Source organism: Heptranchias perlo, chromosome 19 (assembly GCF_035084215.1).
Source record: "Heptranchias perlo isolate sHepPer1 chromosome 19, sHepPer1.hap1, whole genome shotgun sequence".
Taxonomy (NCBI): Eukaryota; Metazoa; Chordata; class Chondrichthyes; order Hexanchiformes; family Hexanchidae; genus Heptranchias; species Heptranchias perlo.
The window spans coordinates 38,964,723-39,226,432 of record NC_090343.1 but is presented as its reverse complement, the minus strand read 5'-3'; the positions used below and the strand labels follow the sequence as shown (position 1 = coordinate 39,226,432).

Below are 261,710 nucleotides of genomic sequence, written 5' to 3'. Positions count from 1 at the left end.
TCTGAAGCAGAAAAAGATACAAGACTATGGGGAGTGAATGGGCAATAGGATTGATTTGGATTGCTCTAGCAAAGAGTCATCACAAATATAATGGGCTGAATGATCATCTTCTGTACTCTAAAGTTCTATGGTTCAATGGCTAACCAAAGTTACTATCCTGAATGAAATGCTTTCTCTTTGATATAAGAACCAGCGGGACCAGTATGTCTTTTTAGCTAAGACCCCTGCTGGGCACAGTGAATTAAAACCATTCTATCACAATGGCAGAAAGTGCTTAAAATCAAGCCTAATGAACTCTATTGTCTCAAAGTTAAAGTAACACAGAGAAGTAAACAGTCTGATGGCTGTTCCATCTCACTTTAGCTCATTAACAAATCAAGTTATCCTGTCTGCTGTCTTTAAATGTTAAGTCAATATGTTATATCCCTAGGAGATTTTTGTAAGTTCAATCCAACCATATAATAATATCTTAATATAAGTTAAAATAAACTCCTCTCCTGACCATTTAGGTAAAAGTTCCAAAGTGCCATAGCCTTCCTTCTCAGTCCATTTCATGCTTTTACCACTTTTTGCATAAAGTATTGAAATCAAAACTGTCTTTTCACCCTTCCTCTTCTAAATTTAAGGTTATGCCCTTTTTTTGTAGAATCCTTAGTGTTTATCCTGCCTATACTCTTTAGGATCTTGATTACATCTATAAGTACCCTGTGCCTTCTCTTCTCCAGTGTTAACATTCCTAGATTCTGTAGCCGCTCCTCACAACTCAGCTGCCTAATCCCTGATATCACTTTAATTGCCCTTTGCTGTACCCTTTCAAATGCCTAAAAGCCTTTCTCATAATATGGTGACCAGATTATACACAGCAGATGGGGCCAGACCAATGTTTTGTACAAATTCAGAATCATTTCCTGAAGTTTGTGCTCTACTGCTGTCTTTACTGCTGCTGCATATTGTGCTGATGGCTTTAGCAATCTATCTACCAATATCCCCAAATTCCATGTTCCTGTGGACTGTCCTGTAGAATAATACTACGTTGCCACTGTTTACTATGCTTTCCCAATCTCTTAACTTTGCATTTGTCCACATTAAGTGACATCTGCCATTTGTCAGCCCAGCTCCCAAATTGATCTAGGTCCTTCGCATTTTTGGTATCTTCTGCAAAGTTGGTGAATATTTTTTCTGTCCCCATTAATAACGGCAACTGGCCCAGCACTGATCTCTGGGGCACCTCACTAGAAGATTCATAAGTATTATCACAGCAGGGAAAGAAGTGAATAGAACAGCAGTTGATAAAGTAAACAGGTTGATGACTTTAGTAAAATAGTATACAACGGAATTGCATATGAGAGTGCTGATCACTGAGCTAAAAAATAGCACACAGCAGAACATCTGAATGTCTGCTTTGTGGGGAATTTTGGTTATTGTTGATAGGTGGAACATTGCCTCTGGTATTATAATGGATTTTTGAAATGTAGGATGTCTGAAAGATCCACAAAACAGAGATTAGGACCCAGCATTGTTCTTTTCCTGTTTGAGGCATGCTGTTCAAAAAAAAAGTGAGACAGTTCAAAGAAGCTGTAGTGAATTGAAATAAATTAGCCTGTAAATTGCTCCGAGTGGTGAACCAGAGGTCGCCGCTCATTTGATTTAAATTCACCCACTAAGTTACCGCGTTCTTTTTGGCGGCAACTTCCTTGAACTGCGAGTTCAAATAACATCAGCGTTCTTTCCCGGGGCTGTGTGAGTGGTGAAAGGATCTCTAAGGCCCCTCAGCCAATCAGCTTGAAGCAAGCCACGCTGTGAGAATCAGGAAGTGCAGTTCATTCACAAACAGTGCAGATTAAAAACTGGGATGTGCCCGATAAAGTATTATAAAATGACATAGAGAAAGCAAAATAAAGAGAGGCTAAGATTAAAAGACTGAGATAAAAGAGACAGAAGGAAAAAGTAAAAAAAAGCTTTAATTTTTTTTATTTTTTTTTATTTTAAATGTCCAAAAACTATTAAAATCAGGAATAATGAGACTCCACATTTTTAAAAGTTAATTTTTAATGCCAGAGGGGAGGTGTGGCAGTCATTAAGACTTACCACACTGTTACAACTTAGTTTAGACTTAAAAAATTGAGCGTACCTGTTTTGTGCCAGTTTTAGTTAGTTTCCAGCTGGACAGGAGAGTAAGTTGGTGCTGGTCCGTTGATTCTATTGATTGCAGCCAGCGATGTCCCTTTAAGGTGAAGCCATCAGATCACTGCCGAACCAGGAAGAGCAAGTTCCAGATTTCTGCATTTGACTGCGCATGTGCAGTCGCTGGAACTTGCTTTTTAATTTCGCCACTAATAATGGTGAGCGCTGTTGGGCTCACCGTTATTTTGAAAGCAATTTCCGGCTTGTGTATTTTTTCATCTGAGGTTTCAACCTGATGCGCTTCCAAACAAAAAGATCAAAAGTCTGAAAATTTATCATAACCTTATCTCTGCAAACTTTCCAGGTGCGGGATTTCTTACAATATAGGTTTTGACTTATTTTATAGCTCATGACCAAAACCAGACATTGTGACATTAATTTGCTGATCTCCACAGACACACATTTTTTCCAGCCTCTGTAAGTTCTTTAAGTCTGCCGCTTTCATGATTCACCTTCCCACCAGGTGGCTGATGTCTCATCTCTAATGTTGAGAACCTGTGTTTCTGAACATGTGGGTATGCTTGTGTAGAATGCTGATTTGCCACTCCCTCCTCCCAACACTCCCACATTGCATGGAATGTTTCCAATGCTCAACATTGGATGGCGCTATGCTGAATTTCACTCTAGAGAGCCACGACTGTGCTAATAAAAGTTACCCAGAAAATATCTCTTACTTTCAGTGCACGTTTTCAACATATTCAAGAATGTATAATGGTGTTGCTTTTACAGTAAAAGTCCATCTGATTTTCTCCAGAGAAATAGATATAGGCAAAGAAAATGAAGTTAAGATTGCTGGCAATTTAAACCCAATGTGGAAGGCTTTTCTCAATATATTCCAAACAAAGGCAATCAAGGAAAAAAACAGAGCACTGTAGGATCCCAAGGATGATGCAAAGTTGAGTGACCAAGAAATGTATAGTATCAGAAGGAAATAAGGAAGGAAATAAATTGGGGCTAAAATTTCACAGGGTTTCCACCTGGTCTCCTGCCATAATCAGAGATCAGTGGAACCTCCAGGGAAATGGCCGTCTCCCTCGGTGTTCTGCCAGTTTCCTGCGAAAGTTAGGACGTGGAACCCCCAAGGAATTTCAGCTTCCCTGTATTTATATGTCATTATCTCATATCCTAAGAACATCCCAATGCACCTCACAGCCAACAAACTGCTTCTGAAGTGTGGTCACTGTTGTTAGGTAGGAAAAGACTTCTTTATGTCTGTGTTCATCAAGGATACCACAGGCTGCCTTTCAAGTATAAAAATAGAATTTCCAGAGCAGAATGAAGAAATATTAAGAATGATGGAAATCACACTGGAAGAGATGATGGTCAGGCCAACGGCACTAAAGGAGAATGAGGTACTGAGCCCAAATGGGTTGCACACTAGGGTGCTTAAGAAAGTTGTTAATGACATTGGTTATGTTCTGGCAAGTGTCTTTAGTGTTTCCAGTAATGATGAGTATTGGAGAATGATGAATGTCACGGCAATTTTTAAAAAGAGGTATAAAGATAACCCTGAGATCTGTAGAAGGTAAATCATTAGAGAGCCACCTAAAGGAGGGAATAATGAAGCACCTAGAGAAATATTAAACAATAACAAGAAATTAGCATGGTTTTGTGGAAAGGAATTCTCCAAAGAATTAACATATCTGGTAAACAAGGGAACCTCAATGGACATTATGGGGCAGATTTTCCTCTTATTGCACCTAGGTGTAAAAGATTTCCTGGGCACATTGCATAGAGGAAAGTCAGGTGGAGAACATCGCTTACCTATAACAAACCTCACCTGGTTTTCCTCTGTGCAATCCTCTCTACCTACATTTTTTCTTTGCACTGTACCTAGATGATCCATTACACTAAAGTGCAATAAGATGAAAATCTGTCCCGATATATTTATGTGCTCTCTTGGGCCTTGCACAACTGAGTATCAAATACAAACCTTCAAATGCTGATAGCTGACATTGGAAATTAAACAAGAAACAAGGCCAGTTCCTCAATAGTTCATTATATTTTTTGAACTGAGCATATTTTTAGTCTACCTTCACTCAAAAGGTTCATCTAAGTTTCAAACCTTGAAAATATAAGGCCATTAACAGCAATTAGGGCATTAAGCAACAATGCACATTGATGCCAAATGTGTATACTTAAGTTTCCAACTGGCTTCTAACCATGCTGTTTAAAAATGTCCCACTGGCTGCAGAACTTAAATGGATAGCAGTATATATTTCAGTGTGAGCTATTTTAATATTATGTTATTAATACTTGGTTGAGTAAAATTTAAGCTGCTGGCTGAATGGCATTCAAAGATGTAGACCGATACACATTCTAAAAACAAATTCACAATTCTTTAAGGGCAGGTCACCCTATTAGGAAATTTTTTTTGAGCTATTCAATCCCTGGAAAATCCAGAATTTCAAATCCTCAGCTGCTGTTGGTCACTGTGGATGATTATGATGCAGCAGCAGTGTGAACCCTTATGATGAGGTTTTCTCATTGTTATCCTGGTTTAATTCAAAACTAAGATAAAAAGTTGAAATTTGTCAGTGCCAGATGTGATTGCTGACAGGATGCTGCAATTGCACTTTGTGTATAAACATGGTGACATGTGTAAGAATATTATGCTTTTGCAAGATATTTGACCACAATGGCATTGACCATTTAAACTGACAACAGAACAATATCTAAACTCTTGTCAATGGGACAGCATAGAAGCAAAAGCTAGTGTGCTAAGGCCCCTATGTCTTCAGCCTTTTTGTTTATCATATCAAGCAGAAAAAAAGGTGACTTCTTACCAAATGCCAAATTCATTACACCATCTCACATGAGTCCACACTCATCCTGTAGTGCTGTGCATATCAAAGCCACACATCACTATTGGAAATGATCTGGGACATTTCAACAGCCACAATTTATATCTCTGTATTTCTTCTCACATACAGAACACCTTGGAGTGCTTTACAAAAAGATGAACACTTAAGCAGGAAAGAAAAAAGGGAAAAAACAGAAGTATATTTAAATGCTACTATTGAGCTAAAATTAGCTCTGAAGGAGTTAAATTCACAGGACAGGAGGGCTGGGAGATGTAGATTTAGATTCAGGCATGGCATCTCAACCAGCATACTGTAAACAATGAAAGATAGTTCAACATTCATTTGTTCATTTACACTCATTGCCACTGTGAGAACTTTATTCATTTAAACTTGTTGGCAAGTTAGGCTGGTGGATTCTGCTGTGAGGTCGGGGGTCGGGGGTGGGGGGGTGGTCGGGGGCAGGGGCAGGGAGTGGGGATGACAATTTGACTAAAAGCTGATACTGGAGTCAGGAAAGGAGAAGAAAAGACAGGAGACTGCAGAAAGCAAAGGTTCTATCTTGGTCTAAAGGACAGAATTCATTCTAGAGGAGTTATTCTGCATAAGTCAAATCAGATGACCCACTGATGAGGGGAAGCATAGCATGTTCATTATTTTGTAATTTTATGCAAAGACAAGGGATTGAAACAAGTGAATTTGATCATAATGTTACTCTGTATGTTCATGTGCTGTGAAATAAAGCAGCATAATGATTTGAATTACGTCGCGTCCCAACAAGTGTTCGTTCGGTTCAGAGATTGAAGGAGTAGATACGGTTATCTAGTTCAGGTTGCAAGGGATACTATTGTTATACCCCCGGGGTCACACTATCATATAGACAAATATTGGATAGTGTGAATCAATACCCACAAAAGCAAACTGCTCAGATCACTCACCGAAGTGACTGATACCACTCCACGGTACAAGCTACCTACTGCAGACCCAAACACACAGTATGGCATCATTTTCAATTTTACAAACAGTTTTCAGTTAATTTTTGAATGCTGCTCATTCTTCTAAAAGGCCCGTGAGCAAGAGTAAGGGATTGTCTAAGTAGCATCATTTGACACTGGCATGTTGAGAATGAAATATGACACTTAAGAAATTGGTGATGTCAACTCGACTGTTATCGTTATGTCTGATTAGTCTTCATCATAAGTACATAAGTGCTTTTTTTAAATGAGAAAAGGCCCTTAGGACCATTAAGGTCATCCCTTTTTAATTGGTCTCAATCCCATCTTCTTTCTTACCACATTGCTCAATCCCTTCTCTCTTCAGAAATATAACTAGCTGGAGTGTTAGCTTGGCGTTGTTGGCACGTTGGGATGTTTTACTACGTTAAAGGTGCTATATAAATGCAAATTGTTTTGTTGTTGGTGTAGTTGTTTGTTTTTGTTGTAGTACCCTTACCTCTGAGTCAGATGGTTGTGAGCTCAAGCTTCATTCCAGAACTTGAGCAGATGAGCTCGGCTGACACTTCAGTGCAATAGTGAGGGAGTACAGCATTATTAATGGTGCTGTCCTTTGGATGAGGTGTTAAACCAAGGTTTCATCTGCCTGTCAGCAATCCCGTGGAGTGGGATTTTCATGATGTCCTGGCCAATATTCTTCTCTCAATCATCTCACTGCTGTTTGTGGGATCTTGCTATGGATAAAATGGCTGCCAAATCTGCCTAAATAATCACAGTCACTCTAATTGTTTGTGTGAAGTATTTTGACACATTTTTGAGAAATGTGGTGAAGTGCAAGTCTATTTATTTTGCATCTTCAACCCACATACTATTTAACCAATGCCATCGCTTGGTAAAATTGAAAGAAAATGTATCGGTAAGCAAATGGTTCTGGCAGTTCTCAAATTGAAGGTGCTAGCGAAATACCTCTTAATAAGAGACTCCTTCGTATTTCTGAAACCCTGCAATAAAGGCCCTTAATTAAAGGATTGCAACACGTCATATAGGAGTATTATTAAGTTCCTTAGCTCACACGGTCTCTGTGCATCTTTATTCTTCATGTATTCTTTACATGTGAATATGTCAAGTACATGTCATGCTGACTGTTAGTAAAATATACTTTAAGGTTGTGTCAAAAAGTAAACTACTTCTGCTCAAACTGCACTTGTGAATATCCACTGTTTGTCATTAAACTCAGGAAATCTAAAGGATTTTTATTAAACCCTAGAGGGTTTTTAATTAATTGGCAAAAGTACCAGAGGGAAGATGAGGTGAATTTCTTTTATGCAGCGAGTTGTTATGATCTGGAATGCACTACCTGAAAAGATGGTGCCAGAACATTCAATCGTAGCTTTCAAAAGGGAATTGGATAAATACTTGAAAAGGAATACTGCGCAGGGCTATAGGGAAAGCGCAGGGAACTAATTGGATAGCTCTTTCAAAGAGCCGGCACAGGCACGATGGAGTGAATGGCCTCTTTCTGTGCTGTATGATTCTATGATAAGCAAATCTAAAATATTATTTCATGTTTGGCCAGGAGAACATAAATCAGTGAGAAATAGTTTTGAAACCGATACTAGGAAGAATGTCTTTGGTCATAGAATAGTGAATGTTTAGAGTGATTTACTAAATGGCATATTAGAGCTAATCACTTTAGGGATCTTCAAAATAAGAATGGATACCATAGTCAGAAAGTTATGATGGTAGCTGAATTGTAATGGAAATTGTAATAGCTCTTTTTCATCCTTAACTCTTCCATGCTCTTAACTATGGCTCAGTTACGTGCTAGGTAGTGTGTTTACCAACTTACCATCAGAGGAGCCCAGAGTAGAAATCTTTGAATGAAGTTGATACTAAATTCTAAATTTGTAGTTCATATAACAGTTGAATCAACAGTCTTTTCTGTAATTTACCAAGATATGTCATGGTTGGATTAAGTTTATGCAGACTCTACTCTATTAACAGCCAGGAGGTTTAATTTTATCTGGTATCACACTGCTTAAAGAATGTCTAAAAATCCTTCATTCGCTATTTTAACACAGCTGCATTAAAATAGTGTGCAAAAGAATTTTATGCAATTGCATTAGCAGTGTGCTATCAAAGGAAACTAAGCCGATATAAGTCCATAACTAGAAGTTCACGGTGCCTATTTTTTGATGGGAGTCTCACTGGTCACCTGAAATCTGGATTGCAGTAATACTGTTTTAGGGGCTGACTGTCATGCTGTCCACAAGATTGGTATGCGTTGATCTTAAATATAGAGGTCTGGTGGGACTAATTTAATGTCCTTCTGTGCTTCATGACAGACATGAGCAGCAATGAAGTACGTGTGCAGTTTGCAGGCAATCAGCATTTTACTTAATTTGAGCTTCAAGGTGAGAATGGGATTCTTCCCTCCCTCCCTTGCTCACAGTAAACTGTCAGGGACGTCAGACATATACTACCACTGGACTGCTAGCGAGTCAGACACACACTGCTGCCACTAGACTACCAGAAAGTCATGTGCACACTGCTGCTGGACTGTGAAAGAGTCAGATACACACTGCCGCTGGACCATTAGGGAGTCAGAGGCACGCTGCCACGGGACTCCAAGAGAGTCAGACACACATTGCCATAGGATTGCAAGGAAGCTAGATGTATCTAGGCCACCAGGAAATTGGAATAAATATCTTTACTGGAACATCAGAGAATCTATTATTTTCCTCCACAAAGTTGGTCCTGAGTGCAATGTCCAGCCTATGGTTGTATTGATAACAACTATCAGTGTCAGTCCTTGACTGATCTATCAGCAAGTCAGCTTTAATGGTCCAAGAAGGAATATCACCTTCTCCCATAACCATTGCCCTCTCATCACCCCAGGCCTGACAAGTGTTCCCTCCTTCCTCTCCATTTATTGCAATGACATAGAGAAAAGCCATCTGAAGATAGTCTAGTATGAGTGGCAGTCAAGTCCGAGAGTTCCAACTTGCCGATGTCCAACACTATAGCATTGTTGCTGTTCTGCTAATGGTGTTAAAATATGTTTGTAGGATTAACCTTTTGGATGAGCACAGTTTACATCCTCTGGGATCTGAGATTGAACCCTTCAAGATAGACAGAATTTTTATTGTGCAACTTCAGTGAAGGTTTTACAGTAAACAACATTGATTATAGTCATGCCTAGTTATACTTACCATTATAGAACCACACTCACTTGCTGCTGCTCCTTAAAATATTTACCTTTCCTCCCTTGTGATATATTTTGTTATACTGCAAACCTCACTATCCACTGTACACAAACCCATTGGAAGGAGAAATGGATATTGATGCGTGGATCTTCCTTTGTTAGAAACTATCTGCTGCCATGGAGCGTGCACAGTGATAATTGTTTTATATTTTACAACTGTGCAATTAGCAGTAGTGGAAAAAGTAGGGGGCAGAAATTCGTCTGGACCCGTTTGGAATCGCAAGGCCTGAGGCTGGCCCGAAATTGGGCCTCATTTACATTTTATGTGCGAGCTGTCAGCGCCAGTCATGTCTCTACAGGCAGCTCGCGTATTGCAGGTGCCAAAAGTCAGGCTGCTTGCTTCATCGGCAGTGGTACAAAGATAAGTCCCGGGAGGGGTGGGGGTGTTGGAGCGGGCAACAAAAAACTTACCTTCATTGGTGGCCACTGAAGAATCCAGAGCAGGGAAAGCCCAGCACTTGTTCCATTCATTGTAAACACATTTCTCAGAGGGGTCCTTCAATAGGCATTAGGCCTCTAATTAACATATGCAAGGGGCCTGAAACCTGTTTCAGGTAGATGCCTGGGACACCTAAAAATAGACCTGATGAATTTAGTAGTGTTCTGAACGCATGCGCAGATTGGGAGCTGGCCGTCCCACCACTAAATTTGTCATTGTTGTGCCTGTTTTACACCCAAAAAATGGGCGCAACACATACCAATATCTACCCATGGATGTCTGCACTGGGAGAGGGAAAGGAAGAGGCATAATTAATATCATAACTTTAACTACTGCCAAGCTGTGCCGGAACTGTTCCTGATAGTACAACGGTGAAAACTAGATTACAAAGTAACATTGGATAAATGTACAAAACCATGTGATAGTTCTTAAATCCCAGTCCCAGTATTCTCTGAATTAAGCAAAGAGATGACCTTTCTTTCTGTTTTAAACTAGGAAAAACAGCACAGTCCTCTAACCTATGCTAAGGGCTCAAGATTAGGCTTCATTGGATATCTCTATATGTACTTTCAGTTCTGAAGGTTTGTGACAAGCCAATGAGAAGGAAGTTAAACAAACAGAATAGACAGGACTGCAAACTAGAGATTTATTAGAAGTGGTGTGGATTACATGCAAATTAACCATCGCCCAGTTGCCATGCACCATCTGTCCTGATAGTTGCACCAGTACTCTCGTACAGTTCCTGTAATCTCCTGCTGATGGTCTACAGTCCTCGACGTAATTGCAATTTGGGAGCCCTACTACCCAGGAGAGAAGGCTGCATCATCACAAATATCCGAACAAAATTTCTCTTGAAAAACACTGCAGTCAGAAAGCATCTTCAAATGGAATTCACTTAATCCTCAACACGCAAAGGTCAAAGCGCCTGATAAATTGAGGTATAAGCTAATTTTTTGTGCTTTATCTGCATCTGTGTTAACTGGCAAAATGTAGTATAGGCTACATCCGCCCTTTTTGGAATATGAGATCAAATATTTACTCCAGCATCACTCAAAATACGCCAAGAGATGGCAAAGTAAGCTCAATTTAATTTTGGCTCGTATAACGCTAATACTATACTTCTGAGAAACCTGCCTGGAGTAATAGCCAACAAACGAGGTGTGGCAGGTCTGAGGTAATGAAAAATTCTTTTATGCTGGACTCTAAGTCCCAGATAGCTTATACCAGACATGTCTATAAGGTGATAGTAATCTCTTAACATGCAACTAAAGCTGTACTAATTACTGCAAAGCCCTGCTGTTTGTTGGATTCAAACTCATTCTGATTTTAATGCTCTGTTTGATATTGCAAAACGACAACATATTGCACAAAAACTGCTGAACCAACAACATCCTTTTGGAACGTTAACCAACCTGAATTCAGGCAATGTTTCAAACCCGTCTTAATGAATAGCCTAACTTCAAATTCAGTTTGGAGTTTGGGAGTTCACTGCTTGTTAAAGGGCTGCGTGTGCTTCACTCCTGAATCCTGTGTGGCAATAAATATGACTGCTACCTCCCTCAATTATTTCCCCCTTCTTTGGGCTGGCGAATACCCCATGGAGCAGTTTCACCACAACTTAGCTTAGTGGAGTGTTTATGTTTCACAGTTATTTTTACAATGTTTTCACAAAGCTGCACAGAGTATGAGCCAACCATTCCGAAGGTTCAAACCCCAATTAAGGATTTGAGTACATAATCTAGGCTGATACCTCGGTGCAGTACTGAGGAAGTGCTGCATTGTTGGTCGTGCTGACTTTCAGATGAGATGCTAAACTGAGATCCCGTCTGCCTGTACTGTGGATGTAAAAGAACCCATGACATTATTCATTCAAAGAGTAGAAGGTTCTCCCGGTATTCTGTTCAACATTCATCCCTCATCCACCACACCAAAAATAGATTATCTGGTTATTCTCTTCATTTGCCTGTTATGGGATCTTGCTATGTACAAATTGGATGTCCTGTTTGCCTACATAACAGTGACTACACTTCAAAAGTAATCCATTGGATGTGAAGCATTTTGGGACATCCTGAGGATGTGAATAAGATGCTGAATAAATGCAAATTCCTTCTTTCATTGAAGGGAAGAACAGACCAGCAAAGCACCAGCTCCAAAAAGCACCCACAGAATAAAGCAGAGGCTTCTCAGTTAGCAGATACAAAGATGCTGGATTCAAGAATAAATCCAACACCCTTTCTATACTAAATGGGACACTCAACTCATGTATGCATGCTGTGGTTTTACATTAATCCTTTGTTTACACAAATGTTGTTACATCAAATTGCAAGCTGGTGAAACGTAAGGGTGACATTTAGAAGTCCGGGCATGTTTGTTAAAAAATAAATTTCTGGTTTCTTTGGGTGGATCTCAGAAAAGAGTCAGACCTCAGTATTACAGGTTTGCCAGCGCTTTCTTGGGTGGGTCCCTGTAAGATTATCTCTCTAATTTGATGTAGCTTTCTGGTGAAGCATCCAGGTTTGTTAAACAAAGTATTGCAAGATGATGTAATCAGTAAATGGATGATGACATTGGGACTGATATTTTGATGATCAACACTCTTAGTCGAGTGTAGGCAACTCGCCTGCTCTGCTCCCATAGCGCACAATGTGGGGGGAAGCTCCTGAGGTACTGAGGGTTAGTACACCAGGCACTAAAAATGTTAATGATGTCATGGCTCCATAATGAGGCTGTTGCGCCTTTGCACTTTTATTTGAGATACTTCCCTCTTGCTTGGTGCCAAAGTCAACTCCAATAAGCGAGTTCTCCACTCGCTATGAACTGGTGTGTGTCTTTACATGACCCGACGTAAGGGGTACCTCAGGTGCAACAAAGAGAGAAATCCACCTTCAGGTGCTTCAGCATGTGAGGTCCGTTGTCTAATGATCAATAGTAATAATCCTTCTGGGGAGTGGGGAAAATGTTAGCGGTATCCCTCTGGAGTTGAATTAGCTCCAAGATGACACGCTTGGTGATTGGAGATTGAAATCGAGGCAATCCCCTGTGGTTGACTTGGTAATCTGATACCTATGACAGGGAATTCTGGTTTACTCCAGACTGCTGTTGATAATTGGCCAGCTAGCTTGGTTAATTAATTGAACCTGAGGATCCTGTTATAAGGATTTGGGGTTCTTACCAGTCAGCCCCAGTACCCTATAAACCAATCCTGTAAGATACTTGGAATTGTTTTTATCTTCGTGGGCCAATTAGGTATGGAACCTCTCAGGCTACATATAAACAATGGTAATGTAAATCATTTGCCACCAAAATTCAAATAAACAACATAATTTTCTTAAATGCAAAATCACATTAATCTGTGATGAAATACAAAATAAAAAAAAGAATCAATGGAACTGTGCCACTCACATTTCATATTGTACACATCAATTACAGTACCCAAACTTCACTTATTCAACATTGCAATGCAATCCTCAAACACAAATCCCTGATCTACATTCAGCCCAAGACCAATGCTAGACCTAAAATGTTAACTATCAAAAATACATCAGGGCCAAGGTCAAAAGTAAATCCAACAGTCATGAGCATATCATTGTTAACACCTATCAAAATCTAAATTTCTACTTGATTTTAACACAAAATCTTACTGCTAAACTTTTTAACCAACAAATGTAACTTTTAAAAAAAAAAGTAGAAATAGAAAGAAAATAGAAAAAAGTCCTTAAAATTATTTTGTCAGATTCATGCATATTACGCACCTGACAAGGCAACTTACATGGTGCCTACTTTTTAGTCAGTATGTTGTGTTATCGTAAATTCTGGTTGTGTGCAGTTTCTTTGTCCTGGATTGTGCCAGCTGCCCTTTTCCCTGAGGCTGAGATTCAAGGGGGAAGAGCTGTGATGTCCCTCCTGAGATGTTTCTCCAGATCCAGCTGAACTCCAAGTTCAGGCAGATAAGCTCCACATTCGGCAGCCACAGAGTCATTTGTGGAGATTTCCTGCATCAGCATTCTAGGCATTCCCCAAACATCTTACAGCGGAGTTTTGAAATTCTTCAATAGCAAGTGACTAAACTAGCAGGTTTGGGCATAGCCCATCATCATCTGTAGTTATTAGGTCTGCCATTTCACATTTCGCTTGACTCCACTCTCTGTGTCTTTAACATCTGTTTCCTTCACCTTGGAGCACTCTGTGCTTTTAAAAAAACTTTATTTTAAAAGTTTTTCTTTGCTGAAATAAACAGTTACAACTACAGACAGTAAGAAGCCAATCATATAGAACTAATTTAAAAATCCACACAGAAAAACAATCAAACCATTAACAATTCGCAGCAAGCAGCCAAAGTTGCAAACATTTAGATAGTAATTATCAAGATAACCCTAAAATCAATCTGGAGCACCAGATGAAAATAATGAATACTGTAGAGCACAGCAGGCTAGTTATAGAAAGCTAAGGACAGAACCTGAAAGGAAAAGACGAAACAGAGAATCTGCCAAATAAAATGGAGATTATTGAGAGCCATCACCGCAAGGAAAATAGGAGACAACCACAAGCAGAAGACCCCTACTATTGTGATTGGGGAGGGGGGGTGGGGGTGTGGGTGACATTCATGCACATAAAATAAGGAGGAGGTCAATAAGAAATTCTATATAAGAATTCTTAGGAATTCCATCAGTAGCCTGAGCAAATGATGAAGTGGGCTGAGCACAGTCATAGGGCATGCGATCCCCATAATGTCATTTATAATCATTATCCAATATTCTTGGAAGCAATGACAGGTTTGTAAAATGTGCGAGGAAGTGCAGACTTTGTCCCATCCCCTCCACTCCAGTGAGAAGTTTGGGCTGTCGGCAGTGCTGTCGACAGTGTTTAATTGCTCCTCATGCAGCCAGTTACATGTATAAATTCTGCAAATGGAGTGGCATAAATCCTTTCAATTCTCACCTTAAATGTCTATTTCAACAACAGCCCCCGTGTTTCTTGAAAGTTCACTTGGTCACAAGCAAACAAAGCAGAAAAAAGCTGCGATATCATCCTTCTTCAGAAATAGAGTTGTCTAAATAGGTTTTCAGAGATGACCTTTTTCCTAGAAGTACAAACTTCCTTCGTTCCTTTCTACCAGATGTTGACCTGTGGACTTGTTTAGTTTGTTCTGTTTCAGAAGATAGGTGATATCACAGCTCTATTCTGGGGACTTGTAACATAAGTAAAAACATGGTGTAATTGGTTGTGATAAAATAAATGCTTATACTTGAGAGAAAATTGTTGCTGTAAAGAAGCGAAGATCTAACCATCACTCCTTTCAATAGGCAGGAGATGTACAAATGACCCAACACCTACCAATGGCAAAAACCCCTACTGGCACTTTAGAGAGGCATCTCAGAATTGTCCAATGTAGAGGAATAGGCAGAAGGCCCCACAGACTGTGGAAGTGACTACAGACGTCACGCTTTAAGAACATAAGAAGATAAGAAATAGGAACAGGAGTAAGTCAAACGGTCCCTTTAGCCTGCTCCACCATTCAATGAGATCATGGCTGATATTCTACTTCAACTCCACTTTCCCGCTGGATCCCCATTTCCCTTGATTCCCTTAGAGTACAAAAATCTATCACTCTTTGTCTTGAATATACGCAACAACTGAGCATCCACAGCCCTCTGGGGTAGAGAATTCCAAAGATTCACAACTCTCTGAGTGAAGAAATTTTTCCCCACCTCAGTCCCAAATGGCCGACCCCTTATCCTGAGATTATGTCCCCTAGTTCTAGACTCTCCAGCCAAAGGAAACAGCCTCCCAGCACCTACCCTGTCAAGCCCTCTTAGAATCTTATATGTTTCAACGAGATCACCCCTCATTCGTCCAAACTCCATTCTACTCAATCTCTACTCATAGGACAATCCTCATCCCAGGAATCAATCTAGTGAACCTTTGTTGTACTGCCCCTAAAGCAAATATATCCTTCCTTAGGTAAGGAGACCAAAATTGTACACTGTACAATTGCAGCAAGACTTCCTTACTCTGGTACTCCAACCCCCTTGCAATAAAGGCCAACGTACCATTTGCCTTCCTAATTGCTTGCTGTACCTGCATGTTAACACGTGTTTCATGTACAAGGACACCAAAATCCCTCTGAACACCAACATTTAATAGTATCTCACCATTTAAAAAATATTCATTTTTTTAATTTTTCCTACCAAAGTGAATAACGTCAAGTTTCCCCACATTATGCTCCATCTGCCACGTTCTTGCCCACTCACTTGCTCTGTCTATATCCTTTTGCAGACTCTTTGGGCCCGATTTTACCAGGGGTGTGGGTTCTGGGCGGGTGGGCCAGCGGGCGCATTGAAAACGCGCCCGGTGAAATTTGTGGGTTGCCCGTGCGATCGTAGCAGGCAACACACTAATTGGATCCACTTACCTGCTCCTCCGGGTTCCCTGCTGCTGATCTGCGCGTCGGGCGGGCTGCGCATGCGCAGTAAGATCTGTCAGCTGGAGGCGCTCTATTTAAACGGGCAGTCCTCCACTGACAGATGCTGCCACAAACAGCAAAAATTACAGCATGGAGCAACCCAGGGGGAAAGCTGCTCCCAGTTTAATGATGCCTCACCCCAGGTATCATTAGATGGGGTGAGGAGGAGGGGGAGGACAGAGATCTTCCCCCCGGCGGGCGGGAGGAAGCGGCCTGCCTCTGCCACCAGGAAGGCCTGGCTCGAGGTGGCAGAGGAGGTCACCAGCGCCACCAACATATCGCCCACCTGCATACGGTGCAGGAGGCGCTCCAATGACCCCAGTAGGTCAGCCACAGTGAGAACACGTAGTCTTTCCCCTACACTCCGTCTGCCACAACACTGTCCCCACCCCACATCTCCTTCGGCACTGCCAACACTACTCTGTCACATGACCCCTCATACCCACTCAAACCTCATCCTCATCTTACCTGCACCTCGCGAGTACTCACCCCGCCACTACCACGCAACCCAATTCTCATACAATCTCATGGCTCTATCCCATACTCACCCTCTCGTGCATCTCTCTCACGGCCAGCCTCACTCAACCTGCCACCACCTGTGCTGCAGCCACAGGGCATGCATCACATATGTGCAGTAGGCAGTGTAAGGCAAACGTGTCGTGAGCATGAAGGGGATGCACAAGGGTGTTTGAGAGTTTGTCATGGTTCTTACTTATATTGAATTAAAGAACAACTCACATCACACATTATATTGGCACCACTACTGCCATGTCTTCGTGAATCCTGTCCGGTTTGTGCAATAATGCCCGCTCCTGGGTATCCCTATGAGGACCCACCACTGATGCCACCCAGTGTGTCACTGCAGAGTGGGTGTAGGTGTATTTGCAGGGCTCTTCTGCGCAGACGACTGAGAGACATCGGGGATGTCCCCGGTTGCAACCGGAAGGCTGTGGAGCAGAAGTTCGGGAGGGCAGTGGTGAATTTGACAGCGACAGGTAGGAAGATGGTGCACGGGCCAGCCAGGAGCAGCTCGGCATGAAAGAGGCTGCAGATGTCCACGGCTACATGTTGACTGACTCTGAGCCTCCGTGTGCACTGCTGCTCAGAGAGGTCCAGGAGGCTGAGCCTCGGCCTGTGGAACATGTGGCGAGGGTAGTGCCCTCTGCGACGCATCTCTCTCTGCGGTAGCCCTCCCTCCTGCTGTACAGGTGGATGTGTCACAGCATTCTGTTGTGGAGCTCCACGTGTCAGAGGTGGACAGCGTGGATGGCGAGGCTGGTGAGGCTGGTGATGCTGTTCGCCCTCCGAGGAGGTCATGACTGCAGCGACGGCGGCCCCCATCCGCAAGATGTACATCTGAGGGGGTCCGCAAGGTATGTACATGTCTCTGGACCCCGGGGTAAGTGTGCAGGTTGGTGACTTCGACCATCAGGAGCACGGTGGTGGAGGCCTAACTTTGTCCCAAGTGACAGAGCGGCCTCCTGCAATGGCTGAGGGTCTCCCCCCCCCACACCTGTCAAATGGACCTTTGAAGCTGCCACAGGCTGACGGCTGCAACACGTCCATTTCAACTGGGAGTGTTTCCCCCAGTGTGTGAAACAGTCCCATGTTTATCCAAAATCACACACAGTCCCTTAATCAGGTCAGTTAATGACCTGAACAAGCAAAGTAAATACACTCAAGTGGCATCCCGCTGGCTTTAATTGCCTGCGGGATTCTCACCAGCGGGGGCTGCGCGCGCACGCCGGCGCGTCATCAGGGAACCCGGAAGTGGGCGGGATCGAGGCGCGATCCGGTCCCGCACCTGGATTTCGGGATTTTCGGGGCCCCCCCGCCGAGAACGCACCTGGTAGCGGGTGCTAAAATTGGGCCTTTTGTGTCCTCCTCATAGTTTACTTTCCCACCTAGCTTTGTATTGTCAGCAAACTTGGATACATTACATTCGGTCCCTTTATCTAAGACATTAATATAGATTGTAAATAGTTGAGGCCCAAGCACCGATCCCTACAACCTACTCTCTGTTTTCTGTCCGTTAATCAATCCTCAATCATGCTAATATATTGCCCCCGATCCCATGAGCCCTAATCTTATGTAACAAGCTCTTGTGTGACACCTTATCGAATGCCTTTTGAAAATCCAAATATATTACACCCACTGGCTCCCGCTTATCTACCCTGCTAATTACACCCTCAAAAAATTCTAATAGATTTGTCAAACACGATTTCCCTTTCATAAAATCGTGTTGACTCTTCCTAACCATATTATGATTTTTAAAGTGCCCTGTTACTACAACCTTAATAATAGATTCTAGCATTTTCCCTACTACTGATGTCAGGCTAACTGGCCTGTAGTTCCCTGTTTCCACTCTCCCTCCTTTCTTGAAGAGCAGGGTTACATTTGCTACCTTCCAATCCATGGGGATCGTTCTAGAATCTAGGGAATTCTGGAAGGTCAAAACCAATGCATCGACTATCTCTGCAGTCACTTCTTTTAAAACCCTAGGATGTAGGCCATCAGGTCCAGGGGATTTGTCGGCTTTTAGTCCCATCAATTTTTCCAGTACTTTTTCTTTACTAATCTTAATTACTTTAAGTTCCTCCCTCTCATTAGACCCTGGGTTCCCCACTATTTCTGGTATGTTTTTTGCGCCTTCTACTACGAAGACAGATACAAAATACTTGTTTAACGTCTCTGCCATTTACTTATTCCCCATTATAATTTCTCCTGTCTCTGCCTCTAAGGGACCCAGACTCTAAGGGATCTCTAAGAGATTTCGCTAATTTCTTCCTTTTAACATACTTGTTTTTTTTTATTCGTTCTTGGGATGTGGGCGTCGCAGGCGAAGCCGGCATTTATTGCCCATCCCTAATTGCCCTTGAGAAGGTTGTGGTGAGCTGCCTTCTTGAACCACTGCAGTCCATGTGGTGAAAGTTCACACAGTGCTGTTAGGTAAGGAGTTCCAGGATTTTGACCCAGCGACGAAGGAATCTACGATATATTTCCAAGTCTGGAAGTGGCTGGGCTCTGGCAACATTTGGGAAGAATGCAGCATGGGGTATTGGGAGTGTTAAATGTCGGACCAGTTGGATGTGGGAGGAGTGGGGTAGGCTGGGCTGGGGCATTGAAGTAGTAGAGGTAAGTGTACTGGAGGAATTATGTTGTGGAAGCACTGAATCCTGGTGTGAAATACAAATGCCGCAGGAGAGGAGGTAGAATCTGGAAGCAATGACCTGGTCTAGGAGCACCCAGTGAGGAAGATGGATTCTGGGACCATTGAAGGGGCAGCAGAGGACTTGAAGCCCTGCAGAGCCTAGGAATGCCGAGGGTGGAGATGAGGGCTTGGAGCACTTGAGAATGATGGGCATTGGGAAGCATTAGGTTGTAGGGCTGGGAAGAGTCTAGGATGCAGGTCCGAGTACAGCACAGGTGCAAGAGCAGGAAAACCACACCTTCAAATCATAGAATCATACAACCATACTGCACAGAAGGAGGCCACTCAGCTCATCGTGCCTGTGCTGGCTCTTTTTATCCAATTAGTCTCACTCCCTGCTCGTTCCCCATGGCCCTGTAAATCTTTCCTTTTCAAGTATATATCTAATTCCCTTTTGAAAGTTACTATTGAATCTGCTTCCACCACCCTTTCAGACAGCGAATTCTGGATCATTACAACTCGCTGCGTAAAAAAACGTCTCAACTTCCCTCCAGCTCTTTTGCCATTTATCTTAAATTTGTGTCCTCTGATTACCGATCCTCCTGTCAGTAGAAACAGTTTCTCCTTATTTACTCTTATCAAAATCCTTCATTATTTTGAACACAATTTTGAATGGAGCAGGAAATATCACCCTTAGGTGTTTTGAAGCTGAACATTTTATCCAACTTACTCCCCCAGTCCACATACAAAGTTACCTTTCTTGACCTTGATTACCGGATGTTATTTTTCATCTGAATGTCGGACACCTTCCTATTAAATTTAAGATGCTCAAACAACCTGTCGAGTAGGTCCCATGATGCTATTCTATTACTGGGCTATGCAACTTAGGTCTGTGTTGGATTGTTCCTCTTATTTCCCACCATATTCTCAGGTAGGAATGGAGCAGGTTTACTCTCTGCTAAAATCTTTCTCTCATTTGTCAATTATTCTATCTGTCATGGGTCCTGAGGGACCCATTATGGAGGCTGTCCTATGAAAAAGAACATATGAGGGGCAAATAGTAAGCCTGAGGATTGGGAGGGTTTTAGAAATCAACCAAGAAATTGATAAAGAGGGAGAAAATTGAATATGAGAAAAAACTAGCAAGAAACATAAAAACAGATTGTAAAAGCTTCTACAGTCCTTACCCGGTCAGGCCTATATGTGACTCCAGACCCACAGCAATGTGGTTGATTCTTAATTGCCCTCTGAAATGGCCTAGCAAGCCACCCAGTTGTAAAATCTTGCTAAAAAAAGTCATAATAAGAATAAAACTGGACGGACCACCCGGCATCGGACCACTAGGCACCGGACACGACAAAGGCAAACCAAGCCCAGTCAATCCTGCAAAGTCCTCCTCACGAACATTTGGGGACTTGTGCCAAAATTGGGAGAGCTGTCCCACAGACTAGTCAAGCAACAGCCTGACATAGCCATACTCACAGAATCATACCTTTCAGCCAATGTCCCAGACTCTTCCATCACCATCCCTGGGTATGTCCTGTCACACCGGCAGGACAGACCAACTAGAGGTGGCGGTACTGTGATATACAGTCAGGAGGGAGTGGCCCTGGGAGTCCTCAACATTGACTCTGGACCCCATGAAATCTCATGGCATCAGGTCAAACATGGGCAAGGAAACCTCCTGTTGATTACCACCTACCGCACTCCCTCAGCTGATGAATCAGTCCTTCTCCATGTTGAACACCACTTGGAGGAAGCACTGAGGGTAGCAAGGGCACAGAATGTACCCTGGGTGGGGTACTTCAATGTCCATCACCAAGAGTGGCTCGGTAGCACCACTACTGACCGAGCTGGCCGAGTCCTGAAGGACATAGCTGCTAGACTGGGCCTGCGGCAAGTGGTGAGTGAACCAACACGAGGGAAAAACTTACTTGACCTCATCCTCACCAAACTACCTGTCGCAAATGCATTTGTCCATGACAGTATTGGTAGGAGTGACCACCACACAGTCCTCGTGGAGACGAAGTCCTGTCTTCACACTGAGGACACCATCCAATGTGTTGTGTGGCACTACCACCGTGCTAAATGGGATAGATTCAGAACAGATCTAGCAGCTCAAAACTGGGCATCCATGAGGCGCTGTGGGCCATCAGCAGCAGCAGAATTGTATTCCAGCACAATCTGTAAACTCATGGCCCGGCATATTCCTCACTCTACCATTACCAACAAACCAGGGGATCAACCCTGGTTCAATAAGGAGTGTAGAAGAGCATGCCAGGAGCAGCACCAGGCGTACCTAAAAATGAGGTGCCAACCTGGTGAAGCTACAACTCAGGACTACATGCATGCTAAATAGCGGAAGCAACATGCTATAGACAGAGCTAAGCAATTCCACAACCAACGGATCAGATCAAAGCTCTGCAGTCCTGCCACATCCAGTCATGAATGGTGGTGGACATTAAACAACTAACGGGAGGAGGAGGCTCTGCAAACATCCCCATCCTCAATGATGGCGGAGTCTAGCACGTGAGTGCAAAAGACAAGGCTGAAGCGTTTGCAACCATCTTCAGCCAGAAGTGCCGAGTGGATGATCCATCTCGGCTTCCTCCCGATATCCCCACCATCACAGAAGCCAGTCTTCAGCCAATTCGATTCACTCCACGTGATATCAAGAAACGGCTGAGTGCACTGGATACAGCAAAGGCTATGGGACCCGACAACATCCCAGTTGTAGCGCTGAAGACTTGTGCTCCAGAACTAGCTGTGCCTCTAGCCAAACTGTTCCAGTACAGCTACAACACTGGCATCCACCCGACAATGTGGAAAATTGCCCAGGTATGTCCTGTTCACAAAAAGCAGGACAAATCCAATCCGGTCAATTACCGCCCCATCAGTCTACTCTCAATCATCAGCAAAGTGTTGGAAGGTTTCGTCGAAAATGTTATCAAGTGGCACTTACTCACTAATAACCTGCTCACCGATGCTCAGCTTGGGTTCGGCCAGGATCACTCGGCTCCAGACCTCATTACAGCCTTGGTCCAAACATGGACAAAAGAGCTGAATTTCAGAGGTGAGGTGAGAGTGACTGCCCTTGACATCAAGGCAGCATTTGACCGAGTGTGGCACCAAGGAGCCCTAGTAAAATTGAAGTCAATGGGAATTAGGGGAAAACTCCGCAGTGGCTGGAGTTATATCTAGCACAAAGGAAGATGATAGTGGTTGTTGGAGGCCAATCATCTCAGCACCAGGACATTGCTGCAGGAGTTCCTCAGGGCAGTGTCCTTGGCCCAACCATCTTCAGCTGCTTCATCAATGACCTTCCCTCCATCATTAGGTCAGAAATGGGGATGTTCGCTGATGATTGCCCAGTGTTCAGTTCCATTCGCAACCCCTCAAATAATGAAGCATTCCGTGCCCGCATGCAGCAAGACCTGGACAACATCCAGGCTTGGGCTCATAAGTGGCAAGAAACATTCGTGCCAGACAAGTACCAGGCAATGACCATCTCCAACAAGAGACAGTCTAACCACCTCCCCTTGATATCCAATGGCATTACCATTGCCGAATCCCCCACCATCAACATCCTGGAGGTCACCACTCCCCAAAGCCTTTCCACCATCTACAGACACAAGTCAGGAGTGTGATGGAATACTCTCCACTTGCCTGGATGAATGCAGCTCCAACAACACTCAAGAAGCTCGACACCATCCAGGACAAAGCAGCCCGCTTGATTGGCACCCCATCCACCACTCTAAACATTCACTCCCTTCACCATCGGCGCACTGTGGCTGCGGTGTGTACCATCTACAGGATGCACTGCAGCAACTCACCGAGGCTTCTTCGACAGCACCTCCCAAACCCGCAACCTCTACCACCTCGAAGGGCAAGGGCAGCAGGCACATAGGAACAACACCACCTGCACGTTCACCTCCAAGTCACACACCATCCCGACTTGGAAATATATCGTCGTTCCTTCATCGTTGCTGGGTCAAAATCCTGGAACTCTTTCCTTAACAGCACTGTGGGAGAACCTTCACCACAAGGACTGCAGCGGTTCAAGAAGGTGGCTCACCACCACCTTCTCAAGGGTAATTAGGGATGGGCAATAAATGCTGGCCTTGCCAGCGACACCCACATCCCATGAACGAATGAAAAAAAATCTCAAAATCCTTTCCAGTGAAGATGAGTGATCATATAACTCCTATCATTTATCTGGGGCCGTTTTTTTCTGGAGCGGGGCACAGTGTGCCCTGTTTGTTAAACTTTTTTCTGCTCCCTTCAGCTCAAAAATATTTTACGCTGTAACGGCATGGCGAGGGCAATGGGACATCTGGGACCTCAGTGAACGATGGGACCATCGTTAAACAATGAGAATTAAGGATTGAGAAAAAAACAGAGGAACGACTGAGAAGGAGGGTGAATTAGAGTCAAATTAGGTACAGAAAGAGAAATAAAGAGAGGGAATGAAAGATTGGATTAAGAGAGAGAGAAAAAGGAGACAGAAGGTAGAAGTAAGAAAAGAATGAAAACCTTTTAAATTTGAAATTTTTAAAATCTCTAAAATGAATTGACTATAAGCAGGAATGAGACTGAACAGTTTAAATTGTTCCCTTTCTGGGCCAGAGAGGTTGATTGTCATTGAATCAGCAATTATCACATTGTTAAAAGAGCACTTACGTTCTTAATTACCGGGCCTAGCTTTGCTTTGCTATTTGCTTTGTTTGCTGTAAAATTCACTGTTTGGCTGTAAGTCTTGCCGGCCGTAAGTCCTGCCCCACCTCCAACACGAATTTGATTGAGTTTTTTGAAGGGGTAACCAAGAAGATAGATGAGGGCTGTGCAGTAGACGTGGTCTACATGGACTTCAGCAAAGCCTTTGACAAGGTACCGCATGGTAGGTTGTTACATAAGGTTAAATCTCATGGGATCCAAGGTGAGGTAGCCAATTGGATACAAAATTGGCTTGACGACAGAAGACAGAGGGTGGTTGTGGAGGGTTGTTTTTCAAACTGGATGCCTGTGTCCAGCGGTGTGCCTCAGGGATCGGTGCTGGGTCCGCTGTTATTTGTTATTTATATTAATGATTTGGATGAGAATTTAGGAGGCATGGTTAGTAAGTTTGCAGATGACACCAAGATTGGTGGCATTGTGGACAGTGAAGAAGGTTATCTAGGATTGCAACGGGATCTTGATAAATTGGTCCAGTGGGCCGATGAATGGCAGATGGAGTTTAATTTAGATAAATGTGAGGTGATGCATTTTGGGAGATCAAATCGGGCCAGGACCTACTCCGTTAATGGTAGGGCATTGGGGAGAGTTATAGAACAAAGAGATCTAGGAGTACAGGTCCATAGCTCCTTGAAAGTGGAGTCACAGGTGGATAGGGTGGTGAAGAAGGCATTCGGCATGCTTGGTTTCATTGGTCAGAACATTGAATGCAGGAGTTGGGATGTCTTGTTGAAGTTGTACAGGGCATTGGTGAGGCCACACTTGGAATACTGAGTACAGTTCTGGTCACCCTATTATAGAAAGGATATTATTAAGCTAGAAAGAGTGCAGAAAAGATTTACTAGGATGCTACCGGGACTTGATGGTTTGACTTATAGGGAAAGGTTAGACAGACTGGGACTTTTTTCCCTGGAGAGTAGGAGGTTAAGGGGTGATCTTATAGAAGTCTATAAAATAATGAGGGGCATAGATAAGGTAGATAGTCAAAATCTTTCCCCAAAGGTAGGGGAGTCTAAAACGAGGGGACATAGATTTAAGGTGAGAGGGGAGAGATACAAAAGGGTCCAGAGGGGCAATTTTTTCACTTAAAGGGTGGTGAGTGTCTGGAACGAGCTGCCAGAGGCAGTAGTAGAGGCGGGTACAATTTTGTCTTTTAAAAAGCATTTGGACAGTTACATGGGTAAGATGGGTATAGAGGGATATGGGCCAAGTGCAGGAAATTGGGACTAGCTTAGTGGTATAAACTGGGCGACATGGACATGTTGGGCCGAAGGGCCTGTTTCCATGTTGTAACTTCTATGATTCTATGATTCTATGAACTCATTGACTGACACTGTGGTGTCAATAGACACTCCGAACTTTCTGCGACGAGTTTAATGGGCAATTAATGTGCAAATCCAGCAAGTTCTTAAAAATAACGATGAGGGTAAGGGTACAATGCCATTTGCGCAAAGCAAACGGTGGAGCGACGTAAATCTACCAGCAAGCTCTGGAGATTTGCAACTCACGGCGTATCTCTTAATCCTCTGAACTTGTTGGCTGATTTGCACATTAATAACAGTGTGCGTCGTTAACACATGTTATTTTCCCAGCGAGATCTGACTCCTGATGTGGCCAGTTCTGCGCCACATGTTTCACTCCTGAATTGAATCCATATCTGCAAAAGACATTAATAAAGGTCTATGTATTTTCAACAAATCTTTTCCTTTGTTCACCAAACATTTATAATAGTTCCCCTTCCCCCTTGTCTATCTTGAACTAGAGATTATTTCCGTCAACATTTTCGGTGTGATTTTGATCCAGGTGATAATTGCATTGAGTCAGGTGTCTGTGAGGTGCATTGTCTGTATGCTGTTTTATATGTGGGTTTCAAATCTTCCCTTTCAAGTAGCACCAGCGCTTGATGATTTGAATTTCTGACAAGCTGCAGCTTGTTATTCTGTCTTTGTATAACCACAGGACCCTCTTGTGTTCTTAACAGGAGTAATTACAGAAACTGTTGTCTGGATTCTTATCTCTATAAATTATTTTAACTCACTCTGTACTTGCATCCACCTCACCTTTTTGTAATTTATTCTCAGGATCCGGGTGATGCTGACAAAGCTGCTCCTATTGCTCATCCCTTGTTACTGTGAAGGTGATGGTACACTTCTCCTTCACCAATGTGGTACTCCCACAGTGGTTTCGGAATTCCAAAATTTTGACCCTGATATGATGAAGATACAGCGATTATGGCCCCGATATTTACCAGGAGGAGGGGAGGGTGCAGAGGAGGCCGAAAACGCCCAAGATCCCGACAAGGCCAGGGACGCGGGGGTCCTGCAGAACTTAACAGCAGGACCTCATTATCATTTTTTTTGTGCTGTTTCCCGTCCGGCAGCTGGCCAAATTGACAGCCTGGCGGAAAACCCTTGGGGATGATCCCCGGCAATTGAGAGGGGGGAGGATCGGCGATCGCGGCTGGCAGGAGGGGTTGGGGTGGGGGGGGGCGGGGGGGGCGCGGGGAGGTGATCGCGACGGGCAGGGAATAGTGCGAAGGCTTCCATGAGGGGCCAGGGGAAACATTCCTGCTCCTCCTGGCCCACACGGAGCGCTGGAAAAGGCACTTACCTTGTGGAGCCAGCAGCTCCCACCTCCCTTTCACTGCTGACCTTTCCCGACTCCTGGGAAACCCGCGCAGTAATGGTGAATTTTAAAATCGGGCTCCCAGTTGCACTGTGGAAGCTCGATTTAAATATGTTAATGAAATGTCCGCCTCGCCACAGCAGGACACTCGGACGCCATGAATAACCGCCGGTGTAAAAAAGGCGGTGAGCGCATGCACGGCGGATTGGGGCCACGTTCCCCATATTTAAGTTTTTACCCCCATCCGATCCTCTCCCGCTCGTCATGGGTAGGGGTTAATATCGAGGCCTATATGTCCAAGTCAGGATGGAGTGTCACTTGGATATGATAATGTTCCCATGAGCTTGCTGCTCTTGCTCTTCTTAGTGATCGAGGTCACCAGGCTGGGAGTTGTTGTCGAATTAAGATTGGTGAGTTGGTGCAGTGTCTCCTATTGATAATACATAAAGTGTGCTGGTGATGGCGGAGATGGATATTGAGTTCAGTAGAAGGGGAGCTGATCAGGTGGATTGCTTTGCCATGGATAGTGGTGAGCTTATTGAGTGGTGTTGCGGCTGCACCCATCTAGGTGAGTATTCACTCACTCCCTTGACGTATGCCTTGTAGTTGTTGGCAAGGCTTGAGGGGTCAGGGATGAGCCACTCATCACAGAGTACCTAGCCGCTGCTTTGCTCTTGTAACTATGGTGTTGTTATGGCTGGTCCAATCAGTGGTGACCTCCAGGAGGTTGATGGTGAGGGTCTCGGTGATGGTGATATGGTTGAAGATTGAGGGGGGGAGGTGGTGGATCCTCGGAACCTTCACTTTTGGGGAGTGAAAATGAAGCAGCAGTAATGGTAACTGGGCAGTATGCTGTGACCCAGAGATTCCTATTGTACATGATCTTTCTGTTGGTGAGTGTGTCAAGTCAGGAACAGGGCAAGGAAAGGGGATCAAAATAAAACAACTTCTTTTGTTTGTTTTATTTTTTTCTCATTCCTCATCTTCTCCTCTCCTAAAGGGATTAACTCCCTGTTGGGGTACCGTGGTTGGCAGTCACCCTTTTGATACCATGCCCCAGTGGCCGTTCTTTGTATGTAGGCCTAGACAGTGAGTGTTATCAGGCTGTTCAACAGTAGACCGTTAGTACCAAACCTGGCCTTGTCCTCACCTGATGTCCATAAATGCACACTGCACACAGGGTTTGCTAGTGATCAGGAGCAGGAAGCCGATCTGATTTTCACCTCCTTAATCAAAAGCTCGCCTGCTAAGATTAGCTAACTCAGTGCAGAGTACATGGCGAGGGGTTCAAACCAGGGATCTTCCTGCTCTAAACAAAAAACAAAATACAGCAGAAGCTAGAAATCCGAAAATAGAAATAGAAAAAACGAGATAGCCAGCAGGTCAGGCAGCCTCTGTGGTAAAACAACATTTCAGTCCTGAGGAAGGGTTTAAGGCCTGAAACATCCACTGCTGTTTTTCCACAGAGGCTGCCTGACCTGCTGAGTATTTCCATCTTTTTCTATTTTGATCTTCCTGGTCAGTATGGCTCAGTTCTTCACTCATTCAACAACCTTTTCAAAGGCACATGGATAAATCTCCTTAATGCATGTTGTACCCACTTCATCTCCTGTATTATACTGTGTCTGTTAGCTACCCCATACTCAGCCCCCTAATAAACTTAGAGGGTATCTAACAAACCCTGATTTGAAAATGTTTTTAAACGTATCTGGGGTGCACTGCGCAATCTTAAAGAAACAACATTTTAAAAGAAACTTGAATATTCATAAAAATTACATAAAAGACTTCCATGAAAAAAGGATTAATTTCACCCTCCATCTAAACTTATTTTTCATCAGATCTTTGTTTTCCTAATAAAATGTGGGAATGATGATCAATGCTGTTCACCGACATTCCTCTCCGTGTGTTGGTGGAATGAGTAAAGACACCTTGACAGAAGTATAGGGGCTGCATCTCATTGCCATTCAGCTTAACTGCAAAAGGTGATTTAACTCTACCTTTCAGAGTACCGCTTTGATCCCTCCCACCTGCAGCCTTTTGTTCCTAATTCTAGCCTGACTGGCAGAACAGCAGATGAGCTTGTGAGACACGCTGGACTGGAGAGCTGTTTCTGAACTCAGTGAGTGCTATCAGCTGAAGACACCGAGTTTGGAGTGTTAGTGAAAGGAAGAAGCGGCTTTTAACAGTAAGGATAGTACCTGTTCAGTGCCTTGTGAATTTTGGATCAGATCCAAAACCTTTGTGCAGAGGTACAGTTGATTTTTGTTTGTTGCTGGCCTATGCTGCTTTAGCGACAATCTTTATCAATTTTTAACTGCGTAGGAACATGTATGAAAATATGAATTTTTGTATTTGTAATGGGTTCTCTTATTATTTCTGCTGTTTTTTTGAATGGAACCTTTGCTCAGATACCAGTTCATTCATGTACAAGCTGAAGAAAATACTGTGGCTCTATAGGAAGAATTTAGACTGGAGTTTTTTAAAGCTGGTCTCTGTAGCCCCTTGACTGTGATTGTTACTACAAAAAATAAGCTTGCACTGATTTTTCTTTGTGTGAAGTCAGTATAACTGCAGCCTACACAATGCCTGTTTGGTAACCTGTATTTAAAGCTTACACTGCTATTCTATCTTCTGATTGAAATGAACCAACTGCTATCAGTGTGCCCCACCGTGTTTTTCAATCAGAATAAGTAGAAATGCTTCATGAATCAAATTTCATGCATGCACAAAAGCGCACATGTGGCAATCTAGTTCCTCCTCCCTATTCATTTGGAAGTGTGACTGGACAACATAACTCAGCATTCACCGCTCAGGCAGGTCCAGAATGAAGCAGATCCTGGGCCACACAGTCAGTATAAAAAGTATTAGCCATTCCTTCAATTGCTCCCTTATCTTGTGTGATAAATATATCCAGGTGCAAATGCAAGTGAAATAGATTTGTGTGTATTGTGTATGCGAGCATTTAGATTCAGTTATCTGTATGGGCCTAGTTGAGGCACGCGCTCAATACTTCCTCAACAGCCATGGGCATTGTGGCACTGAAGTTGGAAATTAATAGTTCCAATGCGCAACAATCTAGAAATTCCCTGCGCTTGAATGGTGAGACCCAAGGTGCTCCCAATATTGGGCCTCAGACCTCATTTCCATGAAGTTGACGGGCTGTGAAGAGCAAGAGGCAGTTCGACTGGTGATTTGTGGTTGAAGATCATAGCAGCCCTCCGATAAGTGAGGAAGGGGGGCAATCGGTGGTTGGTGGGGGGTGCGCAGGGGGGATTGGTAGCCAGCAGTGGGGTGGGGGGGGTGGATGTGATTGGTAGCTGGGGGTGGAGGGGGGAATGGGATTGGTAGCCAGAGTGGCGGCTGCCCATGTTCTTTTAATGAAGAGAGTGCTCCTCCCGGCTTCACATTCAGGTCAGTACATTTTAAAATCTTACCTTGTGGATTGCGGCCTTACTGGCCTTTAAGATCCACTTGTTGGGCTGCATGTAGACCAGTCTTACGATGGTGGCCTTAAACAAGCATAAGGCCTCTTATTTGCATATACAAAGGGGCTAACGCCTGTTTTAGGCATAGGTACTGCATGCCGATTATTGGGCCTTTACCAATATAGCAGCTAGCGCATTTACGACTCATTACGAGGGTGTGCATCCCACCGGCCATATTGCAGGCTTAGGAGGCCGTTAAGCACCAGAAAAACAGGCAGTTCATGGACGAATTACAAGGCCAACATGCTTGTGACAAGACGGCTTCTATCTGCGTCAATTCACGATTAAAGTTCTTTTTTAACAGAACAGTCAGAGGGAGGTTCTTTACCTACCCAGATCTAGACAAAAAGGAAACCAGCAACCAAACAACATGCACATTAGGCAAATAAGTTCATAAATAGTGCATACCAGTCATGGGGTGGATTTTAACCACAGGGCTTCATTAACATGCTGCTGGCCGACTTCCCGCCCGGAAAACCAGGTAACCGTTGGCCGCCCGCTGGCGCTCAGATAAGTGTGGGGGATGGGGGTTCCAGGTGCACCTCACAGTAGGGATGGGGGGGGCGGGGGGAGTCCTGAACTTCCTTGTGGGACCCAGCTGATCTGTTCTGCTTTCAATCCTCTTCTGACAGGCCTTACTTAACCTGACAGGAAAGCTGTAGCAGCTTCCCTGCTCAGGCTGGAGTTAAAATTGCAGTCGGGGCCCGACGACATCATTGGACTCCGATCTGCATATTTAAAGAAGGAGCCCAAGCGGCTTAGTGGCCTGTCCAGAAGTGCCAGTAAAAAATGGAAATGGTGGGATCCAGGCAGGACGTTGGTGGGTAAGTCACTCAGTAGATTTTAATTGTTTGCCTGACCGGTTTCTGCCAGGAAGTTGGGTTAAAATCCACTCTACGTATTTAGTTCAATGTTGCTTTCTTTGAAGAATGGGTCTTGATGAGTTGCATGCACCTTTCTTATTCTATATTTTTATGTGCTTCTGTTACGCTGCTTTATCCCTTCCTGAATTTGCTACTGCAGTTTCTAGGGGTGGGGTGAAATCACATCAAACCACCTCCCCCACCCCCATTAAAACTTTCACTGAATCTGTATTTGAGTTGTAAAGGAATAATTACTTACAGCTGGAATCACTCCTTATTTTCCCTAAATTTGCAGCTAACACGCTAAATTTCTATATTTGTCCAGTGCAGGGCTCATTTTGTTTATAGCCCTCGTCAGTTTGCATAAGAAAATGGTTTGGATATGATAGAGCCGTCACTTTTAAGTGGTATATGTGGACTGTGCGCATTTTATAACCTTAATTGATAGCTGCCGTATATCCAGACGTTCGTCTGTTTTATTGATACATTTCCTGCAGGCTTTGTGGTATTTTTTAATAAACCTTATATTCCTTCACATCATCAGTATGAAAAAAAGGAATCAGAAAATACCATAAAGTAATGTTTCAATTCAAAATAAATTAGATAGAGACTGTTAGGAAAAATGGAATGTAGAAATTGCAGGGCTATGGGGAAAGAGTCAGCACAGAAATAATGGGCCAAATGGCCTCCTTCTGTGCTCTATGATTCTTGGTGGAGGGTCGGAGGTCAGGGGTGGGGGATGATAATCTGAAACTTTTATGTGAGAGTTACTTTGTTTGCTGTGATGTGACGATAGCACTTCCTCTGAAATATGCTTATTAGTTTTATGGACTTTTCAGTACAATTTATAATCATTTAGTATTATTACCCATTCCAGTCAATGTTTTACTGATTTCTTATGACCATGAATGTCAGCTGTACCTCTATGTGGACCCACATGTTTGGACGTGACAGAAGAAATTCACGTGAAGTACTTTAAGACATTTTGATGCGATAAGGTGCTACATAAATGCTTTGTTTCCCACAATCAGACCTGAGGAAACAATTTGTGCCTCTCCGAGGGGTTGAATGAAATTTTGGGGGCCAAATGGGTATCCTTGTAGACTGAAACTAATAATCCTGATGAAACTTTCCCTTTTGCGGATGTGGTTTGGAGGGAATATTGCTAAATTCAAAGAATTGGAGGAGAAACCCACAGCTGCTGGGGAACGTCCTTGGTCAAATGGTAACTAAATCTGGTAACAAAACACCCCTGTCAGTATTTTACCATTTAAAATGCTTCAATAACAGCATGCAATGTATAGGGGCCAAAACTACTAATTTGTACACACGGAAAATGGTATGTGAGAGGCAGCAGTTATGTATATATTTATACTCTTGAATATGCACTGTGATTATATGCCAGTCTACCTTGTGAGCCCTTACGACTCAGAGCCATGTATCCAGATGGTTGATTGGTGATCAGGTGTATCCTCTGTAGTCATGGCTGATGTCTCCAGTAAGGTTTCCACAGACAGAGGGAGAAAGCAGATTCATTGAGGCCCATGCTGATGTTGATGTCAGGCATTAAAGCATGATCAGAATGCTTTTGTGCAAACAAAAGCATATGAATATTTTTTGCAAAATCCTGGGAAGCCCTGTGTAGCTTACAAGAGTTCAACAGAACATGAAATGGTTAAAGAATAGAACAGACATGCAAAGAGGCTATTACAATATAAACATTCACTGCAGCGTAGGGATAACAAGTCATGTATTGCGTGCTACAGATTCCCATGCCTGTTGACAGGACAATTTCAAATAAATGAGGGGTTGCTTTTTATGTCCATTAAAAATATCTTTTAATATTCTTCTTTTCAAGCAAGGAGTTAGAGGAGTGACTGAAGGGGTGGTTGGTGAATTAAGCATAGTACGCTGTAAATAAACCACATCTGAACAGACAATTGGGCAGGTTCTCCATGTTCTTGGACATATTGGATTGCCTGGGTGCAGAGAATAGAGGAAAATTGAGCAGGAGGATCGCTTGCCTGTAAGGGCATAGCCAGATCCTGGCTGAGTTTGTGGTAGTTCTGGTGAACTCCCACTGAATTTACATCGAGAGTCCGTTGGAATTGCTGCAGATTTTTGGGGCCTTAATGTTTAACTCCTTCACTAATTACTTTTCCAAGAAGAATGTTTTCATGCAGTAGGAACCCAAGGGTATGAAATAGACTCAAATATCAGCGAAAAGAAAGTTTTCACTGAACTTGTTTACAATTTAGACTCAAGTATTAGTAAAAAGAAAGTTTTCACTGAACATCTTTACAGTTAATGACATAGCGCTGCCTGATCTGAACACCAAATGTGGCATAAGGCAAAGCAATGTTTAAAGCTGGAATATACATCAATAAACATTCAAGATGGTTTTCTATGTGGCTTTTATGAACTGGTTATGTTTAAATGACCGTACACATGCCATTTGAAATAGTAATTGAAAGCATCCCCCAATTTGGCTATAATGTGCAGCTTGAAAACAAATACACTTGGTGAAAAATAAAGTGTTGAAGTGAAGGATAAATACATAATAAATCAAATCTTTAAAAGGTTCTTTTTCTGTTGAGGATTACCTATACTTATTGTACTAAAAAACTTCACACTCGAAACCTCAGTGGGGGAAAGAGCTAATTTTGAGATATATTATATAGCTGGTACATGTATTTAACATAATGTACCATGGAGGGGTAAAATGCATGTTTACCTCACACGTGGCTATCCACCTGCTTAATTCTCAATCTCAGATGGGTTGCAAAATGAAGGCACAGGATATTAACTCAACGTCGGCATGGTGAAAGGGAAGGGGACTGATGGACCAGTTACCTACAGCAACATTAGCTCAACATCAGCATGGTGAAAAGAATGAATAGATCAAATATCAGCAAATATCATGCACCCTCATCTACCAGGGTCGTATTTGCATTGGCCTGGAAGAAAGTAATCCCCCTTCCCCTCTTCGCTGAAGAACAGTGCATGTCATGAATGAGGAGACCAAAATGGAAGCAAAAAAAATGATCCCAAAACACTTCTGTTAAGTTCGAGTTTGAAAGAGAACTATATGGTATGGGTTGTATCCATTATGTTTTTGTCTTGTGTGCGAAGCTTCTAAAGATGGACTTAGTACAAACAAATCTAGATTCAAAAAGTTACCTGAAGGCAAAATAATTCATAATGAAATGCCATGCTTGAAAAAATTCAGCTGTTTTTAACCTCAGCAAGTCCAGACCTTGAGCTGTTTGTGATTTCCAGACATCATTGTGAAGTTTCCCACCTGCCTGTTAGGATCCTCAGTAAGATTAACTTGTTTCAAAATATTTCTGCTGTTTATCTGTCAATTGACTTTCCTGCCACACATGAGAGTTGGCTGTGTGATGTCAATAGACTAGAAATGTTGACGGAACTAAATTTGGACCAATTCAATCTGAAGGGGTCTGACCTGCTTTGCTTGACTTGTTGATTCCCTGATTAAAGCCATGTTGATCTTTTGAGTGTTCTTTTGATAAAAGGGAAATGAAAGAAGTTGTTAATCGTGACAAAATAATAAGCAGATGGATGAAATCTAAAACGAGATCAATGTTATGGAGACTTTTTGCTGCCAGCAGAGGACAGACTTGAATTGATACCAAGAATTAATAATCTTTACACTAAACTTGTGGATTAACGGCACACTGCCCTTGTGAAGTTATTAGGAAACTTTTTTTTTGAAAGACATTTAACATGATAAATCATTCATATCACAAAGACCCATTTATAATCTGAGTTAGACTTCATGCTGGACATTCTCTTCCCCACTTTTAAAGAGGTGTTACCATGGTGAAGGCACAGTACTGTACCATGTTTATACATGGAGAAGGACGCAGTGATCCAATTGATTATGTAATAACCCCATATTGACAATAATATCTGATACTACCTTTTAATATCTTACTTTAAGTGTAAACAAATATTAAAATATGAAAACCTTCTTGATTAAAGTTTGCACTCTGGTCAGAAACATTGACTGCTACATTGTGTGCAGCACCACTCTTCTCCATAGGTAAAGCTCTGTCCATTTGTTAAATCCAAATTTGCAGATGATACTCAGTTAGGAGGCACAATGGTTGCGTGGATGGGAGCAGAAAGTTACAAAGGGACATAGACAGACTAAGTGAGTGGGCAAAACTATGGCAGACGGAGTTCAAGGTGGGGAAGTGATACCAAAGTCATTCGCTTTGTATCAGGGAAAGACAAACCAGAATATTTTCTTAATGGTGAGGGATTTAGGTATCCATGTGCACAACTCACAAATCACGGGACAAAAAGTAATCAGGAAGGCTAATGGAATGTTGGCCTTTATCTCAAGGGGGTATTGGAATTCAAAAGTGAGGAAGTGATGCTTCAGCTGTACAGAGGTTTGGGCAGACACCATCTGAGTACTGCGTTATGGTTTGGGCATCGAACCTCAGGAAAGATATATTGGCCTCCGAGGGGGTACAGTGCAGATTCACCAAAATGATAGCAAGACTTAAAAACCATGAGGACAGGTTGCATAAATGTGGCTTGTATCCCCTTGAGTTTAGAATGTTGAGAGGTAATCTAATTAAGTTGTTTAAAATGATAACGGGATTCGATAGGGTAGATACAGAGAAACTATTTCATCTGGTGAAGGAATCCAGAACAAGGGGGCATGATCTTAAAATTAGAGCTCGGCCATTTAGGAGTGAAATCAGGAAGCACCTTTGCATGCAAAGAGTAGTGGAAATGGGCACAATACTGGCAGTGCTCCACGCCACCTGTCCAATGCCAGAATCAGATTTGGGTCTCATGTAAACTTTAGCGGCGAGCTGTGGGTGCCAAACAGTCGCTCACTGCAGCTCGCCGGTTTTGGACATCAGAAAAAGTGTGATGGAATACTCTCCACTTGCCTGGATGAGTGCAGCTCCAACAACACTCAAGAAGCTCAACATCATCCAGGACAAAGCAGCCCGCTTGATTGGCACCCCATCCAACACCTTAAACATTCACCCTCTCCACCACCGGTGCACCGTGGCTGCAGTGTGCACCATCTATAAGATGCACTGCAGCAACTCGCCAAGGCTTCTTTGACAGCACCTCCCAAACCCACGACCTCCACCACCTAAAAGGACAAGGGCAGCGGGCGCATGGGAACACCACCACCTGCACGTTCCCCTCCAAGTCACACACCATCCTAGCTTGGAATATATTGCTGTTCCTTCATTGTCACTGGGTCAAAATCCTGGAACTTCCTACCTAACAACACTGTGGGAGTACCTTCACCATCCAGACTGCAGCGGTTCAAGAAGGCAGCTCATCACCACCTTCTTAAGGGCAATAAGGGATGGGCAATAAATGCTGGCCTTGAATGGAAAAAAAATCAGCCAGCTTCAGCACCTCACCCTGAATGCTCCTCCTGGCCCCACAAAAACTGTAAAAAAAAAGAATATCTCAAACCCTTTCAGAGAGGCCTCCAATAGTTTAAATTACTTGCATTGTGTTCCATTAGCATTAGAATAATATAAAATCAATTTTAATGTAGCAGGAAAAAAAGCCTAAATGCTGAAAGTGATATACCTTGCTTTAGTTTCTTGCCTGAGCTGCCAATTTTAATATGTATTCCTGCAATGTTTACTTTGCAGAAGAATTATGGAGCTAGAATTACAAACAAACCCTAACTCGCATTAATATAAAACACACTGACCTAGAATTTCCACGTTGTTTTTGGTTTAATTTTAGTGCAGAAAAAGGAATGGATGGCATTTACGCAGGTTTTCTGCCCCAAAATTGATCCGCCCTAAAATACCTCACGATTTTTGGCTCTTCCAGTGATCCAACTGCCAGGTCCCGCCTGAGCTCATTTACATATATTATAACGAGGGCTAGTGATGCTGCAGCCCCAGGTTTCCTGCTTTTAAACTTGCAAAGCATTCAGGGTAAGTTAGACTGAGAATTATCAGTTGCCAGGATCCGCTGAGACAGGCAGAAGTGAGGAGTTTGTGAGCCTGAAGAGTATGGAGAGCATCACTAATGATTTCTGCAGTTGGAAATTACTTTTTTACAGCAATTTTTAATTTTTTTTTGTTGGCATTCTGCCTACACAGTCCTGGACTTGCTTCTGAAAGGGTGAAACCACCGGGAGATTTTTAATCCCCCCACCACCCATAGTGAGAGCTTCGTGAGAGCAGCTGTGGCATTTCCTAAGGGCATGTCATTATCATGGAGGAGGAGGAGCAGCAGCAGCACAGCATGGAACAAAGGAGAGTCAGGCAGCATTTAAGGAGGATGCAGCCTCAGATATTATCACACCCAATAAAATACAGGCAGCACAGGTCATATGAGGACTTAGAGGGGGTGTGTCTAAGAAGAGTGTGCAACATCAAAAGAGCAGTAGGGCAGCCCTGACACCGACTGCATGAGTACCTGCAGCCACGGTCATGCGCCCTCATTTCTCTCTCTTTTTATTCGTTCATGCGATGTGGGTGTTGCTGCCAAGGCCAGCAATTATTGCCCATCCCTAATTGCCCTTGAGAAGGTGGTGGTGAGCCGCCTTCTTGATCCGCTGCAGTCTGTGTGGAGAAGGTTCTCCCACAGTGCTGTTAGGTAGGGAGTTCCAGGATTTTGACCCAGCGTAGATGAAGGAACGGTGATGTATTTCCAAGTCGGGATGGTGTGGAGGGGAATGTGTAGGTGCTGTTGTTCCCATCTGCCTGCTGCCCTTGTCCTTCTAAGTGGCAGAGGTCACGGGTTTGGGAGGTGCTGGCGAAGAAGCCTTGGCGAGTTGCTGCAGTTCATCCTGTGGGTGGTACACACTACAGCCATGGTACGTCGGTGGTGAAGGGAGTGAATGTTTAGGGTGGTGGATGGGGTGCCAATCAAGCGAGCTGCTTTGTCCTGGATGGCGTTGAGCTTCTTGAGTGCTGTTGGAGCTGCACTCATCCAGGTAAGCGGAGAGTATTCCATCACACTCCTGACTTGTGCCTTGTAGATGGTGGAAAGGCTTTGGGGAGTCAGGAGGTGAGTCACTCGCCGCAGAATACCCAGCCTCTGACCTGCTCTTGTAGCCACGGTATTTATATGGCTGGTCCAGTTAAGTTTCTGGTCAATGGTGACCCCCAGGATGTTGATGGTGGGGGATTCGGCGATGGTAATGCCATTGAATGTCAAGGGAAGGTGGTTAGACTCTCTCTTGTTGGAGATGGTAATTGCCTGGCACTTATCTGGCGCCAATGTTACTTGCCACTTATGAGCCCAAGCCTGGATGTTGTCCAGGTCTTGCTGCATGCGGGCTTGGACTGCTTCATTATTTGAGGGGTTGCGAATGGAACTGAACACTGTACAATCATCAGCGAACATCCCCACTTCTGACCTTATGATGGAGGGAAAGTCATTGATGAAGCAGCTCAAGATGGTTGGGCCTAGGACACTACCCTGAGGAACTCCTGCAGCAATGTCCTGGGGCTGAGATGATTGGCCTCCAACAACCACTACCATCTTCCTTTGTGCTAGGTATGACTCCAGCCACTGGAGAGTTTTCCCCCTGATTCCCATTGATTTCAATTTTACTTGGGCTCCTTTGTGCCACACTCAAATGCTGCCTTGATGTCAAGGGCAGTCACTCTCACCTCACCTCTGAAATTCAGCTCTTTTGTCCATGTTTGGACCAAGGCTGTAATGAGGTCCGGAGCCGAGTGGTCCTGGCGGAACTTAAACTGAGCATCGGTAAGCAGGTTATTGGTGAGTAAGTGCTGCTTGATGGCACTTTTGACGACACCTTCCATCACTTTGCTGATGATTGAGAGTAGGCTGATGGGGCGGTAATTGGCCGGATTGGATTTGTCTTGCTTTTTGTGGACAGGACATACCTGGGCAATTTTCCACATTGTCAGGTCGATGCCAGTGTTGTAGCTGTACTGGAACAGTTTGGCTAGAGGCACGGCTAGTTCTGGAGCACAAGACTTCAGCACTACAGCTGGGATGTTGTCGGGCCTATAGTCTTTGTTGTATCCAGTGCACTCAGCCGTTTCTTGATATCATGTGGAGTGAATTAAACTGGCTGAAAATTGGCTTCTGTGATGGTGGGGATATCGGGAGGAGGCCAAGATGGATCATCCACTCGGCGCTTCTGGCTGAAGATGGCTGCAAACGCTTCAGCCTTGTCTTTTGCACTCACGTGCTGGACTCTGCCATCATTGAGGATTGGGATGTTCATGGAGCCTCCTCCTCCCATTAGTTGTTTAATTGTCCACTACCATTCATTGTGACTATGAAGGTGACAGCTGTGCTCAGCTCACGCATGGAGTCACTCTGGCTGCATCTCCAGACTAGTTCCTGGGCAATCTGTTGCCTTTTTCCTTCCACTGGCATGGTGCTCTGATGGGGAAGGCCAGAAGCCTGGCTTATGCTGCTGTCCTGAGACACAGCAAAATCAGCAGGTTGACTGTAATGGAATCAATGTTGCAACTAGAAGTCATTGATTTGCAGAAATGTATAAATATTTTAATTTTGTATTTCTTTTAAAATGTATTGGATTCTCGCCAAAGCTTTTTTAACTGCACATCCGAAACCCATGACCTCCACCACCCAGAAGGACAAGGGCAGCAGGTGCATGGGAACAACACCACCTCCAAGTTTCCCTTAGACACATATCGCCGTTCCTATATCGTCGCTGGGTCAAAAATCCTGGAACACCCTACCTAACAGCACTGTGGGAGTACCTTCATCACATGGACTGCAGCGATTCAAGAAGAAAGCTCACTGCCACCTTCTCAAGGGCAACAAGGGATGGGCAATAAATGCTGGTCTTGCCAGCAATGCCCACACCCTAAGAATGAATTTTTAAAAAATATGCTCGCGTCCCTTTTAGATTACTTCATTTTTCCCCACTCCCATAACAAGCACTATACACTATTCTCTTAACAAGAGACCCTGCAACCTGCTTTCACATCTCTGCCAGTGCCACTTTATTCACAGCTGCTAAGAGGTACATGAAAAGTGCCTGAGTTTGTTTGTCTTCTGATTTTCCCAATGTCAAATTGACTCGCTTCTGTTTGTCGCTTCTCCCCCCAGCAGAGGTCAAGAATTCATCTGAGTGGTGACTGCCCTGTACTAAGTGCTTTGTTTGTTTTGTGAATTTTCTGTTCATTAAGGTGCAGGATGCCAGTAATGGGAGCGAGTAGATTTTCCTCTTTTGATGTATAGTATTGGCATCAGATGCTCCCCAGTCACAGGGTACTCTGCCCCAGGGACAACAACTTTAGAAGAACATACCCCAACTGAACCAGTATTACATTTCTATTTCCTGTACCATTCATTGCTCAACAGTTGAGCAGAGTTGAAATATGAAATGACAGTGTGCTAACCCACTGTGCCACCCAATCTTCTAGTATATTAAATATTAATTGCAGTAAGATACAAAATGAACAGTATTGCTATATTTCAGACTGAAGAAAAGTTAAGTTTTTTCTTATTTATTCATGGGATGTGGATGTCACTGGCGAGGCCAGCATTTATTGCCCATCCCTAATTGCCCTTGAGAAGGTGGTGATGAGCCATCTTCTTGAACCGCTGCAGTCGATGTGGTGAAGGTTCTCCCACAGTGCTGTTAGTTAGGGAGTTCCAGGATTTTGACCCAGTGACGATGAAGGAACGGCGATATATTTCCAAGTCAGAATGGTGTGTGACTTGGAGGGGAATGTGCAGGTAGTGGTGTTCCCATGCACCTGCTGCCCTTGTCCTTCTAAGTGGTAGAGATTGCGGGTTTAGGAGGTGCTGTCGAAGAAACCTTGGCGAGTTGCTGCAGTGCGTCTTGTAGATGGTACGCACTGCAGTGACAGTGCGCCAGTGATGGAGGGAGTGAATGTTTTAAGGTGGTGGATGGCGTGCCAATCAAGTGGGCTACTTTGTCCTGGACGGTGTCGAGCTTCTTGAGTGTTGTTGGAGCTGCACTCATCCAGGCAAGTGGAGAGTATTCCATCACACTCCTGACTTGTGCCTTGTAAATGGTGGAAAGGCTTTGGGGAGTCAGGAGCTGGGTCACTCGCTACAGAATACCCAGCCTCTGACCTGCCGTTGTAGCTACAGTATTTATGTGGCTAGTCCAGTTAAGTTTCTGATCAATGGTGACCCCCAGGATGTTGATGGTGGGGGATTCGGCAATGGTAATGCAGTTGAATGTCAAGGGGAGGTGGTTAGACTTTCTCTTTCATATTCAAATATGTGCATATATATCTTTAAGATTTGCAACACTCTACATATTAGAGCCATAACAACATAGAGAGAGAACTATAATACTGGACCAACTCTAGCCAGCTTTGTTCACTGTTGAGACTCTAAAGCTTGATGCACAAAAAAATTAGTTATTGGAACCGATAACATTCAAATGTGGCCTTTGAAGAATTAAGGCTGTGGACACATTTTGCTCTTAAGACTGTGCTTGTAGACTGAGGAACAATTATTTTAGCATTATTGCATAAATTAGTTATTCATGAAATTTTCTTAAACACTATAGTATAGTGGCAAAGAAGATAGGGCTCTTTCTTATTGGCAATGACTACATACAGATCTGAAGATTATGTACAATGCCTGGAGATTTCCATGGAAGTATTGGAATGCTGTTATGAATGGGTTCCCACTGTTTTCCAGTCATTAACTCTGCTGATTTAGAGCTAGTGGACTGCAGACAAGCCTACGCCTGTAGACATTTCAATCTTTCCTCAGCTGTTGTTGTCCTTCCATTAATATGATCAAATACAACTCAGGCTAAAAATACAGGATGTACTCCATTGGCACTAAATCCTGCTATTGTTTTCCCAGCTGCACAGCCTTTGAGGTTAGCTAGTTGATTTATCATTCTTACTAAGGAGGAACCACTAAAAAGGCTGCAGTGCTTTGTTGTTGTCATGTGTACACTGAAGTTCAACATGACTGCGAAAACAATCTACAAAAAACTTCATTTAACTGTTTAACTACTTCTAAATATGTTTTTTTTGGATAGTCTATTGTTTATGCTATCCCTCTTTGCATTCCCTTCGTGCCTTGCATCGTACCTCATCTCAAACTGGGGCATGTGGCCTGCTTCTAGCTCTCCACCAATGACCTTCATAGGCCAGCTGCTATGTGTGTGTAACAAGTTAATGGTGGCTGGTCTTCTCCATTTTTGGCTCCCTCCTTATGGCAAAGAACTGGCCTTTTCTCAGTGCCTCAGTGCGCTGATGGTATAGTTTTGATCAGGAGCCCCCTATTTGCGGATCACAGGCTCAGGATGTGTTCTTTTAGTTTTTAATTATACTTTTACACTGATATTTGGGTAAGTTCCTCCCTTTTTAAAAAAAATCCTCTCTGCCTGGCACGATGCCTCTACAGCTAAGAAGTCAGACCATTATCAATTCCTCCTGTAATCGCTAATCAGAGACTCCCCAAGCATGACTCTCTCCTCTGATGTTCTTTATCACCTCCTGGGAAATGCAATATAGTCTCTTATCAGTGCTTGCTCACTAGACTCAAAGGCCCCGATATTTATGGGGAAGGTGCGGGGGAGTCCCACAACAGCCGAAGAACCTGGTAAAGCAGGGGATGTGAAGGTCCTGACAAACTTAACGGCAGGACCTCATTATCATTTTCTTGTTCCGTTTCCCGCACAGCAGCCGGCCAAATTGACAGCCTGGCCAGCGACAGAGAGGGGAAACCAACGGCAGGAGGCCGCAGCCGGGCAACCTTGAGGATGGTCCCCGCAAATTGGGTGGGGGGAAAGGTCAGCCACTGGGGCTTTGGGGGGGTGGGGAAGGCGGGCCATCAGGTTTTGGGCGGGGGTGTGCGGAGATCGCGGCTGGAGGGAGAGAGGGGCCAGGATTGGCAGTGGGGAAGCTGAAGGCCGGAGGGAGCACTCCTACTCTTCCTGACCCATGAGGAGTGCTAGAAAATGCACCTTGTAGAGCCGGCAGCTCCCGCCTCCCCTCCTCTGCTGGCTTTCCCGACACGTGAGAAACCTGCGCAGAAGCAACAAATTTTAAATCGGGCTCCCAATTGCACTGTGGGAGCCCAGTTTAGATATGTTAATGAAGTGTCTGCTTCTCCACAGCGTGACACTCGGACACCCCGACATCCTCCGCCGTAAAAAAAATGGTGGGCATGTGCGCAGCATGCTGGGGACGCGTTCCCCATATTTAAGTCTTTAACTCCCCACGATCCTCTCTCGCCTGAAGTTGGGGGGGTTAATATTGAGGCCAAACTCTCAACTATCCCTGCTCCGTAGCACTGAGTGTGCAGACGTTCAGCACCAGTGTGCCTTCCAGTTAAGGTGGTTTTATTTTCAAAAGCAAATGGAACTAAGAGTTTAAAAAAACTAGAGGAAGTCCAGGACATTTTATCATTTATGGTGTTGGCAGCAGAAACTGAAATTATTGTAAAAAGCAAAATACTGCAGATGCTGGAAATTCTGAAATAAAAACAGGAAATGGTGGAAACACTCAGCAGGACAGTCAGCCTTTGTGGAGAGAGGAAGGTAAGGTTTCACGTTTCAGGTCAATGACCTTTTGGTCAGAACTAAACGGCTAAAATTAATGTAATCTGATTGTATTTTTGTCGTAACTTGATGCTACAGTCTTGAGAAGGCTTGATACTGTTAGGAAAACTCCATATTCCAAGCCAGTCAGAGATGTTATCTGCAGGCTTATATAAATGTGCTATCGATCAGCGGCAAGAAAACTGTACCTTTTATGTTAAATTTATGTATACTTCGATTTGTAGGACATGGCTCAATAATCAAAACAGTTGTTTGATAAAATGTAATTCTGCCTAATTTACTCAAAAATTCTGATTATACTTAGAAATGTTGAATGAGCTTAGATCACCGGCCCTATTTACACCCTAAAGATTTTCAAGCGTGAATTTGGAATGGGTTCAAATCTGGAATGCAAGCTTTGTTCCCAATGAATAATCTGAGCAAAGCAACTGTATGAGGCCTGCCCCATTAATACTTGTGGACAGATTTATTGTTTTGCTTTCATCATGTTTTAAATTACATTTTACACATTTGTGGATATCAATATATCAGTTAGCATGTGTGTGTGTGAGAGAGAGAGAGAGAGAAAAAATGAGAATGAATGAGAGAATAAGAGAATGAGAATGCATCAGAAATGTCTTTTTGGCCCTGTGGCCTCTGGAAACATGGGATAGGGAGTGATGCATTGTGATGAAGAGGAGGGATATGCCAGTTTGTGGTAGGTAATGAATTCATTGTCATTTTGTGCACTCAAATCAGTAGCAGCTTGCCTGCTATCTCATAGGTATGGTTTATGGTGATGGTGATTCGTAATTTGCAATCACGGAGAGTATGCGATGTGATGCCTTATCACATTTCTCAGGACATTCCAAAGTGTTTCACATCCAATTAATTACCTTTTGAAGTGCAATTATAGTCACTGCTGTTATGCGAGTAAATGTGGCAGCCAATTTGCGCACAGTAAGTTCCCACAAACAGCAATTCGGTGAAAGACGGGTTATTCTGTTTTTAGTGTCATTATGTGAGATATAACTGTGGCCAGAACACCAGGGGAATCCCCCGCTTGTGTTTAATTTTAGTGCCATGGGATCTTTAATGTACACCTTAATGTTTCAACCAAAGGATGCTACCTATGATAATCCAACATTCCCTCTGTACAGCCTAGATTTTTTTTAAGCCCATCAAAATGAGGGATGTTCATACAGCACAGCTGGCTGAGCACCCTCCACTAGCCAATAATTTGCTTCAGCTTCAGCCGTGATTTCACTAGAGCACTTTATATTACCAATATGATAATTTTTCCAATGCCCATACTAACAATCCTTAGGCCTGTTTGATGGGCTTTGCCAAATGAAGGTCAGTTTTTTTGCTGTAAGTTCATGCCCACTAGAATTAGGTTGAGACTGTTCAAACCCATTTCATATAGAACCAAACCTTACAGCCAACAGTCAAAGGAAACTTAATCCGATCAATCTGGACTGGATTTAAACCTAGGCCAGAGGGTAAAAAGCCACTGCTTAACCTACTACACTATCTAATTACCTGTAGCTTAGATTATGTGCTTAAATACTGGACTCGGGCTTGAACCTACAACCTTCTGACTCAGGCAAGAGTTAGCCAAGCTGACACTCAGCGGTAAATAATGTTAGCATTTTGAATTAACTTCAATTTGCTACAATAGATGCAGATTTAGGATGGAGGTTCATGATGTCCAATAGATGTGAAAGTGAGCCTGGAAACAAACCATTTCATTACATTGAGTTACATCGAAACTACAGCACAGAAAAAGGCCACTCGGCCCCACTGGTCTATGCCGGCATTTATGCTCCACACGAGCATTAATGCTGTTTATCTTATTCATAAACTAAGATGAAGCACCAAAGACCATAATGCAAGATGTACTTGTCTGTTCCATTGAATGGAAAAAAAATCATTGAAAAAATAGAGTGTTGTCAATTTAAATAAAAATGTTTTCTTTTATAACATAAAGAATGATCAAAGGTCTGTTTCCCTCGCACTGAAGTTGTGTGGGAGTTTATTGTGGATATGGATGTGTTTGTGTAAGGTGTATGAGAAAAAGATTGACTCTTAGGCAATTCTCATACATTCAGGCTGATCAGAGCCAGGAAGCATTGCTACTGCTTCAGTTGTATGTAATACACTGAGGAGTACTGACTCTGATGTGAAGTTGAATCAAATATTTCCAATTGCTTGCTTTGAATTCATTTGCACAAATTCTGAGTGAATCAAACACAATTCAGGATGGAGGACATCTTCCATGTTTAAATAGAGTTCCTTTTGCCTTTTGAATCTTTCTTATTTTCAAAGGAGCACTGTTGTTCATTATGGTACCTTGTAAAACACTTTACATAGTTTGTAAATAATTGTGTGATTGGCGACTGGATGATGTCACCATCTCACTAATCACATTACATTGATTTTCAGACCTAATGAAGTGCCTCACAAGAGCATTGAATTTTAGGGCAATTCTGCGTTTGATCTAACCTCTGAATTGCAGATGATGGGAAACGAATGACTAAGCAAACCAATGTACCTGTGAGGCATTTTATTGGGTTTATGTCTGGCCTTTGAGTTGACTCCATAGTGGGAATAGATTAAGTATTGCTCCAGAACATTCAGTAGGATTGGCTTCATTGTACTGATGTGTATGAGACGGTAACGATTGTTAATTAAGCAGCAAATATTTGGAGAGTCTGAAATAATTGAACAAGTTGAACTCTATTAGCACTTTAATGTGGTTAAACAGTTTTGAAACTCTGGGTTATTATTAAGCTAAAACTATTAATTAATTGATACCTTTCCTTTTTTCAAACTAGCTGCTAAATTCCACTGTGATCATCTTAAACAGGCTTTGGCTTGCAGAGAATCTCCCTAATTATATGGTGTAGTGTAATGTAGTATCAGTTCAATTTTGCTCCACCTCATGTCTGGGAAGGCTTTGTTCACCTTCCAGTTTCCCTTTTAAAAATAATGTCATCCATTGAAAATTAGCATAAGTATATGAATCAAATTGTCATGATGACGTATATCAGCTCAGCTCAGTTTTGAATGCGTGCAAAGCATTGCCATAATTTTACTTTAGGTTCTTCTTTATGTGTTAGGGTCAAGGCAGCTTTTGTGGCTTGTTCCAGTAGTTTTAGATTATGTAGGCTTTTTGCAGCATGTCAGTGTTCCAACTTATTCTGTCCATGCTGAGCTAGCTGGTGCTAACTGGGGGTTAGGGTTTTAGGGTTAGGGAGTATTGCAATTGACCTTAGAGTTCTCAGCTACTGAAGGTAAAAATCTGCAGGATTCCTGGTCCTGAATACCATGCAGTGACTCCTTCGCAGAACAGTAGAGAGAGGCTGGGATTCAAATCCTGTAGAAAAAGTGTTTCTTCTGATGGGAGGGAGAGCGAGGGGATATGAATTATTGTGCTCAGCAAGGTGAAAGGCTAATGCTCTGACCCTCTATGGTATCCTATCTCCAAGTGCTGCAATTTCAATACTATCCAGCCAGTGACCTGGGGAAACTTGGCTTGAGGCTAGGTGGCTAGCAAACATCTGGAGATTGCTGAGATGTACTAGTGAAAAACTGAGCCGAACAGATGTTTTTCTTTTCCTTTTTGATCTGTCTACAGGGCCAACGAGAACTCATAAAATGAGCAGTGGGTGGGTTTTCGTCCCCTCCCAGATATGTGTTTAATGACTTACGGGATTGGAACACTCATTTCCTGAAACAATTTGTCAGTTTTATCTTCTGCTTTGTTTCGTCCATGGCCCTAGTTGATTCCACCTGTGATCCTGTCCTGTAAATCTGATGGTATCAGCAACTGGAATAGAGGGGCTGATTTTCATATCGGGGGGACATCGCGCGGAAGGTAGGCGGAGTGATTGGAATGCCCGCCCTATGTCGCAAGTGAGAGGCCCTAGGCATCTTGGTGGTCAGGCCTCATTTGAATTCTATTGGCGAACTGTCCATGCGTTTCCAGCACTGATGGGCACCTCCATGTTTGGGAGGGTGAGATATCCAACGGCTCTGACATATATTTAAAGCAAGCTTGCACCTCTTAAAGCGGAGGGGTCTTTTCATTCATGCTGCTTCTGAGGCACAATTTTTCAAGATTTCTCAGAAGAATGACTACTGCTAGGACATCCTGTTCCTGTGATACTGCAGCAGAGGTGCTAGTGAATTAAATTGGGACCAGGAAGGAGGTCCTCTATCATTTAGATACCCGGACAACTTGGCCAACAGGCCTGGAAAGAGGTGGCTGTGCATAATTCCAAGGAGCTGGTTGCGTTGCCACAAAAAATCCAATGATCTTACCCGGACAGTAAAGGTGAGAATGTTTTTTTTCTCTCTGAAAGACGCCTTGCAACACCAAGTACATTGCATTATTCTGCTGTCAAGGTAGAGCTGTCTATAACTTCAACTGTCTCTTTTAGGCTGTAAGATCTGAGTAGGCGCAGACCGAAGTCAATTACTACAACAACAACAACTTGCATTTATATAGTACCTTTTAATGTAGAAAAACATCTTAAGGTGCTTCAGAGAGTTGTAATCAGAGAAAGAAAAGGATGCAAGCCAAAGAAGGAGATAGTGGGAGCGATTTTAAACCCCAAGAACGGGTGGGTTGGGGGATAGGTGGGAGTTGAAAATAGTTGTTTTTTTGGTTCGCAACCGCAAAATTTTCAGACTTTGCATTCCCAGTGGGAAGCCTGGACTTTTCCACGCTGACGTTAAATCCAGAAATAAAACCGGGTTGCAGTCATGACTCAAAAAGCAACTATTTTCAACTCCCACCCGCCTTCAACTCACCCGTTCTTGGGTTTTAAAATCACCCCACGTATGAGGGAAGATCAAAAGCTTGGTCAAAGAGATGGTTTAAGGAGGGTCTTAAAGGATGAGAGGGAAGTGGAGAGGATTAAGGAAGGAATTCCAGAATGCAGGACCTAGACGACTGAAGGCACGGCTGTCAATGGTGGGCAAAGAGAGGTGGGGGGATGCACCTCTGTGCGCGTGGGCATCCCAAACCTGGAAGTCCCACCGGCAATTAAAGCCGGTGGGATGATAGTTAAAGAACCAAATGTACATCATTGAGATACTTAAGGCACTTTACTTGTGACATATTAGGTAGTTAGAACGATTTTTAACTTAGCTGGGCGGCTGTCCCACGGCTTCTGAATCACGCTTGATGAAACTAGGTTTGAAGGGCCGGATCAGGGAAAAATAAACAAAATAAATTAAATAAAAAACCATTGCACAAAGTTAAAACACAAAATCAACCTACCTTTCCACCCTGCTCTGTTATCCAATGTCTCCCTTTCTGATCTCCCCCTCTTCCCCCACCCCGATGTCCCCCTGATCTTCCCCTCTCCTCCTGATCTTCCCCTCCCCCCCCCCCGATCTTCCCCTCTCCTCCTGATCTTCCCCTCTCCCCCCCAATCTTCCCCTCTCCTCCTGATCTTCCCCTCTCCCCCCCCGATCTTCCCCTCTCCCCCCCCCCCCCCCACCGATCTTCCCCTCTCCCCCCAGTAGACACCATTAGATGCCCTGCTGCAGCAAATTATGGCCCAATCGATACTGCACATCAAAACAAAGCTAGGGGCAACAGATCATACTAAAGTGTTTTTTCTCGTGCTTAACTTACAGTATAGAACAAATTCATTTTTATAAGTGTTTTTGATATTAAAATCACATCAGATGACATGCTAATGAATCCCTTGTTGCTCCAAAATATTAACAACTACGGGGCAATCTGCTTCCCCTTTGATCTCTGTTTGCTCAGGCAGTGCTCGTGACGACGCATGGCAACTCACCAAGTCTAGAATAAATTCAATTCAACAGAAAGGGTGAATTTCCTCTTAGTGCACAGGCAGTTGGTTAATTTTTTCCCCCTTTTTTTCTCACACTCACTGGACTGTCCAGCTTTAATTTGTGCACTTTCTGGAAGCTGAGGTGCATTAGGGCATAATAAGAAATGCACAATGGAGTCGCCATTTGTAAAGTATCTCTAAAAAATGTTGCCCAAAACCACCTAACTGGCATAAATAGTGCACTCTGGGCAAGTCCAGCGGTACTGTGCACAATTTCTGTGTCAAATGGAGGGAGAGCAAAGAAGGTACAAAGCAAGCAGCCGGTGCTGGGAGCAGGGGAGATCGGGAGGGAAGGGGAATGGCGGCGCCGATCGGTTCCTTTAATTTGGGATCAGGCGGAGCACTCCTGCATCTCCAAGCTCTAAATTCAGATAAATGATTAACCTTCTTGGTTAGGCCTAGCAGGCAGTCCCTAGGTCTGATTTCCTGATGCTGGCTGCCTCAGGGCAAACCAATATTGGGTGCAAAGGGCCTAGCACCTATTTCAGGCATGAGTAAAGGACCCAATATGGTGGAAGGAGCACTTGCGGCCAGAATTGTGCTCATGCCACCTGCCCGCCATATTCGGGCCTTAGTAGTCTGAGTAGTGCCTGAAAAACGTGTGCTGCATGGACCAATTTCTAGGCCTAGAAGTCCCTAAATTTAAATAAGGCCACACAGCCAGAGCAGCACAGACTATTTTTGGTGTACAAACTGGACCATCTGAGTCTGTTACATTTTGAGGTATGTGGCCAAGCAGACCTGCACCAGACCTCTCGGGAAGTTTTCACACTTACTCTTTCCAGTAATAGTAATGCAAAAATAGTAATGTAGAATTATAATGGTGTTTTAGTTCCCATTCTGCAATGGGTAGAGACCGTGGCACATCATGTAAAACACATCACACCGTCACTATCGTTGTCAATAAAGACACAACGAATCAGCTTGAATTTTACATAGTTTACTTTTAAAATGAATAGTTTCCATATAATCAGCACGACTGAGTAATGGTTGTCTATATAGAAAAAATGTCAAATGAAATATAAGGTTAGATCTCGTGGAAAGACCTTCTGGTCTAAGACCTAGCTTCCTGCAGTAATTGCTAAGCTTCTACAAAACCCTCCCACCCTCCCCATGCGACTTATCTAACTGCCGGCCTGGTGGCCTCTGGTCCACTCTTCACAGGCCCAAAGCCAGTGAGCTGCTTCTGGATGTCCATTTTGGGTGGGCAGTTGGCTGGCATAATGTTAATGAGGCCTGGCCGTTAAAATGGACCCGGCCTCCCACTGCGCAACCCTCCGGCTTTCCACCCACGAGTTAAAATTCCCTCTTAGATGTCTTCTATAAATTTATTATTTCATTATTTTACAACATAGTTGAGAAACGGTTGATCAATCATAGCATTTATGTGGAAAATTATCACATGGACTGGGGGAAGATTTCCTCTGCGGAGAAATCAGAAACAAGTTTTATAAACATTGCAATTTCGCTGCACATAAAATCATAGAATCATAGAATGATACAGCGCAGAATGAGGCCATTTGGCTCATTGTGCCTGTGCTGGCTCTTTGGAAGAGCTATCCAATTAGTCCCACATTCCTGCTCTTTCCTCATTGCCCTGCAAATTTTTCCCCTTCAAGTATTTATCCAAATCCCTTTCCAAAGTTGCTATTGAATCTGCTCCCACCACACTTTCAGGCAGTGCATTCCAGATCATAACAACTCGCTGCATAATTTTTTTTTTCCTCATGTCGCCTCTGGTTCTCTTGCCAATTACCTTAAATAGCACGCAGAGAAAAACCTTAGTAGCTTTTTTGTTAGCCTATGGTGCTAGAATTCTACACACCATTCTGTTTCCCTCTTTCAATGTCTTTCCATCTGTCCACTTACCTATATAACTATATGTAACTAAATAATTAGGCGGTAGAAAATTCAGTGCAAATGGTGATATTACTTCTTAACAGATCTTTAACATTGCTGAAAATTGGAGTGTATAAATTGGTTTGAAGTAGTCTGTAAATCTATCCATTTTGTCACAGACTAATTTGAAGAGTTCAAGTGTGCACAAGGTCATTGATTGTTTAAAATGTTAATTCAATTGTGGGTGGCTTTTATTGGGCCAATGTGTTAACATTGTTTTGTGTTAGGATTACCTTCAGTAAAAGGTTCAAAAGATGCTTGCGAATAATTGAGGAGAGACCTACGATTTTATATGGTCTTCTTTAATTTACTTGAGGTATCTAATTCCTTAAATGTTATTTAAATCATGACCGAATGTCCTAGCGCAGTAATGAGAAGGGAAAGGAATGGGGGAGTTTTAAAGGGGATTTTAAGATAGATTATTTTATGATACAATTAAAAAGGTAAATGAAAAGGAGAGTGCATATGAATGGCAACACCATATGATCACATCACCATCTGGCATTATATTATAAATTTATTGCTTGTAGTTTCAATAAAGGCAGATAATTTTTTTTTAAACTTTCCAAAAATTTGTGCTGCAGCAGATATCTGTACCTGTTACTGTAAGTACATTTTAATTTGCATTTTTATTGTACATCTCACTGGTAGTTACCTCAAAGGTTTGCATAGTAATCTCGGATTTCTGACTATGTTTTATAGGGAACATTAACTGCACTAGCACATTATAAAGTTTCAAAACATTTCTTAATTGCTTGCTATTAAAACCAGGGATTATAATTAACTGGAATAAAATCTGAGTTTAGAGTATTTAAAAGGAGGCCCTATTTGCCTATTCAGGTGGACATAAAAGATCCCATGGCCCTTTCGCAGCTTAAATTTCTGCCTTCACTGTTTTTGGCAAAAAAAGACACGGAGGAAAAGCAAGTTCCATTGCTTTGTGCTCACATCTATTATTTAGCTCAGATTAATCAAGGCATTTTAGCCTCTTTGTTCTTGTGCCATTCGTCATGAGAAAATGATATAACATGCTGGCTGGGGTAGCTTGGCTTCTATAGGTCCATTGGCTAGAGCTGTACTATGACTAATTGATAATTAATGTTATCCAATTGGAAAAAAAAAGTCACATCTAGCACTAGAGCCAATGACTGGTCTGTAAGCCAAAAGCAACAGCATCTGATTGCTGGAAAGATCTTGCAGTGGAAAAGACACAAGTCTTATTACAAAAGAGAAATGCTTCTGTACGTGGGTGGTCTGGTGCGATTGATATACAAGAAAACAAAATCTATCTTAAGGGTTTTAATTGTCAATTTTTAAAAAATATAACTGGAGCTCTGACCCAGGAATCATTTTGCGTGTGATCTTTTGTTGTTGAATACAGAGATATTCTCAAATCTATCTTAATAATAATGTTTCCAAATGGGGCTGGTGCGAAATCAATCAGCCCCACAGCTGTTTGTTGAAAGATTCTATTTATTGACCGAAACTGGCCCACATCTCTTCAAAGTTCCACATATAATTTTCATCAATACTTGATAACCTATTATAGACATGGAATGAATTACCTTCTATTATATACATATTTTATATAATTTTAGTATATATATATATATATATACATATGTGTGTTTGTCTGTGGGTGTGTATATTTGGTTGTGTATATATATTAATATATAAGTCAAATCAGGGGCAGTGTGAGGGCCGTGCAACTTGTGCAATTACACAGGGCCTTGAGTGGATCTATGGCTTTTGATCAGCGGCAGCAGCGACTTCATGCCCGAGGATGGTCTCACTGCCCAGTAACTCTTCGCTTCTCATCCACAATTAAGAATTGCCATCAATCCGTGTATAAAATGCAAATGTAATGCATTCCAGATGGGATATGTTGCTTACATCCTGGTTCCACACTGGAGGGATGCAGAGGCTGAGTTATCAGTGAACTGCTCCCCTGCATTGCTCCTCTCCACTCATTCATAACTTACAATCACTAACATGGAATAATATTCATTTTCTGCAAGTATGAGGAGAGTTAAGGGTAGGGACTAGCCCCCATAGCTGTTTGCAAATTTTCCCCCTCCCTCCCTACTTTTGTCCCTTTTCTCCCTCCCTCTCTCTTTTGCCTCCCTCCCTCCCTCCCTCTTTCTCCTCCCTTCCTCCATTTTTCTCCTCCCTTCCTCCCTCTTTCTCCTCCCTCCCTCTTTCTCCTCCCTCCCTCTTTCTCTTCCCTCCCTCGCTCCCTTCCCATGCTGCTAAGGAGTTCCTCTTCTCCCATCCCTTCCCTCCTTCCCCTCCCATTCTGCTGGGTAGCACTCAGGCCCCATTCATTTAAGGAAAGTCTCTAAAAATGAATCAGGCTAGAAACAATACAGGCTAGTTAGAACTCAACACTTTGCAGTTAAACCGACAAATGCAGTGGTTTAGACATAATTTGACAGATTAGAGACAGATTAATGTTTTGAGTGGAAACCCTTCCAGAGACTCCTTTTCTCTTAGTCGCTGATGCAGATTTGACAACAGTTTAAGTAGGCAGCATTTAGTATCATTGCCTTGTAAAATGTAGGGGCCCCAAACCGAACCTTTGCACAGAGTCCCCGCAAGGAAAACGCCGCTACTGTGAAAAATTACCATTGTTGCACTAATGTCAACACTGCTGCATTGTTTATTATTTAGACTTTTTACATCCTGTTTTTGTGTGGTATTATTAAAAAATTCTATTCAAAATATCGAACGAGATAAAGAGCTCTTTAGGCTGAATCTTACATTCTATACTGTCATTTGGGTAAAATCGTGTAATTGTGAAAAAATTGGCATCCCTTTGACAAGCAAAATTGGGCAAATTATAGTTGTCACATTGCTGCTCATTTTACTAATTCCACCAGGAGAATAGGTTTGAAGTGAATTCGGAAATGAATTCTCCATTCACCAGATTTACCTAATACCTCTCCTCCATATCACCAACAATTTTTACCCAATCTATCAATTATTTAAAGGCAAGAAAGAATAGTTAGTTTATAAATACAAATTCAGACCCTGAATCCATGTACATGCAACATCTCAATTTCACACCTCTGCACAAAGCTTTTTGTTGAAATTTTAGTCAGGTGTCCACCCCAGTGAAGGTCAGCAGTTCCATTCAAAGTAACAACTAAGATGTACTGTTATATAGCGCACCAACCTAAAATAATGTCTGAGGTGGACAACCAGCAAGGATTAATCAGGGATAGTCAACATGGCTTTGTCAAGGGAAGATCATGTCTGACTAATTTGATTGAATTTTTTGAGGGGGTGACTAGACGTGTGGATGAGGGTAACGCAGTGGATGTGGTATACATGGATTTCAGTAAGGCCTTCGATAAAGTCCCCCACAGGAGACTGGTCAAGAAGGTACGAGCCCATGGAATCCAGGGTGCCTTGGCACTTTGGATACAAAACTGGCTTAGTGGCAGAAGGCAGAGGGTGATGGTCGAAGGTTGTTTTTGTGACTGGAAGCCTGTGGCCAGTGGGGTACCACAGGGATCGGTGCTGGGTCCCTTGCTGTTTGTGGTCTACATTAATGACTTGGATATGAATGTAAAAGGTATGATCAGTAAGTTCGCTGATGATACAAAGATTGGTAGGGTGGTAAATAGCGAGGAGGATAGCCTCAGTCTGCAGGACGATATAGATGGGTTGGTCAGATGGGCAGAACAGTGGCAAATGGAATTTAACCCGGAAAAGTGCGAGGTGATGCACTTTGGAGGGACTAACAAGGCAAGGGAATACACAATGAATGGGAGGACCCTGGGCAAGACAGAGGGTCAGAGGGATCTTGGTGTGCAAGTTCACAGATCCCTGAAGGCGGCGGAACAGGTAGATAAGGTGGTAAAGAAGGCATATGGGATACTTGCCTTTATTAGCCGAGGCATAGAATATAAGAGCAAGGAGGTTATGATGGAGCTGTATAAAACACTGGTTAGGCCACAGCTGGAGTACTGTGTGCAGTTCTGGTCGCCACACTACAGGAAGGATGTGATCGCTTTGGAGAGGGTGCAGAGGAGATTCACCAGGATGTTACCAGGGCTGGAGCGCTTCAGCTATGAAGAGAGACTGGGAAGATTGGGTTTGTTTTCCTTGGAGCAGAGGAGGCTGAGGGGGGACATGATTGAGGTGTACAAAATTATGAGGGGCACAGATAGGATGGATACTAAGGAGCTTTTTCCCTTCGTTGAGGGTTCTATAACAAGGGGACATAGATTCAAGGTAAAAGGCGGGAGGTTTAGAGGGGATTTGAGAAAGAACTTTTTCACCCAGAGGGTGGTTGGAGTCTGGAACTCACTGCCTGAAAGGGTTGTGGAGGCAGGAACCCTCACAACATTCAAGAAGCATTTGGATGAGCACTTGAAATGCCATAGCATACAAGGCTACGGACCAAATGCTGGAATATGGGATTAGAGTAGACAGGGCTTGATGGCTGGCGCGGACACAATGGGCCGAAGGGCCTCTATCCGTGCTGTATAACTCTATGACTCTATGACTCTATGAGTGAAGGAGCTTTGGGATAAGACCAAAGAAATGGGAGAGGAGATGAATTCATAGGAGTTTTGAAGATGGGGTAAAGGTAGCAAGGCAAGTGACTTAGGGAGAGAGTTCTGGAGATCAAGGGCATAATGAATGAAAGACCAACTTCCTATAGTTCCTACAGGGTTGAAAGATCAGTTTGGGACCAAGCACAACAACTAGATTTTTCATTACCTTGATCAGCCCGAGCAGGTAACCAGAGAGGTTGATGGAGTCAAAACCAGAGACACGTATAATGGTGACGAGAGTTGAATCAAGTGGCTTCAGTTATTCCAACATTAAGCTATTACAGGAAGTTTCAGTTCATCCACAACTTGATGTTGGACAAATAGTTGGATAGTACAGTAACAATATTATGGACTGATATTCCTCTTAATTTGCTTGGGCAGAACACATAGAAGAAAATCTGACCGAGAGGATTGCACACCTGTGAAAGAGTTCACCCAATTTGCCTTCCATTAATTTAAATTCCATTCTGGAGCCATCTGACCCTTTGACACTATGTTATCAGCTTTGAAATCTGCAGCCAGTAGTGTGGTTACCTGTGGTCCTGATGGCTTGCCTCCATTGCAATAGTAACTATGCTTAAAGAGTAATTGGCTGTGAAGTGCTTTGAAACATGTCAGAGCATGAAAGGCACAATATAAATGCAAATTATTGTTTCCTTTGTTACCTTTTACCTTGTTTTGGACTTTATAACATTGTTGTCCAATACGTTAGCCATAAACTATGTGCGGCTAATTAGGAATCCAGATGTGGTTAATTGCATTTCTGATTAGTAAATAAAAAATGAGTAATGGACGCTGACGTTGGACATGTAGGGCGCTAAATTGGGCCGTATAACCCCCGTTGTTTCGGCACTACACGGCCTCTCTGACATCCAAGATGATGTCTTGGATGCGCACGCATGTTTCCTGCATGACATGCGCCAGATGCCATCTTGGTATAGGAGTTTGCACAGGTGCAGATAACGAATGCTGGAATCATGTAAAGTAGGGAGAAAATGGCTTCAATCAGTGTGCAATGCTGATTTAAAGTGATACACAGCATTTTGGGACTTAACGCTCGACTCAACACACAGTCTTAACCCCGACCATCTGAACGTGTCTTAGAGTGCCTGGAGGACCCCCTCCACTGGCGCTATTTAAAGGGACCATGCAGAATTTACAGGTTAATGGCTGGATTATTGCCTCTGGCTGCCGAGACATTTGTGACTGTTGTTGGAGGTCTCCTAGACTTCAATACTAGGACGCCGGGACATAGCCTAACATTTAGAGCCAGGACGTGCAGGAGTGAAGTTAGGAAATGCTTCCACACGCAAAGGGTGGGAGCCGTTTGGAACGCTCTTCTGCAGACAGCAGTTGACACTAGCTCACTTGTGAATGTTAAATCTGAGATTGATAGATTTCTGTGAAACAAGGGTATTAAGGGATATGGGGCTAAGGTGGATATATGGAGTTAGGTCACAGGTCCACCATGATCTCATTGAATGGTGGAACAGGGTTGAGGGGCTAAATTCCACTGCCACTTGCTGCCTCTTGATATGCACCACTTTCTCCTGCAAGAAAGTGTGCCTGGGTGATGTGCCTGTCATGGTTGAATAACTACCAGTGTGTGTGGCTTGAACCAGTGGTAATGTGTAAGGGTGAGAGGAAGCATCTGATTAGAAGAGTTGAGTACTGATGGAAAGAGTTTATTGGTATCTGGGTGATGGGGAGTGTAGTGTGTGGTGCAGTTGGTAGGAGACGCCACTTGCCAGTTGACCTCACTCACCTTGACCACTCATGTCAAAGCATTGAACTTCTTCCTGCACTGCATCCATGATCATGATGCTGTGCGCCTGGCATTGACTTCGTCCCCCGCTGCCTCCCACTGCCTTTTGACTATATGTCTGGAGGGCCTCTTGCCCCCTCCCCCCCACTGCAGATGTAGGATGTGCCTCCTTCTGTCCACCTCTTGCACCCAAGTTCTCTAGTTCATCAGCAGAGAATCTTGGTGCATGCACTCTCGCTGGTACCAACTCAGATCGGCAGATTGGTGAGGCCTGGCGTCAGATTGGAGGATGTGGGATTTAGTAGTGTGCAACCTATATTCAGTGTTTTAACATAACTCATCAGCGTGTAAACATAGGGATGGGATCTGCATCTGTATTTTACATGTGCGATGTCTGATGTCTGTTCAGACTCCATGCAGACAGTAGACTGTTATTTTCAGAAAATAACAGGTACCAGCTACCTTTAAGAGATTTCTAAGAAACATCTTCCCTTTAAGAGATGGCGCTCCCTCTGGTGGTGGAAAGTGTGAATTGTATTGATTCTACGTGCAAGGCCTGGAAAGGAACGCCGATTGCAGGTAAGTGTTCCCTTGGGTCCAAACTTGTGTCTTGTCTGCCCAGGGTCTGTCGGGCGCGGGGTGTTAGCGCATCGCGCTACCATCGCCCAGAAAGGACCCTTATCCAAATTTTCCCCCATAACCTCAATTCTCATATTTGTATGGCGTGTGCAAATGTACTTTAAGCTTTTTGTGCATTTCTTGGTAAATAAGACAAAACATAAAAGGGGTGATTTTAAACCCCAAGGGTGAGTTGGGGGCGGGTAGGAGTTGAAAATAGTTGTTTTTTGGGTCGCGACTGCAACCCGGTTTAAAGTCGGCGCGTAAAAGTACAGGCTGGAAATGCAAAGTCCAAAAATTTTGCAGTTGCGACCCAAAAAAACAACTATTTCTAACTCCCACCCACCCCCAACCCACCCGTTCTTGGGGTTTAAAATCACCCCCAAAGCATGCAAGTATTTTTTGATCGTTGTGAGTGCTTTTATTTCCTTGGTTACCGAATAGTGATAGATGTTTGTTAAGTAAATATACACGTGTGAAGTACATTGGTTGTGTATTGTGTGATTTTTTGTAAGGCGTTTTCCATTAAAAATAGTGCATGTGTCTAAAACGGTATCACTGTAGTCACATCAATGGCTAGTCAGCAATTTCTACTGGACAGCACTGCCTTAGAACAATGTACAATAAATAACCCACCCGTTAGTTTACTTTGTAATTAGTTATTTTAAAAATATATATATATTTTGTGTAGTTGTATGATATTATGCATTCCGATCTGGTTTACTGAAGAGTAGTGTTTATATAGAGACTTAAATAGTAAAACTTGATCTTATTATATGAAACTTCAGGCAATTAAGTATAATTTTGTAAGAAATATTGTTGATTAAAAGATGCAGGATAACTTAATTATCATCATGGGTTGATTGTAGACGAGTACTACAATTTTACCAATGACAACTTGCCAATTGAATATATAGGATTGAAGAAAATAATATTTTAAATATTTTCCCCATGAAGGAATGTTTAATGGTTTAGGGAATGGCAGATAATTGTTTATCCTCATTAGATTATTTATTGGTCATAATACTATTCTGATAATAAGACTACTAGAACTGGATTGCAAATTGTTTCATTTTCTGTTTAATGTTACGTTGTGCGGTACTTATTGTGCACCTCATGCAAAATGTACCAAATGCTTGATTCTTAATAACCATTTGACAATGAAGGTGGAGTCTCTTTTAATTTAATTTTTGGTAATTATATTTCTTGTCTTTTTCTCTCTAAGTTATTTTCTTACTTCTTTTTTCACACGGAAATCTCTCCATGCCTTCCTGGCAGAGATGACATGTAGGAGATTTGTTTTCCGGGCCCAGTCAATGATACTCTAAACTGGCCACTAGGTGTTGTATAAGGGGTGATCTGATCTTCCAATTTTTTCCTGTTTCTAATGGTCAGCATTTGGCTTTTGCTAGTGTCTTCCCACAAACGCATGGCTGAAATTGTAACCTCATGTAAATTCAATGTTATTTAACTTTGTTATTGATTCAGAGAAACAGAAGAAATTAGATGGAATTAAAACTAATAAACAAGACATTTGAAACGCTTCTTAAGAAAAAAATATAATGGAGCCGCAATGATGAATCAGATAATTAGCCTTTACCATTGGTATCATCTAATTATTCTCCTTTCTGCTATTTGTTGTGTTTCACAAGAAATGTAGATTATCTCATTAACTATTTTTTAATATTTCAAAATATACATTAATTCATAAAATTTAAAGATACCACACTTCCAAGGCAAAACAATTCAAAACAATACAACATGGATCGTACACAATACTATTCCAATATTACAGTTTAAAACACAGTACATATCTTATAACACATGCTGTACAATACAAGGTGGGCTAGCCTTACATGGTGGCCTTTCCCCATTATCTCATTAACTAAGATCTATGTGAGCTCCAATAGGCACAATACTGTTTAAGGTCATGTAAAGGAATGATACAGGCTCAGTCTGACCAACCTAGCCTTACACTGAATCATGCCTAGTGTAAATAACTAACGTGCCAGTGTAGTAATCAACAGTCATACATCCCAGAGAACTATGCAAGGCTGTTACAATCATAGTTTCACACATCCTCTACAGATGGGCCGGCAGTCTAGTTACTGTAAGTCTCAGATGATTTTTTCCCCTTAAATGTGAAAATAAGTTTTAGAATATCCATTTTTCACATCGGGCCAATCACATGGAAGTAATTAAGGAGTGAGTCCCCAGAGTTAAAATCGATACCCTCACGTCAAATCCTGTCCTGTTCTCACATGATTTCCATACTTGGACATGTTCCAGCAGAGATCACAGTATTGGGATGAGGAGTTGGAACTCTGGCTTTCTTTTCCCCTTTCTAGCCCAAAGGCTGTGGAGGCCAATTGCAGCATCACAACTGTTGTATCAATAATCAATACCTCTTTTAATGACAGTGGCCAGGAAATTTCTTAGAGCTGTTCGTACTCTGCTTGACGTTACTTCACCTGAAGTGTAAATAGGGTTTCCGCTGCCCTTCCCCGATCGAACACCGGTGGAACGGGAGCAGTTCCGAAGAATTCCCAGCCAACAACCGTTGAATACTTTCTTGGAAGTACTGATTTGACCAAAATACAAAGCCTACAAGTTGACACTTCAGAAAATGTTTTTTTTAAAGCACAACATCTAGGATAAAGTTAGGCAAAAGCAAAGCCAAAGTGTTATAATAGGAAATATCCCAGAATATTGCAGTGCCTGACGGTGACTCTCATATTTTTATTGTTAATTGGTCATAATATTTGGTAGGCTGGCTGAAAAAGCTAAGACTCCAAACAATGTTAGAAAATCCCATTCCTTCCTGCTGTCTCTGATTTTCACCACACAATGTTTTTGCACCCACTGGCCATGTGGAGATGATGAACATTTCATACAAGAGGAATGTTCTCCATGGAATAAAAAAGGGATAACAAGCCAAGCTTCTAATGTTTGAAATTCAGCAGCTTGCCTGCTGAGAGCGTAAGGATGCCAGGCTGTTATAAAATTTTGACCTTCTCCTGGTTCATGTTTTCAAGAGTTAATTAAATCCAGAGCAGAAAAAACACACATTCCTGAACAGTGGCTTCATCATCTTCTCACACCGCATAGACCTCTGCCCAACTGCAGCCCAGAATCTGATTGTTGTCAACACAAAAAATAGTACCTAAAAATAGAAGAGATGGAACTTGAAGAAACATTCCACGGGAAACAACCCATTCAGAGCCAATTTTGCAGCTTTTATCAAATTGTTTTCACTCATGTGTAATGTTCGATAGTGTCAAAGTTGCCATAATTTAAAAGAAAGTAGACTTTAAAATTGATTTTATGTACATATATGGTTGTGTATTTTGTGGTAATAAACTACAGATTACAGGCTAAATTCACATCCATCAGGAAGCTGCACTTGAAGGGGGTGTGGTGTATCTCTGACCCACACTCCCTTTGAGTGTGACTCTGTGCTGAGAGGGTTGTCGAATTTATCCGTATTATTCAATACATTTGCAGTGTTTATAAATTCTCCAATAGGCACCTTATTACATCTATAGCATGCAGCATCCTGGCTGATATATGGTTGAATTTTAATACCCTCTGAAGTGCCTTAGCAAGCCTTTCGGTTGTAAAACAATCAATATAGAAAAGAATCATAAAAGAAACATTGGACAGACCTATTGGCAATGACCCAAGCATCAGATCAGGACAAGCCTCGGGCAGTCCCAGCTGAGTTGACCCTGCAAAGACCTTCACAGTAACATCTGGTGGGGACTGGCACCCAAATTGCGAGAGCTGCCCTGCAGGATGTGTCAGGCAACAGTTTGACATAGGTGTGATTCTGTGAGTACGACTATCAGCTAACATCCCAGGCTCCTCCATCTTGATCCAATGGCACGTCCTGTCCCTTCAGCAGGATAGACCCACCAGAGGTAAGGGCACAGTGGTATATAATTGGTTGGGCATGGCCTGGGAGTCCTCAACATTGATTTTGGACCTCATGAAGTTTCATGGCTCCAGGTCAAATGAGGCCAAAGCAACCTCCATGTTTACCACCTTCTGCTAACCCCCACTCCCCCCAACTAAGAAATTACTTGGGGGGAAGCCAAGACTGCACCAAGACTGCAGTGGTTGGAGGAGAAGTCCCTTCTTGAGGCATCTGTTGCGCTCTCTCCTCCATAGGAGCAGATGCAAGCATCGGGACAGCTACGTTAATAATGCAGGAGGGTCCTAGCGGGCCTTCATCCCTCATTTCACTCCATATTTGCCGAGTGACACCCCAAACACTAATGTGCCCAGATGAAGTTGGTAGCAGCTCTTCAACTGGTTCCTCTCGGATCAGAGGATCTGAGAGAGGCGGGCAGCAAATCCCAATTCTGGGTCCCTGACTGGGGAATATGGTTCCAATGCTAATGATCAGAACCCAGAAATCGAGGAATGTTAAGGTGCACTCTGCCTGACGTACCCAGGCAGAGGGGCTAGGAATATTGAGGCATCATTTCCTGTCTCTCTCAATCTCCCTTAGTTAGTTACTTTTTAAAGTCTATAGAACACAAAACAAATGCTATAACAGGTGTATAATCAGAACACTGTTATCTCTCTTTCTCTCACTCGCTCTCTCTCATATATCTGCCTCTTTTTAAAACAAAATCAATATAAGAACATAAAAAATAAGAGCAGGAGTAGGCCATACGGCCCCTCGAGCCTGCTCCGCCATTTAATAAGATCATGGCTGATGTTCGACCTCAACTCCACTTTCCCACCCTATCCCCATGTGCCTTAATTCCTTTAGCGTCCAAAAATAAGAATATTATCTCAGTAAAAGTTATGAAATGTACCCTCATGTTTTCAAAATTATTTGAAGAAAAACTACTGGGCAGAAAGTGTTAGAAACTAAATTAAATTATTACATCAATACAGCTGCCTGAATGGTGCTGATGAATTCGGGGGAACTAAGCATAATGCACGTGCTTAAACTGAACAATCCAAATTCTGCTCACACAGTCACAGCACTAAGCAAAAATATCAAGTCCAAGCCCAAGCTTTTGGAGGAGGCTGAGGCTTTCAAGTAAAAAACTTTAACAAAGACATTAAAAGACACTAAAGAAAATTCAATGCATATATTTATTATATTATTGTGAATTATACATTTTTTGAATTTTTAAGTTTTGTTTAAATCCTTATTTCGGATATTGGAAATTTCAGTTATTGAGAAAAAATGGCAGCTGGTAAACATTTTGGGAAAGCATTGAGTGATCTATGAGAACCCAATGACCAGATTGTGCAATCTCAGGATAATATATTCTAACTATAAATAGCTGTTATTGTGTGTCACGCAGTGTGACACCTTTAACATTGAAAATACTGATCATTGCATCACCTACAGGAGTACATAGCATGAATTTTCAATGCAATACATGTGACACGTACCGAATTTAGTAATATTTTGCTTTAGAGATACATGTGTGTTTCAAAAATTATTGGTGGTAGAATTGCAGTCCTAACTATTGTAGTGCGAAAACTGTAAAATAAATGAGCACAGCTCTTTTAAGTAATACCTTAGTTGAAGAAATGATTTATATTAAAGGATATTGGGGTAAGTATTTTAAATAGTGAGTAGTGCCTCATTGATGTTCCTGAGATAATTAGTTACATTTTTATATTCATTTGTTTTCTAAAATAGTCTTACTTTTAGGTCTTCTATTTTCCCGGCGAAGCAATGGAACAGACATAGTGGAGTAATGTAAATCAAGGGGATTCTTTTGAAGGATGTTTGTTTTCTAACATCAATCTGTTTCCATATTAATTGTGAATTACATTTTTCTACCAATAGTTTGGTAGTTTTTACAGCTTCCTTTTAAATCTCTTTTAGCACGACACAAATGCAATGCTTTTTCCTCATGTGGTTATTGAATCGTATAGTGGTTATGGTACTGGACTAGCAACCTGGAGGTCAAGAGTTCACAATCCAGTCATAACAAATTATGTTAGCACCAGAAAGAATGACCATGAAACTGCTGGAATGTTGTAAAAAAAAAACAAATGGTTCACTGATATCCTAGGGAAAGGAACCTGCCATCCCCACAGTTCCAGTGTTAAGGTTGTCAACCCTAGAGGGATTGTCCTCTAGTCTAATAATTGTGTGTTGTTTTAATTTTCTTTGAACACTTTCGTTTATTAGTTATAAAAATATTGGATGCTAATCTTCAAGAATTATCCACTCAGATAATGAAGAGTCTGTTCTCTTTCCACTTGATGTGGGAAGGCGGTTCATTATGAGGATGGATGTTTCAGGCGACCAATGGCAGGAGCATGGAGCCGGGACATGGTTGGTTCTTAATGCCCTCTACAAGAAGACTCACTAGGGCAACTAGGGATGGGCAATAAATGCAACATTGCTCATATCCTGAGAACTAATATAAAAATAATTTATAGGAGCCATTACTTGACACCATTGGCACTGTCTTAGCTGTTTCCCATGGCAGAGTATCCCATGGATTATTTCTGGGTGATATTAGGGGTGAATTTAACCCTGCCCACCTGGCGGAAAGTGGGCAAGCAGGCAGGCAGTTACAATCGCCCGGGAGCCATATCTGATGACATCCCACTCCCTTCCTGCCCATTTCCATCTTAACCCGCTCTTGTGCAGAGGAGGGAGGGACACCCGCTGGAAACCGGCGAGATCTTCTTTAAATATGCAGATCAGACTCTCATGACATCATCGGGGCCTGACTGCTATTTTAACCAGTGGCCTGAACAGGGAAGTCATTGTCGGGGCCAGAAGGGACTCAAACAGGTTAGTTTGTAAACTTATTTTTACTTTTCTGGTGGGGCCAGGAGGAGCAAGAGTGCTCTTCCAGGCCCCACAAGGAATGTTCAGGCTTCCCCTGCCCCGGACTTCCCCCTTCCCGATCACGCTGCCCTCCTGAAACCGCCTGACGTTCCGCTGCTGCTCACCAGCAGCTGCTGCTTTTTATTGGTTTCGGACGGGTAACTGACTGGGGTCATGCAGATAAGGCCAGGAGTTAAAATTACCCAGTTCACACGCTGCTCATGTTAGGATGGTTTGCCGGCTGCTCCGGCCCCCGCCTGCTTGATTCCTGCCCCGATGTTAAAATTGGACCTATTATATCCAAATAGAAAAGGCCCCATTAGTTTTTCAACATGTACTCAAGTTTGAGGTCATCCAAAAGGGAGATGTTCAGATGCCATAACTGAGAGATAGGAGTATCCGATTCTATGTTTCAAAGTATAGCCAAAAATTAAGATTCTTCCAATGTCACATTGTTCCACCGTGTCAAAATATGATATTGATAATAGGAAAAGTTCTGTACATTCTGGAAGAACACATTACTGAAAGAAAAGGTACAATCATGTGTGAAGCTGCTGCCGTAAATCGTAAAACTTTTGTTTTGTGCAGGACTCTAGCCTAAAATTCAAGGGTTTCCTACATAAGGAACCATCTTCGAGCTGGCGGGCACATATCAGATTAAGCAGCTGGTTGAAATCTCTATCCATTAACACAAGATCAACCCTGAAATCTATCAGCAAACAAAAGAGACTGGAGAAAAAACCTAGGACATCATCAGCAAGACCACACAAGTTACTCCGTTTCAAAATGAAACATTGACACAAAAGGGCAGTTTATTGTGAAATAACATTACAGCATCCTTTATGGATGAATTGCGAAGTAAAAGGCCTCCACCAAGCCCCATCTCAGCTTGGCTTGCCCATTACCTGACAGTATTTGTTACTGCTAAAAGCTTGTGCTTGTGTTTACTTCCATTTAATAGTTCTGTCGAATCAGTTGAGCGGCACAGGTGGCACAGAGTCTGGCTCACGGATTCAAGCCCCAGGGCTGCTACCTGCAACTTTTGGCAGTGAACTTCCTCAGTTGTCAGCCCGCATCCTAAGATACCTAATACTTCACTCATAATATGACTGTTTGCTTGGGTGAGCTTGACTGAGCAACTCACAGTCAACAAAATTATAAGTTGAAGTCTGTTTTTACACTAAGCTTGGAAGGTTGGAGAAAAACTTCACCAAGCCGTTGTCACATAGCAATTGTGAAAAAGCATAAAACATTTACATATTCCCTTGAATATAGAAGGTTAAGGAGTGATCTAATTGAGGTGTTTAAGATGATCAAAGGAGTTGATAGGATAGATAGAGAGAAACTATTTCCTCTGGTGGGGGAGTCCAAAACAAGAGGGCAATACCTTAAAATTAGACCCAGGCCCTTCTTCACATAAAGGATAGTGGAAATCTGGAAATCTCTTCCACCAAAATGCTTTTCAGGCTAGGTCAATTGAAAATTTCAAAACTGAGATTGATAGATTTTTGTTAGGTAAGGATATTAAAGGTCACAGAACCATGGTGGGTAGATGGAGTTTAGATACAGATCAGACATGATATAATTGAATGGCAGAACAGGCTCGAGCAGCTGAATGGCCTATTCCTGTTCCTATATTCCCCCTATGTTCCTATTTCTGCAGGCACTAGCTTCATGGGGGTGTGATACAGAATGACCTACTATAATGGAACATTCTTGAGAAAAGCAATATAGCGACATATAGTGCAGCCATCTCAAAGTGCTGAAAGCACATCTCCCATTGACTAATTACAAGGGGACGTCGATGGCTCAGACTCATCCATCCCTCTGGTAGAAGAGTCTGTGCCACAGTTTTCCATTCTGAGGATGATACTGGCTAGTCTCTGGAGATAAGGAGGGAAATTTCAGTAAGAGAGTGTTGATAAAACTTGACTAGATATATGGGGCCCGATTTTACCAGGGGTGTGGGTTCCCGGCGGGTAGGCCAGCGGGCGCGTTGAAAACGCGCCCGGTGAAATTAGTGGGTTGCCTGCGCGATCGTAGCAGGCAACACACTAATTGGATCCACTTACCTGCTCCTCCAGGCTCCCCGCTGCTGATCTGCGCGTCGGGCGGGCTGCGCATGCGCAGTAAGATCTGTCAGCTGGAGGCGCTCTATTTAAAGGGGCAGTCCTCCACTGACAGATGCTGCCACAAACAGAAAAAATTACAGCATGGTGCAGCCCAGGGGGAATGCTGCTCCCAGTTTAATGATGCCTCACCCCAGGTATCATTAGATGGGGTGAGGAGGAGGGGGAGGACAGAGATCTTCCCGCCGGCGGGCGGGAGGAAGCGGCCTGCCTCTGCCACCAAGAAGGCCTGGCTCGAGGTGGCTGAGGGGGTCACCTGCGCCACCAACATATCGCCCACCTGCATACAGTGCAGGAGGCGCACCAATGACCTCGGTAGGTCAGCCACAGTGAGAACACGTAGTCTTTCCCCTACACTCCGTCTGCCACAACACTGCCCCCACCCCACATCTCCTTCGGCACTGCCAACACTACTCTGTCACATGACCCCTCATACCCACTCAAACCTCATCCTCATCTTACCTGCACCTACTCACCTCGCGAGTACTCACCCCGCCACTACCACGCAACCCAATCCTCATACAATCTCATGGCTCTATCCCATACTCACCCTCTCGTGCATCTCTCTCACTGCCAGCCTCACTCAACCTGCCACCACCTGTGCTGCAGCCACAGGGCATGCATCACATATGTAGGCAGCGTAAGGCAAACGTGTCGTGAGCATGAAGGGGATGCACAAGGGTGTTTGAGGGTTTTTCATGGTTCTTACTTCTATTGAATTAAAGAACAACTCACATCACACATTATATTGGCTCCACTACTGCCATGTCTTCGCGAATCCTGTCCGGTTTGTGCAATAATGCCCACTCCTGGGTATCCCTATGAGGACCCACCACTGATGCCACCCAGTGTGTCACTGCAGAGTGGGTGTAGGTGTATTTGCAGGGCTTATCTGCACAGACGACTGAGAGACACCGGGGATGTCCCCGGTTGCAGCCTGGAAGGCTGTGGAGGTGCCCTCACGGGCACCGAAACCCAGGGGGCGTCGGCCCAAAGCATCTACCAGGTCAGGGCATGAACAGGAGCAACCTGCCACCACCTCTGCTGGAGCCACAGGGGTAGCACCACGTAGGGGTACCAGGAAACGAGAACCCAAAGTTCCGTGAGCACACAGGGATTGCACCAGGGTGTTTGTCTATTTGTTATCTTTTTATTTCCAGTCTTTGAATGGCAACACAAAATAAAGTCACTTTTTCTCACAAATGCTGCCACCTCTTGTCCATAATTCTCCGGCTTGTGCAATATGTCCCTTCCGTGCGCCTCATCATGACGACGACCACCCCGTCCCACCCATTGGGCATAATACTGTGGGTGCAGGTGTACAGGCACCACTCTTCTGTGGAGGGAGCCTGTATGGACCCTCGTCTGTGCACGTTATGACATGTGAACGCCTCACACAGTGTGATGATAGGAGAATCGTTGGCATATGAGTGCCTCCCTGGCCTGACGAGCACGCAGGTGAGCCGGTGTTCGGGCCATGGGTCGTTCCTCCTCCTCTCGCTCGTACTCCTCCTCTTCCTCCTCCTCCTCCTCCTCATTTCGTCCTCAATGTGGGTGGCGGGTGTGCATGGGGCCTCCTCCAGCGGCACCCCTCTCTGTAGTGCCATGTTATGCAGGGCACAGCAGACAACTATAATTCGTCCCACTCGGAGTGGCGTGTATTGGAGCGCTCCCCTGGAACGATCAAGGCCCCTGAAGCGTATCTTGAGCAGCCCTATAGCCTGCTCAATTGTAGACCTGGTAGCAATGTGGCTGTCATTATATCGACGCTGCGGCTCGGTAATGGGGTTCCTCAGAGGTGTCATAAGCCACGTGTGCAGGGGATATCCCTTGTCGCCGAGGAGCCAGCCATTGCCCGCGTTGGGTGCGTGGAAGAGGGGCGGGACGGTGGACTCCCTGAGGACGAAGGCATCGTGGCAGCTGCCAGGGTATCTGGCGCACACGTGTAGGAATCTCTGGCGGTGGTCACAAATGAGCTGGGCGTTCATGGAGTGATACCCTTTCCTGTTGATGAACAGCTCTGGCTCATGTGGAGGTGCCCGTATTGCAATGTGGGTGCAATCGATTACACCCTGCACCCGTGGGAAGCCAGCCACATCATGGAATCCAACCGCCCTCTCCGTCTGGCTGCGCTCATCCATGGCGAAGTTGATGTAGGTCGAGGCCCTGCGGAACAACCCATCGGTGACCTGCCTTATGCACTTGTGTGCAGACGACTGAGAGACCCCGGTGATGTCCCCCGTGGCACCCTGGAAGGATCCGGAGGCGAAGAAGTTGAGGGCAGTGGTGACTTTGACGGCGACGGGTAAGAAGATGCTGCTTGGTCCATCCAGGAGCAGCTCGTCATTAAGGAGGCTGCAGATGTCGGCGACTACCTGGCGAGTGACTCTGAGCCTGCTGCTCAGAGAGGTCCATGAAGCTGAGCCTCGGTCTGTAGACCCTGTGCGGAGGGTAGTGCCTCCTGCGACGCATCTCTCTCTGCGGTTGCCCTCCATCCTGCTGTGCAGGTGGATGTGCCACAGCATCGTGTTGTGGGGATGCACGTCTCTGAGGCGGACGGCGTGGACTGCGAGGCTGCTGAGGCTGGTCATGCTGTTCGTCCTCCGAACAGCATGACCAGCTGGCAGGTGTAGGTCTGCGGGGTTGTGCACGGTAGAAAAGTGTGTCCTCGCACAGGGGTTGCCCTTCCACGCCGGTGAATCTTCTTGCTTGGAGGAGGGTGGTGGAGGGCAGGCGTTGCCCAATGTTACGGAGTGTCCTCCTGCGTTGGTGAAGGCTCTCCCCCCCCCCCCCCCCCACCTGTGGAATGCACCTTGGCAGCTGCCACAGGCTGCTGGCTGCAACACGTCCGTTGGGAGCGTGAGTGTTTCCCCCAGTATGGGAAACAGTCTCATTTCACCGTAAAATCCCACACTTGTTAAAAAAACAGCTCAATCAGGTCATTTAATGACCTGAAATAGCTAGATAAATACACTCAAGTGGAACCCCGCTGGCTTTAATTGCCTGCGGAATTCCCACCAGTGGGGGCTGCGCACGCACCCCCGCACGTCAGCACGGAACCCGGAAGTGGGCGGGATCAAGGCGCGATCCGGTCCCGCTCCTCGATTTCGGGATTTTAGAGGCCCCCCCCGCCGAGAACGCACCCGAGACCGGGTGCTAAAATCGGGCCCATGATGTTGTTTTAGTCACAAATATAACAATCTGCATTTATATAGCTCCTTTAACGTAGTAAAACATCCCAAGGCACTTCACAGGAGTATGTATTCCTCTTGTATTATATTGACTCAGAGCCAAAGCAGGAGACATTAGGGGAGATGACCAAAAGCATGGTCAAAGAGGTAGGTTTTAAGGAGCATCTTAAAGGAGGAGAATGAGGTGGAGTGGTTTAGTGAGGGAATTCCAGAGCTTAGGGCCTAGGCAGCTGAAGGCATGGCCACCAATTATGGACAAATGTAAGGAATCTTACACACCAGGTTATAGTCCAACAGTTTTATTTGAAAATCACAAGCTTTCGGAGGCTTTCTCCTTCGTCAGGTGAGTGTGGAATTCCTTGAAGGTTACCGCATTTATAGTCAGAGAACAATGCCTGGTGATTACAGATAATCTCCACATCATGGCACCAATTGTGGGGTGAAGGAAGTGGGGGGTGCACAGGAGGCCAGAGTTGGAGGAATGCAGAGTTCTCGGAGGGTTGTAAGGCTGGAGGAGGTTACGGAGCTCGGGCGAGGTGAGGCCGTGGAGGGATTTAAACATGAAGATGAGAATTTTAAAATTGAGGCATTATGGACCAGAAGCCCATGTAGATCACCGAGCACAGGGGTGATGGATGAATGGGACTTGGGCAGCAGAGTTAATCTGCAAATGCTGGAAACAAAAATAGAAAATGCCTAAAATACACATCAAGCCAGTCAGTAACTGTGGAGAGAAAAGACAAGGTTAATGTTTTGGGCTCAGCCCTTCTTCGGAAGCAAATTTTAATTTTAAAAGCCTTTTAAAATGCTTGTTCATCTTTCACTTTTCAATTCTGAAGACAAGTTGAAACTGTAACTATGCTTGTATTTCTCATAGGGGGCAATTTTCATCTCACTGCTGCCCATTGTTTCAGCATGAATGGTAATGGGATGAAGGTAGTGAGGTGAACATTAGGAAAAAAGTTACTGCTGAGTCTCCGCCCAAGTTCTGCCTGTTGTAATTTGCAAGCGGACCTCAATTTAAGTTGCTTAATGGACCGCTGGAGGCCACTCAGAAAACATGATGGTAAGTTATTAATGGTTTTTGTATTCCTCCTGGCCTCATAATATCACCTGCTCGCTACTGGACCCTCCAGTGCCCCCCCCCCCCCCCCCCGACCTTGGCATCGACTGCCTCCTCCTCCTCCCCCACCCCACTTAAGGTCTCCCTGCTGTCTTGGCTCCGCAGAAAAGCTGCCAGATTTCTCAATCACCCAGTTGCCTGTCAGCGATCGTTTAGTTCTGGCAGCTTGACGGTTTTATTTACATGAGGCCTGATCACAAGAATTGATCGGGCCTCCTGCCGGTGACATCGGGAGAGCGGTGTAATCACTTCACCTACCGCTGACTCAACGTACACCCAAAATGAAAATCGCCCCTTACTTTATACCTGCGCTCGCTTGCTGTAATTCCAGTAGGTAACAGCAGTTACATGTAAAATTGCAGCTATACAACTACATTCAACTGTTTGATACTGCAGAGGAAATGGGCGTAATTTATTTCCATCAATCATTAATAAAATCCAATAAGTTTTTTCCATTCCCACTTTTATACTTATCACAAAGGTTGATCAATGACCTTCTGTAAATAATGCCACAGCCTTGCTGTGTAATGACTTTATTTACTTAGATTAAATCAATAGATGCATAACTTCCTCAGAACATAATAAAGCATGGTCACCAGGGAGTGTACTTAGAAAAATATCACTACAATTGAGTTTACCTAGGTGTTCAAAGATGCTCCATATACACTCCCTGGTTTATCACTGCAATTACTGACTTATTGCTGCTTTTTCCTTTGTTGCTTTCATTATCTTTTAAGGGTAGATATCAATAACAAGTTACAACTCTAGAGCGTTCCTCAGTGCAGAAAGATGTCTTCTAGACTTTTACAAGGCAGAGGAAAAAAGTGGATACTGAACAGAAAGGAAAAAGAGAAAGATAGTGGGGTAGATCTTGACTTTGAATGGAATGGAAATAAATTGGTACAGATGTAAAATGGGCTGTAGACTCGCTATCACCTGTTTTACACAATCACACAAAGTTAAGATCTACTCCAGTGTTTTTGGGGGTGGTGACAAAATCAGAGTTGAAGAGAAGGGTTTTTAGGAGACTTTTGAAATCAGGGAGGGAGATAGTAATATGAAAGAATTTAGAGAGTGAGTTCCAGAGAACTGGGGTGTAGCGACTGAAAGAGCAACCACCGATGATAAACTGGAGGATAAGGAGTATTGGTCACAAAAGCTTTTCAGGTTCGGGCCTCATTACCATTTTGTCAGCGAGCTGTGTGCGCCAAACGGATGCCCTGCTGCAGCTCGCCGGTTTCCTGAGCTGGAAAATCGTCCAGCTGTAGTACCTTTTTGGAGAGACCTCCAGCGATCCCATTGAAGATCACCAGTTAGGCCTTTCAACATCTAGAGAAATGGGACTGCATTAGCTGTGTATGTTCTACCCATTTCTCTTCGAAAATTGCAATTGGGCTCCTATAACAGGTGTAGGACCCTGGTTTGGATAACTGAACAGTCTCTCACCTGTTTTGGGCAGGAGTGTTGGGCGTCCATTTAAAGATCTGCCTCAAAGTTGATGCAGGTGGGAAAATGGGCACATAATATCCACGTCAGACTTTCAACTGCTCGTCTCTCGTTTTTCAGATGAGAAACAGGCAGCCAACAGTTGAATGTCTCCCCCAATCTAATCTAGGAGCAATCTTGGATGCATTCTAAAAAGCAATTCCCATTTTGACTGCATGCATTTCCTTTATTCTAGTCCATCCTGGGATAGCTAAAATCACCCAATTTTATTGCTTTGTTATTCTTGCATATCTCTCTAAACTGTTTGCAGATCTCCCCCTCTAGCTCATCTCCACATATCTGGTGGTCTGTATTGCGCACGAGAATTGAACTATTTCCCTTCCTATTTCTTAATTCTATCCATATGGATTCTGTCTTAGCACAACCCCCTAGGATGCCCTTAAATTCTAGTGCTGTGATACAACCCTTAACACTGCCACCCCTACCCCTTATTTCTCTCCCTATCTCTTCCGAAAATGTTGTAACTAGGAATATTAAATTCCATCCCATGCAACCGTAAGTCACATCCGTGTTATAGCTGCTATATTATATCCCTCTATAGTTATTAATGCTTCTAATTCTCTAATTTTATTTTGAATGTTTTATACATTCACATACATAGCACTTAATCCTGACTTTTTGGACTCCTATTATCATGCTGGCTTATTTCTGCGGATTCTGCTGTTCTGATATGGCAGTATTTTGGAAACATGATAATGAACTGATTATTATTTGTTCAGTTGCATGAAATGGCACTGAACTGAATCATCACAAATGTACCTCAGGGGACAGTGTGCTGGCAGCACTGATACACCAAGGACAGTGAGGGATAGAAGTAGGGGAAGATGTGAGGGAAGAAATGTGTTCAAAATGCTTGTGTTCCTGGACAAACAGTGAGTGAAATTCATTGAATAAAATTCAAAATCATTTGGGGAAAAAGCTTCCATAAATATCACTTTACTACATGAATCAAAGGGTAAGGTGGTTTCTTGTGCAATGCTCTCTTAAAAACGTATACAGGAGTTAAACTTTTAAGTGTTACAACACATTCACATTCACTGAGCTAGCTATATACTAAATCTCCCTGCTCTTGCCTCTGCTTAATTGTTTCCATTTGTCTCTGCATACAGTTCAATCCCTTTGCTGCCTCTCCGCACAGTGCCGCTCCGAATTCGATTGGCTCTCTTGGCTAGCCACTTACCTCTATCTTCTGTTTTCTTTCCCCCACACTATTGCTTTTCTGGTGAAAGTGTTTTTCTGCTGGCTTTGCACATCCTCTGTGGACTAATGAAAAGAGAGAAACAAAGGAGAAAAATCTATGTAAAATACTGGTAAGGGGTGAAGCGGGGCGGGGGTGGGGGGGTTCAGAAAATTGCTGCATCAAAAGATAAGATTAAGCAAACTAATTAAAAAGACAAAAGAAGACCACAACAAAGGCAGTTGAAGGTTAAAAGATTCTTTGAGCTAAGTGAATTGAGATTTAATTTCCCCAAAATTAATAAAGGGAATAGCACAGAACAAACAAGGAGACAAGATCAAAAGAAAGAAAAACAAGCAGAAATCTCCTGAATAAAAATTGAATTACAAAATGAGACAATACAGGAGAAAAAGAAAGTGGAAAAGGGGAAAATTAAACAATAAAGTAAACAAGACCATTGGACTGTAAAGAAACTGAAATCTAAGTTGATGCCTCAATGGATAAATGCATCACATGGTGTGCTACTGAACCGTACAGTCCTAGAACCTCTCACATTTGAACCCTGTTGGTACTGAGTTAGCTGATCTTAGCTATGGCAGCTATTGGCCTAAGCATCATCGGGGTAGGGAGGAAAGTTCACCCAAGGTTACTGTTGTTGATCATTATGTAGTGTCCCCTGCTGGAAGATAGGATTTTGAGGTGGTCTTGTGTCCATGGAACCAATACCCCAACATGAGGCAAGAAAAGAGGGAAAAAAAAATCAGAGGAAAATTCGAGGAGCAAAAGAAGTACTGGTGGTATGGTAGTCCAACATTTTGGAGCTCCATCCCTGATTGGTAACCTCCATCCCGAGGTTTGGAAACATGGGGCATAATTTTAACTTGGGAAAACGGGTGGGTTGGGGACAGGGCGGGGAGGCAGTAAATGTTTTAAAAATCTAAAACCTGCCTCCAATCCGCCCATTTCCAATTTTAACGGAGATTCGCTTTCGCCCGTTTTGTACTTTCACTGAAGATCAATTTCACCGGCATTACCATCGCCGAATCCCCCACCATCAACATCCTGGGTGTCACCATTGACCAGAAACTTAACTGGACCAGCCATATAAATACTGTGGCTACAAGAGCAGGTCAGAGGCTGGGTATTCTGCGGCGAGTAACTCACCTTCTGACTCCCCAAAGGCTTTCTACCATCTATAAGGCACAAGTCAGGAGTGTGATGGAATACTCATCACTTGCCTGGATGAGTGCAGCTCCAACAACATTCAAGAAGCTTGACACCATCCAGGACAAAGCAGCCCACTTGATTGGCACCCCACCCACCACCCTAAACATTCACTCCCTTCACCACTGGCGCACTGTGACTGCAGTGTGTATCATCCACAGGATGCACTGCAGCAACTCGCCAAGGCTTCTTTGACAGCACCTCCCAAACCCGCGACCTCTACCACCTAGAAGGACAATGGCAGCAGGCACATGGGAACAACACCACCTGCACTTTCCCCTCCAAGTCACACACCATCCCGACTTGGAAATATATCACCGTTCCTTCATTGTCGCTGGGTCAAAATCCTGGAACTCCCTTCCTAACAGCACTGTGGGAGAACCTTCACCATACAGACTGCAGTGGTTCAAGAAGGCGGATCACCACCACCTTCTCAAGGGCAATTAGGGATGGGCAATAAATGCTGGCATCGTCAGCGATGCCCACATCCCATGAACGAATAAAAAAAACCCCACTATGTAAATACATGTGGAGAAGATGTTTCTACTTGCGGGGGAGACCAGAACTAGGGGCCATAAATATAAGATAGTCACTAATAAATCCAATAGGGAATTCAGGAGAAACTTCTTTACCCAGAGAGTGGTTAGAATATGGAACTCACGACCACAAGGAGTAGTTGAGGCGACTTACATAGATGCATTTAAGGGGAAGCTAGATAAACACGAGAGGGAAAGGAATAGAAGGATATGTTGATGGGGTTAGATGAAGAAGGGTGGGAGGAGGCTCGTGTGAAGCATAAACACTGACATTGACCTGTTGGGCCGAATGGCCTGTTTCTGTGCTGCACAATCTATGTAATTTCTATGTAAAAGTTGCTTTTGGTTAGTTTCCTTATGACTGTGAAGAGGCAGCAAGTGGAGACCAATTGTCCAGTAATTTCTGAGCGGCTTCTCCCGATCATCTGCCGTAACTTCTGTGACAACTCCAGAGAAATACAGTAAACAGCTGTTTATATAATTTCTCCGAGTTATTGCCAAAGTTACAGTGAGAGGCTGGGGAACCCCCATGGAAATTCTGCCCCAGCATCTTTGTACAGATGGGAGTGTTCGGGGGTGGGGGGGGTGGTGGCAATTGAGAGGCAAGTCTTAAGGCAGTCTTATGCACCTGCAAGCATTATCATTACAACAACTGGAAGTACTTTACGTACTGATTATGCCGCAGTACCTAACTCACAGAAGAATACATTTTACAAATTTGCACTCTTGGCATCGAGGTTTGTTTGCTGGGAGCATATTTGAGGATTTTGGGACTGGAGATCCAAAAATGGATGGAAAATCTTTTGGGGCCCATTGACCTCATACCTGAAACCCCAGTATACGTTGTCACACCCGAACCCCCAGTATACATTCTCACACCCAAACCCCAGTATACATTCTCACACCCGAACCCCCAGTATACATTCTCACACCCAAACCCCAGTATACATTCTCACACCCAAACCCCAGTATACATTCTCACACCCAAACCCCAGTATACATTCTCACACCCAAACCCCAGTATACATTCTCACACCCAAACCCCAGTATACATTCTCACACCCGAACCCCCAGTATACATTCTCACACCCAAACCCCAGTATACGTTCTCACACCCGAACCCCCAGTATACATTCTCACACCCGAACCCCCAGTATACATTCTCACACCCAAACCCCAGTATACATTCTCACACCCGAACCCCCAGTATACATTCTCACACCCAAACCCCAGTATACGTTCTCACACCCGAACCCCCAGTATACATTCTCACACCCAAACCCCAGTATACATTCTCACACCCGAACCCCCAGTATACATTCTCACACCCAAACCCCAGTATACATTCTCACACCCAAACCCCAGTATACATTCTCACACCCGAACCCCCAGTATACATTCTCACACCCAAACCCCAGTATACATTCTCACACCCAAACCCCAGTATACATTCTCACACCCGAACCCCCAGTATACATTCTCACACCCAAACCCCAGTATACATTCTCACACCCAAACCCCAGTATACATTCTCACACCCGAACCCCCAGTATACATTCTCACACCCGAACCCCCAGTATACATTCTCACACCCGAACCCCCAGTATACATTCTCACACCCAAACCCCAGTATACATTCTCACACCCGAACCCCCAGTATACATTCTCACACCCGAACCCCCAGTATACATTCTCACACCTAAACCCCAGTATACATTCTCACACCTGAACCCCCAGTATACATTCTCACACCTGAACCCCCAGTATGCATTCTCACACCTGAACCCCAAGTATACATTCTCACACCCGAACCCCCAGTATACATTCTCACACCCGAACCCCCAGTATACATTCTCACACCCAAACCCCAGTATACATTCTCACACCCGAACCCCCAGTATACATTCTCACACCCGAACCCCCAGTATACATTCTCACACCTAAACCCCAGTATACATTCTCACACCTGAACCCCCAGTATACATTCTCACACCTGAACCCCCAGTATGCATTCTCACATCTGAACCCCAAGTATACATTCTCACACCCGAACCCCCAGTATACATTCTCACACCTAAACCCCAGTATACATTCTCACACCTAAACCCCAGTATGCATTCTCACACCTGAACCCCAAGTATACATTCTCACACCTGAACCCCCAGTATACATTCTCACACCTAAACCCCAGTATACATTCTCACTCCCAAATCCCCAGAATACATTCTCACACCTGAACCCCCAGAATACATTCTCACACCTGAACCCCCAGTATACATTCTCACACCCGAACCCCCAGTATACATTCTCACACCCGAACCCCCAGAATACATTCTCACACCGGAATCCCCAGTATACATTCTCACACCTGAACCCCCAGTATACATTCTCACACCCAAACCCCCAGTATACATTCTCACACCCGAACCCCCAGTATACATTCTCACACCCGAACCCCCAGCATACATTCTCACACCTGAACCCTCAGTGTACATTCTCACACCTAAACTCCCAATATTCATTCTAACACCTGAACCCCAGTATACATTCTCACACTCGAACCCCCCGTATACATTACATTCTAACACCTGAACCCCCAGTATACATCCTCACCCCTGAACCCCCAGTATACATTCTCACACCTAAACCTCCCGTACACATTCCCACACTTGAGCCCCAGTATACATTCTCACACCTGAACCCCCAGAATACATTCTCACACCTGAACTCCAGTATACATTCTCATACCGGAACCCCCAATATACCATTCTCACACCTGAACCCATAGAATACATTCTCACACCGGAACCCCCAGAATAAATTCTCACCCCTGAACACCCAGTATACATTCTCACACCTGATTCCCAGTATACATTTTCACACCTGAACCCCCAGTATACATTCTCACACCTAAACTTCCAGTATACATTCTAATACCTGAACCAAAGTATACATTCCCACATTGAACCCCAGTATACATTCTCACACCTGAACCCTCAATACACATTCTCACACCTGAACCCCCAGAATTCATTCTCACTCTAGAACCCTCAGTATACATTCTAACACCTGAACCCCCAGAATTCATTCTCACACCTGAACCCCCAGTACACATTCTCACACCTGAACCGCCAATATACATTCCCACACCTGAACCCCTATTATACTTTCTCACACTTGAATCCCCAATATACATACTCACACCTGCACCCCCAATATACATACTCACACCTGAACCCCCAATATACATTCTCACACCTGAACCCCCAATATACATTCTCACACCTGAACCCCCAATATACATTCTCACACCTGAACCCCCAATATACATTCTCACACCTGAACCCCCAATATACATTCTCACACCTGAACCCCCAGTACACATTCTCACACCTGAACCGCCAATATACATTCTCACACCTGAATCCCTATTATACATACTCACACTTGCACCCCCAATATTCATTCTCACACCAGAACCCCCAATATACCATCTCTCACCTGAACCCCCCAGTATTCATGCTAACACCTGAACCCCAGTATACATCCTCACACTCTTGAACCCCAGTATACATTCCCACACCTGAGGCCCCAGTATACATTCTCATGCCTGAACCCCCAGTATACATTCTCATACCTGAACCCCCAGTATACATTCTCATGCCTGAACCCCCAGTATACATTCTCATACCTGAACCCCCAGTATACATTCTCATACCTGAACCCCCAGTATACATTCTCATACCTGAACCCCAGTATATATTCTAACATCTGAACCCCCAGAACATATTCTCACTCCTGAACCCTGAGTATACATTCTCACCCCTGAACCCCCAGTGTACATTCTCACCCCTGAACTCCCAGTATACATTCTCATCCCTGCACTCCCAGTATACATTCTAACACCTGAACTCCCAGTATACATTCTCACACATACCAGATGCATGAATTTGAAAAAAATCTTCCCTACTCTGTTTTTCCAGGGCTCTGCTGCTGCTCGGCTATTGGATTAATTTGATAATATAGCAGTCCAGGCAAAGCCATTCACGTGACAGTAGTGCAGGACCAGGAATTCAGCCACAAATTTGGCATGCCTGAATTCCCAATATGCACTTTCTTTGCATGCGGTTCTGTGCGGGAGAACTAAGTTGCAAAATATAAGATGTATTTGCTCCGAACAAAGTTGATGAGGTTTTCATTATCAACAATTTATGAAACTACTATGACAATGAGCATTTTTTAGGCCAACATGCCAACACATATTGCTTACCCAAGGGTATAGTAATATCTGCATCTGACAGGAGAGGGTAAATTAAATTCAGCGTATTCACTTTGACAATTAAAGACAGACGTCTGGCATAGAATTTATGGAAAATAATCCATCACATTCTAGATCCACATGCAAACACTGTAGGCGATTAACAAATTAAACACGGAATAGTCAAACTAGCACGGAAGTTTTAAAGGTGCCTATTTGTTGATTTAAGTAATCTAATGGATGCAAGTGGAATTTGCATTCATCTATACTGTTCACATGTATCAGCTAGTCTATAAAATATTTAGCAGCTAATGAATTTGTCAATTCAGCTACTAGTTGTGAGTTAGGCCTTATTGAGGAATTGACTGCAGTCCAGTAGCCTTGGCTGGAAAGTGCAGGTGAGGAAGTTAGTTGAGAAAAGGGTCAGCTTTGTCGTGGTGTCCAGTAGCCTGCTGATAATTAGGGCTGTTGTGGAATTGATGTGAATCTTTCATGTGGCAGTACTTCTGTCAGCCACAAATGCCTGACCCTGACCCTGACCCTGGCGGATTTTCCTGCGTCAGGGTCATTGACATAATTTTGCCAGAGCCTCCAGCTTTGCTATTGACCAAATGACAGGAAATCTGTTGAACTGTCATTTGAATATGATTGCAGTACGCCCACCTATATATGGATAGGTGTGATGTACATCACTCGTCACTTCTGGCACAAAATCCAAGCAATATAAGCATGGCGGGGATGTGGCAAAGTGCATTCCTAATGCATTTTCTGCCGGTCTACCCAAGTGCTGGCGAAAGTTCGGCGATGGAAGGGCAAAGAATCCTAGCCTTATTGTTTGGCAGTCACACATGAAGAATGAAACCCTTGGGTGAGATAGCTGATGGCAGCTGGTGCCCATTGAACTGCCCTCCAGCGAGTGTCAGCACTTTCAGGAGAGATGGGGAGAAAATTGGAAAAAACGAGAGATTTTTAAAAAAAGGGCCAGTCAGCATGTTCAAAAGATATTAACATTTGAAACAGTCATGTAAACATGGTAAGTATCTTATTGTGTCTGAATATTGTGTCCTGCAAGCCAAAAATTCATGATGACAAAGAGCCTATAAATATTTTGAATGCTGATTTTCAGAAATGCAGGCAATAAAACTGGGTTTAGGACTGCACAACATGACAGCGCAATTATCAAGCACTGCTGATCATCAGCATCACTCTCCATCTTCAGGACATGTAAAACTTTCACAGATCATGTTGCCAAGTTGTATGCTCATTGATTCAGGAGCTGCTAGGGATAGCACGGGATAGCTGACACGATATAAACAGCCCATGCAGTTCAAAGTTGTTCCATACCTCATACAAATGCCACAAAGAGCCAGAAAGATGACAAGTGGCCTTTAAAATTCTTTAGAACAAATTCTCTTGAGGGTGCGTTTAACAGTTTCATGATGTATCACAGAAGAGGGAGGCCGTTCCCTTGTCAGGAAATCCTGGCACAGAGGGCAGGAGGCGGGGTTACTTGGTTACTGGGTGGAAAGAGGAGTGCTGGACTTTACAGTGACAACAGTGAGCCACAGTAGCTCAGACGGACCTGCAGGTTCAGGCAGTTCTAAACTTAGTGCTGGACTTCCAGATTTAACTTGGGCTTTATACAGCTGTGGGGCACAAAATAAAAGCCAGCCGTGTTATATGAAAGGGGCTTTGTGTTCAGACAAGTTGTAAACCTATTTACAGTGTGGAAGAGAGAATTTAACACATTTTTCTGGCTCTGTGTGCACTATAAAGCTGTCTGAGAGCAGCACGGGCTCCCGATGACAAGTGCAAATATTTGCTGCAAGATTAATGTTTCCTGTGAATACAGTGACAAAAATGGACTTGTGTGCAATGAAGAATGAGATAACATTAATTTACTTGAGCGGGAGAACCTTCATGGAGCTCTTTGCATTTGGAAACCTTTAAAGAATTATGAATTCTCAAACCATAACTGCTACTTCAACTCTAGCTGAAATGTTCAGCTGAAGTAACTTTTTTGAACTGGTTCAGAGGCTTCAAGCTTTGGGAATTTCTGAAGACAGGATTAATTTTCCCAGACCTCCCCCACTCCCTCCCCTTTTTAATCAGCCTACTTGTCCACTGAGGGAGTCACATTCATTCATTGCTTCTCCCACTGCTAATCACTTTTCTGAGTTCAACAGAGCTCTGAATTCATTGGGTCATGCCGCATTCTCCGAGCTCACTGCTCTGGGGAGACCTTGCAGTGTGTGCAGCTGAATGTAGAACTTTGATCGTTATGAGTGGGGAGTGCTGACCCTTAGCACAGGCTTGTTCTTCTGAATACAGACGGTGTAGGCGGATCATACATCCTGAAGCGATGCATTTGTTCAATGGGATGTCGGCTATACTCTGAGGAAGATGGTAATGTTCTTTTTTCCCATTTTTTGAAACGCTTACTTAGAGAAATTTACAGCAGCGTACTTAACAGGATACGTAACACTTAAAACTACTGAGGACTACAGTACCATTTCTAAACCAAATTAAAACTAGAACAGGATTGCAAGAAGAAGTATTAACCCATTAAGAAATATTCTTTGGTGCATTATTCAAGATTAGAAAAGTACAGGAAAGAATTTTCTGGGTATCATGTGTGAGAAAACTGTTTATTGAGCATTTCATTGACTCTGCAAATATTTTGTATTGTTTTTCTGTCCGGCAATATTAGGCTAAAATTCTTGTCTCTGATAATTTTAGCAAAATACTAGATGCAAGTAAAAAGTGGTGACTTCTTCTGTGAGACTTTTTTTGTGAGTAATGTTGGAAATAATTAAGATCCAAGATTAATATAGTTAATTTCTCTTCAGTATTTGGCTTCTTATTTTGACAATCATATCTAGATATTAAATTGGAATTGATTAATTCATCTTTGGGGATAACTTGTAGGTCTACAATAAGTCTCTCATGCGCACATCAAAACTGGTGATTGTCACATGTAAAGTTACTCTCAGTGGACAGAAGTATTGTGTTATCAGACCTCGATTTTAACCTCCCCTTCCCTTCCCGACGGACAGGAAAGGGTTGGGCGAGGGGTTAAAGCCTTGAACATCAAAATCCCGCCTCCAACCCGCCATGTTCCTGGCCGCTATATTATTAACTGTGATGATTCGGCCGTCTACGAGGCTCCCACTAAAAACGAATGGGGGCCTACTTAAGATGCAAAAGTCGCAGCCTGGCGCCACAAAGTAATATTAACAGCAATCCAGGAGGAGCCCCGCATTGTTTACTCCCCTGCATCAGAACCATGGCGGGACGAATCAGCAGAGGCCAAGGTAAGTTTAAAACATTTCCTTCTCTTTCAACTCCATGTAGGCCAGGATGAGCAGCAGTGCTCCCCCCAGGCTCCTCAAGGAGGCTTAGGCCCACCCCAGCCCACCGATCGCTTGGAAATCCCCAGCCATGGCCTCCCTCCATTGCTTGGGAATCTCACCTCCAATTCACAATTGCGAGGGAACACCCCACCCCCACCACCAGCGATAGACGACACACGATCGACCTTGAACCCCTCCTCCCACTGACTGCTGGGAACCGTTCCCATGGGTCCCCGGCTGCAGCCACCTGACACCAAATTCCCGCTCCTGCCCGCCGGCCAGGTAGTGAATCTTGCCGGTTATCAGGCGGGACTGTAGGTATTTTTATGTAAATGAGGCCAGGCCATAAAGATTGGCATTGCCTCCACGTCCCCAGACTCTCCAGATGTGTGCCTGCAACCAGGCTCGCACACTCCGTTCCCACCCCACCCCCCATCAGTAAAAATCAAGGCTGTAGAATTGACTTACTGATTCATATCACAATCACTGAGTAAAGGAAGGACATTTCTATCACAGATATTTCCAGGTGTTATCTTTCCTTGTGTGTGATTTTGGCTCACTCACTCTTTCATAATTTAGTGTCACTGGTGAAATATTTATATTTATGAAATGAAAATGGCCCCACAGTCAGGAAATGTCACCATTGTGGTGTAATATCCGATGTGGCTACTTGAAAGTAGCAACATGCCGCAGCAAATGTATATTTCAGTCATTGTTCCTGAGCAGTATTACTCCTCAGAAATGAGCACCCTTACTAAAGTTCTTTGATGAAGTAACAGAGTGGGTTGATGAGGGTAGTACAGTTGATGATGTGTATATGGACTTTCAAAAGGCGTTTGATAAAGTACCACATAATAGACTTGTTAGCAAAATTGAAGCCCATGGGATTTAAGGGGCAGGGGCTGTGTGGATACAAAACTGGCTAAGGGACAGAAAGCAGAGAGTAGTGGTGAATGGTTGTTTTTCAGACTGGAGGGAAATGTGCAGTGAAGTCCCCCAGGGATCAGTATAGGGACCACTGTTCTTTTTGATATATATTAATGACTGGACTTGGGTATACAAGGCATAATTTAAAAGTTTGAAGATGACACGAAACTTGGTAAGATAGTAAACAGTGTGGAGGATAATAACAGACTTCAGGAGGATATAGATAGACTGGTGAAATGGGCAGACACATGGCCGATGAAATTTAAGAGAAGTGTGAAGTGATTCATTTTGGTAGGAAGAATAAGGAGAGGCAATATAAACTAAATGGTACAATTTTAAAGGGGGTGCAGTAACAGATATATGTACACAAGTCCTTGAAGGTGGCAGGACAAGTTGAAAAGGCTGTTAAAAAGGCCTACAGGATCCTTGATTTTATAAATAGAGGCATAGAGTACAAAGGCAAGGAAGTTATGCTAAATCTTTATAAATCACTGGTTAGGACGCAGCTGGAGTATTGTGGCCAATTCTGGGCACCACACTTTAGGAAGGATGTCAAGGCCTTAGAAAGGGTGCAGAGGAGATTTACTGGAATGGTACCAGGGATGAAAGACTTCAGTTATCTGGAGAAACTGGAGAAACTGGGGTTGTTTGCCTTAGAGCAGAGAAGATTAAAGGGAGACTTGATAGAGGTGTTCAAAGTCATGAAGGGTTTTGGTAGGGTAAATAAGGAGAAATTGTTTCCAGTGGCAGAAGGTTCGGTAACCAGAGGACACAGATTTAAGGTAATTGACAAAAGAACCAGAGACGACACGAGGAAAAGAACATTTTTGTAGGGAGTTGTTATGATCTGGAATACGCTGCCTGAAAGGATCTTTGTGAAGGAGAAGATATGGAGTTGGAAACTCAGGTCTAAGTCAAACTGAGATTTTGAACAGTCTGGCTCAACCTGAGACATTGGCTGGTGAGGAGGATGGATTCACTGGCAAGTCAATGGAGTTGGTGACAAAGGGCAGGGAGACAATGGCTTCAGTCTTCCATATCTGGAAGAAGTTAAGACTTCCAGAACTGGATGTCAGACAGTCTGACAGCAGAGATTAGGTGGAGGAGTTGAGAGAGATGGTGGAGAGGTAGAGCTGGGTGTCATTGGTTAGTGATTGTGAAATGCTGCTGTCTTGCTGGTACTTGTCAACCATCCTCAATTACTCAGCAATGACTTGAATCGAAAAACATCAAGTTGGAGTTACAGTAATTTTGATTATAAAGCAGTTCTTAAAGAAGAGGATAACTCTGGAGTATTATAAACACTTACCACTAGACCTGGCCTAGTTTTATTTCTTGTTTAAAATAATCTCAGAATGTACATATCCATTTATTGAATTACTGAAGGGACTAGATGGGGGTTCTTTCTGTAGCACACCATTGCACAGCTTTGGGATTGTAGTTTACAGTCACTGATTTGGTGAGGTTTTCCTTGTGTTCTTTGCCATGTTTTAGCAAATATGCAGCAAATATTTTTTCAAAAAAATCCTGCACCGACAATTGGTCTTTAAAGATACTGCAGGCATTTTCAGTGCTGTAGGAATGATGAGCTATAATGAGACCTCCCTCTCAGCCATGTCCTGTATCTGTCCAGCAGATGTGCTCCTCTTAGCACTCCAGCAAACAGGTGTGTATAGGTCTCCATGGGGAATTCCTTTACAGGATATTGAGTCAGACCAAGGACTCATGCAGAGTAAGAATTTCCTGGGTACAATCCTTTATTGAGTAAATAAGGAGAAACTGTTTCCAGTGGCAGAAGGGTTCGTAACCAAAGGACTCAGATTTAAGATATTTGGCAAAAGAACCAGAGGCGACATGAGGAAAAAAAAATTATGCAGCGAGTTGTTATGATCTGGAGTTCAGTACCTGAAAGGGTGGTGGAAGCAGATTCAACAATAACTTTCAAAAGGGAATTGGATAATACTTGAAGGGGAAAAATTTGCAGGGCTATGGGAAAAGAGCAGGAGAGTGGGACTAATTGGATAGCTCTTTCAAAGAGCCGGCACAGGTACGATGGGCCGAATGGCCTCCTTCTTTGCTGTATCATTCTATGATTCTGTAATTCTATGATCTATGATGATCTCTGTACTTTTGCAGCTGCATCAGGATTTGTGGAACACCCTCCAATAGCCATATTTTGTTGTTAGTAGCACTGTACTGACTATTTCTATATTAGGATTCAAATGGGTCCCTAACAATATAACATACAGTACTACTACTCCTACCCCTCATTCATCAATCCAAAATAGATAATCTAGTATTAAGTTTGCCAATGGCCCATCCTTTGCACCAAAGTGCTATGAATGCAGATACTCCTCTCTAGATACTGATCATCTACACCAAACATAAATGTACTAAAGAGATGGAAACCTTCTGTCTGCTGATCATTCATGGTGATTGGATGAAAGCACTGCACTGTAATTTGCAGAACCAAGGTCCCAGTCACCAACAACATTCTATGTGACTGGGACCTTGGTGTACTATTCCTCCTTGACATCCTTAACCTCTCCATGACTATCAACGTGGTCAATCAGTCCAACCTCCACTGCTGCCTCTCCACTTGTGGTCCACCTCCATGACAATACCCGATCATGGCTCTAATCCTACCTGTCTCAACTCTGGGTGGGGGACTTCAACGTCCATCACCAAGAGTGGCTCGGTAGCACCACTACTGAGCGAGCTGGCCGAGTCCTGAAGGACATAGCTGCCAGACTGGACCTGCGGCAGGTGGTGAGCGAACCAACACAAGTGAAAAACTTACTTGACTCTGTCCTCACCAATCTACCTGTCGCAAATACATTTGTCCATGACAGTATTGGTAGGAGTGACCACCGCACAATCCTCTTGGAGACAAAGTCCCGTCTTCGCACTGAGGATACCATCCAACGTGTTGTGTGGCACTACCATCGTGCTAAATGGGATAGATTCAGAACAGATCCAGCAGCTCAAAACTGGGCATCCATGAGGCGCTGTGGGCCATCAGCAGCAGCAGAATTGTATTCCAGCACAATCTGTAACCTCATGGCCCGGCATATTCTTCACTCTACCATCACCAACAAGCCAGGGGATCAACCCTGGTTCAATGAGGAGTATAGAAGAGCATGCCAGGAGCAGCACCAGGCGTACCTAAAAATGAGGTGCCAACCTGGTGAAGCTACAACTCAGGACTACATGCATGCTAAACAGCGGAAGCAACATGCTATAGACAGAGTTAAGTGATTCCACAACCAACAGATCAGATCAAAGCTCTGCAGTCCTTCCACATCCAGTCGTGAATGGTGGTGGACAATTAAACAACTAACGGGAGGAGGAGGCTCTGCAAACATCCCCATCCTCAATGATGGCAGAGTCCAGCACATGAGTGCAAAAGACAAGGCTGAAGCGTTTGCAACCATTTTCAGCCAGAAGTGCCGAGTGGTTGATCCATCTCTGCCTCCTCCCGATATCCCCACCATCACAGCAGCCAGTCTTCAGCCAATTCGATTCACTCCACTTGATATCAAGAAACGGCTGAGTGCACTGGATACAGCAAAGACTATGGGCCCCGACAACATCCCGGCTGTAGTACTGAAGACTTGTGCTCCAGAACTAGCTGCGCCTCTAGCAAAGCTGTTCCAGTACAGCTACAACACTGGCATCTACCCAACAATGTGGAAAATTGCCCAGATATGTCCTGTCCACAAAAAGCAGGACAAATCCAATCCGGCCAATTACCGCCCCATCAGTCTACTCTCAATCATCAGCAAAGTGATGGAAGGTGACATCGACAGTGCTATCAAGCGGCACTTACTCACCAATAACCTGCTCACCGATGCTCAGCTTGGGTTCCGCCAGGACCACTCGGCTCCAGACCTCATTACAGCCTTGGTCCAAACATGGACAAAAGAGCTGAATTCCAGAGGTGAGGTGAGAGTGACTGCCCTTGACATCAAGGCAGCATTTGACTGAGTGTGGCACCGAGGAGCCCTAGTAAAATTGAAGTCAATGGGAATCAAGGGGAAAACTCTCCAGTGGCTGGAGTCATACCTAGCACAAAGGAAGATGGTAGTGGTTGTTGGGGGCCAATCTTCTCAGCCCCAGGACATTGCTGCAGGAGTTCCTCAGGGCAGTGTCCTAGGCCCAACCATCTTCAGTTGCTTCATCGATGACCTTCCCTCCATCATAAGGTCAGAAATAGGGATGTTCGCACAGTGTTCAGTTCCATTCGCAACCCCTCAGATAATGAAGCAGTCCAAGCCCGCATGCAGCACGACCTGGACAACATCCAAGCTTGGGCTGATATGTGGCAAGTAACATTCGCACCAGACAAGTGCCAGGCAATGACCATCTCCAACAAGAGAGAGTCTAACCACCTCCCCTTGACATTCAACGGCATTACCATTGCCGACATCCCATAAAACTAATTAAAAAAAAACACAGCCAGTGGCTTCTCTTCCTGCACCTGCACAATCACCATGGATCCATGCTCAGCTCCTTCTATTCCTCATTTACATGCTATTCAGTGACATTAACTACAAGCACAGGGTCTGTTTTCATATGTATGCAATGATACCCAACTTTATCTCTTCATCACCAACCTTGACCCCATGACCATTGCTATACTGCCTGACCGCCTGTCTGACGTTAAATCATGGAATGACTGGAATTTCTCCAATTCAACATTGGCAGCACTGAGGCCGTCTAGTTTGACTCCCACCAGAAACTCCATGCCTCAGATGCTGATTCCATCCCCTTGTCTATTGTTCACTTAGGTTGAGCCTGAGTTATTTACCTGTTTGACCTTCAGCTGAGCTTCAAACCCCACATTCAATTCATCCCCAACACTATCTACTTGCATTTTTGTAGGGTTGCCCACCTACATACCTGCACTGCTGCCAGTACCCTCGTGCATGGTTTTACCACTTCTTAGTTTGATTACTTTATCGCTTTCCTTGTTGGCCTCCCAAGCTCCATGCGATACAAAGTGTTAAAAATCTGTAAAATATATCTAAAATATATTAAAAATCTTACATCTGTGTGCACCTCCTGTCAACCTTTTCCATTATTTACCATCATACCTTCACACTCTGGAATTCTTTTCCTAAACGCCTCCACCTTGCTACTCCCTTTCTCCAAGGCACTCCTGAAAACCTACCTCTTCAACCTCGTTATTGTCCACTTCATCTAATTCTATTCCTCTCCATGCTTAGGTCTCCCATGCCCCCTGTAAAGCATCTCGAGATGCTTTATCATATGAAGAGCACTATAAAAGTGCAAGTTGTTGTTGCTGAATCGGTAATGCTGCTAAGTTACTCGTGCTCAGGTCTCAAGACTACACTTTGGACTCCCTCTTGGACCTTCAGCCACTTGCTTTGTGTCCAATCTTATTACAATCATAACTTCTAACATCCTTGGAAACAACACATTATGATCTATTGGGCTATGTTGTCTGTAGCTCACGGGCTCACAGCCAATCATCTGATTTGGTGAAACGCCCACTGGTCAGCAAGTATGAGAAATTCTGCTACCTGCCCACTTACCAATTTAGACATTTGAAGAGACCAGTTTTGTCTGTCTGATCACATATGCTCAGCCTGCTGAGACATTTGACTTGGGAGCACTGAAATTGCAAGAATCCACAGGGCACAATTGGGCCATTATCCTGGTAGGGCGAGGATTCAGAATTTGGGATGGAATGCAGATCTGCTGGTTTTTTCACCCCACCAGAAATCCCGAACAAATTGTGCTTGGGGGTAAGGGCGGGACTTCTTATGCCCGCCCCTCATTACATCGTGCAACAGCTTTGGGGGTGTGTCGACCAAGATTCTCAGGCTAGAAGTAAAGGGAATTAGGGGTTACGGGGAGCGGGCAGGAAATTGGACATGAATTTAGATTTGAGGTTCGGATCAGATGAGCCATGATCTTATTGAAAGGCGGAGCAGGCTCGAGGGGCCGATTGGCCTACTCCTGCTCCTATTTCTTATGTTCTTATGTTCTTATGCTATTCAGGGAATTCAACCCAGAGCAACTAGTAGACCCACTGGGACTTACGTCTGCTGAGAACAAGCACAAGTCCCAGTCTGGGCCTGAAATGGGCCTGGAAGCTGCAAAGTGAAACGACAATTGATCTCAAGACAAAATTGTTAAATTTGCTGGCGTTTCTGTGCCCAATCTGGGCCTTGTGGCCCCCCCGACTCTTGGAGTGGGAGGGTGCTGGTCTGAGATCTGCTGCTTTCAAGGTGTGAGTGCCCCTGTTGCGCCACTACAATGTGGGTGGTGAGTGCCCACCCCTAATATGTAAATGACCCGGATTTGGGATGGGGTCATCAGTTGGCCACACCCTGCTGTACTTCCATCACCTCAAACAGGTTCATGGGATTTCTATCCAGGCTCTTCACTTCCTAATCTGGAAACTTTCCACTAATCATCTGGGACTGCTTCCAGAAAATAATCCTGTAACATCAATTACACTATTCATGGAAATTTGTTATATTTTCTCCCTCTAACCCCAGTTTCCCAATGTTTTATTAACTCTTTAACTATGATCATGTAATTTTGTAAACTCATGCTGGAATGGGGTGAAAAGCAGTAAGAATTACTTGTTTTACTTCATAATAATCTGCACTCCTACAATGTGCATTATTTCTCAGTGTTGTTATCAGTTTCCCTGCCTATGTTTATTTGCCTCACCATTGTTGGTTCACTGCACTTAAATGCCCTTAAGAATCCATCCATATTGTCCATTTTTTAAGATTTGGTATAAGGTTTGATTTAATAAACTTATTAGGTACTGAATAATGGGCCGAATTCACTGGACCTACAACCAGCAGTCTTGTAGGTGTCTTGCCTTGTTCTGTTAATAAAGGTTCATATGTAAGGAATCTTACAACACCAGGTTATAGTCCAACAGTTTTATCTAAAAATCACAAGCTTTCGGAGGCTTTCTCCTTCGTCAGGTGAGTCAATAAAAGTTCATGTCATTCCTTCCTGTTTTCTTTCATCTCATATCTGAATTTTCTCTTCTTAATCTCAGTCTTGAGTGCAAATTTGCATAATTAGTCCTCACTTGTTTTTTATTCATCCTTGGGATGTGGGCATCACTGGCAAGGCCAGCATTTATTGCCCATCCCTAGTTGCCCTTGAGAAAGTGGTGGTGGGCACCATCTGGAACTGCTGGTGTCCATGTGGTGAAGGTACTCTCACAATGCTGCTAGGTAGGGAGGTCCAGGATGCCGCTGCTTTTCTCTCTCCAGTGCCAGTTTGCGTAATTGAATCTCATGCTGGTGCTTGCACTCCTTCTCCATCCTGTAATGCTCCTTTCCTTTTTCATTTCGGACAATTTTCTTCACAAGTGGTGTTGGCTGTCCTCTGCTACCAGCCAAGCCATTTGTAATTCTTCTAGTGCTCGTAGTATTGCCATTTGTCCAGATAGTTAAATGTAATTTTCTTATGTTAATCTGCAAATGATATTTATTTCACTAGCTAACACCAATTACTGCTGGTTTCTGAAAGTGGGTGTGTTGCTTAAGATCTAAAGTGTTGGGTTATTTTCCTTCTTGTTCGAGCAGAGCGCACAGACCTGGGGATTAACAATAATTCAGTTTATAGTACTGATATTGGACTAAGTGTAGTCTCATAACACATTCCCACACTCACTTCAAATTGGTACTAATAATACACACAAGCCCAAGATTCCTCCTGATAAAACAACTAATCAATCAAATTTATTCATAAAATCAGGCATAGTTATAAAATGCAGAAAATTTCACTAGTGCTAAACTAGAGGTATAAATGATTGATAACATGCAGTTCACTAGAGCCCTCATCACTGAGAACGGTCTCTTCGAATAAAGTAGACAAAGTAATAACTGATAATAGTCCAGGCTTCTCATGCCCCTTAGTAACTGAATGTTGTCTTCAGCTGTATCTTTTAGGTAGGGAGGTCCATGTGTAATTTAGCATTTTCTTCTGAACAGCTTTCAGTAGGAAGCAAAGAAAAGGAGGTACAACCTAGCTTTTATCCATCTAGTTTTTTTGAAGTGAGGAAAACAGATGAATTTCAAAGCTATTTCCAAACCAATGGGATAACACTGAGCATTTAGTAGAGTGTGTAGCCATTTAGTGAATTGCAGTTACTCAGTTTTAAAATACAACCATAATGAAATCATATTTGAGTCTGATGTAACATAATGATGACATTCATATAAACAATTGATTGGAAGGCACCAATTGAGAAAATAAAACAGCACATATTTCATAGTTTGTAACAGCCATCACTTTTTTTTATTGCAATTGTTCTTTGGTTAAAACATGTTGACATATGTTACACTCATAGTGTGCAGTGTACAATCCTGTATACGTGATATGCTGTTGCAGTGAGTGAGTTTTACTGAGTATCTTGGGTTGTTGGACAACCTGGAGCTCGGTTCTGGTGAATACTCGTGACATTAATATGTACTATTGTGCTTGCCACTATGTTAGTGCCACAGGGGTGCGGGGAGAGGTTTGTGCGGGGTAGGGGCGAGGGGACAGGTTTGGTTGTGGTACCAGAAAGAGTTACCCTATTTTGTGTGGGGTGGAATATGTTCTGGATGCTTAGTGTGCAAGCTATATGGTTAGTGTTCTGGTGACTTACCCACCAGCCAGTTGCAATAACCAGAACCGATGAATTCAAGGAATTTTCCTAATTCCACAGAATGGAATGCATGATTTTCTTTGAATGGCCTATTTTCAATAACGCTTCAATATAAATGTCGGTCATAGGTCAGCTGGTAGCACTCTCGCCTTTGAGTCAGAAGGTTGTGGATTCAAGCCCCACTCCAGAAATGTGAGTGCAAAAGCTAGGCTGACACTCAGTGTAGTACTAAGGGAGTGCTGCATTGTTGGAGGTGCTGTCTTTCAGATGAGACATTCAACCGAGGCCCTGTCTGCCCTCTCAGGTGTATGTAAAAGAACCTATGGCACTAAGAAGAGCAGGGGAGTTCTCCCTGGCCAATATTTATCCTTCAATCAGCATCATTAAAACAGATTATCTGGTCATTTATTTCATTGCTGTTTGTGAGAGCTTGCTATGTGCAAATTGGCTGCCGCGTTTCCTACATTACAACAGTGACTACCCTTATAAAGTACTTAATTGTCTGTAAAGCGCTTTGGGACATCCTGATATCATGAAAGGCGCTATATAAATGCAAGTCTTTTCTTTCTTTAAATTGACTGGGTGGAGAGGATCCGATTGCTGCATTTGCATGGGATGCACTGATGGGTTTGATCCTGTTGAGGTCCAAAACAGAGGGAAAGCTCAGGAACAAGTATACTAGATCATGTTTGCTGATAATTTTGATCCACCATCTCCGGTATATAAAAAAAAATCAATTGTGGAGTTCAAGATTAATTTACTATGCACACCTAATGCTTTTCTAGTGCACAGCTCACTATATTTGCAGCTCAGCGCAGATGAATCACTTCTGCAATATGACTACTGCTGCTCCTGTTATTGTACAAATCACTTCATTTGTTATGCTGTTGGCCTTCTACAGTAGTCAGATTCCATTTTAAAACTGTACAAACAGCAATTATTTCCGAGGGGCCCGTACCCTCCACAATGACTGGCACAGCTCATGGGAGCAAATCCCACATTCTAATCTGTTTGGGGAGGAGGTGACATTTCAGCTGCTCAGGCAGCTAATAAGAAAAACAATGTCCAGTCCACCTCCACAGTGAGCCATTTCACATTTATGCTGCAGGAGTTGGCAGTGTCAGCATTGCAGCCTGACACCATTTCTTTTGGTGATGCATGCTGCATACAGTGGCTAAAACTGTATATAATTGGTTTGCTGCTGTCGGCAAACTAACTATGTAAATGTGCTATTAGAATAAGACTGAGAATATATGTTATTGGCATGTTCTGTTTCTTTAAACAATAATTCTTGATGGATGCAGCCCCAGCAACACTCATGAAGCTCAATAGCATCCAGGATCAGAGGAGTTTACTTGAACGGTGCCCCTGCCATTAAACTCAATGTGAACCCTCTTCATTATCAGTGTACTGTGGCTGCAGTATGTATTAGCTACAGGATGCACTGTAGCAACTCACCAAGGTTACTTCAACAGCCTCTCCCTGACCTGAGGCTTCTACGATCGACAAGGACAAAAACAGCATTATCTCCAAGTTGACATCCAAGTCACGTACCTTCCTGATTTGGACATATATTGCCGTGCCTTCATCGTTGTTGGGTCAATATTATGGAATTCTCTACCTAACATCCTACCATCAGCAAAAGGCCTGCAGTGGTTCAAGGAGAAGGCCTACCACCAACTTCTCAGGGCAACTAATAATGGGCAATAAATATTGCCTTGCCAGTATTGCCCACATCTCTGGAACAAATTTTAAAAAGCGCTGAGACTAAGAGGTTTAGAGAAGAATTCTAACCATTGCTGCAATTTTATTTTGAAATGTCTTTTACATGACTATTTTCTGTTCACTCTGTAGCTACCTTTGCTTCACTCCACTCTACAAATCCACTGTCCTGTGAAGCGCTTTGGGACGTTTTACTACATTAAAGGCGCTATATAAATGCAAGTTGTTGTTGTTGTTCTAAAATGCAAATAGGCAGTAAACAAGAGATAAGAGATACTTTTTAGACTTTGTTACTACTGGATAGAATTTGTTTAAAGGAAATCAATCATCCAAGCTGCGAAGATCAGTAATTTAGATATTGTTAGCAGCACAACTGACTCAGTTGTATTGCAACTATTAACTCATTAACAATAAAAGGGCAAAACTAGAATCATACTGACTGGGAGGGAATGGACTGCCCATGACATCCAGCAGTCCATATAGTTAGCACAAGAAAGACAGTGTAGTTTGCCAACCATCCATGTTAATTGCTATCGAAGACGACCAGGCATCTGAACAAAGCAAGAAGGTGCAGGAAGCGAAGAAGAGAACTTTCTTTTAAAACAAATACAAAGCATTGTTAAGACCACATTTGGAACAACGTGGACCCATTTTGGTCATTTATGGACATTGGAAAAGGGATCAACAGCAATAGGACCAGGTCTTACATTAATGAGGATGTAAGGAAGCCAAGTACATTTTCAACTGATGAAAGTTTTATGAGGAAACTGTGCTCCAAGTTTCTAATATCATAAATGGAATTGGTGTGAACGAGGCAGAGGAATTACTTGTGCTGACCAATAGCTTCTAAACTAAGGAACTTTCAAATTAATTATAATCTCAGGAATCATTTCTTCAGATGTAGAGCTGGTCACTTAAGTGTACATTCAGTGATTTAAGTGACGTCTGCTTCACATGTTGAAGTATTCAAAGAATGGGCAGATAAACTCCAGAAGCAACAGAAGAATCCAGAATACAGGCCCAGCACCAAGGAAGGACATGAAATGGTCTGAATGCGTCTTATAGAAGGACCAAAATGACTAAATGTCCTTTCTCAATCCCATCTTTTAATGTGATCCTGTACAATTGGGGAGGACTGGAGTACCCCTAAGAAAAAGTACATTGGACTAGTCTAGAACAATTCCAAATATACACAAATCCACAGCTCAAAATTATTTGTAATTCAAGACAAACTAGGTAATTGAATAACATAGCTCAGCTGTCAGCATTTGTTTCAAATTTGCTTAAAGTGTTGAATATGAATAATGGGGAGTCATTGATCTTGATTTTCTCTGCCCACATCACATGCATGTTTCTGATGCCTAAAACATTAGGGTGGGGAGGCAAGAAGCATCTAATTGAAACATTAAAGTATCAAAATGTGGGTGTAGGGGCACCTTGAACATTATTCCTCAATGCTTATGCATTCAGGATGTTTAGATTCCCTCTGACCTTTTTGGACAAGATGGGGAGATGGGGAGGACTAACCAAAGGGATGTTAGGCAGGTCACACTACACCAGAGGTGTACTGTGCCTATCTGCTTCTACCCAAACACCTACAATGATAGACAGTATTTTTCTAGCATTAGACAGCAGATGCATTGGGCAACATTATCTAGCCCAATTGATAGTTCAGAATCAGGAACATAAGTTAATACATAAAGGGCAGCATACTTTATCCTCTGGATTTTCTGAAAATAGCATACATGTAAACTGTATATTTTATGTCAGAATACATAATTCGGATAATGTTTCTGCAATTTTGACATCTGGGGCCCGATTTTAGCACCCGGTTCCGGGTGCGTTCTCGGCGGGGGGGCCTCTAAAATCCCGGTTTCGAGGAGCGGGACCGGATCGCGCCTCGATCCCGCCCACTTCCTGGTTGCGCGCTGACGTGCGGGGGTGCGTGCGTTGGCCCCGCTGGTGGGAATCCCGCAGGCAATTAAAGCCAGCGGGGTTCCACTTGAGTGTATTTATCTTGGTATTTCAGGTCATTAAATGACCTGATTGAGCTGTTTATTTAACAGGTGTCGGATTTTACAGTGAAATGAGACTGTTTCCCATACTGGGGGAAACACTCACACTCTCAACGGACGTGTTGCAGCCAGCAGCCTGTGGCAGCTGCCAAGGTGCATTCCACAGGTGGGGGGGGGGAGAGCCTTCACCAACGCAGGAGGACACTCCGTAACATTGGGCAACGCCTGCCCTCCACCACCCTCCTCCAAGCAAGAAGATTCACCGGCGTGGAAGTCCAACCCCTGTGCGAGGACACACTTTTCTAGCGTGCACAACCCCGCAAACCTAAACCTGCCAGATGGGTGCTGCGTTGACATCCTCGGAGGACGAACAGCATCACCAGCCTCAGCAGCCTCGCAGTCCACGCCGTCCGCCTCAGAGACATGCATCCCCACAACACGGTGCTGCGGCACATCCACCTGCACAGCAGGATGGAGGGCATCCGCAGAGAGAGATGCGTCGCAGGAGGCACTACCCTCCGCACAGGGTCTACAGACCGAGGCTCAGCTTCATGGACCTCTCTGAGCAGCAGTGCATACGGAGGCTCAGAGTCACTCGCCAGGTAGTCGCCGACATCTGCAGCCTCCTCAATGACGAGCTGCTCCCGGATGGACCAAGCAGCATCTTCTTACCCGTCGCCGTCAAAGTCACCACTGCCCTCAACTTCTTCGCCTCCGGATCCTTCCAGGGTGCCACGGGGGACATCACCGGGGTCTGTCAGTCGTCTGCACACAAGTGCATAAGGCAGGTCACCGATGGGTTGTTCCGCAGGGCCTCGACCTACATCAACTTCGCCATGGATGAGCGCAGCCAGACGGAGAGGGCGGTTGGATTCCATGCTGTGGCTGGCTTCCCACGGGTGCAGGGTGTAATCGATTGCACCCACATAGCAATACGGGCACCTCCACATGAGCCAGGGCTGTTTATCAACAGGAAAGGGTATCACTCCATGAACGCCCAGCTCATTTGTGACCACCGCCAGAGATTCCTACACGTGTGCGCCAGATACCCTGGCAGCTGCCACGATGCCTTCGTCCTCAGGGAGTCCACCGTCCCGCCCCTCTTCCACGCACCCAACGCCGGCAACGGCTGGCTCCTCGGCGACAAGGGATATCCCCTGCACACGTGGCTTATGACACCTCTGAGGAACCCCATTACCGAGCCACAGCGTCGGTATAATGACAGCCACATTGCTACCAGGTCTACAATTGAGCAGGCTATAGGGCTGCTCAAGATGCGCTTCAGGTGCCTTGATCGTTCCGGGGGAGCGCTCCAATACACGCCATTCAGAGTGGGACGAATTATAGTTGTCTGCTGTGCCCTGCATAACATGGCACTACAGAGAGGGGTGCCGCTGGAGGAGGCCCCATGCACACCCGCCACCCACATTGAGGACGACAATGAGGAGGAGGTGGAGGAGGAAGAGGAGGAGGAGGAAGAGGGAGAGGAGGAGGAACGACCCATGCGCCGAACACCGGCTCACCTGCGTGCTCGTCAGGCCAGGGAGGCACTCATATGCCAACGGTTCTCCTAACATCACACTGTGTGAGGCGTTCACATGTCATAACGTGCACAGACGAGGGTCCATACAGGCTCCCTCCACAGAAGAGTGGTGCCTGTACACCTGCACCCACTGGATTATGCTCAATGGGTGGGACGGGGTGGTCGTCGTCATGATGAGGCGCAGGGAAGGGACATATTGCACAAGCCGCAGAATTATGGACAAGAGGTGGCAGCATTGGTGAGAAAAAGTGAGTTTATTTTGTGGTGACATTCAAAGAGTAGAAAATTAAAAAAAAACGACAAACACCCTGTTGCAATCCCTGTGTGCTCACGGAACTTTAGGCGTTCGTTTTCGGGACCCCCTACGTGGTGCTACCCCTGTGGCTCCAGCAGAGGTGGTGGCAGGTTGCTCCTGTTCGTGCCCTGACCGGGTAGATGCTTTGGGCCGACGCCCCCTGGGTTTCGGTGCCCGTGAGGGCACCTCCACAGACTGCTCCTCCTGCACCTGTGCAGGGGCAGACTCGGCCACCTGGAGAGGATGGACTATTGCGGGCACTGGTTGAGAGGGGGGCAACGGGTGAGACTTGGGGGCGCCTTGAGTAGCGTCCACACTTCCATTTCCCCGTTCACCATCTTCCCTCTCATGGCCAAGGCCCACATCACCCCTTCCACCCTGCTGGACGGCAGTTTGGATGACGTGGGTGAGACCTTGCAAGGCCACCTCCAATGTATCTGTCAACCTGTTGATGGCGGCAGAATGTTGTTCACCCTGAATCCGAACAGCCGTTGTGAGGGCCTGGATGGACTCATTGGTGAGCTGTGCGTGACGCTCGAGGGAGGCTAGCCTGTCCTCCACCGCAGACGTTCCCACACCTACCCGCGACACTATCTCAGAGATGCCTTCACGTCCCTGCGACACTATCTCGGCGATACCCTCCTGCACCTGTGCCACCATTCCCCTCATGCAGGAGTTGGACTCCTCCATCCTCCGTGCGATTGTGGAGAGTGCGCGTGGCACCTCTCCCAGTACCTCAGCAATGTTCTGGTGCCCCTCGACGACTCTCCTTTTGACAGGTGGCCCCCTGGGTTCAGCATCTGGGTCCGGCTGAGCAAAGCCTGGAGAAGAGTGCTCCCACCGACGCGGACCCTCCGCGGCTGACCCTGCCACCAGGGTCTGCTCATGCTCATGTGTGCGCGGTGACTCACCATGTGCAATCCCAACTAGCTGAGGGGGGGGACCCACCGAGGTGTGTGTATCTGCGCTGGTGGATGCAAGGCTCATGTGTGACGATGCACCCTCAGAGACGGGCATGTCCTCTGAGGAATCGCCCTCAACCGAGACGTCGATCGCAGACGGTCCTGGAAGAGAACAGAGGGAAATATCAGGCATGTGACCAAATGTGGCGGTGCGGCATATGCCATGTGATGCTACGATCATTCACGATCATGAGTGATGAGTGCCAGCTTTCCCTTACCGGCCGTTTCGCCAGAACCAGACTCGCCATCCGCCATCGACAGGCAATGCAGCGTGCGGCTGATCTCCAGTGCCTCGACCTCGGCGTCTGTCAGGGCCATCTCGTGTGGCGGGCCCCCTCCGGTGCATGCCCTATCGCGTGCGTTCCTGGCCCTCTTCTCCTGTGAGGGCAAAACACAAAAACATTATTGAGTGATGATTACAATGTGAGACGCTTCAAGCATTGGTGTGATTGGGTTGAACGTGTGCCAGATGGATGGGAGGATGCGTGTGCCACATGGCCATCCCATTGTATGGGCATTGGGGTGTGTGGTAGTGGTCGAGTGGGGACAGGGACGGTGGGTACGTGCAGGCACTGTGAGGATGATAGTTGGGTGGCTGTGAGGATTGGTGCGGGAGCGCAGTACTGTCAGTGGAGATGGGGTTGTGAGGTGTTTGAGGTGATGTGGAAGACGGAGTGATGCAGAATGCGTTAGTGTACTCACTTTTCCGGACCTGGTGAGGTCATTGAATCTCTTGCGGCACTGAATCCAAGTGCGGGTGGTGTTTCCCCTGCTTGTGACCTCCGCGGCCACCTCCTCCCATGCCCTCTTGGTGGCGCTGGCAGGGCACCTCCTTCCATCCGTGGGGAACAGCGTCTCCCTCCTCATGCGGACCCCGTCCAGCAGCACCTGGAGGGCGTGGTCCGTGAAACGGGGAGCAGCCTTACCCCTGTGCTCCTCCATCCTTGATGGAGTGTAGTTTGTGGCTGGAGGGGCTTTGGTGGACTGCCCCTTTAAATAGAGCGCAACCATCGCTCAGACGTCAATGCGCATGCGCAGGCCGCCGGCACGCAGCTGAGAAGCGCGGAACCCGTAACTGCCGGCTAATCACATCAATCATCCCGCGATCGCGTGCGCAACGCACTCAATTTGGCCGGCGCGTTTTCCTCGAGCCCGCCCGACCACCCGCTGCCAACCCGCACCCCTGGTAAAATCGGGCCCCTGATGTCAGAGTCCATTGAGTGACATCTGCATTGTCATGAAATCTTACTAAGTCACCATTTTCATCATCAATGCATCACAATGCTGTAAAGTGCAAAGGAGACAATGATGGTTTAATGATGCAGTGATATTTTTACAATGTGAATTATGCCATTTCTCCACAAATAATGTCATCACAGTCTCCTCTTGTAAACATGGCTAATGCAAAGTTCCACCCAAAAACTTTACAGAGGCATCAACACCACTTTAAAAGTTCACGGGCCTTTCTGCTGAAAGCTATCACTAATTTGCTGTTTTTTTCTGAAATTGTGATATTTTCCTCATCACATTTGTGCCACTGTGCATGCATTAGAAGTAAAACATGTGAGAACACTCTCTTAATAGTTTGTGGTAAAATATATGTTCAGTCAGATTTGAGGTTAACTGCAACAATCAAAGACTCGTGGACAGAATAAGATCTTGTACAAGTTTTACATTACCTCCTTCCTTTTGTACTCTACAGGGATGGCAATTTTCAACTTCTGCAGGAGCAGAAAATTGATGGTAGCAGATCGACCACTTGATCTTCCTTTTCATTGACTTCATAATGGGCGGCCGGTCTGCTACTGCTAGTTTTTTGCCCCAGCCAAAAGTGGAAGTTACCCCCGTTGTATTTCTTTAGTATTCAGCAAGCTAGCAACAATTTTACTGTGTCCACACTTGGCATGTTTCCACTTACAGATATGTAGAGAAATATATCCAAGAAAATGATTAACTGTACACATGAAAAATGGGGAAACATGAGCTGTAGACAGGAAAAGCTTTCTCATGATCTGGGAGCAGTGACCTAACCTGAATGTAGTGTTCGAGGAATGGCTGATAAGCACCGATAAGACTGTTGACTGACTGACACTGTAGCAACTAGATTATGGATTTTTCTCATTGGAATCACACTTTGTGCAGAGAACTGAGTTAGTTTGTGTACATTTCACGGCTGGCCGCTGGAGTTAATGCTTGTTTGAAGTATTGCACTGCCCTGTGTGTTGCCCTCAGCTCCTTCTCTGAGTCCATGACCCCATTCTGAGACTTGTGTGCTTGGGGATGATTTATTCATCTCTCTCCACCTCTTGAAAACAATGGACAGTCAAAATGGTTTTGTATAAATAATTATATTAAAAAATTGTGGTAGCATTTTGAATCTGTGTTTCCGTTCATTGAGGTGTCTTTGAAAAAGCTCAGTTCCTGGAAAACCCAAGTTGGCTGCCGTGAAAAGTTTGTGCAGCAACAGAGCATCTAATGTAACATGAATTTTTCCATCGTAGGTGTAGTTTTAATTCTATTTATTTAAATGAATAAATAAAAATACTTTTTGTGTTGTGCACCCCAATGAGTTGAGTCCTGTGATGGTCCTGCATGGACCAATAAGATATGAATTCCAATGCTTAGTAAAGAAAGAAACAACTAGCATTTTATAGCACCTTGTCACACCGTCAGGAGGTCTCAAAGTGCTTCATAATCAATGAATTACTTCTGAAGTGTAGTCACTGCTATTAAGTAGCGGCAGCCAATTCCCCCACAACATTCCACAAGCAAAAAATAAGATAAATGACCAGTTAATCTGTCTTTGGAGGTGTTGGTTGAGGAAGAAATGGCAGCCAGTAGATCTGGAGGACTCCCTATTCTTTTTTGAATAATGCCCTAGGATCTTTTGAATCTACCTGAACCACCAGAACAGGAAGGTTCAATGTCTTATTTGAAAAATGGCACTTCCAACAATGCAGTAGTCCCTCAGTATTGTACTGAGGTGTCAACTGGGTTTAATTTTGAAGTGGGACTTGAACTCCAAATGTTAAATTCCCAATCTCAATGTAATTACATTTTCTCTGTATGGCAGTGCCTTACAAAATTGTAACATGACTCCAATCCAACCATCTGATCTGATCCCTCATCACAGCTTACAAAACCTAGAGACCTTGTTGCAGGAGTTAATGGATATATATCTTGAAGTTGGTAACGAACCTAATAAATGGACAGCAGGGAATGTTTCCTCAAACAATATTGTGACACTGTCTGTAATTTTGTTTTGGGGAGTAGTTTGGATTAAAGAGCTGGGTGAATTCAGGTCCTTCAGGGTACATTGGGTTTCCAAAATTTTCAGCTGATCAGAATGAAAAGCACTAGAGCAGTGTTGTCCAATATAAATCGCTGATGAGCCACAGGTGTGGCCACAACGACACCGTTTTAGCCACATGCACTAATTTTAGTAGAAAACACTTTACATCCACTCACACAATACAGGTAAATGTACTTCACATGTATATTTACTTAACAAACATCCATCACCATTTAGTAACCAAGGAAGTAAAGCATTCACAATGATCAAAGAACACTCGCACACTCTGTTTTTTGTCTTACCATTTTACCAACAAAGGCACAAAAAGGTTAATGTACACGTGCATATGCTGTGCAAATATGAGTATTCAGATCACAGGCCCAATAACGGTGTCTAATACTCATTTTTTATTTACTAATCAGAAATGCAATTAATCATATCTGGATTCCCAATGAGCTACATGTGGCTAGTGGCTAATGCCTTGGACAACCCTGTACTAGAGCCATACGCATTGTGCAGCAGTAGTAACAATGTTTTGCAGAGTTCAGTTTCTGTAGTGCTTAGAAAGCGGTTGCAGCATTATTGCAAGTGAGTTCCTACTGGCTTATCAGATCTGCAAATGAATCCCATACTGCTCAAAATCATACATGATTGCCTGTGCACAAGTGTTGTGGTGAAAACAAATTCAGATACCTTTAATGGATTCTGCTTGTGTTAAGTGGAATTTTGGCAATCAGCTCTCAAAAAATAGAACAGGAGAAATTATGCTTTCTGCTGGTCTCTTAGAGGATAGTGAAAATTCCCTTTTGTCTTCCATGTTTTCACATTTGACTTATGATTAAAGTTTTGTTTAGTCATGAAAATCTGAATATGTGGATCCTGAATCTCATTAGAATCATGTTAGAATTCATCTATTAGCATAGCATGGTTTTTGATTAATTACATTCATTGCATTCACCAGCCAAGCCAGTTTGAATTGTGCATTTGATACACATTGCAAATATCTCTGTGGATGGTAAAAGATTGCAAAATTCAAGCATAGATCTCTCCTGACATTTAAAAGCAATGGAAGCTCGCAGAAAGCATTCTTCAGTTTGAGGATTGTTGGCCCAGTTAGATTGTGGGATTGGTATTCCTAGATTTAAATATTTCTTTCTATATTGCAAATCCTGAAAAACTGACATAGAGAAGCAGCCAAATTTTGATCATTTCCTCTAGATATTATTTCATTTTTACACTGTTTCCTCTGCTCCCTTTATCCTGCACTTTTTTAGCATTTGTGGTATCTCCTCAAATCTCATTTCCTCTCCAGTCGTTCTGCTGTCATCTATTGTTCCTCATTGAAAGTCAAGTCACACCTTTTTCAGACTCTTTCCAATTTTTGTGTTACACTTTCAACTCCAACTTTCAAGCCTAAACTTTCCCATAGAAAAATTCTATGCTTAGATTCATTCTGATCTCCCTGCAGCTGACTTAGTTCCCTTGAATCATTTGCATTGGTGTCCTGTGCTATTGGCTTTGCAGCTCTTTCCTGTTCCAATTGCTGCTTTTCCTCTTCTGCTCTTTCTGTCTATGTCAGTGAAGTAAATGATGTTATTCCAGCTGGCATGGAAGGTTTCATATAGGACTTTTCTCCTTCTGTCATATCTATTACTGTGCCTTGGTTCAATCAGTATGTCCTTCGATTGTCTCATAACAATATTTTCTATCACACTTGGAGTATAGTAATGATGTGGAGATGCCGGTGATGGACTGGGGTTGACAATTGTAAACAATTTTACAACACCAAGTTATAGTCCAACAAATTTATTTTAAATTCCACAAGCTTTCGGAGGCTTCCTCCTTCCTCAGGTGAACGGTGTGGAAAATGAAGTAATGCATTGTTTAAGCTGCTTAAAACAAATTAAATGGGTTAATGCCTACATTAAAATAGCACACAAAGGAATTTTACACAAATACGTTAACAAGTGCTTTAATAGAGGATATTAAAGCCCTTGTGTATTTGTCAGTCAAGCCAGGCCAACTTTTTCTCCACTCATATCCTCTGTAAATTCACGGTTAGCTGCCAAATGCAACTTTATTGAAAAGAAGTGTCAATTACTCTCTTCCTGTCTCTCCAGCAGCTGCTCCTTCTGGTCCCTCACCAAAATTGTCTCTTGTATCCTCAATTAATCATTCTTTCCATCTTCAAAGTCAAATTCTTAGCTCTTCTGAAGTGATCATGACCTGCTGGCTCACTTTTCTCCTCTAAATCTTTTTGGTGTTGGCAAAGAACCTTCCCCCTCTTTGCTTCATTCTGCCGTACTAATATAAACATTATCAAGTTTTATCCTCACCACATCTGTTGGATCTTCTGTTCTCCAATAAAATCTCTGTTTCCTATAGTATCTCTTCCATCATCTTCAAGATGATAATGTACAAAAGCAAGGAAGTTAGGGAAAATCTTTACAAATCACTGGTTAGGCACCACATTTTAGGAAGGATGTCAGGGGCTTGGAGTGGATGCAGAGGAGATTTACCAGAATGGTACCAGGGATGAGGGACTTAAGTTATATGGAGAGACTGGAGAAGCTGGGGTTGTTCTCCTTAGAGCAGGGAAGGTTAAGGGGAGGTTCAAAATTATGAAGGGTTTTAATAGAATAAATAAAGAGAAACTGTTTCTACTGGCAGGGGGGTTCAGTAACCAGAGGACACAGATTTAAGATAATTGGCAAAAAGTCCAGCGGGGAAATGAGAAGTCTTTTAAGCAGCGAGTTATAACAATCTGGAATGCATTACCTGACAAGGTGGTGGAAGCAGATTCAATAGTAAATTTCAAAAGGGAATTGGATAAATACTTGAAAACAAGAAATTTACAAGGCTATGTAGAAAGAGCAGGGGAGTGGGACTAGTTGGATAGCTCTTTCAAAGAGACAGCACAGACATGATAGGCCGAATAACCTCCGTCTGTGCTGTACGATTCTATAATTCTAAGATGTCTGCCTTTGAATTTACTCCTGAAATAGATCATATTGTGTATTTACTGTTATTTGTACCCTAGCAATCCCGAATGCAAGGCACACCTCTGCATCCCAGGCGTCCAGCATTGCTAAGGGCCTCGGGGGTGGGGGAATTAAATTTTAAAAAGCTGGTTTTGCAGGAATCGATTGCATTATGAAAACTGAGATAATGGGAGACTGGCAACTTTAAAAATCCCCTAGTACCTGTTTCCTGTTTCCAAGGACTGCTGCCTATAAATTCACTGGTGGCCAAACAAAATATTTATATATTAATGGACTAACAGAAAGAGCTGAAAGAAAAAATTTGACCCTTATCTCTAATCAGGGTGATCCCTGTCACCCATCCAACTATTGGACTTTCAATACTTTGGAAAACAATGGGAACGCCTTCAAACTTCAAATTATCCAACACCTTGAAACTTCTGGCCTAAGTCATGATCACCGGTATGGTTTTGAGTACTGCCATTCCACGGGTCAGAGTATTGCCTCTGTTAAACAAATCTGCGACTCTGCTTTTGAACATTTTGGGGAAACCATTTGTTGTTGTATTTGATATCTCCAAAACCTTTGTCATCATCTGGCACCATGCATGTCTAAACAAGTTACTATCGAATGGTCTTCCATCAAAGCTATATCCACAGCTACATAGTTTCCTCTCTAACTGTTCTATCTGTACTGTACTTGATTGGATCATTCGCTGTCCAGTTTTTGATTACTACAGAGTTTCCCCAGGATTCCGATGCTCCATCTTATCCATGGTCTCTTGTACTCCTAATCCAACCTTGTCCACTCTTTTACTGATGATTCCAATCTACATTCATTAGCTTTCTTCAGATCACATACCATCAATGCACACAACCTCTGCTCCTCTTGTTATAATTGTAAACAATTTTACAACACCAAGTTATAGTCCAGCAATTTTATTTTAAATTCACAAGCTTTCGGAGGCTTCCTCCTTCGTCAGGTGAACGATGTGAAAATTTTCATCGTTCACATCGTTCACCTGATGAAGGAGGAAGCCTCCGAAAGCTTGTGAATTTAAAATAAAATTGCTGGACTATAACTTGGTGTTGTAAAATTGTTTACAATTGTCAACCCCAGTCCATCACCGGCATCTCCACCTCTTGTTATAAGGCAGCTGTATTACTGCACCCTGATTCCCCCCTTTCTCGTGCCCTTCGACGGGGTAGTGAAAATCTTGTCATTTCAGTTCTTCAAAGACATTGTTCCTTTATGCCTCATAAGCCTAACCAACAGCTACCACCTCTTAGCTCTGATGACTCCATGCATAGTTTCTCAGGGCAGGTAGTTACAAAGAGACATAGACAGACTAAGTGAATGGGCAAAACTATGGCAGATAGAGTTCAATATGGAGAAGTGTGAGGTCATCCACTTTGGACCTGAGAAAGACAAATTGGAATATTTTCTTAACGTTGAGGACTAGCAGCTGGGGAGGAGCAAAGGGATTTGGATGTCCATGTACACAGACTACTAAAAGCTGGTGCACAGGTACAAAAAGTAATCATAGAGGCCTTTATCTCAAGGGACTGGAATATAAAAGTGAGGAAATTATGCTTCAGTTATATGGACCTTGGTCAGACCCCATCTGGAGTACTGTATTCAGTTTTTGCACCAAACCTCAGGAAAGATATATTGGCCTTGGAGGGGGTAGAGTGCAGATTCACCAGAATAATACCACAGCTTAAAGTGTTAAATTATGAGGACAGGTTGTATAAACTTGGTTTCTATTCCTTTGAGTTTAGACAGTTAAGTGGAGATCTAATTAATGTGTTTAAAATGATAAAGGGATTCAATAAGGTAGATACAGAGAAACTATTTCCTTTGGTGGAAGAATCCAGAACAAGAGGGCATAATTTTAAAATTAGAGCTTGGCCATTTAGGAGTGAAATCAGGAAGCATTTTTTCACACAAAGGGTAGTGGAAATGTGGAATTCTCTCCCCCAAAAGGTTGTAGATGCTCAGACAATTAGAGCTTTCAAGACTGAGATCGACAGATTTTTATTAGGTGAGGCTATCAAGGGATATGGAGCAAAAGCGGGTAAATGGAATTGAGGTACAGATCAGCCACTGAATGGTGGAACAGGCATGAGCGGCTGAAAGGCCTACTGTTTCTATGTTCCTATGTTCCCTCTTCCTCTGTTAACATTCTTAGTCTCACAATCTCTTTTGAACTCAAATGCATATTTTCATTGCTAAAGTTGCCTCCAGGAAATTTGGTTTCTTCTTTTAACTCCATACCAAGCCCATCTCTGTGCACAACTTGAATACTACTCTCACATTCAAGGAGAAACTCGTCCAATAACTGCCTTGCATTCCTGGAGAGGATTTTTTAAAAATGCATAATGTTTGACAGGTGATTCCTCCCTCTTATCTCTAGCCTCCAACTTCTCTCTTTTTGTGTACAACCTTTCTGATTTATTTCTATTTTATTGATACTACTATGGTCAGTGCTGCTCCAAATTTTCATTTCTTGTTCCTCCGAAGGTACACACTTTATTTCCTCCCTGTATGCATATTATGATGAACTCAAGAATTATTGTAGTCTTTTACTCCAGGATCTCAAAACTGTGGAATTCCTACCATCATCAGTTTTTCCTTCCTCTTACAATCATCATGCTCTTAATACTAAAGCCTTGTCATTAGTCACTATTCCCTGATTTACCTTGGCATCTCTTTTGCTATTTCAACCTTGGTGACAATCCCCACTATTAGCCTTGGCCCTTCACCTTGGTTTCTAAACTTTAAGTAAACAATGGGGCCTAAATTCCTTAGCTTCCCAAATCAGGTGCGATTCCGGCGATGTGCCGGAATGGAGAGGCCCGAGGACCAAGATAAATTTTTCCTTGGACTTCATCAGAATCAAGTGACCGACGCAGCTCGTCTGTCTGTGCCTCGTGAAATTCAGCCTGCATTGAGGCCCAGAGGTAAGTCCGGGAGTGGCGGGAGGAGTCGATCAGGGTGGGGAGCAAGGCTGGGCCTGTAGCAGCGCGCAGTTGTTTTGCGGAGCCAGGAGGAGGTGTCCTGCTCCTTCCGCCTCCACAAAATACTAAAGTTGTTCCCAGTTTTTGGGCCTTTTTTGAGAGGTCCCTTTAAGGATTGCTGGTGAGGCTGTTGAAGACCGGAATTGCTATTCGGATCTGCCAGGGCTGCCTCTGCACTGTTAACTTGGTTGTCGTTGTGCCCGTTTTGGGCCCATAAAACGGGCGCATCAATGTTACATTTAGACCCCCAATGTTTCTTTTGGGAAATAAAAGCATTTGTTAAATATAAATCCCTTGGTCTTCCCATGGATTCCCATCCTCTGTGATGAGTACAGACTATCCAGCAACAAACAGTAAATTAAGAAGGTGGGTAGAAAGCTTATAACAGCCCCTGAACAGAACTTTTTTAAACAAAGCTGTTAGTGTTTGGGCTACCAAAAGCATTTTTAGCATGAAAAGCGTAACAGTTCCCAACAATTCTGTGAGGAGAATTTTTATTTACTCAGTGGATTGTTTTCTCTTGAGATCTGCAGCAGGGTTCTCTGTGCAATGTCATTAATTAAAAAGTGGGGCCTTTTCCACTATATTCAAAGACTTTAAACATGATCTTTGGATTCATTTTCTTCACACTGAATGAACCCATTCACATGGAAACTCAGGCTTCACCAGGATAATTCAAACAAGCTCTTTAATTTAGTTTATTTCCTGTTTACAGTGCAGGCTACATTTTCACTGGGGAGATGCCAAAGTGTAGTTACAGATCTATAAGACCTTAGTGATTCTACCTTCGGCAATATGCAAGAACAGACTATTACCTCTGTATTTTATTGGAGAGAGGGAGTAAATGTGAAATGTTCCTTCTCTTTCTCGAGGCTCACCATTTTGTGCCTGAAGTTGTGATTCCCTTTCTCTAAGTACCTTTCAAGACGCTACAATGATAACCCCACCCCTTAATCTCCTTGCTACATATCCAAAAGAACAATAATAATGGCAACGTTTGTAATTGCCTCAAATACAGAGTGAATAAAGTTGGTTGAATCTATTCAACCGAATTGGAAAAATATTTATTCCATTATACTTACCGGTTGACTTTTGTGATCTCTCTGTCAATACACATCAACAATTCTTAGAATATTGACTTAATATTGGAATATTCCAACATCTGCCATATACATGACAATAAATATTTGCCACAAACATATACTGTAAATTAGTTTTCATAATTTGTCAACATCACAAACAGCAATGGTTTAATTAAATGTAGGTTTACTTCCAGACACACATATTGAGAAGCTGATGCAAATTTCGATTGCATGGTGGATGTGGGAGAGTACACGCAGTATGTTGGCACAGCTGTGCATGGAATGAGTGCAAGTAGGTTGAACCAATTCATTTAATTTTGGTCCTTGGAGTTAGGCTGGGAGAGCATTATGGGATTCTGCCTATATCAATTGTTGATGCTGCTTGAGAGAATAGTTGTCCGTGATTGGCTTCAGGCAGACCGGGGCGCAGTGATAGTTTGACTTCTTATGTTGGGAAAATGGTTTCAATAACCAAACCAAGCTGTTTCCGTCCCAACAGCCTTTAGGAAATGATCCAGACTACCTGGTGACTCCCTAATTCAAGACGGAGGCTGAAGGTCACACATTCTTGATCAACAAGAGTCAAGAGTCTGAACCACTAGTTTGTCGGGCAATTATCAGTATTTTGATGACAAATTTTGACACATTCCCTGAACTTGATTAACAATTATGATTAACTTCCCTCTCTGCCATTACATCATCAAACCCAGTGAACAAACTATTAAATCACCAAAATCAGTCAAGGACAATTGTACAGCTAATGACATCCTGAGATAAGCTTAGTTTGAGATAGTATTTCAGGCTGGTTTGATTTGATGGAAAGAACAGATCAATTTCCTGCTTTGTTTACATTCAAACCCTTTTAGCAATCATTCAAATCTTCTGGCATGACAGGGGAACGCTGAATGAAGTGCTAAGACAACATGCAAGTACATGAGGAAAATAGTTGACAAGCTGCGCTCGATCCAAGCTGTGAGATCCTGTCAACCACAAATATAACTATATTTTTTGTGTTTAAATACTATTGATTTTCTGCTTTCATAGCGGCCTTTCATTCCAGCATTCATTCCCAGTGGTGCTGCTGCACTTATGTCAGTTATGGGGAGGGACCACATAGAATCATATCATAGAATCATAGAAGTTACAACATGGAAACAGGCCCTTCGGCCCAACATGTCCATGTCGCCCAGTTTATACCACTAAGCTAGTCCCAATTGCCTGCACTTGGCCCATATCCCTCTATACCCATCTTACCCATGTAACTGTCCAAATGCTTTTTAAAAGACAAAATTGTACCCGCCTCTACTACTGCCTCTGGCAGCTCGTTCCAGACACTCACCACCCTTTGAGTGAAAAAATTGCCCCTCTGGACCCTTTTGTATCTCTCCCCTCTAACCTTAAATCTATGTCCCCTCGTTTTAGACTCCCCTACATTTGGGAAAAGATTTTGACTACCTACCTTATCTATGCCCCTCATTATTTTATAGACTTCTATAAGATCACCCCTTAACCTCCTACTCTCCAGGGAAAAAAGTCCCAGTCTATCTAACCTCTCCCTATAAGTCAAACCATCAAGTCCCGGTAGCATCCTAGTAAATCTTTTCTGCACTCTTTCTAGTTTAATAATATCCTTTCTATAATAGGGTGACCAGAACTGTACACAGTATTCCAAGTGTGGCCTTACTAATGTCTTGTACAACTTCAACAAGACATCCCAACTCCTGTATTCAATGTTTTGACCAATGAAACCAAGCATGCCGAATGCCTTCTTCACCACCCTATCCACCTGTGACTCCACTTTCAAGGAGCTATGAACCTGTACTCCTAGATTTCTTTGTTCTATAACTCTCCCCAACGCCCTACCATTAACGGAGTAGGTCCTGGCCCGATTCGATCTACCAAAATGCATCACCTCACATTTATCTAAATTAAACTCCATCTGCCATTCATCGGCCCACTGGCCCAATTTATCAAGATCCCGTTGCAATCCTAGATAACCTTCTTCACTGTCCACAATGCCACCAATCTTGGTGTCATCTGCAAACTTACTAACCATGCCTCCTAAATTCTCATCCAAATCATTAATATAAATAACAAATAACAGCGGACCCAGCACCGATCCCTGAGGCACACCGCTGGACACAGGCCTCCAGTTTGAAAAACAACCCTCTACAACCACCCTCTGTCTTCTGTCGTCAAGCCAATTTTGTATCCAATTGGCTACCTCACCTTGGATCCCGTGAGATTTAACCTTATGTAACAACCTACCATGCGGTACCTTGTCAAAGGCTTTGCTGAAGTCCATGTAGACCACGTCTACTGCACAGCCCTCATCTATCTTCTTGGTTACCCCTTCAAAAAACTCAATCAAATTCGTGAGACATGATTTTCCTCTCACAAAACCATGCTGACTGTTCCTAATCAGTCCCTGCCTCTCCAAATGCCTGTAGATCCTGTCCCTCAGAATACCCTCTAACAACTTACTCACTACAGATGTCAGGCTCACCGGTCTGTAGTTCCCAGGCTTTTCCCTGCCGCCCTACTTAAACAAAGGCACAACATTTGCTACCCTCCAATCTTCAGGCACCTCACCTGTAGCTGTCGATGATTCAAATATCTCTGCTAGGGGACCCGCAATTTCCTCCCTAACCTCCCATAACGTCCTGGGATACATTTCATCAGGTCCCGGAGATTTATCTACCTTGATGCGCGTTAAGACTTCCAGCACCTCCCTCTCTGTAATATGTACACTCCTCAAGACATCACTATTTATTTCCCCAAGTTCCCTAACATCCATGCCTTTCTCAACATGGCTGGAATGGTTCCATTTATTTTAATAAACTTTGAACCTTGGGCAAGCATAAGAGCTGATCTGAAGTTGCCTGACCCAAAATTGATTCCTGCCAGATGAGTTTGCAGCAATACCCAGCTTTGCTAATGCCTCAGAATAAAAGCATGGTCACTATACAGGACGATCATTTAATGCTGGTACAGTAAATGGGCTAAGAGTAAACAACTCTTGTGTAGTTCTTTGGCTTTACTATAATTTAAAGGAGTCTTTAAAAATCATTTTGTTAAATGGCTCCATGAAATGACATCTATTTTGCACTTACTTCACTGACTATCATACTGATATGATATTTAATTATGTTTGTGTGAAACATTTTTTTTAATAGCAATGCAGACCAAAGGTTTAAGACATCCTGAAGGCATTTTGCTTGAGCCTATATATGTCGATGTAAGGGCCTTGATGACAGATTTATTTTTAATCTCTGGGTTTGTTGTAGTAACAGAAAATAAATTCCATTGGGGAAAAAAAAATCAACACCAGTGGAGAAATTTGTTTTTGTTATGTGTAAATGTATTCATGAATATTTTCACTGATTGGTATTCCTAGTAAAATTGTAAATGTGTTCTTTTCAAACAGAGGAAATCTCCATGAATTTATGTACCTGTGTTGTTATAAATAATGACTGGAGCAATTCTTTTCTACCTGATTCATAAGTGCTGAAAAGCTTAATATTTGTTGCAAATTTATTTTTACACACTTGTGAAAAGCTCTAATGGCTAATAATTGTCATAATCATGGACTTGTTGGAACATTTATTTTTCTTGTTTTTTAATATGTGGCAAATCTTGACGGCAAGATGAAATGTTAGATCTCCTACAGATAAATCAATTTAATAAACTTTTTCTTCTGTCTTGTGAATCTAAATGAGAAACTAAAGGCCAATTTTTATCCTGCTACTGTTAATATTTGATTTGTTTTGCTGGGATTAACTCACCATTGTACGTGTTCATGACTGGCCTGTTATCTTTAATGGGTCATGCTAGTGATAGATGTTCTTTGTAGTAGAGCTGCTGATAGCCTAGCAGTGAAGTATGAGTGTGAACACCTATATTGTAGGAAGAGTGCATGGGGCAGTAGAGCAGATTAAACTCTGATATATTAATGGCATGCAGTGGGCTAGTGTCTAACACCAATAGCTGGCCTCCTAGGTCACTGCTACAATGCAGTCTCTAGTCTTTATTTCCTAAAGTTGTAGAGCCCCTTTTCATTGAACTTCTGTAAATGTCTAACATTGAATATGATAAAGGAGGGAAACATTTAATTTACATCAGTGTGCAGGTTATTGAGTCTTAGTGATGTTATTGGTTAAGAGATTGGGCATTAATCCATGGAAAAAGTGTAAATTTATTTATTTTCTCTTCTCATTTTCTCTTCTCATGAAGGTATTGGCTGAAGGCTGAGGTATAGTATCACAGCCACTGGACACTGTATGATACCTTGCTCAAATAACCATTATTCATGTGTGACTCTTGACAGTGAGAGTTAGCAAGCTGTTCAACCACAGGGATGATACAGCCAAACCCAATCCTGCACTCACCCAATACACACACAAAGCATCCAGCAGGGTTCACTGCATAACAATCAGGAGGAGAAACCCTCACCAACTTTCTCCCCAGCCCAGGGCCACTCGGGCCAATTTTAGTCCTCCTACCACCATCTTAGCTGAGATCAGACTGGGGATTGAATCTGGGAACTTCCTGCTCTGTATCGCTTAGATATTCACTGTATCAACTAGCTGTGGCATTGGGATAGTATTCTTAGAGCAAATCCAATTTACTTCAGCTCAATGGCTATATTATTGTTGGCTAAGGGTACAATTTGTATGTGATAAAGTGTGGTTAGAGAACTTCTATACATTATAGGCCATTTTAATTTCTATGTATAATTTCCATTATAGGCTAGTTTGTGCATAGGTATTTTGTTCATTAGAAGTGGCTGTCCAATGTATCCTTCACATTTCACTGCAAATAAACTGATATTTCAGCAATAAGTAATATAGAAACTCAGTTGAACAGGGTTACAATGTGAACACTGGAATCAACTGGAGTATCAGGTGTAGCTGTAATGTGTCCCACAGACAAGGTACAGTTACAGTTGATACTGCTGGAACTCCACCCGATACTACAGATGATTCTTTTGCTATAGTTAGAGTTTGTAATGCTGTTCCTATTAAGTTGTGCTCAACAGCCATTACCACTGGCACGTTACAGCTGATCCTGGTGCCCAAGTTGAAGAATCTTGTATAAAGTCTTGAATGCCAAACCAAATCGATTGCTGTGGCCAAACGGATTTTGTCCATATTATTTTTACTTGTATTTCTGTACAATAAAAGCAGCATGTAAGTAGGATCACACCTAGGATCACACCAAGTATAGTCAGCAGAAGCTAGCAGCTGAGATCAGACAGTTGTCTGAGGAAGGCAAGTTGGTTTTGGCCCAACTATGGTGGTTTGAAGTGTTAATTGGTTAATCATCCAGGGCGGGGGACCATTATTTATATGCATCTTGCGCAATGGTCAGACATGACCCATTGTCACACAAAAGTTCCATTGCGACACCGTGCCAATTAAAGTGTTCTATACGATTTTCACAGCATAGTGTGAGGTCAGTCAGACTTCTGTAAGTCCCCTTACAGGATAGGCTCCCAAACCAGGGAATAGCGACTTTAGTTGACTGCTGTTTCTGACACTAATGGGAAAAGGGAAAGGTCCTGAATCAGCTAGAGCCCTTTGCAATTGGCAGCAGAGAGGCTAGAAACTTCATTTCAGAGACCTGTAGTGGTAGTACTCAGAATGAGTAACAGCAGTCAGTGTTTGAAACTTGTGGCCACCAGCCAGAAGGCTGTCTTTGTTTTAAAACACGTAGCCAGGAAGAGTTAAGCTATGAGAAGTTTACAATAAGGGATCTTCTGCCTTGAGGTCCATGTTTAGAGAGAAAGCAAGTTGTGTCTTCATTGTCTTATATATGAGGGGATTAGGGAAATAATTATTTATATATCTTGCTGTGCACAATTCATTTATATATCTTGCTGTGTACTATTCAACTATATCTCATGTAAACAAAACTCCTGTGTCTCGATTCAGTAAGAATATTTATCCAGCCTGTGGTCCATAGAGAAAGGAGAATTCACATGGTGTCACCTGATACCTTTACAATAGTTGGTGTACAAAGTAAGGGTTCTGTTATGATCCTGGCGTCAGGCTATCATTTATCTAGATATTGGGCCGTAAAAGGTGCACTCTGGTTCATAGAGGCTATGAGGCTGCTGATGGGAGTAACCAGTAATATTGAATCTGAGATACTATCTACTGTAAAAATTCAAAAAGGTGACTGTTACTGAAAATGGATGTTGTTGGTGTTTCACAGTGTTTGCACTGATTGGCACGATTTGTCAAGCTGGTCTTCTTTTGGATTAACCTGATAAGGCAAAGCGATTGCAAGCACTCTGCACAAACCTGGACAGTGTTACTTTACAGGGAGGCATTAGCTAATGGGACAGAATGATCTCAGCCAACGTGTATTTGCTACATTATCAGGTGTGTTTGCTAATCTGAATCAGGACTGTGTGGGTGTGGGGGTGGGGCCACAGACGTATGAGTCAAAAGACTCGTATTAACACTAATCTTCTGAGGGTTTAGCCACTGCAATCAAATGTTTTGATTATTTGTCTGGAAGGGAAAGATATCCATGTAAGTACAGAATTTTGTGTTCACACAATATATCTTTTAGACAGTTGGTAAAGATTACCTTTCTATATCTCCTCTTATTTATCGTTAGTTCATTTGTGAATGAGAGCATGTATTCATTTCTTGCAAAATTGGGGTTAATTTCGGAATAAGTTGAAGCTCACCATAGACGTTGCCATGGCAATATGTACCTTTGGGTTCATTGTGCCTATTAGATTGCAGGTTTCTGTGTTTGTTTTATATTAAATGTATTACCTTTATTTAAGATAAGTGTAAAGCATGTACTGATGAGATTGTACCCATCTTGATTATTTGAACCGCCTTGATTATCAAAACCATTAGATTGAAGACAGGCGCCTGGTATGTTCAGAAATGAATTGTTTTATAGCACTTGCATATTCTATTAATACTTTATGTTTGAGCGCAACTCTCTAACCTATCTAATCATAAATTTGATGCATCTGTTTTGTGTAATGCTAAATGAAATGTGAGGATTAGGAATATATATACAGACTTGAGTTTGACAACTAACAGACAATCCTTATTGATTCAGAAGTTCAAACAGAAAGTTTGATCTGGCTGGTTAGGTTTATACTTTCTTCAAGAGAATTCTTTTTTTGTTGACATACCTTATAGGAAATAATACCGCAAATCTTGTGCAAACCTGTAGCTGTGTTATCCTAAAATCTAGACCTATTAGAAGTTTCTTATAGTGTTCCTTCACAGTCTCGAAGCAAACTCATTTTCTTAGAGAAAATTTCTATAGAATAGCAGCCACAGGTCAGTTTTCCTAAGTGCTCATTTATTTGAGTTGCTGAAAGTAGATTGTTTATCTATGTGATAATCTCTTCAACATTTATGGAGCTAAAAGGTTAAATGGTATTAAATTTAATGGCGTGAATAGAAGTCAGTAAACTATAATATTTAATCAGTGTCTGAAACCTTTGTGGACTGGCAACATTTCTCATTGATCGTGTTTGCGTGGAAATGCTTCTCCCACAAGTGGGAGAGGTGGAGGAAAACAGTTTTATGTTATAGGATAGTGAAAAAATACAGGGTTAAAGCACTTCCGCACTTCTTGCGATATTATTTGTAGCAGAAAGTGAAGAGGTGCTATTGTTTTGCTGCGCTGATACAGTTGGCATTACACCAGCATGCTGAAGCAAAATTTTATTCTGCAATGTTGTACAAATAATGCCGCAGAACCTACTTAGTCTTGAAAACTTCACAATATGCTCCCAGTGGCCATGCAAAAGGTAATAGAAAAATGCCTGTGGTTTGCTTGGTTAATTTCTTTGGATCTGTATAAGAATGTTGGAGCAAAATCATGCACAAATGGTTTAAGGACTGGGAATAAAAAACTTATCTTAGATGTTAACTCCTTGGGGGGATTTTAACCCCCAAAAACTGGTGTGTTGGGGACAGGTGGGAAGTTAAAATAATAGAAATTTGCAGCGCGACCGCAACCTGGCTCCAACTTCCGTTTTTAATAGAGGCGGGTCGCGGGCGGGTGAACAACCCGCTCTCAGGAAGTGAATCGGTCAGTAAAATCCTTTAAGGAGGCTGCATGCCAACTTTTTACCGAAATTTTAATTTTTAACCCGTGGAGGCCGGGTTTCCCAGACCGCGTGATTCCCGGCAGGCAAAAGGAGGCGAGAAGGGATCCATGAGGTAAGTGCCTCTAAATCACTGCTTGTGGGCCAGGAGGAGCAGGAGTGCTTCCCCCGGCCCCTCCCCAAGCTAAGCTCTTTATAGACCCCATGATCGGACTCCGCGATGTCCGACTCCCCCCACCGCCACTCCCCCCCTAATGTCCGACTGCTCAACCTCCCACAATGTCTGACTGGTCACCCCCACACAATGTCCGACTTCCTCCACCTTCTTAATCTCTGACTTCCCCCACTCCCCAATGTCCGACTGGTCATGCGGCTCCCCTCTCCGATCTCCGGCTGCTCACCCCTCCACGATGTCTGAGCTCCCCCCCTCCTTCTGATCTTCAACATCCCTCAACCCCCGAGTCCAACTGATCACCCTCACGATGTCTGGCTGCTAACCCCCCGCGCACCCCCCCCCGATCTCCGACATCCCGCATCCCCCCATGTGCTCGGTGCCCCTCTCCAACCATCCAAACTCCGAAGACCCCGATCTCTTCCCGACCCCCCCATCCAAACCCCAAAGATCCTGAACGCTCCCCAGCTGCTTTCCCGTCTGACAGGCAGTCAGCCAGTCAATCTGTCTGGCTGTCGGGCGTGAAACCTGTTGAAAAATTTTAAAGCCATCCTACCGTCAAAATTGTCACGATGTGTGGGAAACCCTTACATCCAGGTTTCCCGTCCAAAAATTCTCCCGCCCCCCCAACCCTGCTCCCAGTTAATATCCAACCCTTACCTCTGAAACCTCCTCCAGCCCTACAACCCCCCAAGATCACTGCGCTCCTCCAATTCTGGCCTCTTGTGCATCCCCGACTTCCATTGTTCCACCATTGGCGGCCGTGCCTTCAGCTGCCTAGGCCCTAAGCTCTGGAATTCCCTCCTTAAACCTCTCCGCCTCTCTACCTCATTCTCCTCCTTTAACACGCTCCTTAAAACCTATCTCTTTGACCAAGCCTGTCCTAACACCTCTTCATGGGAATCGGTGCCAAATTTTGTCTGATAACCCTCCTGTGAAGCACCTAGGGGCGTTTTACTCTGTAAAAGGTGCTATATAAATGCAAGTTGTTGTTGTTAAAGAGGGTATGCATTATAATTAGGGCAAGGGATTTGGTCACCATTGTGAATCTTGCAAGTGTTCACATTGGAGCAGATTTATTATTTGCAGTTATGTGAACTTTTCTCAAGGCTCTGCATATAAATTTTCACCAGGAATTATTCCTGGCTGTTCCAAGAACTCAGCCTGTCAATATGGTGATACCATCCTTTTAAAGTTGAATATTCAATAAGATAATTAATTGGTTGAAACTGTAATTTTCCCCATGATCTTATCTTTCTCTTTGAAGTAACCTCTGTTAGTTGGGGAATCAAACCATAGGGTTTCTCCATGAATCTTACTGCTCCACAATCAACTGATAGAAGAGGCAAGATTGCAGCAGTTAAGATAAGGAATGCCAATATTCTCCTTATCCTGTGCTAAGATATCATTAGGAGCCTGACAGGCCAGCCCTGGGGACTCAAACACCATCTGATTTGGAAAACAACTCTATAACTATGTTCATGGCTATTGGACTACATTTTGAGAGGCTTTTAATAGCCTATTACAGTTGCATGATGGCTTTGTGAAGAGAAATCTGCTGCTATATAAATCATGCAGCAATGTTAGGAAATGCTAAATTGAGTTTAGGCTTCTAGTCTGTCATAGTTCACATATATACTAAAGAAATAAATAGACTATGTAGTAAACGTCACAGGCAATATTCACAAACTATCTGAAATACTACCCCCACCAATGCAGAAGGACTTGTACAGAGTATTTTGCCCATTTGTCGATGGAGATTTCTTAACAAGTGATTTTGGCTTAAGACCTATTGTTGAATGAGGCTGACTTGACATTCAACGGCATTACCATCGCCGAATCCCCCACCATCAACATCCTGGACGTCACCATTGACCAGAAACTTAACTGGACCAGCCACATAAATACTATGGCTACAAGAGCAGGTCAGAGGCTGGGTATTCTGCGGCGAGTGACTCACCTCCTGACTCCCCAAAGCCTTTCCAACATCTACAAGGCACAGGTCAGGAGTGTGATGGAATACTTTCCACTTGCCTGGATGAGTGCAGCTCCAACAACACTCAAGAAGCTCGACACCATTCAGGGCAAAGCAGCCCGCTTGATTGGCACCCCACCGACCACCCTAAACATTCACTCCCTTCACCACCGGCGCACTGTGGCTGCAGTGTGTACCATGCACAGGATGCACTGCAGCAACTCGCCAAGGCTTCTTCGACAGCACCTCCCAAACCCCCGACCTCTACCATCTAGAAGGACAAGGGCAGCAGGCACATGGGAACAACACCACCTGCACGTTCCCCTCCAAGTCACACACCATCCCGACTTTGAAATATATCGCTGTTCCTTCATTGTCGCTGGGTCAAAATCCTGGAACTCCCTTCCTAACAGCACTGTGGGAGAACCTTCACCACACGGACTGCAGCAGTTCAAGAAGGCGGCTCACCACCACCTTCTCAAGGGCAATTAGGGATGGGCAATAAATGCTGGCCTTGCCAGCGATGCCCACATCCCATGAACAAAGAAAAAAAACTCCAATAGACATTTCAGCCAATTCATCTCTTCTGACATTAGAATCCGTACCTAGTGCCTTTGTCTTTCCCATAATGACGTAGCAATACTATATTGTCAATCTCATTGCACTTCATAGTTCAGATTCAGTTCTAGACATTTCCAAATGTCAGAGATGGCTGTCTTTTACCCCACTAGTCTAGGCTTGGTTACAGAGTAGAAATTAAAATGTTTTAACCTCCTACATCATTCAATCTCCTGAGATGCTGTTCATCTTCTGGAACTGAATAAAACATTTGGTGGACACACCTTACTGTAAGTGATTCTTAGAAAGATATTGAGCTGCATTTGTCCCCAGTAGTTACATACAAGGTTTGTGATTGTTGCTCACTTTGCTTCAACATTAAAAAAATTTTGCTTGGCTCACAACTGCTCTATACAAACATCAGTGAGTATAGAGTGGTAAAGATGGTGTTGGGCATGGAAGTCGATTGTAGATTTTACAATAAAGAGGCTAATGCAGTCTTCTTAGACAAGCTAATTGCTACTTGTATGTAGAAATTTCTGGCTTCTCATAACTACATTCTTGCTGTTAATGCTTTTCAGCTACAATATTGATGCTAATATACGAGAATACCACTACTTAGAAGAAATGAAAAATAATTGAGCCAAAGTGTGTATAACAGTTCTGAACAGCTGAAGTGTGAAAGTTTTGAACTTAATGTGGTCAGTGCAAAAACAAAGAGCTTCCACTATACTATGGAGATTGGAATTTACAGGCGTATCCAGCTTGACTACAGCTGATCATTTCATCTTGCCCATCTCCCTTCATCCGAACTGGAATCCGGGAATCAGATATATTTCACTAGTTACATCTGTCAGAGATCAGATGCAGACTGCCCTATTTTTCTGTTGTGTCCTCCTCCCTTCGAAAAGCTGGTGTGGAATCATGATACATAATACCTTTACTAGTCTGCCAGGTAAACCCACCAACTGGGAACTTGGTGCTTATCCATGATAAGTGCTCCAGGGATCAAATGCACTGCCCCTCTCAAAAAAAAATTACCAGGAGAATATCTGTAAAGCACTAACCCACCAGTGAAACAAAAGGCTTCAATACGATCCATTGGGAATCACATTCTTCATAGTTCCCTCTTCCGGCCACAGTGAGCTGTATGTTTTAAGACACAAGAACAAATGCACAACAGAAAAAAGCAGCACCCGCCAAAAGACATATGGTCCCTGTTTGCATGTGTATTAGGCTATGTTTTGTTTATTGTTTATTTTTATTTCAGAAATACCTTCAATTCAAAAGTGGCCAGAATAAATCTAATTCCGATGGAAGAGTTTAAATTGACTCTATTCAACCCATTTTGCGTTGGAGCTATAGATTCGCGAATAACAGCTGTCAATGTAGATCGCACATTTTTGCAAATTGGTCAATATTCATGGGAAATCAGATTTTTTTTGTTGAAGAAATGAGGTCAACTGCTGGAGGCTGGAATATGAAACAATCTTTAATGCACATCCCAGAATAATACAACAGTAAGGCCTTTCAGTGGGGTGAGATTGTAAAATATGGTCTATAGTATGCATTTGCTGAATAGCCTATTGATCTGGACCACATGAAGTTTATCATTGATGCTTCATCCAACATTGCAAGAATGCACATTTGTTACTGATTAAAATGCCAAGTAAGTTGTTTTTGAGCTAAACCTCTGCAGGATTTATATAATAAAGTGTTGTCCCTATAATGTATCATTTTAATGAAGTTGAAATCTCATTTTAAAGTAGTGTTGGGATAAAAATTCATGGATTGTGGTCCCAGCAGTTGTGCTTGGTGGTGGGGGTGGGGGGGTGAGGCGGGGTTTGTGCTTGGTGGTGGTGGGTGGCCTAGGACCTGGCCCTCTTCCCAACTTTGGCAATGATCCCCTGGGCCCACTGTACTAGGGGGGCCAATCTTTCTTTCTTTTGGGGGCTTTTTTCAAGGGTTCAGACTACTTACAGGGGTGGCCCACATCCATCCACGAGGAGGCCGATATGCCTCACCTCACTCGTCCTCCACCAATACGCCGGGTCCAGACTGAGTCAAAGGAGCAGGTTCCCCCTGCTCCTGGCTCTGCCCCAAAATAGCAGTCCTCTTGCCTTCATTTGCCTTGTTTGGCAGACAGGGGATCTCTTTCAAACTCTCAGAAATTGCACAATTGGATCTCTGCTGTTTTCCGGAGGGTTCCTCGGTCTCCTGCCACAGGCCTCGATTTAATGTCTCACCCAAAAGACAGCACCTCCGACAGTGCAGCACTCACTCAGTATTGCACTGGAGTGCCAGCCTAGATTTTGTGATCAAGGGCATGATTTTAGCTTGGAGCCGGGAACCTGGCCCGTGCGTAGATATTCGCGTGGGGAACCCGGAAGTCAAATGAGCGCGTCACAGTCTGCAATCGCAACTCAATTGAAGATAAATATTTGAGCTTCTGAATTTCCCACGCGCCAGGCAGCCAGGTTGACAGGCTGGCTGCCCGTCGGGAGGAAAAGGAGCCACGAATTGGAGAGGGGGGAGGGAGGGAGACGTAGACGACATCGCGTGGGCCTTGGAGAAGATCGGGTGGGGGGGTGCCCGTCGGTGGGGAGGGGCTCCACCATCAGTGGGGATGCCCATCAGGGGAGGGGTGCACCATCGGGGTGGCCAATCCACCATTGGGTGGGGTCCACCATCGGGGTGGCCGATCCACCATCGGGGCGGGGGGGTGGTCCACCATTGGGGTGGCTGATCCACCATCGGGGGGGGGGGTTGGGGGGTGTCCGCCATCGAGTGTGGAGGGGTCCACCATGGTCGGGGGGGGGAAGGGGGGGTGTCAGTCGATCGCAGGGGTCCTGTCACGCCAGGTGAGCTTGTTGGGCCTGGATGAAGCACTCTTGCTCTTCTGGGCTCACAAGCAGTGCAATTAAGGCACTCACCTCATGGATCCGGCCTTTCCCGCCTGCTTTCACCTGACGTGAATAAGGAGCAACGGGACACCTGAACAGGTAAGGTTAAATTCATTTGACATTTGTAATACACCAAAAATTAAATGCCTCAACTATCACAATCAAGTATATTGCTCCGTTAAATATTGGCCTGACGGCTTTAAGTGGGGAGGGACTTCAGGGTTTCTGTTGTGCGTGCGCATCCAAACATGCCTGGGTTAAACCCGGAAATGGGCGCGTTGGAGCCCGAATGCGTTCCCACTCCAAAAACAAACTATTTTTACTGCTCACCCGCCCCCAACCCACCTGTTCGTGGGGGTTAAAATTTATCCCCCAAGTCTCTGGAGTGTGACTTGAACCCATAACCTTCTGATTTAGAGGTAAGAGTGCTACCAACTGTGCCGTGGCTGACATTCTGCTGGAAGTATTATGCAGTTGGCTACCCATGGTTGACTTGCTTCATGATTCTGCCCCTCCCAGTGTTGAAAGCACTTCTAGTGCCTCATACAGACGTGTGATTAATCATAGGTGAAAACTCATTCCTTGGGGCATCATATTGATACATCAATACATAAATTGCCTGACGTTTAAAGAGTTTACTGAGTCCAATTTTCAACTAGAAACTCAAATCAAACTTTTCCACTGTTGCAAGCTTTTCAAACTTGAATTAGTTGTAAAGCTGAGATGAGTAAATATTTAATGGGACCACATGATTCCAATGCTGTTGGGGCTGCAGGAGAGGCTGTTGCCTATGGAGGGCAGCAGAGTAGGGATAGAGATAGATATTTTGGAATTATTGTTTGATTACTTTTGAGATCAAAGAGTATTTATACAGCACCTCAGGAGGTGAAGTAAATGGGATTGAAGCCATGATAGTGTAGATTATATGTGGTTTGTGAAAGGAGCAGGAATAATGAGCTGAATGCTTTTCCCTCTTGCGTATGAGAAACGTTTTTTATATTATTTGATTTTGGTGAATCTACAACTCTAGTTTAAAATTCACCTCTTGATTTATGTCTGTCCTCTATTAACAAATATTGATAATGACATTGCTTCTTTAAAATGGGAATCAGAATATCACAATTGAAAGAAATTGGGATCAAAAATTCTAATCTAACTTTTATTGTGGTTTTGACTGTTCTGTGGGAAGAGATCTCAAAAGGCAAAGTAAGGCATGAGAGATGTAATGACCAGCACCTGTATATGAAACAGCAGTAAACTCTCTGATAAACACCATCAATAACACACTCCAAACACATGATAGTATTTGCTGATATTTGTCATTTGGCAATAACATAAATTGTATAAGCTGATAGGCTGAGATGAAATAGGGTAGGAGGAGGTTCGTGCGGAACATAGACCAGTTGGGCCGAATGGCCTGTTTCTGTGCTGTAAATTCAATGTAATTCTATATACTATGTAAAATTTTTATTTTATTTATTTAGAAATGCAACAATTTAACTCCTTGAGGACTTTTCTCCCAATTTAAAAGAATATATATAAAACATAGCAATGTTTCTGAAGCAGGAGCATTGTGGTTTTGCATTAAAACAGTGAGTTAAGCTGTATCATGCTAAAACCCCCAGGTTATCAGGGAGGGTGCCAGAATCCAAAGACATTTTTGTGGCACTAATCAAAACTACCTTCATAACCCAAGGCAACATTGTAACACACTGGCTGTTATGAAACTTCTAATAATGTTTCAAAACTCTGAGTGACTATGCAATAGTCATCACTGTGGCACTGGAAGTCAAAAGGTGTGTTTATGTACATAAGTATGTATCATATCTATGTGCGAAATCCTGTATTGTGACTTCTATTATACCACAACCATACTTCCTATCCTGAAAAATTTGTTGAGTCACAATCCCAAAATCTATTCACCTCTCTCCTTTTGCTCTCCTTTTCTCTCTCTCTTTTACACACTCTCACACTCCCTCTCAAACAAGTGCTGCCAGACCTGTAACACCCCACACCCCATTGCTGCCATGCCTGGGTCCCCCCTCTTCCCTTGTCCTTCTCCCCCTTCTAACTGCTGACAGGCCCCAGGCATCCACCAGTGAGCCAAGCGCCATATCTCACCCTCTAGTTCTGGCAAACCTTAGATCTTTTCCACAGTCCTGTCAAACTCTAGGACACCCACCCCCCTCCACAGTGATACCAGACCACAAGACACCCCCATGCTACCAAACCCCTGCACCCCAAACGCAGGGCTGACAAACTCCAGACCCCTCTCTAGTTCTGCAAAACCCCAGGTAAAATCGTCCCAGTGCTACCAAAGTACATGATCACCCCCAATGATATGCTCTCCAGTGCAGTAACCTCCCTTCTCAGTACTGCGAAATATCAAATAGCTACCTTCAATGGGTACATCTTGTGTACCATCTTGCTGTGTATTCTCAGTTTTAAAAATGGTGATGGGTAAAAATTAAGTCAAAGATAAAGGAAAGTAAATATTAAAACATGCCACGCATTTACAGTTTTTCCTAATGGACAGAGTTGCAGAATCCAATCCCCAAAGCACTAGCTAAACTCTTAGAATACCATGTAATAAAAACAGAATTTGACTTATTTAGTTCACATAACTGATTAGCCCTGATGGTGTGCCCTAAATGGCATGACAACCCAATTGTTATAAAGTGGTATGTCCTCCAACTCACCAGAAGCAACAACACAGGAGATCATCTAGTACTTAGGAACATGAGTAGGCCATTCCGCCTCGAGCCTGCTCCACCATTCAATAACATCATGGCTAATCTGAATCTCATCTCCATTTTCCCACCTTTGACCCATATCCCTTGATACCCTTACCTTGCCTGACAAAAATCTATTAATCTCAGTCTTGAAAGCTCTAATTGTCCTAGTATCCACAGCCTTTTGGAGGAGAGAATTCCACATTTCCACTACCCTTTGTATGAAAAAGTGCTTCCTGATTTCACTTCCTTCTGAATGGCCTAGCTCTAATTTTAAGATTGTGCCCTCTTGTGCTGGATACCCCCACCAGAGGAAATAGCTTCTTTGTGTCTACTCTATTGAATCTTTTTACCATATTAAACATCTCAATTAGACCCCTCAACCGTCTACACTCAAGGGAATACAATCCAAGTTTATGCAACCTGTCCTCATAATTTAACCCTTTAAGCCCCTGTCTCATTTTGGTAAATAATCTGCACAGTAACCCCTCCAAGGCCAATATATCCTTCCTGAGGTGCGGTGCCCAGAAATGAACACAATACTCCAGATGGGGTCTGACCAAGGCTGAAGCATAACTTCCTCCGCTTTGTATTCCAAATCTCTTGAGATAAAGAACAACATTTCATTAGCCTTTTTGATTACTTTTTGTACCTGTGCACTAGCTTTTAGTGATTTGTGTACCTAGACACCCAAATCCCTTTGCTGCTCCACAGTTTCCAATCTCTCACCATTCTTCGACCCAAAGTTGATTACCTCACATTGAACTCCATCTGCCATTGTTTTGCCCACTCGCTTAATGGGCCAGATTTTACTGTCAAAATAACAGTGAGGCTAACAGCACTCACCGTTATTTATGCGCAAATCGGACAGCAGCTTCAGGTGAGCGGAGATGCGCAGTTAAATGCGAAAATACAGAAGTTACCGTTCGAAATGTGCTGCTCCTCTATAAGGTGCGTGAAAACTGCATATCGCTGTCTGGCTTAATTTAACGGCGTGGAGTTCCTATACTGACGTCGTAGATATAGACTAAACTCGCCACAAAAAGTTAGGGCTGTCCATTCCAGTCTAAGCACCCTTTTAACATGTGATAAGTCTTAATTACTGACAGACAACCTCTCGGGCACTGAAAATTAACTTTTACAAGTGTGGAGTCTCATTCCTTCAGCTTTTAATTGTTGTTGGAGATTTTTTTTAAAAATTGAATAACATTTTTTTCTACTTTTCTTTCTGTCTCTTTTATCTCTCCCTCTTAATCTAATCTTTCCTACCCTCTCTTCATTTCACTTTCTGTACCTGATTTGACATTGAATTCATTATTCTAACTTACACTTCCTGGTTCAGACTGCGCTGTTCATTAACAATTCTTCCATCTGATTGGTTAAGGAGATACACAGTTGCTTGCCTTGTTCACACAGGTCCCAGATGCCCTGTAGAGGGCACCACACAGTTTGGAGCTCCTGCTGATTGCAACTTGCCGTGCAAAACCCCATGGAAAGTCCATGGGCAAGTACAAGTCTAACGAACGGCTGGCACCATTTGTTCCTCGCTCGCTACTAAATCTGGCCCAATCTGTCTATGTCTCTTTGTAACTTCCTGCTCCCATCTACACAACTTACTGCTCCTCCTAACTTAGTGTCAACTGCAAACTTGGATATAAAACTCTGGCTTCCTTCAGCCAAGTCATTGATATATATGGTGAAAAGCTGAGGACTCTGGGGAACACCACATGTCACATTCCACCAATCAGAGCACATTCCCTATATCCCTACTCTCTGTATTCCACTTCCAAACCAATTATCAACCCATCTCCTAAAGTTACCTCCAATTCCATAATTCTTACAATTTTATCTCTCAACGAGTACTATTAAAAATTTAAGTATGGTTTGTTCCTGAAAATGAAGTTTGGAGTTTAACAGATCTGATAAAAGATTGTCAACCCTGAAAGATTAAATGTTACAGCAACTGTGATCAGTGAACCAAGCACAGAGAACACGAAATGGCAGAGGTCTGATGCCTCACATAAGCCTTATAGGGCATACCTAATTTTTAAAAAAAACACTTCCAAACTCAACACAAATATGTTTCCGAGGAACACCGGCAGGATAGACCAACAAGATGTGGCGGCACCGTGGTATACAGTCAGGAGGGAGTGGCCCTGGGAGAGATCAACATTGACTCTGGACCCCATGATGTCTCATGGCATCAGGTCAAACATGGGCAAGGAAACCTCCTGCTGATTACCACCTACCACCCTCCCTCAGCTGATGAATCTGCACTCCTCCATGTTGATCACCATTTGGAGGAAGCACTGAGGGTAGCAAGGGCACAGAATGTACTCTGGGTGGGGGACTTCAGTGTCCATCACCAAGGATGACTTGGTAGCACCACTACTGACCGAGCTGGCTGAGTTCTGAAGGGTATAACTGCCAGACTGGGCCGGCGACAAGTGGTGAGAGAACCAACACGAGGGAAAAACCTACTTGACCTCATCCTCACCAATCTACCTGTCAAAGATGCATCTGTCCATGACAGTATTGGTAGGAGTGACCACCACACAGTCCTTGTGGAGACGAAGTCCCGTCTTCACACTGAGGACACCGTCCAACATGTTGTGTGGCACTACCACCGTGCTAAATGGGATAGATTCAGAACACATCTAGCAGCTCAAAATGGGACATCCATGAGATGCTGTGGGCCATCAGCAGCAGCAGAATTGTATTCCACCACAATCTGTAACCTCATGGCCCAGTATATCCCTCACTCTATCATTACCAAAAAACCAGGGGATCAACCCTGGTTCAATGAGGAATGTAGAAGAGCATGCCAGGAGCAGCACCAGGCGTACCTAAAAATGAGGTGCCAAACTGGTGAAGCTACAACTCAGGACTACATGCATGCTAAACAGCAGAAGCAACATGCTATAGACAGAGCTAAGCGATTCCACAATCAACGGATCAGATCAAAGCTCTGAGGTCCTGCCACATCCAGTCGTGAATGGTGGTGGACAATTAAACAACTAACGGGAGGAGGAGGGTCCGTGAACATCGCCATTCTCAATGATGGCTGAGTCCAGCACGTGAGTGCAAAAGGCAAGGCTGAAGCGTTTGCAACCATATTCAGCCAGAAGTGCCGAGTGGATGATCCATCTCGGCCTCCTCCCGATATCCCCACCATCACAGAAGTCAGCCTTCAGCAAATTCGATTCACTCCACGTGATATCAAGAAACGGCTGAGTGCATGGGATACAGCAAAAGCTATGGGCCCCGACCAGGTCTCGGCTGTAGTGCTGAAGACTAATGCTCCAGAACTAGCCGCATCTCTAGCCAAGCTGTTCCACCACAGCTACAACACTGGCATCTACCTGAAAAAGTGGAAAATTGCCCAGGTCTGTCCTGTCCACAAGAAGCAGGACAAATCCAATCTGTCCAATTACCGCCCCATCAGTCTACTCTCAATCATCAGCAAAGTGATGGAAGGTGTTGTCGACAGTGCTATCAATCTGCACTTACTCACCTGCTTACCAATGCTCAGTTTGGGTTCTGCCCGGACAACTCAGCTCCAGACCTCATTACAGCCTTGGTCCAAACATGGACAAAAGAGTTGAATTCCAGATGTGAGGTGAGAGTGACTGCCATTGACATCAAGGCAGCATTTGACTGAGTGTGGCACCAAGGAGCCCGAGTGAAATTGAGGTCAATGGGAATCAGAGGGAAAAGTCTCCAGTGGCTGGAGTCATACCTAGCACAAAGGAAGATGGTAGTGGTTGTTGGAGACCAATCTTCTCAGCCCCAGGACATCACTGCAGCCATTCCTCAGGGCAGTGTCCTAGGCCCAACCATCTTCAGCTTCTTCATCAATGACCTTACTTCCAGCATAAGGTCAGAAATGGGGATGTTTGCTGATGATTGCACAGTGTTTAGTTCCATTCGCAACTCCTCAGATAATGAAGTCTGTGCCCGCATGCAGCAAGACCTGGACAACATCCAGGCTTGGGCTGATAAGTGGCAAGTAACATTCATGCCAGATAAGTGCCAGGCAATGACCATCTCCAACAAGAGAGAGTCTAACCACCTCCCCTTGACATTCAAAGGCATTACCATCGCCAAATCCCCCACCATCAACATCCTGGGGGTCACCATTGGCCAGAAACTAAACTGGACCAGCCACATAAATATTATGGCTACAAGAGCAGGTCAGAGGCTGAGTATTCTGTGGTGTGTGACTCACCTGCTGACTCCCCAAAGCTTTCCCACCATCTACAAGGCACAAGTCAGGAGTGTGATGGAATACTCTCCACTTGCCTGGATGAGTGCAGCTCCAACAACACTCAAGAAGCTCGACACCATCCAGGACAAAGCAGCCCGCTTGATTGGCACCCCATCCGCCACCCTAAACATTCACTCCCTTCACCACCGGCGCACCGTGGCTGCAGTGTGCACCATCTACAAGATGCTCTCCAGCAACTTGCCAAGGCTTCTTCGAAACCCACAACCTCTACCACCTAAAAGGACAAGGGCAGCAGGCACAAGGGAACAACACCACCTGCACGTTCCCCTCCAAGTCACACACCATCCTGACTTTGAAATATATCACCGTTCCTTCATTGTCGTTGGGTCAAAATCCTGGAACTCCTTACCCAACAGCACTGTGGGAGAACCTTCACCACACGAACTGCAGCGGTTGAGCAAGTTGGCCCATCACCACCTTCTCAAGGTCAATTAAGGATGCGCAATAAAAGCTGGCCTTGCCAGCGATGCCCACATCCCATGAATGAATTTTAAAAAAACACAAGTCGCTACAATGGGTACTTGGCAACTCAAGTACAACTTATCCTGATCTTGCCTGCTTTCTGCTACCCTCCTCCTACGCCTGCCACACCAAGCACTTCTGGGAGCAGGTGTCCATCAACCCCATATGTTATATCCCTTGTCTCCCTCACTCCTTGCAATAGGATTTCCAGGGCTTGGGCATTAATTCTGCCTTTTCTCACTGTAACACTCCATTCTTCAGCAATTTTGCTCAGTTAATTTTTTTTTTATTTGTTCATGGGATGTGGGCATCATTGGCAAGGCCAGCATTTATTGCCCATCTCTAATACAACTTCAAAAGAAAAAATGGCTCTTAATTGCAGTTCACAGCTTATTCTGAGAATTATTGTTTCTCCCATTTCATTGGCCAACCCTGCACGTGGGAGTTAAAGTCCACTTTTTAGCCTGCATTCTGAAAACACTAATTTCATATTTTGAGCAGGTTACTTTATAGCTCTGAAAAGTTCAATATAATACTTAGTTAACCCCTCAGTAGCACACCAAGAGCAATTTCCAGGCTATAGAGAGTTAAAAGTTATTGAAGGGAAAACAAGTGTTTGGGACAAAAGAAGAAAATTATTTTGGGAGAGAATCTCAGCAGTGGAGCAGGTGGGGAGTTCTATTTACGGTTAGACATGCAATGATGAGAAGAAAGTTAATAGATGAACATAAGAACATTCGTCTTTTCGTGATAGGACACCTGAGCAACATCTGAATCCTCAACAGCCAATGTCTTTAAGCACCTTGGGACATTTTACGACGTTATATAAATGCAAGTTGTTTTTGTTATTATTGTCTGACATCTCCTAAGCCTCTGCTCAGGTACATCATGTTCCACCTCCAATATCTCATCCTCTGGTTTCTTTGTGAGTTGTGAAACAGCCCAAGCCAATTCCTCATCTAGACAATCTGTATCACTCCGAGTTATGCTATTTGGACTAGTGAGAGTATGTGATAGGGTTCATGACAGAATGGGCCAATTTCTGCTGGCGGTGTCAGATGTAGAAGGTTCAGGCATTGGTTCCTTCTCTCTTTCTTGCTTCTGGCATCTGTGGAGAAAAGGAGAAAGAAATATAACGAGTTTCTTGCTGTCCACCTTTTCCTTCCAGTTAGGCTCACGTAAAGGTCTCCTCAGAGAGAGCCTCAAAAAAAAGAGGAACCATTACTGATCTTTGACAATTAACACAAACCTTATTCAGTGCGGAGCATCTGTGAGTGCAAGTCCTCCCACATCTCCATCCCCTACAACATTGGCTGAGTGAGTTCCCAGGATTTGCTTTGCCTCCTCCTCCTCTGCTATTCCTCCTTCTACAGCCTGTCCTTTTCAGGAATTGAAGCAAAATCTTTTCCTGCACGAGAAAAGAATTTTTGTTATTGTCAATCACAGGCTGATGAATTTGACAGCTAGTTGAGAATTCTCATCAGATCTCTTAAGGAATTCCAACCGAAGTAATGAGTTTTCAATGGACATGTATTGTAGGATGTTGCACCCATTTAATTGAAGTCTTCCATGTGCAGCTGTTACTGCAGATCATTTAGTGCATAGGGTGATACCTTTACATTTGTGAATGCACTTTTAGGGTCAATATAGGTCTACTGTCTAAAATGTACAAAATATACTCTTTCCGGCTGCTTACAGCCATCATGCTTACCTTTGCTGACTTTGGCGAGGGTATGCAGGTTACAGAGTTGCCACTCATGACCTGTGTCACTTCCTTCCACATAGTCCAGGCTGCTGTGTTGGCAGATCTCTTCCTATATTTAATACTGAACAGAGAGCTTCTCAGAAATAATAGTGATAAAAAGTGAGTTATTTTAATACAATTGTTACTCTATGGAATTACTTTTACCCTTCAGTTTAGAGTCCGCGGATACTGTTCATGTTATGACAAAAAATAAGATCACAAGTGGACAGTAAGAATTTTTCTTGCCCTTCCCTTCCCTGACAAGATTTTTGCACTGTGCACTTTTGCTCATGTTAATGTAAATTCACTGACCCTGTGCTCCCAGCAGGAACCTGCACTTGAAGGCAGTGCTGTTCAGAGTTAGGACTACAACACTACAGTGCCAGTCACCTGATCCATGACTCTCTATGGGGAGGGGGGTCTTCGTGAATTTACCCTATTGTTTTTAAAAGAAGAAGAAAGATTTTTTAAAATTGATTAAATATAATAAAGAGTAGTCCGCGCGGATTTCAGAACAGAAAGTCATGTTTGACCAACCTTATTGAATTATTGAATTCTTTGAAAGAGTAACAGAAAGGCTAGACAAAGATAATCTAGTAGATATGATATATTTGGATTTTCAAAAGACCTTCGATAAGGTACTGCGTTGTAGACTCATAGAATCATAGAATCATAGAATCATAGAAGTTACAACATGGAAACAGGCCCTTCGGCCCAACATGTCCATGTCGCCCAGTTTATACCACTAAGCTAGTCCCAATTGCCTGCACTTGGCCCATATCCCTCTATACCCATCTTACCCATGTAACTGTCCAAATGCTTTTTAAAAGACAAAATTGTACCCGCCTCTACTACTGCCTCATGACTAAGATCAGAACATGTGGAGTCAGGACAAGTAGCAGAATGGATAGCACTCTGGCTACAAAACAGAAAATATAGGGTAGGGGTTAAGAGTAGCTACTCAGACTGGCAAAAGGTGGGAAGTGGTGTTCCACAGGGATCGGTGCTGGGATCACAATTTCCAGAAACGATTTGGACTCGGGAATCGGAAGTACGATTTCAACATTTGCAGACATCACCAAATTTGGGGGTGTAGTTAATGCGAAAGAAGAATGCGTCAAAACGCAAGAATAAACATGCAGAATGGGCGTGTAATTGGCAAATGAATTTCAATATAGATAAGTGTGAGGTGGTGCATTTAGGTAGGAAGAATAAGGAGGTCGAATAAAAGTCTAAATGGGCTAGAGGAGCAAAGGGATCTTGGGGTACAGATACACAAATCACTATTTGTATTGACGCAGGTTAATAAGGCCATAAAAAAGGCAAACCAAGCACTGGGGTTCATTTCTAGAGGGAGAGAATTGAAAAGCAGAGAAGTTACGTTAAACTTGTATGGAACACTTGGAGTACAATACACAATTCTTGTCTCCATATTATAAAAAGGATATAGAGGCATTGGAGACAGTGTAATAAAGATTCACAAGGGTGATACCAGAACAGCGAAGATATACTTATCAGGAAAGGCTGAACAGGCTGGGGCCTAGAAAAGAGAAGACTGAGGGGTTACCTGATAGAGGTCTTTAAGATAATGGTAGGGTTTGATAGGGTAGACATAGAGAAAATGTTTCCACTTGTGGGGGAGTCCAAAGCTAGAGGTCATAAATATAAGATAGTCACTAAAAAATCCAATAGGGAATTGAGGAGAAATTTTTTTACCCAAAGATTAAGAATGTGGAACACACTACCACAAGGAGTAGTTGAGGCAAATAGTATAGATGCATTTAAGGGAAGCTAGATAAGCATATGAGGGAGAAAGGAATAGAAGGGTATGCTGATAGGGTTAGATGAAGTAGGGAGGGAGGAGGCTTGTGTGGAGCATAAAAGCCAGTTTGGCCGAATGGCCTGTTTCTGTGTTGTAGACTTGATGTAAATTGAGAAACCTAGGTGAATGACCAAGGCTAGTACCAAGGTTGAAGAGTATAAAGAAGAAGAAAATATTGATTTTTGTAGGAGGAGGGAATGTTCGAGGGAGGCAAGGGGTTCCAGTTTGAAGGTTTTAGGAAAGAATGAGTTGATATAGGCGACAATGTAGTGTATTTTTGGTCTTCTGCACAGTGAGGATCTAGATAGGAGGAAGATGGTGTAGGATGGTTAATTTGAGGCTTAAAAGCAACAAGAGAGGAGGAGCAAAGAACAATCAAAGACTCTGAGAGTGGTGTTAGACAAGTCTTCTCAAATAAGGAATCATTGGGTGAATTCATCATTCCTGTACCCCAGCAGGAAGCCACGCTCTGAGGGTGTGTAAGTCAGAGAATCAGGGATACAATGCTATCACCTTATCCCCTACCCACACTTCCTCCAAGTGCGGCTCCGCTCGGAATCGATGACCAATGCTATCGTCTTATTCCCTACTTCCTGCAAGTATGGTCCCCACAAGATCAGTTAATTTTAATTGCCTGAATGTAAGTCCACAGTTTTGGCCTGTAAGAGGGAGCCAAGCTACTTGGAAGCAAGTCTACTAATGTGGATAATGTGGGATTTCCATTTGAGATTAGACGAGATCTGTCTTTGATACTACTGCACCTGAAAGACAAAGCAGTTCTTGTTATACATGCATTATATTTATTTAATACAGAAAAAATATATTTAGAAGTATGTTATAAGATATTCCTGAATTGCATAGAGATTTTGGATTTTAGACCTCAGGAAGTTTGGTAAAGGATCTATAGTTATAAATCTGCAAGCTGTTCTCAGTTCTAAAATGCAATGATTGTCATTAAAATGATTAGCATGTTCTTATTTTTCTTTACGGAAGCAGCGTCTTTGCGAAAAGATGTTTGCCATACTTTTTAATGTGTTTTTTTTACATTGACATAAATCTAATTGAAACACATCATTGAGTCACTTGCACACAATGCCAGCATACTAAGCTGTTCTGGCACTTTTCCTCCATTAAAAAAAACGTTGGCAGTACTTTGCCATGCATTTAGTAGCTTGTCAAAGGCTATACACAATACCTAACATGGGAGAGGATTTGCTCTGTGCACTATGTGCATTGAAATCATAAACATGTTCTTTATAAACAATTTTCTTACTCAAAGCTCACTGAAAAATCTATATCAGTTCACTGTAACACCTGTCCATGGTTTATTGTCTAAAATTAATAATTAATCTGTGAAATTGAGTAATTGTAATCGTGCATCACTTTGGAAGAAGTTGTTGATACATATTTCTTCTTTTACTCAGAATTCACAATCGCTGGACACCTGCATTCAAAGCATTCTCTCTGCTTTGTACCCTCCATTCAACGCCACTGCTCCCACGGTCCTCAGTCAGATCTTCAGGGTCATCGACACAGTATACAAGGGAGATGGGCTCTGCTGTTTACTGAATTTCTTGATTCCAGCAAAACGTATCCTGGAGACTGTGCAACAAGACGCTTGTGTAAGTGTGATGAAGGACTGCCTGTTTGTCTTTTTAAAAAAGTCACAAGGAAGGGAGCGAAGGCAGATTGCTATGATCTGAATTAACATGATCCATTCCAGCTCTGATACCTTTCTCAAGCGGTCTCTTTATGAAAATAATCTGGCTCTCCTGTGCTTTGCACTGTTTGGCGGTCCACATTATTTTGCATAATGCACTGCTCAGCTTGTAGAATTACCCTGCATGATCACTGCTTAGACCATAGAATTCACCTGCATAAGGTATTATTTGGTGGAGTTCCTCCATGTGAGCCAAAAGGCTGTCGGCATTATGCCGGCATAACGCACGCTTCTTAAATCTGAAGCAGACAAGCTTGAGCAAATCTGGCATGCAACTGGTTTAACCATCCATCACCAGATCTGGCTGAATCACATCAAGTGCTATTAGGCTTCAATCTCCTCTACTGAAACTATTCATTACTGCAGGATCATCCTGGAGAGCAAAGATAATACCTGGCTTCTTTTCTCCATTACCAGCTGTCTCCTTAAACCCATATCCCCTGCCCCTACATGCAACAAGTGTGAGGAGTTCATGGACTTCTTTGTCACTCAGATTGAGACCATCTGTTCCGCTGCCTCTTCAGCTTCTCCCACTTCCCCTTGGTCACCAAGTTAAACCTCCCCCTGCCCTAGCCCTGAACACACATCTTTCTCTAGTTTCTCTCCTATCTCTCCTCATGCCCTCTCACTTTGTCCTCGAGACCCACTTCCTGCTTCCTTGACCCCACTCCCACTAAACTGCTGATGACACAACTTCTCTTCCTGGCTGCCATGCTAGCTGACAATGTAAATGGTTCCCACTTCTAAGATACAAGTCCCCTGCTTTCAAAACCGTTGAAATCACACCCCTTCAAAAAACAACCACCATCAACACCTCTCTCCTTGCAAACTACCTCCCAAACTCCAACCTCGCTTTTCTCTTCAAAATCCTTTAGCATGTTATTGCTTCCCAAATCTGTGCCCATCTTTCCCACCACTCCGTGTTTGAATCTCTCCAATCAGGTTTGAACCCCGCCACATCACCGAAATAGCCTTAATCAAAGTCACGAATGACATCCTCTGCGACCGTGACCGTAGTGCTAGATCCCTCTTCGTCCTTCTCAATCTCTCTGCAGCCTTTCACATGGTCGATCACACCATCCTTCTCCGATGCATCTCCTCTGTTGTCCAGCTCAGTGATACTGCCCTCACTTGGTTCCACTCTTACCTATCAAATCATAGCCAGAGCATCTCCAGCAATGGCTTCTCTTCCTGCCCCCACATCATTATCCCTGGAGTCCCCCAAGCAGTTATTCTTGGCCCCCTCCTCTTCCTCATTTACATGCTACCCCATGGTGACGTCATCCAGGCACGGAGTCAGGTTCCACATGTACACTGACAACACTGAGCTCCACCTGTCTCAACCCCCCTCCACTGCCTCTTTGGACTGCTTATTCGACATCCAGCCTTAGATGAGCCACAATTTTCTCCAGTTAAACATTGTGAAGACCGAAGCCTTCGTCTTCAGCCCCTGTTACTAACTCTGTATCCTTGCTATCGATTTCATCCCCCCTCCAGCCACTATCTCCCAGACTACTTGCAACCTTGGCATCCTACACCCCTGCTTTTCTTCGAAAAGTGGCATAGGAACTTTTGCATCCACCTGAGCAGGCAAATGGGGCCTCTGTTTAACGTCTCATCTGAAAGACAGCACCCCTGACAGTGCAGCAGTCCCTCAGTACTGTACAGATGTGTCAGTCTAATTTATGTGCTTCGGTCTTGGAGTAGGACTTGAATCCACGACACAGAGACAAATGTGCATTACTGGGGGATTGCTGCACTGTTGGAGGTGCTGGCACTGAGGTAGACTGCACTGAACGACATCATTGGGTAAACAATGCCATCTTGGTTCAGTTGGCAGTTTTCTCTGTTTTCTGGATCAGAAGGTTTTGAGTTTGAGTTTTATCCAAAGACTTCAGCACATGCTCTAATGCAGTAGGGAAGAAGTGCTGCATTGTTGAAGGTGCTCTCCTTGTGTTAAAATATTAAACTGAGGCCTTGTCTTCTTGTTCAGATTTATATCAGATTGCACAAATTGCTTTGAGATATTTTGATAGGATAAGGTGCTTTATAAATACAGGCATTATTATTTCAAACATAGAACGAGAGTTTAGGATTACTTACAGATTCTAATATACATTTACATTGCCAAGATTTTGGTGCATACTGAATCATGAGCTACTAAATTGACTCAATGAACAATTTACAAATTATAATTTACAGAAGGGTCACTAATCTATACTTCAACAATTTTCTGCTTACTACAAACTTTATAGAACAAGGTTAAGGAACAAATTGATTAAATCAGGAGTTTGGCTTTGAACATCTACATGGACTAAGCTAACACACCCCAGAGATCCTGTATAAGAGAAAATGGAATCCAAGGAGATTTGAACATCTTTGTGGAATCTGAGATCACTTCATTAGCTAAACAATCATTAATCATCATTCTGATAAAAACCCAAAGGACATTGAAATTAGCTAACAGGGAATGCCTTATAACTATAGTGATTTCCGTGTGTGCTATGCATTTCAGCAGAACTCAATCAGAGATTAGGTCTATTCTTCCCTGACAGTAGCAAAATGATACAATACAAGCAATTTTCAAGATATTAGAAAACCTAATGATTTACTGATTATGGTAAGTATTGTAGTCATAGCAGAATATTTAACTTGGACTGTGAGTATAAAACTAGGAGATACAAGTACAAAATTAATAAGCCTGAGATGACATTAATGATTAGAAGGAGTAGTCGATGTAGTAGAGGAATTTCTCTGAGTTTTTTCCTAAATTGGCCTTTGGATTTTTCTCTAGTTTTTCCCTTGTCCCAGGAAATTGCATGATTGCGTGGTGAGTGGGAGGGGGGTGGGTGGTGATGTGCGGAAGTTCCACCATGCCAAAATAGGAAAGGCTCGATGGACCATCTGGTCTTTTCCTGTCCTTTTTCATATGTTTGTATGTTGGAATAGACTCCCAATGCTGTGTCAATAACTTGTTCTTTTTAAAAAAAGGAGCACAATTGCTCCAATGGGCCAAGGAAATATCATCTACACAAAGCAACCAACCAGGGTTGAATAGTGCAGATGAGTAGACATTCTGAAGTTTCACTTGATTACCTTTGAGGGTCATGGAAACATTCATAAGAACCCTCCCTCAGGAGATTAAACAAGTGCGTAAGGTCAGTGAAATGGCAGATATGTGAGATCGTACATGTTCTGTAGGAGGAATGGGCTTAAAGCACTGAACGACATTTTCAAATTCCATACTTTCTTATGTCCCGAATTCTGTGGTGTTCTGGTAGTCTAGTGTTGGTTTTGAAATACAGCTTGTTTGTATCACAGGGAAACGGATCATTTCTACTCACGATTATCAAACAACCTTGACCGTTGGATGGATGTACAGAACATAAACAAATAGGTTTTAAAATAACACATGCCACCCATTCCATTCCATCTTCTAACACCAGGACCTTGAAACATGAAAACAGATAAACATTCTTGCCAATTTATTGAAACATTATATCTTACATGAAAAAAAAATGACCAGCAAGTTTTCCCATGGTGCATATGCAGAATCATTTTCTTAAAAAGACAAGTTTTCAGAACCATCCCAATTAGGCCAAAATTATAATTTGTGGAATTTTTTTTGCTGAATTATCCCAATTAATTCTGACTTAAAAATGTATTTGGAGTTCACTCAAGAGGAGGGAGCAGTCAGATCCTGTAAATGACAGTGCCGAATTATGATAAGATTTGTGCATTGGATTGCATGCAAACTAATTTTACTTACCCACTTGACAGCCATGGGGGAGTAACATTACTCATCTCAGATGTGAAAAGATAGTATTCTAATGGGCTCATTCATCCACTCTCCTCACATTGTCTTTCAATTATCATTTCCGTACTCCCCCTTCGTATCTGTACAGCTGTACTTTCACAACATCATGAGCTGCTCACAATTTTCTTCATAGGTTTCATCTCTAACATTCCCAGATGATCAGTTGGGACAGATGAAGCTGTTTCCCTGTGGTCGCATGTCATGCTGTAGTCAGGGCCTCCGTATGGAAAGTGACTGCAGATTATATTGTTTGCATTCTAAGCTGTTTGCTCTCAGGATTCCAGTGAATCTGGAATTTTAAGTAACTTACTGTTGATTACATACCACATTTAACTATCAAATAGACACTGAATTCAGGTAATGTACACTGTGAGAGATGACGAAAACAATTATTAAACTGAAATGCAATAAATAAGTAAACTTACAACAGTTGTGCTGTTTGAAAAAAAACACTCTTGTTTTAATCGAATTTTGGGGAAAGGGAACATGTTTTAAATTCCACACCCTTGTTTTTAGCAATTTCTATCAGGAGCCTTTGCTCTCTATCTCCTTTTTGCTTCTTGTTTTTTTTTACTTATGTACCTTATATTCATCCATTGTATATTCTCAATGCATTTTTCTTGTTTGCTTCTTTATCATTTGTTACTGTTTCACTTTTTCATTTCCTTTCCTTTTATTTCTTAGATTATTTTTTATGTTATTGTTATTACTTTTCCATTATCATCAATATTGTCTTTCACTCCTGTGAACTTAACTGTGATCTTTTGGTTTTGTCATTCATCTCCTGGTTCTATCCTCACAATCCCTCAGATCTGTTGTGTATCCCATGCTTCTTAGAAAAGTCAATAAGGAGAAAAGGCCATTCGGCCCACCAAACCTTGTCCCTCTAGTATTAAAACCTTCCCAGCCTAGCATCCAACTGTGTTTTGAACTCCCATAATATCTGTGTCTCCATCATGTTGCTAGGCAGATTATTCCAGACATTTATTACCTTTAGTATGAAGAAGTTTCTTCTGGCATCTTTCCTAAATTTATTTTCTACAAGTTTTTCTTCATAACCTCTTGTCCTATTATCATTTCTTATTATGAAGTGATATTCAGGATTAGGCCTATCGCAGCTATTTAATATTTTAATAGCTTCAGTGAAATCTGTCAGCAGCCATCTTTTTACCAGGATGTAGAGATTGAGCTTTTTTAACCTTTCCTTATAAGTCATACTCCCTTACACTTAGAATCATTCTTCTTATTCTTCTCTGCACCCTTGCAAAATTTGCAGAATTCTTTTGTAGGGTGGAGCAAGTCCGTACATAGTATTGCAAATAAAGCCCGACCAGTGAATTGTACAGCCTCAGCATAACCTCAACATACACATGTTCTATGGTTTTGGCATTCGTCCTAGTATTTTATTATCTTTACGAAATGCCTCACCATGTTGTCTAGACATTGCCAGAGATTATTCCACTATTAATTCCAGATCCTTTTTTGAGTCACCTTGTACTAATCCTGTTCCATTCATTTTGCAGCTATTAGTTAATCCAATGTGCAACACTTGATTTTGTCAGTATTAAACTTTGTCCGTCCGGCCATTCCATAAATGATCCAAATCACTCTGCAAATCCCTAGTTGCATCCTTGGTTGCACTACAATTTTAATGTCAAATGCAAATTTGACAATCTTGCAGTTGGTTTCAGGAAATGTATGTAAACAGGTCCAAGTAGTGACTGTGGAACATCACTCAACACTTGCCCCCACTCTGACAAAACACCCTCACTAGCACCCACTGTTTCCTGATTTGTATCCAGTCCCATATTTTACCCTGCATTCCCATGCCTTTCTGTTTTAAGAAAAGAGCTTTCATTTTCACATCCTCTGGATATCCCATGGTGCTTCTTAGCCAATGAATTACTTTTGAGTAAGCAATCTCCCAGCCAATTTATGCACAGCAATAATCCATAAACAGCAAATGAGATAAATGACCAATTAATCGGTTTTGGTGGTGTTGGTTGATGAATGTATAGTACATTGGAAGAATTCCCTGATCTTCCTCAAATAGTACCATGGGATCATTTAATATCCACCTGAATAGGCACATGGAAGCCTTGGATTAATGTCTCCTTCCAGCAGATCTGACAATGCAATACCTCTTCAGTACTGTACTGAAGAGTTGGCCTAAATTGTGTGCTCAAGCCCTGGAGTGGGTTTTAAACCTACAACCTTTTGATTGTGAGGTGAGAGTGTTATCAACTGAACCAAACTGACATAATTAGAAATCTTACACTTGATCACATCAATTGGCTGCTGAAAGTCCAAGCAAATTATACCATAACAAATTCCACAGTGTTTTGTCAGTAATGCCCACCATAAAAGTCAAGAAGGTTTGTGAAGTATGATCTTCATCTTCTAAAACAGGTACATCTCCAACTAGCTCCTCAGAATGGATTCCATTACTTTGCCTAGTGTGGAAGTTTGGCTAATAGTCTCTAGTTCCTTGGATTGGATTTACCTCCTTCTTAACCTTCTTAAATGGGCATTATATTCATCTGCTCCCAACCATATAGTACCTCACTATTCCCAGTTATTTCTCTGATGATGGCCAGCACCTCTCCTTCAACACCTTTGAATAAATGCCATCAGGCCTAGGGGGAAGATTTTCATCTCGCTAGCATCCCATTTATGCCTATAAATGGGGTAGTAGTCAGACAACAATTAGAGGGGAAAAAACACCAACTTACCACTTCAGGTCTGCAGGCCTCAATTTAAGCAGCCAGCGCTTCCTCGTGTACAGGCGGGGGCCCAATTAAAATATTCTACAGGGGTCAATTGAAGTTATCAAGACCCCCAATGCCATTTTCATCTCAAACAATGCTGCCACCATTACTTCCTCAACCCACCCACAAACCATGGCAATTCTACCGTGACTGGAAGGAGAAGAGGAGCAACAGGATGAAGGAGCAAACAGAGCTACAGTTGCAGGGTGAGCTGATAAAAGGTGGTGTGCTTGCAGGAATCCTTACCCTCCTGGTAGAGAGTATAGGCCCAGGACAACATACCTGTAGTTGTCTGATGAGCTGTGCATAAGGAAGCTGTGCTTCTCTAGGGAGGCTGTCACAGAGCCTTGTTGCCTCCTGCAACACGCTGCCACAACCAGCACTCCATTGCTTGTTGCCGTCAGGGTCACTGTAAACCTGAAATTCTTTTCCTCCAGCTCTTTCCAGGCTGCAATGGGGGATAGCAGTAACATCAGTCAATCTGCGGTCCATGCTTGCATTAAACAGGTGACTGATGCCATGTTTGCTGAAGCAAATACTTTTATCACATGGGCAACTGGAAACAGCAGAATAAAGCTCTGGGAATTGCAGGCTTCCCCCGAGTCCAGGGCATCTTTTACTGTACCTATGTCACCTTGAGGGCCCCTTCTGACACGCCCACTGCTTTCATGAATCGCAAGAACTTCCACTCCATTAATGTGCAGCTGGTGTGTGATCACCAGCAGCACATCATGGAAGTCTGTACTTGCTTTCCTGGCAGCTGCCATGATGTATTTATATTGTGGGAGTCCTCCATTCATCCACTCTTTGCCCCTACACGGCAACTGAGAGGCTGGCTGCTTGGGGAGGGACAGGGGCAATCACCTGCACACTTGGCTTATGACTCCTCTCAGGCACCCACGTTTGGCGGCTGAAGTGTGCTACAATCAGATCCACGGGTCAACTAGAAACACTCATTGGACAGACTATTGGAGTCCTCAAATCTGCTAAATTCATGGATACCATTTTTTAGGCGTCCTAGGCAGACACCTAAAATAGGTGTTGGGTGCTTTAAATGTGGGGCCTACCGCCAATTGAAGGACCCCTCTGCAAAATTTGTTCCTGATGAGCGGGGCAGGCATTGGGAATACTCCACTCAGGATTCTTCAGCCACCAACAAGAGGTTTATTTTTTTAAAAACAACTTTCTGTGGAGCCAGGAGGAGCAGACGTGCACCCCCCAACTCCCCAGTCCTGGCGATCGCACCCCTCCCCCACCCCACCATTGCCTGATCCGACACCCTTCCCCGAGATTACCTTTCGGCTGCTTCTGAAGGCCCGAAATAGATTTTTCTCGTGGGGTGATCTGCCTGACAAGGCGCAACCGGAGCCGTCAGCTTGCCTCGAAGATGAGGCCTGAGGCTCTCAGGCCTCTCTGTTTGGGCGCGCTCTGCTCACGCAGCACCGGGTCTGGGCCCGATCGTGGATCCCAGTCTAATTTGTATCTCACCCGTGTTCTCATGAGAGCATTCCGAGGGAAACTGAGGGAACACAGCCTGTGATTTTTTTTCTGTATCCTTTAATTTTAATGGGCAGAGGAACATGAGCTGGTGCCCCCATGGTTTGATGCAATGCGCTCACTCTGTGTGAGGACCCCTCCTTGCTGGAAGTACAAAACTGGTCCTAAAGGGCAAAACTTTCCAAGATGTCATGGCAGCGGCCGAGACTCGCACGCAGTAGGCAACTGCTGCTTGCAGAGTGCTCCTGGTGGTGTGGGGCCTCAAAGTTCAGCCCAGAACGTACAATTATACCAGGATGCAAATCAATGAAATAAGCATTTAAAGAGTGATAAGAAACAGCTCAAATCAATACCAAAGTTCATTTGTACCACCATTTTTCAACTAAAGTCATTTGGTTACTACACAAGTTATCTGAAATTCTTACTAATGCAGGGATACCTGGATGAACACGAACAAGCAGATTAGTAATGAATCTTTTCAGGCTCCACTCAAAAGAAATAAAAGTCTTAATTGCAATGTTTGATTATCAGATTCTAAAAGTGACGTGGTTATAAAAAATATTATTTATTTTTCCCCGTTAGCCCAAACAGCCTGATCAATAACTGAGGTTGAAGCAATACTTGAGTCTGAGGAATGCACTTGGGATTTTAAACTGAGTTTAATTTTCTACATGAATAAGGAGATAGCTCCTGACCCCAAATGTTTGCACCAAAATAGGTCTTGACATGCTCGTAGCCACATTATTCCTGTCAAACAAACCTGTGGAATCAAACAGTTTAACATTAAGAGCTAAAAGAATTCACTTAGTGAAAACTGCTTTGGTAATGCGATCCATTTAATGATATTTTGTAATTCTATGCACCAGTTATTGCTGTAAATAAATGGGGCTCATTTTTTTAAGTGAAGAATAATGAAAGATATTAATACTAGTAAAATGTGATATGAAAATAGAGGGAATCTGAACCCTCCATCTAAGTTACACTGTGGGTATTGTTAAAATCAATGCAAATTAAACAGCCAGTATTTCACTACAGGGCAGTTTAAGCTCTTGGAACAAAAGATTACTTGGCAAGCTCTTCTGATAGTTTGCTAAATTCCACTGTAAGGAGAAGGTTGCAATGTAGGAATATGCATACTCAAAATGATGCAGTGCAACCATCATACACCAGTAAAGTACTTTGCACACGGGCGATAATGTTGCTTTAACTCTTTTTTTGCATGAATAAGTGACAAGTAATAGTGCTGAGCAAACAGAACCCCTTTTTTTCACTTGTTATCCCCACAGTGGCGATACCAAATGCTCTCTGCCCAGGTATGACATAGGTCGAATGCAATGGAAATACACTCTTACATTGTGCTAACAAAGTGCTGCGGCCTCATACAAACAACCCTCGCTGCGCCAGTCTGCTATTTCCTTTTACCACAGTCTCTGCTTTGTTACCTCTTTAAGTGTGATTGTCAGATTAGTGCCTGACTTGAAATTAGTTTTTTTTTGTGTTGCTGACGCCTGACTGGATTGAGATTGACCTAAGCTTATTTTAGTATTAAGATCCCCTTAATATCTATCAGAGGAGAAAAATGATCAGCTCCAAAGTGACCAACCTACAGATTTATTACCTCCTGTACCATCCACCCACCCCCCCCCTCCATTTCTTTGTGTAGGAGCCGTGGGTGTGTTAGAAAAGCACTTGCATTTGGCCCATGACCAGAGGAATGTTGAATGTAGACATTGTTAGTGGGCTACACAGCTGGGGCACTTGGAAATGAATTTCTACACTGCTCCTAGCCAACAGGGGAAAGTAACTGTGTAAAATCCATATGATTCATTTGTTGTTCTGCTGATGCACCACAGAAATGTAACAGTTCAGTGTTTATGTTCAGTCCAAAGCTGCCTCCAACTATAAGAAGGTGAAAGGTTATGTGCTGCTTATGTTAGAAAGAGGCCTTACCTCTTTTGGGAGAACATTAATTAACTACTGTGAATAAGAATGTTGCCAAAATTTCAAAAAGAGCAGAACTGAAAACTATTGCTATGAATGATTCTTTAGTTTCCCCAGTAATTCCCACCAACTGACTATTAGCTCTACCTCTTCCTCTACAAAAGGGGAAACATTTCAGCTTGCGAATAGTCGAGTTTATGTTTGCTTAAATCCTATAGATTAGTGGCACTTTATATGGTGTTCAGTGCAGCAAGCAAGCACTGCATTTGCATACTAATTCTGCTCAATCTCGCATCTGTTTGGTGCATTAAACACTGCGACCTATTGAACTGTGCCAGGAGCACACATTGGCACAGGCCCACCTCAAAACTTCTGGCTTCCGATGAAGGCTCCATTCAAAATATTAACTATTTTTTTTTCTTATTCAGACGCTGATGGATCTGCTCTGTATTTCCAGCACATTCTGTTTTGATGTCACATTTCAGGATCTCAATCCGTGCTCTGAGATCTGAATCAGTAACGAGTGCAGGGTGCAAAATTAGAATTTGGCTTTAAATCCCAACAACAACAACTTGCATTTATATGGAGCCTTTAATGTAGTAAAACGCCCAAAGGCGCTTCACAGCAGCGATTATCAAACAAAATTTGACATCGAGTTACAGAAGGAGATATTAGGACAGGTGACAAGAGGTAGGTTTTAAGGAGGGTCTTAAAGGAGCAGGGAGAGCTTTAGGGAGGGAGCTCCCAACACTTAGGGCCCAGGCAGCTGAAGGCACGGCCGCCAGTGGTGGAGTAATGAAAATCGGGGATGAGCAAGACAAATCCCACACATCTGAAAGAAATAGACCATTTCCCTTGAACACACCCTCCTTCACACCTGGGTTGTTACTGCTGCACAACAGCTTCCCTGCACATGAATGTACAATAAATTTTTCCCAATAGATTACTCGAGATTTTAAATCCATACACATGCAGCAACTAAAGTAGCTAGGGAGAAAATTACTTTGTGGGAGTGGATGCTGGTTATTGGAGAATGGGAATGATTGGGGAATCAGTGACCTTTTTTTGCTCTCTAGCTGATGATTTGTAAAGCCATCCTTAATATAAACTAGATTTTTTTTTGTGAGCTAACAGGAACACATTTTTATACAAATTCACCAAATCTGCTATCTGTTTAAATTCAAAACATGCCACTAAAAATACTATTTTGCCAGCAGGGACCTTTCACTGACAGATAATTGGATCATGAGCTCTTTTCTTTTTATGAAGTAGCCTGTTTAGTAATAGGGAAAATGGCAGCAGATGAATTAAGCTAACAATTTTGCAATACAGATGGTTTGAACAGTTTCACTGGTTGTATTAGTGATGGAGATCCCTCTCTTGAAACTGTTTAGAATATTTATTGTAAACTCAGAGGAGGTTTATTTCAGTCAGTCAGCCATCATAAACAAACTGGCCACAAATACCACACGACTTTATTATTATATGTTCCCTCTGTCAGTTCCTGTGGCTGTCTGTCTGTTGTCGGCCTTAAATTCATATCCTTTTTTTCATAAGGTCTCACAACACATTATCTCAGATTTGATCTTCTATCTGGTCTTTTTGCAATTGTGAGAAAAGAGTGGTAAGAATATGGAACTCACTACCACAAGAAGTGGTTGAGGCGAATAGCATAGATGCATTTAAGGAGAAGCTAGATAATTGTACGAGGGAGAAAGGAATAGAAGATTATGCTGATAGGGTTAGATGAAGAGGGGTGGGAGGAGGCTCGTGTGGAGCATAAATACTGGCACAGATCAGTTGGGCCAAATTTCTGTGCTGTAGACTCTATGTAATTCTATCTAATTGAGACCCATTGCATCACCTTCCAAAGGTAGCTATCATGACACATCTACCCGACCCATCACAATCTTCCCGCTGTAATGCTCTCTGTTGTTGGACAAAGACCACTCCTCATTACTTCAGTGTTGGTTGTTCTGCTCTCTTAGCTGATTCCCCTTGCACAGTGTAACCCGAGATATCCAGCTTCAGTCTCTGTAGGCTTGATCCGACTGCTGTCATATTTCTTACTACTAGACTGTCTACCGTCATATTCTGAAACGTGTTTCAAGCAAACGTTCTAGAAGAGATCACACCTGTAACATTCAAGTCAATTATGGTGAAGCAACTCTTGAAAGATCATTAGAAAAAAAACATACATACTGGCCAAGATTGGTGCAATGTCAATTCTTATTTTCTGGAAATCTTCTCTGTTCCTTTTATTAGATATAAAGGTTCTCCTGTTATTTATGTGTCCATGTCTGTGAGAAGGAAACTCTTTCCTCCTTTTTTAAAAATTCATTCATGGGATGTGGGTGTTGCTGGCAAGGCCAGCATTTATTGCCCATCCCTAATTGCTCTTTGAGAAGGTGGTGGTGAGCTACCTTCTTGTACAACTGAGTGGCTTGCTAGGCCATTTCAGAAGGTGATTAAGAATCAACCACATAGCTGTGGGTCTGGAGTCACATATAGGCCAGATCAGGTAAGGATGGCAGGTTTCCTTCCCTAAAGGACATTAGTGAACCAGATGAGTTTTTATGACAATCCAGTAGTTTCATGGCCACCATTACTGATACTATTTTTTTTTAATTCCAGAATTTTATTTAATTAATTGAATTTAAATTTGCCAGCTGATATGGTGGTATTTGAGCTCATGACTCTGGATTATTAGTCCAGGCCTCTGGATTACTAATCTAGTAACATAACCACTATGCTACCGTACCTCCCCAGACAGATTTTGCAGACAATTCCATGTTGCAGTTTAATAAGGTTCTCTCCCTGATTTTATTCACGAGGAAAGCTGAGGTGCTTTATACATGGAACTGCTTTTTAGTTTGCTTTACTCGCCCTCTACAGAGTGGAGGCCAAAGGCCAAGTGAGGTCTCATTGTATCTCCTCACCATCATTTCCTATTGCTGTTTCAAAATAGCGCTGTGGGACTAGTCCAGATCTTCAAAACTTCAGAGGAGATAAGTTTTTATTCAATAATGAGTGCAGGCACTGATAGCAATACAGGTCACATTATCATTTTAAGAATATTAATATTTAGGGCTTTTTTAACTGAAATCATTGATGGGTGTTAAAATAGGATAAATTAAATCCTTAACGATGGTGCCGTGTTTTTCAGAATTACAATTGAGTGCTACATCTTATATATATTCCCCTCTTGATTAATGCCAAATTTACAGAAGATTCTTTAGACCCTGAGCAGAAATGTACTGTATTTTTGAGGATCTCGCCTCCCCACCCACAAAGTGGAGGTCTTATTATGTCAACAATATCAGTTAGTTTCTATGCGACATAGGTCCCTGAGGCTTTTTAATAAGCTGATGTGTAGGTCTAGATCTATAGTTAATTTTTCATGGAGCACATTTCCATCAATAGAAGGTTATATTTTTGTAGGACTTTTAGATAGGAAGTAGAAAAATCAATTCAATTGAAACCAAGGGTTAAATCCAATGAAAAACCAGAATGGTAACCTTAGCTAAGAAAAGATTGTAAAATGCTTTTGTCCTTTTAACTGATCTAATAATTAGGTGTGTCTATGGTGCAAATACGGCCTCATTTAAACTGGAGAAACAGCACTAAAAGCAGAAGGATAATTACACTATGGTATAATGAGTGTCTCATTCAGTGATCAAAGGTCATATCTTAACATTTTGTTTTCATTAATCAATGATAGCACCATGCACTCAGAAGCTGGCTGGTTACGTGAATTGCCTGGTCCTCCAGTGAGCCCGATGCTCTCTTTCTTCTCCATCCTACTTATTGGCCACAGTGACTAAAAGCAACAATGTACATGTCCACAAGAACTTATATGCCTTGAAATTAAGCTCTGTAAACATTAGTATGTGAACGCATAACGTGTTCTAAAGTCATGCACCTTACTTAATCAGCCTGAGTACACAGACATCACTGGCGCTGGCCAATTAAAATGAATAAAATCACCCAAAAACCTGCTGCAACAGTTTCCCCATTCACGCCCGTGTAAATGCATTTGGGGTCCTATTGACACTGCAGAACCCTGTAGGTTAGAATCACAGATGGTGGGAACTAGGCGGCATCCAAGTGGGTAAGTAACCCCCTCTATTTTAACTGCCCACGGGCGGGTAGGATTAATAGCCACCCCTACATTAAGAACTAACCTTCTTAAGTAGCTCACTGACAGGTTCGTTATAAGTATTTTGCTATAATAAGCTTGCTATTAATGCAGCTTGCATGTTTTTCTCCCTCAGGCTGGATATTCAAGCCTCCTGTTCCGTCATGAAGGCTGGCCTTTGTGTCTCCATGAGAAGGTAGTGATACAGTTGTCATCTTTCAACATCTTTCTTCTGCGTCCTGGTGATTTTTATCTACAGATTCTACCTGTTGGAAGGCAGTCTGCGCGAATTGTGCTGAAATGCCTGGGCAGAGATCTCTGCAGTGTGGAGGAGAAGCTTGTACCAGAAGTATCCTACACCAATATTTTTACAGTGGAATGGCTGGGAACGCTAAACAGTGAACGTGTTGGCACACCATTGCACACTTGCCTGTTGGCCACAGATAATGGAGTTGTGAAAGTGCCTTGGACTAAAATAGTAAACCCTGAATTTGTAAATAAAGCCAAGGTAACGCCAACAACTGGACACAAAACTTATTCTGTTCAGGAAACAGAAAATGACTATGGTGCTGCTAGGATGACAATGCAGATAGGTATGGAGGGTAATCATTTGTTTAAGTCTTCTGAGGCAGACTCTGATGCTAAAGATGACAAAAATATGTTACCAAACATGACACAAATAGAAGGTGCAAAATGTCTGAGCCACCAGCCTGTGATATTGGGAAAAGTCTCACCAGACCTATGTGAAGAATCCAATGAAAATGTTGAAGGAGATTATGTGGACTTAATGATGTTTTCTAAAGAAATATGCTCTGATAAGAGGGCCGCACATCCTCCGTATAAGAATGGAGAATCTTCAGTAGTTCCAATGAATGGTACATGGGCATGTGGAGGGACAATAAGGTTTGCTGCAGAACCGTGCACACCATGCTTGAGCAGAAGGTCAAACAGAAATTTAGAACAGCAAGAGATGAAATGTCGTTATCGTGAATCTTACATGGAAGCTCTGCAAAACCCTTTGAACTTTGGGTTCAGTTTACAGGAAGCAGAACCTTCTAAAAAGAAAAAGGAAGAATTCTTGATCAACCATGAGCTCAACAGTGGTTCAAAAAATCTAGTCTGCTACAGGCAAAACCAGGAACCTAAGAATTCTAGTAGGTCTACTGCCACACCACCATGTAAGGCAACAAATAAGGATAGATTATTGGAACATCTCATTCCACGTCCCACCTCGTTTAAGGAACCATATCGATCTATAGCCAAATGTGATCCTCATGGATGGTTGCCACCTTCAGACACTTCCAACAGACATTCAGTTCCCAATAGTCAAAGGTCATGTTTGCCAACTGGTGATGTTGTGTCCTCAGAAATTGTGCCTAGCAGGAAAATTGTGCAAGTTACAAAAAAGTGTTCAGTTGGTTACATATCTCCAAGAATCCGCAGATATAAATCCCAGGGAAAAGGTAAATATATACAGAATTATGCTTATGCGGAAAATTTGAGAGTACGTAACTATCATAACTATTGTCTGAGCTGCTTAGTGGAAATAAAGCACAATCGCCTTATTTTCCTTTCTTTTGAAATACGTCAAAATTTAGTTATAATCAGATAGCCCCTTCTGAAATTAACATAGATTAGAATAAGTACTGAGCCTTTTTGGCGAACCATTAGATAAAAGAGTAAAAAAATCAAGGACTTGATCCATATAAAAGTGGTGATATTCAGAGTTCATAAACACCTTGGCCCTGAAATCCATGGCCCTTCCAGTGCACTCAAACTGTAATTTAGGTGGGAGCCTGCCGGATGGGTCATAAATTAGGCAAGACGTGCTCCCCTGCAGATCTTTGTGACCATTCAGTTTTATTCTGGTTTGCTTTGAAGGCATTTATGTTTTTACGGTATTATATTTATCAAAACTAGAAATATTCTTGTTGTACATCTCATGCGCTGTTAATTAGTATGAAAAGCAAACAAAATATTATACACATTTTCTTATAGTTGATTCACTAGAATATTAACATTGATGAAACAGGAGCATCTGTTTTAAATGCTAATATTCCAATAAATCAATTTACCTTATCATTTGATTTTAGATTATTCATGAAAAAATATTTACCATCTTTCTTTTGCCTTTCATGCTAATTATCAGCCATTAATATGAAGAAGCAAAAATATTAATAGGGGGTGACTTTCCTCGGGGCTGCTTCAGTGTCAACAGGGTATCTACTGAACATCCGCTGAAGTTATGGTGACGGAGCAGGAGGAGCCCATGAGAAATTCATGGCATTGCTTATTGGGCCTAACCAGCCATTTCCTGTACCTAATAATTCCTACATTCTTAGTCCTATTTACTACTTGAGCAAATCATGATAACAAATTTGTTAAAAGTTGGCCAGTTATGATTTGAGCCATGCATTTTTGGGCATTTTCATAATTGTCTCTGTTATTTTGAACCTTATAGTAGAAGAAATTGCATGTTCACATTCATATTTAATGTCGAACCAGTAACTTCTTAGTTGTGATATTAGATATACACCCAGCGTTATGAAAGCATAAGCCACGATTTTAAGAGGGGGAGGGACAGGCACAGTGCGTGCGAGCCCCGAGGTGGGTGGCGAACCCGGGGAGTCCAGGGGCGTGGAGGCCCGGTCGATCTTACTGGCCGGGCCTCATTACCATAAACTTTCTCGGTGACTCGACCGAACGCGGCCAGATCCACTACCTGGCTGACAGGTGGGAGCGGGAATTCATCAGCCGGGGACCCATGGGAATGGTCCCGGCAGTCAGGTAAGTAGTGAGGGGCGGGCTCTGGATGCAAATGGAGGGAGGGGTTGGGAGCCCGAGACAAGGGAGGCTGAAGGCTTCCTTTTGAGGCCAGCGGGAGCATTCCTACCCCTCATGTTCCGAAAGCAAACCCAAAAAAATTTTAATAACTTACCTGCCTGGGCCTCTTATGGCCCTCGACTCAGTTCCCGGCAGGTTTGCCTAACGGTGAAGCTGTCACTGCTCCCCCACTCAGGTCTCTAACTAAAATTGCCGATCGGGTCCCGATAACAGCGGGATCAAAGGGGTAAGTTACTGTCCTCATTTTAACTGCACTCCCTGGCCAGTTTGCACCAGGCAGGGGGAGTTAAAATCAGTGCCTCAAAGTTTGTGCTTCCCTAATCTTCACAGCAGGACATATTTTACTAGATATCAGAAGTAATATTTTTTCTCATGAGCCTATTGTTGCCCAGCTATAGGAAATGCAGTGTGTACTCAACGTGTTGCCCAACGTGTTGACCCATGATGTAATCCTCTGTATATTAAGGTATTAATGATTTACGTCATGCCATTGAGAGGGAAGTATTGAACAAAAACCAAACATGATATGGTGGGAGAACTGGTTCCAACAAAAATTGAAAAAATGAGCTCTTGTTTTACAACCTTGAGCTGTTTAATTAGGTCTGCTGAACACTTCTCTGAAAGTTGATAAGGAATATACATTAAAATATTTAGATAGTTAATCCATTTCTCAGTGGATGAAAGTTCATGAATGAAACAAGTTGGAGGGCCACTTAGATTAGGAATGAGAGGCCTGGGTGATAAATCATGTGAGCTATTGGAACAAGATTGCTGCTCTTCTGAGTATGGGTTATAAGTATGTTGTAAATGTAATTTATAAGGTAGAATGTTGTTTGTTATAATAATAACATCCTTACACAAATTAGGAATACTTTAGGTACAAATTGGATAAATAGTTCACTTGTTCTGCTCCTCAGCTCTGTCATCCAGGAATGACTTAATCTTCCATGGTTCAAAGATTTTGTTTAAAACACTTTGATGCAAATCCATAGAATGTTAAGCCCACCTCAGTCTTTAGTAAAGCTTTCATCACTTCTACCGCTGTTTTAAACTTTCTAAAATCGTAACATAGCAACAGTGATCTGTAAAGCAAGATATTGCAGCATCCATCTTAATATCAAACACCCAAGCCTTAGGCCACTGCCATTCGTTTGGACTCACACGCATTGTCTCGTGTCCAACTACCATATTCTACAACTGCAGCATCCAGTCAACACCCCGATGCTCTTCCTATTTGGCCATGTTCCAGTTCCTCAGTATAAATGCTTCAGGCTGCTACCTGTAGAGACTACGATTTAGAACCACAAACGCACAAGGTTCCTTCTATGTTTCAGTTTTCAATCATTCACAGCCGTGTTTGAACCAGTCTTCTTTATGGCCCTGTCCATTATGTGCAGTTAGAACAGAAATGTTACATAAACAGACACCTTACCCTTTTCACATACCATTATTTTGAAATATTGAGGCAATGTTCTTGTAATGTTGTAAAAATTAAGTCTATCAAAACATTTTTAAAAAAGTTTTCAACCAGATGTTTAAATGGGATAATCCTAGTTAATCTAGCTGGATTTCTGGCTCAGAATTTTCCTCTCTCCTATCATCCTATATTTGAACACACAAATGTAAGTGGTGGCAACATCTGCATCATGATGACATTTCTTTCTCTGTATTTATTTAGTTCAATTCCTTTCTACAAAAGGTATTAACTCTTTTCCTGGTATGGTTACATGGAAACCAACAATTTTCCAGAACTTCACTGGCCATCATCATGTATAAGTCTAGACAATGAGTACTGACAGGCTATTGAACTGTAGGAGGCATTCCATACACGTCCAATCTGTTCTCAGCTGTAATGCCAAGCATGCATACTTCTCAGCGGGGTCATTGGATAGTAATAAGAAGCAGAAACCCTGGAGAATTTTGTCCCTTTCGTGGTCTACGGGCGTTAAGCCAAATGTCACAAATCTACTATCATCTCAGCCAAAATCGGCTAATTCACTATGGCCTGGGGAATGGAACTCGCCATCTTCTTGGTCTATATGGTTCAGTACCACATTGGGCAGTGCATCTATTCACTAAGCCATAGGAAATGTTATTCTATATATTAATTAGCTAAATTCAGGAAACACTTTTACACAGAGGGTCTAGGAGAGTGAACCTGCAGAGCTGTGAAGTACTTCTTCATAATAGGTTATTTTGGTAGTTGTGTGGTCAATTTAATCCCATTGCAGATGCTTCTAAACTTCACTGACAAACAAGGAGGAATGGAAGTTATTCAGGATCTCAGGCACAGCAACAAAAATAGTGTGCTGATTATCTTCAGGATAGTTAGCATCGCATTACTACTAGAGCAAGACGCACTACTGGTCGGTGACCTGTGCCCCAGTTATACTTTTTGAAACCGGTATCATACCAAAACCATTTTTGGAGCAGTGAAGAGTTACATAGCTGGGCACATCACTTTCAAATTAAGGAAAGCAGAGATCTATGTGCCCATGGTGAAACAAATGCAACCTCCAGCTGTAGGCAATTTTTTTAAAGTTAGGGTAGACATCTTGTTTTCCATTACTGGAAACTTCAAACAGTCCAGTGATAGCCAAAATTGTTTTTCTAGATAACGTTCAAAAATTCTGCCACACCCTTGTGGCTATCATGCTTTAGCCAAGTACACCTCTAAGAGGTGGTCTCGAAAAACTCAAAGAATGCTGAATTGATGCAAGTTTGGCAGGATGGCCAACATTTATACTTATCATTTTGAAATGTGAAAACTGTTTTGCACCAGTTCAAGACATGCAGCATAACTACATAGAATTACATGGAATGTACAGCACAGAAACAGGCCATTCGGCCCAAAAGTTATATGCCGGTGTTTATGCTTCACAACCCTCTTCATCTAACCCTATCAGCATAACCTTCGATTCCTTTCTCCCTCGTGTATATATCTAGCTTCCCCTTAAATGCATCTATAAATGCAGCACATTTGCTAATAGTTTAGAATCAGCTAATGATTACAAGTTGTCAGTATATAACAAGGGAGTATTTTCAACAAAATCAAGTACAGATCAAGACCCCGATATTTACTCAGGGCCGTGAAGAGAGCAGGGAGGGGGAGGATTTCTGGACGGGAAACCTGGAAGTATGGGTTTGCCGGACGTCCTGACAATTCTGACGTTCAGGACGTCTTTTAAATTTTTTCAGCACGTTTCCCACCTGACATACAGCATGATTGATAGGCTGGCTGCCTGTTTGGACGGGAGAGCAGCTGGGGAGCGGATTCCAGGTAGGTGACATCAGGGTTGGACATTGGGAAGGTTCGGTCATCGGGCGGGGGAGGGGTGGTCGGAAATTGTGGAGGGGGATCAGAGATTGCAGGGGGGTTGGAGATTATGGAGGGGGATCAGAGATTGCAGGGGGGTCAGAGATTGTGGGGAGGGGGTCAGAGATTATGGGGCGGTCGGAGATTATGGAGGGGGGTCAGAGATTGCGGGTGGGTCCGTGATTGTGGGGGGGTCGGAGATTGTGGAGGGGGGTCAGAGATTGCGGGGGGAGGTCGGAGATTGTGGGGGTTTGGAGATCGTGGGGGCGGTCGTACATGGGGGAGGGGGATCACGTCAGATAGGGTTGTTAGGTCTGGAGAAAACACTCCTGCTCCTCCTGGCCCATAAGCAGTGCGATAAAGGCATTTACCTGTTGATCCGGGCCTTCTCGCCTCCTCTTACGTGACGTGAATCAGAAGGCCCGGGAATTCTGGGCCCCGGGAGTTAAAATAAAAAATCTATAAAAATGGAGGCCCGCAGCCTCCTTAAAAGATTTCACCGACCAACCTGCCTCCTGAAACGGATTGGTCACCAGTCCCTCCACCCGTCTCCGTTAAAACCGAAAGTGGGCAGGTTGGAGGCGAGTTGGGGTCTGGTTTGACATTTTTACAATTGTTACCTTCCCACCTGCCCCAAACTCATCCAACATTGGGGGTTAAAATTATCCCCCAGATGTTTCAGAGAAATATTTAAGCATTTCATTTATATGGTTTTATTGTGTACGTACAGAGGCAATGATCATGTGTTGAGACAAAATACATTAAAAAAAATCTAGCGCTTTTACTTCAGTGTTTCCTTTTCAATGCTCCAACTTTTCTAGTTAGCATTCTAGCCACTGACGATTTTTTGTGAGTGAAGCTGGCAACCAAATGTTTCATCATCCCTGCCCTCGGCTTCCTGATCATCAGTCTTCCTTAAATCGTGATCAATTTTGCCAGATGAAAGAGAATTCACCAGTGACAGTTTTAGTCTGTAGCCTTTGAAGATGATAAATGCAAGGCATAGTGAAGCAGTAGCAGCCCTTCATCTCAGGCCATTAAAAGATGGATTCAACGGCAGAGGTCATGCCCTAGAGTCTTGTGAAGATGTAAAATAAGAATAAGAGATACTTTTTCAATTCCTGGTATCAGAGTGTGTCCAAAGCAGACAGGGACAAATTGATGATGGTTGCATGCACTGTAAGTGATGTTATCCATGGTATCTGATACATAAATAATATATCAAAATCTTAAGATGGGATTTTGCTGTCTCGAGAATTGAATGTTGCAACAAAAGAAATAATCAGATCCATAACAGAAATTGGCAACTTACCTGCACTACTTTAGCCAGCCGAGGTAATGGGTATATGAAAGAATATAATATTTCCTTTTATTGGTTTTGTAGCATTTTTAAGGAGGGGATAGGTTGCTTTTCTCTCTCAATTCAATAGCGTTTTCCTCAGTCAATGGCATGGTGCAGTCTAACCTACAGACATCTCTATAGACCCTCCATTCATTGAACCTTCTAACACAAATGACCTGGCCAGGCCTGGCAAACTTATGTTGTTGAGGCAACCCAAATATGAATGAGAGTCTGGACTGGGGTAGAAATTAGGGACTCGATATATATGAAACACTTTGCCTGATCTTGGCAGAAGCTTCGAGTAGTCAGTAAAGGATCTAAAACTCAGTAAGATGAATGCTCACATGAATTACTGTCCTGAACTGTGATTAAATTTGATGCTAACAAGAAGAAATCAATCTTTTATCCTTAGACATGCCTCGGTGTAACAAAACTTGTATTTATATAGCTCCTTTAATGTAGTAAAATGTTCCAAGGCGCTTCACAGGAGCGATTATCAAACAAAATTTGACACCGAACCACATAAGGAGATATTAGGACAGGTGACCAAAGAGGTAGGTTTTCAAGACCGACTTAAATAAGGAGAGGTAGAAATGTGAATAGGTTTAGGGAGCAAATTCCACAGCTTAGGGCCTAGGCAGCTGATGGCACGGTCACCAATGGTGTAGCAATGGAAATCGGGGATGCGCAAGAGGCTAGAATTGGAGGAGCTCAGAGATCTCGGAGGGTTGTAGAGCTGGAGGAGGTTACAGAGATAAGGAGGGACAAGGCCATGGAGGGATTTGAACATAAGGATGAGAATTTTAAAATCGAGGTGTTGCTGGACTGGGAGCCAATGTAGGTCAGCGAGCACAGGGGTGACGAGTGAACGGGATTTGGTTTGAGTTAGGATACGGGTAGCAGAGTTTTGGATGAGCTCAAGTTTACGGAGGGTGGAAAGTGGGAGGCCGACCAGGAGAGCATTGGGATAGTGCAACTAAATTTTGTTGCTGTATATACACTCACTCTTTAAAATCTGTAGAGTTGAGTCATCAAAACATTTCTTTGCCTGTAACCTGTGCCCTACCTTTTATAATGTGGAGATGCCGGTGATGGACTGGGGTTGACAATTGTAAACAATTTTACAACACCAAGTTATAGTCCAGCAATTTTATTTTAAATTCACAAGCTTTCGGAGGCTTCCCCCTTCGTCAGGTGAACGATGTGAAATGAAGTCCTCGAAATGAAATCGCATTTATAATTCACAGAACAATGCTTGGTGAGTACAGACAGTTTTTTCAACTGCCCGTTGCCAAGACAATCAGTGTGCAGACAGACAGGTGTTACCTGCCAGGTCTCACAGAATATACAAATCACCAAAAAAAAAAAAACAACAAACAAAAAAAAACAGAGATAGAGAGGTAGAAACATAGAAAAGACAGCAACTGACCCGTTATATTAAAAACAGATAACATTTGTTCGCTGGTGGGGTAACGTGTAGCGTGACATGAACCCAAGATCCCGGTTGAGGCCGTCCTCATGGGTGCGGAACTTGGCTATCAATTTCTGCTCGACGATTTTGCGTTGTCGTGTGTCTCGAAGGCCGCCTTGGAGAACGCTTACCCGAAGGTCGGTGGATGAATGTCCATGACTGCTGAAGTGTTCCCCGACTGGGAGGGAACCCTCCTGTTTGGCGATTGTTGCGCGGTGTCCGTTCATCCGTTGTCGCAGCGTCTGCATGGTCTCGCCAATGTACCATGCTCTGGGGCATCCTTTCCTGCAACGTATGAGGTAGACAACGTTGGCCGAGTCACAGGAGTATGAACCATGCACCTGGTGGGTGGTGTCCTCTCGTGTGATGGTGGTATCTGTGTCGATGATCTGGCATGTCTTGCAGAGGTTACCGTGGCACTGATTGCCTTGGCAACGGGCAGTTGAAAAAACTGTCTGTACTCACCAAGCATTGTTCTGTGAATTATAAATGCGATTTCATTTCGAGGACTTCATTTCACATCGTTCACCTGACGAAGGGGGAAGCCTCCGAAAGCTTGTGAATTTAAAATAAAATTGCTGGACTATAACTTGGTGTTGTAAAATTGTCTACCTTTTATAGTCCTTAATCCTTTTTAATAATTTGTCCCAGTCCACCACTCCTATTTTCTGGCAGTTTAAGTCCCAGACTATCCTTTTGTAGCAATTCCTGTCACAAAGTCCTTTTGCATTTGGTTACAGTACAGTAATAGCAGGTGTCGTTTGTTTACACATTCTGCACCAGTTGGAGCCATTGACTGTGTACGCATTGTGCCTGAGATAGCTTTTTAAAGTATGTTTTAATAACAAGGGCAGGATCAGATTGCAAATGAGATTGACAGTGGATTGTTTGTAACTGCCATTGCAGTTTATTTCATATTTTTATACAGAAAATGGGCATAGAGGTTGTTACAGTTGTGGTCTTTTCAATCACTACATTACATTTCCCATTGACTGAAGATGCATCAATATCAGCAGTGGACTCAAACTGTGTCATTTTCCCAACATTTGGTGGAGGGAGTCATTATCTCTTATTTGGAGAAACCAAAGGGCAAACTGTCAGTCCCTCCCTCCTTAAAAAAACATTTATTCAATGTAAGATTTGTAGAAGAGAAATCGCATTGATCTGATCCAGTTCTGCACATGGACTTCAATGACAAGGCAATCTGGAGTGCCTTTCCTCACTCCTCCCTTCTTGTACTTTAATGTTCTTCAAAGGATCCCATGCAAGAAAACTTGCATGAATGAAATCTTTCCTAGCTGTAGTCAGAATCTATTCATTGCATGAATTGCTATTCACACAAAATTGGAATCTAAATCCCAACTAACTGCAGCACATTAAAGATTCACTGAGCTATAAAAAAGTGAATTTAGAATTCCTGCATTCTAAATGATTAATGGGTATCACACCAGTACACCGTTACTGAATAGTCATGATGCTCACAAATCTGTGATGTATCTATTTAAGGTGTTTTATATTATTGCAGTTTTATGTTTCTTGCAAATTTCCATACAATTGAAAATAGTATTTTGCTAAGACAATACAAAATATATTTAATAATTACCCCTAATATTTTAGTTATCTCATTCGCTCCAACTGCCCCCCCTACACAGAACTGTACACACACACACACACACACACACACACTCTCACACTCATTCACTCTCATGTTTAGCTCTCTGTGCAACAACTCATTCCCAGCGCAAGGGTTGAAACAAAACTTGGTCCAGGTAACTGCCACTGACTACCATAAAGTCCAAGACTGTGGTACGGCTTGACTTGCCCTTTCATTTTTTAGCTCTTCCCTTCCTGCTAGAAGCTGCCTTCTGGGCATAGCATGAGCTCACTACGTTTGTTATTTATTGTGAAACCTAAGCAAAGTTCATAGTGCAGGGTACCAAGGTTGAAAAGAGTAGGAGAGGAGACAAGGTAAATCAAGAAGTGATTAGGTGACACTAAGCCTTAGTTTTAAAAGCCTTCAGATTGTCGATGGAAGGGGAGGGCAGAATTCTGTTTTTAGCTGTTTTTGCTGTCTCTCTGGGGGTGCCATCGATCTTTCACCAGAGAGCCTCGTGGTAATTCCCAAGCCCATTTTACAGCTTGGAAGGAACAAGAGAGGGAAGTTCCGAGGATCAATGACCCTGCTATTATCAATAAAGGAGAGACAAGGAAAGTTATGACAAAACGAAACACAATAGAGGTTGGAGGCTAGAGGTGAGAGATGGGTGCCTATCAGATGGTAAGCTTTTTCCTTGTAATAAATACAAAAAATAACTCAGCAGGTTTGTCAACATCTGAAAGGAGGAAAGATGTGTTAATGTTAGATGGAGTATAATGTGGGGAAATGTGAGGTTATTCGCTTTGGTAGGAAAAATAGAAAACAGAATATTTTTAAATGGGGAGAAACTATTAAATGTTGGTGTTCAGAGGGATTTGGGTGTCCTTGTACATGAAATACAGAAAGTTAACATGTAGGTACAGCAAGCAATTAGGAAGGCAAATGGTATGTTGGCTTTTATTGTAAGAGGGTTGGAGTACAAGAGTAAGGAAGTCTTGCTGCAATTGTTCAGGGCTTTGGTGAGACCACACCTGGAGTACTGTGTGCAATTTTGGTCTCCTTACCTAAGGGGGTATAAACATGCCTTAGAGGCGGTGCAACGAAGGTTCACTAGATTGATTCCTGGGATGAGAGGGTTGTCCTATGAGGAAAGATTGAGTAGAATGGGCCTATGCTCTCTGGAGTTTAGAAAACTGAGAGGTGATCTCATTGAAGCATATAAGATTCTAAGAGGGCTTGACAGGGTAGATGCTGAGAGGCTGTTTCCCCTGCCTGGGGAGTCTAGAATTAGGGGCATAGTCTCAAGATAAGGGGTCAGACATTTAGGGCTGAGAAGAGGAGGAATTTGTTCATCAGAGGGTCGTGAATATTTGGAATTCTCTACCCCAGAGGGCTGTGGATGCTCAGTCGTTGAGTACATTCAAGACTGAGATCGGTAGATTTTTGGACTCTAAGGAAATCAAGGGATATGGGGATTGGGTGGGAAAGTAGAGTTGAGATCGAAGATCAGCCATGATCTTATTGAATGGTGGAGCAGACTTGAGGGGCCGTATGAACTATTCCTGCTCCGAGTTCTTATATTCTTATGTTCATATGCTTCATCAGAACTCAAGAAGCATTTTCTTGAACTTATCCAAATTGTGGAAGGTGTTAGAAGAGCCACTCCAAATTGAAATCAAGCGTGTAAAGCTGCCATCTACTTTGCTACAGTTTTATTTACATCTCCTCCTTAGTAAAAATAAAACTTTCAGGTATGTGGAAATGTGAAAGACACATTTAAATAATGCTGACACTAAACATGTCCTAAAGGCACTGACAGATCTAAACACTGGGCTCATCCATAATAGAAAACGTCCAGATCGATATGCAGGTCACCACTAGTTATCACCTGAACTGCTTTTAAAAGAAAATGAAAAACATCCTGCAGGTCACCAAACTCGAACTGTACATTGTTATATACAGGACAACATGTAAACTTAGAGTGTGATACAAAACAGTGATGAATTGACCAGGTCAGATGATGTCATAAACTACAAGATCAAAGGTCAAACCATTTGTCCACAACTGTTGTACCTCAAGATGTGTTACATAGGATTACATAGAATTACATAGAATGTATGGCACAGAAACAGGCCATTTGGCCCAACAGGTCCATGCCGATGTTTATGCTCCACACAAGCTTCCTCCCACCCTTCTTCATCAAACCCCATCAACATATCCTACTATTCCTTTCTCTCTCATGTGTTTATCTAGCTTCCCCTGAAATGCATCTATGCTATTCACCTCAACTACTCCTTGTGGTAACGAGTTCCACATTCTAACCACCCTCTGGGTAAAGAAGTTTCTCCTGAATTCCCTATTGGATTTATTAGCAACTATCTCATATTTTTATCCCTAGTTCTGGTCTCCTCCTCAAATGGAATCATCTTCTCTACATGTACCCTATCAAACCCTATCATAATTTTAAAGACCCCTATCAGGTCACTCCTCAGTCTTCTCTTTCCTAGAGAAAAGAGTCCCAGTCTGTTCAAACTTTCCTGATAGATATAAACTCTCAGTTCTGGTATCCTCTTAGTAAATCTTTTTTGCACCTTCTCTAGTGCTTCTATATCCTTTTTATAATATGGAGACTAGAACTGTTCACAGTACTCCAAGTGTGGTCTAACCAAGGTTCTATACAAGTTTAACATGACTTCCCTGCTTTTCAATTCTATCCCTTTAGAAATGAACCCCAGTGCGTTGATTGCTTTTTTATGGCCTTATTAACCCGTCTCGTTACTTTTAGTGATTTGTGTATCTGTACCCGCAGATCTCTCTGCTCCTCTACCCCATTTAGACTCTTATTTTCCAAGGAGTATGTGGCCTCCTTATTCTTCCTACCAAAATGCACCACCTCACACTTATCTATATTGAAATTCATTTGCCAGTTTATTAATGTCTTCTTGTATTTTGTTGCAGTCCTTCTCAGTATTAACTATACCCCCAATTTGGTGTCATCCGCAAATTTTGAAATTATACTGCTGATTCCCGGGCCCAAATCATTTATGTAAATAGTGAACAATGATGGTCCCAGCACCAATCCCTGTGGAACACAACTTCCCACTGTTTGCCTGTTTGACTAACTACCTTTAACCCATGCTCTCTGTTTTCTGTTTTGTAGCCAGCTTGCTATCCATTCTGCTACTTGTCCCCTGACTCCACATGCTTTGACCTTAGTCATGAGTTTACTATGTGATACCTTATCGAAGGCCTTTACAAAATCCAAATATATTACATCCACTGCACCGAACTTGTCTACCCTTTCTGTTACTTCTTCGAGGAATTCAATAAGGTTGGTCAAGCATGACCCTCCCTTCTGAAATCCGAGCTGACTATTCTTTGTTATATTTTCGATTTCTAGATGTTTTTCTGTTACATCTTTGAGTAAGGATTCCATTATCTTTCTTACCACCAATGTTAAGTTAATTGTTCTATAGTTCCCTAGACTTGTTTTATCTCCCTTTTTAAATATAGAAATCACATTTGTTGTCTGCCAGTCCTCTGGCACCATTCACTTTTGGAATGAATTTTTATATGTATGTAATAGTGCCTCTGCTATCTCTTCCCTAACAGCTTTTAATATACGCGGATGCAATCCATCCAGACCAGGGGTTTTATCCTCTCTAAGTTTGATTAGTTTATCAATTATCTCCCGCCTTTCTATCTTAAATGTCTTTATATCTTTTTTGATCTCTTCTTCTATTGTCATGCCCACCATGTTAGACTTCCTGGTAAATACTGAGACAAAGTAATTATTTAATATTTCTGCCATTTTGCTGTCATTACCGGTGAGTTTATTGTGTGTATCCCTTAGTGGTCCTGATTTTTCTTTTATTATTTATGTACATGCAGAATACTTTACTGTTTCTTTTTATATTCCTTGATAATTAACTTTGGTTTCTCTTTGCCTTCCTAATTGTTTTTTTGATTTATTTCCTAACCTTTTCATATTCCCTTTTGTCATCTTTTCCTTTAGCGTCTATGTACTTAGTGTATACCATTTTCTTTAATTTCAATCTTTCCCATATTTCTTTATTCATTCATGGTGTGTCATTACTGGCTGGTTTTTTCTTGCTTTTTAGTGGGATATATTTCTCCTGGACTCTAATGATCATCATTTTAAATGTTTCCCACTGCTGTTCTATTTCTTTGTTTGTCAGTAAATGTTTCCAATTTATTTTCCCTAGTTCCATTCTCTTCCCCTTAAAATCAGCTTTTTTCCAATTTATTACTTTGGTCTTTGTCTTACTTATGTCCTTCTCAATCTTTATCTTAAACCTTATTATGTTGTGATCACTATTGCCTAGATATTCCCCTATGCTTACTTCTCTTATCTGTTCTGGCTCATTTCCCATTTCTAGATCCAGCAGTGCTTCCTCTCTTTTTACATACTGGGTAAGAAAGGAATGCTGCACACATTGTAAAAACTCCATTCCCTGTACCCCTTTACCTACCTCTTCTTGCCAGTTTATTTGGGGATAGTTAAAATCTCCCATAATTATGCTTCTATGTCCTTTACTCATTTCACATATTTGCTTACTTATTTCTTCCTCACCTCCTTTCCACGGTGGTCCGTAGTATACCCCTATTAGCATGATCGATCCCTTCTTATCTTTTATCTCAATCCATATGGATTCTGTTTTTATCCTTCTGTTAGTTATGGTCCCTTTTTTCTACTGCCATTATGTTATCTCTAATTAGTACAGCTACTCCACACTCCCCTTCTTCCTTCCCTATCCTTTGTGATTATGTTACAACCTTCAATATTTAGTTGCCAGTCCTGTTCTTTATGTAGCCATGTTTCAGTTATTCCTATTACATCTGCTTCCTCGCTATGGATTATTGCCTCCAGTTCCCCCGTTTTATTTTGGACACCATGTATATTGCTGTACAGGCAGTTTCATTTGTCTTTAATGGTTATTCCTTTTACTTTATTTTTAACAGTTCTTTTATACTTCTGTTTTATAACTGGTTTTGTTCCTTGACCATTTATGTTATCTTTATTCCTCACCCTGGTCTGACCTTTACACTCATCTCCTGTTTCTTTTATTGTTACGCTAAACACATTCCAGCCTGTGTTCTTTTTGTAATAGCAGCAGATCTCCAGTGTTGTCTGGATTATGGTTATGTTGTTTAGCTGCCCACCTGGCCTGTCCCTTTAAAGTTACTGCTCAAGTACTACCCATGGAAATCCAAATGATTGTGATCAATTGTAAATTTCTCGGGTAAATTTCAGTCATTTGTTTGTAAATTTCAGGCTCCAGGTCAGAATGAATTGCTTAGCTTTCCTCGTTTTTTTTGAAGATTGTTTTACATCTGTAACAAAGCATGTCATCTGGATGTGATCGATGTGTGCCAAATGCAACACTTTCATATATATATATATATATATATATATACCAGCAGATCTCCATTGTACCCCTCACTGTAAGTTGGAGGATACACTTTTATAAGGGCAGGAGCAATGTAGCATATAACACACATTATAGCATTCTGCTGCTGAAGTAGAGTTGCATGTAGTTCTGTGTGTTCTGCAAAGACCAAAATATCTCACTGTTGTGCATTCTAGTGGCCAATTAATAGCTAACAGCTGTTAGGCAGATCCATAGTCCAGTTATGTCAATTCTACTATGTATACAAAATTTTGCACCTAGCGCACTTTTTTGTCCTTCACAGTTAAGGCATGAAACTTCAGCATCACACTTTTCTATAGGCAAAATTTTGCATCACACTTTTGTACTTGATTGGCTTAAATTTCATTTAGTAAAACAGCTCACAACTAAGCAAACAAGGAACTTACCAACTAGCATGTAGCAAACAGGAAATTGAAAAAACTATTAATCAAAAATGGGCTGTCAACAACGCCAACTAATAAAAGGTAAATCTGAACCTAGCAAATCAGTCCAAAATTTTTGTAAAGTTGATTTTCCCAACTGAAGATTTACAGCTAAGGCTAAAATTGATCACATAAAAAAATTAACCAATTCTGCATGAAATGCTTATTTTTATTAATACAGCTGTCCGCATGATATCATAAATCCCTGGAAAATGTTCTCTCAGAGAGGCTTACTCTCTGTTGTGAGTCTGAATATTTGGTTAAAGCTTGAATGATTGGCATGGGTTTTCTTAACAGCTTTTTCCGTAAATTTCATGGTTCCATCTAATTGGCTGTCCGTGTCAATCCAGACATGCCCTTCCCTCTTCATTCTAGCTGCAGATTGCAATTAAAGCTCCCTCCTAATCTAGTCTAATGAAATTCAAAATTCTCTGTATAAATAGATTTCTTTACGTGCCTGCAATGGGTGAGGGAAATGTTATTCATTTCCCAAGAACTAATCAAAAAACATTTATTGACTGTCTCTGGGGGAGACCTCATAAGTGCCTTTCCAAATTCTTTCACTGGAGATCTGCACTCCTCTTCCACTTCCACACCCAAGCAATTCCCCTTCCCGCATAATCTCTGACTCACAGAAAGCAATGGCAGGGGATACGTGTACACATTAGCATCTGGGGTGTGCCAGATGCAGCTTAGATATAAGACCTTTGTTCTATACTATTTGATGTCCAATGGTGTTGCATATGAGCGGCCAAGAGCAATCTTCAGCTGAATCAGGGTTAGAGGGTGGTGGATAATTGGAAAGGAGTGAGGAGAGGCGAGAGGGTGAAGGAGGGCAAGGGGGTAGAGAGTGTATGCTGTTAGATAGAGGTCACTTTTGGGAGTTTGGGGTGGAATTGCCATCAGAGGGTGTTATTCACTGTTCCCTAGGATTGCGAAGTTGCATTATTTGGGCGGAAGAATTGTAAGACGGAAAGGACTGAAAGTGATGTCATGGCGGGTGCTATAGGGAGTTGATTTCCTCGGATTAGGTTTGATTTGTTAGGTCACATGAGTAATAACCTTGAAATTCCCTGGCTACTTTTAAGGTTCCAACATTTGCGTCATACACTCACCAAAGATATCTTTACTGCTGTTGGGTATTGACATTCTGTTGGTCTGTTAACAGCAGACAATGACTGCACCAGGAACCAGATCTGCAGAGTGGGAGGGCAGTTTGAGTGGCCGGTAGCCACATCAGAAACTGGGACAAATTAGCCAATGTGGGGAGGGGGGGGGGGGGGCACGCTATGACACAGGCCAATGGGGGCGCAGGGGAATGCAGGAATTAATAGCTGAGGCAGGCAAGAGATCGTTTTTCATACTTTGAGCCCAACAATCTGCAACTGAAATGAATGAGTTTTTAGTGCTGCTTTGGTGTGTAGTCACACAATTGCACTCAAGCCTTGAGGATGAACAAAGTTTTAGAAGTGACCTTATCCTTCTACTTGCTACTGCAGTTAGATTTGATAACAGTTGAATCCTCATAAGTGCGTAACTAGTTTAACGAAGCATGTTCTGCTTTAATCAGATTGCGTCTTGATAAATAGAAGATACACACCAGGGACTAGTGGTTTTTGCAGAATAAATTGCAGACTGGTGCTAGCTACTTAATTAATGAGCATCAAAGCACGTTTGAATGATGTTGTCCAATGTACAATTGGTTTATGCTCTGTGAACTAACAGCCTCTAATATTTATTATATTAATACAACACACTTTATATTTGTTGAAAAATCTTTTGAATTGAAAGACATATTTTCTTTTTCCTCCCAATTATCTCTCATTCTTTCTTAAGGCAGCCGGTCATGCCAGGATATTATATTTCTATAGTTGCTGGCAATTCTCTGGTACCTCACTCAAGTAGATATTCTTCACATGCGAGTCTAAACAGAGTGCTGGCAGATTGTTAAACTATGAGAGGCATCAGACGCAAGCCTGATCTAGCCCTTCCTTTTGTTAATACATTCACACTTTCTAGCAGTAGTGAGTAGATAGAAATCTGGAATGAGGACCCTTAGAATGATTTGCCTCCCCACTTAGACCAGGGAAGTATAAAGTGAATTTTAGCATCTCCCTCAAATCATCTAGCTTAGTACAGACCAAGGGGGGTAATTTTTACTTTTGGCCCTAGGCAGAAAACTGGTGGTTATGGATCAGTTGCCCATTATACATCCTGCCCAATCTCCTTTTCCATTGACAGTGGACAATCTCCCTTTCCATTGACTCTGGACGTTAGGAAAACTGGCTGTTGCGGGCAGCCGATCTGCAACAGTCAGCTTTCTGCCCACGTCCGGAGTGAAAATGACCCCTTGGTGTCTTCCTGGTCTCTGTGGTTCAGAATAATACCTCACAGCCATTGGGGAAGCCCCAATTTTCACCTTTTTATGACTCCAGTCCCACACCAATGTGGTTGACTCTTAACTGCCCTCTGAAGTGGCCTAGCAAGTCACTCAATTCTATCAGACCGTTACAGCAGTTCAAGAAAAAGGCCCACCACCACCACATTCTGAGGGCAACAAGGGATGGGCAATAAATGCCAGCCTTGCCAGCAGTGGCCGCATTAAGAAAAACACGTTGCTTGAATGAAAGTGTAGCTGGGGCCAGGTTTATATTTACCTGGAGTTAATTGTACTCTGTAGAGAAGATAATATTTATCCTACTTTATCCATCTCTAAGGAAATCAGATTATCAATGCAGTTGGAGTTGTGCCAAAGTGTTTGGTGGAATAACCACTGCATTCCTATCTTTTCTCCAACAGATTTCAGTACAGAAGTCAAGGCTCAGTCAGAAGCACCCCTCCCATTGAGTCAAGGAGCTGAGATAATCTTGCCAACCAGTGACTTTTCTTTATCAGAATGTCACCAGAAGAGGTTTTCTACACGGTCCCTGGACCTCAACAGTGATCTGCTACATTCAGGAGTCGCTTGTTTACCAGGTACTGTCCTTTCCAATTATCAAATTGTCAGCATTAACCAAAAATCACAGACACATAGGTAATCGTATGTATGAATTACAGCATAATAATGTGTTGACAATAATGTGAAGAACATTGGAGGCATCGTTTTCTAAAAATAGCTGTTTTTGGAGCCAGAAGTTCTCAGGTCCAAAGCATCTTTAAATCTCTATGAGATCTCTTGTAATATAAAGAAAATGTTATTCAACAAACACTTAACAACATTAGTCAACAGATTACTGAACTCTGACGATCCTGGTAAAAGCAGGTGTTAAGTACAGTAAAACTATACAGTAAAGCTATGTATTCAATTGCTGCAGCCCAATAGTTGAAATATGCTCCTAAATATTTTAATATGATATACTCTGTGCAGGATGCATGCATTTTTTTGGTGGTTTAAATCTTGCAGAGGTCTGAGGATCTTGATGATAGTCGTAAGGTGACTGGAGAAAGAGCAAGTCAGCAGTAGCCTTGACTTGATGGTGTTGGAGTAGAGTGGCCATCATTATGCAGCGCTGTCATGTCTTAAGTACAGTCCCCACCACCTACACCATCCACGCTGATCGCAGGCAGCCACCAAATCGGGCAAATGGCGTTAACCATTTGCCATTACCATAAGGGTCAATTCCAAATGTGTCGCTTATAACGTATTAAGCACGCCGACTATTTCGAGCAGTTCAATAAATTCTTACCCTATACTGACCTCTTTAAAGAGCTCTGCAGATTTCAGGCAAAGTTGGATCTTTAGGCAGCTTCAATCAACTGTTTGCTCCTCGTTTAGGTGCGATCACCTCCGTGATGAGATTTAGGATACAACTGCTAACAAGTAGGAGAGGCAGTTACTAAGTGGAGACTGCCTGTATTTGAAAAATATGTTGTAAACTTCGCTTTTTGGTTTTACAGTCCACCGCGTATAGCAGGAAAATTGCATTACCACCAATATGCCAACTATAAACTGTGGAGACGCTAATAGCAAAATATGTGACTCATACTAGGATATTAAGATGGTTTTTAAAATTTGATCCAGAGCTGTTCAGTGCCTTCCATATGCATTGGAAAATACATAGATTGTTTTCCACATGTATATCACTAAAGAAGGTCCAGCCATAAATGAGTTAGGAGCATGGAAAGTTAACAGTTTACTTTCATGGATGCTGGAAATTTCTCCTCCTCTGGGAATCGTAGCAAACCTGGAGAAGCTTCTCACTCTGTGACTGGGATTTGCATTATAAGTACACATGTTCTATATGCTAGAAATGCATCTTTGGTACAATGTGGAATTGAGCGAGTGCCAAAGCGATTTAATAAGAGAGTTGGATGAATGTATACAAAAAACTTACTAAGTAATTTTACATTCTTTTCTAATCTTTCCAGGAAGCAGGGATAAGGCAGGGAGAGCTGTGTTGCAAGTCTGCACTGATAATAGGCTTTTGCAGAACCGAACCTGCACCAGCGATGACCTTGCCAGACTCCTCCTGTACTTCTACAACATTCCCAGGTGAGACCTTCCTTCAGTACTGTTGCTTGATGAAAGGAAGACATTTCAAACTTCGAGGAATCACACCTTTGCAAAAATAAGGCAGAGTACTACATAGGACAGAGTGCAGGCAGACTGATTTGTTTAGTAGTGTGAAAATTACATCTAGTCATAACAGTGGTAATGTGTTGTCCAGCCAAAAAAAATCCCGTTCCATTCAGACTTGGCTCGTCTGTTCAGACTAGGCCGGAAACAAGTTTTAATCGGCTTGGCTTGGCTGAATTTGAATTCTTGCTGATAAAAGAAGAATGTTCTGTGGTTCAAGAAGCTTGTTGTTGAATTGACGAAAAGCTCGGAGCTGAGACACGTTCTCACTTGTGCGAATGACATAGAACTCGGCACTTTCAGAACTTGGCTGTGAGGTTCGAAAGAATGAGGTCAGCTCGCAGCCAAGTTGAACTACCTGGAAATATTAAGCTGTTTGTGTAATAAGTATGATTTGTGGGAAATGGTGGGGAATCATTACTGCATGGGGTTGTCAGTATCAGAATTGGAAATGTTGGAAATACTCAGCAAGTCAGGCAGCATCTGTGGAGAAAGAAACAGAGTTAATATTGCAGGTTGATGACCCTTCCACAAAACTGGAAGAAGTTGAAGATTAAACAATTTTTCAGCAAGTACAGAGCCAGGGAAAGGGGAAGAGGAAAGGGAGGGGAGGAAAGAACAAAAGGGAAGCTCTCAGATAGGGTGGAGGGCAGGAGTGATTAAATGACAAAAAGGGATGATAGTGCAAGGCAAGGAGGATGTAATGGGACAAGTAAAGAAACAAAATGCCACTTTCAACACCAGTGCTTCCGATATGTCTTCCTTTTTCCTCAACCGAGGATTCCCCTCCACTGTAGTTGACAGGGCCCTCAACCGTGTCCGTCCTATTTCCCTCCGCGACACCCTGGTCCACTCTTCCATCACCCCCAATACCCACTCTCCTCCCCACGGCACCTTCCCGTACAAGCACAGGAGATGCAACACCTGCCCTTTCACCTCCTCCCTTCCCACCGTCCAGGGCCCCAAACACTCCTTCCAGGTGAAACAGCGATTTACTTGTACTTTTTTCAATTTAGTATACTGGATTCGCTGCTCGCGATGCGGTCTCCTCTACACTGGGGAGACCAATCGTAGATTGGGTGATTGCTTTGCTGAGCACCTCAGCTCAGTCCGCAAGCGTGACCCTGACCTGCCGGTCACTTGCCATTTTAATTCCCCGTTCCACACCCACTATGACCTCTCTGTCCTCGGCCTCCTACACTGTTTCAATGAAGCTCAATGGAAGCTCGAGGAACAGCACCTCATCTTTCGATTAAGCTCTTTACAACCTTCCAGACTCAACACTGATTTCAATAACTTCAGATCATAATCACTGCTCCCATTTTTTTGCACAGCAGGTGCTGGTATTGGTTCTGATGTTGCCATTTACAGCTCCTCTGGACCCATCTTTTGTTTCTTTACTTGTCCCATTACCACCTTCCTTGCCTTGCACCATCATCCCTTTTGCCATTTAATCAATCCTGCCCTCCACCCTATCACAGACCTTCCCTTTTGTCTTTCATCCCCCACCACCTCTTTCCCTGGCTCTGTAATTGCTTAAAAACTGTTTAATCATCAACTTCTTCCAGTTCTGACGAAGGGTCATCGACCTGAAACATTAACTCTGCTTCTTTCTTCACAGATGCTGCCTGACCTGCTGAGTATTTCCAGCATTTTCTGATTTTATTTCAGATTTCCAGCATCTGCAGTATTTTGCTTTCGAGTATCAGAATGGGGTTGTCCTATATAATAGACATTGTTTTGTTTATTTCATTCGGTTACAGGCAAAGTGTTCTTTGTAAATTACTGTCAAAGTGATCCAGAAAAATAGTAAAACCACATTGATCCTGGTGTGACAGCTTAATTCTCTACCTTTTTATAAGTGTCCAAACAGTCTAATTATCTGTCGATATTTGCACCATTGTTTGCAGCAGGGCAGTAGAAAATCAATGTTGACTGTTTAGTACTGCCACCTACAGGCAATAAAAAGTATAATTGGTAATGTAGATCACATTAGAAAGAAAAGAATGACTTGCATTTATATAGTGCCTTTCATGACCTCAGGACGTCCCAAAGTCCTTTACAAGCAATGAAGTGACTCACCTCCTGACTCCCCAAAGCCTTTCCACCATCTACAAGGCGCAAGTCAGGAGTGTGATGGAATACACTCCACTTGCCTGGATGAGTGCAGCTCCAACAACACTCAAGAAGCTCAACACCATCCAGGACAAAGCTTGATTGGCACCCTATCCACCACCCAAAACATTCACTCCCTCCACCACCGATGCACTGTGGCAGCAGTATGTACCATCCACAGGACGCACTGCAGCAACTCGCAACGGCTTCTTCGACAGCCTCTCCCAAACCCACGACCTCTACCACCTAGAAGGACAAGGGCAGCAGGCACATGGGGACAACACCAACTGCACGTTCCCCTCCAAGTCACACACCATCCCGACTTGGAAATATATCGCTGTTCCTTCATCGTCGCTGGGTCAAAATCTTGGAACTCCCTACCCAACAGAACTGTGGGAGCACCTTCACCACATGGACTGCAGCGGTTCAAGAAGGCGGCTCACCACCACCTTCTCAAGGGCAATTCGGGATGGGTAATAAATGCTGGCTTTGCCAGCGACGCCCACATCCCATGAACGAATAAAAAAAAAGTATTTTTGAAATGTAGTAATGAAGGGAAACGTGGCAGTCAATTTGTGCACCGCAAGGTCCCACAAAAAGCGCTTTGATAATAATCAGATAATCTGTTTTAGTGGTGTTGATTGAGGGATAAATGTCGTCCAGGACATCTGGGAGAACTCCCCTGCTTTTCTTCGAAATAGTGCCTGAGAGGGTAGACAGGGCCTTGGTTTAATGTCTCTTCTTGAAGACGGCACCTTCAACAGTGCAGCACTCCCACAATACTGCCCTGGAGTGTCAGCCTAGATAAAATCATAGAATCGCTACAGCACAGAGGGAGGCCATTTGGCCCATCGAGACTGTGCCGGCCCTTTGTAAGAGCAATCCAGTTAGTCCCACTTCCCCGCTCTTTCCCCGTAGCCCTGCAAATTTTTTCCCTTCAAATATTTATCCAATTCTTTTTTGAAAGCCACGATTGAAGCTGTTTCCACCACCCTTTCAGGCAATACATTCCAGATCATAATTACTCGCTGCGTAAAAAAGTTTTTCCTCACATCGCCTTTGGTTCTTTTGCCAATCACCTTAAATCTATGTCTTTGGTTCTCGGCCCTTCCGCCAATGGGAACAGTTTCTCTTTATTTATTTTAACTAAACCCGTCATGATTTTGAACCCTTTTATCAAATCTCCTCTCAACCTTCTCTGCTCTAAGGAGAACAATCCCAGCTTCTCCAGTCTATCCACGTAACTGAAGTCCCTCATCCCTGGAACCATTCCAGTAAATATTTTCTGCACTGTCTCTAAGGCCTTCAGCAACTTCCTAAAGTACGGTGCTCAGAATTGGACACAATATGCCAGTTATGGTGTTTTATAAAGGTTCAACATAACTTCCTTGCTTTTGTACTCTATACCTCTATTTGTAAAGCCCAGAATCCTGCTTGCTTTTTTAACCACTTTCTCAACCTGTCCTGCCACCTTTATCTGTGCATATATACCCCCATGTCTTTCTGTTCCTGCACCCCTTTAGAATTGTACCATTTAGTTTATATTGCCACTCCTCGTTCTTCCTGCCAAAATTATGTACTCAAGTCTCTGGAGTGAGATTTGAACCCACAACCTTATGACTCAGAGGCGCGAGATATACCAGAAGCCATAAAGTAGCCTCTTCATAACCTATCCAACATTCGGCACTAAAAGATTTTTAAAAATATTTGTTCACATGATTTGGGCAGTGCTGGCAAGACTGCATTTAATACCCACCTCTGCTTGCTGTGAGAAGGTGGTGGTAGGCCTTCTCCTTGAACCACTGCAGTCTGTGTGATGATGGTACTGCCACAAGGGTATTAGGAAGGGAATTCTAGGATTTTGACCCAGTGACAATGAAGGAACAGTGATAAATGCCCATCAAGGTGATGTGTGACTTGAAGGTGATGGTGTTCTCATCATATTAAATTTCATTTGCTTATCTCGGGATCAAATCCTTTCTAACGACCCAAGCTGTAACTGACAGCTGAAAAACAAAGGGTGGAAATTTGTTCTATTGCTTGTGAACAGGACAAATTCCAGCCACAGTTCTCTCACGTTTACATGGACAGGGAACCATGAATGCATTTACGTCTTTTTGGACATCTCCAGTTAAATGGTTCTAGTGATCATAAACAGTAATAAAAAACCAGAAGTGCAAACTTGATTGTACAACAAAGATGCTTTAATTTTTTTTGAAACCTTTCTTATCACAGGAAGAAGGTTCGGGAGCTGGGATTGACTCTCATTGTGGATGCCAGGAGACGCCCGCTTCATATTGCATTATGTAAAGCTTTTGGATCACTGCAGGTGAGCATGGATAAATATAGGATATGGCACATCCCATGGATATTTTTAAAGGCTCATCCTTCCTTCTCTTTGTTAATACAAACGTACGAAAAATATCAGACAGGAAAACACCTATTGGTCCATCAAGCCGGTCCCATACAGTTGTGATGTCTTATGCATCACAATATATAGACTAGCCGGAAGCCATGTTATATCCTGGGAGAGGTGAAAAACCAGATTAAAAACGCGGGCCAAATAGAGGGGGAAAAGATCTGGGAAATTTCTCTCTGACCCCCCTTACGTGATCGGAACTAGTCCATGAGATCACACAGGCCCTAATAATTCCATGCAGTACTTACCTCTGGTATGAGGTGATCTCCACCGCAGCCAGAAACAGGTCCAGCTCTCGCTTGAAGGAATTCAGCGAATCAGCGTTCACTGCATGAGCCAATTACCTGTTCCACGGGTCCATTGGGAAAAGATTCACCTCCTAACGTCTAACCTAGTTCTTCCTTTACATACCTTTAGATTGTGACCCCTGATCATCCCTAACCTATCTTAGTTGAAACAATTTGTCTACACAAACAAAAACATTATCTAATCCCTTCATCATCTTATAAACCTCAATCAATTGTGAGTTAAAATTCATGAATTCTAATTGAACACATCACTTATTTAAATCAAAGGTTCCCCAACAATGGAGTGTGCAATCTACTTTGACACACCCAAGTTATGGTTTTCACCAAATGCTCTTTCTCAAATCACTTCACCCAGCTTCCTGCATCAACAATTTTAAAATAATTTTAAAAAATGCTTGTATTATATACAAAATAAAAATTCTTTGTGGGATTGGCACTGACTTCCAATCTGCCACACCCCGCCCAAATCTTCCAATCAGCCATTGCGTGGTACATGATTCTTCCAATCCGCTCCTAGTCCTGATTTTCGTTCAAGTCCACATCTTTTAATGCAGCAATGTCAACAATGCATGAAATGGGTCAAAAAAAATTGCAGAGGGATTAAACCAGGAGAGTAGGAAAGCAGACGAGGAACAGTGAAAGTGAAAAGACGTAAGAAAGGAAAGTGAGAAAATAAATAAAGAATCTGAAGAGAGGAAAAAAGAAGTGAAAGGAAAGAAATAGAGAAACGGGAAGGGAGAAGAGAAAGGAGTGGAGGAGAAAGATAAGCAGGAAAAGAGGCAGAAGGGAACAAAACTGAAGGAAGAGAGATAAACACAAGTGAAGGAGAGGAGTGAGAATGATAGCAATGTAAGTTTAGCATACATTGCTTTTTGTATCACTTACCAGTATCATTATCCACAACTAGAACAAAACAACATGCATTTATATAGCGCCTTTAACATATTAAATGCCCCAAGGAACTTAATGCTCAACAATAAGAAGAAAGTTTGGAGAGGTGACTGCAGATATTATTAGAGAACATTGGAAAATGACGGGCAGGAAAAGACCAGCTGGTCCAACAAGCCTGCCCCACACTCATGATGGCCGGGGCATCCTGACTAGACACTTCCTACCCCCTCACCTGCAGCCATGTAATCTTCTGGGAGAGACAAAAAACAGAGAAAACCCAGGACCAATAAGAGAAAAAATACTTAGGAAAATCTTCTCTGACCCCCTCAGGCGATCAAAACCAGTCCAAGAGATCACATGGACCACGTTTGGAGGAGGTTTTTAAAAGTAGAGACATTGGTAGTAAATTGGAGGAGTTTAGGAGGAGAGTTCCAGACCACTGGACTGAGATGGCTGAAGGCTTTGCCACTGAAAGTGGGGCAGGCGGGGGGGATGCAGAGAGACCAGGGTCAGAAGAGCAGACGGAGCAAGCCGACACAGGGCTTGGGGGAGGTTGCAAAGGTAGAGTGGGATGAGGCTTGGAGGAAAAGACTTAGGGGGTGATTTTAACCCCCAAGAACGGGTGGATCGGGGGCGGGTTGGAGTTGAAAATAGTTGCTTTTGGGTCGCGACCGCAACCTGACTTTATTTCTGGGTTTAACGTCGGAGTGTAAAAGTCCAGGCTTCCCACTGGGAATGCAAAGTCTGAAAATTTTGCGGTTGCGACCCAAAAAAACAACTATTTTCAACTCCCACCCACCCCCGACCCACCCGTTCTTGGGGGTTAAAATCACCCCCTTAGTGTGCGGTAGGATGTGGGTGGCAGAATTTTGAACGAGCTGAAGTTTATGTGGGATGCAGTTCAGGAGGCTGACAAGGACAGCATTGAAATGTCAGTTTAGGTTGTGCGTTCAAATCTGGGGTGGAACTTGAGTCCAGAACCTTCTGACTCAGAGGTGAGAGTGCTAACAGAACAAAATAGTCCGTATACTGTAGGAATTAGTGACACACATTGTATAGGCAAACTGCAGAAAGGAAAATTGGATGACATGTCCATAGCAGAGTCTGTCCAATTTTCCTTCCATTCATTAAAACGGAAGGTAAGTCTGGTAGGCTCCATTGCGGACGTGTGATCCTCACTGCCCGATATTCCTCTCTGTGCTCCATGCAGGTGATGCTTTACACCCAGGGGGTAAAAGTGAACCTTACCCTATTTAGAAAATATTTCAGCAGTAATAAGATGCCCACTAAAACTGAATATTTGACTATCCAAGTTGAGTTTGTGTATAGTTACAATCTCAAGCCCGGGATGTGGTATTTTTGCACGACCCATATATATTGTATAGATTTAATATCCCACTATTTCAATCACTTTGTTGTTTAATTCTGCAGGAGTTTGTTCCCCACTCCATCCATTGTGTCCTGATATTGACTGATAAGGAGGCACCTCTGAAGCTGGAGAAATGTCCAGGAATATCAGTAAGTGCTTTTTATACCACTCGAGAAATTCACAAAGTGGTAAAATGGCTTTGATTTGACTTCACCTGTGTCAGAAGGTTCCTTTAAAATCAAAAAGATACTGATTTATTCCAAATGGATGGATTATATTAGTACTTTATGCTTTCCTACATTCACATATCTGTCCTTCATTCTGCCACTGATTTGTCACGCTGCTCGTCCGACATTGAGGATTGGATGAGCAGAAATTTCCTCCAATTAGATATTGGGAAGTCCGAAGCCATTGTCTTTGGTCCTCACCACAAACTCCGTTCCCTCGCCACCAACTCCATCCCTCTCCCTGGCCACTGTCTGAGGCTGAACCAGAACCAGACTGTTCGCAACCTTGGCATCCTACTTGATGCTGAGCTAAGCTTCAGGCCCCATATCCTCTCCGGCACCAAGACCACTAACTTCCACCTCCGTAACATTGCCTGTCTCCACCCCTGCCTCAGCTCACCTGCTGCTGAAACCCTCATCCATGGCTTTGTTACCTTCAGACTCGACTATTCCAATGCTCTCCTGACCGACCTCCCATCTTCCACCCTCCATAAACTTGAGCTCATCCAAAACTCTGCTGCCCGTATCCTCACTCAAACCATGTCCCATTCACCCATCAACTTTGTGCTCGCTGACCTACATTGACTCCCGACCTGGCAAAGCCTCAATTTTAAAATTCTCAACCTTGTTTTCAAACCCCTCCATGGCCTTGCCCCTCCCTATCTCTGTAACCTCTGCCAGTCCTACAACCCTCCGAGATCTCTGCGCTCCTCCAATTCTGGCCTCTTGTGCATCCCCAGTTTTAATCGCTCCACCATTGGCAGGAGTGCCTTCAGTTGCCTAGGCCCTAAGCTCTGGAATTCCTTCCCTAAACCTCTCCACCTCTCTACCTCTCTCTCTTCTCCTTCAAGACTCTCCTTAAAACCTACCTCTTTGACCAAGCTTTTGGTCACCTGTCCTAATATCTCCTTCTGTGGCTCGGCCTCAAATTTTGTTTGATAATGCTGCTGTGAAGCGCCTTGGGACGTTTTACTACGTTAAAGGCGCTATATAAATGCAAGTTGTTGTTCATTTGGGAGCTTGTGGTGGTCTGGGTCATGCAAGAGCTGCTGTCAATGCCACTCCATATTGGCTGACAGGACATGATTGCCAACTTCACTACCCCATCTCTTCAAGCACCCCAGCAATACAAGGTACTGAGCTGAGCAGCACAGCTGAAAACCACCCAGGAAAGGGTACTTGAATTAGGGGTTAGGATTTAAAGGCATTCTATTGCTAGTTGCTGGGTTGTCCCACAGAGGAACCTCATGTATTTGAGAAAATAATTTATATGTGCAAGAGAAGAGTCAAACATGAAAATTCAGATCAGTGAGCTGCAATGTAGCGTCCCGTTTGATTTTCTCTTCATTCACTACACACACACACACGGACAGACACACACACACACGGACACACGCACACACATACACAGGCAGACATACGGTAGATTTTACGCAAACCAGAGTTTGGAGTGTGTATACTAATATCATGGAAGGAGGCTGGAAATGCTTGTTAGGATTTTTGTAGTTATGTTATCATTATTCTTAATTATATTTTTCAAACACAAAGCCATTTCTTAAGTGGTTTGATAATTGTAAAATGTTTAAGTATAAAAGTAAGGCTGTTGTGTGAAGATACGCTGGTTAAACACTTTTGAGTACAATTAAGGGAAAAGTAATTACTTATATATGGAATTTTTCTATGACCCCCGAAAGTATTAAGTGAAAACTATAGGGATGATTCAGTAATCGGGTATGCCCAGGGAGGAGTGCTCTTCACAGGGCGCACTAATTGGAAACTCTGTAGCCCCTGATTTTCCATTCATTAATTTAAATTGATGAAAAATCAAAGTTTGTGAGCCTGTGATTTTCCAGCCAGTGCCCCGTATAAGCATCACACCTCACCAGAAGAAACCAGACCAGGTAATCAGCCCTTATGGGATAAAGAATGGCATTAAAGAAAGGCGAATTGTGTTCTTCAATGCTGTAACTGCTCTTTAATAGATATTGTTTTTGATTTATCAGATGGAAGTTTTGACATCCTTGAAAGCCCTGTATAAGTTCATTGACAGCAGCCAGCTGACAGAGGATCTGGAGGGGACATTTCCTTACAATCATTCTGAGTGGATTCAATTCCGTATGGTCAGTAATACACAGTAAATCAGTGAGAAACTTTACTAGCTTTAATGGAGAACAAAAATGTAGATTGTGTCACATTTTGTATTCATTCCAATAATTCCAAAAACAGACTAAAATATATCGATAAATATGGTTTTTCCATTTATTGCACCAGTTTAGATGTGAAGATTGTTCGATGCATAATTAAGTTTAAATATGTATCAGAACATTATTTCGATACTGGTTGATCTCCAGTGGATTGCTCACATACTTGCCTATGTTGCTCAAATTGGACCTGAATTGGATTGGTTAGTCTGGCCATGAAGTATCACGAAAGAGTGGGTCCAAGGTCAGGGATATTCATGAGGTCTGGTAGGGTGCAATGGACCATGCAGGAGAATGCTTTTGGAACAATTGAAAGATGGGATTTTTTTCATTTGCTCTTGGGATGTGGGAGACGCAGGCAAGGCTGCATTTATTGCCCATCTCTAGTTGCCCTGAGACAGTAGTGGTGGGCCTTCCCCTTGAAGTGATGCTGCTCCCATAATGGAGTTAGGAAGGGAATTCCAGAATTCTGATCCAGTGACTTGAGCCTCGTAGAAGGTGGAGAGACTGGGAGCTGTCAGCAGGTAAGCCAGTGATCGCAGAGTACCCAGCCTCTGTCCTGCCCTTGTAATCATGGTGTGGATATGGCTGGTCCAGTTCAGCTTCAGGTCAATGGTGACCCTGAGGATGTTGATGTTGGGGACTCAGTGATGGTGGTGCTATTGAAGGTCCATGGGAGGTGGCTGGGCTTTCTCTTGTTCAAGATCGTTATTACCTGGTACTTACGTGGCAAAATGTTATCTGCCACCTGTCAGTCCAAGTTTGGATGTCGACCAGATCCTAATGTAGGCTGGCATGGGTTGCTTCATTATCAGAGGAGTTGTAAATGGAGCTGAGCATGTGGAATCATCAGTGAATAGTCCCACTCCTGATATTTTGATGGAGGAATGGTCATTGATGAAGATGGTTGGACCATCTCTGAAGAACTGCTACAGTGATGCCCTGGGGCTGTGATGACTGATCTCCAACTACCATGACAATCATTCTTTGCGCCAGGTATGACTCCAGCTACTGGAGAGTTTTCCCTTTGACAGTGCAAAAATGTACACTACATATACACCAGCACAAATAGAAATGATAGAATTTTGCCAAGTATTACTGTCATTTGGAGGTAGAATTTATCTCTATTACTTTATTTAGAAGTACATAATTGCTGTCTTCATCCCACCATTGCTGGACCCCTCATCCAAACCTTCATCAACTTGGACTAGTGGTAGATCTCTCGGGTCTGAGTCAAATGGTATTGGATTCCCCCCTCCTCTCAGGCGTAAAATGGGCGCACAACATACCAATTTAGCAGTGGGACAGGTCTTGAATATGTTAATGAGGGACATCATGCCTTCAGTAGCATTGGCAAACCATTTAGGCTGACACTTCAGTGAAGTACTGAGGGGGTGATGCATTTTCAGAGAGGCTGTCATTTGAACAAGACATTAAACTGAGGATCTGTCTGCAGGATGAAGATGACTAGGGGAGTCCTCCTAGTGATCTAGCCAGCACTTAGCCTTCATTTAAACCTCCAAAAATAGATGAACTGGTCACTGATTACATTGCTGTCTGTGGGACCTTGCTGTGCAGAAATTGTCTACCCATTTGCGTACAAAACAACAGTGTCTACACTTCAAAAACAATTAATTGGTTTTGAAGTGCTTTGGAACACCCTGAGGATGTGAAAGGCACTATATGTAATTTGTAATTATGGTTACCAGAGCAATGAGGCAACACAAAGCCTCAGGGAATTGTCCAATTACATAGTAGGTTTTATCGCTGAACCACATAGTTTCTGCACCTTTCAATTCACTTGCACAAAATTTTCCATCAATATGTCTCATGAGAAATGCTGTAGAAGTGAAAAAGGCTTTGCCACCAGAATAGAAAAACATCTTCTTCAAAAAGGCAGTCCTCCAAATGTTCAGATTTATGGAGGACTTTCACATAAATAGGAAAATGAGGTGGTAGAGTCTGATGGAAGGATCATGGGCAGAAGTTGGTACGTATTGCGTTTGTTTTTCGGGCGTAAAATGGGCGCCCAACATACCAATTTAGCAGTGGGACAGGTCTTGAATATGTTAATGAGGGACATCATGCCTTCAGTAGCATTGGCAAGCAGCCCTCAGGTAAATCCTGGGGGTGGGGGTGGGTGAGGGCGGGGATGGGGGTAGCGCAGCAGGAGGGAGGGGGGCCGATTGCATCTGTCGGGAGTACTGGTGAGCTGAGAGGAGTTGCTGCTGCTCTTCCTGGCTCCACATTAAAGTAAGTTTAAAAAAAACACACCTGTTCATTGGTAGCTGCTGGCTCGGCCGCAGCAAGCTCCTGAAAACCTGAGTGGGCCTGTTTTTAATGGGCCTGGATTGTGAGGCTGTGGAATGCAATGAAGTTAGTGATTGAAGCAGTGACCATGCCAATTTTTAAGGAATAGGTTAGATGGACCAACAGTCGATGTTGGTGTTTATGTGTGGAAAATAAACACCACCATAGGCTGGTTATGCTGAACGGCCTATTTCTGCGTTGTAATTCTATAAAAGACTCCTTTCTTAGTGTTTACCTTCTGTCCCTGGTACTTGAATCCTTCACCATAGTGAATAATGTCAATATAATGTTAGGAAGCAAAGGCAGTAGTTATACATTTTACTGAACACTCTTTTTCATATAGATTGTTGTGCATTCAACATGAAATGGAAATGCAACAGTTCGTTGATAATTGCTACTGAACTACATCATGGAGTAAATTACAATTTTACAGTATCGAATCTTCAATATTATAATGCCAGATGTTTTCATTCCATCATACTGAGTGCAACAGTTTGCATGAATAAATGTTTATTGAATCAAATAGCTACAGGGTAATGGTTTTAATAGAGCTCTTTTAATTAATGCCAGTACAATACCTTCAGTAATGCAGCCTGGTGCCAAAGGCATCAGTATGACAGTGCCAGATGTTGCCTTTCCATCATGTTGAATGCACAACAATCTGTATGAATAAACATGTCCTGGAAAATATATCACTATTGACTTTTCCTTCTTAAATCATATTGAAATTCTTCACTGTGATGAAGGATTCAAACACCAGGGGACACAAGATAAAAAATTATTAAGTTAGGAATAGAGTCAAAGTCAAGCATAACTTTTTCACATAAATAGTAATAGCATTGTGAAATAGCTTTAGGATACTTAAAGGAACATAAGGACATTCCTCTCCTGGTCTCATGGTCACTGTAATCTCCTGGACTGGTTTCAATCGCCCATGGTGGGGTCTGAGAGGAATTTTCCAGGTTTTTTCCCCCTTATTGGCCCTGTGTTTTTCTGGGGGGTTTTTTGCCTCTCCCACGAGATTACATACCCGAGGGGGGTTAGGAAGGGTCATCATAATACTCCAGGCATCACGAGTGTGGGGCAGGTTTGATGGACCAAATGGTTTCTTTCCTGCCGGTCATTTTTGTATGTTCATATGTACGTAAGGAAAGTCAACAACAAGAAAAGGCCGTTTGACCGGTTGAAGCTCAACCCTCTGGTCCACTAACTCTCCTCTTATAGCACCAGTCTCATTTTAATTGTCCCGAATGTTTGTGTCTCTACTACCACGCTGAAAGATTGTTCCAAACATTTATCACTCTGAGTAAAAAAAAAATTTCTAATATATGTTTTCAAACCACTTCAGTCTAATTTCAATTTATATCCCTTGCCACTACTTTCCCAGCTTAACTTGAAGTAATCTTGTGAGCTTGTCCTATCTATACCATTTAATATTTTATAGCTCAGTGAGATCTCCCTTAATCACCTTTCTTTCTAAACTGTAAAACGTAAGCTTCTCTAATCTCACTTTATATTCCAATCCCTTTTTATTTGGAAATAATTTTATTGCTCTTTTTGGCATGTGCCCAAAATTCAACACAGTATTCCCAGTGTAGTCTGACCAGTGCCCCAGTATAACTTTATTGTTCTGCTATATAATCCAGTCACATCATCAGGAAGTTGAAAGTGATGAATGAACCATCAATCACCGGCCTCTTTCTAAGTCACTCTGCTAATTCACTTCCATATGTTGCATGCTTTAAGATATATGTGTTTTGAACAATGTGCAATCAGTGTTGAACTTTCTCCTTTTAGTGTTGCCAGCAAATTTGACAAACTTGCATTTAGTTTTGATATACAGATATTTAACATAGATTAGGAACAACAGAGTTCCAAAACTGACCACTGTGGAATCCCACTCAACACCTATCCCCAGTCTGAGATTATTCCTCTCCTGGGTTCCTCTGCTTCCCTTTTTTGACCAAGTTCTGGCCTAGTTGCTGTAGGAGTAGCACAGTGGTACACTAATATACTGGAGGGGTAACCGCTAGTTCACCAAAGCACTGGAGAGGTCATATACTAGTACACTGATATGCTGCAGAGTTAATACACAAGCACACTAATGCACTGCAAGGGTAACATTCTGGTACATTAATGCACTGCAGGGATAGAGCTTTAAAAGTAGATTTTATGAATGGATGAAATATTCGGCAGGGCCTGTTCAATTCTCATTATGCATTCTTGGTGTGAAAAAACCCATGCTGGGAAGGTGAATTTTTGAAATCCATCTTCAAATGCACTTCAGGGGTAACATGCTAATATACACAGTATCAGCCATGGCTCAATTTGTTGCATTCTTGCCTCTGAGTCAGAAGGTTATGGGTTTGAGTCCCACTCCAGAGCTAGGCTGATACTTTGCTGCAGCATTGAGGGAATGCAGCACTGTCGGAAGTGCTGTCTTTCAGATGAGATGCTAAACTAAGGTGGATGTAAAAGATCCCATGGTACTTTTCAAAGGAGAGCAGGGAGCTCTCCCCGGTGTCCTGGCCAATATTTATCCCTCAGCCAACATCTCTAAATCAGATAATCTGGTCATTATCATATTGCTATCTGTGGGATCTTGCTGTGCGCAAATTGGCTGCTGTGTTTCCTACATTACAACAGTGACTACACTTGAAAAGTATTTCATTGGCTGTAAAGCGGTTTGGGACGTCCTGAGGTCGTGAAAGGCGCTATATAAATGCAACTCTTTCTTCTTTAATTCACTTCAGGGGTAACATGCTAATGTGCTGGAGGGTTTTCTGTGCCATTGTGTCATTTGTCTACGATGCATTGGGTTTCTGCTCCCTAATGTAACAACCCCCTTTTAAACTTTGGGGAGCCTGATCTATGTTCCAGCTGCTCAGAAAGGTCAAATGAATCAATTCTCAACAATTTTTTTTAAAATTACAGTACTAGGTTTCTGCCACCAGATGTCAGTCTTATGCTTAGTAATACTGTGACGAGCAGTTGAGGTAGTAGAGACACATTGTAGCAAATAATAATACTTAAAGATTTGCATTTATATAGCGCCTTTCATAATCTCAGAACTCCCAAAGCGCTTCACAGCTAATGTATTACTATTGAAGTGTAGTCACTGTTGCAATGTAGGAAACACGGCAGCAAATTTGTGCACAGCAAGGTCCCACAAACAGCAATGAGATAAAATAAACTGTTTTAGTGATGTTGGCTGGCGAATAAATGTTGGCCATTTATGCATCTTTAGAAGTTGCTAGATAAATGAACTGGCTTCACCACCACCAACATAACTTGGCCTGCTTCAGATGCTGGCTGTTTGTTATTAGGATTGCCATCCATCCGATTTTTGAGTCATGTGTCCAAAAACCTCTAAAATGTAAACTGGATACTCGAGGGCAGATTTTGTGAACACACACCCCTGGCGTAGAGCTTCATCCGCTGGGGGCTCATACCGGGAATTAGGGTTCAGAGGTTAGCAAGTCCTGCAGGATTTTTCCATCCATTAATAGAAGAAAGAATAAACTTGCATTTATACAGCACCTTTCATTACCCCTAGAATGTCCCAAAGCACTTCACAGCCAATAAATTACTTTTGACGTGTAGTCACTGTTGTAGTACAGGGAAACACTACAGCCAATGTGCACACAGCAAGGTCCCACAAACGGCAGTGAGATAACAGACCAGAGAATCTGTTTTAGGGATATTGGTTGAGGGATAAATGTTGACCAGGACACCAGTAAAGCTCCCCTGCTTTTCTTCAAATAGAGCGATGGAATGTTTCCCATCCACCTGAGAGAGCAGACACCTCAGTTTAACATCTCATCCAAAAGGCGGCCTGTCCGGCAGTGCAGCACTCCCTCAGTACTGGACTGAAGTGTCATCCTAGATTATGTGCTTAAATCTCTAGAGTGGGGTTCTGTTAAACAAAAGCTGGCACCTATGGAGGATCTTGCCCACCAGCACATTGACTCTTCAGACTCTCTCAGAAAAACTCTGCTGCTTCTGCTTATTTTCTGCTGCAATAAAATTTCAGGAGAAGACTAAGGGTTCACTTCAAAGGAAGAATCCAGCCACTCTTTCCCAAACTAGTACCCTACAGCTGAAAAATAAAATCTACTCAACTCATTCCAGTACAGCACGTGAATTAACAGGTGAATAAAAGGTATCAGCACACAATTTCACTGGGCTATAAACGGGCAAAGATTTTCAGTTATCTGTAAGTTTTTCAGTTCTGTATTTGTAGGATTTTTATATATGGAGTAATAGATGTTGATTGAATTTTACATTTTGGCTCCAAGGAGTAACATTTATGAAGGATATTTGTTGAACATAAATTGTAATTTTTTTTTGTTGTTGCAGAAAGTTGAGTTGTTTGTCACAAACTGCAGAGAAGCTTCCAATTTGTTGCTGGACACCATTAGAACGTTTGAATCTAACAAACCTGGCATCAGTGCACAGGTACATATCAAACATAAAATAAAACAGATCTGGAATGCATGGGGAAGAAGAGATAACATGATAACAAAAATCTAAGAGAGGACATCACATATTTTTGAAGAGCCAGACATGCTTAGAAGTGTGTTACTGGGTCTGGTACTGGTGAATGCTATTTGCATCTATGTTGGGGACACTGCCATTTGATGGAATTGGCTCAAAAATTCACATAACGATTCTATTTATACATTAGTTGATGCAGTTTTTGGCCACCCAGACATAAGTGAAGGATAATGGAGTCAGGTTAGTGCAAGTCAGGTAATGCAATGATGGCAAAACATCTATTTTCTTTTCTGGAGAAAAGTTTGATTATCAGTTGTTGAAATTTCCTGATGTTTATCAACCTACTGCCTGGGTGTAAAACCAGCTTTGTGGATTGGTCACCCATTGGTTTCATTTTGAAATTCTATGCAATGTTTGCTTGGTAGAAAATTGCTTCCAATGTTACCTAGTTGGACTCAGTTTATTCAAACTGAGAAATTCAAACCACCAACCAACCGTATAGCGGAGGCATTAACTCATTTGAAATAAATAATTTCACAGCTATATTAAAATAGCAGACAAAAGGATGTTATACAAATGCATTAAGCATTTCCTTGCTAGTAGCACTAACAACGATTTCTAGGTTTATATACTTATGTTAATTTTGTGAATATTTGAGATAACCCAAGAGGATCTTAATGTTGAAATATTGGGCCTGAAATCGCTCCCAAAATAATGGAGGAGTTCAACATGCTCTCAGTTTTTAGTGGTGAATTGAAAGAGTAAGTTCCCGCGTTTGCACATGTGCAGTGAAACGTGGAAATCGTGAACTTGCTCCTATTGATTCGCCGGCAATATGACAGTGTTGAATTAAAGGGACATCGCACACTGCAATCAGAGAAATCATTGAAAAAGCACCAAATGGCTTATCTGCCCAGCTGGAAAGTAACTAACTACGCCACCAAACAGGAACGCTAAAAAATACCAGGTCTAAACTAAGTTCTAAAAGAGCAGTTAGTCTTAATGACTGCCAAACAATTAAAAATTAACTTTTAAAAATGTGGAGTCTCATATTACTCCTTATTTTAATAGTTTTTGGTCATTAAAAAAAAATTATACATTTTTTTTACTTTTTCTTTCTGTTTCTTTAATTTAATTCAATTATTTCTTTGACTTTTTATAATTTTTTTTAATTTACAATGACATCTAGAATACTAACTTTAAATGAATGAAGTCTGCTTGCCTGCTTCAGCAATGCAGCCTGAACCTGTGGGCGTGACTTTTCTTCCTGACAGATTTTGTGGGCGTGTCTTCTCCTCACAGACTTCTCCAGCTGCTCAGAGGCTGGGTTGATAACACACATTATGTTTAAAGTTCAAATTCAAACCATTGGACGCCATAGAGCCTGCAGAAAGTATTTTCATTAATCAAATTCGCAGAAGCTGCGGTGAGCATTGCCTCTCCGCTCTGCGCAATTTCAGGCCCATTAAATCTACAGCATCTTTAACTTTTATGCCCCCATGTATAGATTATTTTAAAATCTTTTTGCACACTGATCCTTCCCTATGTGTATCTGCATTAAGTTAGGATTTCAGACCGTTGTCTCACCAGCTGACAGGGTGGAGGGGAGGAGAGAAAGATGAAGTACAATCCTTCAAGAGGAGAAAATAAACTTCTGATCTTGGGTTTGGACACCAGTTGACCACAGATCACATTTTGCGACTGCAAACTGAATTGTGATGCGGTGCTGCTGCAGGAACAATTGCCTTAATCAGGCATCTCAATCCCCATGTTACCAGGCTGCAACTTTACTGTAGATTAGCTATTCTAAATGTAAACTGTAGATGTCAATAGCTTTAATTGTTTTGGTGACAGCTTCCTTTCTGCAGCTGCAATTTTATCTTTCATTTTTTCTTAAAGGAAGTCATTCATTGCATCAGTAACCATAAGTTAACGATGAAGCATGTTCTGCAAGATGCCCGATTGGTTAGTTTACAGTTGGAAGGTGGAGCAATTCTTGCCAGACTCAAGAAAGAGGAAACTCGATTCAGCTTTTCTGAGGACCACAGGTGGGAACCCTAATAGAATCATAGAATCGTTACAGCACTGAAGGAGGCCATTCGGCCCATTGAGCCTGTGCTGGCTCTTTGTAAGAGCAAAGCAGTTAGTCCTATTCTCCTGCTCTTCCCCTGTTGCCCTGCAAATTTTTTCTCTTCAAATATTTATCCAATTCCTTTTTGAAAGCCACGATTGAATCTGCATCCACCACCCTTTCAGACAACGCATTCCAGATCATAACTATTCAATGTGTAAAAAAGTTTTTCCTCACGTTGCCTTTGGTTCTTTTGCCAATCACCTTAAATCTGTAACCTCTGGTTCTCAATCCTTCCGCCAATGGGACCAATGACTCTTTATTTACTTTATCTAAACCCATCATGATTTTAAACACTTCTGTCAAATCTCCTCTCAACCTTCTCTGCTCTAAGGAGAACAACCCCAGCTTCTCCACTCTATCCACGTAACTGAAGTCCCTCATCCCAGTAATGTGTTTGATTCTAAAATTTTAAGGATGTTTTCTGATTGTTAATTTTTTAATCTACATCCAAACAATGAATAATGCATAGAGTATTCATGTAGTGCACACCCCCCATCGCCATGGAAACCCTCACTCTCACTTCTGTCACCTCTAGGCTCAACTTATCAAATACTCTTTGCCGAGCTCACATGTTCCACTGTACATAAGTTGCACCTTGTTCACAACTGTGTCAACCGCCTTCTATCCCGTACTGAGTCCTGTTCACCTATCACCCCTGTCCTCGTTGTCCTCTACTGTCTTCTCCTGCTCCAAAGAATTCAAAATCCTCATTCTTGTTTGTAGATCCCTCCACAGCTTCACCCCCACCCTTCTTCTGCAACCTCCTTCAGCTCCATGTCGCACCTCGCACCCTTCGGTCTTCTTAATCCAACCTATTGCGATTCCCACCCATTTCTACTCCACCATCGATGACAAGGCCTTGAGCTATTATGGCTCTGCACTCTGGAATTCTCTTCCTAAACCCCTCCATCTTCCTAAATCACTCTCCACCTTCAAAAGGCTCCTCAAGATCTAGCTCTTCATACACATCTTCAGTCACTTTCATTATTCTGCTGAGCCTTTTTGTGACGTGCAGTGGGATGTCTTGCCATGCTTAAGGCTTTATATAAGTGCACCTGAGATAATTACGTTTTGTGCGAGTCTATTACATATATCTTCCGTGGTTTCTCCTTCCTCACTCTCTGCCTCTGATACCTTTGATGCCCAATGCTTGATGCTCCTTGTTCATTTAATTCCCCTGAATCCTGCCATGTGCTCACCTGATCTTCTCAGTTAGCTCTGTCTCTCCTCTAATCTTTCTCTCTGTTGCTGATCTGTCTGTCTCTTCCTCAAGTGTCCAATCTGCACCCGTGATGGCCTCTTCAGTCATGCTGTTGCTTTCACTGAGAGTAGACGAGTGATACCAGTCAGTTGGGTTCACTCCAATTTACCCTGCGCTCTGAAACCAATACAGATAATAGACTATTTGATAGTGTGAGGGAAACTGGATTAGCTCCACTTCCCAGCAGCCTTTCCTGACTCTGTGAGAACTGAAGCAGGAACAAGTAAAGATTTATGCAGGCAGATCAATCTGGAGGGAGACACAGAGGAAGATCAGTGTGATAAATATGTAGAAGTGCATTACAATTTATTTCCCCCATTTTCCTTCCCACATTCCATATTTGGGACAAAACCCCATAGAATATGTGACTCCACGCAGGGTAAGAATACTAGAATTTTAGTGTTTAGATGTGGACACAAGGATGCTGCAGATTTCCATGTGTAATTTTCCCCAAAACATCAAGGTAGAAGATCAGCCATGAACTTATTGAATGGCGGAGCAGGCTTGAGAGGCTGTTTGGCCTACTTCTAGTTCTTATGTTTTTCTTTTATCAACAACTCTGAAGGGTTGTTTGGAATTTGATCTGGGTCCTTCCTGTATTGTTTAAAGGAATCAATAAAGTGGGATGTAACAGTTAAAATCGGTGTAAAAGAGGATTCAGCAAGAAACAAATAGTTTGAAATCAAATCTGATCCATATAGGGGGATCTTCTGCATCCTCTATTTTTCTTGCATTCCATGTTGCACCCCTCTCCTTTCAGGTGCTGGCTTTCATGCTTCCTTCCTTCAGCTGAGAGTGTTGGCCAATGGATTCTCCAAGGTCACACCGATGACAAACCACAGCTTTTCTTCTACACACACATAGCTTTAACTTCATGGGGGTCAATTTTCCTGACCTTTGCTCCTGGGGAATACCCATTCTGAGGAAGGGCTGGTCTGAGTCAGGGATGTTCTTGGGCCATATAATAGCTTGGGACAGCAATTTCAGCTCAACCTGGGTCTAAACAAGCAAAGCCAGTTCCAGGTATCCTGCTCCTGCCCAATACCAGGGCAATGAGGACCAAGGAAAGTTGCCTCCCATCTGTGTTCTTCATTTCAACTCCACAACAATGGCTCTACAGATGAATGGGACTCTGAGTTCAAATAAGCAGAGTGAAAACTGAAGCAATATTTCCACAAACTAGTAATGCTTTTTCACGTTATATCATCAGCCAGCCAGTGCAATTTGGAATAACCTGGTATATGTATACAGGGATACACAGTCATGTTTGCTATGTTATTGCAGATTGTTAATCATGTAAGCTCTATTGTCTTGATAGTTCTGTAAATATATATGATTTCAAACTTCTCATTTGTGTGATTTGTAATCTTGCTTTGTGTTTTTTTTGCAGGGATGCCATTGATTCAGTAACATCTCTCTACAATAAGTTGGAGGAGAGCGTCCATACTCTGGTGATGAGGTCCAATCAGTGTCTGCAACACCTAGAGTTCTTGCAGGATCTGAGGACACTGGAGGACAAATTCAAACAGGTTTGGTATTAGCTATTCATTCGCATCACAGAATGAGAGTATGTTTTCCTGTTCATTTTGGGTGGGGGCGAAGGTTACAGAAATAAATATCACACTCATTACAGCAGTTAAAGTTTCACTGTGGAGATTCTGCATTGATCAAATTTCCACAAGTTTTTGAGACTGTCTCTGTGACTTTACTAGAATTTCAAACTGTGCAGAACCATGGAAACCAAACTTGGTGTTTGTTTCAGAAAACAAACTAAAGCTTAGAATATTTTGTTGCAGGCATTAGCTTGTCTATTTTAAATGGTTTAATGCCATGTAGTGGAAAAGGAATGGTGTATGAATGCTTTAATATGACCAACAGTGATTTATAGGTTAAAGTCACTCTCTGGCCTCGATATTTACGGGGAGGAGGTGAGGGAGTGGGGAGGAAGCTGGTGAGGTTGGGAGTATAACCCGGAAGTATGGGTTTCCCGGAGGTCCTGCCAAATTGAACGGCAAGACCTGATTAACATTTTTGGACTCCATTTTCCGGCTGCAGACAGCCAGGTTGAGAGGCTGGCTGGCTGTCAGGTGGGAAGGCTTGTGGCGCCAGGCCGCAGCCGGGGAGTGGAGAGGTGGGAGAGAGGGAGGGAGAGATTGTTGGTCGGCGGGGACAGCCAAGTAATAGCCATTTAATATATTTCAATGCAACATGTGCTTTTAGTAATCCGCTTAAGTAATTTTTCTCCATTTATTATTTCTGTGCTTTGAATTATGTTCTTTCCCCAGTTCTCTAATCATTATTGATTAAGCTTATCAATAGTCATGACCTCACTAATGTCGTTACATTGAATTATCACAAGATATTGCCAGGCTTCAAGAGTGGCTTGTCCAAGGCCAGTGTGCAACTAATTGCTCATTTTCCTAAGGTCTATCAAATTAAAATGAGATCAAAGTTAATCTGTTTTTGGTCAGACATTACCAAAAGTGAGATTTGTAAGTTAGGTGACTGGACTAAACTCTTTCACTTGACAATGCTTCACTCAAAGGCCTCACTGATGCAATATTGAGGGCAGGGGGAGTGGGGGGAGGAATGGTTGCATTGCTATAAATGGGATTTGTCAAAATTAGTAGAGCGTTTTGAAGAGGTGACTGATTGGATAGCTGAAGGGAATACAATAGATGTGGTGCATATGGATTTTCAGAAGATGTTTGATAAAGTGCCTCATAGGAGGCTTATAAGGGGTTTGGCTAATAGCGAAGAGGACTGTGGCAGATGCAATTTAATGTGGAGAAGTGTGAGGTAATGCAGCTTGGGAGGAAAAACAAGAAATGAGAATCTACAATGAAAAGATGCTGAAGGATTATGGATGAACAGAGACCTAAGGATTAAATTACACAATTCCTTGGAAGTGTGAGTGCAGGGTAGATAAAGCCTTAATACGGCCAGAAATGCTTTAGGCTTTATAAGTAGGGGCATAGAATTCAAGTACAAAGATGTAATGATAAATTTATACAAGGCAAATGTTAGACCACAGCTATGAGTAATGTGTGGTTTTGGGCACCCAATTATAGAAAGGACATTAATGCCTTGGAAAGCATACAACATAGATTCACCAGGGATGGGTTACCATATGGGAAAGGAGAGATTTCAGATACTAGCGCAGGAAACAGGGCAGAGGCGGCCCTGAAATTGGAGAGCTGCACTTACCGCCCCATTCCTCCTCCGATCCCATCCATCGCCATTTTTTCCCCAGGGGTTTACATGGATGGCCCAGGTGCTCACCTGAATCAAGTGGGAGCCTCTTTGTATTATGCAAATCGGGGTCCTAAGATGTACATAGGACCCCGATTGCAATTTCGAGGTACAAATGAGCGAAATGTACACCACACATGCACTGCCCATTTGTACCGGGTGATGAGTGGCCTAAGCAGCGGTCCATAAAGAGACTGCTGAAGGCTGGTCACAAAAGGACATTGAATTCTTTCGCTCCCATTGGAATTGCCTCCCCCCTCAACCCAGGCACCGGCTGCCAGCTGCATTATTTTACAGGCTATTAGAGCACAGAACTACTTTCCAATAAGAGTCAAAAGAAAGAAACTGTAAATGCTGGACATCGGAGATAAAAACAGGACATGGAGAAGTACTCAGCAGGTCCATTGAGATGCTGATGGGCCTACTGTGCATTTGCAGCATTTTCCATTTTTATTCCAGCAAGAGTGGCTGGATGTTGACTTAGAAATACTTAACCCAATCTTGACTTAAGACAGTTAAGTTGATAATTGGGGAATTATTTCCTCATTATCTCTTTATTCCTTCTACAGCAAAACAACTGGCTTCTTTGTGAAGGTGAATCATATTTGCAGGATTCAGTTACAAATGGAGATTCACTCAATGCCATACAACAAACACAGCACAAGTTTTGTGGATGCTTTATGTTGGCCACAGTAAGTCATGTTTAGCACTGTTTTAATTGACTGTACCTTTACGTTTTATCGTGCAGTAGGCATTTTCCCAAGGACAACACTCTTACATCTTGAGTGTTCCCGTAGTTTGAGTGCTTCCTCACCATGTATTCAAGGCTGGCCATGGTTTACTTGAAATGGGTTAATGCCTGAATTAAAGATGCATGGAAGGATTTAGAACAACTATGTTATGTGTTTGTACAGGAACAATGCTGATCAGAAAATATATCCCTATATTTGTTCACTGCATAGCTTCTTGTAACCTTGCATTTTTTTATTGTTAAACCCTGGAGATAATCCTCATTATGAATGGTTTTCACAGAGCTAATTTCACTCCAGATAGGGACAAAGTCAATTCCATTGATTGTTTAAAATGGGAACAGCTGCTGTCAGTTTATGTGCACAACAAACAAAAAAGTAACATACTAAACAACAAATATTCCCCTAGCAACCACACTGCCAGAAACCAATGCAATTAGGACAGGAAATCTTAAATAGCCAATTAAATGGTCTCTGCAATCATGGCCATGACATAAATTACAATTTTTGATATTTTCCATGACATTATTATGGACAGTATCATCTGAATCCACAGGATCTGTTAATTTTATTAATATTTCCTGTCATTGAGAGAAAATTCAGAATTCCTGTTTGTTTATTTTATATCAATAATATAAACAAAAACTAATGAAATGATCAAAATTCATGTTAAGAACCCATTGATAATGATTGTTATCTGATGGGCAGACTTGACATCATAATGTACATTTCTTGTGTGAATTACTGAGCTGATCTGTCGGTTCGGTACATACCGTATCCAATAAGTCTCCAATGTTAGGCCTTTATTTCATTTTTTTTATTCGTTCATGGGATGTGGGCGTCGCTGCCAAGGCCAGCATTTATTGCCCATCCCTAATTGCCCTTGAGAAGGTGGTGGTGAGCCGCCTTCTTGAACCGCTGCAGTCCATGTGGTGAAGGTTCTCCCACAGTGCTGTTAGGTAGGGAGTTCCAGGATTTTGACCCAGCGACGATGAAGGACAGGCGATATATTTCCAAGTCGGGATGGTGTGTGACTTGGAGGGGAACGTGCAGGTGGTGTTGTTCCCATGTGCCTGCTGCTCTTGTCCTTCTAGATGGTAGAGGTCGCGGGTTTGGGAGGTGCTGTCGAAGAAGCCTTGGCGAGTTGCTGCACTGCAGCCACAGAGTGCCGGTGGTGAAGGGAGTGAATGTTTAGGCTGGTGGATGGGGTGCCAATCAAGCGAGCTGCTTTGTCCTGGATGGTGTCGAGCCTCTTGAGTGTTGTTGGAGCTGCACTCATCCAGGCAAGTGGACAGTATTCCATCACACTCCTGACTTGTGCCTTGTAGATGGTGGAAAGGCTTTGGGGAGTCAGGAGGTGAGTCACTCGCCGCAGAATACCCAGCCTCTGACCTGCTCTTGTAGCCATAGTATTTATGTAACTGGTCCAGTTAAGTTTCTGGTCAATGGTGACCCCCAGAATGTTGATGGTGGGGGATTCGGCGATGGTAATGCCGTTGAATTTCAAGGGGAGGTGGTTAGACTCTCTCCTGTTGGAGATGGTAATTGCCTGGCACTTGTCTGGTGAGAATGCTACTTGCCACTTATCAGCCCAAGCCTGGATGTTGTCCAGTTCTTGCTGCATGTGGGCACAGACTGCTTCATTATCTGAAGGGTTGCGAATGGAACTGAACACTGTGCAATCATCAGCGAACATTCCCATTTCTGACCTTATGATAGAGGGAAGGTCATTGATGAAGCAGTTGAAGATGGTTGGCCTCGGACACAGCCCTGAGAATTTACATGAATCAGTTACCACAGACAATGATTTACATGTAACGAAAGGTCATTGAGTGGGTTAGTAACAGCTACATGAAAGGTGTTGAGAATATGGATGAAAATTTAATGTTGGCACAAAATGAATGGAGTGAATAGGACAAAATGATGTTTAAAGAAGCTAAATTTTTGATCTATTGAGTCTAGCAATTAATTTTGTTTCACTCCTCAATCTTCTCACAATTACACCTTACAGCAGGAGTACAAGAAGAGCTTGGAGTTGCTGCAAGAAGCAGAACAATTGAACGGTTTGTCATATCCTGAGTTTTTGGTGTTCAAAGATATGGTGGAAGATTTCAAACTACGACTGAACAATTTTCACATTAGAGCTAAGAGACGTCAAGCCGAATTGGAGGCCCTAGTTAACTTGTACGCCTACTGTGATAAGGTATGTATCAAAATAATTGTAACTTGAAGGACTGTAAAATAAATGGTATGTTTATTGGACTTCCTCCCGTGATGTTACATATTAATGAGCTAAATAAAATATAATGAAACCCCCAAATCGCCATTTTACATTTTTCCTTAACAGGAACAATAAGCACATGAAGAAAAACTAACAAGTAGTCGTATTGAAGTCTTAAAAGAAGTTTGATCTGTTTAGGGAATTATAGGGTCAATATTCATCTACAGGTCTAAATAAGTTCTAAAAGGTTAAAAAGTGATGCTAATCCCACCTAATGGTCAAGCACAAATAGCACTCAATTCTCCGATGTAAGCTAATATGAATAATTATTCAGAATTCCAGGTGCAAAGTCACACAGGTGGAAGGATACGCAAATTGTGTTTAAGTGAAACTTAAGAAGATAGGGACAATTAAAGGCGGGGTGGGGGGGTTGTCAAAATGGGGCAATAAAATTCAGCAAGCTTTTGGAGAGCTTTAAAAAGCCTCTCAACCCATTGGGTGCCTTTGACAAGGCTGAAGGGGCAGGAGATTAGGTTGGCAAAAATGAAAGGAAAAGAAACCCCACATGCAGGGATGAGACTGGAGACATGCGAGGGAGCAGCCCAGCACCTGACCTCTAGGGATCTACTGGTGTAACGTTCGGTGGGAAGAGGAGTCTCCTCAAACAAATTATTTGTGAAAGTGAGGTAATTTTACCTCTCGCTGTGGACACAGGGGTGCCTGAGCTGGTGGAAGGACACAACACACCTTGTGGGCAGCCTGACCTGCCAAGCATTCCTTTTCCTCCAAGCACATCAGCTCAGGAGAGTCCCATTGGCAAACCCATTAGTACCAGTAAAGGAAGCTGGAGACAAAGAAAGTGTGCTTGTGTGAGTGGTCAGAGGAGATGATCAGGCTCAGCTGTGATGTACACATTGTCAGGTAGCCTGCTGTTCATTCTCATACATGAAGAATGGTTACTTGGGTGAGGAACCTAAGGATGGCCAGCAACCATAGAGTTGCACCCTAGCTAAGAGTTCAACCCTTTCAGGAGAAGTGGAAGGTGGAGTGAACAATGATGAAAAAATTAAGTAGAAAAGAACATCATATTAGGGCCACTTGAGGAATCTGCTCACTCACGTTACCTTTCCTTCCTCAACATTACAGCACTGTTTGCTCTGGATCAGCTGTTAGGGGGCTGAATCTCCACATGGGATCTCCCGATCGTCTGCATAACTTTGGCGGAAGATCTACAGAAACACTGGAGAAACGGTGTATCATACTATCTTAGTATCATAGTAGATATAGCACAGGAGGAGGCCATTCAGCCCATCGTGCCTGTGCCAGCTCTTTGAAAGAGCTATTCAGTTAGTCCCATTCCCTGCTCTTTTCCCATAGCCCTGTAAATTTTTTCCCTTCAAGTATTTATCCAATTCCCTTTTGAAAGTTACTATTGAATCTGCTTCCACCACCCTTTCAGGAAATGCATTCCAGATCATTACAACTCGCTGCGTAAAAAAAATGTTTCCTCATGTCGCCTCTGGCTCCTTTGCCGATCACCTTAAATCTGTGTCCTTTGGTTTCTCCTTATTTACTCTGTCAAAACCGTTCATGATTTTGAACACCTCTATCAAATGTCCCCTTAACCTTCTCTATTCTGAAGAGAACAACCCCAGCTTCTCCAGTCTCTCCACATAACTAAAGTCCCTCATCCCTGGCACCATTCTAGTAAATCTCTTCTGCACCCTCTCTAAGGCCTTGACATCCTTCCTAAAGTGTGGTGCCCAAAATTGGCCACAATACTCCAGCTGAGGCCTAACCACTGTTTTATAAAGGTTCAGCATATCTTCCTTGCTTTTGTACTCTATGCCTCTATTAATAAAGCCCAGGATCCCATATGCTTTTTTAATAGCCTTTTCAACTTGTCCTGTCACCTTCAAAGATTGTGCACTCCCAGGTCTCTCTGTTCCTGCACCCCCTTTAAAATTGTACCATTTAGCCTCTCCTCAGACTTCCTACCAAAGTGCATCTCTTCACACTTCTCTGCATTAAATTTTATCTGCCATGTGTCTGCCCATTTCACCAGTCAGTCCATGTCTTCCTTAAATCTGTTACTATCCTCCACATTGTTAACTACATTTCTAAGTTTTGTGTCATCTGCAAGGTTTAAAATTATACCCTGTATACCCAAATCCAAGTCATTAATAGATATCAAAAAGAGCGGTGGTCCTAATCCTGACCCTGGGGAACACCACTATATACTTCCCTCCAGTCTGAAAAACAAAACATTCAACACTACACTGTGCTTTCTGCCCCTAGCCAATTTTGTATCCACACTGCCACTGTCCCTTTAATCCCATGGGCTTTAATTTTGCTAACAAATCTATTATGCAGTATTTTATCAAATGCCTTTTGAAAGTCCGTGTACACAACATCAACTGCACTACCCTCATCAACCCTCACGATTACTTCATCAAAGAACTCAATGAAGTTAGTCAAACACAATTTTCCTTTAACAAATTCATGCTGACTTTCATTTATTAGCCCATTTGTTTCCAAGTGCCTATTTATTTTGTCCCGGATTATTGACTCTAAAAGTTTCCCCACCACTGACGTTTGGCTGACTGGCCTATAATTGCCAGGTTTATCCCTCTCCCCTTTTTTGCACAGGGTGTAACATTGCAATCCTCCAGTCCTCCGGCACCATCCCCATATCTAAGGTGGATTGGAAGATTGTATCCAGAGCCTTCGTAATTTCCACCCTTTTTTCCCTCAGTAACCTAGGAGGCCATCCCATCTGGACCAGGTGACTTTTCCACTTTGAGTACTGCCAATCTTTTAAGTACCTCCTCTTTATTTTTATCCTATCCAATATCACTACTATCTCCTCCTTGTCTGCTACAATGGCAGCATCCTCTTCTCCAGTGAAGACTGATGCGAAGTACTCATTTAGTGCCTCAGCCATGCCCTTTGCCTTTATAAGAACTCCTTTTTTGTCTTTAATCATTCCCATGCTTCCTTTGACTAATTTTACAATTTATATGTTTATAAAAGACTTTTGGGTTTCTTTTATGTTAGTCGCTAATCAATACTCATGATCTCTCTTTGCCCCTCTTATTCCCTTTTTTTTATCTCCTCTGTATTCAGCCTGGTTCTCTACTATATTATGAACTTTACATTCATCATAAGCCTCCTTTTTCTGTTTCTTTTTAATCTCTATATCTTTAGTCATCCAAGGAGCTCTAGCTTTGGATGCCCTTCCTTTCCCCCTTGTGGGAATGTGTCTACTCTGTACCCGAACCATCACCTCCTTGAAGGCCTCCCATTGTTCAATTACTGTTTTGCCTACCAATTTTTAATTCCAATCCACCTGGGCAAGATCCCTTTTTAACTCACTGAAATTAGCCCTCCTCCAGTTAAGCATTTTCACATTTGATTGTTCCTTGTCCTTTTCCATAACTTTTCTAAATCTAATGATGTTATGATTACTGTTCCCCAAATGCTCCCCCACTGAAACATGCTCCACTTCATTCCCCAGAACTAGATCTAGCACTGTTTTCTTCCTGGTTGGGCTGGAAACACACTGTTCCAGAAAGCTCTCTTGAACATATGTCAGGAATTTCTCCCCCTCTTTGCCCTTTGCACTGTTATTGTCCCAGTCTATATTGGGATAATTGCAGTCCCCTATTATCACTACTGTATAGTTCTTGCACCTTTCTGTAATTTGCCTGTAAATTACTCCTCTATCTCCTTCCCACTATTTGGTGGCCTATAGTATACACCCAGGAGCATAATAGCTCCTCTATTGTTCCTTAATTCTAACCAAATAGATTCTGTCTTTGACCCCTCAACTACATCATCGCTTTCCAGTGCTATAATAGTTTATTTGATCAATACTGCCACCCCCCCCGCCAACCCCTTTCCTTCCTTCCCTTTCCTGAATACTTTGTACCCAGGAATATTAAGTACCCAATCCTCCCCTTCTTTGAGCCAGGTCTCTGTTATTGCCACTATATCATAGTCCCATGTGGCGACTTGAGCCTGCAGCTCACCAACCTTATTTACCACGCTACGTGCATGTACGTACATGCATTCCAATCTCATTTTAGACTGCCTCGCATTTGGCCCCTGTCTGATTCCTCCTATTTCTGAATTATTCTTTACTCTAGTGCTATTTATCTCTCCCAGTCCTCTGTGCACCTTGTTTCTTCTCTCTAATGTTTCATCCTGGTGTCTAACCCCCTGCCAAATTAGTTTAAACCTTCCCTCACAGCATTAGTTAACCTCCCCACGAGGACATTGGTCCCAGCTCTGTTGAGGTGCAGCCCGTCCATCTTGAACAAATCCCTCCTGCCCCAGAACTAGTCCCAATGCCGCAGGCAGCTGAAGCCCTCCCTCCTGCACCATTGCTCCAGCCATGCATTAACCTGTCTTATCCGACTATTCCTATACTCACTAGCCCATGGCACAGGGAATAATCCAGAGATTACTACCTTTGAGGTCCTGCTTTTTAACTTCCTCCCTAGCTCTTAAAACTCTGACTGCAGCACCTCGACCCTTTTCCTTCCTATGTCATTGGTTCCCACGTAGACCATGACTTCTGGCTATTCCCCTTCCCCCCTCTAAATGTTCTGCACCTTCTCAGTGATGTCCTTTACCCTGGCAGCAGGGAGGTAACACACCATGTGGGACTCACATCAGTAGTTACAGAAATGCCTGTCTATCCTCCTGACTATCGAATCCCTATAACAACTGCATTTATTTTGCTCCCCTGTGCAGTCGAGTCTCCCACGGTGCTGTGGATTTGCTTCTGTCTGCACTCCCCCAAGGTATCAACACCCTCACTGCTAGTGAGTGCCACACTCCCAGGGGATTCCTGCACTGTCTGCCTGTTCCTCCTAATCTGTCTTGTGGTCACCCACTCCCTCTCTGCTTGAAATCTCTTTAGCTGCGGGGTGGCCACCCCCTGAAAGGTGCTATCCACGAAACTCTCAGCTTCCCATATGCACTGTAATGACGCCAGCCACCCCTCAAGTTCAGAAACTCTGAGCTCGAGCTCAAGCAGTTGGTGGCACTTCCTGCATATGTGGTTTTTCAGGACACATGTTCTGGAGTTCCGACATGGCACAGGATGTGCATGCGACGGGCCCCAGCTGACCTGCCATGTTAGCTAACAGTTATTTAAGCTGTTTATTTTGCTTTAAGGCACTTTACTATTTATCTGGCACTAAAACACTAACCACTAAAAAACACTAACCATGAACTAAATACTCACTGACTTACCCTCGGCGCTCCTCCTTGCCTTGTTTTCATTCCTCCTGCGGCTCCCTTTATGCTATTCTCAGTCTTACTCTATAATTCTTTGGTTTCAATCGCTTAGCACTTCCTTCCCCCTCTGCACCTAATTCCCACACTCACCAAATTCCCAGTTGAATGTCCTCACTCTGTTAGCATTTCATTCTGTTAGCAGTTCACTCTCTGTTCTTACCAAACTCTCTGCTTCTGTCGTGTAAACGGCTTTTACTTCATTTCTCTGGCGTTTCCGCGAATCTTTTGCCGAAGTTTCAGTGGACAATCGGGAGAACCCCTGTGGAAATAAATGACACAGGTCTTGCTTATTTTTCAGTATGTAAGATTTGTTTAGTACTTAATGTGGTAGATAAGAGAAGTGACAAACCCACCTTACATACGTCTGAAGATCAAATCTGTGCTTCCTTACACTTCAGACTGCAAATCATATATATACAAATGACTAGTAGAAGCCCAATGAAACAAAATAAGGACATAGGTTCTACAATGTTGTAATGCACGGTGAAATTAATTTTATACTAATAACAGAAAGTGCTGGAAACATACAGCACGTCAGTTAACGTCTGGACAGAACAAAAAAATGACCATTTCATATGCAGACCCTTCTTCATAACTCTTTGTCTGTTCTCTCCACAGGTGCTGGCTGATCTGCTGTGTCTGTGTTTCCAGCATTTACTATTTTTCTTTCAGATTTCCAGCATTTGCAGTACTTTCCTTTTTACTAAAATTAATTTTATGTTTGTCCTCTTTTGCTAGGCTACAAAGTTTGCAGAGGATTGTAAACATTACTTGAACCAGCTGGGAACGTGTAGTTCTACAATATGCAGTAAAGCAATGTTGGTGCATCTTGAGAGTTATCATCAGAGGTTTACAGAATTCTCTGTTGAAAAGTTTCAGCAGATGAAGAGCCAGGTTCATAACCTAAACACCACTAAAGGGATGAAGTTGTGGAATGTAACCTGGTTGAAGTGCCAAGAGGTCAGGCAACTCCTTGAGGAAAAACTGGAGATTTGCAGGAAGACCCTAAAAACTGATAGAACTCCTTCCTCGGACATCAGCAAAGAGTCAAAGAGCACGGGTCAAAAGTGCAATAATGATATAGTCACAAGTACTGCTCATGTGTGTGGGAGCTCCAGGCCTGAAGAAGATGTAATCTGGCAGATAAAGGAAGACAATAAGCCTTTGCCTACCAAGAACATACATAGCCATAAAGAAAATGCAACAAATAAACCAAACAGAGCACCAGTAAACTCTTCAACATTTAACTGGCCCCTGTGGCTGCACTCAACAGAAGTGTCTAGTGGTGAGAGCACGCCACAGATCTGTTCTCTCCCTTCTTATTCAGATCCTATCTTTTCTCCTCCTATTCGACACAAAAGTTATCCTTCTAAGAAGATCATGCAGGCGGCGCAGGGCTTCCAGTTGTCACGACATGCAAGCTTTTGCTCTGAAGACAAAGGTCCTAGGAATACTAGAATTCACAGTCAAAGCAGTGGTGCTACTCCAGTTATGAGTCCTGTCCAATGCGGACCTCAAGGACCAAGCTTGGGACATGGAACAATGCAGGAACCAAAAAAGGAAACAAAGGCAAATTCCTGGTAAGGAGATAACTTTAATATTTAGGAAGGAACCTGTCCATCAGATGTTAATATAAGAGAAGAGACCAATACATTTTTTTTCTCAGTTGTATTTTGTGGCAATTGTTAAATTTTAGCTCCTCACTCCCCAAAGCCTTTCCACCAGCTACAAGGCACAAGTCAGGAATATTATGGAATCCTCTCCAGTTGCCTGGAGGGTGCAGCTGCAAAAGCACTGAAGAAGTTCGACATCATCCAGGACAAAGCAGTCTGCTTGATCAGCACCTCATTCGCCCTCTCTACCACCCGCTGGGGTAAAAAAAGGGATGAAGAACTGGGCCCCACCCCAAAATTCCTCTGCCACACACCTAGAAATTGATGACTTTATATTACCAGATGCCAGGGGTTTCTATGTTATTGGGGGCTAAAAATCTCAGGGTGGGGTTGGGGGGGAGGGGGTGCATCCCGGCTTAAGTACAGTATTACACCTTTTCAGGACCTCAGTCATTGCCCCAGCCAAACTTCACAAAGTCTGGGGGAGATTTTCTGTTTTACATTCCAGTGGGGGTGTTTGCAACTTTAGGGGTGTATCTAGGGGTTCAGAAAAGAAGTCAGAAATTCTGGCAAAGATTCTCGGGCATGGGGGATTTTTGTGGTTTCTCCTCTGGAAACAAAAGGAAATTTCTTCTAGGGGCCTCCTTTATAAGAGGGATACATTCAGATATATATTTTTTTTAAATACAGTTCTTCTCCGGGAGTCCAGACCATGACCCCAGCCTGGATCTCCTAGGTGAGGGCCCAACTTTTGCTAGTGGTTGGTATGCCATGCCTGGTCTCACCAGGTCTATCTCTGCCAACCCTATGTTAGGTTCACTCTATGGGTTGGGCCCAATGTGTACAAGTCCTGGTCTAATTTCCAACCATTTTTCCTTCCTGCAACTCTCAGCTTGTTCCTCACTCTAACTATTTATCTTTCCTTCTTTCTATTTTTCAGTTTGTCTCCCACTCTTCTCTCTCTTTCTGTGTGCCTCTCACACATTTACATTCTACCTTTTTAGGACATTTTGCTGTGTCCTTTTTTGGCAAATGTTACCAACTTCTTATATGTGGGTTGAAATTTGCCAAGTTATCATTACTTTGTTTTCGGAAGAAATCTGACACATTGAACTTATCAGTGTCTTTTTTGTTGATTATTTCCTTGGCCAATATTTAAGATTGTAAATGTTCAAAGTACACTATTGCCACTTGAGTTTCTGTAATTATGTTAAGCTAATCATATAGTCATAATGATATTTATTTCAGTGGCACATTTTACAACTAAGGAAAATTGGGTGAACATTTAGTTCTGAGAATTCCTGGGTTAATTTGTCGACGTTCTTTAGCACTACAAAGCCTAGCAGTGTAGGGAGCTGAATATGTCTGAGTCCAGGAATTGGGTGCACATGGGAGGGTGAGCTTGATGCGAGACTTGGGTGCCAATGAGTGAGGAAAAAGAGGAGGGATTAAGTTAGCTGGGATTCTGGAATGGGGTTGGAGCAGTGTTAGGAATGTGAAACTGAGGAGCTACCAATTCTCGGAATGAAAGGCCGCAGGATACTGGCCAATTCTTGGACCAAAGCGTCCCAGTTAATTTGGACCAGGCCCCAAGTGGAAAGGCATTGAATGGCAAAGCTCAGAAGAGCATGGAGTGACCAGAATGTATACTGGAAGGTTGGGATAGACTGGCACCTTAGCATGTTGGTCTACTGGTCACACGCATGCAGCAGGCCTTAGGATTTCAGGCCTGATTTGGGCTGAGCATTGGAGTACAGGGTGTGGTGGGGGGGTGGGTGAGATGCACCAGTCAGGTAGAGGAGGTGAACCAGATTGATTCTCTATGGAGGAGAGCAGATGTCAGATTGATTAGAAGATGGCGACAGAGAACTTTATGGAGAAGTTTGTGATTTTTCTTTTATAAATTATTGGCCCCTTACACCAAATAACACCTTGGTCTCTCTCCCTACTCCTCTGACACCTTCTCCTCCTTTGAGCACCTCACCTCGTTCCACCCCTCTCATCCCTCCTTTAAAATCCTAATTCTCTTCCGCACCCCCCACCCCAAAACCCCATCTGATTGGTTGAAGTGACAAATTGAAGGGACATTATGTACCCGAAATGGGAAGATCTTCAACTCCCCAGCAATAGCATTCTTCCTCTTAAAAGGTACATTTTTAAAATAACATTCTAGTTGGCAAAGTTAACATTCTGGTCTACAACTATTCTGATGTTATGTTTTTTTTTGTCATAAGAATTAATAGTTAAAGATTTTAATAGGAAAGATTTATTTTTACACTTATTTATGCTTTCTGTTTGTTCCTTGCTAATTCCAAGTAATAAGCTGCAGCACATTATGGAGGAGATGTTAATCACAGAGAGGGAGTACGTCCGTTCCCTTGGTTATATCATTGAACACTACTTCCCTGAGATGGAGCGGATGGACCTACCCCAGGATCTGCGGGGACAGCGAGGGATTATCTTCGGAAACCTGGAGAAGCTGTTTGATTTCCACAATCATTACTTCCTGAAGGGGTTGGAGAGCTGTGCAAGGGACCCCATCAGAGTTGGACACTGTTTCCTCAGACATGTGAGTTGGTAACAAGATTTATTTTATCTCAGTTTCTATGTATACTAGTTGATCTCCCTTGGCATTGTTTGTGGAGATAACAACTATCTGCCTCTCAGCTTATCTCCCACTTTCTAATTCTACACCCCTTTCTCCACCCTGCTCCCGTGTATCTCTATTCCCTTCTCCCTCATAAATGCATCAAACCTCCTCTTAAATATATTACTGCTATTGCTTCAATTCTCTCCGTAGGTTTTCCCCTTGCCTTTAGTATTTTAGTTTTATTTTGGCTTATGTGTATCTCTTGCTTCTGTTATGTCTGGGATTCCGTATGAGCTCAGTTTTCTGGAATATTTCCCAGTGCAACAATTTACAATAACATTGACACAGGAAGAGCTCATAAAATCTTTAGTAATAATATTGATTAATTACCCTTTATGAAGTGACTCTTGCTTTCTCCACTAATCCTACCACATACTCTGAAAAATAAAGATAAAAATAAAGTGTTGTTTTTAAAAACCTGGTGTAAATCATAAGAACATAAGAAATAGGAGCAGGAGTAGGCCAATCGGCCCCTCGAGCCTGCTCCGCCATTTAATAAGATCATGGCTGATCTGATCCTAACCTCAAATCTAAATTCATGTCCAATTTCCTGCCCGCTTCAAATCATGATTTGAAATTGAAAATAGCAAACTGAATTCATTAAATGAGTCAAAAAGAGACTGCTTCATTCTTATCGAGAGTTTTCATCTTTCTCTCTTTCATTGTAGGAAGAGCAGTTTGGACTTTATGCATTGTACAGCAAGAACAAACCTCGATCAGATTTCCTACTCAGCAGCCATGGCAACACCTTCTTTAGGGTAAGTAGTGCAATTATCCTTAGACAGATACAGGACCCTTATATTAATGAGACCCTGTCGGGGGTCTCAGTGCTGCTTTCAGGCGGCTGTCCAGGTCGACTAAAAGTTGCCCAATCCAAAATGGCGACTGGTGCACTTCCGGGGGAGATGGACACCGGAGATTGCGACCCAAAATTCGTCTCCCTAACATCAATTTTAGGCCCAAAACATGGGAGAAACCAAGGGCTCGATTTTAGGGTCGGGTTACCTGCGGGTTTCCAGCGGGGGGGCCCCGAAAATCCCGATCTCCGATCACGTGACCGGATTCGGACGAAATCCCGGCCACTTCCGGGTACCGCGCTGACGTGCGGGGCTGCGCGCGCAAGCCCCGCTGGTGGGAATCCCGCAGGCAATTAAAGCCAGCGGGGTTCCACTTGAGATCACTTAACTTGCTCGTTGTGGTCAGTTAATGAGCTGAAGCAGCTGTCAAAAGAGGAAGTGTGGGATTTTACGGTCAAAGCAGTCAGTTTCCCACACTGGGGGAAACAGGACCCTTCAAACCAGGCGTGTTGCAGCCAGCAGCCTGTGCCAGGTGCCAAGGTGCGCTCCACGGGGGAGCGCCCTCACCCACGCAGGAGGCCACCGCGTCACATAGTGCAACCCCTGCCCTCCACCAACCCCCGCCAAGCCAGAGGACAGACCGACACGAAACCGCAGCCCCAGTCCGAGGACCCACCCACCTACCCTGCACAACCCCTCACACCAACACCTGCCAGATGGGTGGTGCGTTGACATCGTCGGAGGACGAACAGGATGACCAGCCCCAGCAGCCTCGCAGTCCACGCCGTCCGCCTCGGAGAGGTGGGGCCCCCCAACACGGTGCTGCGGCACACCCACCTGCACAGCAGGAGGGAGGGCAACCGCAGAGAGAGATGCGTCGCAGGAGGCACTACCCTCCGCACAGGGTGTACAGAGCGAGGCTCAGCTTCATGGACCTCTCCGAGGAGCAGTGCATACGTCGGCTCAGAGTCAATCGCCAGGTAGTCGCCGACATCTGCAGCCTCCTTAACGACGAGCTGCTCCCTGATGGACCAAGCAGCATCTTCTTACCTGTCGCCGTCAAAGTCACCACTGCCCTCAACTTCTTCGCATCCGGTTCCTTCCAGGGTGCCACCGGGGACATCACCGGGGTCTGTCAGTCCTCTGCACACAAGTGCATAAGGCAGGTCACCGATGGGTTGTTCCGCAGGGCCTCCCACTACATCAACTTCGCCATGGACGAGCGCAGCCAGATGGAGAGGGCGGTTGGATTCCATGCCATGGCCGGCTTCCCACGGGTGCAGGGTGTAATCGACTGCACCCACATCGCAATACGGGCACCTCCGCATGAGCCAGGGCTGTTCATCAACAGGAAGGGGTATCACTCCATGAACGCCCAGCTCATCTGTGACCACCGCCAGAGATTCCTACACGTGTGCGCCAGATACCCCGGCAGCTGCCACGATGCCTTCGTCCTCAGGGAGTCCGCCGTCCCGCCCATCCTGCAGGCACCCAACGCCGGCAACGGCTGGCTCCTCGGCGACAAGGGGTATCCCCTCCACACGTGGCTCATGACACCTCTGAGGAACCCCATCACCGAGCCAGAGCGTCGGTACAATGACAGCCACACTGCTACCAGGTCTACAATTGAGCAGACCATAGGGCTTCTCAAGATGCGCTTCAGGTACCTTGATCGTTCTGGGGGAGCGCTCCAATACACACCATTCAGAGTGGGACGAATCATAGTTGTCTGCTGTGCCCTGCACAACATGGCCCAACAGAGAGGGGTGCCGCTGGAGGAGGCCCCATCCACACCCGCCACCCACATTGAGGAAGGCGAGGGCGAGGAGGAGGAGGAGGAGGAGGAGGCGGAGGCGGAGGAGGCGGAGGAGGAGGACGCGCCCGAGGATGTTGGACGACCCATGCGCCGAGCCGCGACTCACCGGGATGGTCGCCGGGCCAGGGACGCACTCATACGTCAACGGTTCTCCTAGAGTCAGACACTGCGAGGCGCTCGCATCTCCTCACCTGCACATGCGAGCGGCCATACCAGCCCCCTCCACTGAAGAGTGCTGCCAGTAATCCTGCACCCACAGCAGTGTGCCCAATGGGTGGCAGCAGGTGTTTGCCGTCATGATGGCCTCCACGGAACGCAACTACTGCACAAGCCGCGGAAGAATGGACGAGAGGTGGCAGGAGTGGTGAGAATAGACTATTTAATATGTGGAATGTGACATCATTTAAGAAACAAAGTACAAAATAATAAACACCCTGGTGTATTCCCTTTGTGATTATAAGGCCTTTGGAATTCTTCTCCGGGAACCCCTACGTGGTGCTACCCCTGTGGCTCCAGCAGAGGTAGTGGCAGGTTGCTCGTCTTCTTGCCTTGACCGGGTAGATGCTTTTGGCGGACGGCCCCTGGGTTTCGGTGCCCGTGAGGGCACCTCCACAGACTGCTCCTCCTGCACCGGGGCAGGGGCAGACTCGGCCACCTGGAGAGGAGGCACCATTGCGGGTGGTGGTTGAGAGGTGGGCGACGGGTGGGACGTGGGGACGCCTTGAGAGGCGTCCCCGCTTCCATGTCCCCGGTCACCATCATCCCTCTCTTGGCCTCGGCCCACATCACCCCTTCCACCCTGCTGGACGGCAGTTTGGATGGCATGTGTGAGGCCTTGCAAGGCCACCCCTAGTGTATCCCTCAGCCTGTTGGTGGCGTCGGAATGTTGCTCACCCTGAATCCGTACCGACGTTGTGAGGGCCTGCAAGGACTCGAAGTGGAGCTGTGCGTGATGCTCGAGGGAGGCCAGCCTGTCCTCCACCGCAGACAGTCCCGCACCTACCCGCGACACTGTGTCGCCGGTACCCTCCTGTGCCTGCGCCACCAATGCCCAGATGCAGGAGGTGGACTCCTCCATCGCCTGCGCTATTGTGGACAATGCGCGCGGCACCTCTGCCAGCACCTCAGCAATTAGCTGGTGGCCCTCGACGACTCTCCTTTTCTCTGGTGGCCCCCTGGGTTCAGCATCTGGGTCCGGCTGAGCAGAGCCTGGAGATGAGTGCTCCCTCCGTCGCGGACCCTCCGCGGCTGCCCCTGCCACCAGGGTCTGCTCATGCTCACTCGTGCGCAGTGACTCACCAAGTGCTACCCCAACTAGTTGGCGAGGGGGACCCACCGAGGTGCGTGTCTCTGCGCTGGTGGATGGTTGGCTCTGATGTGACGATGCACCCTCAGAGACCGCCATGTCCTCTGAGGAATCGCCCTCCATGCTCGCTTGATCCAAAGACGCACCTGCAAGAGAACAGAGGGCACTTTGAGGCATGTGGACCAACTTGACAGTGCGCCTGATGGCAGGTGATGATACGGTCACTCGCGATCATGGGTGTTGAGTGTCAGCTTTCCCTTACCGGCCGTTTCGGCAGCGACACACTCGCCATCGGCCACCGACAGGCAATGTCGCGTGCGGGCGAGGTCGAGCGCCTCCACCTCTGCGTCGGTGAGCTCCACCACTTGCGGCGGCCCACCTCCGGTGCGTGCCCTTTCGCGGTTGTTCTTGCTCCTCTTCTCCTGTGAAGGCAAAACACAGATGTGTGAGTGGGTGCGTCTTGCATCGTGAGACGCATCGAGCATCGGTGTGGTTGGGTTGAGCGTGGCGCGGAACGGATGGGAGGAAGTGTGGGCCACGTGCCCATCCCATTGCATGGGGATTGGGGTGTGTGGTAGTGTTCGGGTGGGGTCAGGGACGGTGGGTACTTGCGTGCACGGCGAGGATGGTGAATGAGTGGCTGTGATGATTGCTGATGGAGCGCAGTGGTGGCTGTGCAGGAGGGGGTTGTGATCTGCTTGGCGTGATGGTGGGGACGGGATGTGGGAGGGTGCGTTGGTGTACTCACCTTGCCAGACCTAGTCAGGTCATTGAAGCGCTTGCGGCACTGCTCCCATGTCCTTGGGGTGTTGCCCCTGCTGCTCACCTCCGCCGCCACCTCTGCCCATGCCTTCCTGGTTGCGGCGGCAGGGAACTTGCGCCCATCCTCAGGGAAGAGTGTTTCCCTCCTCCTCCTCACGCCCTCCAGCATCAGCTGCAGTGCCAGATCTGAAAAACGGGGCGCAGCCTTTCCCCTTGGTTGAGCCATTCTCCCAGACCTCTTGCTTGCAGCAGGAGGGGCTTTGGGAGACTGCCCCTTTAACTGGAGCTCCTACATCGCGTCGATGGTACTGCGCATGCGCAGCCGGCCGGCTCGCAGCTGGGGAGCGCAGAACCCGGAAGCAGGGCTTAATGGGTCCAATTATCCCGCGATCGCGTGGGGGACGCACACAATTACCCGTCCGCGTTTTCGACGCTCCCGGAGGACCACCCGCTGGGAACCCGCAGGCCTGCTAAATTCGAGCCCCAAGTTGAATTTCTTCCCCTCATCTAGTGTTCCAACTTTGGGTATCGCACCAGCCAGATGTAGACTATACTTCCCTCTATAGTATTCCAATAACAAGTAACAGAAGCACCTCCAATGCCATTAATTTAAATTTTACCATATAATTAATGTACCATGCAAACTATAATTATGGGGCGTCATTTTAGCACCCACTATTGGGTGCGTTCCTGGCGGGGGGGCTCCGAAATTCGGAGAATCCTGGAGCGGGACCAGACCCCGCCTCGAACCCGCGCACTTCCGGGTTCCCCGCTGATGCGCCGGCGTGCGCGCGCAGCCCCTGCTGGTGGGAATCCCGCAGACAATTAAAGCCAGCGGGATGCCACTTGACAGTATTTATTTAGGTATTTCAGGTCATTAACAGACCTGATTAAGGGATTACGTGAGGAGGGGTGGGATTTTAGAGCAAACTGGGACTGTTTCCCACACTGGGGGAAACACTCCCAGGTCAAATGGACGTGTTGCAGCTGTCAGCCTGCGGCAGCTGCAAAGGTCCATTTGACAGGTGGGGGGGGGGAGACCGTCACCCATTGCAGGAGGCCACTCTGTCACTTGGGACAAAGTTTGGCCTCCACCACCCTCCTCCTGACGGTCAAAGTCACCAACCTGCACACTTACCCCGGGGTCCGGAGACATGTACCTACCTTGCGGACCCCCTCAGATGTACATCTTGCGGATTGGGGCCGCCGTAGCTGCAGTCATGACCTCCTTGGAGGGCGAACAGGATCACCAGCCTCACCAGCCTCGCCATCCATGCCGTCCACCTCTACACGTGGAGCTCCACAACACAGTGCTGTGACACATCCACCTGCACAGCAGGAGGGAGGGCTACCGCAGAGAGAGATGCGTCGCAGAGGGCACTACCCTCGCCACAGGTTCCACAGACCGAGGCTCAGCCTCCTGGACCTGTCTGAGCAGCAGTGCACACAGAGGCTCAGAGTCACTCGACATGTAGTCGTGGACATCTGCAGCCTCTTTCATGCCGAGCTGCTCCTGGCTGGCCCGAGCACCATCCTCTTACCTGTCGCTGTCAAAGTCACCACTGCCCTCAACAACTTCTCCTCCGCATCCTTCCAGGGTGCAACCGGGGACATCGCCGATGTCTCTCAGTCGTCTGCGCAAAAGAGCCCTGCAAATACACCTACACCCACTCTGCAGTGACACAATGGGTGGCATCAGTTGTGGGTCCTCATAGTGATCCTCAGGAGTGGGCATTATTGCACAAACCAGACAGGATGCGCGAAGACATGGCAGTAGTGGTGCCAATATAATATGTAATGTGAGTTGGTCAGAAATTCAATATAAGTAACACCCATGACAAACCCTCAGACACCCTTGTGCATCCCCTTCATGCTCACGACACGTTTGCCTTATGCTGCCTACTGCACATATGTGATGCATGCCCTGTGGCTGCAGCACAGGTAGTGGCAGGTTGAGTGAGGCTGGCCGTGAAAGAGATGCACGAGAGGGTGAGTATGAGATAGAGCCATGAGATTGTATGAGGATTGGGTTGAATGGTAGTGGTGGGATGAGTACTGGCGAGGAGAGTAGGTGCAGGTAAGATGAGGATGAGGTTTGAGTGGGTGTGAGGGGTGATGTGACAGAGTAGTGTTGGCAGTGCTGAAGGAGGTGTGGGGTGGGGGCAGTGATGTGGCAGACAGAGTGTAGGGGAAAGACTACGTGTACTCACTTTGGCTGACCTACTGAGGTCATTGGAGCGCCTCCTGCACTGTATGCAGGTGGGCGATATGTTGGTTGCGCTGGTGACCTCCTCTGCCACCTCGAGCCAGGCCTTCCTGGTGGCAGAGGCAGGCCGCTTCCTCCCGCACGCCGGGAGGAGGATCTCTGTCCTCCCCCTCCTCCTCACCCCATGTATTGATACCTGGAGTGAGGCATCATTAAACTGGGAGCAGCCTTCCCCCTGGGCTGCTCCATGCTGTAATTTTTGCTATTTGATGCAGCATCTGTCAGTGGAGGACTACCCCTTTAAATAGAGCTCCTCCAGCTGACAGATCTTACTGCACATGCGCAGCCCACCCGACGCACAGATTAGCAGTGGGGAACCCGGAGGAGCAGGTAAGTGGATCCAATTAGTGGATTGGATGGTACAATCGCGCGGGAAACTGACTAATTTCACCGGGGGCCGATAGCCCCCCACCGAGAACCCACAGCCCTGCTAACATCGGCCCCATGGTCTCTATGACAGATTGACAATTGAACACTGCCGTTGAGGATCTATGATGAGACTACCGAAACTAATTTTACTTCGGACTTTTATGAGATTTCTGGTTTAGGAAAGTAAGAGACAATGTTGAATTTCATTTTTGCTTCTTTTCACATGACTTCTTCCAGCTTTTCCTAAGGTTTGCAACATCTCTACTAATCATGTCCCATCCAAAAGTGTGGGCAGGAAGTCTGCTCCCAGGACACTGCGAATGTCATGCTGAAATTAGCTATTAGAGTGTATTAGCAGTCTGAGAATGACTTGCCCACTATAGGGAAGGGCTTTGTAAACTTTTCCTTGTTATCTGTTCAGTTTTTGACACCTGCTTATGCAAAGTTCTGAACACAGGTTTGATGCATTGTTTTGCTAATTTTGTTTTCAGAACTTCCTTCACATCAGATTTTTCAGTTTTGTGTCAGTGCGTTGGCAATCCACAATGGTGAAGGGGGGTAAAACATCCCAATGTATAGATAAGAGAAAAACACTTGCATTATAAAGCACTTTATCACATCTCTGAGCAACGTCTCAAGGCACTTTACACACTGCGGCCATTTCCTCCACTCTTCAATAGAAAAGGAAGGCAATGAAAAAAATAGTAATCTGGGCTGCCATATGCAGATACATATAGTTACTTAGAGTCCACAGCACAGAAACAGGCCATTCGGCGCAACCGATCTATGCCGACGTTTATGCTCCACACGAGCCTCCTCCCACCCCTCTTCATCTAACCCTATCTGCATATCCTTCTATTCCTTTCTCCCTCATGTGCTTATGTAGCTTTCCCTTAAATGCATCAATGCTATTCGCCTCAACTGCTCCTTGTGGCAGCGTGTTCCACATTCTTACCAGTCTTTGGGTAAAGAAGTTTCTCCTGAATTCCCTGTTGGATTTATTAGTGACTATCTTATATTTATGACCTCCAGTTGTAGACCCCATCCCCCCACAAGTGGAAACATTTTTTCTACGTCCACCCTATCAAACCCTTTCATAATTTTGAAGACCTCTATCAGGTCACCACTCAGTCTTCTCTTTTCTAGATAAAAGAGCCCCAGCCTGTTCAGCCTTTCCTGATAAGGATATCCTCTCAGTTCTGGTATCATCCTTGTGAATCTTTTTTGGACCTTCTCCAGTGCCTCTATATCCTTTTTATAATATGGAGACCAGATCTGTGCACAGTACCCTAAGTGTGGTCCAACCAAGGTTCTATACAAGTTTAACATAATTTCTCTGCTTTTCAATTCTAACCCTCTAGAAATGAACCCCAGTGTTAGGTTTGCTTTTTTTAATAGCCTTATTAATCTGTGTCGCTACTTTTAGTGATTTGTGTATCTGAACCCCTGATCGCTTTGCTCCTCTACCCCATTTAGACTCTTATTATCCAAGCAGTATGTGGCCTCCTTATTCTTCCTACCAAAATGTACCATCTCACACTTATCTAAATTAAAATTCATTTGCTAGTTACACACCCATTCTGCCAGTTTATTAATGTCAACTTGTATTTTGTTGCATTCTTCCTCAGTATTTACTATACCCCCCAATTTGGCATCATCTGCAAATTTTGAAATTGTACTTTTGGTTCCTGAGTCCAAATTGTTTATGTAAATTGTGAACGACATTGGTCCCATCTCTGTGGAACACCATTTCCCACCTTTGGCAGTCTGAGTAGCTACCCTTAACCCCTTGACTTGTGATGACAATACTCCATTTCTTCAGTGATCAGAGGTAGTAAAATGATTTCTGAAGCACATGTTACTGCATTAATATTGTCTGCACTTTATTTTACAATGCTCCTCAGAAGAGATATAGAGTGGTGAATAGGGAAGAAGGGAGCTTAAATAAGGTAATTTACTTGTATAATGACAAAATATGTCTGCAATTTATAGAATTTAGCCCAATATTGTGAGCGTGATGCATGGAGATATCATAGGTCAAGGCCACCCAATTTTCTTTAAATGCAAAATGGGGAACCTGCAAGAAAACAATGGAATAAATTTTCCATTGCGTCATCGCAAAGCTTAAAAAATTTGTAGCAATAATAAAACTCACTGGCTGAGTATTCAAGAGTTGACTATACCATCTGCCATGGCAGAATTCAAACATAAAGTAGGTTTATATCTGAAAAGCTGCTCTGGTAAATTCAGCATTGAAATGGTAACAACCCATTTACTTTTTCTTGGCACAGGCCAAACAGCTGGAATTAGGCGACAAGATGGACTTGGCGTCCTACCTATTGAAACCCATTCAGAGAATCAGCAAATACAACTTACTCCTGAGGGATATGTTAAAAGAGTGCAGTACAGCCCAGGAGAAAGAGTGTAAGGAGCTCCAGGCAGCCCACAAGATTGTGTGTTTCCAGCTCCGCCGTGGAAATGACCTACTTGCCATGGACGATATACAGGAGTGCGATGTAAGATTACATTTGCTTTAGGATGATGAAACTTTTCACCATGTTTTTTTATTCGGACTTCTTTATGTTTTTCATTACCAAGAAAAAGAATTGGGAACATGAAAATTGCAACCTATTTTTCTCACTTTCTCTCCAATTTTATGACAATTATAAATTCCTAAGTATTTCAAAATTATAAAATGTCTGGTTTATTAATAATGCAAGGGTGCAATATGATTATTCACAATACTATGCCATTTAGATGGTGTATTTTATGGTGTATTTTGTGTTGTCACCTCACATTTTTCCACTATTTTTTGCAATAGGTTTAAGGCACTGACACACACTAAGGTCTACCACCTTGTTCGTTTGGCCATTCTTCACATATGAACCATAACAGTAATTGTTGGCGTACTATTCAACTGTGAAGGTGTCACAGTCAAACGCAATCTTGTCCTCACCCAGTATGCACAACAAGTGCACTTTCCACCATGAGTCAGTGAGTAGTGATCAGGAGTGAAAATCGGAGTTGACTACCTATCCTGGGGACATGGGGATCAGTGGTGTGCTTCCCAGTTGGCATCAACTAACCCAGCACAGATCAAAGTTCAAACCTGGGACCTTTTTGATCTGTAAGTTTCTGTACCACACCAGAGGGTGCACATTGGGTTCATGTCACGCTACACGTAACCCCACCAGCGAAAAAAAGTTATCTGTTTTTAATACAACGGGTCATTCTCTGTCTTTCTCTTCCTTTCGGATGTTTCTCTCTCTCTCTCTCTGTCTGTCTTTTGTTCTGGCCGTTTGTGTATTCGGTGGTCCTGTAGGTAACATCGCTCTGTCTGAACACTTTGATTGCCGTGACAACGGGCAGTTGGAAAGATTATCTGTAATCACCAGGTATTGTTCTCTGACTATAAATGCGGCAACCTTCCATGGAATCCGAATCCCACACTCACCTGACGGGGGAGATAGCCTCCGAAAGCTTATGATTTTCAAATAAAACAGTTGGACTATAACCTGGTGTTGTAAGATTCCTTACATTAAAACTTAAACGTTGGTAACATGATGACATCATGGCACCACCAAAGACATCTTTACATATTCTCAAATTTGCTAGAAGTCATTTTACAAGAAGGTGGTTGTGCCACTTTGATATTGCACCATGCTATTAATTTTCCATTTTATCCAAAGTTAAAGCAGTTGACTCAGTATATGTGAAAATTACAAAAGAAATGCAGCCGGATATACAAAGAAATGGCCTCCAATTTATGCTATAAGTTAATCAACATCTACAACAAAGAACAGTTGAAATCAGAGTGCTGATGACAAGCATCTTGTTCCTAGGTGAACCTGAAGGAGCAGGGCCAACTGTTACGTCAAGATGAATTTGTCGTATGGTTTGGACGAAAGAAATGGTACAGACACATCTTTCTCTTTGAGGATCTCATACTCTTCAGCAAGACCAAAAAGACAGAAGGAAGCAATGACATTTACATTTACAAACAGTCCTTTAAGGTACAGTAAGCATTTTCTAGCTTTTAAATTTTCTCAGCTATTCTGCACTACAGGGGTGAGACAGCTTTATACCACTCACCTAGAGTCCCTGTCGGGAACTTTTGAATCTGACAGGTTCAAGGTGCAGCCGGTGGAAGATTTGAAGTATCCATTCAAACTATGTAACAACACTGTAAAGTTATCCATATGAATTAACTAGAACATCTAGGCAGCTTGTTCAATATATTAGCATGAAAGTTTGAATTAACAATGATGTTAGTAGCAATACTATTAATCTCATGCAATCTATTCCTGTATGCAACCTCTCTCCCTGCAGGAACTTTAGAGTCTCTCGTGCTGGGACTTTAAAGAATCTTTGTCTGAAATAAAGTTATTTTGATTAAGTTGTTACTTTACTTTTAAAAAATGTAAATAAATTGCATGTAGTGTGGCAACATTCTAATTGGTTAATATTAGTGGATCCCTCTTGCCTTTGATCATGATAAGTTGGATGATATGTTTTATAGCATGTACTGTAGATGATATTCTATTGCTAAACTAGAACCATTAAAACTTAAGGTCACAGATTCTAATTGCTGTTAAGTAGACGTAGAGTGGGATCAATCAGAGATTAATTGCAGACTGGAAGGTACCTGTTAATTTCAGGCTTCAGGTCAATTATTGGCTTTCTCAGTTTTTAAAGATTGTTTTGCCTCTGTAATAAAGTGGGGTATGACATCTGCAGCCTGATGGACCTGCATTATGCAAAAGAACATGTATTAGGAGATCTTCCATGGCGTTGCTCATATAATATGCAGTGTAATAACATGAAATACACAATGTATTTTTCTTCTACGGTGGAACTGTGTTCCTTAAATGCCACAAGGTTTATTGTTAAGCAAAGATATACCCAGGTCAGTCAGAGTTTAATTGATTTTTGCTCAGGGAACTTTGCAGATTGGAATATATTTGTCAGTCTCAAGTTGCAGGACAGAAGTGTAGGTGGCGAGCATCCATCACTCTAAGGTTGTTATGTATCTGTAGTAAAGCATAACATCTGAATTCTATCTGCACACGCATGGATGAAGATGTTTATAGTGTATTAATATGTATTTCTTTCAATTTCTGCCTCCATTTGAATTGGAAGTAATGCAGCAGGTTTCAATCCAGTCCCAATTGAGGGCTATTTTTAACCCAAACTAAAATTCTAAAAAAAAATCACACATTCACAAATGTTGTTGTAGATCTACCAATGGTCCAATACTTTGCATGAATTTACCTTTCTTCCTCTAATCCCTAAATATCCAAACCAATCCGATAATTTCCCAGAACCTTCTATGCATCGCTCTTCCACTCTTCGCCTTGCCTAGCTTACTCTGTGCGTATCAACACTGTTCAGTGGTCCATCGGTCTAATGTTGTCAGTCACCAGTGCGGAGACTCAATGCCTGTTCGTCTCCCTCTCTCTTTTCAGTGAGAAAGAACAATGGAGTGCTATTCGGAGTTAGGACGATCCCAGCCTTCATAGCATAAATAACAAAAAATGTACAGTGGTACCAGACTGTTAAAAGAGCTTTTTAATGTGAGTCATGCTGTGGTGTCTAGAAGCAGGCAATTTACTCACCCCTCAGTAGTAGATGCTTAGAGCTTGGTAAGACCTCAATAGAAGGGGACAAAAAAATGAGAATTTGCTCTCATCATTGGAGGATAAATGCTATCAATAACAAAATAATCAGTAATATGTCAGTTTGAACAAACTGCTAGTCTGTGGCGATGTAATGACTGTTAAAGGTAATTTTAGGAGTAGATATGGAATAGTTCTTTGTGTTTTGACCACAGTGCTGATTTTTACTGTAATGTGGATTGTAATAGTGGAGTCCAGTTACAACTTGGATCAGATCAATCCTTGTTTGGATCACTCTTTATGCTTAGGAAAATGAAGTGTATATTAGGGCTCTAATGTTCTGTATCCTAATTAACTGCAGCTACATACTATCAGGAATATTTATTAACTAGCAGGTGTCCTGTACCATTGCTCATTTATAGCATGGAGCATAGTTGTGATGTTCAGCTGCTAAGATAGAGAGAGCTCTGCTCATACTGTCTGTAGGGGAGTGTCTAAATATGGAAATCTGAGGCCAATTAGAGGTCTGTTGTAGCTGCTTGTAAATTTCTGGCTCCAGGTCTGAAGGACCCAGGACAAAATAACTGCCATTATTTTTATAAAAGATTGTTTTGCAGTAAAAAAAACTACTGACACTTTGAAGTGTGATGCCTTGAGTGTGATTTCTGGAATGTGGTCGATGTGAGCTAGATGCAAGAGTTTTCTATATATTATATGTCAGAAATATGTAGTATTATGTTAGAACTATATAACAAAATATACCGATGCTGATTCTGTTTAGAAGATGGGCAAGTATGCCATGAACTTCCAAGGGATAAAGACATGCAAAGCAAACTAAAATCCATTGCGGTGTGATTGACTTAATTAATGTTGGCCTATTGTGTGTTATGCCTTTTTATTTTGCATTTCAGACTTCTGAAATTGGAATGACACATAACTCTGGTGAAAGTGGGCTGCGTTTTGAAATTTGGTTCAGAAGACAGAAATCCCATGATACTTATATTTTGCATGCCCCAACTCCCGAGATAAAACAGGCATGGATAGATGACTTGGAGAAGATACTGTGGAACCAAGCTTTGAGGAACAGGGGTCAGTAAATTAACAAGAATTAATAGATAAGTAGGAGAATGCTGCAAGGCCAGTAATAATCTTGGACTTCAGATCAAACTCTCCTATTTATGTAAATTTTATTTGTATTGTTTTTCTATACCGTTATAAAATGTTTTTTTGGTAATTTGGTGATTTCTTGAATGCATTTTGTTGTGATGTCATTGAGCACAAGATACATGCTTTTGTGGTTATTGATAGCAAGATGTCAGTCACATGACTGGTAGAAGAAAATTTCTGTGTTTTGGTGTGCTACCAGATAATTTAGTCTTTTGCAGATATTTACAACAACGTGTAGAGGCCCAGTAAGGTGTACTAATCCTGTTTCAGTATTCACAACCATTACCATTATTCTTAGCAACTTACATTTTGAAAATCATAGATAGTAAATGTGTGGTCAGTCACATAGTTTAAAAGAAAGAAAGACTTGAATTTATATAGCGCCTTTCATGACCTCAGGCCGTCCTAAAGCGCTTTACAGCCAATAGAATACTTTTGAAGTGTAGTCACTGTTGTAATGTAGGAAACCCGGCAGCCAATTTGAGCACAGCAAGGTCCCACAAACAGCAGCGATGATGGCCAGATAAATAGATAGTCTACTTACTGGGTGTGATTACAGATCTTGACAAACCTAAATTTGGTTTTATTGAATCAAGCTTGTTCAGAGTTGAGTTGTTGTGAATATTTTGGGATGAATGTCTGGAGGAAAAAATAGCATATGAATCAACCACACAAGTCTCTTATTTCAGTTGCATGAGTTCAGTTAGTAATATGATAAGGGAACAACGTCACTTTAAGTGGCTCTTACAGAAAGCATTGTGTCTTGTGCTCTTTGTGGTGAGATGGTAATCTGAATGACCTCTAACAGCACTTTGAAACTTTTTGAATTCTCTTTAACAATTTTAAAATTTTATTTAGCCCTTTTCATCCTCTGCAAAAAAAGGCAGAGTGTTCCCCTTGACTTTGTGAAGTGGTCTCCAAAGCTCAATAAGCATGCTGTCTAATCTTATAAATCAGGTTTAGATATTTTTCTTTTACCTCCAATTCTTGCTTCTTGTGCATCCCCGATTTTCATCACTCCACCATTGGCGGCCGTGTCTTCAGCTGTCTCGGCTCCAAGCTCTCTGCTTCTCTAGCTCTCTCTCATCCTTTAAGTCTCTCCTTAAAGCCTACCTCTTTGATCAAGCTTTCGGTCACTTGTCCTAATGTCTCTTTATGTGGCTTGGTGTCAAATTTTGTCTGATAACGCTCCTGTGAAGTGCCTTGGGACGTTTTTACTACATTAAAGGCGTTCTATAAATGCACGTTGTTGTTGAAGTAGTAGTAGTAGTAGTAGTAGTGTTAGTCTGTCCCTTCAGGGAGAGGTTCTGAATGCTCTTCATAATATGTTTAATAGAGCTCTATTGATGGTTCAGTTGGATATACCTGTACTGAGTTAGCTGGCTTAACTGGAGAGGCAGTAGGGATTCGACAATTAGCCTCAGGGTCTGGTGGACAGATGGGGGAGAAAAGTCAGCCAGGTTGTCAGTTCTAGTTGCAACCTCGTGAAGTCTACTGGAAGTGCTCAAGTCAGGATGTCAGAGGAGTTACAGGATTAAACTTGGTCATGATACTGTCATGATCAAATGACCTGTTGACACTCACTGTCCAGGCTCATGTGAGGAATAGTCAATTGGGCAAAGTACAGCAGGGTTGCCAGTGACTGGAACTGCCTTCAGCAGAAGAGCAGTAAGGGAAGGAAAAATACTTAATGTGTCAGCCTTTTTTAAAAAAAAAACAAGCTTTTGATTTTTCCATAATTGTGCTGACAGTGTTAACTGACAGTTCAAACATAGGATTCAATCAGTTTTCTAAATATATAAGTATGGAAATAGGTTTCCTCATGCCCATTCTGAACTGTCATCCTAAACGTTGATAAACTCCCGTGGGATCCCAAAATAGAGCAGGGAATCCCAGGATTCTGTTTACTGTAGACAGATTATTGTCTGGTATTAGCAGTGCTGCATCTTTTCTATATGGAAACTTTGGGGAATGTTATAACCTGTTTAAGATATGATGCCCTCTCATTGTTTGGTCAACTGCACATTTTCTGCAAGAATAAGGAAGATGTACAGAACCAGAGAAGACTTTTTATTTGTCATATTTAAGGAATAAATATAAAATAAAGCCTAGGCGGGCTCCAAAAATCCCCTCTCAGCCACCGTAAACTTCTATGGTTCTGTGTGAGAAATCTGATTGTAAATTGACCTGGAATGCTAATACTGCGGGCAACAATGGGCCAATTTAAGTATTGAAATAAATATTAAAATATTTAGATGGAATGAATTGGATTACAAAAGGGGGCATTCCTCTGTTTCTTAATATTGGTGAAAAAGCTGGTGTGACTGTAAAGTGAGTTTTTTCACTAACTTTAGTCAATAGAGGAAAATATACTCCAGAAGTCTTTAATTTCAAGCAAATTAAGTTCTATCGCTTTTGTCTGAAGTATTTTCACATGAATATCTAGTCATGGGTCTGTTGTGGCACTGGTTGCGAATTATCTCTGAGCAGATACCACAGCCTAAACTCCTGCATTAAACCAACTGGGTTTCTATTGGAATGTACAGGAATTGGTGCCTGGTTTAACTCTCCCATTATAACAGCATGCCTACTAACTGGCATGGACTGTGCTGCTAGACTTAACTTTACATCACACTTGAGGGCCTGGAAACTGTTTCTTTTTGTCAGTTTTTTTTAAAGTTTATATTTTAATGAAATGCAAAACAGCCCCTATCAATGTTGAAATTCCTTCTTTAGAGCTCCAGATGCAGGAGAGGGTGTTTATGGGCATTGGCAGTAAGCCATTTTTGGACCTCAAACCTAGCGAAGCAGCCATCAATGACAGATCGGTTGACTGCGTCACAAAAGGGAAAGGTATGAGCTTAACTCGGAGGTTAGCTGAACTCGGTGAGGGACTGGGTTCTGCAGTGTGTCAGAGCATTGTCCTTTTGCTTTTGGGGCCTGAGTTCAAAGCCATCTCTCCATGGACCCTGAGGAAAAGGAGTTTGGTCATTTCAACTTGTAAAACTCCAAAGCTGCAAAAAATGGTTTCAGTTGAGCATTAATTGGCACCAATTTAAGAACCGTCTTCAAGGCCACAAGAGCAGAATGTTAGAAATTGAAACGTCGTGCTGCTGGCAGTGTTTGCAGTTAAGGTACCTTAACTAGAGAAATCCAAAGAGAAATTGGACTAGATTTGACCTTCGCCACAGCTAACCTTGATGTGATTGTTGTGATCACTAGGCACATAGTAGAAAAATGTTTCATTGCTCACCATTTATTCTGTGCTGTCATAACTTGAAAATCACACATGGTTCCGAAAATATAAAAACATAGAACTTTATTCACAACGGAGGGATTACAATATTCTATTGCTATGAAAGACTGCACTATTGTGATAGACTGGTGTAGATGTTTATTAAGTATTAAAATTGTTGTCATAGTTATTTTATTCATTGTTTCTGCTTTACTGTCTTGCAATGCCAAAAAGGACTTTATGGCACAGTATTTTATATATGTTGTTTTCTGTTTTCATTCAACATCCTTCACACATTATAGGAGTTAATCCAGGCCTGGAACTATGTACTAAGTGTGCTCTCTTCATGATACTTGGGAGTCAGATACTCCAGGTGGTGCTACACAAGGCATAATGCTCATGTCATATATACACTCTGGTCACACTGGAGCTGCAGTTCACTTTCCTCTGCCAGCAATACCTTTCTCTGCTCCTAAGCATAGCCTTTCATGGTAGCTCCAGCATTCCTGCAGAACTTGTAGATTAAAGTGATCAGTATATTTATATATGTTATTGCTACTGTTAATTTATAAAGTTCCTGGTTAGTAAAGGTTCCAGTATTTCTTTGTACGCTTGGTCGTAGCCATTGTACCTTCTGGATAAAAGTGGAAGTACCACACCTGACATATTGATATCAAACGACCTACCTGTACCTAACGACAACATATGGAGAGCTGAATCTGAGCTTTTGCCATATGCTTCAAGCATTGTACCAAATCCACTGGTCTCTTTACATTCATGATCAATCTTTATGTTCTTTGACACCCCAGCATGACACAGTTGCATGTCACATTTACCTCAGCCATTTGATCCATGCTCGTCCACAGTGCCTAAGTCAGATCTGCTGCATTTTACAAGACAGAATTGATTTGAAAGAAAGGATTGTAAATTGTACAGAAAGCACAGTTACTTCTGGTCAGGATCATCAAAATGTTATCATGCAAATATACCTGTCCTGTCACTTTCTTTCCGGGATCACCAATAATTCAACAGTACTGACCTGTACATGGCGACAAAAAGACTAAGCCATAGAAATCAGCAGAGCAAACAGATTGTTCTCCCACTGACACTTCACCCATGATGGAAATGTCCCAGCTTTGGTCAGTACCAGACCTCTGATGGTGTTCGTCAGTGTCAAGAGGTTTCATACTGTCTGGGACCCTCAAACGAGGTCCCACATGAGCACCATCCAGCCTCACCTAGCCCTCCCCATGCCTAGGTGGGTGCTGTAGACCCAAGATATCCTTGGCACCCTTTAACTTCTTGGGTCTCCAATTGGAATGTATGGGACCTTTGTGGAGGATCCCTCCAAAAGCATGGTGTTAGCCTTAGGCCACTACTATCTTTGTATTATGAGTTTGATTCTCCTCTCATGTCTTCCTATCCAACATCGGTACACTTATCTGCAAATTCTAAAGAGGATTTATACTCCCACTTCCTGAAAGTAACAAAGTGTTTCTGAGGCACCTTCACTTGCTTGTAGCTCTTTGAATGATTCAACCCATTGCTAAGCAGCTTCACTTTATACCATGCTCAGACATCCAGTTGCTAGACTTCACAACGTTCTGAGAGGAAATGACTACCAATGCATGTAGACATTTGTAGAGCATTGTATTATTATCCATTTGAAAGACTAAGCAGCTATTTATTTTGCACAGTTCTTAGACCTGGGGCCAAACCATTGTCAAATCAGTAATAGTGAAATAGATGGTGGTATTAAGCACTGAGAAGAAAACAAGTGGCCCTTCTACCCTTTCTAAATTAGGTTCCAATTGATAACATCGATAAACTTCTACATGAAATAACCCCAATATGTTTCTTACATATTGCCTAGATCTGTCCTGCTAGAAGGGGTTTCCTTTCTTCTAATCATTATAGTACTTTGTCGGTGTCGTAAATGTCTGCAGGATATTGGATGAAGAAAAATAGATTTCCTACCTTGTAGGATTTTTTTTGAATAATGCTCATCTTCCATAAATTGTAATTCCTCCTGAATACCCCCTCAGACCTTGTAGTGGGTACATGTTTCAGGTGAAGGATTTTGATTGACTAAGTAGCTTAATGAAGATTTCAAACAAATTGGTTTGTGATCAGAACTTATATAATGACGTAGCAGCAGGATGCAGCCCAAAGTATCTGATGTCAAAATGTTATCATGCAAATATACCTAGTACATGGTTTCCCCAGAACCAATACAGACCTGGATTAACTCCTACATTGCATGGAGGATGCATATCATTAATAGAATGAAGAAGACCCCACAAGGTAGATAATCTATTCTTTTTGTGCTGATTACATTTAGCAACACAGTGTATTTTCATTTTCCTTTCAAAAGCCAACGTTCCAACATTGTTAGTTATGTCTGTTCCAGAGCAGACCAAGAGACCAAATTCCATAGGCTCTAATGGCAGTGCCTCCTCATCGGGCAGCCAGTCTTCCTCATCATCTTCTGGCATTGGTTCCCTCAATGTGCACATTTACTCCTCTTCACCATCGACTTCAAGAAGCAACAACTGTTTCTATAATACACGAACACGCATTGAGGAAGGCGACTTGGAGAATGGCCCTGGTGGAAGACCTTTTATGAGTGAGTGACAAAATCACAAATACTGGACTGTATAATCTTCAAGGCTTTCTGCACCATTTGATACATTCTTCAGGAGGAAGGATGTTATCCTCTTGAGTAAGGCGGTGAATGGTGTTAATCATCTTGATGATAAGGCACCATGCTTTACTTTTGGCCTAGTATCCTCGTACTTTGTACCATGGACTGGCAGAACAGGAGTTTCATCTCTGATACTCATTGTGGTTAAGCTGTCACTCTCAGTAGGACTGCTAGATCTGGAAAGTGGAGATAAGGGGCTTTGCTAGGAGGATGATCTGGTTATGCATCTTCTATCACTCTGTTACATTGCAAGAGCTCACCTGCCTTCCCTTTTGGTTGAGCAGTAGTTCATGAAGTGTAGAAAACTAAAAAGGGAGAGAGAGAATTCTTAAAAATGAAAAGAGAATGGGAGGTGGGAAATGTATTCACAGTTATTAAATTTCAACACTGTATATTTTTCGTCAGGCAGGAAGATAGGATGGTCTGGGCTGCGGACATCTGCTCAGTGATGGGTCAACAGCAGGTGTAGCTAAGTGGAGAAACCCAGACCACTTCCAATCCCCCCTCCTGCCAAGATGGTACCCCTCGTCATTGGGCTGTACTCCATCCAACAACCTGTGGCTGACATCTGAGGAAATGTCTGAGTGTAAGATAGCTGTAGCGTTCAGCTTCAAGTTCTCCTGTTAAGGAGTCAAACTATCAGTTATTGTGCCACCCTTCTGTTAGAGTTCTCGGGCGGAATTTTGAGTTTGAGCAATAGTGTAAAACTGGCGATATCAGATCAGCCGCCCGTTAATACATTTCTCTCGATTTTCATTTCCGTTGAAGTCAATAGAAATAAAAATCAGGAGAGACATATAATGGGAGGCTGATTCGATAACACCCGTTTTACACTATCGCTCAAAGCCAAAATTACCCCCGTCATGTGTCTCATCAGACTCTACCTGTTTGCAAGGAATTATTTTAAACAAACTTTTTTTCCAATTTTGTACACAGCCCACTATCGTGTTACAAAATAAAGCAACTCAGCAACATAGTACAGCTGATGTCACTTTGATAAGTTTAGCCTATAGAATCCCTGATTGGCATAAATCCACCTTAGACACAAGTCAGGAATGCAGGAATGTAGTAAAGGTCCAGCGCTCTAAGGGAGAATATGTTCGATGACTGTATTGGGAAGGTATCTTTTCTCTGCTCAGTGCTTTCCTATTCCATATAACAAGCTGAAGATCAAGCAGAACGACAGCTTAGAAGCATGAACAGTCTATGATGGAGTTTAACCTCTACACGGGCAAATAATTCTAATCACAAATCCTGTGCAGTTGTACTCCATGATACTACTTAGTGCCAAGGCACCACGATTTTCCAAACTTCATGCATGCCTGTTACCCTTTATGGACTTAATATTTTTGTGCAGTGGAAATTATCATTTTTTTTTGCTTCTACTGAAATAGGGAATGAATTTCCACAGGGGGCTTCTCTCGATTATTTGCTTTAACTTTGGTAGAAGAGCCACGGAAACCCCTTAAAAATGGCGTAAACACCAATTACGCTGTTTTACTGGGCTTTCCACAGCTTTCCCTTCAGGGCTGCAGCAGACGAATGAGGAACCCCCATGTAAATCTGCCCCCATAATGATTGGTTCCCATTCCTGCAAATGTCAATGAAAGCCAAACTAGATAGAAGGACGGAGTAATCGATGGTAATGTGTGAAGAACATGTCTCACTGTCTTTGTAGTCTTTCTAACAACTCGGCTAAACCACCAGAAAGAACTTTCTTTGTTTGGAAATGTTATTGGATACTGCACAGGCAACTTGAAGTATTGAGTTGATGACAATGTGACTCAGTTGTTTTCTTCATTCACAGTTGAGAGTTCGGAAACGTCCTCCCAGTGTAACTCTACAGAGAGTGTTAGCGGCTTCAGCAGTTCTGAACACAGCAGCCTTTCCCTGACTGGAGGAGAGACTGAGGAAGTGCTTTCTCTCTGCTCAGCATCATGCAAGCCCATTTCCGATCCGTGCTTGCTCTGCACACCTCCATTACTGCCAAAGGGAGAACTGTCATTTGGAAATTTGGTCAAAAAGGTAAGTGCGTTATCTCATATGGATTTTGTGCATTATCTTTTTCCCTTTTCTATTCAGTGGCCCTAAAAATGCTGGTGAATCCCCACTCAAAATAAAACAAGTTAATGGCAATTTTATTTTTCCCTCGAATTATCTACCGTCCTCTCTTGAAGGTGTTGATTGATGTTCTACTGTGTTCCTGTAGAAGATACTTTGGAAAGCTAATAGTGACACTGAGTCTAATAGTGGGACATAATTCCATGGGCAATAGCTGCTCTCCTGAAACTCAGCTAACTGACCATTCTTCTTCTTTGACTCCCATCACTGAGTGTCAGCAGGCTATTCAACCACAGTGAGTATCACAGCTGAGCCTGATCTTGCCATCATCATACTTTTAGAATCATGAACGTTACTGCAGAAGTAATTGAATCTCAGTCAAGAGTGGGAAACCTGATTTTCTTTTTTGTCCTCAGCTTAGAGGTACAGAAGCCAAATGTAGGATCCCAATTGCTGCCCCAGCTAAGATCAGTTAACTCAGTACAGGCTAGGGATTAAATCTTGGATCTTCATGGTCTGTGTGGCTTAGTGCTACATTGGGCATTGCTTTCAATAACCATTTTCTTTAAGAAGCTGTTGTACTTAAAGGTGAGCTCCACCTTGATAATTACAGCAAGGCAGTTGACGTCATTTACTATCACACAATAGAAAGAAAGAACTTGGATTTATATAGCGCCTTTCACAACCTCAGGACATCCCAAAGTGCTTTTGAAGTGTAGTCGTTGTTGTAATGTAGGAAATGCAGCAGTCAATTTTTCCCAAAGCAAGGTTCCACAAACAGCAATGTGATAATGACCAGATAATCTGTTTCAGTGATGTTGGTTGAGGGATAAATATTGGCCAGGGAGAACTCCCCTGCTATTCTTCAAAATAGTGTTGTGGGATCTTTTACATCCACCTGAGAGGGCAGATATCTTCTCCGACAGTGCAGCACTCCCTCAGTACTACATGGGAGTAACAGCCTGGATTTTGTGTTGAAGTAGGACTTGAACCCATAACTGTCCAACTCAGAGGCAAGAGTGCTACCACTGAGCCACTTGCTCTACTCTGTGAAGCTGTGGTACAAATAATCTAGAATCATAGGCACAAATAAAAAATAACTGGAGTAAAGTACAATGGCATGAACCAAATTTGGTTTGCTGGGGTGGCTGATTTTTCTGCGATTCATTAACCAGTTAAGTGTAACCAGATCTGGACTCTGCCAGTTGTGCAGACAGGCCTATTTGGGGTATGAAATATTAACCTACAATTAGCAGCTAGGTATTCCCTTATTAGATTTTTTTGTTGTTGCTGGGATTGGAAATAACTTAAGGATTGTGAGGAGGAGGCCATTAGCCTTTCTTCTTCAGAGCCGTTATGCCGTAGGAAGTCTGTGGGGTCAGTTTCTATCTGTGATTTCTGGTACAGTTGTGTTGATCAGTGTGGATCAATGCTGCAGAGTGGATCATTGTTCCAATTTGCACTCAGTAGCAGAATCAATTGCCCGATGTCAAAGTAGGTACGGTGAGCAGGGAAGTGGATGACCAGCAGAAAATGATTCATGTCTCAGAACTGTCGTTCCACACATCCTATTAAGATTAAAATGTCTCTCACTATAGAGTGCAGGGCATGGCAAATGTCATTATATGTGAATGGCTGCACCATCTCTCCTACACTTTACATGAACCATTTAAAAAAGATTATCTGATTCATGCTGTATTCCACAAGGCTGAAAAATGCAAAATTAATTAACTGAATCATGGTGATACTATTTCATTTGAGTTTCTCTCCATTTACAATTTTGTTTAATGGAAATATTTAACTGTGTTATTCATACTGACCAGAATTGAATATGTTCTGCTTCTTTTGTTTATAGTTTTCAAACAGAGCTACATTATGGAATATCAACAAGTACATATAAACGTAAAAACTGTTGTGTCACGACTGACGATTTTTTAATGTGAAATATATTTCCCCAACACTGACATTTTTCACCTTGAGAAGCATGAGCTTTTTCAGGAAATAAATCAAAAGAAATGGTTTTGTCCAAAAGGTCTCCATCTGAGGGAACCTATAGAGGAAGAGGACCCGATTGAAGAAGGCCTCACACTCAAAGTATTGTTTTGAAGATTTAGCCTTTTACATTGGTATTCTAGGATATCCTTTGTTCGTATAGGAAATTGATAGATTAACTCAGTATTTTTCTTGTCTTAAGTTTAGTTAGACCATTATTACCTCCAATCATTTTAGGCCATAACTGCCTTGTGTATGTATACATAAATGGACATGTAAATCACTACAGATACGTCAATGATATCGATTAACTGTTAATGAGTTTCATTATATTTATAATTTAAATTGACTGCTTTACTTTCATCCAGGATAAATCATCAGAAATGCCTGTGAACCGTTCGACAGCTGTCTGACGCTCTGAAGAACCAGTTTGGTAAGAATTTTCACCAGAAAAAACATCACACACTGTTAGGGGGGCTCTACAGACATAACATATTCATTATCTCTGGGGACGAATAGAACAAGGTATAGCTCAGAAGAAGCATCATATTTATGTCTGTATTCACAAATAACAAAAATCTTTGCAGAAACATTACCACAATATTCTAATGGGTTAATAATACATATTTTAAGTGTAATTAAATCATATAACAAGAAAAAAGGTGACCGTGTAAAACAATAATTATTGGTAAAATGTAGCACAGTGGATTTGAGGTGCAGTGTATGAATATATCAACATGTGCCTCAGTAAATAGTGGAAAATGAGGTCACCCCACCATTCCATATGCAGAGTATTCAACATAAGCTATACTGCACAGGTGTACACTTGGTAGTCATGCCCATCGGTCCGGTAGTGAGTAGATCGGACAGAGAGAAGTCAAAGAGTCATAGAAGTGTGCCAACCTTCTGCTTCACACCGTCTGCCAACAGTTTCAGATCAACATTTGCATCCAAGGATGGAAACTTGCACCGCCCCCACCTCTCCCTTCAGCGCAGCGCCTGGTTCCCCCTTCAGTGTCACTCTTCAGTCTTCCCCTCAGTGCGGCTCCCAGCTGCACCTGCTGCTACTCCAGGACATTGAATGCTGTTGCACCCCCATGGACAGGAATACTCATGATAGTTTTACAAGATGAGGAATTCCTGCCAACATGTGCATGGGCATTTGATCGTTTGGAGCAGCAAGAGCAGGGAGCAGCACTGAGAGGGAAGGGGAAAGAGTGCTCGCGTGAACTGGTGAGAGCGAATGGAAATTAGGTGATGAGTGCCAGTTTAAATTTGGGAAGAGGGAGGAGTGCCAGCATGAATTTGGGGGGGCGGGGGGGAGGTGAGTTGGGTGGGTGATGGAGAAAAGAAGACAGAAGTATTAGTGTGAACTGAGTTGAGTATAGCTGAGTGCCAATGTGACCAGGGAGTGGGGCAGGGGAGGACAAAAGTATCACTGTGACAACCATATAAACAATTTTAGAACAATTCAACAATCCTATTTAGTAACAGAGAGTCCCAATACATGCCAGTATACACAATAGCCCACTATTTTGCCTCAAAAAATGAAGGAAAATCCCCAAGATTTTTGCCACAATCTTTGACTGTATAAAAGTTAGAATGTTGGGTACGCTTGTAGGTCAAATTATGACAGACCCATTCCCCATTGTGCTTTCCACTCAACTACATATTATAGGTAGATATATTCAGGGTCATTTTTTGAGTTGTCAGCTTTTTTGAAGCTTTGGTCAGCTTTTTCTAGTTACCCAAATTGGCAAGTATGGGGTGAGGAGAGGAAAGGAGGAGGTGAGCAGAGGGGAGGCGAGGCACTTCTCCAGAGTCTGATTCACCAGTGTCCTCCTGCTGACCCAGCGGCTGGTTGAAAAGAGACAATGCCAAAGGTTCAGGAGTTGGCTATCATCCAGCCCTCTCAGTGAGGGACTGGTGCAGAGTTCACAGAATCGAAAGGAGAAGGAAGTAAAGTACTTTGAAAAGATGAAAGAAATAAATAACAAGACAATATACGGCTTCCAACATTTAGATTTTAACTCAGCTTGCTGTCAGCAATATTCAGACTTAATAATCAAAAGAAGAAAATCTGTTTAAATGTCTGCATAAATGTTAACATTAAATTTATTTTATATTGAAACAACTAAGGTATTAATCTTAGGGCAGGAACACACAATCACAATTTCCTCAGCCTGGAACAATTTAAGGAATATTGCTCTTTTTAAACAGCTAAATGTACAGTATTGCCTAAAAATGTGATGTATTAGACTCGCCACATATCACTGAGGCATTACTTTATGTGTTAATACACTTCATAATGACATTGCTCAAATGTTCCAGCAGTTCACCAAGCAGGCTGAATATGTTTTGTACAAAGGATAACGTGTTGTCTTGTCATTTAATTGCCATTGTATGTTCACATGAGTAATAGCACTGATAGAATTGTAATAATACAGTAATAACACTGATGTACAGTCTCCCAAAAGAAGACACAGGCACCAGTCTCATGGGGAAAATAACCCAGTACTCTGTAATATGCCCTACATTTTATTTTAGTAGTAAGTAGGCAATTCTTTAGTTCTGATACATTATGTGTACTCTGATGTATGTGTTCTACTGTGTTCCTGTAGAATATACTTTGGAAAGCTAATAGTAACACTAGGTCATTTGAACAAAATCTGTCGCGAGTTACACCTCAGGGGCATAATGTTCCACCAGGGTGGGCGGTCCACGATTTATAAGGGGAGCTTTTGCACTCCCCGCCCCATGGTTTTCTGTGCTTTTTTTTAATGGGTGGAACATTGTATGCTGGAGAGCACAGAAGCAGACAATCTTGGCCTTTGTCTCTCTTTGTTCGCCAATCCTCACCAGGTTTGGATCTTAAAATTGGGAACTGCCCGTTGAGTGGGCCTCATGTAACGCAGCAGCCATTGTGTACTGAACCCATTACAAGCAGTGGCCAGTGAACCTGACTATGGTGAGGTTTTTGTAAAGCAGTTTAAATAAAGACAATGACTGGGGTCCTGTCACTTTGTACTCCAGACTCTAATCTTGTCTGCACTGAGGGGGTGAATGAAACATTAGCCCTTGCAGAATCCCTGCCTTTGTGCTTTGTAGGTAAAAGCAAATTGTTAATTTGCCAGTAGCCCATTTCCATTACTGTCGAGTAGAAAATCAAGAAACCACAGACAGCATAACAACTTATTACAGTTGGTAAAATTACACCAAAGGTACAACACCAACCCACCACTTTTCCTCGGCCTGTCGATTAAACTGGTTGCAGAAGCTCCTTGGTCTTCTATATTGACAAATGGGAGTGACTTGGGGAAATATAAGACACTCTCCAAACACACATTAACTTATTGTCCCACAGTCACTTACTAATCTCAGGCTTCTGAGGATGAGAAAATTCAGTTATGTGGAGACACTAGAGACGCTGGGATTGTTCCCCTCAGAACAAAGAAGGTTAAGGGGAAATTTAATGGAGGTGCTCAAAATTATGAGGGGTTTTGATAGAGTAGATAGGGAGAAACTGTTTCCACTGGCAGGAGGGTCGATAACCAGAGGACACAGATTTAAGATAATTGGCAAAAAAGCCAGGGGGGAAATGAGGAGAAATTCTTTTGCTCAGTGACCTGTTACGATCTGGAATGCACTGCCTGAAAGGGTGGTGAAAGAGGATTCAATAGTAACTTACAAAAGGGAATTGGATATATATTTGAAAAGGAAAAATTTGCAGGACTATGGGGAAAGAGCAGGGGAGTGGGACTAATTGGATAGCTATTTCAAAGAGCCGACACAAGTATGATGGGCTGAATGGCCTCCTTCTGTGCTGTATGATTCTATAATTCTGCGTTCAAACTGAATGGCCCCGATATTTACAGGGAGGTGGGGAGGAAGTGGGGACGACTGCCAGCGGCGGCCGGGAAATGCGGAGGTTCTGCTGAATTTAACGGCAGGACCTCATTTGAATTTTTTTTCTCCATTTCCCGCCCAGCAGCTGGTCAGATTGAGAAGCTGACTGGCTGTCAGGTACAAAGATGTGCGGTAGAAGGCCGGAGAGGGGAGAGGGAGAGATCGCGGGGATTGGTGCGAGGGGGGGGAGAGATCATGGGATGCCGGGGAGAAAGATTGCGGTGGGGGGGGAAAGATCACGGGGGAGAGACATCGGATCACTGGGGTATTGGCCGATCATGGGGAGGAGGTCTGGAGATCGCTGGGGGGAGACATCATTGGGGAGGGGGTCTGGAGATCGGGGTGGGGGGAGAGATCGTGGAGAGGGTCTGGAGATCGCTGGGGGGAGACATTGCTGCGGAGGGGGGTCCGGAGATTGCGGGGAGGGGGTCAGCCGATCGCAGGGGGGGAGGCAGGTTAGCTTGGGGGAAGCACGCCTGCTCCTCCTGGCCCACAAGCAGTGCTGGAAAAGCACTTTCCTGCTGGCTCCGGCAGTTCTCACTTCCCTTTAGCTGCTGGTTTTCCTGAGCCCTGGGAAACCCATTAAATTCAAATGGCTGCTAAAATCTGAGGCATGCAGCCTCATTAACATATTATAATTACTGACCCGCCTCTCGAGAACAGGTTACTCGTCCGCACCCCATCCGCCGTGGTCAAACCAGAAGTAGGGGTGTTCGCGGCGGGTTGGGGTTGGGTTTCACATTTTAAAAATTGTAACCCCCCACCGCTGTCCAGCTCGCCCTGGGGGGTTAACATTCACCCAATAGTTCTATTTGGCCATCAGATGGTAGATTCATGCACTCTCAATGGGGATCTGCACCAGAAGGGAATGTAGGTTGGACATATGACGACCCCACTGTGGAGCTGATTCTCCAGCTTGGACTCCACTCAGGCACTCTGCTGGGAGAGTGGGATCAGTGAATTTAGCCTCAATTTTATCACTGAGTGTAAGGGGTCTGTGTGTAGGGTGGGGCATTCTCCTCCATCTATACATGTGGCAGGTCATGTACCACATTATTTTAAGAATGCTCAATTCTGTTAAAAGGAGGGTTGTGTGGATATACCTTGAAAGATAGTGCAGTGTGCAATCATTTGTAATATAAAGGTATAATATATACTTTAATCTTGTTATTTTCCTAGGCCTGAGAATCAATGATTTGCTGGTGGAAGAAGCTCAATGCTGGGATGCCAACTGCTACAGAGCTCTGAAATTTAATTCCAGTTAGAGTCACAGCAAGCAAACAGATTTGCAGGAGGTTGCTGAACCATCTGGGCTTTGTCCTGACAGATTGTTGTTTCATTTTCTGGAAAACAGATGCTCCCATGTAGCAGAATTCTAAGAAATGCCTCATTATTCTCAAACGGCCTGCTGCATGGGACAGGTGGTTGTGACGTAAGCCTCGACCATGGTACTTCCCAAGGTCACGGTATCGTAGAGGGAATGTTTCTCTCTGTGGACAGATACTGTGAGCTTTCGGCACTCTCTCCAGGGTACTTGAACCTGTAACTCAACATTCAGTCATGTTTTCCATCCCCAGTGTCGGCTCTGTGAAGTTCAGAATCACAAGGCTCAGCGAAAGAAAGCAGGCCCATCACGTGCAGGAGGGACATTCTACCGGGGAAATTTGACTTTGGAGAAAATGGCACTAAGGACAAGTCTAAATGGGGAGGGGAATGTAACATTTTCATCTAACTATTGAATCATAAATATATTTTAATATCCACCAAAAATGATCAATTAATATTACTTTGTATATTGTGCTGTAGCCTCCTTTTGCATACCTGTCAGCTTTAATCACAACACTTGTAAAATGCAGAAAGATGTCAATTAAGATACTTGTCAGTGTTTCTTATTTTTACATATTAAAAAAAGACATGGATTTTCTTGATGTTGATTACCTTTTGGCCCCAGTTTGTCATTTTGCACACTAGTCTAACATAACTATAGCCTCATTTTTAAATAAGTTTTTTAATTGTAATTTATGCCCCAGTTATACCACAAGTGTCTACTTAGAGCAATACGAAACCAGTGGACCTGAGTTATACTGCTGCCTTCATGTACTTGCTGGCCAGGCAAAACGGTGCTCAACGTATATGTGATTGTGTGCACATACTGCACACTCCACCCACTGGTATCAAAACATTGGGTCAATCTTTAATATCACTGAAAATTGAATTTCTTTTTGAAACTGTTTAAAAACTTCCCTAAAATGATCCAATTGACTGCCTGGGGATCTTAAGATTCACCTTAAACTGTTTGTAGTTATATTGTGGCTGGTATGTAGCCAAAGCAATGTCTGCCTAGCTCTTGAGGCAGTCTTGCACTGCTTACCCAAATTTGAAATGAGCAATTCACTCTCTGGTTATACTACACAGCTTGGACAGGAGTCTCTGCTGGAATTCATAGAATCATATAGCACAGAAGGAGGCTGTTCAGCCCATCGTGCCTGTGCTGGCTTCCAGGTGTAGCTCCATAGGACTTGGATGGGAAATCTGCCCGCTGTGCCCCCACTGCCACTTCTGGAATTTTCTCTCTAATATGGGCAAGAGTCTTCAAATTAGACATAAATGATGGGAAATACTTCATACAACCTATTTCCTGTCATATGTATTCTAGCACTGCTGGGCGTAAGGAATGCTGTTGATTTGCTGGCACAGTGGTTGCTATGGTGACGGAGGAGCATGTAAAATTTTAAAAGGACCGCCTTAGCCTCTGCAATCAATCATGGGAGGATCGCACAGTAATCGATGCGTGGGCTAAGACAATGTTTTTAGAAATGAAAAAGATTTTTAAAAATTGGGGCCAGCCCTGGAGGACACCGGTTATGCAACACTGCAGCAGGCATCGAAGGCCTAACTTGATGGGTTCGCTGACCTTGGCAAATCAGCTGGGAATGGATCAATGAGGCAGTTGGAACGCCCATCCTAGCAACTAGGAACCAGGATTCCACCAGAAACTAGAAGCAGTTTCAACTTCATGTCGATACAAACTTTAACATAATTACCATACTTTTCTACAAACTGTATTATAATTGCCCTAATATTCTACAAATTGTATTATAATTGCCCTAATATTCTACAAAGTGTGTAATATAATTGCCCTATTATTCTACAAAGTGTGTAATATAATTGTCCTAATATTCTACAAACTGAATTATAATTGCCCTAATAGTCTTGCTTCAAGTTATTCCAAATCTCCATCAAATGTCCCTTTGTCCTGAGTTATTTAAATCCTATCTACTGTAAAAACATGGTATATTTTCCTCTGTTCTCTATTTTTACCAAAAGGATAGATGTGAGTGTGAAGTATATCACGTTGTACTCGTGTAAACTTTGTGCTAAAAGTAACAAATAGAGGAAAATACGTCCCTTAGTTGCTCTACTGTGTCTTTTTCATATAAATTAGAATCAACGTGTTAATAATTGCTGAATTCTCTGGAGTTACTGAGTAATTTCCACTCTATGCAGACTGTAACATTGTTGCTACGCAACTGAAAATGTATTAAAGGTTTGATTCGAACCATTTGGCATTAGAAGCTGTGTCCCATTTGTGTTTCTCTTCTAAAATGAATCGTTCAGTTACAAACTAACCTGGAGACAGCAAACGTTATGAGTGTTCATTGAGATTAATGGCACTGGAACGTCAAATGGTCCCAGAGCTGTCTAATTCCTTCAACACATTTGATGAAAATGCATTTGAATTAAATTGAGTTTACTAAATTACTGCATTGAGGCAAATGCCTCAGGAATACACAAATATGTAAAAATGTTGCTTGTAGTGTAGGCGCTGCTTATCAAGTGTGTTGTAATAGTCTGGCATGCTCTGGAAGTACTGTGGCACCAACAATGGAAGATATGCTTTGATAATCATGTACCTCACAAGGTAGCTTTAAATCCACAATAGGGTGTTACCAAAGTTACTCAATGATGAAACAGTGAGTAATATCCTACCCAAAGAAAGAAAGGACTTGCATTTATATAGCGCCTTTCACGACCTCAGGCCATCCCAAAGCGCTTTACAGCCAATATAACACTTTTGAAGTGTAGTCACTGTTGTAATGTAGGAAACGCAACAGCCAATTTGTGCACAGCAAGGCTCCACAAACAGCAATCAGATAATCTGTTTTAGTGATGTTGGTTGAAGGAGAAATATGGCCAGGACACCAGGGAGAACTCCCCTGCTCTTCTTCCAAATAGTGCCATGGGATCTTTTACATCCACCTGAGAGGGCAGATGGGGCCTCGGTTTAATGTCTCATCTGAAAGACGCCACCTCCAATAATGCAGCACTCCCTCAGTACTGCACTACAGTGCCAGCATAGATTTTGTGCTCAAGTCTCTGTTGTGGGATTTGAACCAACAGCCTTCTGACTCAGAGGCGAGAGTGGTACCACTGAAGCACGGCTGACATCTGTATTATCTATTATTTAATTTAAAGTTTGTATTCATCTATAAATGACATTTGTCCATGTTTGCTTGCCCACTTTTTAAATCAAATTGGTTTGTCTGTCCAACCTCTCTTCCAGCTCATTGGTCTGCTGTAGTTCATTAACAGAGCTTATGTTGGATTTGAGTGCATAGCTGACAGAGCTTCGACGAATGGGAGGGATGTTCAGGTAAAGAGAAGCTGGATGGAGATGAGACGTGACTGTTTTCATTTTTTTAAGAGTAATAGTGACACAAGTGGCAGGGCATAGGCTGCATTAGATGGGTGTAAACATATGTGTCAAATCCAGTTACTCACCTGAGATTGAACAATCTGGTGAAACACTTAAACGATCCTGTAATTGGGGATATTCGAGCCGGATTCCCGGTCCTTGATGATGGGAGCAGGTGTGTGTTGCTGCCAAAGTCCAGAGTTCATCTCACTGTTGAAGATATTTAGTTTAAACAAAACACAGGTGCTCTGGCATTTCAGCAACGGGAGAGACTATTGAGATCAGCTGGTGTTAGGTGAGCTGGAGAGAGAGGTTCGAGACAGACACGGCTGTAGGGAGAGAGGGAGAGTCTTGGGAAATATATAAATCACTAATTCATTCAGAAAGAAGAAGTGGTGCACTGGCACTTGAGCTTATGGAGGTGGGAAAAACACAACTAACGGGGGGGAGGGGTTGACAACAGCATTTTCAGAAGACTAGCAGTGTGTGGAGAAAGGTCACTCCCAGCAATGAGACGTCTACCAAAGAGAAAGAAAATTAAATTCAAAGAAAAAAATCATTACTTTCCAAAACTATGTAGAAAAGAAGCAAAAACCGAAATACATGGCCCAGTACAAAGTGTAATATTTGCAGAACTGAATAGGAGACACTTTGATATGTGAAGCGTTAATACCAACTCTTACTTTTTGAATAGTGAAAAATTGACAATTTCAGTAAAATAAAAGATAGAGTCAAAATGGGTAAGACAGAGAGAGAAAAAGGGAGATGTGAAGATGTAAAAAGTGTCAGCTAAGTATAAAAAGAGCCTGAATTTCAACTCATTTTGCTAATCAGTGAGGGAAGCAGCTTGTAACAGTGTACCGTTTTATTAGCTTTGAATAATCAGAAACAGAATGGAAGAGTACCTGTGTAAAATGACAGCAAATGCTACTTTAGAAGGACTAGATCTTGTCTGACCAATCTCATAGACTTTTCTGAGAAGGTAACATCCCAAATTGATGGGGGGTGGGGGGAGAAACCAGGTGACTTGAGGGCTGATAGTGCGATGTACAGTGCCCTTGCTCCATTGTACCAACTCTTGGGGCTACTGCACTCCTGATGTACATAGTGCAGGCCAATGCAATGGGTGTTTGGAGCCTGCACACAGAGAGGGTAATTTTGACTTAGTGTAAAACGAGCGATATCGGATCATTCACCCGTTATATAACTCTCCCGATTTTAATTTCCATTGACTAAAATTACCCCCAGAGTGTCTGTAAAGCTCATTATAACCTATAATTTTATTTAAACGAGGGGGTCTCCCTATAATGTGATGAAGGAGGCAGGAGCAGTACCTGATAGGCAGAACGCTCCTTTAACTCGGGCGCTTGTTATGTAGGTCAACTCCCTTCAGTTGGTCCTTGTTCTTAAAGGGACAATGTTATTATTTCTATTTTTGTCTTGTAACGCAAAGGATGGTATTTAAACTTTCTGAAGTCATTCTGCTGCACTGCATCTTTTGTCAATGACTATTTGGCTGTAGTTGTTAGGGAGCTCACTACCTCCAGGCATAGGTATTCCTGTGGGTGCAGATCGCCATTCGTTGGTTCTGGAAGAGGAGGACAAAGATGACAAGACATGTGAATGAGATTGCACCTTAGTTACTCCATTTGGACACATCCTTATATCAACACTCGTGTATACAGGGCCAGAGTCTCTTATCTCAACCTGTCCGACGAGATCTGCCAGCCCAGACCTACATTCTGAAGGAAGCCATCCTCAAACTCTGCACGCTCCTGCTGCCCAGACTTAGAGACCGGTTCCAGGACAGGACTGTGCCAGTGACTGTCAAAGATACAACTGCTTTGAACTTTCACTGATCAGGATCCTTCCAGGCAAGTGCCCCTCTGTCACATCTCCTAGCCTTCAGACCACAATCGTATTAAGTGGGCGCATTGTTTGCCAAGGCCACGGATTTCATCTTATTTCCAAAAGAAAGCAGCCAGCAGCAAGAAAGAGCCTTACAATTTTTACGTGGCAGGGTTACCATATGTGCAGGACATCTTTGACTGCCTGACTCATACATGCCTCTAGCTAAAATGTAACACTGTTCATGATAGAAAGGGCCATCAATGTACAGGTGATCTGAGACCAGACGAACAGAACTGATTATCTAATTGACATTTCCCTGAAAGCTCCCAAGGTTCATTCACCCTGTTGCAGCCAATGGTGCCAGCCATATGTAAATGTCCAAGAAGACTTCAGGAATAGCTCTAGGTAACCCAAGGATATGCTCTGCAACTTTGGCTCATGACACCAGTGTTAGGCAATAAGTTGAAAATCTACCTAAATGTTTTTTGGGTAAATATGCTCCTGATAAGTATCATGTGACCCTTGCTGGGAATGTACATTTGTGGACATTGGGTGAAAACAGGATTGGTTTCAGCTATGGAGCCACCCATGGTTGAATTGCCTGGCAGCACTCATCTGTCAAGGCTCACTCATGAATAATGGCCTCTTAAATGAGGTACTGGAGGACACCTGGCAGTGGATCACAATCCATCAAAAAGGAGAGTGTCGCGAAGGGGAGAAGATTCATGGAGGAAAAATGGTGAGAAAAACAAATGCAGATCTGGTGAAAGATCCCAAATATCGAATCAGTTCAAGGGAAGGTTTTCCATCACTCTTCCACTTCCAGCAAGATTTATTTTCTGCCTTCGAGAGTCTCACTGTATTTGAGCTGCCGAGGTGCCTGATCTTCCAGGTGTAGCAGCTGTGTGATGTCGAAACCACATCTATTCTACTGACCAAACTACCAATGATTAACTCAACACTTTAAACCCTTTGGAATGTGTTCAGAAACGTGTTGAGTTATTATAATTGAACAACTGTGGACCATCCATCAAATCTTTCTGTTACATTAGGGCAGGTGATTTGTTAACTGCACAGAAACTAGCATTTTCACTGTCTCTGACACTTTTCATGCAAATCAGGCTACAGGGGGTAAGTGTGGAGGTTAGCAGAATTTGTCACAGGGTGTTGTGCTCTGTCACATCATTTGGCCGAATCACTAATTTTCTGAAAATAAAAGGCACCAATGGAAAGTTAACCATAAATCAAAGGAATTACAGCACAAGAGGAGGTCAGTGGTCCATTATACCTTGGCTGGTGCGAACCCTTTAACTGGAGTTGTCTATCCAATCCCATTGCCCTGACTGTATCCTTTTATATGCTTGCTTATCAAATACTTAATCCAAATCTTTTACGTTATAGTCTCTGCCTCATTAGCTACATGTGGTAAAGCATTCCATGTTCTAATAATCCTCTGTGTGAAAACATTTCTTCTAACTTCTCCCTTCGTTCTTCTAGTGATTATTCCAATGAATCTTCCCTGCACCCTTTCCATTCCTTTAATACCCTTAATATACTGGAGTGCCCAGAACTCCAAGCAACAACAACAACTACAACAACTTGCATTTATATAGCGCCTTTAACGTAGAAAAATGTCCCAAGGTGCTTCACAGGTGCATAATCAAGCAACATTTGACACTAAGCCACATAAGGAGATATTAGGACAGGTGACCAAAAGCTTGGCCAAAGGGGTAGGTTTTAAGGTGTGTCTTAAATGAGGAGAGGGAGGTAAAGAAGTGGAGAGGTTTAGGGAGGGAATGCCAGAGCTTGGGCCATAGGCAGCTGAAGGCATGGCTGCCAATAGTAGAGCAATGAAAATCAGGGACTCAAAAGGCCAGAATTGGAGGAGCGCAGAGATTTGCATTTCACAGTTAGCATTACTCTAACTGTGGCCTAACCAATGATCTGTACAGAGTCAATATACACATCCTTGCTTTTATATTAATTTTCCTTTTTAATGTCTTATCTACTTGCACTTCAGTCTTTAAAGATCCATGTATCTGTACCCTTACATCTCTGTTGCTCCACTCTGTTAACTTTTGGAGAATACTTCTTTTCACTGGTCTTTTTCCCAAAGTGTAATACTCATCTTTCTCTGCATTGAACTGCACCTGGCACTGATCTGTCCATTTTGCTAATCATTCTATGTTATCCTGAATTCTCCCTTACATGCCTCCTAATTTGATATCATCATTAAACTTAAATATAATTCCTCCTGTGCCTATTTTCAATTAAGTTATATAAAAATAAAAAGAACAAGTGGTTCCAGCATAGATCCCACATCCAACCAAACTAAAGAAGGGACAAATCATATGCGACTTGTGCAAATGTTTAAGAAAAGGCTTAACAACTTCAAGCTTTTGGGGTTGTTGCCATGTAGAATTAATCCAAAAATCCACGGACAACATTAGTTCTGAATGCAGAAGAGATACTGCTGTGATAGAACTCCAGTCAGTTCTTGCTTCCTTCTACTACAGAGATATTGCACAACTTTCTGATTGTCCAGACTGCTTTAAAAACACAATGTGTAAGGTTTCCAGTTGTGTGGTTTTGGACCAGACAGTTTATTTTTGAGTGGGCTTTCGGGAAATTTCTAAAATGCTAATCAGCCACCAACTATTTTTAATACTAATCCATTTTCCACTCACTTATGTGTCTTGTGATGTAGAGGCATTCCTTGTTAAAATTTTCAATTAATTTTCATCTGCAGTAAACCAAACCTCAGACCTCAAGCCATAATCCCACTCTTTCTCTGGTTTCGGTCTTGACAAAAATAACTGGCAACCCTATCAATAAAGGTTAATTCCAATATTAAGGAAAAATATAAGATAATATAAGAACATCTGGAATAATTTGGCCCATTGAGTCCACTCCATTCAAAGTCTATATACAATTGATCTGTCATCGATTTCCATTATTGTACCATTAATTGTTGATGCTTTAAGAAACACTAGTTTCCTTCCCTTACCTCCCCTGAAAAAAAATCAAGCAGCACCATTAGTAGTTCCATAACCCTCAATCCACCTTTTCAACAAATATTGATCCAGTTTCCTTTTATAGCTGTCAATTGGCCCAAAATGAATGACCTTCTCTGGGGTCTGGTCCAGGTATCCTTTATTCCACAAGGATGGCAAGTATTTCCTAACTCTAACTTTGAGGTTTGTGAATTGTACTCTTGTGTTCTCTAGTCCTATGTTCAATGCTCAAGTTAAGTAACTTCCTTACCAACTTCAACACTATCCACCCCTTCAACCTTATCTATATTTTTCATTATTTTAAGGAGCTGTATCCTTGTCATTTGTCTCTGAACCTTTTTTAATGCATCCACATCCTTTTTTGAGGTTGGGCCACCAAAGCTGCATTCCATACTCTAGGACTGGCCTCACCAATGATCTGTCAGTATAACTTATTCTTGTGATCTGATGCTGTTCAGATACCCAATTTATCTTGTTGGTAACAACTTTATACTGACCAGATGCATTCAGGATGATCACTCCCAAATCCTTTCCCTTTTAGCCTCTATTCTTCAGACAAGATGTTAAACCCAAAGTCCCTGTTCAGATGGACATTGAAGATCAGGGAGTTAACTGTTTCTATATGTATAATCCTATATTTTTCCGCATTAAAATTCGCCTGCCATATCTCATCCCATCTATATAATTGGCCCACGATTGTCAGGTACAAATTTGACTTGTTACTTTCACCTACCCTAATGTAATAATACTACTACAGACACCCTGTTCCATATTGCCCACCACTTGAAGAAGAGCAGGGAATTCTACTGGTGTCCTGGCCAACATTCCTCCTTTAGCCAATATCACCAAAAGACACAGATTAACTAGTCACACATTTATTTGCTGTTCGTAGGACCTGATGTGCTAATTGGCCGTCATATTGGACAATTTTAATGATGTTCAAACAATAATATGAATATAGTTTTAGGGTTCTGTGCATCCTTTTTTTTCCTTTTAATTACTGACCATTCCAAGTTCACCCAATATCTTTGGTTAAGGTTATGTATTGAAAACTACAGATGTTTTTTGAAAGTCTCCTAGAAAATTTGGCACGCAGAAGTCATAGATAATATATTTTATAAAGTAAAAAGGATCTCAATTGTTAAATTAAAGTCACACAAGAAATACAAGAACAAATCTACAAATGAATACTTTGATGGTGAAAAGGTTAAAGTTTTACAGCACAGCATGCACTGTCCAACAGATGGCATCAAAGTACAGCTTCTGTCACTAACAGGACCAAGTAAAAGCACAGCACCCAATGGGTAACAGACATTTAATTCACATCTGGCTCAAATGTACTGCTGATCTGTGTACATGCACACTGTAATCTGGAAAGGATGTCAGTCATAGGAGGTGTTAATATGGAAAGAAGAAACTGATGTGTTTGCAATTAACTTGGGAATGGATAAGAAACTGGCTGAATGGTACTGGTTAGAGGAGTAATGTCAGGGTGAGTGGTTGGGAGTGATCTTACTGGGTAGGGTTCCCCAGGACATAATGTGGGAGCCAGTCCCGTTTCTAATTGACATCAATTACTTGGATTCAGAAGCTCAATGCAAATTAGTCAAATTTGCAGATGATACCAAACTAGGAGGGGCAGTGAAATCGAAAGAGGCAGGCCAGAAACTTGCTTTTATATATCTTTAATGTAGGGAATCATCCCAAGGTGCTTCACTGGCGCGTAATCAGATAAACAAATGACAATAGAGGTGCCATTACACTACTGGGTGTATTCTATAGGCCACCAACTAGTGGGAAGGATATAGAGGAGCAAATTTGCAGGGAAATTACAGAAAGGTGCAAAAACCATAGAGTAGTGATAACGGGGGACTTCAACTATCCTAATATAGACTGGGATAGTAATACAAGGGGCAAAGAGGGGGAGGAATTTTTGAAGTGTGTTCAGGATAACTTTCTTGACCAGTACATTTCCGGCTCAATGAGGAAGAAGGCATTGCTGGACTTGGTTCTAGAATGAGGCGGGCCAAGTGGAGCAAGTGTCATTGGGGGAGCATTAAGGGAGCAGCAATCATAGCATCATAAGGTTTAGAATAGTTATGGAAAAGGACACGGACCACTCTAAAGTAAAAATATTCAGTTGGAGGAGGACCAGTTTCAGTGGGATGAGAACAGGTCCGACCGGGGTAAATTAGAATCTAAGATTGGCAGGCAATTGAACGGTGGTTGGCCTTTAAAGAGGAAATGGTTCGGGTACAGTCTAGGTACATTCCCACGAGGGAGAAAGGCAGGGCAACTAAAGCCAGAGCTCCCTGGATGACAAAAGAGATAGAGAATAAGATGAAGCGGAAAAAAGGGGCATATGACAGATGTCAGGTTGATAACACAAATGTGAACCAGGCAGAATATAAAAAGTTTGGAGGGGAAGTGAAAAAGGAATTATGAGGGCAAAGAGAGATTGTGAGAATAGACTAGCGGCCATCATAAAAGGGAATCCAAAAGTCTTCTACAGGCATAAAAATAGTAAACGGGTAGTAAGAGGAGGGGTGGGGCCGATTAGGGACCAAAAAGGAGGTCTACTCATGGAGGCAGAGGGGATGGCCGAGGAACTAAATGGGTACTTTGCATCTGCCTTTACTAAGGAAGAAGATGCTGCTAGAGTCTCAGTAAAGGAAGATATAGTTGAGATACTGGATGGGCTAAAAACTGATAAAGAAGAGGAACTTGAAAGGCTAGCTGTACTTAAAGTAGATAAGTCACCTGGTCTGGATGGGATCCATCCTAGGTTGCAGAGGGAAGTAAGGGTGGAAATTGCAGAGGTACTGGCCATAATCTTCTAAACAGATAGTGGATACAGGGGTGGTGCCAGAGGACTGGAGAATTGCAAATGTTACACCCTTGTTCAAAAAAAGGTGTAAGCATAAACCTAGCAACTATAGGCCAGTCAGTTTAACCTCAGTGGTGGGGAAACTTTTAGAAATGATAATCCGGGACAGAATTAACAGTCACTTGGACAAGGGTGGATTGATTAGGGAAAGCCAGCACAGATTTGTTAAAGGCAAATCGTATTTAACTAACCTGATAGAGATTTTTTGATGAGGTAACAGAGAGGGTAGATGAGGGCAATGCAGTTGATGTGGTGTATATGGACTTTCAAAAGGCGTTTGATAAAGTACCGCATGGTAGGCTTGTCATCAAGATTGCGGCCCATGAAATAAAGGCGGCAGTAGCAATATGGATACAGAATTGGCTAAGTGACAGGAAACAGAGCGTAGTGGTGAATGATTGTTTTTTGGACTGGAGGGAGGTGTACAGTGGTGTTCCCCAGGGGTCAGTGCTGGGACCACTGCTTTTCTTGATATATATTGTGTCCAGTTCTGGGCACTGCACTATAGGAAAGATGTGAAGGCCTTAGAGATGGTGCAGAAGAGATTTACTGGAATGATTCCAGGGATGAGGGACTTTAGTTACGTGAATAGACTGGAGAGGCTGGGGTTATTCTCCTTGGAACAGAGAAGCTTGAAAGGAGATTTGATAGAGGTATTCAAAATCATGAAGGGTCTAGACAGAGTAGATAGAGAGAAACTGTTCCCATTGGTGGAAGGGTCAAGAACCAGAGGGCATAGATTTAAGTTGATTGGCAAAAGAACCAAAGGTGACATAAGGAATAACTTTTTTACACAGTGAGTGGTTAGGATCTGGAATGCACTGCCTGGGGCTGGGGGTGGGGCTGGGGGTGGGGCAGGGTGGGGGGGAGGTGGAGGCAGATTCAATCATGGTCTTCAAAAGGGAACTGGATAAGTACTTGAAAGTAAAAATTTGTAGGGCTGCAGGAATAGGGCAGGGGAGTGGGACTAGCTGGATTGCTCTTGCATACAGCCAGCGCAGACTCGATGGGCATAAGGGCCTCCTTCCGTGCTGTAACCTGTCTATGATTGTATGATTCCATGATTCTATTCTAAAAAGTGACACTGACCCAGTCCCACATGCAGATCAGACCATGCAGAAATGATTGGATCCTTCCTTGCCTCCCATTTCCAGACTTGAATATTCTAATGGTCTCCTGGCCAGGCTCTCATCCTTCACCCTCCATAAACCTCAGCTCATCCAAAACTCTGCTGCCCATATCCTATCCCTCACCAAGTCCCACTCACCCCTCACCCCTGTGCTCGCTGACCTACATTGGCTCCTGGTCCCCCAAACACCTCAAATTTAAAATTCTGATCCTCGAGTTCAAATCCCTCCATGGCCTCGCCCTCCCTATCTCTTTGACCTTCTCCAGTCCTACAACTCTTCGAGCTCTCTGTGTTCCTCCAACTCTGCCATGTGCATCCCCCACTTCCTTACAGCTGATGCTTGTCATACATATTAATAGGGCTGGCTAACGTCACAGATTTCATGAGATTTATCCTCTTCCTGACACCTTCCCAGATTCAGGGGTAGCATTGACCCATTCCTTTCCTATCATGTCGATGGCACCAGACACCTCTGGGAAGGTGTAGCCACCCATACCATACATTCTCTCCTTCCTTTCTCACATTCCTTCAAGTAGTGCTTCCAGCATCTCGCTATTGAAACAACACTTCTTTTGCCTTCTGCACTGATTGTACAGGAAAAGTGCTCATTGAACAATGGGCTCCCATATGCTACTTCAAAGGTTTAAATGGTTGCTTGATGTTGTTAAAACATGCTGATCATTACTTTTAATCATCATGCTCCATTTGATGCCACATCATGGGGTGTCATTGCATTCCCTACAAGTAAATCAGTAAAATATAGATTCTACAGATGAATTACATTGAAGCAGCTTAAGCAGAATCAAGATAACCTTTTAATACTGCACCAACTGTCATTTCTGATCTATTCTACACCCCCCCCCCCCCCCCCACACACACACACACAGGAACATAAGAAGGAACATAGGAACAGAAGTCGGCCATTCAGCCCCTCTAGTCTGTTCCGCCTTTCAATTAGATTATGGCTGATCTGTATCTAAACTCCATTTACCCGCACACAATGCTTGTTGGCTTGATTTATTTCAATCAACAATGTTTCAGAAGAAGAGGGGTTGACAAAGATTATTTTTGTGGAGATGGTACCTTTTAAATGAAGTTAACAGCGAGAATGCTGAATTGAATTCTAGTGGAGCATAAACGCCAGCATAGTCCAGTTGAGCCGAATGGCCTGTTTCTATGCTGTAAATTCTGTGTAATTCTATATAAAAGTGATGCAAAAGGATATTCCATAGGTCAGATCAAATGCAGCAAGCACTAGTTACAGTCCGGTGGCACAGTATTGCTGTAATGTGCCAGAGAAGGTAGCATGCAGATTTGTGCCAGTAATTCCCCCATCCACAGGCAGTTCTTGAACTCATGTTCTTGTATCGGGTGAGGTGCCGAGTGCAAGCCAGGACCTTTTGATGGGGAGGGAGAGATGGAAATGAGAGAATGAATCATCTGTGTACTAGCCTTAGACCTACCCTTGGCTGGAATGTGTTGTCTGGCATGGGAAGATCTGAGAGAGCAGCACAGAGGAAATGTAGAGCAGCTTACCTACACCCATGAACACAGCACTGGAAACCCTCTCAATTTTCTAAAAAAAAGTCTCAATCATTTGGCTTTTTATCAGTTTTATTTTTAAGCAGGATTGGCTGTTCCTGTTCACATTTATTTAGGAAACGAATGAGTCCATCAGCTCACTAACAAGAGGGCATTCATTCATTCATTCATTCTTCATTTATTCACGCTTTTACACATTCACAAATAGTCACTATTTCATGTTTTCCACTCTGTTTCTTCATGAACATTACCCATGATTCAAGATGATGTAAGTTAGTTTTAAACCACTGAGGAACAGCAAGCCCCACCCCTGAGAGTAAATATCCCTGTCTTTGAGAAAGCTCTCGAACTACAGTTTTATAGTTCATGTTAATCCCTACTAGTACACAGGGCCCTGATAGTTTTGTAGATGGGCACGAGTGAATGGGAGGGGGGGGTGGGGAGGAGTTCAGCAGCAGGGCAAGTGGGGCAGGAGGGCTGACTTTGTGGGGAGGACCCAGTTCTGTTGGATCTTTGCCCCTTTTATTGATGCTCTAAAATTCTGATGTAGGAGGATCAGGTGCTTCTGGAAACAGCTCTTCACACACTCTGTGCGGACATCAATGGAAGAATGGAAGGGTACAACATCATCTGTCAAAAATCCCATCATTTTTGCCTGACTTGCCCCCAATGCTAAATATTTGAGACAGAGGAAGACACAAGGCTTCGGGGAGGGAGTGGGCAATGGGATTAGTTTTGAATTGCTCTGGCAAAGAGCTGGCACAGACATGATGGGCCGAATGGCCTCCTCCCGCACTGTAAACTTCTATGGTTCTACAGTTAATCTGCTCTCAAGTCTTCTGGGTGTTTAACGGAGCTTCACCTCTCACTCAATCGAGCCACTGTTCTGTGGGGTGCGGGCCTTTGAATACTGAACAGTGGAGCTCTCCTTTCAGTCAACTCCTGAAACAACAGCTCCCCAGCTGTGTCTATGAGGCGGGGTATTCACGGCTGCTGCTTCCAGGTTCAGTCGGATTTTTTGAAGTCAGGAGTGGGGGGCGATCGGAAGGAATGGAGGGTGGGTGCGAGCGGGGGACGACAACAGTCTTTGGGACTGCTGCTCCTCCCGGCTCCGCATTCGGCTCAGCATTTAAGGAACTCTGATTCGGCCGCATAAAGGCTGGGTTGTCTGTGTTCAGGGCAGCGCAATTTTGGGAAAGGGGCCTATGCAAAGGGCCTAATGCCTGTTACAGGCATGGGTCCTGGATACCTAGACTGGAACCTTTACCACTATGACGGCATGGCACCCACTGCCTGCCATATTGTTAAAATGGGCGCAGCGTCAATGAATTTATAAGCCACTGGCTTCTTGTTTACTTTCCATTTTGCTGCTAGCTTGTGACTGCTACTTCAGGCAAAGGAAATGAGATCCACTGGGATGACCAATGAGGTCAGCAGGAATGCATGGGGGTAATTTTCACTTGGGCGGAGAACTGGCGGAGTGGATCACCCATGTTATAGAACCTGTCTGATTTTATTTCCATTGATTTCTCCAGTACACTCCCCTTGCTTTGTGTCTTTGAGCCATTTTTCAGTAAGTGAGACTCAATCTTTGTAAACTTGTGCTGATTAAGATTTGCTGCCTTCCCTTTTCGCCAGTGCTGAATTTCAACCTGATATATTCAAGAAACGAATTCAAGAACCTTCGGAACAAATGTCCATGTGTTAAAAAAGGTGCAGAAGTTCCACAGTTTGTAAATGCACGACCCAATATGAAACAGAACCATACAGACCCAGTAGATCATAGGTTCAATCTCCGGATGGCATTGATTTAGCTGATCTCAGTGGGATGACAATAGGTGTGTGACAATTGGGTCTCAGTGCCCCTAAGTTTGGGAGCGGAAAATCAGCCAAGGTCATGATTCAGTGTCTCCTGCTGGAAAGTCCATGTATGTGGTCATTGGTTGAAGGTAGGATTAAGCTGGGTTGTGATTCTCTCATGGTTGACTAGACTGCTTAGACTCAGACCCTGAATGTCTGAGTCCCACGATCTGGTGCCAGAAGATTTGCATCCACCCTATGGTCCTGACGATGAATTCATCAGAAATCCCAGGGTCAGGTCATTTTCATATTGTCCCACCAGCCAAAGGTTACTTACAGCAGGGAAGTCCAGGAAAATTTGTGAGAGGGTAGAAAAAGGAAGAGTGCGTTGTCATTTAAAGGCAACCTTCACTTAAAGGGGCATGGTAATTAAACAGGATGTGGAGATGGCATCAGCAAATGGAAGGAAAAGAAGAGCTGCAAACTTTACTGAAAGTGAGCTATCTTAGATAAGGCACAGGAGAGTGCCCTTTATAGGGCAGAAGGCAAAAAGCCTGCCAACTCTGCAAGCTCAAACAATTTGGAAGGAAGTTGCACCACCAGTAGGTGAAACTTCTCTAATCCCCAGGGCTCCATGCAATGTAGGAAAGAGTCCAATGCTCTGACAAGGGCAGCAAAGGTAAGTGCGTTGGGAACTCTGTGCCATGTTTAATTTCCACCACAGAAGCACAATCTATGGTCTCAATGACCAAGGGATACAGAGATGCAATGTGTCTGATACCTAGATACTACCAGAATCACCTCCCTTCTCGGGTATCCATGCACACCTGCCTTGCAAAATATCACCTTTCATGTTAAAGTTCTAATAAATAGTTAAAAGATGATAAAAAGGGAAAGGGAAGAATCAGTGAATGTTATTGACAATTAAAACCCTTCCATAGAACTACCCTTGGTGGGTCTCAATGCCTCATTAAGGTCTTTAGAAAGGCCCTAAACCTTTACAAGACTAAGGCTGTGGATCCCATTGTCCAAAGCAAGACCATTCCATGTACTGATCATTCTTTGTGTGAAGAACTTCCTGATGTTAGTCCTAAAATTGCCTTAATTAATAGGAACCTGCTTCCCTTTGGCCTACTCTCAATTCTGTTTGAAGTAATTTCCTAGATTTACCCTTTCTATATTATGTACTTTCTTGTATACCTCAAAAAGATCACCTCTCAGATTCCTCTTTTCAAGGACGAAGAGCCCGAGACCACGATATTCCTGGGGCTGGAGAGGGCGCAAAGCCCAATTTCCACTGAAGGATGGGGGGGGGGGGGTGCGGGGGCTGCAATATGTGGTGGGACTCAGTTCTGCCAGGATTCTGCCCTTTTAGACTGGCCCTTTAAATTCCAGGCAGGGGAGGGATGGATGTCAGGGCCATTCACGGGTTACTCTGGGACTTACTTCCTTTATGTCCTTGAATGACCTCCATGAAACCCACGCCAGCTGAAATCTGAAAAAGGTCCCAATCATTTATAGACTAAGGTTAAAAAAAAAGTTGTGTGTCAATGACAGATAATTGTATCTCAAAGGTGTAAAATGTATTAAAAAAAATAGTAAGTTTTTTTCAAAATAAAACCCTTTTCTTAATTAAACAATATTATTCCTCATAACATGAACTGTAAAGTCGAACTTAGCAAAAAAATGATAACCCAGCATAGAGATGTATGACCATATTCAAGCATGAGATGCCTAAATCCACAGGCACAGTAATAATATGCAGACGTGTGTATAGACACACATATTTCAGTAATGATGACTAATATGATTGATTTTCATCATTATATCAATGCACTATTGTAAATTATATTACATGCATCTATCATCATTTAGTCTCGGCAGCTGAATGCTAGGAACTCAGAGTCCTAGATAAACAGAGAGCAAAATAAGTCATTGCTGTCTATGTTTTATAATCCTCAACAGCAGAGGCAGGTAAACTATATGGCCCCGATATTTATGGGGTGACGGGGAGGATGTGGGGGAATGTGGGGGAAACCCAGCGAGGCCAGGGGCACGGAGGTCCTGCTGAATTTAACGGCAACAACTCATTATAATGTTTATCTTCCCTTTTCCGGCCAAGTTGAATGGCCTGGCAGGAAAACCATGTTTGGCACTGCGAGGTGTTATTTTGTGCAAAGTATCAATATTTGGGTTATTATACCTGTGAACGGGCAAAAGTGGGGATTACGTGTTTTGGTCGCGAGAGACCATGGGGAGAGATTATATCCTCGCCTGAACTCACGGTTCAGTTTTTTTTTTAAAGAGGATTGAGTGTGTAGCCATGGTAGAGGAGATTAAGGGGGTTAAATTGGATAAGGCCCAACACTGGTCGTGGGGGGTCGTGGTGCGCGGTTAACCCGCGGCTGGTCGTGGTGTGCGGTTAACCCGCGGCCGGTGTTACCGATGCAGGCAGCGCGCGAGATTTGTGCTGCAAACTCATCTCCATGATTCCCACGTGCAGCCAGCACTACCTGTGCCGTTGAGTGGCTGCACACACCAGCAGGGGGCCAGATATGGGGTGTGGCCAGCACTAGGTAAAGGCAGCCTGCACCTCTTAAAGGGGAGGTGCACTGGCAATGGAAGCAGTGCAGGATGACAGGCAGAACGGCTGGAGTGGCAAGAGAGCGTGCCCCGAGGTTCTCCGACAGTGCACCGGAGGCCTTAATGGAGGAATTGCAGGAACGGGGAGTCCTCCTGTACTTGCAGGGTGGCCTGAGACCCTCTAGACACCAACTGTGGAGGCAGTGGGAGGAAGTGGCCGTGGAGGTGAATGCCAGGAGTATAGCACCATGCACATGGGTGTAGTGTTGTAAAAAGTTCAATGATTTGACACGAGTGGTCAAGGTGAGTGAATGCAAGAGGCACATCCTACCAACCGCACTACTGCTTCATGCACAAGAGCACCCGTCACCTACCCACGTCACTAAGGCCTCCGGTGCACTGTCGGAGAACCTCGGGGCACGCTCTCTTGCCACTCCAGCCGTTCTGCCTGTCATCCCGCACTGCTTCCATTGCCAGTGCACCTCCCCTTTAAGAGGTGCAGGCTGCCTTTACCTAGTGCTGGCCACACCCCATATCTGGCCCCCTGCTGGTGTGTGCAGCCACTCAACGGCATGGGTAGTGCTGGCTGCACGTGGGAATCATGGAGATGAGTTTGCAGCACGAATCTCGCGCGCTGCCTGCATCGGTAACACCTACCCACCAACAAAGGCTGCCCATCCTTACACAACGCTGCACTTCGCATGCTGCATCTCACCCTCATATCGTAGCACACTTGCAATCCACACACCCACCACTCACAGATCACACACATTGGCAGCTATTCGACCATGAGAGGCACATCACCCAAACACATTGCAGGACACTCACTGACACATTTCCCTCTGTCTTGCAGAAGAAGGTGGCACATAACAGCCGGCAGAGTGAAAGAGCCGAGGGAGGACTGACACACCTACACGTCCTCACCGCCCCCCCGGAGGAGTTTGTGCTTCGCATCATTGGGCAGGGTGTCGCTGCGGCGCTGGAGGTCCTGACGAAGGGGGTCTCTGCATACCTAATCCTCCTTCTCATTTCCCACATCTCCCTCATCCCACAATCTTTTCTGACTCACATGCTGCAGATGGTGTCAGCACACACGTCTTACTCACTCCTATCCCCGCTCCACAAATCGACCCATCCCCCTTTGTTATTGCAGATACTCAAGAACTGGAGCCAGCACTGTCCGAGGAGGAGGAGGAGGACACAGATAACGAAGCATCACCGTCACTCGATCTGGCACTCGCATCGGGACGGGGGGAACGGATACCACAGGTGCCAGCTTGCCGAGGGGTCAGATGAGGACTTCGATGGGCCAGGCTATAGAAGATGGCTGATGAACGTACACCACCAAATGCTCGGTGAACTGGAAAGCCTGTCAGAAAGTCTGCGCACAATGTCAAGGGGCATGGAGGAGTCCAGCTCCAACTTGGCACAGGGCTTTGCACAGAGCTTGGAGCCCATCCTTTCCCACATGGAACGGGTGGTCACCTCCATCAGCACACCTGTGGAACCCGCCATGATGCAGCATCTGATGGTCGATGTCACGGCTTCCATTTTAGCACAAACTGATGTCATCAAAGGTCTGCTATGGCAGCTCAGACTGCTGCTTTTAAAGCATAGACTGCTGCTATCATCACTTGGGGACTGCTGTGGAATGGGGTTTCCAGGATGTCACAGCCCTCCAGCAATCCGTTCACCAGCTGACCACCAGGATTGCCGAGGCGCCGCCCTGTGCGAGTGGCAGTGGTGCCATGGCAGTTGAACCTTCTGTCCTCTCTCCGGACCACAACACTCCTGCTTCCACCCCTGCCACTCCGCCAGTGCCCTTGCTGTTGCCTGTCAGCCAGCCAGGCCAGAATACTGCAGCCCAGGCCGAGGTGGAGTAGGTGAAGCCGGGCCCTCCCAGCCCAGAGCTGCTCCAGGTCGTCCTCCACGGCCATCTGCACACTCCTCAATTGAAGGTCAGCAACCTTCCACCACCCATGCTCCAGCCACTGGGGATGCACCTCGTAGGAGCACTCGGATAGGTAAAGGCACACGGACAACAGGCACTGAGGGAATGCAGAAGAGGGGATACTTGAGGACATGAGTTACGTAATAAATTTGGATTTGAAGTTGGAGTTGGTGGTGGTTTTTATTCATGCATTGAACTGCGGGAGGAAGCAATGTATAATCATCTGGAGGCTGATTTGATGGTCATGCGGGAGAGGACAGGTGGGGAATGTAGGACTGTTGGTGACTTGGGAGGTGTCGTTGAAGTTAGTGATATCACTCACAAATAAGGTGAGCACGCAGAGCCCTGGCAGACAGGGCCTGTGCACCTTGTTGCCTCCTTTCAAATTCCTCCACTTCCTCCTCCATCTCCTCCTCCTCCTGCTCAGCCTTTTCCTCTTCTTCCTCTGCCTCTGGCTCAGAGTCTTGACGGATAGGCGGTGGCAAGGGCTGTTCCCTCATAATGGCGAGGTTGTGCAGCGTGCAGCATACCATGACAAATCTTGACACCTGCTCAGTGGAGTACTACAGGGCTCCACCAGAACGGTCCAGGCAGCGGAAGCATTGCCTTAGGAGGCCTACAGTGTGCTCGACGATGTTCCATTTGGCCGCATGGCTCTCGTTGTATGCTTGCTCTGCATGTGTCTGTGCCTGCCTGACCAGCATCATGAGCCACCTCATGAGGGGGTGTCCCTTGTCACCCAGTAGCCATCCTTTGACTTGCCGAGCCGACGCAAAGGTAGTTGGGATGTTGGACTGACGCATAATGAAGGCGTCCTGACTGCTGCCAGGATAGCGGGCATTGACCTGCATGATGCGCTGTGTGTGGTCGCACACCAGCTGCACATTGAGGGAATGGAACCTCTGTTCATAAAGATGGCCGAGATGAGATGTGGAGCACGCATGGCTATATGCGTGCAGTCAATGGCACTCTGCACCATGGGGAAGCCTGTAATGCGAGCAAACCCTCGTGCTCTCTCGTTCTGCTTCTCTCTGTCAAGAGGGAACGTGATGAACCTGTTGCGCAGCTCGTACAGAGCCTCAGTGACCTCCCTTATGCAGCACTGCACTGCAAAGTGTGAGATGTTGCACATATCGCACGCAGCGGCCTGAAAAGATCCAGAACCGTAAAAGTTCAGCGCTGTGGTTACCTTGACAGCCACAGGCAATGCTGTCCTTGCCCTGCTCTGAGGCTGCAGTTGTGGCTGCAACAGTTGACAAATCTCCATCACAACTCTTTGGTGAACTGTAGCCGTCGGAGGCACTGATCTTTGCTCATGTTGGGGTAAGAGTATTGTTCCCTGAAGACCCTCATTGGATATGGCCTCCTGTTCAGTGCTCTGTGCCTCCTTCTCCTCCACCTCCATCATTTCCTTGCAGCATGGGCTCTCTGCAGGCTCCCAGTTGTGTTCTATGCCCAGCGGGACCCCTAGCAGGCCACCCATGGTTGCCAGGAATCCTATTCAGCACACTGTTGTAAATGACACCAACAGTAATTCAGGACCTGCCAAAACACTCTTTATATACTATAGCAACTCTATCCAAGTATAGGAAGCTTCAGCATACAAGTACAATTGCACCAGCAGCCAAAAGCAATTATCCAGCCACCAACCTGCAACACCTGCATGATCCCAGTTTTCCAGGCCGTCTAAGACATGTTCAGCTGCTCATGGTTGAGAAAGTTCAATGGTTGGAGCGTTGAGTGCCAAAATGGTGCCTATCCATTTAAATCAGCGTTGCACACTGATCTAACGCATATTCTCCCTACTTTACATGATGCCGGCGTTCATTATCTGCATATACGCAAACGCCTTTACCAAGATGGCGTCCAGTGCATGTCGCGCTAGAAGCGTGCGTGTGCATTCTGGATGTCATTTTCGGACCTTAGGAGGCCATGTAGCGCCTGAAAAACGGGCACTACATGGCCCAATTTCTAGCCCTAATAGTCATAGAAATATAGGAACTTGTGCTTTATTAGTTAAGAACTGTCAGACTTTGTGTGAGGTTAAGGATAAAGTGCAGAAGGAGGAGAAGAGGTTAACATCAGTCCTTTCACAGCAGACAAAGGTTGTGAAAGAGTTGTATAAAAATCCCTGGGTTGAGGTTTAGGAAAAAAGGGAAAGAAGTTAAAAGCTCACAGCAAGAACTAAAATCGTGTGAAAATATGTGGATGTCTGGAAATTTGCTGATGGCTTAACATTAAGAATGCTACGAATGTTTACCAAGCTACTGCAGTTCTTCTGTTTGAAAGTCTCTCTTAAAAATGTGTCTGTGTGATGTTTGTTTTGGGTGTCAGCTCTGTCCTCTTTTCTTTTCACAGAACTAAAAGCAGTTTAACCGTCTGTAGTCATGTCTTTGATGATGGGAGTATTTTAAGCATTTTAATCAATGTATTTTCTATAAGCATATTATTTTTGAGATATTGAGTCCTTCTGTTTTTGATTTTGAACTGGATTGAGTATTTGATTAAATTATCAAATTATGAAACTGGTTTTCTGTGGGCGGCCACTACAGGAAGTTTGTTATTTAAACTATGTGGATATTCCTTGGGCTCGAGGCCTGGGTTTATCACATAAAATTTGGCACTTTCTGAATTCATAACATGGTTAACAGGGATCAATATTTTTAAGTGTGAATATTGTTGTTGAGTATGTTCATTTCAACTTCAGATTGTGCCCCTCAGAATATGGGAGATTTGAGGAAAATGTTTGTGCTTTACATTTTTAATTAAAGACGCTGGTGAGGATTTATTTCAACTGAAATTTACATTATGCCACTGTTAAAAGCACAAACACTTTGTTTTAATTGGATTACAGCTAAAAACTGCTATTGTTTTGTACAATTTAAATTAAAGACACATGAACCCCAATTTTCAAAGGAAACTGCAGGTGCTTTGGGGGCAGGGGGGGCTGTGTAAATCGGGGAAATCCCGAGTGGGTGAGGAAGCCGGCCCCAACCCGCCGACTTCTGGGTTTCCCACAGATGGTCTGTGCGCTCGTGCTTCCTGAATGCGGAAGTCCTGCGGCAATTAAAGCCGGCGGGATGATAGTTGAAGAGCCAAATTTACCTCATTGAGGTACTTAAGGTACTTTATTTCTGACATAGTAGATAGTTAAACTGATTTTAAACTTACCTGGGCGGCTTTCCCACGGCTTCCGATTCATGCCTATTGAAACCAGGCATGAAGGGCCGGATCAGGCAAAAATAAATGAAATAAATTAAATAAAAAACCATTGCACAAAGTTAAAAAAACAAAATAAACCTACCTTTCCACCCTGCTCCGATGAACAATGCCCCCCTCTCCTCCCGATGAATCCCCCTCTGATGTCCCTCTCAGCCCTGATGTTTCTCCGATTTCCCCCTCTACCCCCCCGATCTTCCCCTCTCCCCGAATCTTCCCCTCCCCTCAATCTTTCCCTCTCGCCCGATCTCCCCCTCGCCCTCAATCTCCCCCGATCTTCCCCTCTCCCCCCCCAAACTCCCACTCTCCCTCCCGATCGTCCCCTCTCCCCACCCCGATCTCCCCCTCTTCCCCCCTCCCCCCACCGATCTTCTCCTCTCCCCCCACCGATCTCCCCCTCTCCGCCCGATCTCCCCCCAATCTCCCCCCGATCTTCCCCTAACCCCCGATCTCCTCCCCCGATCTTCCCCTCTCCCCCTCTCCCCCCGAATCTTCCCCTCCCCCCACCGATCTTCCCCTCTCCCCTGATCTTCCCCTCCTCTCAATCTTTCCCTCTCCCCCAATCTCCCCCTCGCCCTCATCTCCCCCGATCTTCCCCTCTCCCCCCCGAACTCCCACTCTCCCTCCTGATCGTCCCCTCTCCCCCACCCCGATCTCCCCCTCTTCCCCCCGATCTTCCCCTCTGCCCCACCGATCTTCCCCTCTCCCCCCACCGATCTCCCCCTCTCCGCCCGATCTCCCCCTCTCCCCCCAATCTCCCCCTGATCTTCCCCTCACCCCCGATCTCCTCCCTGATCTCCCACTCTCATTCCCAATTGTTCCCTCTCTCCCCCCGATCTTCCCCTCTCCCCCCGATCTTCCCCTCTCCCCCCCGATCTTCCCCTCTCCCCCCCGATCTTCCCCTCTCCCCCCCGATCTTCCCCTCTCCCTCCCAATCTTCCCCTCTCCCTCACGATCATCCTATCTCCTCCTCTCTCCCCGATCGTCCCCTCTCCCCCTGATTGTCCCCTCTCCCCCCCTATCTCCCCCCCTATCTCCCCCTCTCCCCCTGATCTTCCCCTCTCCCCCCCCCGATCTTCCACTCTCCCTCCTGTTCTCCCCCCCTCCCCCCAATCTCCCTCACGATCGTCCCATCTCCTCCTCTCCCCCCCCCGATCTCCCCCTCTCCCCCCGATCTCCCCCCAGATCTTCCCCTCTCCCCCTGATCTCCCCTCTCCCCCCCGATCTCTCCCCTCCCCCCCCGATCTCCCCCCACCGATCTTCCCCTCTCCCCACCACCCCCCCCCCATGATCTTCAACGCCCTGCACTCTCCGTTCCAGCGCTGGATGACTCTCGCTCTCTCTCTTTCTGTCCCCCCCCCCCCACCCCCTTGGCGTTGCAGCTCCTGTCAATCAGGCTGGCTGCCAGGCACGAAACCCGGAAGCAACTTTAATCACCATCAATTACATCGCGATCGTGTCGGAAAAGGTAAGTTTTTTCTATTCAGGTTTGCCTCGTGCACCTTCACCCCTCCGCTGCCAACCTGCCACTATTTCAAAATTGAGCCCCGTGGTCTTGTTTTAAATCAATTCAAATGTTTACGAAGCACTCTTTCCTTAATTTGACTGGGGCAAATCTGAGACCTGCTATTGTGATTGACTCCTCCTGTTCTCCCCCTCTCCCCCCAATCTCCCTCACGATCGTCCCATCTCCTCCTCTACCCCCCCCGATCTCCCCCTCTCCCCCGCCGATCTTCCCCTCTCCCCCCCGATCTTCCACTCTCCCTTCTGTTCTCCCCCTCTCCCCCCAATCTCCCTCACGATCGTCCCATCTCCTCCTCTCCCCCCCGATCTCCCCCTCTCCCCCCCGA

The 261,710-nt window shown here is 43.4% G+C and overlaps 1 protein-coding gene across 1 annotated transcript; it reads left to right on the top strand.

The window, feature by feature from the left end:
• Nucleotides 1–82,443: 82,443 nt before the first annotated feature.
• On the top strand, nucleotides 82,444–238,730 carry LOC137335314 (pleckstrin homology domain-containing family G member 4B-like). The gene is made up of 23 exons (XM_068000631.1): nucleotides 82,444–82,579; nucleotides 136,191–136,388; nucleotides 150,784–152,110; nucleotides 169,892–170,068; nucleotides 171,461–171,584; nucleotides 176,019–176,112; nucleotides 178,833–178,919; nucleotides 181,001–181,117; nucleotides 187,868–187,966; nucleotides 189,905–190,053; nucleotides 192,791–192,929; nucleotides 195,222–195,344; nucleotides 197,413–197,604; nucleotides 203,668–204,509; nucleotides 206,859–207,111; nucleotides 207,861–207,950; nucleotides 216,800–217,024; nucleotides 218,351–218,521; nucleotides 221,035–221,212; nucleotides 226,936–227,151; nucleotides 229,037–229,254; nucleotides 231,651–231,715; nucleotides 236,368–238,730. The coding sequence occupies exons 1-22, from the start codon at nucleotides 82,577–82,579 to the stop codon at nucleotides 231,693–231,695; spliced, it is 5,067 nt and encodes a 1,688-aa protein (XP_067856732.1). The 5' UTR covers nucleotides 82,444–82,576; the 3' UTR covers nucleotides 231,696–231,715; nucleotides 236,368–238,730.
• Nucleotides 238,731–261,710: the final 22,980 nt, after the last annotated feature.

Excerpts from the sequence above, each read along its gene's own strand:
- LOC137335314 (XM_068000631.1), top strand. Across the intron at positions 192,930-195,221 it reads TGGAGGACAAATTCAAACAG|CAAAACAACTGGCTTCTTTG; the intron begins GTTTGGTATTAG and ends TTCCTTCTACAG. Across the intron at positions 229,255-231,650 it reads TTGGAAATTTGGTCAAAAAG|GATAAATCATCAGAAATGCC; the intron begins GTAAGTGCGTTA and ends ACTTTCATCCAG.